The sequence below is a fragment of the Neospora caninum genome, chromosome II (assembly GCF_000208865.1).
Source record: "Neospora caninum Liverpool complete genome, chromosome II".
NCBI lineage: Eukaryota > Apicomplexa > Conoidasida > Eucoccidiorida > Sarcocystidae > Neospora > Neospora caninum.
Genome location: NC_018387.1, coordinates 1,732,765 through 2,007,134, shown reverse-complemented (window position 1 = coordinate 2,007,134; position 274,370 = coordinate 1,732,765). Strand labels below are relative to the sequence as shown.

Here is a 274,370-nt window from a genome sequence, read left to right as displayed (position 1 = left end):
GAGAACCTCCGGGGCTCTGCGCATTCAGCGCCCACGAGCTAGTCGCGTCTGTGTCGTGTCGGCGGTCTCTTCTTCCGCTTTCGGGACTGCGTGTGTGAGATAGGACCGTCTGTTCAGGCTAGAGATAAACGGATTCTTGGGTGGATGGGCATGAAATGAATTCATAGAAGCGTGCTCGAGTTCCTCTATCGACACGTGGAGAGTTAGCCGGATCGTCATTTCTGTACACAGATATAGAGATAAACAGATATAGGTTACAGTCTGTGGGTTAGGGCCTTTGCCAGGAGCAAGAAAACCCTCACACAGCACTCGAACGGTCTTCCTGATTCCGGATGCTTCACCCAATCCCTCTCGACTGAAGTGATGGAAACGCACGTTGCGAGCGTCGACGCTTCAGGGAGAACCGAAGAGGACGGAGGAGACAGGAGAGCTTCGGGTTCGGCTTCGGCGAGGAGCGGGGAAACGCGCCGCCTCTGTCTCCGGCGTTGCGCGTGCACGTGTGTCTCCGGCAGTGTACGAAACGCGTGAAAATTGTACCGTGTCTCCTCGAGCTTTGCGACTCTTCAGGTTCAGCACAGACAAAGAGAGACAACAGTGGTTTGTTCGGCAAGAGGCACGCTTGTTCCTGTACCGCCTTGGTGAGTTTCGAGCGCAAAGCCGCCAAACGCTCGACGTGACGTGCCCAAACGAGGAAACCTAGGACAGAGACGAGAAGCATTCACGTGTATCCCCTTCTAGACCGACCTCGGCGGTGTGCGGTGCGCTCCCCACATCCTTTTCTGCTTCTGTGTCCGCTTGTTCGACTCTCCCTTGAGCAATCGTTCTCGGCATATTCCGATCCTGCCGCAGGTTTCGACGCCTCTCCGCGTGTACGCATCTCCAGCGCTGGCCGAAGTGCATGCAAACAGCGCATGCGGGCATTCGTTTAACTACATGTGCGGATACGTGGCCCAGTACCTTCGTGCGCCGATCGTTGCGGCACCGTTGCCTGCGGTGGACCCATATACGACGTGCGACGCGGCCGCAGCTCTCTTGCCATAACCACGGGTCTTGCATGCGTTTTTTGTCCCGTGCAAGCTTTTCTGGCGTTGTAGGTTTCTCGCTGGCACGTCCCGATCCGGTCTGAACGTTGTGCTGTGATGCCTACAGATGAGCTGATGAAATATCGAGGCGATTCGACCAGCACAGGGTTCGAGCGGGACCAGCCTTTCAATGAGTTTCTTCGCCGAGAAGGCCTCGACTACGATTTTGTGCGTCTCTCTGCGAAACGAGCAAGCTGCGTTTGTCCTCTCTTTGATCTCTCTCGTCTCTTCTGTCGCGCTCTCCTCTCTCTGCCTCCCAGTTCGCGCCTCTTCTCTCTTCTCTCTTCTTACCTTCGTGGCTGCTTCCCGCTCGCCTCTCGTGTGTTCTTTCTCCTCTGCCTGTCTTCTCGGGTCTGTTATCCTCTTCTCACGCTCTGGCTTCTCGTCCCGCCCCCTGTTGTGCCGTTGGCCGGTTGCAACTTTTCTGTGCCTGCATCTCTCTGTTTTGTCTGCCGTCAGGTGACGCGACCTCAACGATCGGACTCCCCCGCTATGAATCTGTGGCAACGCGCCACAGAGTTCCGCGGCGGCGATACTACCGGAGCCTACTCGTATCAGGAGCTCCGTCTCTTTCTTGTGAGTGTGTCTGCTCTCTCCTGTGCACTTCGCGTTTTCTCTGGTCTCCTGTCGCCGACGCGTCCTCGTCGACATTGTTCACGGGCTTCAGGGCGCGTAGAAACAAAGAGGGACAGGAGACATTGCGCTGCAGTTCGGCTAGGTAGAATCCCTCCCGGGGAGTTTCCCAGGTGTACGAGTCAGAGGAAACAAAACGCACCAGAGAGTCTTGCGCTCGTCCCTCTAGGCCTGGCCAATGGCTGGTCTTTGCTTCGTGTGGATCTTGGCATTTTCTCGAAAAGTGTGTCGGCCCCTCTATCACAGCCCGAGCCGCAGTTTCCGTCCCTGCATGCGCCGCTTTTCTCGCCTCCTAGCTTGCGACAAACCTGGCTCTTTGCCTCTCAACAGCTACAGAAGACAGAGTGACGGTCACCCGCATTCAGTGAAGACGCGTTTTTCCTTTTCTGCCAAACATCCACCTTACCTGCAGGTTCCCTTCTACCCCGATGCGGCGTCTCTGGTAGCTAGGCGTCGGGTGTACGTCCACCGTAAGTCCAACGCCTTACCCTGTCACTCGGATGGCCGTATTGTCGTATAATGTTGATTTTGCCCACGCATCTAGTGGTATAAGTAGTTTTGTCTTCCTTTTGATTAAATTCGACGCCGGAAACAGATTCTTCATTTGCGTCTGGTCGCCGCAACCCACCCTTGTTGCCTTCGCCCCTCCGCATGCTGAGGGGCGGAGAGGCCCGAGGAGTATCGCCGGAAACTAAAAGCCTACGGGAAGAGAAAACAGTAGAACACAGAGGCAAACCCTGCCGTCTGTTTGAATGAACAGGAGCGACGTCTCTGGTATCTCGCGTTCGGTCTCGCGCATTCTCGCGTTGTCGGTTTCGCGTCTTGGCCGGTCCTTCGCCAGCAAAACAGCAGGCTGGTGCTGTTAGTGAGCGGCAGTCAGCACTTTCAGGTCGGAGGCAGTTTCTTCCCGCTTTGAACGGCCTCACGCCCTCTCGTAGAGCCACGTTTCCTCTCAGAAAGAGGCTTCTCATCTGTCCTCTCCTCTCTGTCTCTCTTCGGCCCGCAGGCTTCATCGCTTACGTCCCCTTCACCGACATGGACCAGGTTCTGCTGAGCAAGTTCAAGTACGTCGCTCTCGTTCTCACGTCTCCCTGCACACTTTTTCCTTCCCCTCTCTTCGGCTTTGCTGTGTTTGCCGTCTTCTTCCCTGTCTTGTCCTCCTTCCTCTCGTCTTTTCCCGTCGCCCTCATACGCGTCATACACGCGAAGGACTCTCCCCTTTCGCCGCCAACAGGCCTGCGTCGCAGCCCACAGGGAGACGCTTTTCTCTTCAGCTAGAGAGTTGACAGAGAGATGTTCCGCACTTGCACGCTCTCTCCCCTGTTTGTGGCATGCATGCCACGCTCTTGAACCCGTTTGCGAGCGACTCGGAGTTCCCGAGAGACGCCAGAGGACGCCCTGCGACTCACAGCGGGACAGGGAGAAAAGGCAAACAAGACACCAGGGAGCGCGAGTTGCTGTGTAACCCCGTTCGTGAAGGCCTCGTCTCCGGGGCCTCACTCTGCTCCTTTTTGCGCAAATGCCTTCTTTCTCAGGACGGTGTTGTCAGAGTGCTTCACCCTCCTCGAGTCTCGGCAGACCACGCTGCAGGTGCGTTCTTTCCCCCCTGTTCTCGCCTCCTCAGAAAGTTCCGGGCTGTCGCTTCTGAGCTGCACATGCATGCGTTTCCAGAGCGCCAGAGATTCACAAATGGGAAGGCGCTGCATTCTTTGGGACAGCGTGCATCAAGCATGTCCACGCATTTCTACGAATAGGCTTTGAGCGTGGGTTTGCGTGGACATACACCGGAGAGAGCCAGGCGGGCTGCCGCGTCTCGCTTCTGCGTGAATCACACCTTCTCTGAGTGTGCCCTAAAGGAAACAAAGAGTAAATCCAACCCTCCGTAACAGCCACCCTCAAGAACGTACATCTGTCCCCGTGCACGGCAGCAAAAAAGCTTCCGCGCGTGGCTGAAAAGAATGATGCCCAGGCTCTTGTAAGGGTGGGCGTGTATGAACTGCACATGTATCTTCTCCGCTTTCCCCTCGGTTTGCCCCCGTGCATGCAGACAAACGTCTTTGGAGATCCGCGAATTGGCGAGTTGCTGATGGCCATCCCGACAGTCTACATCGGTAAGAGCGGTTTGTTTTGAAGCTCCCAAGACTTCCTAGAGGAAAAAACGCGGCGCAGGCGTCCACGAGGACGGCGTCGTTCTTAGAAGCAGAGAAAAGTGTCGTCACTGTGCTCCTCACGCTGCGACGCGCGCGTCTCTTGGGTTCTGGTTGCCCCTCACGGCGTCCCTGTCGGAAACGCGTGTCTCTGTCGAGGAAGAGAGGAAGGCAATGCGCTCTCGGAAACCTCCTCCGGTTCTCTTCTCTCCTCTCGTGTTCACGCGTCTGTTCTCTCTACGCTTTTTCCGATCTGCCGTTTTTCTCGCCTGCTTCCGCGTCTCCTTCCTCTTTGTCGGGAAGGCCGCATAGGGAGGGCGCGTCTCTTGACTGTCCCTGCATGCAAGTCACAGGACTGAACCGAGGTATCTCGCGCGTTTCTCGGCTCTCACCTCGATGGCCGCACGGCGTGCGATGCTCGCCTCCCTCAGGCATGTGAGGGACGTCCCTCGCTGTTTTGTCTCCATCAACTTGCTGTTTCTCTGCTTGAATGACTGCAGGGAAGGACTTCCGAAAGGACACCGTGGAGACTGCGGAGGACCGCCTCACGCCTCAAAACGCCAAAGACGTGAGAACGCGCCAAGAAAACAGCTAAAGCAAACTCTACTTCACACAGTTCACACCTTGGATCGACAGTGTTCATGTGTCTACGTCTACATATCTACATATCTACATATCTACATATATATATATGTAAATGTCTAGATCGATGTAGAAAGATATAAATGTGCACGTGAACCTCGACTTAATGATGTCTCTGTGCCTGCCGTTGCCCTGGAGCGCGAGTGTGCCGTCTTACGCGGCGACGGCTCCGCTGGGTACCCACGATTGGACTCTTGTGGCTGTTTTTTTTCAGGTATGGCGCACTTCCTTCCCGCCGTGCATGCGCCGTCTCTTCGGGGCTTACATGTACGTGAGGAGTTTCTCGGCGTCCAAAGCGCGAAAACAAAAACGCGTCGCCTGCAGCGAGTCTCGCAAATGTGCGCGCGAGGATCCGCCTTCTCCGTTTCACATTTTTTCCGTCCTGCGCGGTGGCTGCTCTTTTTTTTTCGCATGCAGGCGTGACCACCACATGCGTCACTCCGGCAGGCTTCAACTCTGGCTCTTCTTCAAAGTGAGCCCTTGAGGCGAAGGAAACATTTTGGTCTACCTGTCCTGTTCTCGCGCTTGCGACTTCACGTTTTTCGAAAAAGGCCGCGGGAAATACAACGCGGTGAAGAAGGAAACCTCACGTCCCCGGTGCTTCCTCCCTCTTGCAACTCAAACACATCGGGACCGCCTACCAGTTGACGCGCAGAAGAAACGCCGTATACATACGCGTTCAGAGACGGAGATGAACACTTCTTATCCTTCTATATATACATATAATATATATATATATATATGTGGATTTATGTGTGTTTTCATATGGATAGCACCTCGTATGGACAGCCGAACCGGTGTCGATCTCTCTGTGTGCGTCTTCTTTCCACGTTTCCTTGTTTCGACGTGTGCACGGGCGATGTTCTTTTTCTTGGGGACGGCGCCCGATTCGCACAAACAAGTCTCGGGCGCCTTCCTGGGCTTTGTCCATCGGGATCTCCTGAGCCGCCAGGCAAAGCGGCAGACGGCATTTCGTTGGAAACAAGCTCGGTGTCTCGCCCAGTCTCGCCCTTTCCCCTTACGGACACCGGATGCTTTGTTTTTCTGCAATCTTCTCCAGGGTGCAGGAATGAAGCTGGACGAGAATCTCCAGTTCAATCGCGCCCTGTGGCAGGACGCACAAAAATTCGACCGAGAGTGAGGAGCGAGAAGAGTCTTGTCCGGGCATGTCACAGAGCGCGTGAAGTATTCTTTCCTTCTCTCAGTCTCTGCTATCTGCGCCTGAAACCCTAAATGTTCCGTTTTACCCCTCCCCTCTCTTCGCTGTCCCATTCTCTGTCTGTTATGGCCAACGTGGTTCTGTCTCTTGGGAGAGTTTGCTTTCTTTCCGCTTGGCGCCGCACGCGCTTCGCAGTCTTGTGGATGGGCGGTGAACACCGCGAGAACCGCGTGTGCCGGTGTCTCGCGTTATCATTCTCGGCAAAAGATGGGCCGTTTCCCCAGCGCGTGTCCAGTCTTCTCTTGAACTTTTCGAGGCTGTCGAGGCCTGTCCAAGCTGAGACAGCCCGCCGCATGCACGCGACTGTTTCAGGTCGTCGAGCCGTGCTAGGGTTTAGGGTGTACATACACCTTGTCTGTGCGTCTCGGCTCCCCGTCGCGTTTTCCAGGCATTCTTACACCCTGCGGCACATCTATGGACAAGAAGGAAAACGAGCAGACTACCCGCCGCTGAGCTGCTCGAAAATCATTTCTGGAGGAGGCATGCTCCAGGTACTGACCGGGAACGGGAAAACTTTCGAGGCCATCGCGCGAAACAGTCAAGGCGCTCCCTCTGTTGAAGAACCGCAGTGGTGGGGTCTTTCCCGATCGTGCGCGCGGTCTCTCGGACCTCCATCTATCGATATCTATATATATATATATATATATATATATATATGGGTGTATATGTAGATGACGTGCTCCCGAGTGGTAGAGAGAGATAGATGCTGCCTGCCTGAATGTATGTGTGTCATCTTCGAGCTCGCCAAACTTTGCCACGCCGTCGCCCCGTCGATCTCCGCCTTCTCGCGTCACCGTTCACTCTTCTTTTCCGCGCTTCCTTCGCTCTTTCCCTTCGTTTGTCTTTACAGGCCTTTCTGCGAGTATTTTGTGCCTTCACACTTGCCTGTCCTTCACTTTGTTGCGACGCTTCTGACAGACTCCCGGCGTCGGCGACTTCCACGGATGTCCGTTCAAGCACTTCGACAGGCCGCAGCTCCAGAAGCTGCTCAGCGAGTTCGGCCTCAGCTGTACGTACAGCCGAGATGCTTCAAACGTCTTTTAGAAAACCGCTCGTGTCTTGGCAAATCGAAAACCGGTTGACGCTCTGCGGGCCCGAGGCGGGGGCACCCGCGACCGCTGTTAAGTGCAGGGGAGAAAGCCCGCCGAACGAAGGTTCCCAGTCTCGTTTCAGGAACTTTAAAAGGCGGCGACTTCGAAACTCCAAACGTTTCTGGCGTCTTGACTTCCCAGAAAAGCCGGTGGCCTGTCTGCAGGCATGTCGTCCGTGGTGCATATCGGATGGCTTGATTTATCTTTTTGCGGTTCACTCGTTGTTCCCGGTTCATGCAAGCTTTCCGCCGCACGGAAAGCTCGCAAACGGCGAGAGTCGAACTCGTGTCTTTAACTTGGAAGGGTTTAGGGCGAAGAAGAGAGGTGCTCGACTCCACAGGGAAAGGGGCCCCCTTTTTTTGGAGCGCAGAGGGCGCCGTATGATCGAGGCGGGGAAAGCCGCGAAAGCAGGAAGACGCTTTTTCGTTGCGCGGGGTTGTTTTTTCGCACGAGGCCCTGGGAGTCGCGATGGGAGCGCGACGAGAGACATGTGCATTCAAATGGATGCTCAGACCCCTGTGGCGGCAGCCTTTCGCGCATTTCGCGTCTTGTGCTTGTCTCACTGTTTTCCTCCCCGAGGGTCACACCTGTCCTAAGGGATCGCGTTTTCCTGTGCTTTCCCTCTCTCGTGTCGCGCAGTCAACCAACTGCTGCCTGTCCTCAAGTACAAAGACACGAACGAGTATCAACTGGCGTGTCGCGAGTTCTTCATGCAAACGCACCCTGGAAGCGAAGGTAAGACGTGGCTGCGTCCTCTTCGCTCTCTCTCCCGTTCCTCGGCGGCACCTGACAACCATGGCCCTTTCTCCTCGGCCTTTCCTGTCTTTTCTCTTTTCGTCTTTCTCCATTCCCGCCTTCCTGGGGTCGACGCGAGGGTCTCTGCGTGCTTCTCGCGGAAGCATCCCGGCTTTCTCCTCGACTCGCTCGATGGCCGTGAAGCTTGGGGAGGCGTGACAGGCGCGAGTGCAGTTTGCGTTTTTTCCGCTGTCGCGGCGAGAAGAAAGAACAGCGGGGACGCTGTCTTTCCGTCTTTTCTTCGCGGTTGGAGCCAGGGGAGAGGGTAGAGGTGTGCGCATGCAGACGGTTTGGCACATCTCTAGGTTAGACTCTGAGACGGTGTACGTTTTTACCTTTTCTCTCAGAAATGCGGCCTTCCACGATCCCCACATGGACGGGGGCTGTGGAGGCAGACCCTTGACATGCAGTGTCCAGGCAGGCGCAAGTGGTGTTTCTCTGGCGGGGGGGGGGAGGGCGTTTTGCGGTCGGCCAGCACCGTTTGCACTTCTCTCCGGCTGCGTCCTTTCTCCCTTTGCCGATGCAGGCGAAGGCGTGGGAAACCATCCCAATCATTTCTACGAGGCAAGCCGACGCTACGCCCGACGGCAGGGGGGCGCTCCCTCGTCTGCTTCGGCGTCTCCCGCGGAGACAAAGGGCGAGAAAGTGGAAGAAGACGTGACTATGGCGTGAGGAGACCCTGGTGTTGTGTCCGGCCTCAAACGCGGGTGCGAGCAGCCTGTTTCAGTGCTGTGTTCCGCTTCGCGCTCTCGGGAGAACGACAAGACGGAAAGAAGCGGAGGAAAAGAAAGGTTCGATTGTCCCTCAGAGCTCAGTTAAGGTGATGCCGATGTGTGGCGACTGTGTGTGTCTCAAGGGGGGAACTCTCAAGTGAAAGGGCGAGAGAGAAAGAGGGAATGCAACGCAGCTTGTCAATGTCCTTGACCAAGAAAGAATCGCTGCTGGGTTTCTCCGCTGGTGGTGTGGAGCACTCGAGGCGATCGAGGAAGAGGAAAACAGGGTGGCGTTTCGCAACCCCACAGGAAGGGAATGATTTAGGAAGGAACTAGAAACAAGTCAGAAATGAAGTTTCAGCTTGATTCCAAGTGTACATACAGACCGTACAGACTCGCGTGTGTGCGTGTGTGTGTGTGTGGGTCGTGAGGACCTCTCTTCTGCACGGCAAGGCAGATTGCCATCAGGTATTTTTTGTAACCCTTTTTTTTATCCGGCGGAGTCGCGAGCAAACGGTTCCGCCAGCCCTAGACTCCACCGAAACAGCTCGGCGGAAAGGGGTCTGTGACCCGTGAGAGACCGAGACGGCAAAGACCACGGAAACAGCCCGACAGAGAACAGAAAAGGGATCCAATCTCTCGAGGCGTCGCGCACGCTCTTTCGAAAAAAAACACATCGCGTCTTTAAAAAAGCGCGTGCGGTTCCCGCTCTCGGCGTTTCTCAGTCACCCCTTCTAGACGAGGCACACTCCACCTGGTGTCCCGACACCCCGGGCCCCGTAGTAAAGAGAGGAAAGCCAAGGGCAGCCTACAGATCTCCTCTTCGTGTATTTCGTGGGCTTGGGGCCTCTCTCTCTTGGCGCCTTCGCCTGTGTCGATGTGTAGCCACAAGCCGTTGACAAAAAACGGTGTGTCGAGACTGAGACACTGATCCATCGCTGGGTCTGGGTGCTTACCGCAAGACGGCGCTCATCCACGCGTGCTGTCCGATAGAGATACGCTGCCGATCAGCTGCATGGCTCTCTAATCACTTTGGAGTCCCCTCGCGCTGTATGGCCTCTTTCCAGGTTCTCAACGGGACCGGTGATGATGTCGCCGCAGCAGCCGAGAACAAAGACCCAAAAAATTGCTCGTGGTACAGGGAACTAACTGGACCTGAAAGAGTTGACTTCCGCGCCATCTGCTTCGTACTTATGTCTCTATAGTGTAAAGTACGTGGGTGGCTGTGCGTTAACTTGCCGTTTGTACGGCGTGAGGAAGATGTACGAGCACAGGTTCCTTCCTGCGAATCTGTGCGACGGCTCGGCCTCCGGTGTCGCTTTTTTCGGACCTCTTGCGCCGTGTAACAGGGTCGCAGTCTGCCGCTCTCCTTTCTGAACCTTTTCAATTTCTGTGCGTTCGCGTTTTGTTGGGCTCTGAAATTTTCCCTCGGCTGCGGCTCAACAGCCTAGAAGATGACTCGACCGGCGTCAGGAGCGCTCTGCCCTCTTTCTCCCGGATCCTTTCACCTTCTCTGTGTGTGTCTCTCCGATCAAAGCCCTTCTTTTGCTGGGGTCACGCACCTTCTGAGGTGCTCTCGACTTCCCCGGAATCTCAGAACTCGCTCGAGAGCCGCACGGGCCCCGGGCGACACGCACACACACCGCGCTGGGCGCTTTACACACTTTTCTCTCTTCTCTCTTCTCTCTCGGCCAAGCGCAGATCTCGGTTTCGAGAAACAGTCTTTTCCCTGGTCCACTCGGCAGCAGAAACATCTTCGACCACACAGAGAGATGAAGGCCTTCTTCGTTCGTTTCTGCCGTGGTTGTGGCGAGGTTGCAGCGCTTGTTCGTGGCGGATCCAGAAACGTCGTGCATGCAGTTTTCCGCTGGAAAGGAGAGGGGGGGCGGGCGCCTTTTCTCCTCGGCAACAGCCGCAAAAAACACGCCGAAACACAAGGCGATATCGGCTTACGTAGATATCTCTTCGTCTTGGGCGCAGCCAAGGACGCTCCACTTTCCTACAGACACTCTCGACGCTGGAAGCCCGCCAATCGCTCGAGTTGTCTTTCGTGCTGTCTCGCTGGCCCCTCTTCTTCCTTCTCTATGTATTTGCGCCTCGTCTAAGGGAAAAGAGTCTCCGTTAAGGTTCGTGTCCTTTGTTCGCGTCTTCCGGTCAATTCCTCTACCTTTTCTTTGTTTGCGGATGCGCGTCCCGCCCGCTTTGCGCTGTCTCGACAGCTCAGGCGGCAGTTCTTGTCCCGCTTCTTCGACTTTTGCCGAGCTAGAAGCGAGCATGCAAGCACAAAAAAATCGACGTTTCTGCATGGCCTGCTCGCTCGTGCCTCTGTTTCTCCCTTCGCCTTCATCCTTCTTTCCGTTTCCCTTTGCACTTCCCCTTCTCGCGCGCCGGACGGTGACACGCCCCGCGCAGCCTCTCTTGTACAAACCGCGCCCGCTCCCTTGCCAGGCGATTCTCTCGACAGGCTCTCTCTTGAAGACGCGCTTCATCTATCTCTCACGGTTTTCCCCTTTGTATTTTCGCTCTGCCTCTCCACCGTGCCGCTTCCTGTGCTTCGGCGAGCGGAGGCACAAGGAGCGCTTTTGCGTCTACGTCCAACCCGCGGGGACCTCGGGTGTATGTACAGGTCGCTGTTCTTTCCGGTGTCCTTGCGAAAAACAGAAACAGCAGAAATGTTACACGTGCTTTAGTGCCTTTCCTTCACAGCTTTTGATTCTCTCGAGTACCAGGTGCTTTTTTTGCCGTCGGCTGGCTCCCTCCAACGAGAAATAACTTCCCGTGTTTTCTCGTGACCACGTCGTTCTTCTCTCCGACTTTTTTCATCCTTGGATTCTTCCTTCGTCTCTTTCTCCCCTCGCAAAGATGTCCAGTTTTTTCGGCGTTCCTACCTCTGCGCCGTCGTCTAAACCGACGAGCTCTGCGACGGCTGCAGGCGGCCAGCAATCTCTCTTCCCCAGTTCATCGTCCCTCCTTCCTACGGGTGGCGAGGAGAAAGCGAAACTCTCCACGCCTTCCCTCTTTGCTTCCTCGGCCTCCCTGTCCTCCTCTCTGGGCTCTTCTTCTCTCTTTCCTCCCTCCACTCAACCCTCTTCCTCCTCCGCATCACTCACTGCGCCTTCCCTCTTAGGCTCGTCCTCTTCTTCCTCTTCTCTTTCTGGAGTAGGTCTGTCTTCTTCCCCCATGTTTGCACAGTTGTCGGGTGCGACTCCACTGCAACTCAACGACACGTCTTTAGGACGCGACCAGAGTTCTTTGTTTCCGGCCGCGCCCTCTTCTTCCACTCCGTCGCCTTTCTCAGCGCCACTCTTTCCTTCTGGCTCTGAGTCGGCAGGCGCGGCGTGTGCTGTGCGCGCCTCCCCCCTCGGAGGCGCCCCGAAGGTTGCCGCCAGTGAGGAGACTGGAGACTGCAGGGACAGGGTGCGGTCGAGCTGCACGGGTTCTCCCCTTCCACTTTCTTCTCTCTTCTGGATAACTGACAAAGCTGCTTCGCCCTTCTTGGAGCGTGTCCAGCACTTCGAGGCGAGTGACGGGGACGCGGGCCGCGAGGACAGAGACAGGCGGAGTGAAGGCCAAAGTGCGTGTGTCGCCTCCCGCTCGTTTTCCTCAGTCTTCCCCAGCTCGGCGCTCACCCACGCCCACATCCGAGAAAAGATTTCCACGATCTCGCACGCCGCGCGCGCAGATAGCCACCGGCGACAACTTCATCAGCGAAGCGCGCGGCCTGCGTCCGGTTCTGTCCCGGCTGCCTCGCCCCTCCCGTCCACGGAGACGTCCCCCTCAACCCCTCCCGGAGACCTGCTTCCTGTCCAACTCAGCTGCAGCTGTGCCGGCGGGGAGTCTTCGAGAGGCTCCGGAACCGCGGGAGGGCCGTATTCGTTCTCCATTGTGCGTCAGTGGAGCTCGTCGTTTCCTGCACGCGGAGCACCCAGCAGCGTCGTGGCGATTCGAGTGTCTCCGCAGCCTGCGGCCGAGAACGGTTTCGAACTTTGCGGCGGTTCCAGAGAAACCCCCGCCGCTGGCGAGACGGCGCAGGCGTACACTACGTTGGTAAGCGTGCTGGGATACGACGTCGAAACGCAAGGTCCGTTCTCGTTCGTCTGCTGCAACGCCTCGGGCTCTGCCATCGCCCTTCTCTCACGGTCTGCCTGCTGCGTCGCCGCACTCGCTGGGCCCGAGTCGAGGGATGGGGCCAGGGGACCGGTCTGTGGAGACGGCGGAGAGAGGGAGAGCTCGGAGGCCTCGTCGCGTCGACCTGTCCTTCGCTGGCTGCGAGACGAAGACTGGGACGAAGAGGAAGAGACAGACGGCGAGACAGTGGTACGCGTCCGCGGACTTCTTCTCCTCGACGAGTTGCAGCGAAACCTCGAACTCCCCACGCCCGGCACTTCTTCCGGCGCGTGTCCCCCTCCGACAGGGCCTCCGCCCCGCCGGGACATGGTCAAGTGTCTGTTCCACCCTTTCGCGGAGACGGCCTTGGTCCTCCTCTCCCACGAGGCGCCGACTCCCCGCAGAGAAGGCTCTCTGTCGACTGCGGGTTGCGACGAAGGTGCCGACGCTGAGCAGGCGGTCCTGCGGCTGTTCGACGTGGCCGTGAGCACAGAACATCCGGAAACGGAGATCTTCATTCCTTCCTGCCTGCCTCGAGACCCCAGGCAGACTTCCTCTGACCAGCCTCCCGCCTCGCAGTCAGCGTGGGGCGCGGAGAGAAGGCGCACTCTGCCAGTGGACTTTGCGTTGGGCTGCTCGTCGGAGGCTCTGGACCTCTGGCCGGCGCTCTCTGTCTTCCTGTCGCCTGCGTCTGTGGCGGTGGAAGGCGAGGAAGACGCGCCTGCGTGTCTCTGTTTCTGTCCGTTCCTGCCCAGCCGCGTCCCCGCCCTTCCTGCGCCGCTCGCTCTCGCTCTCCGGGAGGCGACGACGCAGGCGCGGCTGCTCGAAGAAGCAGTCGAAGCGGAGCAGGATGCGGGAGAACGATGGGACAGCCACGACGCGTGTCTCCTGGATCCCCAGACGCGCCTGTGGCTGATTCAGCGAGACGAGCGGAGCGTCGGTGAAAGCTTGGATGCAGTGCCGTCGGAGGCTCCGATACGCGGGCCTCAGGAGAGACAGTTCGGCCCAGAGGACGCCGCCAGGCGACGCGTGCCTGCCGCGCAATGGCTCACGTTGAGAGGCGACCTTCGGAGGACCGAGAAGGACGATGAAAAGAGAGACGCCCCGGAAAAGGAGGGCCCGCAGGATGTGCGCGCGGCGGAGCAGCCAGTCCGAGACTGCGTCGTGACAGCTGGAAAAGGCGGCGCGGAAGAGGACGCGGATGGAGCTGCGAAGAACGACCGTCTTCTTTGCGGAGTGCAACTCTTCGCCACGAATCCGTTGACGATGCTCCTCACAGCTACGGAGGCAGGAGACCTCCTTGTGTGGGCGTCGGCAGACGAGATCACGCCTTGCATGCGGACGGTGTGTGGAGAACAAAGCGAATTGCAGGGCACGGAAGGTCAGACTGGAAACCATGGCGCGGGCGGCGCACCAGGCGCGAAACATCTCCAGTTCTTCCTTCTTCAAAAATCTCACTTTTGCGACGCTGCCGCAGACGCCAGAGACCCTCTTTCTTCGCCCTCGGCTTCTCGCTGTCCAGAGGGCGTGTGCGGGTCAAAGGCTCACAGCTGCGTCGCCGGGCGACTGGGGCTGCTTCCCTTGCCTCCTTCGCTGACCGTGTCGGCAGTGCCGGCGGCCTTCGTCTACGACGCGTGTCGCGTGTGTCTCCTCCAGTGTCATTTCCTCTCGGCTTCCAGGGAGGCCTCCGCTGCAGCGGCGCCAGGAGACGCCTGGGGGCCTATCGGAGACGTGAGCCGACCGTGGGTGTCGTTGTGTGGGGTGCTCGCCGTGAAGAACGCGGGAGGAGCCGAGACGCAGGACGAGGGAGCGTGTGCGAATGCAGCTGCTCAAGGACCGCTCCTTTGTTCCCTGGCCCTGCAGACGCTGAAGCACGCAAGCGACTCCCACAGAGAAGCAGCCTCGGCCGGGGCCTTTCCGGCTCTCGCCCTCGTGGGCTCTTGTCTGTCTTCTTCTCTCTTTCTGTTTTCTCTGGACGTGAGTCCTCTGCTCTTTGGGCGAGCGGCCGCTGGCATCGGCGCAGGCAGACCAGAAGGCGTAGGCGCCCGCGCTGGCGCGTCCGTGGCTCTGCCGAAGCAAGCGGGGACGAAGGATCTGCAGGCGCATGCAGCGGAGATGCTCAGGCGCCACCAAGCACAGGTGGAGCAAGTGCGAGAGAAAATCCGAGCGGCCGCTTCCGCGGCGCAAAAAGCCTCGGCAAGCGGCGCGACGAAAGACATGCGGCACGCGACTGCAGCCGCAGCCGAGGTCAGTGCAGGGGGTGACGGGGCGCGAAGGCGTGGGGTCTTTGAGGGCGAGGAGCCTTCTCTTCGAGGGGACAAGGAGAGGCGAGCGCCGGTTCTCGGGTCCTTTCAAGTTTACTCCGACAGACGAAGAGACACAATGCAAAGGGATCTCAACTGTGCAGTGTCTCTGACTCGTTTACCTTGCTCCGTGAACAACGAGAAGCTTGGAGAGCGCGGTTGAGGCTCCTTTTTGTCGGCTGTGTGCTGGGGCCACCGCTTGTCTTTTTCGTTTCTTTCGTCCCAGTGTGTCGCCTGCTCTCCTTTTGTTCGTAGCGTTCTTCCTCTGCGCAGACGCAGATGTCGCGCGGCAGGCTTCCCTTCTTTTTCCTGGGTCTTGTGGGCGCGAAAACTCTCCAGGAGTGGGGGTTGGCCGCTCTCTGGTTGGCCTGTTGCCCAGCTCGGACGTTTTGTTTCTGCGCGTGGCTTGCAGTTCGCCAGCTCTCTGGTGACCACGCTCCAATTCGCAGATGCGAATCTGCTCCAGTCTCTGAGGCAAGGGGAACGTCGCCTGCGGTCTTCGACGACGGCGAACCTGGCGCGGTGTGCAAACGCGTTGGAGACGCAAGTGAAGGAAATGTGGGAGACGCACGAGCGACAGACGCGCCGCCAGAAGGAGGATGAGAAGCGCCTCGAACAAGTGCAAACGAACATGGTGAGGACCCAACGCCACAGAGAGAGAAAGGGAAGTGAGGGGGAGGAGGAAGTATAAGGAGATAGACACAGAAAAAGAGCTGAGGTCGAGATGGAGAAAAGGGGTTGGAAGGTGAACGAGCGCGAGGAGAAAGAACAGCGTGGCCGGAAGAGAGATCAGAACAGATCAAGAGAAGCAAGTGTTTGTCGGTATTTCTCGACGGCTGTTCCTTCCGCCGTAGGTTGTCTCTTTGTCCTGAGTGTCGGGACTGCTCTCTTTTCCTCTCTCAATCGTCTAGCTTCTTGGCTCTGGGCGAATTCGTGCCTACACCAAAGCGGTTAGTTCTGTTGGGTCCACAGTGCTCACTCTGCTCACTGGTTCTTCTCCTTTCGCCCCTGTTGCCGAGTAGGCCCTCTTGGAGAGTCTCTGCGTAGAAGCGGGGAGACAACTTCGACAAAAGGATGAATCGCTGCGGCTTCAAGAGCTTGAAGAGGCCTGGGCAAAGCTGGAGACAGACGTCGCCAAGCTTCCGCATATTATTCTTGAGCGCTGCCGGCTCAATGGAACCCAACGCGGTCTCGCGGCCGAAGAAGACGTGGAGAGGAGCGGAGAGGAAGGCGTCGTTTTCGGGGGCGCCGGCTTCCATGCCGCAGGAAAGGGAGGGAGGATCGGAGAACCGAAAGGTTTTTTTGGCGGTGAAGGAGAGAGTGAGATGGAGATCGAAGAGCGAAAAGGTGAGAGCGACGCCTTGCGTTCGGACAGTTGCAGCAGTTCCCCAGTGAGCAGGCTAGGAAAAAAGCAGCATGTGTGTTCTCGCGGCTGCAAAGACTGTTTGTTCCCGCCAATTCTGGAGAGTCATGCCGGTTTCTCGTCCCAGCAGCGGTTTCGTCCTGTCCTTGTGTTTGGTCTTCAGTTGCAGCGAAGCTGCTAGGAGTCATCGAAGCCGGTGGGAGTCAGCTGTCTCTGCTTCACGAACGCCAAGCAGCGTTGGAGTCGCTCATGCAGAAGGTGTCTCTGTAGGGCACCGGCGAAGAACTCGCTTCGTAAGGGAGACGCCCGACGCCCTCAGGTCCCACGTCTGGTCTGCTGTCGTCAATTCCATCTCAGGCTCCGCTCTCACTCCCTCGCGTTTTCTTGGGGGTCTGGTGTCACGTCTCCCCAGCCCAACAGTTTTCCTCTCGGCTAGCGGGCGCCTTCTCTGGTCTCTGCAGACTCTGTTCCCGACAGAGGATTGTTTTGGGGGGGCTGTATGCCAGCCGAAATTTCCCTTTTGAAGTGACAGGCTCGAGCACAAGTTTGCGGTGGTCGTGCTTTCTCACGTGCAAGTTTACGGCCGGGCGTAACTGAACCTTGAGCACCGGAAACTCTGTAATCCCGGCAAAACTTCTCATTCAGCGTAGATCTACCCGTAGATGGACAAACCCGCTGTTGACGGCCACACTGCTAGATCAGGAGGCGTTCAAAGGGTCTGACGTCTCGGCGCGTCTATCTCTTTACATGTAGAGCGACAGAAGTATTCGTATTTAAGCAGAGATGTATAAAGCTGTCGGGTAGATGTAGCAGGTGCTTTAGAGAGCAGTGTGACCTGTCAGGCTTGTTCGGACTTGTCTGTGAGCTTCGGACATGAGTTACGACTAGTGAGAGGGGGGGGGAGGGGCTCCATCGTGGCGCGACTAAATCAGATTTTGAAGTGGAGACAGTCGAACTGTAGCTTTCAAAAGTTTTTTCGCGTCACAGGAGATAACAGAGACACGCAAAAAGCATTTGAATTCACTCACATGTCAAAGGTCATGGTCGGCTTTGGAAGTTTTCCGCGCCTCAGTCACGTGAGAGAAAGCTTTCGGGTAAAAGAGAGGTTCAGGAGAGTCATGGGTGAAACAGAAGCACTTGGCTGCGGCAGCGTCGTGATTCTAATTTAGCCATGAAGCCTCTCGTGCTACGGGGTGTGATCCCGCAGTTTGGTCTAGGAGGAGATCGCGAAAGGGGGCAGATTTTCAGCATGTATTCTTTATCACTGAGAAACGGAATCATCCCTGTGTGCACGTGCAGTCAAATCTTAGACCACCCATTACTTAGCTGTATCCACATCTATAGAGATGTAGACGCATGGACCGCCATAGGCGTATGCCTATGTAGGTTAACGGCGCATGCCAGTACGCACTAGAAGGAAACTCAGTTCCAGGTCCCAGATTCTCAAAAGGGTCGGGAGGCACCGCTGGAGAGGAAGAAAACAGTTGCCGTGTTTTTTACATGAGGAGTCGAGTCGACTCATGAGCTGTAGCAACTTTTTATTTTGGGGGGAGGATTTCGTTCGCATCCGCCGAGGACTTCGACCTGGCAAACTGATTGCGTTAGTCCAGTCCGAGATAGGTTAGATTGGCAGATGTGGACAGGTTTTGCTTCGGCAAGCTATCTGGCCACATTTTCTGCAAGGCGTGCAGTCGAGTATACTAAGTACACCGATAGCGTGTGTTTTTGCTTTTGTGGGAAAACTGTCACTCAGCTGGAAGACTGCTGCATCCACCTAGACCACTGAGAACGTCTTGTTCAGAGGGGGGAATGGAAAGGGTACGGAGAGCGGTGAACGGGAAAGAGGAGACGACACACCTATGGATTGAATCCCCTCGGTCCAATGGCAGAAAGAAGCGAATTCCAGCAAGAGTAGAACAAACGCGCCGAACTGCGGGGTCTCTACCTTCCGGCACAAACTGGTCAGACAGCTTAGTGGCTTGGTTCCACTGTTTGTGCTTGCTGTCATATTTCGTCTAACGCTTTTTTTGCTGGACAAAAAGGATCGAGAGCATTTCTGATGTTCGCGGAAGTGTTCGGGTTGGGTCTGCCGTCGCCGAAAAAGGAAAGAGTTTTTCCTCATTTTTAGGGAGCGTTCACTCATGTACGGAAATCCAAGAGCCCAGAAGAAGTTCGCAGAATGGCAGCTGAAAACGTTTTTGTGTAGTGGAGTTTTGGCGATACAGATGCAAGCGAGTGCGACACGTTCATTGGTCCCTGAGTGGTTTCCTGTCCGTTGACCGCAAGTATGTGACTGGAGTCCAGAACAGTGGGTGGTGAACACTAATGAGTGCGCAAAATGCTGATGAAATATACCGAAACAATTTATTGTAGAACCTGCAGCATGCTTGTTTAGGGGTCCACAAGCGTCGAGCGTCGAAAGGATTTGTTAAGAACTTCTTCGTAAAAAGCCAAATTTTCTACATCACCTCTGCCCCGACGAGGTTCAAAACTTGCTCTCGAGCGATACGGATGTCTATGAAAACCAGCAAGGTGACGCGAATTTGCGCCTGGGAATCTCCAAGAAGACAAGTAGCTCGGGTTTTGTGCAGCACTCTCAAATGGAGCCGGTCCTTCTGAACGTGGTTCTCGTGTTATTAGTTCTCCTGCAGAACTACTGTGTTCCCTGGAGGCTGGGGAATCGTTTGACACTGAACCTGTCTGACCCATAACAGGCCTCACACCCGCTTTGCCATAGGCGTGTTTCCTTGGCATTGTGCAGGCAGGGCGACACGCTGATGACTGCTGTGTACATCGGTCCTCTGCTCCGGGCTTTCTGACTCGAGTGGCGGAAGAAACTGTACCTTCGCCACACACATGTCCGGGAACATCTGGTGGATTGTCAGTCCTCCTTCTAATACGTTTCTCCGAAGCCGCCACATCAACAAGGGGAACCCACGGTGGTTCCGCATCCTGTCCCTTCGGCATTTCATCGGCACTGTCTTTGGCAGTTCTGCCGTTTGGCGAATATGTTTGAGATCTGTTGCTGCTTTCAGGAACACAACTGCTCTTGCCATTGGCCCTTTTCAACCCTCCCAGTTGGGTGTCCGATCTGGCGCGCCGTCCATTCGTCGGCAGAAGACTCGTCGCGCCGCCTTCGATTGGGGCATGCATGCAACGAGGTCTACACGCGAGCCTTGGACCGCCTCGATCGTCAATATACTGAAGACGGACATGCGAACTGTTGCCTGCTCGTCCCCCACGATTCGGCAAAGCAGACTCTTCGGGAGTATCCCACCACGGCCGGTTCCAACCCCCCTTGGCACATTCTTGCCCTGTAGAAGGAAGCCGAATTGACTGCCGACCACTATGCGGTTGACAAACGGATGTTTTGCTCGTTATTTCCGATAGTGTGGTGCTCGAGGGAGCGTATGCAGATGCAGCATTCTCGGTGGCAATGCCAGGCTTCTTGGCCCCATTCGCCAGCACCGTTGGGGGATTAGCAACCGAGTGGCATTCCTCACGGTTGCTCCGACGGTCTACCGCTTCAGCGCCGGCTAATGGCGGTTCCTCTAGTGGCAGTGCCCGTGTATGTAAGGAACGTTCGTCGATGGTGATGGCTGAGGAGAGGTCCTGTCCCGTGTTGGGTCTCGTTTGAGAAGACCGGGAGGGGGTCAGTCTCTGGGTGCCTCCGAGACCTGCAAGTTGCTGCTGTCTCGTCGTCTCCTGCACAATCCATCCCGGAGGTTTGAAAAACTCTTCTGCTTCTCTATTCAAGAAGACGGTTCGCCTGATAGAAGTTTCATGAGTCTCGAAGAGATCCAGTATGCACGGCGGGATATCTTGTTGCGGCCCAGGGCATGTAAAGGCTGCAGTCGCTGTCGTGTCCAGCGTTCTCCTTCTGGAGGCGCGCTCGTCCCCTCCATGTGAGAACCCGAAACAATAATGTCTGACCCGCTGCTCCGGTTGTTCTCCTTCGTCTATCATACACTGGCTGCGGCACCTGGAAAAAGGAGCACCTGTTGCCGAAGGAGGCTGGTGCAATTGAGGAGAGAGAGAAAAATACGCGTTCTTCCTTACAGCTGCAAGTTTTCCAGGATCGCGAATCTCCGACGACTGCTGCTTATCACTCGTAGACCTGAACTGTGTGTTTCCCCCTCCATTCTGTCGAGGGCCAGGACGTGCCGCAGTAGGGCGGACGCGTCCTCGCTTGCCACTTGGAAGAGTTCTTCGATTCCGTGACAGGGCGTGGCCTTTCCGCAGATGACTGGTTTTTGTAGAGGAAGGGAAACTCAGAAACTCAGGTTCGTGCGACGAAAGAGGTATCCTCCGCCCCGCCTCCAGATCACCATCCAACTTCCCTGCTCCGGCAGTGGCCAGCAACGGAGACGCTTCGCTATTGTACAAACGCACCCGAGCTTTGCGGAAACGGGTATTAATACGCTGCAGAGTCCTGAACCCTTTAGCAATCTCGTTCTGTGTACCCTCTATCGTCTCCATTTGAGGAAGAAGTGGACCTAAAAGATGACGGGTTGTGGCGATGCCTCCTGTCATGTCGAAGAAAAAGTGCTGGTCCAGGCCAACCACAGGAAATAAGTGGGTGCAATGTAAATTACCTTCTAGCTTCCCTCTTGGTCACGTCTCGCGCCACATGAAAGTGGAATGAAAGCCCAGGGTACCGAAAAGTACAAATTTTCTTGATTTTTTGCTGTCTATTCAAAAGCCAGAATCTTCTTCGTCTTCCCGCCCCTTCGATCCCTGAACGTCTAGCGCCATCTCATGAACTAACGAGTGCTGGAGGCTCGACGTCGCCGCAAAGCGTTGGCAGTGGTCTTGCCTTTTGACGCGGAGACATGCTTCAGCCACAAGATGCTTTTTTGAGGGCTGCATTCTTCCCGCGAACAATCGACGGGAGAAGAAAATGACGGTTTCGTGTGTATGCGTGTAAGCTGTGAGGGTTGTGCAGAAGTTAACCGTTCAGCGGGTAGGCGTTTTCTGTCGGCGAAGACGGGGATACGCTGTCAGGCTTCGGCATAATGGCGGCAACAGGTTTATATACACACATTTTGTATATTTCCATGTATATAGATGGCCAGTGTGTTTGTACTACGCCTGTGGGACTGCGCCCCGTGTGGGTGATGCGGAAACACTTTCTTGAGGGCAGTGCTAAGCAAAACTCTCGGTTACTTGCTGGAATCTTCGGTCACCGAAAAGAAAGAGAGAGGGACTCACGTTAGCGAGCATTTTGCCTGGAGTCTGCAAAAATCTCTGCCTTGTTGCTGTGAAGGACGAAAAAATTCTTGTCAGTACACTATACTTTAAACCGTAGCTGTGGGTGCTAGGGCAGCTGCAGCTGGAGGCCTAAAAAATCGAGACGAAGTGCGGAGTGGCCTCGTCAGTTCTGCCAGATGGGTTTTCAGGGGAAAGCAAGCTCACCACCCGATACGAGATTTAAGACCTTCTGCGGGTGTGCAAGCATCGAGATCGATGGGCAAGTGCCATGGAAGCCGTATACCGCATAATTCAACGACTAAAAGAAAAACGAACTGGCGAGTCAGGCCCCACATCTGGGGCTGCGGCCGACCAGCTGGACAGGACGTCTTGTGTTTGCAGTTGTGCAAAACAAGTGCCAGAGGCGAACAGCGGAAATGGGCAATTCACAGCACTCGACTGGCGCCGCTTGCAATCTTCCACTTGAGAAAGTGCCCCTGAAACTGTGTGTGACTTTGTAGGGTAGGGAATTTTGAAAGCGTACCATTTTATTGGCACGAACCAGGGAGGCTATCTGCTGGAACCAGTCCCTTATAGAAACGTTAGGCAAAAGAGCCCTTGATCGTTCTATCTCACAGCCGACAACGTCGCCTATGCCACAGCCGCAATTTGCACAAACAAGGCCCCCCATGAATGCTCTTTCCACTGGCTTTTTTCGCGTTTTCCGCTTTCCGAAGAGACGAGAACTGCACGGAAGTGACCAGCGATTCCCTTTGTGTCCGGTTGTCGCTGTACACGCTCCTGACGCCTTGCTCCCATCCGGCGCGTCACCCGTTGACTTGTTGTTCGCTTTTGTGGGAAACCTGACAAGATGAGTCGCGGCATCGTTCAGGTCTTCGAGGAGTACCAAAAGGCGCGCGTCCAATTCGTCCAAACTGTCGCCGACCTGTCTTCTCGTCCGCAGAACATCGAGACTCTCCACAGCGCAGGTACACTCCTCGATCGATCGGCCCGTGGTGCTGTTTGGGGCAGACAAGTGCCTTGGATGCGTTCCTATCGCTAAACATGAAATCGATCTGTGCCTTGCACCCGCGAGCATCTTCATATCATTTGGGAAAGAAGAGGAATCTGAAAGGGTTTAAAGGACGAGAAAGAGGGGGAAATAGAGACTCACCACTGTGGAGTAACCGAACAAAGATATCGTTTACAGTCGGACAAGCGTGCCACGAAGTCGGAGTGAGAAAGGCTTGGCGAGCTTTACCAAAAACATTAGTTGGTAACGTCTTCAGTCGAACGGCGGGCGTGGCCGAGAAAACTGGCCACGTAGTGTTAGCGTGCGAACTAGCTGCAAATGCGCTTTGTTAACTGAGCATATGAAGAAGGGTATTAGGGCCTCACCGTTAAGAAATCGGGTAGATGGATGCTTCCATCCAGGGCCTCCAGAGGAAAAGAGGTTCACAATAGAAGAGCACAGAGTACCTGTTTGCTGTGTGGAGAAGCTCTATATTTCCGAATGGATTTTGCCTCAGTCTTTTTCCAAGACCTTTTTGGCGACGGAATACACTAGAAAACAGTATTTTCATCGACTCCTTCCAGTTCCGTACTCTTCTTCCTTGGGTGCTCTCTCTTGCCATCTTTTGTCTTCTTCGTGTGCCTGGTCCCCGCCTCTACGAAAAGGTGTGATGTCTTTGCTCAGGCCCTTGCTGTTGGATAATGTGCCTAGTATCCAACAAACGGCTGCACTTGCGTTGGGTCGACTTGCTAGTCATAGCGAGGAGTTAGCAGAGGCTGTGGTTTCCCAGGAAATCCTACCTCAGCTCGCACACTCTGTCGCGCAGCAAAACGTGAGTCGGAGAGTTCGTCACGGCATGTTACAGTGGTGACGGGGAGACTAAATCAACGACTACAGACTCCGGAAGTACTTTACGGTCCCTGTATTCAGAGAAATGAGCCTGCGTATGTGTAGTCAAAAGGTCGATAGAAGGGTTGAAAGGTTCGATTTGTTTTTCGCCGTATTGTGCTCGAAAACAAAAAAACTCAAGCACACCGCAAAGGGTCCATACTCTGGGGTGTGGACGCTAAAACTCTCGGCCAGATACCAGCATAGTCTTTCTCGAGTTAGATGTGTTTATGTGGCGGTGCAGAGGTTTTACAAGCGCTCCGCAGCTTTCGTCATCCGGGCTGTGTCGAAGCACTCCGCTGAACTGGCGCAGGTAATCTTTTGGTAGAACGAACAGTAAATAATCTAGCCGTTAACATCATGTTGAACCTACAGGCATGCACACGTGAGCAACGCTAGTGCAGCGACTGACTACCGGAAGTATAGCTTGCTTGCTTTCCTGTGTTTGGATCCAATTCACCTTTGCAATGTCTCTCTGTTACTCTGTCCCTCTCCGCACATTTCCGGACGGTCGGTTGGCTTCCTGATTTCAAGGACGTGGGATGCGAGATCTTGTCGTTTAGGAGTCTACGTTCCGACGGCTGTTCCTTTATGAAAGCCACGGGCTTTGGTACACGGGTTTGTGTCTCTGCACTTAGGCCGTTGTGGACAGCGGCGCTCTCGAGGCTCTCACGACCTGTCTGGAGGAGTTCGACCCTCAAGTCAAGGAGTCAGCGGCATGGGCAATTGGTGAGGCCGATGTGCCTTACGTCAGCCAAGGAGCATGAGATGCTTGTCAGAGTCCAATAAATAACGGAGATGTTGATGGTCCTTGTGGAGTACGAAACTGCTTTCGTCTTGGTACTACTCATTGGGAACGGACCCAAGATGATTCGAGTTTGTTCAATGTTCCACGTGTCGCAGATGCCTGCATACACGTACAGGGGCATCTGCATGCATTCGCTTGAAACATATTAGGTGCAGACTTACAAATATTCTTACATGCGGATGCGCATGTAGACTTGTTTTCTCTCATTTCGAGTGTGGCATCAACTTCAGACTAACGCCTGCAATAAATTTGTCGTTCAGAACCACTTTTCTGGCGACTCTCGGAAACGTGGAGCCGGCCCAGGGAGAGACAACGCTGCATGTTCCCCCTTTTCTTTCGCCTTCAGGATACATTGCTAGGCATTCAGAGTCTCTGGCCCAGGCTGTCGTCGACTCGGGGGCTGTGCCCCTCCTGGTACTCTGCTTCCAGGAGCCAGAGCTTCCACTCAAAAGGATCTCGGCGTCCGCTCTGAGTGACATCGCCAAGCATTCTCCCGAGCTGGCACAGGTAGAGCTACCGATGCGGAGCGACTCAAGAGACGGATACGGAACCAAAGGCTCGCCATGATCAGAGTACCGGTGGGAATACGCTACAGCACGAATCCACACCTGTTTCACCCAGTAGAGAACTCTTTGTTTTTAACCTGGATCAGTCCCTGAATCGAGACATGTTTGGAGGTCAGAATGTCACCTGTTGTAGGACATGAGCTAACTGGATACGAGGGATGCGCCTTTGTGTGGCAGGCTTATTACTCATCATGCGTATGTCAGCTGTCTGACTTGCTTGGAAATTTCTTGCTCTAATGCCAACCAGCCTTGCGGATCGTTCCATTCTGTATAAGCATTTGCATCGATGTGGCCAAGCTAGACTAAATGGCCGTTTAGTGTTCCCCGCGTTTCCGACGATCAGGCTGCTTGCGACATCGGAGCCGTGCCACTTCTAGCGAAGGAAATCTCTCATGCAGATGCCGCTCTGAAGCGCCAGGTTAGCTGACACACCCCGGCTGAGAATCCCTGTGCTACATACGTCGTTGATGCAACAACTGCTATCGCAAAAACCCGAGAAACCACGGGTTTTTGTGAATACCTCTCTCATCACACAGCATCTGCTGAGGCATATAACAGGCTCTCTACAAGCAACGTATGCGTCCGCCGGATCCATCGACGGAAGAGGATCAGCATGCGACAGAAAACTCGCCACGCTATGTATTTCTGGAGGGGGTGCTTGCTTCCGAGGACAGAGCAGACCGGAGAGGGCCTCCTGTCCTTTCAACTGGGAAGCTTACCCTTTGGAACAACTCGCCAGAAGACATTATGTGCAGCAACACCACTTCAACGCAACATGCTTTTTGGATATCCGGCAGGTGTGTGCATGCCTTGGGAAAATTGCGACTCACTCGGTAGACCTGGCTGAGGTAAGCTGTTGATGGAAGATGCAGATGAGAGCTATGTGTTGCCGCTACTCTTGCGTGAATCAGAAGGTAAGATGGAATAGATGAGAACTATCGAACGTAGTAAATCTGCAGGTTTGAAATATCGTAAACTTGAACTGCAGCTCAAGTAACAGAATCTGTGGCGTGAAGCCAATGGCTCAGATCTACGGATCAGATCCCGCACCGAAGCCGCCTCATGCCTCGGAAACTAACGTTAATTTTGAGTATCAGATTCCAAAAACAAATATATGAAGTTACCATTCCGCATTACGTGGTGGCCACGACCTTCGGCTACTTTGTGTTCCAAGCTTTTCAGAGAATCCAGTCAACTTGAACGATGATATTGGCAGGCACAACTGCAGATATTTCTAGTCATAGCACACCGTATGCTCTACCGGACTTTCGGAGACGGTACAGCTTCCATACGTCAAGTCGATAAAATAAGAGTCTGCTTTTCTGGTGACTGGATAGAGCGAAGCCAGTTGCCGGTTCATTTTGTGGTACGTTTCCGCATGCGGGATAGAGTTTGCACGACAGAAGAATGTGCGCTTCCGTGTTACCTTTAAGAAAAAACTGGAACTGAACACTTCTGCCTCTTGGCAGAGATTATGTGGGTTCCGGGATTGTTTATGGTCTCCCTGGGTTCAACGAGGCCTCGATGGGTGACGACGAAGTTGCTGCCTTCACATGACAGCAGTTGACCTCTCTGACTTGTTATGTGTCTGAGCAGATAGTTGTAGAGGCAGAAATTTTTCCCAAAATCCTTCATTGCCTCCAGGACCCAGATGAGGTTGTCAGGTACGTGCTCATCCGTTAGTTTGTAGCTCCTCTGACGGCACAGCTAAATGTTTTTGTTGCAGACTCCAGTACGCCACTATACTAGTTAACCGGTTCGTAACACCACTTAAAAGGCCTGGAATTCGTTGAAAGAAACCAATGGAGGGAGGTATATTTCACTCTAATCTTCTGAGGTGAAGTCGATCAACAGGGCTGTACTCAGGTGGAGTCAGTTCGTCATGGCCATCCGCATTCGGTCTCCGAGATTCTAACAGAAATAGCAGCAAGTCACGCAGCGAGATAACGGGGCCCGGTGCGCGCAGCTGTGAAGCAAGCGTCGCGTTTCAAGGGCCACCAACGAAAGTTTGTCTTGCGTCAGGATAGCTTCGCTGATAGTTAGACGCCGCGCCGAGATTATCAAACACGTCGATTTGTGATTCCCTGGCGAGACCACTTCAACTCCCGAACCTAAGTATGCTGCCTGGCTTTTGCGAGCAGGAAAAATGCAGCGACTTGCATTCGGGAGATCGTCCGACACACCCAAGACCTTGCCAAGTTCGTTGTGAACGCTGGTGCGCAAACCGGGCTTGATCTTCCATGAATAGCATACCACCATACGATCCACCTATTTTTTTCGCGAGGGAGAAGCAAACTCACAGCAATTTGCATGTGTCCTGCTCGCAAGAAAACCCTCATCTATCTACATATATGTATGCATACACATGTGCACGCCCTTACGAAAAGGCGCGTTCTTATGGGATACGATGCTATTATGTCTGTATGGCCAGGCGGTGTTGCGGCACTTGTTGATAATATCACTGATGCTCGGGGAAACAACAGGTACGCGAATGTTGTCGGCGACTTTCTGTAGGATGTTAGGAGAGATGCGGCAGTGCGTTTGCAGCCTCTCAGCGGCAGACCAAGCGAACCTGTGGTCACGACAGGATTTCCACGTCAACGGTTCTCATCGGTTCCACGCTGACCTATGATAGTTGTGCTCTCCTCAGACTACCTGGATCGGATGAGCATGAGATGAAAAATAAAATCCGCGCATATCTTTGGCGTCTCTCCAGTCCCCTCCCTATCGTTCGCCGGTCCACAGGCTGCCTGGCATCATGGCCCTGGGTTATATTGCGGCGTTCTCGGAAACGCTTGCGCTGGCAATCATTGTTTCCAAGGGTATTCCGCCTCTCAAGCACGCTTTGGTAGAGGAGCTGGAAGACCACCTGAAGGCCGCAGCCGCCTGGTGAGGGGCGTTTTCGGAACACGGATGTGACTCGCGATACTGTAGTACACACTTTCTCGTGTCAGAATGGACTGTGTTGTGAAAAACAGACAGTTTGTTGTTGTATGTGCATACTTTTACACGAATACAGGCGTCTGCGCACCCAGAGCCGATATCTTATTACATAGCCATATATGTATGTATACGGCTAGAGCGCGAGTCCAGTTAGCGTACGAGACTGGCAGGCACCCCAGGAGGACACTAGAGAGAGCATATTTTGGTGAACAAACCTTCAGGCGGTTTGTCAAGGAATCTGTTGCATAGTAATCGCGGGCATCTATTGTTAGACTTCTGGATCCGTTTTTTGTCGATCTACCACAGATACTGGTGACAACTGAAGTGAATGGTCTCATCCGATGGTGTTGAACCACCGTTCGCTAGGCAACGCACGTGTTTGGTTTCCAGGACTTTAGGTCAAATCGGGCGTCACACTCCGGACCACGCCATGGCAGTTGCCGAAGCTGACGTTCTTCGCAAGTGAGTTCCTTCGCGCGGGCTCTTCTTCATCCGGAATGTCGTGACATACGCATGCAGAAAAGCGTCGTCGTCATTAGCTCGGCGCTCACGTTGATCCTTCGAGGCCGTGACTACCCCTCTTCGATGTCCACCGCCAACGGGAAAGGATTCCCTCACGCGCGATGCTACGACATCTGGTCCTGTTCACGTGGAAAGGCTTCACAGGAGCTGAGAGTCCGGTCCCTGCTCAGGAGGCCTCGGGAAAATCTCCAGGGTCAATGGAAACGTCATCCGAAAACGCGGCTTAATTTATTCCGGTGATTGGAGACCGATATTGTCGCATAATCGTGTTGATTCGCTAGCCGGTGGTCACACATGTTCAGCAGATATGCCACGCATCTGCTCATCCCTCACGGTTGGTGAATGCTGGAATATTCGGCAGGCGCCGCTGACAGTGAAGGGAGATTGCATCTTGCTTCGTGGTTCAAGGTCACTATGGACTTGACGCAACTCTTCTTGAGAATGCTTCCCTTGGCGGCTCTGTAGCATTGTTTAACTTTTCAGTAACTTTTCTCCGCTTTTTCTCTGAGCGGCGCAGGCTCTTGCAGATACATCTCGACCCCAAGGCCACCGATGACCTGCAGACGAAGACAAAGAGAGCGCTAAAGGTGAGGTGTATTTTCGCACTGTTGTGGTCGGCCGCTCTGTCATGAGCGTGGAATGGTTCGACGCTTTCATCTCCTAGGAAGGTGTTGCGAACTTTCGATCATCTACACTAAAAAATAGTGGTCACAGCCAACTATTCAGTGGCGTTATCAGTCTCTTGTTGCTGAGTTTTGTGCTGGCACCCTCAGTAAAAAAGCTTTTTCGTGGCGAGGTGCTTTTGTGATCTGACTTTCCCCAGTCGACAACCGAGCCAGCGATTTGGGAAAAATGTGGACACCAGTATGCTAGGATAAGACGTGGTTTTATGTTTGTAGAGCATCCTACAGAAGTGTACACACCTAGCAGCCTTGGAGCCCCTCCTCAATGAGGCCCCGCCACCCATCCTCAAGTGAGTACTAGGCTTCTTTCAAGAGTGGAGACTGAGTTGAGACTGTTGAACCCGATGCAAGTCAAAGGCTGCAGATGATGTCCAAGTTTATTAGCACGAAAAGTCACCTCAGTTGAGTTGACTACGGAGCCGTCATCTTCAGGCCGGTGTCAGGTTAGGAAAGTGTTGCCGGCTTCGCGTGGAATCTGCGTTTTAATTCCGCAGCGAGGCGGTCGATTTATCCTATGTTAACCGCCCACGAAGATTCCACTTCGAAAGGCTGATTACGATCGTATCTGGTAAACAGCGGTGACTTTGTGTACGTTTCTTCCGCCACTGAACATTGTTTCCAATGCGTATAACGACCGCCTGTCGACTGCTGTGGGTTTCGCTGCGACAAAGCGAGTTTTCGGAAATCAATAGAACTAAGGGAGAAATAGTGCTAGTAACTATCACCTCGGGGCTTCTGCAGATATCCTCCGCCGAATCTGGGGATCCAGAACGATTAAAACCAACGTTACGTTGTGAGCCGTGTAGCTCATGGGGGTGCGCCACATCGTGCTACAGATATGTTGTCCAGCAGTTCGCCAAGGTTTTGCCTAACGACGTCCAGGGAAGGCGTTCGTTCGTACAATCTGGAGGTTTGGAGCAGCTTCTGGTAAAAGAAATCGCACACAAATCACTGTATAATGCTGATTTACGCGGTTCCGGTCCGGCACTAAAAGAAGAAGCAGTTAATGACCGGACGCAGGTTACATTTTACCTCTGTTTCCCGTGTAACTAGCGGCAGTGTAGTGAGTGTAGACAAGTACGTAGTAGCTACGCTGTTACACGCACTGTGTAGAGAGTCTGACATTTTCAGGTACAGCTACCGAAACGGCAGACCTAAGTAGTGCCTCGTAGTTCTGAATTTCCCCGGAGCGTCACTCACGCAGTGACGGGGACTCATTGTCACGGAAGTTGGCATTTTGTGTCGGAAACACTGTGATTCGGCATGAACTGTTGATCATAATAGAAACAGTGTCAGTAGAACCCGACATTTGCACGAGACAGAAGCGTACCCTGACTCATACTATTACGACAGGTGTTCGGGTCAAACGTTTATTTCATACGCGATGTTACATTCTTTCAGCGCATCCGGAACTCTGAAGCCGGCAGTAGCGTAGCAGACTTCGTGGAGGAGATCACGGAGCTTTATCCCCCAGAAATTGTCAATTACTACTCTCCAGGCTACTCAGGTACATATACAGCTACCGTTGGGTTGGTGAATTTTCGTCGTTGCAGTGTGACCGGCTCTGCTTTTTCATCGAGGAACTTCATTTGCGGGACGGCTTTCGAACACAAAACGGCAGAGATTCGCCAAGTGCCATTTCACGAAAATCGTGCGCTGACGGCGCGCTTGTAACCACCTACTGCAACTCCGGTTCGTAGGCTGCATGTGCCCGCGCTTTGTCTCTCTATTGTCGACAGCCCGGTCAAACTGGTGCCCAGAGGCGTCGTACCATCAGAGTACAGACGAGCTTCAAGTGTTGTCCATCATGTTTTTAGCGCTGTCTTCTGCATGAGGCGTGATGGCCGGTAGCCTCGTGCTGACACCACCATAGCGTAAGATTGATGCTTCTTTTTTGTACCTGCAGCAATGCTGCTTCAGAAGCTGGACGAAAGTATCGCAGCTCCTGCAGCTGTCTCCTAAAATGTATCCATGGGCTCCTGTCGGCGTACCCACCCGAGCCAAAAAATAGCAAGCGCAACGTCCTCTGGGCCGGGATGTGGATGCTTATTCGGGGCAAAGGAAGCCGCTCGCGAATCCTCGAGTGTGGTCGTCCTTCCTCTTTGCTAGCCTCATAACCTGTTTCAGGCTGTCCCCATGCACACCATGTGGTCGGGCCAACGCTCCCAGTGTGCCGCACAATGATTGGGCTGCTCTCTTTCTACTGTATTTCCCTTCTTAGCGCTAGTGCATTAACCAAAACTTGGCAGAGATCTTTGAGGCTGCTCCTTTCTGATATACTTCAGGCTGAGCTTCCACCACACAGGCAATCATGTGATTCCATTCCTTCCCGGCGACAAAACCGGTTTGTGCAAATCTTTCCTTCTTTCCTAGCAGCCTGAGGGGCATCTTTCAGATGTAGTGTTTTTCGAGGTGCACGTGTGGCAGCTCCTGTCCTCAGTAACGGCTGAAATAAACTGGCTAGATCAACTATGAGCTCTTCGCTGGGGCTTTGCCCATTACAAGTGGCCTGCGCTCTTCTGTACGTATGATGCTGCGTGACAAGGGAGTAGTTGCATTCGGCCTTCCGTGCACAACTCCAGAAAAACTTGTCAGACGGACACACAGAAGGCGATCAAAGGTGAATTCAACGATAGCATGTTGGTTGCTGTACCGTCGCGCCCCTACATGTCTGACGCCGGCACTGGTATGTCACACAGGAACGCCCGATTGGCAAACCGCCAGCCGCGAGCGCGAGAATTCGTCTTGCCATGATTCACAGGCCCGTCACCTGCGGTTGGATCGCGGAGTGGAAGACAGAGCTTAAGCCTTGCACTGAGGGAGGGATGAAGACTCTTCGTCAAATGGGAACGAGTGCGGTGTGGCCAACGCTGTGAACGCCCATCGGAGCATGTGCACCCATCGCACTGGTTCACACGCCGCTATTCATTGGCATGATAACCTCAAACGCTTCGCTCTTGGAGAAAACATCGTCTCTCACCGCCTGCCGAAAATTGAAAGCCAGAACCCATCATCAAACTGCATTGCGTCAAGAAAGCGTACCGCCGGGTTCCCTCCGCGGCATGTCAGCTACACTGCAGTGTAGCGACAGCTCAGTCAGCTTCCGGAACTGCCTTCCAGTTGCATTTCTGTAGCATCTGGTCCCGATGGAAGCACCTTTGGCAGCCTCGTCAAGAACTGTCCCCTTCCAAGGATTCACGTGCGCAGCTGTATCCGCAGATCTACCTGATACAACAGGTTTTTGGCCGGCAGATGTTATCTGACGGAAGACACTTGTGGTGTCTTCCAGCACGTCGCGCAATATACGGGGCAGTGACGTTCTGCTTAGGGAATATCAACTGCATGCAGTGGAGCAACTCCAGCGACAGTCCCTTCCTCTCAGATCAGCGCTTCGCTTGTTTTCTGCAGCCTGAGCGCATCCACTTCGTTTGTCGTTTTCTACCTTGCCACTGCATTGCCTGTCGCCAATTGTATACAACTCCTTCGAGGACTTTCTGTGTAGGCAGCACCCGTTTTTAGTTGTTCGTTATCACGATGCTTCGCTCTTGCGCGCGGCTCGCGGCGGCCGCTGCGGCTCCGGCAAAGGCCGCTCGCTCTACCGCTGAAGTGCCCGACGTTCTGGTTACCTTTGGAAACCAGTCCGAGAAAATCACTTTTGTCAGCCACCCAGGTGCGTGTGGTTCGCCGTGCATCCTTGGTGCCGTGACATCACGGTAGAAGGGCCAAGGGAGGGCATGCCAAGGTATCAGGAGCGCCGCGACTGTGTACTACCGACGCTTCCGTGTGCAGAATGACGGGGTTTCTCCGAACGCCACAGACTTTTGCCTGTCACGAAATTTTCCCGGGGAGGAGGAAGGTTGTCAGAGGCTCACGACCAGCGGGAGGACTGCGAGGCGGCCGGAAAGATGTTGAGTGCTGTGGACGACCGGCGCCTGTGTCTCACGAAGGAAAAACCAGTCGAAGTCACGATGCGAGCAACGCCCACTTTCGTACGGCTAGGTGGTGTCTCTTTCCACAGGAATCCTTGCTTTCGCTTTCATGTTGTGATCAGGTGTCATGGCCGTTTCCAAGCTCCTGGAAATGGACTACCTGACCGAGCATCGGGCAATCCTTTCACAGGAGAACGTAGACGCCATCCGCGAATATGACGAAGAACTTGCGAATGTAAGGAGAGGACTGGGTTTCCGAAGAGATGGATCCATGGGCAAACCCATAGTGACTGGTCTATTTGTGCACGCCTGTATAATATATATATATATATATATATATATAATGTTGTTCGACGGAGTACGCACGACTCGCGGGTCTCTCGAGCTCTACGGTTCAACCCACTTTTTGGAGTGAGGGTCAGTTTGATCGGCACACTATAATGGTCTTCCGTGCATGCTTTTTTGCGGTGCTGACACAGAAGGCGCAGATTGCGGTCGACAACAACATCCCTGTGAACTTCCAGAATCTCGAATTCTTCGACCGGCAGGAATTTGTTGAAATGCACAAGAAGGAAGAGGCTTTGCTGAAGAAAGCTCGTGAAGATGTTCTCGCCGCTCCACGGGGGCAGTACACAGTGCCCAGCTACGTGGCGGATTACTCGCCGATTGAGGTAAGCTTCACGTTTGGGCGCAAACGTATGGTACAAGGAACGGAGCCGCAAGGCGTGTTCCATGTCACTGCTGGACGCAGGAGAAAGTTGTCTTTGGTTGCTCCCCGTATGTTACACGCACGACTTTCTTCCCGGCCTTACACCTGTGTCAGTGGATCAGCCATCGCGATGTTGCCCACTCACGAATCCCTTCAAAACTTTTTCCGTCGGACTGAAAAATTGATATGAGAGCATTTCCCTAGAGCACGGGGGACCCCGTTTCTCATTGGGCTTCTTGTGTCAATTTTCTTTTAAGAATGCGCGTGTAGAGCACCGCTGCGTATCTGCTTACCAATGGTGTGTGCGCGAACGTGTGGATTTCAACTGTAGTGTACTCTGCGCCTTCTTGAGAATAGTGCAATATGACACGGCACAAATGCAATGCGGGGGAAGTGGACACCGACGCCTCCTCCGTTCTATTCTTGTGCAAGATGAAGTGCCCTGTAAGCCTTTTTTCCGCGCCGAGGCTCATGCGTCCTCGGATGGGGCTGCAGTGCTGGGCGACATAGCGGCGGCGTAAGAGCTCTGATTTTCCATATTGATGTTTCAGAGGGAAGAGAGGACGTTACCCAGACTTTTTTTTTGTCTTGTTATACCAAGGAGGTGTATCGCTTTCAAGGGTCCACGTACATACCCTTTCCTGCACAGCAGGACACAGCAGATGGAAACAGGTGTCAACAGATGTACGGTCCTGACCGTTTGTCGTGTTCGTTTGTTGTTTGCCTAAGAGATCCACGATGTTTCTACAAGTGCGGGAAAGGGCAGCGACTGTGAAAACAATGTCAATGTCTTGTGCCATGTAGGGTTCCAGCAACACAGCCGGAGAAGTCATCGGAATCGGTGACCTTCCAAATAGCCCTACAGTCGTTCTGCCGCTCTCCCATTCCGTAACGCCGGCCCGTAGAGGGTCAAATCGCTAGGTCAGTGGCAGTGAGGGGGGAATTTGAGTGTCCACATTTATGTTTTGTGTGTGTTTTTTCTGTTGTAGATCCCCCGCAAGTATCGTACTGATCTGGATCTGACAGAGGAGATGGTTAAAGTAGATCCGGCGCTTCGCGTGCAGGCCGAACTGCGGGATATCATCACGGACTATCTCGTCAGCGGGAAGAAGAAGGCAGCTGCGTCAGTCACTGGCGGCGAGAAGAAGCAGATCGCCTGAAAGTCCTTGCTTAAGTGTTAACAGACAAAATTCTGCCCCAGCTTTGCGTATGTCTAAAATGCCTGGCCCTTCACCGTCCTTACCCTCCCCTTCCCTGTTAAGCCGGTTGACACGGCAGAAAAAATTATAAAGTGTGGCAGTATTGCTTCGGTTTCTGGGGTGACTACGACGCCATCTCAACCGTTCACTCCTAGCATGACTTCGGTCAGTGCAGCATGTAATAGTTAGTCATGGAACTCTCCCTTGTTCAACGAACTCTGTTCCAGTGTAACAGTCTGGTGTGTCTCAAAGAAATCACGTGATGCCAACAATTCCTCGCATTGGTACTGGACTGCCTCGATCGGGCAGGTAGTGTCACCAGCGATCGACCTGCATCGGGGGAGATCCCCAGGCTGAACCGCTGTACAACTAAGCTGTCACGCGTGGCACGAATAATTGACAGTTAGCCTCTAATTTTTTACAAACGCACGCGAAACACTTATCCCCCGATAAGGGCTCTTCAGCTGCGCACTGAACTTCTCGTTTCTGTACGTTAGCAGTGGCCGAGCACGCGTGGGCGAAAACCGAGATTAGAAGAAGACCAGAGACAAGTCTATCGACAGTGCCTGAGAAGCAATTCCAAAGCATTCGTCGTATCTCTACTGTGCAGCTGACTCGGAAGCTGGAGGGGGAAGCCTTCTGGCAGCATGTGCTCAGTAGTGAGTAGGCCCTGTCGCCCAAAGCTGCTCAAAGGTGAAACTGTACATTTGGAGACAACTTTTGTTCCACACAGAGGCGCGCTGTCTGGTGAGAGGTTGAGCAGGCATTCAAACTGGCACATCCTGGATTCCACGAGTTGCGACTACCAGCCCTTTCACACAGCCGCTAAAAACTGTACAACGAGGGCTTCAACGGTTCCCCGTTGAGACAGCGACCTGAGTTCCAGTCAACACTACCTAAAGGCTCCGTACTAGCGCTGTATTCTTGTCTCCTCCTTATCTACGACTTTTCTGTTGATGGCTTTAATCATTGTGGCTAGGGGGCAGCCTTACGTCATGTCGCTGTCTAAATCAGGCAATACGGGCTGCGTCGCTCGGCTTTGCTGCTGCACGTCGTGGTGATGGCTATCTACACCGCGAATCCGTGGTTCCTGAACGTGGACACGAACTAGGACATCAGTGCGCCGTATCGCGCTCCGTGCCAAGGCGGTCCCTTCCTGTCAAGCGCCCGTCGGACGTCTATAGAGATTTCGTGAAGGCAGAGAACGACGTTGTCGTCACTGTCCATAGGATGCTTCTGCTCACTAGTGACCCGCATGCATCGGTGGTTGCATGCAATAGCGTGCGGGGAGTTTAGCTCCGATTGGGGGGGCTTCCCCGGCGGTACGTTCACGGCGCTGTCTATCATCGTAGCTACCCCCCGCAGCACGCGCACAGGATGCCACTCCAGAGAAGAAGAATAACACCTGACTGTTGTTAGTTGTTTACTTTTTCCCTCTTTTCACGACCAAGGTGTGCCTGAGAGGGAATCTCAACGCCGCAAACTGTACACCGTACGCCGTTATAGCGACAGTTGACTCGGTGGGTATGGAACGGGCCGGCGTCAGCGTTTGACACGGTTTCGCCAAGGTGCGGCTGAAGTGTTAGAGCTAAATGCTGAAAGGCGACGACGCGAACTTGGAAAGGTCATGTTTTGTAAAGAACTTCTGTACTGACCGAGGTGAGCTCCAATGCTTCTGCTCCGTGCTTCGTTTCACGTGCAAACCGAGTTGTGGGGTTAATGAAACGCACATTCCGAAGAGCGTGGCGAAGGCAGACGGCTGCATTCGCAGTTTTAACCTTTCCTCGTTCCTATCGTGTGCAAGAATGAGGGTTCAGCCCTTGCTCGAATTAAAAGCGTGTGGAGTTCTCGGATACGCTAATCCACATCCCCGTGCGCTGTCGGATCGAGCCCCCATATGAGTTGCTGGACTCTCCCGCCAGACCGTGTTTTTTCTTTAGTCTGCTTATTCCGCAGTATGTGGTAGCGAACGCTATTTGACTCTCGTGCGCTGGCCAAGCCGTGGCCGGGGAGAAGTGCGAGGACGTGGTTGCATGCATTCTTGGAAGAGCAACGGGAAGCAAAGGTTTCAGGGTCCAGGTTCAGAGAAGATAACATTCAGCTAGCGAAATACCAAAGTATTTGGCGTTCTCTTGAGGATAGATGCTGTAACAAGGACTCACTTCTTGCTGGGAACAGTTTTACGTAGAGGACAGTGTCATTTACCTTCGCGCCACCAGAAGGCACATTTCCTATACGGTGCTGGCCGACATCTGCATGCCTGCGCCGTTTCCATGCTGTGCCAGATGGAGCCTCAAGGCCAGTCATCTCTCAATTTGCTGCATGCCCGCGTCCTCTCTCTGTGAGGCTCCCAGGGCCTTGGCATATGTGAGTGGCTGTCAAATTCGGCTACCATCAGTACATATGCATGACAGAACGGCATAGACGAGAGTGCGCGATTTGTGTAGCCATTCTACATGAAGTGTGGCATCGATGGCTGCCTTGAAGTCTCCAAAGAACAGACATAACCTTTGTGCGTACTGAGATATGCCAAGGAAGGAAACGGACCGCCCGCGCGTGGAAGGCGGCTCGTTTGCGTGATTTTGACAATGCGAGGAGCTGTAAATAGAAACCTTGGTACTCTCAGCAACGCAGCATCGTCATACATGGTGTGTTCTCGTGCTTTTTAAGGTGGTTATTATCCCGCACATTTCTCATTACGACGGATGGTCTCCAACAGCGCCTCTGTCGTTCCATGGTGTGCAAAACTGGGTGATACATGTCCCCTCCTTCGATTAGAGGCTGAGCTCGTGGGTGGCGAGTGGCTGCTCCAAAACGTGTTCAGTTGTAGACGTTGGTTTCCATTCGAGGCGCCGTATATTTCTGAGATTGTGGCTCTTCAAGCACTGCACTCGGCCTTCGAATGAATGTCTGTGCTCGCCTATGGTGTGTGCTTGTGCTTTTTGTAATTGCAGGGTGCTGGAAGTTCCTTTTTCCGTTAGAATGTTGGCCGGTCTCACTTAATTGGCGCAAAACTTGGGTTATGCCATTACGAGGACGAGAGCACCCATGAAATTGCCGAAAGCCACTTCTTTCCGCTTTGCTGGCCTGGCCTTGTTGCTTCACTAGGCAATAAGTAGACCGGTCGTGAGGTGGACGCCTGTGCAAGGAACCGGGGACGCTAACACTCGTAGAGTGCCTCGTGGCGGCAGTAGTCAGGCTGCAAAGGACATAAAGTACGTAGCGCGATGTCTAGCATCCGAGAATTCGCCTCGTGGAGCATCGTGCATCAGAGCACAAACACAGGAGAGAGGAAGTAACTCGATAGAACAGGCTATGACTAGTTCTTTAGGGTTAGCCTTGTCAGTCCGTTAACGCAGTCACAATGACTAGGAGAGGTTACACCAAGGTTTCGTTCAAGACTGATCCACGAGTTATAAATAGCTGAGAAATGGGCGGTGCCACTTTCACCTGTGCGGGGAGACGAGTGCTCGCAGGTTTTTTCTGCGAATGATCTTTGGAGCAAGTACAGTCTGGTGGTTTGATCAGGATGCATCCCGTGGTACAGCAACGGACGACTGTAGCGCACGAATGAAGAGTGAACGCGGCGGAAACGTCGCAACGTATTGTGAAGATGTGTTGGGATGATGCAGATTATCTAAAAAGGTCGTACTCGTATGTTGCTGTCGAGGGGAGGCCGTAAATCGTGCGTAGCAACCGTGTAGCTTTCTGTTGCAATGTCGGGAGGCGGGTAAAACGGGGCTCCAGTGTCGATGCTTGTTCCCTCAGTGGTAAAAAAACATCTGATTGACAAAGGCGTAAAGTCGTGGCACGTGAAACAGCACCAATGTAGTAGTTACGTCTCTTCAGAACGATGTTTTTCGGTTTTTCCACTGGTAGAGGCTGCAAAAATCGCGGTGTCCAGTTTGTTGCTTCCAAAAAGTGGCGTATCCAGCTGACGCGATCTGGAACCGCCCTTCTCTTGTCTGCAGGGGCGACAGTCCGAGCTCTTGCCCGTTGCCGTTGCACATATCTCTTGTCAGTGGAGCAAACGCACACCCGTGTTTGCTAATCTTTCGGAAACAAGGAGCATGTTTCCAGCACAAGACTTTCCTGTCCTAGAAAGGCAACACAATCGAGAACGTGCCCCACAGCGTCCCCACAAAGTATTCGTGGCTGTCCCTGAAACAGAGGAGGCCGAGGCAGACTGTCGATAAGCATCAGGCGGCAGAGGCAAGACTCCTTAGGCGTTTAAGCGAAGAAGGGCCAATATGTTCCTCTCTGAGCCTCCAGCGGCGCAGCGCATCAAAATGAAACTTGGAACTCAACACGCCTTCGGTCGTGGCTGCCAGAGAAACAATGAGACTTGATCCACATCAGGGTCTGCTCGGTCTTCAATAGGTCTGAGTTCGGATGCGGTGCGCCTGTGTTTTCCCGTTGTCAGGGAAAGTGAGAGTAGTCATGTGACGCAGTGTCATAAGTCCTTTTGGTCTAGCCTCCAGGAAGCGAGGGTCCGGCCTCTCTGTTTCCTATTCCTTAATAAGCGATAATGTCTGCGGAGCTATGGAAAGCGCAAGTAGCGCATGCGAAGCGGCTGGCCGGGCGCCCGGGGCGAGACAGAAACCAAGCCCAACTGCTGCGGAGGTTGAAGCGCACGCGCAAGCGGCATTTCACGTTTGTGAACTGGCGAACGCCTTACCGGATCTTGCCTCCGAGCGACGGACTCTAGGTGAGGTGAAGGATGAAAATCAGGAGATCTCGAACCTTCTCCGCCAGCTTCGGAGTGTCCAGCAAACGACCTCAGACTTATTCGTGAAGGTGAAGGGGCAGAGGAACGAGGGGGGACGCGCGGGGTACAAAAGAAATTACTGCCCATCAGAGGAGACACTTGTCAGTATTCAGAAGCTGATACAGGCGAATGAACGAGATCAAACGCAGCTCGAGAAAACTCTCCAGCGGATAAGTGATCCTCAATATGTGAGCCAGCTGGCAACTAGGCTTCAAAAACTCAACGCCGCGATTACGCGGCAGAGACGAGAAAATAGACAGAAGGAAAGCGAAAACAAGAGGATTGGGAAGGTGCTCGAAATCAAGGAAAAAGGAGCAGAGTCTCTTGTGACGCGGTTACTCAGGGAGCTAGATCACCTTTCGCAAGAGGTATGAGCACGACCCCTCAAAACGCGACTTTATCTGTTGCTTCAGAACTCCACAGCTCTTTGTGAACCCACGAAAACGGCTTTCCCAAAGACCAACACCCAGCCGAAGTCGTTTGTCAACACCGCTACCTCTGAACGGTGATGTTTAATCCGTCACAAAATAATACAGCTTGGCCGGAGTGAAAAGCGAGAGTTGTCGACGTGACCCGCAATGCAACTATTTATGGCGCATTGAGAACACATAAAAGCTTACTTGGAGATAACCTTATTTCGGATGAATGCACCCGTCATAGTAGCACTTGCACGGCCTGAACTGGTAGTCGATCCAGCCGTCCTCGGTCATCACTTTACACTGCTTCCCATATCCATCGACGGCACTGACGTATTGGCCACAACTCTAATTTTTTAAATGGCAGCCAGCGCGAAGGCGTCACACAGGCACGCGCAGTGCCTCAGCGATGCGAATCAGTTGACTCCTCTAGTTTCATGATCTCCGGTGCCTGTGATAGCAGCTGGCATGTTTTCCCCCTCAACACCCCGTCATCTTGTTTGTCTCGTCTGAGCTGTGACTATGTGCCTTTGCCATCACGTCACCCGCTGAAGAATTACACTACATTTTCATATAGAGGTTGTGTACCGTTTGTTCGAACCTTTGGTGTCGCCCCTATACGAAGATATCCATCCAGAAAGACAAAAATGCGCAGCTGAAGGAAGCCGTTCAGAGGAGCGAGGGCCAGTTGGAAAAGATGAAAGATCGATACGAGTTACTGAAGGAAAAACACGAAGAAGTAGCGCGTTTGTTAGAGTCACAGAACATGGATATAGACACTTGCCAACTGATTCCGCGTCAAGACAGCACGGAAATGCATGAACAGGAGGACCAGATCGCCTCACTGCACAGGAAAATCGAGGCCCTCACGCAGAAGCGTGCCAGCATGCATCGCGAACACACGCGCCAAGCGACAAGCCTCCGGAGACACGTGACGATATTGACGAAGAAAGTGGATTCTCTGACTCAACAGCAGACAGTTCTCAAGATGGAAGCCAACCGCCTACGTCACCAAATCCATGAGCAGGTGACCGGACTGCCGGAAGTCCATAAAACATCTACACCACCGCCTTCTGCCTCCTACGCTCACGTACAACCGAGAGTTTATGCGTCAACCTCACGGAGCGCCAACAGAGTCAGCAGTTCGAGGGGTAAAAGCACGCCTGCGAAAAATAACGAGAGAGTGCACCCTCACAATCAGGTGAGTTTCGGAACGTCTCCATGCTTGCCCACATCAGGTGGCATTCCATACGCACCTATCCACTTGATAGATGAGTAGTCTATCTTAATGGTTCCACGGACTATAGCAAAATACACCCTTGTACGAAACAGACACGGATGATAACGCATTTCTTCGAGAAAGGCCTCTTGTGCTTAGATGCGGTGAATCGTAGGGTCGCTCTGCAAGCGGAACTACAGACAGTAAAAGCTTCGCTGCGTCCAGCAGACGGCGGAGATCGAGCTCACAGAACACTACAAAAGCGCAGTTGAAAAGACGCAGCAAAACAGGTTCTATAACGTCAAGGAATCTCCCGTGGAGCACTTGTGGAGTCATGTTGAACGACGCTGACGAAGATGCGCTCGCGGAACCGCCCAAGAGATACTTGAACGATCTTGAAGCTCTATCTATTTTACCAGGTATGATTGTGTTGTGAGACCAGATACAGTGAGTAGGGACAAGCGCCATCATCTGTCCGTAGAGTTACGGACAACGCGCACCTCATGGACAGTTGCCCGTGCCGCGAAGTTTAACGAGACAACAGACATGCTTATATGTATATACAAGCAAAGTATGTATAGGTAGATCTAGATGGTTATTACGTACGGTTGGATTCTAGCCGATCAATAAATCACAAACTAGAAGTAACCCGTGGCATGAACAGGACGAAACCTCGGTCGAAGATGAGCTCGATAAAGGACTATCCTGAGTCGAATGTCAGGCAAACACAAGTGAGTTAAAGAGGCTTTCTCCAGTTCTCCAGTAGGATTAGTTGGCAGTCTTGCCTCTGCTGTCGATCCCTTTGTGCATTGCCTGTTTCAGGTGAGGCGGATGACACCAGCACCGCAGTTCTTCGCGTTTCACCGGAAGCAGTCAAATCCGCTAAAGAGGACCACGACGGAATCCAAAATTTTCCTGCTCGAGAAGTCGAGCTAAACAACAACCGCATTGGTGGCGACTCATCCCCTCGTGGAAACGAACTTGGAAGCTCTCCTGACCTTCATCGGCTGGGTAGGAATGGACTCCCGGACCCATATTCGCCAAAAACTAGCACACGATATCAGGTTAACGACCGCACCGCCTATCGCTGTCACAGTGCAGGTGGAGAGCCATTCGGATCTGTGCACGATTTGTCACGGCTTGTTAGTTTGAGGAAAGGGTCATCGGGAGTGAGTAGACACAGATGCAGTACCGGATTTGCTAGTTTTGCCGCCCACCCACAACGGCCTGGTTCCTTGCTCAGGCGGGGGGTCATGCGTGCTGACGCGTTGCATTCGGGGCGAGTGGCATTCTATTGTCTGAGTACATCACGGCAGGGGAAAATGAAAACACTTCAGTACCCAGACATTTACGCTGAAGCTTTCACTCCCATTGTTCTCTCCAGGTGGTTCCTAACGCTTGCTGTTACTCGAATCCCCCTTCCGATTTTCGTTGCTCTCGATGCCGTGTTGACCTGGAGCGGGGCCGCTTCCTGAGAAAGGTACTTCCTGAATTTGTTTACGTATCTCTGCAGCCCAAGAAACACTCGAGCAAGTCGAGCACCGGGTCATCTGCAGTGCGAATGAAGATACCAAAGGTCAGCAGACGGGTGTACCGGAGACAGACGACTCGGGTTGCGTCAGAGAGAGTGAACCTGTTGTCCCTCCGGGGTTCAGTCTGCCCAGTAGCAGGACAAGGAGTTTCGGAGGACCTCCTTGGGGAAGAAAGCCCGAATTCTCCGGAAGTTTTGAACAGCCGGAGCCCCATCTCTCCCCACAATCTGCACGGGATATGTAAAAAGGGACAGCGAAAGTCCCGTTGCTCCGCACATTCCACGTGCAGCCTGATACAATCACCATCGCCTGAGCCGTCTTCGAGAGAATTCGCATTTCAGCTGTTCCTCAGCGTTGGACCACCTCTCTCCCTAGAAACTCTCTTCCACCAAAAAGCAACGGGATGCCAGCTTTACTCTTTCAGAATTGTCAGTTTCAAGTTGCCCCGCGTGAGAAAAGAAAACAAAGCCTCTGCAGTGGAGGGAGTGACCGCAGCATCTCGGTAGTTCACAGCACCGCTCGATCCTAAAGTTGCTTGAAACCGCCCATTCAACACAGCCGCACAAATTAGTAATCCGCGTCAGGAACACGAACACGTAGGACTTGCCACATTTCTTCCCGGCCCTCGAGCACCCGTTTACCTGTAGAAGAGTCCAGTATTGCCCACACATACCAGGCGCAATTACCGGTTCCAAGAACGTCCATCACCTTGGGAACAGGGCGCAAGGCCATTTGAGATGGTCCCAAGACCACAAGGTGCGCGCGACGCTGGAGCGAAAGTTCTGTGGCTATCGCATATCGGTCTTCTATCACGGTTGCTCAGTGGCACCTGCTCATTGCCGTGACCTTTTGTGCATACGAGAATCGCATGTTCTACGCCGCAGGGCGACGCCGCAGTGGACTATCCATATAATCTATGATGCCCTATTCCTTTGGACTCGCCGCCAGAACGAGATGCGGGTCTCCGTGGGGCAACTACACCTAAACTCCCAGCTACCACACGGTGTGTGAAGAAACTGCCGTCGTTCACTTCGGGAATCTGCTACTGCTCAGCAGCTGTACGCTATCTTTGGGGAATAAAGACCTCCGCTCTGAGGGTCGTATCACGGTACGAAGCTGAAGATGGGATTGCCCAGCGTGCCAATAGAGATCCAAAGGTACCCGAACTGCAGCCTGCACGGTATGTTCTGCCGTGGTGCTTGGACTAAGCGCGGCACGATAGTGACACAGCAGTTTGGGGAGCGCCTGAAAACCGAATGCATATTTGCCGACAAACATTACACCAGGCGGGGTGTGCGGAAACGCTTCGACTCCCTGGCTCCAGCGCACCAGCCTCAACACCAGACACGCCTCTGGAGCGCCTCTCTCTCTGTCCTTCTCCCAGTGTCGTCTCGTATGTCTCGACATTTTCACGGTCTCGTAATCGGTACCTTCCTCGAAGAGAGCTTATGGGGTGAAACTCAGTGACGGCGGTCTAATCCGAGGACAGCTACGCACGCTTTCAGTGTACAGACAGAGCAACTGCATTCCGTCGAGACTCAAACGGACACCACAAAACTCAGAAAACAAACACTCTTGCCGTAGATCATTTCCTGCACCGGATATGCCCACTAGAAGAGCGCTTTTCTTCCGAAAAACCAAAACTCACGGATGAATCCTGGGGGAATGGCAGATTACCTCGTCGTCCGCTTCGCTCGACCTCCTTTTCGCGTGTCTCCAACCAGCTGTCGGGGTCCTGAAGAAATGCCGCCGTGTGCAAGAGCTTGCTCTTTTCACCCGTTTTCTCTTTTTTTTATGACTGTGATGTAAAACAGGGAAAGCGTTCGGAGCCGAAAAATCCTCTACTGAACTTTTCGAGAATGAATGAAAGGGAGGGTCTCCCTTCGGTCAAGCATCGGGTCCAGCGCACACCGCCCACCCTCGATCGCGATTTTCTTTTTCACTTTTGCTTTTCCACCTCCAATCTCTGTTTTCTTGGCTGTCTCCATCGATTTTTCCCGGTTTCTCCTATTTTCTCTCGCTGCTACCACTGAACAAACACAATCGCTCCAGACAACAGTTTTCCCGAGTCGGCAGTGAAGACAAACCACCCCCCTTTTCCTTGCATGCTCTCGACTGCGGATCAAAAAGCTGCCCGAGTCTCTCCAAAGAAACAGAATGGCAAAGGCTGTTCGCTTCTCTCTTTCTCCGACGTGCGCACAGCCTCGCTGTCTCCTTCTTTGCTCGCGTTTCCTCTCCAGACCATAAAGCCTCTCGTCTGCTCGCACAGCTTGGCAAACACCAGCCAGGCGCCTTCCCTTGTAGCTCTTGTAGCTCTGCCGGTACTTCCTTGGTCGCCATCTCCTTGTTGTTTGTCTTACAGTCTTCTCTCCACCAGTCCTCCCCTTTTTCGTCTCTCTTTTTAGCTCCGTGTCCTTTCGCCTCTAGTGCCCCATGGCTTCCCGCAGCACGGGGAAATGCGAAGAAGAGCGATTGCGAGCGCCTTCTTTTGCACATAAAACGAAGCCAGCTTTACCTTTTATCGCTTCGAATCCCGTTAACGGACTCGAATCTTCGATTCTCGATACATACATCCACTGCCGTCTCTCTTAAGACCTGTCTTTCCGCCTCCGGTACTGAGGCGCCCTCAAGCATCTTTCCGTCGCTTCCGAAACTCTTCCTGCTGTGCTCTGCGGCGTCGCTTTGTTTCCTTGCCTGTCCTCTCGTCATCTTCTGCTCAATACCAACTTTTTTTCATTCTTTCCCCACATCTGTCGAACGGCTCGTTGCCTTGTCTCCTCTCTCGCTGGCGGAAAAATGTATATCGAAGCCATTGTTTTAGAGGGCTTCAAGTCCTACTCAAATCGCGTCTACGTGGGCCCTCTCCATCCGCAATTCAACGCCGTGACAGGTTTAAATGGGACAGGAAAGTCAAATATTCTCGACTCGATTTGCTTCGTCCTTGGCATCACCAACCACGCTCTGGTGCGTCCTGTTGCGACGAAAAACGGGGAAATTCAGAGTTGCGTTTTGCGTTTGCCCGCAACGCGTCCAGGGCGTTCTAGCTGTAGAGGAGTGTTCGCTGAAGTTAGCCGCCGTTCATTCGCCTCTTGTTTTCTCCCTGAACCAGCACGAAACTTAGCACAGACGCATAACAGCTATAACTCTTCATACATAGGTAGAAGCGTGCACACACACATATACATTTACTTATATTCATATAAATATATATAAATATACTCATATATATAAATGGATAAATGTGCATATATGTGTATACATCCTCCGTGTCATCCGTCCACCTATTGCTGCCTGTGGCTGTCTGTCGATGACGTTGCTCTTTGCTCGGCTCTTTGCGGCCTTTTTTGCTTGGAGAAACTTTTCACTTTGAGGCACACAGAGCCGTTGACAAGTACGCGTCTTTCTGATCTTTTCCCCTGTTAGGTTCGCGCGACGAAGCTGGACGACTTGGTGTACAAGCAAGGTCAGGCAGGAGTAACGAAGGCGACGGTCACATTGAAATTCCGCAATGACCCTCACCAGCAAAACAATCCTCTCCCTTTTCCCTACAGGGAAATGCCGGAAATCACAATTACTAGACAAATTGTCATTGGTACGGAAGACAGAGGGCGTGCCTGTTCGCCCCATCAATTCTCGTGGGACTGCAGAGCAGCCGGGCAGCAAAAACGACTCAGCGGATGTCTTCGCAATCCCTCCCTTCGTTCTTTCCCACTTCCCCTCCACCTTGCTTGCTGTCTCATTTTTCTCTCGCTTACTCTCTCTCTCATTTTATCCCATTCTCTCTCTTGTCCTCTTCCTTATTCTCTCTCGTGTTCCCGCGTTTGTTCTCTCTCTCTCTCTGCGAACGCGATGCAGTGCCCAGAAGAGACAGAGGCGTCCATGTTGGTAACGGGATGAAGCGAGTCGTCCAGGGATCGTTTTTTCGTGCTTCGTTTTCCTCTCTTTATTGCCAGTTTTTTGCATTCTTTTACGTGGATCGCAGGCGGACGTGACCGGTATCTTTTGAACAGCCGCAATGCTCAGCTGAAGGAAGTGCGCGATTTTTTCCATTGCTGCCAAATGAACATCAACAGCCCCCACTTTATGATTCAGCAGGGAAAGATCACGAAAGTTATCAACATGAAGCCGAAGGAGGTTTTGGGGTTAATCGAAGAAGTCTCCGGGACAAGAATGTACGAACTGAAGCGTGGAAACGCAGTCAAACTCATGCAGAAAAAGGAACAGAAGGTAAACCAAACTGGCCCGTGATTCGACCGAAAACACGCTGGGCCCATCTGCTGCCGGTTCACCGCTGGTGTCCATATACGGCTGTTCGCATGTGAGATCATGCCTCAGCAAATCTGTCCATCTGCATGAACACTCACACATGCATTGACACGGACATTTAGGGATACACCTGTGGATGTCGCTATCTGCCTCTACATCCATATATCTGCATTTATCTCTGACTCAGTCTGTCCACGTTTTTTACGTCTCTCGGTGCCAACCTGTAGACCTGTCGAGGCGTTTCTATACCTACCCCCTCACAAGTGCGTGCTTGTGCATATACATCTATCTATATCTATATATGTATACACATATATATATATATATATATATAGATACATATGTATATATGTAAATGTATGTATATATATATGTATATATGTATATATATCCGTTTGTATGTGTAGTTGCAAGCATGCATCATGTGTGTGTACCTCTTGGGATCCGCTTTGGACGTTCTGTCTCCTTTCCTCCCAGCTCCAAGAAATTTCAGTCGTTCTGCGAGAGGAAATCGAACCGACCATCGAACGCCTGCGCAAAGAGAAGTGAGCAACCGAGGAAAGTTTCGCAGTCGCGAGAAAAAGCGCGAGAAAGCGAGGAGCGACGTGGAGAGAAAGAGAACGAGAGGAAGAGAAAGGGAGGAAGAGAGAGAGATAAAAGTAGGAGAGAGAACTAATGACTACAGCATACCTCGGAAGAAAGCACGGTTTTCACGCGAACGGCAAGATGGATTTTGTGTTTTTTCGTTTGTCGCATGTGTGTGTTTCTAGGCAAGAGTACTTCAACTTTGTTTCATTGAAGGAAGAAATGCAGCGCTTTCAACGCTTCGACGTGGCCTATCGCTTCTACTGGTCAGTCGTGAACCAAGGCAGGATGCCGAGGGAGGCCAGGTGCACAAATCCCCTCTTAAGCCCAAATCTGTCCAGCGGGTTCTTTTTGGATTCATTGATTCTCGTTTTTTCCTTTCCACTGCGTGTGCCTTTCCGTCAACTTTTTTCTCTTCTGTTCTCTTTTCTTCGCGTATGTTTCTGGTTTGTCTTATGTGCGTGTCTCCTCTCCCTGTTTCGTCCTCGTCTCCCCCTTCTCTTCCTGCGTCCTCTGTCACTTGCCTTCCTCTTTGTCGCGTTATTTGCCTTCCCCTTCTCTCTCTCGTGTGTCGTCCACCCCGACACATTTTCGATTTCCATTTGCCCTCCTTCGCTCCTTCGTTTCCTCTCTCTGTGGCCGCGCAGCGCAAAGCAACTCCTCCAGCAGGGTACTTCAGACTTTGGTGCGTCTCTCTGATTTCGAGCGCTCATCGGCGGTTCTCTACCGATTCAGGTGTAGTTGAATTTAAACATGAACGTTCATGCATCAAACTTTATTCACGCGCCTTCATACATACCTTTACGTAATGTGGCATCAGCCCTTTTTCGAGGTCCGTTCAGTCGCCTCCCGGTTGGCCATGCATCCCTGTTCGCGTCTAGTTCGGAGTTTTTCCTAACTTTTCCACCTGGCGTCTCCCCGCACTCTGCGTGTTTCTGTCGCTCTTTTGTCGCTCTTTTACCTCAGACGAACTGACTCAGAAGAAAGCCGAAATCGAAGCTCAGGTGAGGCACTTTCCGCCCTTTTTTCTCTTCCTCGTCCGATCTTTCTGGCCTTTTTCGCTTCGATCTGTTCTCTCCAAACCCGTCCATTCGCCGATTTCCTGCCACGTTGCACCGCTGGACCCTTGCCTTTTCTTGCTGCTCCAGCGACGCCTCTTCTGCATGCGCTTTTGGCTGGCTGGTTCTCCACCGAGTCGTCCGCGGCGCTTCTTCCCTCGTTTTTCTTGTTCTCCCCTCACGACCTCTCTGGATCGTTCGTTTCGCTGCATGCAGATTGCAGAGTGCGATCGGGAGACAGCTGCGGCGCAGCAGCAGCTCGAGAATCTCGACGCCGAGGTACTGAAACACGTGGAAAACACGGAGGGAAGGGAAAGGGTGGACCGCGAGACTGTGCGAAGCCGGTCGTCGAGCCAGAGCGGAAGAAACCGCCGAGAAAAGGTGCACTCGATGCTCAAGGCTCCACGCAGTCACAAGACACGCGGAAACGGGCGGGTCTCGCGGGATGGCGCAAGTGCCAGGAGGGGGTGACGTGAAACAGGACACACGCCAGTTGCCTGTTTGGCTTAAAAAAGAAGAGTTCGATGGACGCTTCCGACGCCTTCGTCCAAGGCACGGAAAACTCACCTGTTTGTCGCCACACGGCTGCTCTACTAGAGCATCGCTTCGCTGTCCTGAGCCCCAGGGCGAAGTTCCTCCGCGCGCTCGCGTGTCCCTAACGTCGGCCTTCGTCCCAGAAAAAACGAGAGTCGAGAAGTTCGGCGCAGGCTCAGAACCGCAGAGCGCGCCTGGTCTGTCCTGTGCGGGTTTCCTCTCAATCAGCTGCATGCAGTTTCCCAGCTTCCCAGAGACGGCAGACCGCGCAGTTTGCATGTGCCGTTCTCGAACGTTCCTTTTTGAGGTCTCGCGCCCCCGCCAGTCTGACAAATTCTCGGCGGTCTGCGGGGGTGGTTTCGCCTCGCTCGACGCGCCCTTGGTTTCGTTCTTCCCTTCTTCAACTGCTGTTTTGTGTCGTGTTGAATTCGGACCATCGCTCGGAGAGGCCTTCGTCTCGGGTGTCGAGTTCCGCCGCAGGATCGGCAATTGACGATTATGGAGATGCGGTCGTGAGAGAGGGAGAAGGTGTGACCCAGCAGGCAGACTCGATTGCTTTTTCGCCTGGGCTTTGTGTCTGGCTCCTTCTTCTCGCTTTAGGATTCCTCCTCGGAGCAGATTTCCACCCCTTTCTCCTGTCTGTTTCCTGCAGCGTGAGAAGCTGGACGGGCCGTTGCAGCGTGTGCGACAGAAGAAGGAAGAAGTGGAGAAGGTAAACAACGTGCAGACGACAGCGAAAAGACCATTCTTCTTCTTCTTATCTTCATTTTATCTTGTCTCGCGTCTGTGCGTCTGCAGCTGTTGGCGAAGCGTCACTCGGAGGAGAAGAGCGCGCGCCGGGACTTGAAATTGTCTTCTGACGCACTGGAGGATATGAAGAAGGAGGAACAGAAGCTGGCGAAGAAGCTGGCTGACAAGCGCGCCTCGCGGCTGGCGGAGACCAGCCGCGCAGAGGCTGCGGAGGAAGAAATGAAAAACATGAAGGAGGCTCTGGAGATCGCGGAAAAGAAACTCGAGGGCCTGTCGACTGGAGGCGCCGAGGCTGGCGGCGGCGCGTCTCTGCGCGAGAAGCTTAAGCAGGCGAAGACGAAGGCGGCCAAGCTCGAGGCTGAAGAAGAAGACTTGAAAACGGAAGTCAAACACATCGACGAAGAACTCCGGCAACTCCGCGCGAAACTCGACAAAAGCGGAAAGGTCAGAATATCCCGAACACGCGCTCCGAGAACTACACTGGTGGGAGCACAGAGGGAATTCAAATCTGCACACTCGCGTGCACCTGCGTAGAGGTGCCCACACGCAGGAAACCAGAAAACACAAAGAAACAGGAGAACCACAAATATGTCTATCTGTCTATATCTAGCTATATCTATCTCTATCTATCTGTATCTATCTCTATCTATATCTATATATGTCTATCTATCTATCTATCTATCTATCTATCTATCTATCTATCTATCTATCTATCTATCTATCTATCTATCTATCTATATCTATATATGTCTATCTATCTATCTATCTATCTATCTATCTATCTATCTATCTATCTATCTATCTATCTATCTATATCTATATATGTCTATCTATCTATCTATCTATCTATCTATCTATCTATCTATCTATCTATCTATATCTATATATCTATATCTATATATGTATATATCTATATATATATATGTATATCTGTCTTGATGTATCTATCTCTCTGCATGCATGTAACCCATTCCTTGTGTATCTGTGCTTGGACGATTAGAATGGAAAGGATGCATCTGCTTTGAGAGCATGAGGAGAGAAAAGGGGAGAGGAGACGGAAAGGAGTTTTGAAACAGAGCTGTGAGGGAGTCGTTCCAGTTCCACGCCGCTCCTGAATTGTGTCCACTGCGTCTTCTCTTTTTTCTTCTTCAGCATGCAGCCGAAATGGCCAAACAGCGCGAGGAAGCAGCGGCGCGGGTCCAGGAGTTGGAGAAGCTGCTCGCGGCAGAGACAGTCGACGAGGAGAAGCTGGCGGCTCTTCGAGAGGAAATGAAGGCGTGCCGTCGAGTAAGAACCTGTGTTTCACTCCTTGCGAAAAACGCGAGGTTCCAGAAAGCGACTCGGACTCGCACAGTCTGTTGGACGCCTCTTGGAAGTCGCAGAGAACCAGCGACACGACCTGCCTTGGCTGTGGAGCCCAGCAGGGCGCTGCTGCAGATGAAGGCGTCCATTCTCAAAGCGGTTGTGGAAAGGGAGTTTAGGGCAGCGGAGATGTTCTCAGGGAAAAAAGGCCATTTTGCAGAAGAAGCACTTCCTTTCGACATCGCCCGATTTTGTGTCGTGTCTCTCCTCGTGAATGCTGCACCTCTACCATCTCGTGTGCGCTCACTTTTTCTCTTCCTTGTTCTCTTCCTTGTTCTCTTCCTTGTTCTCTCTCTTGTTCTCTCCCTTGTTCTCTCCCTTTTTCTCTTCCTTGTTCTCTTCCTTGTTCTCTCTCTTGTTCTCTCCCTTGTTCTCTCCCTTTTTCTCTCCCTTGTTCTCTTCCTTGTTCTCTCTCTTGTTCTCTCCCTTGTTCTCTCCCTTTTTCTCTCCCTTGTTCTCTCCCTTGTTCTCTCCCTTGTTCTCTCTCTTGTTCTCTCCCTTGTTCTCTCCCTTTTTCTCTCCCTTGTTCTCTCCCTTGTTCTCTCCCTTGTTCTCTCTCTTGTTCTCTCCCTTGTTCTCTCCCTTGTTCTCTTCCTTGTTCTCTCCCTTGTTCTCTCTGTCTCGCTCTTTTCGTGCCGTTTTATAAGAGACTGTGCATCCCTTTCCCTTTTTAGGAAATCGATGCGGCCAAGCAGGAAGCGCAAGAATCGCTGCACGAGTTGAATTCCTGGTACGCCGACGAAAGCCATGTTCGCCTCGCGAGAACTCTCCGTGGTTCAGAACCTCAAAAGACACGCAGCCAGTCTAGAAAGCATGACACCCCGCTTCCCTCTCTCCCCATCGTCGTTCTTCTGTTTTTTCTTTTTGTGACTCTCTGTTTTCTCCCCGTTTTCTCTGTTTTCCAGGTTTCTTGATGTCCTCTCTCTCTTCCCTTTGCTTGCCCCCATTTTGTCGCCAAACGCGGCTTCTGGCTTGCTCTTTTGTCCTGTTCTCGTTAGGTCCAAGATCTCCGTTCGTCTGCCTCGCGGCATGCCCCCCCGCAAGCTGCATGGACAAATCTTCGAGTTGATCGAGTTGAAAAATGAATATCTCGATTTTGCCAAGGCTCTCCAGGTCCGTCGCCACACACTGACCGCTCTTGTGTCGCCTGCTATTCGTTTCAGAGGAAAAATCCCGTGCTCGTTTCCTCCTTTTATTGTGCGCTTGGAGACGATCTACACACACAGGCGCCCGCTATCTGTCGACTTGTATCCACACCTACACATGTATATCTGTATATCCAAATCTGTAAAACTATATATCCAAATAAATAATCTACATGTGTAGCTAAGTTATCTAACACCAGTTGTACATGTGAACAGATGGTAAGTGTTTTTAAGGTGACAACTGTGTACAATATTGACTTTTCTTTCCAACGGCTGTCTATGTTTATATATATATATATATATATATATGTCTGTGTCAGTCTGACAACTATAATGCTGTAGATGCGCTCGCTCCGCTATTTTACAAAAATAAATGCCTCTGTTTTTTTGCAGCTTCTGGTGGGCGGGAAGCTGGAGTACGTCGTTGTAGAGGATAAAGACGCGAGTGAGTTTGGGGAAACTTTTCTTTTCTCAGTTGGGTGACCTGCGTCTATCTTTTTTCATGAATCTGCCTCTTTCCCCCTTCACTCTTCTTACTCTGCGCGCTCTTTGCACTCTTTAGTTCGTTAGGTTTTGGGTCTTTATCGCGCGTTTCAGCCTTTCTACCGTGCCTTTTCTTTTCTCAAGCCTCTTGGCAGCACACCCTGCGACACGAACTCTGTTCGCACAGTCTCCTGCATGCGCCGCACTCTCGGCTGCAGCCTCACCTGGAGAAAAGACGACACAGAGACAGCCGCGCGCACATGTTTACAGAGAGCGGCGCCTCTCTGTGCCTCACAGTCAGATACACAAAAAACTGCACGCAATTCCACAAAAAATGGAAACACATGTACACACTCATCACAAGTGCTTCGATGTACACATCCTCGTTCATGTGCGTGGTTCAAGTCAATTCAGATGGACATCCTCCTGGTTCTTTTTGTCGTGTGTCTCTTTTAAACTTCCTTTCTTGCCAGGCAAAGCTATCTTCAAAGAAAACAACTTCGCAAACAGTCGGCGACGCGTCACGCTCTTGCCCATACAAGATTGCCAAGTCGGAAAAGTTTGCGATTCTCCAGTAAGACGAAAACTTCCTCAGCTCTCTTCAAAACATCGCACATCCTTAGGTCTTCTACATGCTACTCTCCCTATCTCGCTATATTTATGCCCTATATCTATATTGCCTGTGCATCTGCCTACCTTCCTATGTCTGTGTATATCTGTGTCTATATTTGTTGAGCTGCCTACCGTCCTATATCTGTGTATATGTACCTATATGGCTTTTTATCTATCCATAGATACCTGCCTCCCTATCTGCTTAACTGTCTATCTGTATTGATCGGTGTATGCACTCGTGGTTTGATACAGAGTGGCGATATTTTTTTTGTACCGTGACACAAATATACACACGCTTGCATACATAAACATGCATACACGTATACAGGCATACCAATAAATAGATGTATATATATATATATATATATATATATTTAAGGAAACGAATGGCTGCGTGAGTTCGCGACTTTGCGAGTTTTTTCGAGATTTTTCTTCAGACGCTTCTTCAAAATCGACGCCTCGTCGGTCTCTCCCCGGACGACTCTCGTGTCCTGCGCTGCCTCGACGTTATCGAGTAAAACACGAGACGCATCTGTAGATTTCTGTAGTCCCCTGTTTCCCTATTTCTGTGTCTATTTGTAGACAGTTGCTTCTTGGTGTTTTTTATGCTGTCCGCGAGTTCCCTTTTTTCGCGTGGGTCTTGCGAGCGTTTGCAAAGAGACGCGCAGATCCCGTGGCGGTCCAGAGTGTTTTCTCGCCCGTTCTTGCAAACGCCCTCGCGCAGCTTCCAGAGTTTCAAGAGGCCGTTGCTCTTCTTCGTCCCTGCGCGCGCCCCACCCCCACGTAGATCCCGTCCCCGTGCCATCTCCTGTTGACCGCTGCGGCATGAAAACACGCAAACGTCTCCACAGACACACAAACGTACAAATACGCCCCGAAAAAAACAGCCCTCCAAACCAGTCTCACAACTCGCCTGCGTATGTGCCCATGTGAAGGCCTCTTTATATTCTATATATATATATAAATAAATATGTGTTGTGCATTTTATCCATATTTGTATGTACACTTACACGTATTGGTATATGTATATATGCATAAATATATGCATTCGCGTATGCGGGCATATATATATATACCCGTATATATGCATATATTTTTATATTTGTATATACATTTAGACGCATAAAAAGAGATCCCCAGCGACAGCGTTTGCCTTTTTGCGCAGTTGACTTGTTTTTTTTCTGTTCAGTTTCGACGCCCAGCGGCACGAAAAGGTGGCGGTTTACACCTTTGGCGGCAGTCTGATTTGTGCGACGGCAGAGATGGCGGAGAAGGTCGGTGGAGCCTTTTCGAAAAGCGATGGAAAAAGGAGAGACGGCGACCAGCGAGCGTTAGGGGAAACCCACGAGAATCACGAGCAAACGTGTGGAAAAGGGAGAGCGTTGAGACACCAGACAATATCAGCAGCCTGGCGTCGCGTCCTCGATGTTTACTCGTAATTTACAAGCGTGCAGATGCACATGCATCGCCTACGCAGACAGAAAGAGACACTTTTTTTCATAAGCACAAAACTCTAAATGCGCAAGTCAACGCGCACGCATTGCCCGTTTATCTCTCTTCGTGTTCACACTGACATTGATCTGTCCTCCACCATACATCTAAATATCCATGTATCTATCGATAGATGACAGCCAAGGTTGTAGTAGCTGCTTCGAGCGCTGCAACTGCATGCACTTGTATGAACATGTACGCTTGTGTATTTTCATGCGTACGAAAAAACCTGTGCACCTCGATGTACAACTGTTTTCAGATTTGCGGCTGCGACCGTTCAGTGCTTTCGCTAAGGGCGCGGTGCCCACACACTTAGACCTGCATGTATTTTTATGCAACCACACACACACACATCTGTATCTATCTATCTATCTATCTAGCTATCTATCTATCTATCTATATGTATATGTATATATATATATGTATATATATGTATATATATGTATATATATGTATATATATGTATATATATGTATATATATATATATACATATACATATATATAATTGACTGCACATATGTGACATGAATGTAGGTACGTGGATGTGAAAAAATCATTGGTTTTCGTGTCTTTTCGTGTCAGATAACATATCAACCGAACAAGCGTCAAGCGTTTCCCACCGTGACCGCCGAGGGCGACGTTTTCCAAACTGGCGGTGTCATGGCAGGCGGCGGCTCCGGACACGTGAAGGAGACGCTGCTCCTCTGGAAGGTAATCGCGAGAGACACGAAAGAAAACCTAGGGGAGAGGCGAGAGGGGAAAAGAGAAACAGAGAGAGGGGGAAAGACAAACAAGGACAGAGAAGAGAGAGGAGGTAGCGACTGCCGTAACTGTGTTTCCGGTCTACCCCCCTTCTCGTGTCTTCATTCCCTGTTGTCTTTTGCCGCCTCGTCCCCAGCCGCACTTCATCGACATGTTGCGTTCTTTGCTGTCTCCGTTTGTTTTCGATTTTCCTTGCTCTCTCAGAACTTCAAGCGGTGTTCTCAGATGAGCCTGGAACTGGAGGAACGCGCGAAGTGAGCAACACAAAGCATGGAGACAAAGGCACACAATATCACCATATATATATATATATGTTTATATCCAGGCATTTGCATGGACATGTGTCTCTCTATCGCTCTCTCTACATTTTTCGATCTGCATCTCCGTCTCCCTTTCTCTCTGTTTCTCTATCTCTTTCTCTATCCCTGTCTCTACCTCTCTATCTGTTTCTCTATTTCTTCCTCTATCCCTGTCTCTGCGCCGTCGCTCCTCTCTCATCTCACTCTGCCTTTCGCTTTGTTTGGTTTACAGGCAAATCGATTTTTATTTGCAACCGATGGAGCAAACTGTCCAGAGGCGCACGCAAGTCACCCGAGAGCTTCGACTCGCACAGAACCAGTTGCAGAACGTCGAGGTAAGGACAGCGTTTCGCGAGCGTTTCTCTTGTCGCTTGTCGTCGTTATCTGTGATTTGGTTTCGTTTGGAAAGTCTTTTCCCGCTCTTTCCAAGGACTCTCCACTCGTCGAGAGTCGTAAAGACGTTCTGGCCTGAGAAATGATCCAAGGAGACGCACAGGCTCTGCGTGCACGCGGAGAGAAGGCGGTTTTGAATTTATTGCCTTCGCGTGGCACACAGATATCGCTTTTCTCTCTCTCATCTCTCTCTCTATCTCTGTCTCTCTCGCTTTCTCGCTCTCTGTCTCTCTTTCTGTCTTTCTTTCTCCTCTTTCTTTCTTCTGGTTCTCTCTCTCCTCGTTTCCTCTTCCTCTTTCTCTCTTTCTCTCTTTCTCTCTTTCTCTGTCTCTCCAGCTCTCTGTCTCCGTCCATCTCTTTCTCCGTCCGTCTACCTCCTTTTTCTTTCTCGTCTTTTTCTCTGTGTATCCCTCGTTTTTCTCCCGGGTTCTCTCTCTCCATCTCTTTTTTTTCTCTCTTTGCTTTTGCGCAGCAACTCTTTGCGACGAGCTCCGCGGGCAGCGAACTCGCGCGCGTGGAGCAAGCCGAGGAGAGGCGCAGCGAGTGTGTGAAGCGCCTGAAGGAGATTGAGGGGGAGAAGGCGGCTGTCCTCGCAGAAGTCCAGCAACTCGACGCGGAGGTCTACGAACTCGAGCACAACCGAGACAAGTTGGTGAGGGGAGAGCGAGGACCGACGACAAGAGAGGGCTTCGACGGCTCAGCACGAAGACACCAAAAAAACTGAAAAGAAGAGAAGGAACACGAGAGAATTGGAGAAAGAAAACGAGAGAAAGGCAGGAGGGGGGGGGGAAGAGAGAGAAAGGCAGGAGGGGGGGGGGGAGAGAGAAAAAGGCAGGAGGGGGGGAAGAGAGAGAAAGGCAGGAGGGGGGGAAGAGAGAGAAAGGCAGGAGGAGGGGAAGAGAGAGAAAGGTAGGAGGGGGGGAAGAGAGAGAAAGGCAGGAGGGGGGGAAGAGAGAGAAAGGCAGGAGGGGGGGAAGAGAGAGAAAGGCAGGAGGGGGGGAAGAGAGAGAAAGGCAGGAGGGGGGGAAGAGAGAGAGAGGCAGAGAGGGGGGGAGGGGAAGAGGAAGAGCGACGTGTGGAGGCGAATGTGAAGACCGGTGCGCATTCGCATTGTGTTTTTGCAGGAGGCATCTTTGAAGAAGGAGGCGAAGGAGCTCCGCCAGCGCCTAAAGAGTCTCGAGGCTTCCGTCAACAAAATGCAGAAGGTAGGTGAAGAAAAGGAGAGACGGGACACGGACCGGCCTTCCGTTTCAGGGGTCTGGGCACTCTGCCGGAAGTTCGAGTTTAAAAGCAAAGCGGCACAGCGAGGCGTGTCCTGGGGAGGAAAACTGTTTTCGAAAACTCAGCCGGGAACCTCTCGCCCAGGACCACCGTGGATACGCCACCGCAGAAAACTGCACATTTATGAGTGCACCGTTCTGCATTTTCCCGCACTGCTGTCTCGTGATGGAAGGAGACCTCGTCTCTCTGGAGAACCGGAGAGCTGCCGGCGCAGGCACGCAGAGAGAGCTGGGGTGGATCGTGCCTCGGTGTGACTTCGTGTCTTTTCAGGAAATTGGAAGTTTCCGCCAGGAGCTGACGACGCTCGAGAGGGGCTAGCAGTCTCTCAGGACGACATAGCGAACGGAAGGAAGGCCTCGTCGTTCTGCAGCAGGCGATTGACGAGAAGGCGAAACTCGCTGAGGAACAGGCAAGCGCGCTCTTTCCCCCGACCTGTTTGTCCCTTTTTCACAGAGTGGGAGGTTTCCTTTCTCGCGTTTCTCTTTCGAGAGGTCCGGTTGTCCCTCTTTTTTCTCGCCAGCGCGCTGCCGTTGTGTGCGAGCCTCCAGGCTGTCGAGACACCCGGGAGCGCGTCCTTTCTCTTTTTTCGCAGAAAGCCAAGGTCGAGGAGGTGCGCCGGGAAATCGAAGTCTGCCTCGCCGAGGCGGCTCAGTCGGACAAGAAGCTCGGCGAGTTGACCGGGAAGGTGAAGAAACTCCAAAAGAGTAAAGACCACCATCTCTTGACGCTGAAGAAGGTAAGACGGGGCGAAGCCGACGAGGCGCAGAGCCGCGAGAGAGTGCAGAACGGCTTCCACCTCTTTCTTGGCAAAACCGAGGGGACGAGCGAAGGAACCGCCGACAGAAAAGGAGACGCGGAAAATGCGGCGAGCCGAAGGAGGGGAGACACCCGAAGTCGCCTCCGATTGAAGGGCAAACGCATACCGGCAGAAACAACGCGAGGAAAACGAACGCGAACGCGGGTGAATCTCGAATTCAGAGGATTCCCCCGTGCGTGCGGGAGAAGGGGGACGCAAAAGAAATTCTCGCGTTAACAAAGACAGCAGGCCTTTCTCGCCCCTTGGTTTTGAACACGTGAACGCGAATCCGAAACTGGACACGGGGACCTAGAAACACTGGAGACACCTCGCCCCGCAGGGCTCTTGGCGTTTCCGACAGATTTGCATCTTCCTGTCTTTCTCGAGGTTTTCCTCGTTCCTCTTCCTTTCTCTGCGAGTTTCCCTGTTCTTTTTTTTCTGGTGTCGCGTGTCCGGTTTCTTTCGGGGCCGAGGAGGCCGAAGAGACCCGGTGTTTTGAAAAAATCTCGATTTCTTTCTTTTTGCCCTGCTTCGTAGCATCAACACCTCATGAACGACAGAGAGAAAAACATCGCTGCGGCTCGCCAGGTGAGAGACCAGCTTCAGGAGCGACTGTCGGTTAAGCCAATATCAGGGCCTTTCAAAGACCCATCTAGGAAGTTTTTGAAGGCTTCTTTCCTGGAGTTTGCATACCTCTTGAATGGTTTCGATCACTTCTCTCTGGCCTTCCCCCTGGGCAAAGATGAGTGCGCGTCTTTATTAGATATACCCGCGAAAATGTGGACATTGCACTGCCTGACTTCCGCCTTCTAGAGATCGACAGGCAGAGAAGAGAAGAGGAAGAAAAGCATCTTTTGCAGATGCAGGGAAATCTGCGCTGCGCTCGTCGCCGACCCGCTGTCTCGATGTTTGTGTCTGTTCCATAGATGCGTGGTGGCGTACAGAAGATGTGCCGAGTACCTTATTCGCAGAAACGAACACGTGTAGATTCAAGGCAGTGGAGGGCCATCAACGCCAAAAGACCAGCAGCCAGCCTGATATCGTGTCTTTTCCTGTTCTCGGGGAGTGGTGGAGTCTGCATTTGTGCATTCTCTTTGAAAATCGAAATTGAATTTCATCTTGAAATGGTTTTTGAGTTGCACTCGCCCCTCTGTGCCTCTCGGCAGCTCCCGCGCAGTGTCTGTCTCATTTTCTGCGCTGTCGTTTTCGTCCTTTGTGTCTTCCCGCTTTGCTTCTCTCTTTGTTTCGTTCTCAGGAGATGGAGGCGCTGCAAAACGCGAACGATTGGCTGCATGCAGAAGAACGAAAATTCAACCAACCGGGCTCTGCCTACGACTTCCGTCAGCTGCGGCCGGAGAGTGAGGCGCTGAGACAGTCGCGTTACGCTAGTCCACCTTCTGGAGATACATGCCCACGCGTGTGTCTACCGTTTCTTCTCTCCCGTCTCCCTTTTGGAGCTCTCTCGGCGCGTGCATGCGTTTGCCACACGCGTGCGTCTGGGGCGACCTCCGCCTCTAAAACGAAACGTTCCTCATCGCTGCCAAGTTTGTTCTTCCAGAGAGTCTCCGCACCTCTCGGAGGCTCTCCGTCTCTCTCCAAAATTCACCACTCTTCGTTTTCTTTTTCTAAGGAAAGCACGGCGGGTTTCGCTCCGAGCACGCAGCTGCGAAGTCCAGGAACGGTGCCGATAATCGAGCGAGTTGAACGCCTGAAACAGATGCACAACAGCCGACCAGCAACAAGTTCTTTCTACACACACGGATACATTTGTACATACATGTATACCTGTATACACACGCATAGATCTCTATGCTTGCGTTCAGAAATGTTGACCGTGGCGCAGTCTTAGATCTTTGGAGCTCTCTTGTTATTGTCTCTTTCTGAAGAGGCGGCTCTTAACACGAGGAAACCAGGTGCCGAGGCGGTACCCAGGAAAGCTGTTTGCTCTCAGTCGTCTTTTGTTGACGTCTCTCCGTTTCGTCGGGGTCTCGAGACTCCGGTTCTCTTGCTCGGGAGGCAACGCGCTGGGAGGCCTCTCGTCTTTTTCTGTTTCGCATTACCCGAGTCTCTCGCTTCGTTGTTCTCGCTCTCCACCGCCTCTATGGAACCGTTCTTCGCGCGATCGTTTCCTCTTCGTTTTCTCCTCGATCTCCTCTCTCGCCCTTCGCTTCGTTGCCGTCTCTTCCTCCGCTTCCAGTGTCTTCTCGCGCCTTTTCGTTCGTGCACAAAGTGGTCGCTGCGTTGTTTTTGCTTTCTCCAGCCGCCCGGCAGCGGCTCAACGCGCTCCTGGTTCAGGTGCAAAGCCTGCAGAAGTGCGTGAACAGCGCAGCAGCCACGCTCCTCGAGAAGACGGAAAAGGATTTGCTCGCGCTCGTAGAGAGGAAAACCCAAGTCGAAGACGATAAGGTGAAACCGCGCCCGCGTTTCTTTTTTCCCGCCTTCTCTATTTGCCTCCCTTTTCCTCGTCCTCTGTGCCCCGCAACTTCGTCCTCTCGCTGTCGACCAAAGAACGAAAAGGAGAAAGGAAGAAAGAGAGAAAGACAGAAAGAGGGCGGGTCACCGCATGACGCGCCTCACACGAGAAGCCTAGCGGGATGTTTTTACAGCTGCGGTTTCTTGTTTCCTCTCTTTCAAAACCATGAAGCAGCGACCGCCCTGCCAAACTGTTTTTCGACTCTTCCACTTTTCGTTTTTGTCGACCGAGGCTTTTCGCGCGTGGATGCCGCCACTCACAGAACGTTCCTGTTTCCGCTCGCGCCGGAATCTCCCGGCTTTGTCCGCGGACTATTTTTGCAGCGTGTCTTTTGCCGCTGTGCTCAGGCGAAAATCGAGGCGGTCATCTCGGAGCTGGACATCAAGAAGCGGCAGAGTCTGGAGACAACTTGGCTGCAAGTGAACGAGAATTTCACGGCGATTTTCGAGCAGTTGCTTCCGAATGCCCAAGCGAAGCTCGCACAGGTCAACCCGCGCGACCTCATGGACGGCCTGGAGATGCGGGTGAGCGTTGCTCGACTCAGGCGAGAAAGAGAGAGATGGAGAGAGAGAAAGAGAGAGATGGAGAGAGAGAAAGAGAGATGGAGAGAGAGAAAGAGAGATGGAGAGAGAGAAAGAGAGATGGAGAGAGAGATGGAGAGAGAGAAAGAGATGGAGGTGGATGTGGTTTTAGAGCGAGCGGGAGACGTGCATGTTTTCTTCTTCAGATTGCCTTCAATCAAAAGTGGAAGGAGTCTCTCGCCGAGCTCTCGGGAGGCCAGCGGTCCCTGCTTGCACTATCCCTCATTCTCGCGCTGCTGAAAGTGAAGCCGGCGCCGGTTTACATTCTCGACGAGGTCGACGCAGCGCTCGATCTGTCGCATACGCAAAACATCGGTGAGGCCACTGAGGGGACGTCGGGAGAAGAGCCGTCGACCTGGAAGAGAGAGGCCAGGAATGGCGTGAAAGCGCAGATCCGCATACTCAAACACACACAGAGAACCACAGGAGAGCAAGGCGAGCTGCGACAAGAGCAGGAAAATGTTTTGTCTTCTTGTCCACAGGGAGCATGATCAAGACCCAGTTTCCGACGTCGCAATTCATCATTGTGTCTCTCAAAGAGGGGATGTTTTCGCATGCAGACGTTCTCTTCCGGTGAGTCTCAGAGCAGTCCCGATCGCTCTTTCTCAGAGGACGCAGCGACGTCTCGCCTCTTGACTTCTGCGAGGGCCCATACCGATCCTCGTTTTTAGACAAAGTTTGGGAAAGAAGGATCGCGAAAAAGAGAAAACACACGATTTTCTGGGACCCCGGAGCTCGCCTCCAGACTTAACACACCCCCGAGTGTCTCCCCAGACGCCGAGCCTCGGCAATCCGGCGCCAGCGGGCGCAATCCCTCGTGTGTCGATCCTTCAGCTTCAGTGAAGAAATATTCACTCATGCAAACGTATAACACGCATCAATGCACTTACAAGTATCCTGCATGCAGATAGGTGCGCAAACATGCTCATATATGCATATTTGCATCTACAGTTGCCTATATACATACATATATATGTATGTATATATATATATATATGTATATATATATATATATATATATATATATACATATATATATATATATATAGATAGATAGATAGATAGATAGATAGATAGATAGATATATGCATGTTATTCTGCCCAGGTGGACTGCCTTAGCGCAATACTTTGGCGTAGCCGTGTATATCGATGGTATGCGTCGAGGCGGGTAATTGGACATCGACAGATAGAGAGGCGAATATGTCTACCAGTGCCTGTCTCGGAGTGCATGTAGATGTGAGTATGAGGTATCATATATATATATATATATATATATATATATATATATGGTGTCTCATTTTGCTGTGCGTTGTGGCGTCTTGGGTTGTCTCGAGGACTCGGCTGATCGACGGAGTATCAAATGTGGAGCGCCACGCCCTGGCGGAGAGGCCCCAACAGCGCCGAGATGTCCCCGGCTCGGCGGAGGAGGCGGCGTGTGGCGTGAGCAGCGCCAGAAAGCGCATGCGAAAGAATGCACAACGAGGCGAAGACAGCGAAGACCCGAACTAGCTGGCCTCGACTTCGTCTCTTTTTGAGAAGAATTCAAACCAAAGTACACGGAAAAATGCGAAGGAGAAAGAGGAAATGTGTGCAATAGTACTAATATCTATATCGATAGACATCCATGTGTGCAAGCAGATTTCGGTTCATATATATATATATATATATATATATATATATATATATGTAAGTACATATGTATAGGTGTATGTATATATGTATCTATAAAAATATGTATAAATATGTATAATTGTAGAGGTGTGCATAGGGTGTTTGCGCGGGTTTTCGCTCCTTCTCTTGCAGGGGGGGGGGGGAGACCTGAAGGAAGGGAGAGAGGAGATTTTGGAGCGGAGAAGATGGTCGCCGCGGCGCGCTCGTGGCATTTTTTCAAAGAGAACAGTTAGACAAAAGGCGAGGGGGAAATCCAACCATGGACTGTCTTGTCAAGAATGCAGAAGTGGAGAACAGTGTACTTGTTTCATTTTCCCGTTTTTTTCGAGGTGACGAGCCTATGCGGCTGTCTTGCTAATCCAACCATGAAAATCGAAACCAAAGAGAGGAGATGTCTCGGTTTCCACGAAGGCAGCGAGAAACACAGCGACCTGTGCATTTGTTTTTTGTGTCTCACTGCACGCGCCCCGCACACGGTACTAGACAGTGAGGCGACCAACCCATCAGCCTGGAAGCGAGGGAAGATTTGCCGCCGCCCAGCGCCACACAATGCGCCTTTTTTCTAACGTTTTTCTGCTCATAATGCCCTTCCCTTCGCACGCTTCCGTTTTTCGGCCCGTGCCGTCTCGTGAGGGGGGAGAGAAAGAAATCCTTTTCGGCAACCCTCGAGGTTTTCGGCGAGAGATAAAAAGAGAGACTCGCCGTCTTTGCCTTTCGAGGCAGAGGATGGACACCTCAGCATTGCGGCCGCAAAGAAGCAAAAACTGCCCATATTTCGATAGGCGGGGAAAAAGCATGTGTGCATTTATCAATGCCCCCGCAGCTTCCCTATGCTGTACATACACGCGTTTATACACACAGTCACATGCAGCGCGAGAAGTGTAGAAATCCATGCGGCCATAGAGGCGGATCTAGGCAAAAAGACAGACATGCCTGCATCCACACATATATCTGCTGCATATGTTTTTATGTGGACAGTTGCCGACGGAGACACCCTGTGCGAGACACACGTACCTGCACACGTAAATGCCGATTTATACCCATTTTAGCAAGCTTGGATGTGTATATATGAATACACATTTACAGACAGGAGAGGAGCGGACACGGCTCTCTTCACGCGTTTTCAGCTGCCTATCCTATACTGCTTCGATCACATATTCCTGTCTATCTGAATGTTTTCACGTGGATATTCATCAGCGTGTGTGTTTTCTGTCTCGATGTATTTCCTGCACGTGCAGAGTGGAGAGAAGGTGGCTGTGTTGCGCATGCACACGTTTGCTGCTTCGTAGGTCCGCCGGTGTTTCCGCCGTTCACATATTTGCAGTGTGCGGGGAACTCGTTGGTTTATGTTCTGCTCAGCAGCGAAATTTTCCGGTCTTCTGTTGAAACGAGACACTCATCCCGCGTGCTGGCGGGTGGTGGGAGATGCCACGCGTTTTTCTCCCGCTGAAAGGACCACTGACACCCGCGACTTTTCGCTTTTTTCGGGCTTGCTCGCGCTCTCGCGGCCCGGCGGTTTTCCCTCGCTCTCTCCGACCTGCAGACGCGTGTCTGAGGCTCGTTTTGCCGAGGAAGGACGAGAGCACCAGGCGAGAAAGTTTGAAAAGTTTGGAAAAGAAGCGGCTCACGACACGAGCGATGTGCTGGGCAATTCCCCCCATCTGCGACTGCGGCCGCTGCCCACCCGCGCAAAGTAGGCGAGAAAGGACAGTCGGAGAGAACGGCGAGGCGGCTGTGTTTCGCAGAAGGCCGCCAACTTCCACAAAACGTCTTTTTCAGGTTTGAAAGACTCCGTAAGAGGGAAGCAACAGTCGCAAAGGCGGAAGAAGGAAAAGGGAAAACACCGGAAGGGGGGAGGGGGGCGGCTCTTCCGTCTTGTTTCAGGGAAACGAACTGGAGAACCAAAAACGGCCATCCATGTGCCGCCTTCTCCCTTCCCACTTCTTTTCCCGGTTTTTTTCCCGGTCCGTGAATTTCTCCGGTGGACGTACACCCCAGGACAGCCACTGCGTGTGCCTGAGAGCAGAGAGAGAACCCCGTGCGCGCCGCTGGCGGCCTGGGACTCACGAAACGCTTTTTTCTGGGAATCTCTGCTTTTCCCTGCGTTTCTTCCGCTCTCAGCCTCACCGCAGGGACGCGGACGAATCCGTTTTTTGTGCATGCCTGCTGGCCGGGCGGCTTGTTGTCCCCTTGCTGTTTTGAATGCGTTTTTGCGTCTGTCTGGACGCCCTCCCTGGGGCTGTCCCCCTCCGTCGGGTTCTTGAGAATGCCGGCTCTTTTTCGAACCATCCCGTTCCTTTCCTCTTTCCGCGTGTCTTTTCTCGTTTCCTTCGTCCACCTCCAGCTATTCGCTTGAATTTTGTCGTCTCCTTCCCCGCGTCTTCTCTGGGCTGCGCTCCCCGCCCGGAGGAGGCAAAAGTTTGTTGACTGCTGCGCTGCCCGTGTCTCCTTTGCGTCTCCGTTTTCTGCTGCTTCCGCTCTTTTTCGTTTTTTCTCGCAATGACCGAGAAAAGTGTGGCCCAGGCAGGGTTTGGCCACTCGCTGCCGGCGTGCTTTCCGAGCCAGAATCGGGTCTCTCTGTCCTGCACGCAGTTCGAGAGTTCGCTGGCGCCCGTGAGAATGCCCGGAGACTCCTCCTTTCCGTCTTCTCTCCCTTCTTCACTTTCGTCTCTCCCTGCCTCTCTGTCGGGTTCTCTCCCGTTTCCTGCGTCTGCTGCTCCCATGGCGCATGCCTCCGTGGCTGCTGCGATGGACGCGCCTTTGCCGTGGCCATCTCTGCCTTCCTACCCTGCACAGTCTTCCACTTCCCCGTTTCCCGCGGCTGACCCTTGCTCTCAGCCTTCTGCTCTGCCTCGCGCGAGTCCTGCCAAGCGGCGAGGCTCGTCGGGTTTCCCCTCCTCACGGTCTTCCTTCTCCCTCGACTCGGAGAGCTCGGGTGTACATACACCCGACTTGGTGCTGTCTGGCGCGGAGGACGAGCTGAGCTCAGGTCACGCCCCGCCTTCGTTTTTCGGCGAACGAAAAGCGCCTTCGCCCCTCGCTCTCGGCCTTCCTTCCAAAGCCGCCCCTGTCTCGACCAGAAAGCTCTACGGGGTTTCAATAACCGTCCGATCAAAAAAGCGGATGCGAAGCGATTCGACTGTCCTCTCGACTCCGCGTCTTCTATCGGTTCTCTCCCTGCGCTGTCGCCCGTCCCTCTCGCCGGTCCTCTTCGTCATTCTCCGTCCGCGTGGCCTCCGCCGTCTTCGGACGCCTCCGCCTCAGATTCTCTGTCGTCCTTCGCGCCTCTCTTCTCGTCTTTCGCGTGCCCCGTCCTCGGAGAGCCTCACGTCGCCTCGGCGCGCGACGCTTTGCATGCGGATTCTGCAACTTCTCTCCCCCTCTTCCTCCCGGATGCGCCTCTGAAACGCGACTCGGGTTTCTGCGCCTTCGACGGGGGCCCGCCGCGCTCTCAGTCCCCGTCCCTTCCTTCTTCCTCGCCTTCCTTGGCGGCGCCCTCGCCACTCGCCGCGCAAGATATTTGCGCAGGCCAAGACAGAGAGACGCTCCGCGCTCTCCTCGCGGGGACAGACCTCGCCGCGTCTCCTCTTTCCGCGACGCCGCCTCCGCGCCCAGGCGCCGCGCCGCTCCTCGCGGGCGAAGCGGCGATGGACGAAAACCTCTGGAGAGGGCACACCGCGGAGGCGCCAAGACACCCGCCCTGCGACGCGCCGATTCGCCGACAGGTCGAGGAGCGAGAGCTGACGGCGGCTCAGTGTGACCTGAAGCGAAAGATGCAGGAGAAACTGCAACAGCAAATGCAGCTGTACAAACAACAGATGCGGCAGAGCGAAAGCATCTTCCTCCCCGCGTGGAGCGGCGCCCACGGGACAGAGACTTACTGTCTCTAAACCGAAACTGCCACGCGCGAAACAACTCCACTTTTTTCACTCAATAGAGAACATATATACTGCTATACATACCAATTATATACATACATGTATATATATATATATATATATATATATATATATATATATATAAGTTCATGTGTGTATGAGTGCGCCGCTGTGCGGTGTTGGTGTGCCTCGACGGGACGATGAGCAAAGCTTTGTAGATTCCGCGAGGGAACGGGGAGGCAGTGGATTGCGAGTCTGCATGCGCGCGCCTGGCCGAGACCGTCCAAAGCGGCGTTTTCGACAGAAATCGATTTTACTTAATCCCAGAGATCGCGGCCACTGCGCAGGAGACCTCGCCGACAAGCGGTTCCTGTGTGTCCTTTCCTCTCGCCCGATTGCGTATCGATCTAGGGCCACCACACGCCGATCTCTCTGTCTCGCATATCAAGTATGAAGTAAACACATGTGCAGAGCCTGTTTTCTTCTGCATGCCTCGCGTCATCTTTTCTGGCCTTTCCGAGGGCAGGGCTTATGGGCCGAACCGCGATCGCGTTTTTGCGTTTGAGCAGCGTCTCTGCGTGTCGGGCGGGGGTTTCAGTTGCGGCTTTTTCGTGTCAGTTTGGCATTGTTTATTCGCGCCACGTGTGTCATCGTCTTTTCCAGGGAAATCCGGTTTTCTGGAGTTGAAGAGGGCCTCGAGAAGGGCGAAGGCGCACGACACCCAGAGCACGAATCCCGAGCTCTGGGGCGTGTGTGGCGTTTGGCAGAACCCGCAGAGCCCTCCTGGGTTGCGCACGGCTTTGCGCAAAAGGCAGGCGAGTCTCTCTCCGCGAGAAACAAGTTTCTTGTTTACGTCTTTGTTTTTTGATCCAAAAATTGTGTGGCTTTCCCCGAGCGTCGCGTGCATGCTCTCGAAGAAAAAAACACTTTCGGGGTTCCAGCCTCTCGATGCAGTCGCGAGTCTCAAATACTTCGTTCGGAAACGCGACACGTGCAGACCTGGACGACGCTTCTTTCGCGACGCTGCGCCACCTCGTTTCGTGCGCCTTCCTGTACACTCTTCACACTCGCGGCTGATACACAGCAGTCTTCACGAAAGATCTCCACACACGCAGATCAAAGCGAACCCGAAATCTACGCTGCCTTTTCATCGAGAGGTGTCGGTGCACGCAGAGACGTGTCTGCCACTACATATCTATACAAATACACTCCCATATGGAGAGACGTTTATGTGCTTTGACACACATAGACATGGACTGAGCGGCGTATGGAACCGCAAGGTTACCGATGGATGCAGATGCTCACGCCCGTCTCCGTGGCTGTCTTCTTTCCTTCCTTATCTCTCTCTAGCGAGGTGGATTCAGCGTGCTTTGTGTTTCTTCGGTTGCGAACGAGAAGATCTGAAGCGTTTCCGGGAGAACCCGGCGCTGGCCTGTTTCGCAGCAGGCGAGACACAGCTCGGATTGAAACAAGGACCAGCGGGGAAGAACCGAAAAGCCTTCACGCGGTTGCGTCCCACAGTCGACGAACCTTTGCAAATGAAACTTGAGAAAGCGGTAAGTATGTGCCAAGTTGGAACAAGAGGGATCTTTTCTCGTTTTACAAGCAAGACAGGAGAGCCCCCAGACAGAAATTCGCGGCTTTCGTCTCGCACGAGTTGAGAAGAAAACCAGCTACGAAACAACAGCGAAAGCAAAACAAACGTTCAAAAGGCACCCCGACAACACCCCGACCTCTCGATTCTCCTGATCTAAGAAAAAAACGGAATGCGCAGTGATCGCCTTGTTGCGAAGCAAACAGAGCAGCGATCCAGACACAGGCGGAAAAAAACCTAACTCCTTCCCATCTTTCTTCTCTTTCTGTTCTCCTGCCTCTCCTCTTTCTCTCCTCTCTCTCATCTCTGATATTGGCTCGCCTCCTTGCTCTCCTCCGTCTCCTTCCTCTCCTCTCTTCTTCTCCTTGATCTTTCTCTTCCTTCTCTCCTCTACCGCCTTGCTACGCTGGACACCACTATACTTAATGCACTAAAAAACATGATGGTCATGAAAAGCACAATAGAACTTGGATCGCCTTTCTCCTCTCTCTCTCTCTCTCTCTCTCGTCTCGCTTTTCTTTTCTCTCATCTCACTCCCCGCGACGATTGCCGGTGTCGTCTGTCTTTGTCGGAAACTGTGTCCCCTCGTGTTTCTTTGCACTACACATCGAGGTCCTCGACAAAAACTTCGCTGCTCGCCTCGGAGATGATTTTCTTTCGCGCTTCGACGTCGTCGCCCATCAGGCTGGCAACAACCGCCTCCGCCTGAGACGAAAATCGCATGCAAAACGCGTGAAATAAAACAGAAAACGCGCAGAGACAGCCAGGGGGAAAAAGGGAAACAAACGACGACGACGCTATACGTGGCAGAAAGCCTCTGCATGCGCGACCTTGCCTACGGCTCTGGTTTCCACGTGTGTGCAAAAACCAGCGTCTTCTTCTCTTCTCTCTCGTCGCTGTCGCGCTCTTACTCATGAGTCCTCTATATCCGCTTGTTGGTGCCTTGCATTGCCTCGGAGAAGTGTCTATTTGCCTCGGCGTGCCGCGCGTGTGTTTCGCACTATTTCTCTCTTTCCATCGCTTTCTCTCGTCTGTCTGTCGCATGTCCCCTCGCCGTTTCCTCGGGTTTTATCCGCTCACCTCTTGGGCGTCGGCGACGGAGATGCGCTTCAGAATGCGCGTGGCGGGGCTCATCGTCGTGCGCCGCAGCTGCTCGGGCTGCATTTCTCCCAGACCTTTGAATCTTTGAAGGGTGACTCCCGGCAGAGTTTTCGAGTCTTCACGCAAGGCGCCAGGTCCAGCAGACTTGGCAGCTGCTGTGTCTACGTCGCCGTCGCCTCGCTCCGCCCCGGAAACCACATCCGCAGCGCGCCAGGCGCCGCTGGTTTCTTTCGTCTCTTTCGTTTTCGGCCGGCCTTCTCGGTAAGTGCGAAGAACCTGCAACACCTGCTCCACCTCTTCGTCCGTCCACACGTAGGTCTCGGTGACCAAACGCTTTGCACGCCCCAACTCTCGCTCTTCGTCTTCTTCCTTTTCTCCCTTTTCTTCCTGTCCTTCCTCTTCTTCCTGTTCTCCCTCCGCAGCGTCTCTGAGTGGAACGGCAGCCGCGCGGGAGGCACGGCCGTCGCTCTGAGCGGCTGTCGCGGCGTTCAGCAGTTTCCGAGGCACGGGGAAGTGCGAAATTTTGAAGAGGGGAGGACAGGCGACGAAAATACGACTCTGGCGAAACAGCTCGGGTTGGAGACGAAAGAAAAACGTGAGAAGAAGACTCCGAATGTGCGCGCCGTCCACGTCCGCATCCGTCAAGATGATGACGCGCGAATACCTAAAGCGGAAGCGATAACACAGACGCACCTGCCGCTACAACAGCTGCACCAAAAAAGACATGTATATGTATATACATGTATATATATGTATATATATGTGTGTATATATGTATACCAGGGAATGTAGTATGCATTTACATGCATCTGTGTGGAGACATATGTATGGGGAAAAATTGGATACGCAGGTATATATGTCTAGGTAAACAGAAACCTGTGTCGGTAACAAGGTGAATCTATCTCCGGATCTGCGTGTATCGACACTGCGTCTATCTGCTTTGCAAGAGCACGCACAGATTTCTCTGTGTGAATGTGTCGCGTGTGCTGCTAAGAGAGGACGGGGCGGGAAAAGATCGCGAAGTTTCATTCGATTTCTTTCTGAATCAAACTCCGTTTCTGCCGGCCCCCTCGCCGCTCACCTCAGCCCATCCAAATCGGCGCGAACCTCGCCCGTCTTTGTCATGGAAATGCCGAGCGCTGCAATCAGAGCCTGCGAGAAAAGAGAAAGAAAAGAGACGGAAAAGAGGAGGGGAGGATAAGAAGAAGAACGAAAAGAGACAGGAGCGAGAAGAGAGAAGAAGCGAGGTGAGTAGTACGAGAACAAAAGAGAAAACGGCTATGGGAGAAGGCTCCAAAAGAATGGAGAGAGAACCAAGTCTTTGGTGTCTAGACTCAAACGCAGGTCTCCGCAATCGCTTGGGTTGTTTGGAATGCGTATGCACTTGTCATGTTTACAGCCGCCACGGAAAGGGATGATTTCTGCTCTTTCCTGTGTCGCTGTGGCCAGCTTACTTTAAGTTCCTCGTTTTCGAAGATTTTCCCGAAATTTCCCAGCTTCTCGACATTCAAAATCTTCCCTCGCAAAGGCAGAATCGCCTGCGTTCGCCGATCTCGAGCCTAGAGTGAGGCAAAGGAAAAGAGAAGGAAAACACTGCTCTTGGTTTTCCTCTTCAAAAGAGAGAAACCCTGACACGAGACGCGGCGCTCGAGAGTTCAGCCTCGGAGCAGGCACGCTCTTCGCCGGGGACAAAGAGGATTGACAGATGAGACCGAAGGAAGAAGCAAAAAGAAAAGCTCCAACCTCCAAGAGACCGCAGAGGACCATGCCGCGCATGCAGTCACACACTCACATACACACGCATGCAGCCACTCACAAACGCATGCATGCAGTCCTACCTATACACACATGCATGATGCAAGCAAAGTCTTTCGTGACGCTCTCTTCACTGGCAGGCTGTGACGTGGCGTTTCTCTGCGACGTTGTTGTTTGCATCTGTTTCTGGCGTCGCATGAAACCCGGAATCGCCGCTCCTCCTTTCTTCCTTTTCCCTCCTTCCTTCCTTTTCTCCTTTTCACTTCTTCCTTTTCCCTCCTTCCTTCCTTTTTCCCTTTTCACTTCTTTCTTCTCCCGATGTTTCCCTCTTTTCTTCCTAGCACGCACCTGTTTGGCGCTACCAGCGGCGCTTTCGCCCTCAACGATGAAGATTTCCTTCGAGAGCCTCTCTTGAGCATTCGTCGGGCTGCAGTCCGCCAGTTTGCCTGGAAACCGATTGGGGCCAGGACGTATGCAGGCCTTCAGAAGACGCATGCAGCAAACATCTCCGTGCCAGGCGAACGCCCTCGGCCGTGCTTCCACCACTCTCACACTGAAGCGATACGCGACTCCCCACTTGAATAGAAATACAGACTAAGGTAGCCGATATGAAGCGAGAGAGAAACCGGACAGGGCGCCGTGTACATATATGTATGTAGATGGATATATAAAAAGCTGGAGAAGACATACGAATATCTAGAGATGCGCTCTTTTTGTACTTGTTGAGGCACTTCTTCTCTATTATTACCTGGGAGAAGCGTCAAGTGGAACGTTGAGGATTGTTGCTTCGCTCGGGCAAAGTCGCGCGCCGCTTTGGCGGCGACGGCTGCGGCGCGTGCAGCGGCCGCTTTTTGCAGGAGTTTTTGGAGATTTTGTGGGTGGCTTTCAAAGTAGCTGAGGAGACCGTCTGCCACAAGCTGCACAGACACAGAGCGACGCAGGGAAACAAATGCCTCGAGAAGCCGCGACTGCCTGCGCTCTTTAACCGCTCTCAGACGCGGTTTTCGGGCGTTGCGTACCTCTTCGACGATGCCTTTAACCTTTTTGTTTCCGAGCTTCTTCTTGGTTTGTCCCTCGAATTGAGCCTCGCGCATCTTCAGGCTGACCACGCCGACGAGGCCTTCGCGGAGGAACTCTCCCTGGACGCTGAGTGTGCGTTCGGCTGTCTGTGCGTCGCCGGTCGGGCTTTTCCCGCGCTTTCCGTCTTTCTTCGCGGAGGCCTTCGCGAGGAAAGGCGACCGGGGCTCGGCCGACGAGAGCCGCAGGAGCTTGTGAACTGCCTTTGAGAGCGCCGCGCGAATGCCCTCGATGTGGACTCCGCCTTCTGGAGTCGGAATGCTGTTCACAAAGGACAGAAAGAAGTCCGAGGAAGACACAGACGAAGGAGACAGCGGAGCGGCGGAGGAAGATGAGGAACTGGAAGACAGGGAAGCGGAGGAAGATGAGGAAGTGGGGGACGAAGAAGATGAGGGAGCGGAAGAAGATGAGGGAGCAGAAGAGGAGGAGGGAGAGGAAGACGAGGAGGGAGAGGAAGACGAGGCGGAAGAGGAAGACGAGGAGGGAGAGGAAGAAGATGAGGGAGAGGAAGAGGAGGATGACGAAGGCAGTGCCGAAGGAGAGGAGAAAAAGAGACGAACAGAGAGAAGGAGGTTGGAACTGGGGTGCGATCCGTTGATGCTGGAGAGCAGCACAGGGAAACAGACAGATACACGAGGCGCGTGACAAACCTTCGCCCCAGCTTGCGATTGCACACTTTCGCGTGTTAGGGAAGACAGGCTCTCCATGTGTGCGAGACAGCACGAGACACAGGCCGTCCCGCTGAGGAGAAAAAAGAGGGGAGAGGAGAGGCCGCGAGAAGACGCCTCAAGCGGCCCGAAGAGAAGGAGAAGAACAAGAAGAAGGAGCAGAAGGGGAAGGAGAAAAGGGAGAAGAATGGGGAGAAGAAGACAGAGAAACGGAGAAGGCGCAAGAGACGAAGCAACAGGAGACAGAAAAATGGGGAGAGAGTGATAGAGAAGGCTACATAGCAGCGCAGAAAGAGGGATGGCAGAGAAACGGACATCGGACAAGCCTACGAACTGCGAGGAAGACGCCCATAGGGCCGAGGCACCGCGCACCCTCGAGCACCGTTTTCGCGGTTTTCTCATTCTCGGATTCTTTTCTCGCGACGGACGCGGGAACGGGTCGACTACCTGATGATGGGCTCCTCGGTAAAGAGGCCAGCCAAATTCGCTGAGAGATGGCGGATGTAGGAATCCAACCCCCCAGGCTCTCGAAACAAAACGGAACGCGCTGCTCTGTTGCCTCCTGCTTTTTCTTCTCCTCCTTCTTCTTTTCCTTCTTCTTTTCCTTCTTCTTCTTCTTCTTTTCCTTCTCCTTCTTCTCCTTCTTCTCTTTCTTCTTTCTGTGTCGGCTGCGCGGATAGGGTCGGTCCTCCGTGGCGCTTTTCTTCCACTTCGTTCTCGTCTGAGGCGCACACAGGGGCGACGAGACTCGCGCGGCTGAGAACGGGTTGCTTCCGTCTGTCGGAGAGAGAAAGTGAGAGTCTCTCCGCGGCAGCAGAGACGCGATGGGCGACACAGCTTCACCGCCTCGCGCACACCTTTCAGGCTCTCCAGGGGCGACTTGCAACACATGCGTCCCTCCGGATTTCCACAAAGCGCCTCCGTGTCGAGTTCCCCGCCGAGACACAATTGCATATGCGTCGCCCTCCAATACCGGTCGCTCTCCGCCGCTCCCCTCCCCCCCCCTTCAACTGCGAAAGAACGCCTCTGTGTCGGTAACTTTTACGGCACCAATCCCCCTCACGAACAAATCTGCGTGCAACTCAACAGAATAACCTAAGTATCTATATATGTGCATGTATGAGGCTTGGAAGGCACCGCGTCTTTGCACCATGTGGAGAGCGTTTGCAGCGTGTGGAAAGCGAAGAGCGCGCACAAGCAAAGGCGTGCACCAGTCGATTCGTTTTCAACGGTTCAGTGAGGCGCATGCGCAGCGTGGCTCCGCGGCCAGCGGAAAGACGTGGGACTTGGAGCGTGGACGTATGATGTGCTTGGTGTGGTGTTGGCTTACGAAATTCACGCGTCGAGGAGTCTGTTCGCCTTGCCTGCCGACGCTTTTGTTTCGGCATCTCGAAGAACTGGAAAGACGCGGTAGGGTGCAAATAGGCGAGAGCCTTGAGGCGTCTCTCGATTTTCTTCCCCTCAAGAAGGACGTCTTCACCAAACACCTGTGTGTCGAATTGAAAGGTGAGGCACGTGCCGCTATCCGGGACGCTCTCAGGCCCAGACTGGGAAGGGCGGAGAAAACGGGAGAAGGAAAGACTGGCCATTTGCGAAGAAGAAAAATTTCGCGCATACGCCTCAACCTCTCGCTTCTGCTGCTCGGCTGCGTCTGCTAAACGTGCGTGGGGAGACGCCTCCTTTGTTTCTTTTTCATCTCCCTCTCTTTGGGGTTTGCCGGTCGATCTCGCTGCCTCTCCCGGGGGGGGAGCCTCCGCGGGGCGAACGCGGAGCGGAGTGACCGGTTGGCCTCGACTGAAAGTTATTTCGTGGAGCTTGCCGTCGCGAAGAACCTGGGCCGAGAAACAAGAGAAGAAAGAGAAACAGCTGAGCAGGCCAGGAGGAAGATGAACACAGCCGCGACGAACAAAAGGTGGTGACCCGCGAAACGGAAGAAAGAGGCAACCTTTTTTTCGCTCGCAGGTCACCCCAGCGAGACCAGGTTCAGCGCCTATCCTCGCAGAAATCCCCCGGACGAAAACGACAGCGGACGAGGAGAAAGAGTGCAAGAGAGACAAGTCGAAACAGATCTCAGAGCCGGAGACTGAGAAGAAAGAGTGCAAGAGAGACACGTGGAAACCGATCTCAGAGCCGAAGACTGAGAAGAAGCGGAACACGCACAAAGCCTGGCAAAAAAGAGAGGCGATGTCTGCGGGAGATGAAAATCGGCCGCCGAGAAGAAGCGCACGACAGGGCAGATGCAGCTGCACGAGAAGCGAGCGGAAAAGCGGAGAGACGAGAAGTGATCGGGGAACTCGCATCCGAGGGGCGCCGCGGTAGCAGAGAGCCGCGAACGTTTTCGAAGGGGAATGCGAGAGACAAACGGAACGAACTCGACAGGAACCATCGCCACATCGAGTGTGTTGCAACCTCGCAACCGCGGAGTCGTCCTCAAACGCTGGACGGTTGGCCTCCCTGTACAGCCCCAGACAGCTTTCTTTCCCGCGCGTTTGGCGATTAACTGGAGATTCGAGGACATACCGCGACGTGGAGCTTCGCAGAAAGCGCATTGATCACAGAACTGCCTACACCGTGAAGACCTCCCGCGAACGCGTAGCTGCTCGACGCACCTTCGATGGCGCCTGAAGAAACACCTGAAACGATTGACCGGCAAGCAGCCAGAAAGAAAGTGAAAAACGAAACAGCCATCAACGTACACTTCTCTGAGTCGTTCCACCCTCAACGACACATGTTTAAACCACAGTTGTATCGAGAGCCATATATATGTATATGTATATGTATATGTATATGTATATAGATATGTATCTATTAGTTTGATAGGCGTAGCACAGAGCGAGGGAAGATGACAGATTGACGGGTTCGGGGTCAAAAGAGAGACGTGAGCTGAGAAGACTTGACGGAATCCATGGAAAGCGGGAGCGACGCAGGACGAGAAGAAAGCGATGGAGAGAGGAGACGCGTGTTTCGGGGAGAAGGCGAGATGAGACAAAGCACCGCAAAGAGGCCGAGCCGCAGAGAAGCTCGAAACGCGGTCGTGGCGAGCGAGACACTGGAGATCTCACTTTGCGAAGCGGCCGGCGCGAATTTCCCGCCCGCATGCAGTTTCGTAAAGACTGTCTCCAGGGTGGAGACGCCCGTCTGGGGATGGACCCCGCAAGGGATGCCTCTGCCATCGTCAGCAACCGTCACACTCCTGAACAGAAAGGAAGGAGATCCGCGGTGCGAGGGTGAGGACCGAAACGCGAATCGGAAACGTTCGGAGGCTCGGAAAAAACCAGAGACGAAGAGGCACGAAGACGCTTACCACATCACCATACACAGATCTACACACGCTCGATAATGCATATGCCCATACATATATCTATAGTTATGTATTTATATAGCCATTACAATATATATATATATATATATATATATATATTTATTGGCATGGTCGGATGCATGCATGCATGTGCCTCTGTGGGTGTATATACCGAGACAGTTTGACGGGCGCAAACCTTGCAGGCGCCGGGACAGAAATCGCGAGAGAGAGACGACTTTTGAAGCGAGACCGGAAATCGCGGCGAGACAAAAAAGCCGTCGCGCCTGAGAGGCATCCTTGATCTAGAAGTTGCAAAACTGTTTCCTTGAGGAGTTTCCCTGAAGACTTACCGCCTATCCGAATGGAGGACGACGACAATGTGACGGCAACCGCCGTTCTCGATTTCATCGACCGCATTGTCTATCGCTTCCCAGACCAAGTGGTGGAGTCCTTCAGTGTCAGTGCTCCCAATGTACATGCCTGGAAAACGAGGAGAGGACACGCACACAGGGACAGAGCAGAGACCGGGGCGTGATGGGAAGAGAGAGTGGAGAAAAACGAAATCTCCAACAGGCGGAAAAGAAACCGACAACGTGCAGAAAAGAACCAGAGACACCGTCTGGGGAAGGCGATGACGTCCAGAGCCGATTCTGGGCGAAAACAGATCTTCTCGCGGCCGTTACGTTCCCGAATTGTGCTTCATCTTGTGTCTCCTCTTCACATCCCTCTTCTTCTTTCTCTTGATCTTCGTGCACGTCTTCATCTCCCTCTTCTTCCTCGTCTTCATCTTCGGTCCCTTCTTCGAGCGCCTCTCTCGGTGGCTTTCCCTGAGTTGGAACGGAAGCGTCGCCGTTTTGCCCGAAAAGAAAATCTTGCATTTTGTGCAACGCGTCACGCGAGCGGGGTCGGCTGCAGGTTTGTTTTCTCACCGGGGCGCATGCGGACGGGCTCGAGGCCCTCGAGAACGCGAATGGAGTCGGAGGTGTAGCCCGAGCGAGAAGCGAAAGAACGCGAAGATGGAGAGACAGCGGAAACGGGAACAGAGGAAAAAGAGGAACGAGGAGAGGAGAAAGGCGCGTGAGGAAGCGGAAGCGATGACGGAAACTGAGACAACGGAGATGACGCCGAAACTAGGTGGGAAGAAAGCCAAGAAGAAGAGGCCGAAAAGGACGAATAAACGGCAGAGGAAGGAGATGAGAGAGAAGACAGGGAAGGAGAAGACAGAGAAGGAGAAGACAGAGAAGGAGAAGACAGAGGAGGAGGGGAGAGAGAAGGAGAGGAGAGAGAAGAAGGCAGAGGAGAGAGAGAAGACTGAGGAGAAGACAGAGGAGAAGACTGAGGAGAAGACAGAGGAGAAGACTGAGGAGAAGAAGGCTGAGACGAAGAGAGAGAGGGGTAAAGAGGATGTGGACAAAGTGGAGACGAAGAGACGAGGTGATGGGGCGTCACGTGCGAGACGAATGCGGGACGAGTCGTGCGCAGGTTCCGATTGGCAATCTGTGAAGCGCAGAAAACCGATATGTGTGGAGAGGCGCGAGCATGACGAGGAGGCAGCAAAGTTCGGCTCTGGGGGACCTTGACCGCCTCTGTTGTGAAAATGACAGCAGCGAAAGCGGAGAGAACAGCCACAAGGCGAACGCAGAAAGAAGCCTTCTTCGGCCTCACGGGTGCACAAGGCAGTTCAGAACGGAGAGGCTGACAAGGAAAACTCTGAGGAGAAGAAGGTTGACAGGAAAACGGAGAAGAACAAGAGTGCCGAGAAGAAGAGCCGCAAGACGAGGGAGATTGAGTTTTCGAGGCAGTTGCCGCACGAGACGAGGGCTGCAACGAAGACAATGCGAGACGAGAGGACGGCGACGGAGAGGCAGAGCGTGAGAAGCGGTGAGTCGGTTTCACGGTCCTCTCTGTGGCCCTTCCCTCTGGGTCGGGTTGTTCCGAAGAATCCTCCATTTTCCTGATTCTCGCGGAGTCAACGGTCTTCAGACCACCCCAGCCCCAGGGCGCGTGTGTGTGCATGCGGCGACTGCCTGGATGTCCTTGCGTCCTCAACACGAAAAAAGGAAAAAAAGGCGAGAAAAAGTCGAAGAGCAAAGAGGCAACCGGCGCACCGCAGAGACTGCTGGAGACCGCGTATGCTCTTCTCCTCGTTTTTTCTTCTTCGGTGTCTTGTGCGCACCGTGTGCATGCACGAACAACATGCAAGAGACGGCGCATGGCCCCCCGCTGTCTCCCGCGGGCTGGCTAGCGAAAAGCGGCAGTGAAAAGCAATGACCGGGAGGTCCATTGGAAAGCGAACAAGAGAGGAAGGGAGAGGAAGGCAGAGAAAAAGAGAGAGAAAAAGAAAGAGAACGAGAAAGAAGAGAGACAGAGATGCGTGGAATCTGATCGAACCTCTTCTCCACCCGGTGATTTTGCAGTTTTCCTCAAAGGGGTGTTTATCCAAGATGTATTTATCGCAAGTTCGGTCTGAAGCCTCGTTAAACGCCATGGATCATAGGGTTTCTGGTACTGTGTTGCACGGAATTCGACAAGGGAAATGTGTGTCTCAGAGGAGAGGGAAGTTTCGCCGGGGAGCCGTCGCGTCTGAAATCGGCAGTCCAGCGCCGACAAAACTGGATACGACTCGAATTATGAGATACAGAAGAAACCCCACAGACGGGCATAGGCGCGCTTTCCACTGCCAGCAGTTTTCTCGACTGTTCGAGTTTGCAGAAAAAGAGCAAGACTCAAAGTTCGCGCTTCGCGTTCGAACAGAGAAGGCAAAAAAGAGACACTGCGGAGAAGAGAGAGAGAGAGCCTTGCTGGAGACAGATGTTCTGCTGCAACTCGCGAGAAGCGCCCCATCTCGCACCCGTTTTTCTGCACGTGCGTGTGTCGGGAAAACGGCCGAGAGAGGAGGCTGCCTTTCTTTCTAGCGATTCGTTTCGCCTGCATGCGAGAGACACTAGCTGAGATGCACGGTCGCTTTCAAAAAACGGCCTACGGGTCACCACACACATGAGTCGCACTCAGACAATCACGTCCACCTCGGAGGGCTGTGTGTGTGTGTGTGTCTCACCGCTCTACACACACAAAAAGCTTCTTTGCTGGGGGCTCGGGGTTCTTAAACACATGCAAGTAGGGGGATCGGAGTCCCCAAACGACACTTGCTTTTCACTTCGTCATCCACACACGTCGCTTCTCGCCTGCAGTCCGCGTGCACAGACAACTGCGCCGCTCTGGCCGTTTGCACGCAGGTGAAAAATCGCATGCATGCTTCGCTGACACGGAGCTACAGCGTTTTGAGGAAAGAAAACAAAAAGACCTTGCCTATTCGAACCTCTTCAGAAGCCTCGGGCCCAGTGCCCTGGCGCCAACCCTCGCGGCAGCTGCCTCTGAAAATCGAGACTTCCACATCTGTGCACAACAAAACGTAGGTGAATGCAGACACGTATTGGCATATATATATATATATATATTTGCATATCGGTGTACCATCAAATATATATACATATATATGCATATATATATACATATATATGCATATATATATATATATATATATATATATATATATGCATATATATATATATATATACATACATATGCATATATATATATATATTTAGATGTAGGTATAAGAGGAATTTGTGTATAGTTCCTGTAAACGTGGCTGTTTCGTGGCTCGCACTGTGCGAGGAGAAGGGATTCGCTGAGCGGGTGATCGGCGCAGTTTGCGGCTGGTCGCCTTTCAAAAACAGGAAGACTCCCTACTATCTTATATCTTCCTCCCGGACTGGCCCTCTGCGTACACTAAACCACAGTGTTAACGCGTACAGCTTCCAAGCGAACTAGACTGCCTCGCCGCGTTTACGGACAGGTGCACAGAGACCAGCGGGCGCCGTTGTGGGCAGGCGGGATCGTCTGGCCGATGGCCCTTCCGCCTCCTGCCTGTGTGCTGTTTCTCTGCCTCTTGGCGAGCGGTATTTACAAACGCACCTTAAAGCAGTGTTCCAGAAGCTTCACAAGAGTTCTCCCTCGCGCTTCGCCGAAAGACAAGCCCACGCTCCACCCGAGAGACGAGAAAACGCGGAACGAGAACGACTCCTCAGACGGGTGAGAAAGACCATAGGAACGGACGTCACACGACTGACGCAGAGACACTCTGGGAAAAAGCCGAGAAAAAAAACTCGCTCCCCTGGCAACCACGTTTTCTCTGGCAACCCACAGCCCGGACACGGGTTCAAAAACACCAACGCGTGGCATATCTCACTTTTAAAGCCGCGAATCTCAAACGCCAAGACCACCTTAAGAAGACCCGACGCCCCGCCCCCTTGAGCGCCGTGCTTCTCGCACGCGGACACTTCGGCTCCCTGCGTCCTGGCAGCGAATCTGAATCCCGCGCCGTTCATCGCGTCTCCCTCTCTGTGCTTCGCTGTCTCCCGCCTCTCGCCCCGCCATCCCCTGAAGAATCGAAGCCTCCGTCTCTCGCAGTCTCTTGCCTGTCGCTCTCTCTGAGAGACTGGACAGCATCGCGCATCTCTCTATCTCGCTCTCTGCGTGTATGCACGCGGTTTCTCCCAAGCGCACCTCTGTCCGTGGACGCGTCCGCGTCATCGCCGGATTTCGTTTGTCTGTTCCGCCGCCGCCACGTGGCTGGCGGAGTGTTCTTTCCTCGGCGTGGACGAGACGATCTTTGTGGCATCTCTGCTCTTCGCGCCGCGCCGCTTCCTTTCTTCCCTGTGCCTCCAGGAGCTCTCTCTTTTCCACCCCTTCCCGGCGCCCTCGCTGAGAGACCCGAGAGGAGAGACGCCGAAAAACCGATTCATAGACAGGATGTAAAAGCAGAGACGCCAAGGCCGAACGGCCGCTCTTTCCCTTTCTCTGGGGCCTGTTTCTAAAAAACCAAACGATCCCTGGCGACAAGTAAAACAAACGCGGTTCCAGCCCGCGCGGCAGGTCATGCTTGTATTTATACACTCAGTTCTTTGCCTGAGGCTCTCCAAAAGACAAAGCCGCGACCAAAAAAGCCCCCCCCCCCCCCGGCCCGGCCACGTGCCTCTGAGGCCGCTGCTGGACAAGACGCCCGCGCCTGGCAGTGCATGTGTGTTCCCTTGCGTGTGTCGCTGCTTCAAAAAAAAACGGTTCTGAACAAAACAACAGGAGAGTTGCTTTCGCGTGGTGTCGTCTCCTCGAAACCTTCATCCCTGTCGCGCGTCTTTTTCCGGTCTTTGCTCGGCGCGACCTGCCTCCGGTTCTGGACTTCTTGTCTCTCCTCGCCTGTCTCCGTGCATCTCGTCGGCCTTCACGTCGTCAGAAGACTCGACAAAGAGAAGAGCCTCGTCGCTCTCGTCTGCTGAAGAATCGGCGGGCGTTCCGAGACACACGCACACGTCATCTTCCTCCGTGTCCCCGCGTCGACGTTGCTCGTCTTCCTCCGAGGTGCTCGAGATGGATAAGACGCTCGCCTCTTCGTCGGAAATCACCACGCAAACCGGAACTCCCTTCTTTTCTCTCGCTTCCCTGGCCTTCCGCTTGGCCTTTTTCTCCTTCTGTCTCCTTCGCTCTCGCGCCTTCTCCTTGGCGCGTTTCCTCTCCAATTTCAGTCGCTTCTTCTCTTTGAGTGCGCGGCTTTCCTCGACCTCGCAACCCCCCCGCGGTCCCTCCGCGTCGCTGGCGCGTTCTTTTTCGCTGCATGCATGCGCCGAGTCGGCTCCTGGCAAACCTGCAGCCTGGAGTCGCCGAGAGACACTCTCCACGACTCCCGCTGCGATCGCCCTCGCCTGCTCACGGCGAGACTGAATAAGCGCGTCGTGGTCTGAGAGGTTTGCTGAGAGGCTTTCCGGCGCCTTTGCGGGCTTAGACACCGAGGAGGGAGGGCAATGGTACCACGGCTTCGCATGAAGAGCCTCGCGAATGACGCTGTCGAACTCGCTCCTCGAATCGGGTGTATACCCAGCCTGCTGGAGGTACTTCCTCCTCTGCTCCTCGAGTTTGTGCATCTCCTTCTCTTCCGCTGAAAACAGATTCACGTGGCGCGCCACACTCGCCTCTCCTCCCCGGTCGCCCGCGTTCTGTGCCGGGTCAAGCAGCACAGAGACCGCGTTTCGACCTGCGGTGTACAGACGCGCAGACGTCGGCACGACGCTTCCATCAGCTGCCGCGCTCCTGAAGCCACCGTTGCTAATACTCGAAGAAGAGGACGCCGCGGAAGAGAAAGACGAGGAAGCAGGTGCGCAAACTCGAACGATTTCCGCCGGTTTCTGTGAGAAGGCACCCACTTCGAGACCCGCAGAGAGGTCTGAGGCTGGGCCGTCTCGCGAGCAGTCTTCCCCCGGAGAGCCGTCCGGGAAAAAGTCCCCGTCAAAGAACGGTGCGGAATCTGCGAACGCAACCCTAGGCGGAGTGTCTCCTCGGCGCCTGACAGCGGAAACGACGCCGACAGAAAGGAACCTACCCACAGCCTTCTCGCCGCTCTCTATGCTTCCTGGCAGAAAGCGAGAAGGGGACGACGACGCGTGAGGAGGTGGGCATAAAGTTTGTCGCGTCTCCGAGAAGGCAAGACGCGCAGAGGTCGAGAGGCCGTCGCGGGAGACAGTCGCCGTGGCGGTCTCTGCCTCCAAGGCTTGCGCTGTGAAACGGTCCCGTGAGATCTGTGTTTCTTCTCTCTTTCCACAGGTTGGAGCGCCTTCCTCTTCTCCCGAATCTCGCGCCTTCGCACTCTCGGCGGCCTCCAGTTTCCGTCTCTTCAACAGGGTCAGAATGTCCAGCATCGACCGCTGTTCGTGCGCGTGTCTCCTCTGGGTTTGCCGCTCGCGTTCGCGCTCCTCGTCGCGCTGTACACGTAGCCGGTTGTCGTGGCGGTACAGGTGCCATCGCTTTTGGGGGAGAATGTTGAGCCCGCCATGACCCCCCATTTTTCTCCGGTCGCATGCGTCACCGAGACGAGAGAGAGCGCGCCGCGAGAACACACGGAAAGGCGGCCGAAAAGCAGAGAGAGGAGGGGGAGGGAAAAAGAAAGAGATGGGGGAGGAGGCTGAACAACTTCGACAGAGGGGTCACACGAGAAAAGCAGGGACGCAGCAGAAGACAGGACTCTGAAGTTCCCACGTCCGCTTCTGTGGACAGGAGAAAAGAGAGTTCGATTTGAAAACGGAAAAAGGGAGACGGACGCACGACGCGTCGTAGGGGCCGGTTCGCGTCGTTTGCCAGAGTCTCGTCTCCCTCCTTTGATGTGGTTCTTCGCTTGCGGTCCGACACTTCTTCTCTGAAAAGACGCGAAGAAGCTACAGAGGAGACATGAGAATGCCTACACACAGTGTACAAGAAACCTCGAGTCGACAGGCGGACGAAACGCAGTGCTGCCGGGGTATACACTCAGAGGTTTTTCCAGGCATGCAAACAAAGAGCCTAGTTCCCAGTTGTTCCTCGGCCTCGGTTCGAGAATTTGAGCCTATCCGCGGGCGAGAGAGGAGAGACCGCCTACCGGACCGGAGCCCGCGTGAACCGGGGAGCGACGGGAGGAACTTTGGAGCAAGAAAGCGGAAAGGATCAAAAAGGGGGAGTTCCACTGCAAACGTTGCGAGAAGCTGGCAAAGCAAGTCCCTGTTTCGAAGGCAGTCGAATCGCGCGGCGCCCCTCCTTTCCCGTTTTTGGTGTCGCTTTGGTCGGCTAGTCTGCCGGCGCCCGCCGTGGACGAAATCTCTTGGCGGAAATTCCAGAGAGGAACCCAAGGAAAGAGCGCGACGCCGATAACTGCGCCGGCTGTTCCCGAAGAAGAACAAACGTCTCGGAGTTTTGCCAGAAACAAGGATGGCTTCGACGCGCGCGGTATATCCTGGCATGCACGCACGCATGCATGCCGCGACTCGAGCACGAGCGAGAGAGGACTGTTCCTGCCACGAAAAGGCTGGTACTCTTTTTGGAGGTACACTTCTCTTCGTCGGCTGCATCTCAGGAAAAAGTTCCTTGTCCCTCGCAGTTTTGGTGTAGATTCAGGATTCGAAGCTTACAGGTTCCCAGAAAGGATCGAGACGGGAAGGCGCGTCGACTGCTCATTTCGTTCAGCAGAAAACGCTTGCAGCATGTCCCATCCGCCCTAACTGCTTTTCCAAAGTGTCTTGCTGCACACAGAGGTTGCGAAAGTCGCCAGTTTCAGAGCCTGCCCGTCCCGCGTCCAAACAAAAAAGCACTTGTCGACACTCGAGTGTTTCAGACACACACCATGGCACGATTTCTCGACAGGCATTGAGCACCTCAGCGTTTTTGCTCAGCGTTGAGGGCCAGCGGCGAGACGCCACGAGACACGAGAGTCGTGTTCCTTTGCATGGACTGACGCGTCGTTCCGCCTCTAGGCTTTTCGGTGCCCACCAACGCGCTTCGCGAAAAACGTTCCTCCTTGTTTCGACAAGCGCATCTCTGCGAAACTGACATCACCCGACCGTGATGATTGTGTACCGCGCAAACAGAGTGGCGTCGCTCTCTCTGTGTTCGGCAGCGACTTCCGCGCAGCACTTTGAAAGTATATCCGCAGCCTCAGCCGTTGTATCCCGTCCTCCGGGCTCTTCCGACCTGCGGTTCGTAGACTGGAGGCTGACACATGCTTTTTCTTGTCGAAAAACGCTGCATTGGCCGGAGAGACTCCCTCCACGCCTTTCTGTGCTCAACTAGTGGCTTCAGGCGAGACGTTCCGCAGTGGATTGAGGGCCGCTTGCGGAGAGGCGAAAAACGCCTCGAGTCGTGTGGCCCCAGTGAAAATGCACAGCACGAGGCATTGACTTGCCGTCAAAGATCTGCCTGTCTACGTTTTGGTACAGCCTCGATTACGAAACGTGGACTTGAGCAACGGCGACAAAGTCCGGTCACGTCAATCTTAACCTGCAGTTCGTTTCCCTACCAATGAGTTCCAGTTAGGTGCGACAATTTCCTACACAGCGGTCGTTCTCTGCTGGACCGGAGAGAAGCATTTCGTGCGTTTGTCCGGGCAACCTTCACAAGAGAGCAGTGGAATCTGGGAGTCCTGGAAAGGACACGGTCTGTCGTTTTTATAAGAGAGAGTCTGTTTACGAAAAAACACCGGGACGATCTGCGACATACCACACACGTCTTGTCTGCTACCGCGGTCGCTTTGGTACGGCTGTCTGTTTGCCTCCCGCTGCCTCTGTCTTTCGCTTGACGTCGTCCCGCGGCCCCTCGCCCCGCTCCATTTGCTTCTGCAGGTTCAGCGTGTTTTCAATGTGCAGTTTGAGGGCGGCCAGCGGGCTTTCTTGGAAGGCAGGGAAGTTGAGAACGGCGTCGTACTGCTGGAGTTCCCGCTGTGTCACGCGCTGAAACGTCTTCCTCGAAATCTTCCCCGTTCCCTTCCTCTCCGGTCCCGCGACATCCCCGCCGGTTCCACGGGCCTGGCCCCCCCGTCGGCTTATAGACGAGTCGATTGTTTCGAGTTGACTCCGGAAAGTTCCGAAATCGAAGAGCGGGTGTGCAGCCCGTGCGTTTTCCTCTTTCTGCTTTTGCGCCTTCACTTCCCTCGCGTAGCCTGCAAAATCGAATTTCCGCAACCACGCCTCGCGCTTGGCTAGCCGCCGCCGCTGCCCCCGGGACAGCCCCAAGAAGGACTGTTCCAGCGTGGCGTCGATCTTCTCCTTGCTCACAGCCTCGTTGTATTGCCTTCCCGAACCGTGTGCGGCGCGTGAATGGGCCGCCGTTCGCTGCTGTTCGCCATCCGACTTCTCTGTCGAGAAAGTCTGCCTCAGTTGCTCGAGACGCGCTTCGGCGGCTGGCGAGGCAGGCTCGGCGTTGGGCGCCGCCGACTCTTCTCCCGACTGAAGACGCCGCGAGTGCGGCGCGAGGTCGTGGTATTTGGTGCGTTCTCTGCGGATTTTCGGCATCGCGGAGCGAAATCGAAGGAGGAGGCTGAGAACCAGGGCGCACCCAGCGGAGCCGTCTCGCCAAGGGAGAAAAACAGCGCCGTTCGCGTTCTTTGATTTCTTCCCGCGCCCCCGGACGAGATGACGAAAACACAAGCAACGTTTTGAGGGTCGTGTATGCGAGGGAGGGGAGAAAACGCCACCAATCGAGGGAGGAAAGATCTGACACGGCCGGCAGAGAGCGGTTCGGTCGATGAAAAATCCCTAAAGGCAGGAGCCGGTCGCGCGGACGAACGAAACAACCGTCCAGTGGGCCGAAAGAAAAAGAAATTGACGCCGTCTCACATCGCCCTCATTCCCTGTCTCTCTTCTCCAACACCACCCGCCTTGTTTCTCGGTCTTTCGGCCGTTTTCCCCTGTCGCTCCTCGAGCGCCGTCTCCCGTTCTTCTTTTCCAGTGACGTCAAAAGAGGGACCGTCGAGAGGGTCTGCAGCCGCCCGCGCGCCGTTCCCACGGAAGAAGACGAGAAAAAGGAGGGAACGCAAGTTCTCTCCCAGTCTGCTTTTACACGAGAGAGAATTCGTCGAGATTCTGACAGTTTTTCCCTGTCCGCAACTGATCCTTTTTCGCCGCCGCCGATTTTCCGCCAGGTTTAAGCGCTGAGAGCGGTCGTGGGGACGCGCGGTAAAATTGCGGCGAAGAAGCCGACGTTTCTGGCAAGCGCACGGTTCGAGGGGGGCGGCCTCTGGACGGCGACAAGAAAGGCGAAGCAGCGATGCACGAAGTGGCGAGAAGGGTGAACGCCTCGAGAAAACGAGAAACCAACCAAAACAGCGACCGAGATCTTTACCAAAGTGAGGTACACAAAAACACACTAAGAAGGTGCACGGCAATCGCGTCGTTTCGAATACACCTTCGAGTGCCCCGTGTCCTCCCGCACTCCGATCGTTTTTCCAACGACATGCAGAGAGTTTCGTCATTGCAGGCGTCTTCAATTTCCTGTTGTCCTTGGACTCTTATCTTGTCATTTTCTGACTGCGAAATTTGAGGGCGGCGTGTACGCCCCGCTGGGGAGGTGTTTGCTTGTGGCGTTTCTCCTGCTTGTCTGAAATCCAGAGACTGGAGAGTCTCGGTTCCCACGTGCCTGGGACGACACATCGCTTGCACCCTGTTGCGTTCTCTTGCACACTTTCTTGCATTTTGGCAAGGAGTGCGCTTGTGCGTGTCTTCTTGGACGGGACGCCTCGGGTGTACATACACACCGGCGGAAGGCGGTACACCGTGCGTCGTTTCCGGTCGTTTTCTCTGGCGCGGGCATTCCCTCTCCCGGGGTGTATCTTTATCTTTTCCGGGTATTTCGATTCCGTCTTCTCTTTCAGCTCTTTTCCGCGGACTTCCATTCCGTCTTCTCTTTCATCTCTTTTCCTCGGACTTCCATTCCGTCTTCTCTTTCAGCTCTTTTCCGGGTACTTCCATTCCGCCTTCTCTTTTCGCTTTGACCGCGCTCCTTTCCTGTACGCTGCAAGAGAACTATGCCCCTTTTCTGGCACGGATCGATTCCTCCGGCTCGTTACTCGTGACGATGGGGACTTGCCGCCCCTCGTGCTCCCCCCCCGTTTCCTCGTCTCTTGAGGCCTCCAAGTCTCCCTCCCACCGCCTCGCTTCATCCTCGGCTCGTGGCGCCTCCTCTCCCATAAGCGTAGAATCGACTGTGAGGGGAGACGGCCTCCGTGTCCGTTGCGCCCTCCCTGCAACGCCCTGCGCGTCTCGCAGCCCCGGTCCCAGTCCCCTTTTTGCCTCGCGTTCTCCTCTCTCACCTGCCATGTCTTGTTCGTCCACCGTTTCTTCGTCTCCAAAAATGCCTGCCTCCCCCGCTGCGAGGCGAGGCGCTCTCCAGCGTGCCGGCGCAGACAGTGTCCCTTTGTCTTTTTCTTCCGTCTCCTCCTCGCAGCCAAAGTCTGCTGGCCCTCCGCGCCTCTTTGAGTATTTTTCCTCCGCTCGGTTCTTCCGTGTCAGTGCGCGTGGCGCGTCTCGCTCGAAGTTGCTGTCGCCTCTCCTCTTGCTTCTGATCCTTCTCGCCGCGCCTCTTCTCTGGACGTCTCTCCCCGCTCCTCAGACTCGCCCTCCGCTGTTCGTCTTCCCGGGTGTCTCTCAGGCGTCCGCCGCGCCCAGAGGCCAGCCGGAACTCAAGATCGGCCCGGCCCAGGTTCTCCTGCCTTCGCCTGCTCCGGCGCCCGATCCGCGCGTCCCTTCGCCGGCTCTCTCTGTCCGCACTCTCCTGATTGTCGAGCAGAATGGCGCGTCTCTCTCCTCTCCTCCCTGCTTCTACTGGACTGCACAGCACCCCGACCTCATCCGTCTCCTACACCCGGACTGCTCCCCCTCTCAGCCCTCTTCGGCGTGTTTCCTTCCCTCTGCCTCCCTCTCTGCGGCCGGCGACGGCGCGCCCGCCTGTCTCCCGCGCGTGCTCGTGGAGGCCTCCCCACACACGCACCGTCGCGGCCGGTCGTGGATCTTCGCCACGCCGGCTGCGCAGCCCAACGCGGGGAGACAGGTGTCTCCAACCTCGATGCGCGTGCAGGCGGTCGTGGCCCCTATCACGCGCCTCGCCTTCCGGACGCGCGATCGGCGCCTCGCCGTCGGCCAGTTGGGCGACGTCGGCGTCCTCGCCTTTGACGAAGAAGGAAACATCTTCACGAGTCTACAGGGTCTGGTTTTCCTCTGGCGATTCGAGGGCGAGCGGGGCATTCTGCAGGCCGAGGACATCTCCAGCGACGCCGAGGCAGCCACACCGACTCGAAGGTGGGTGGAGCGAACGAGCGAGAAGGCCGCGGGCGGTGTCCACGCACCCGAGAGCGCCGCTGCGCGCGTCGGCTCGACGGGAAGCGCCGGGGCATTCTGGCGCAGCGACATGCTCCTGGTCCGCGGGCTGAAGACGGGGAAGGCGACGATCATTGTCCGCCTCGCTGGCGAGCACTACCAGCACGTGGGCGAAGCCCGCGTCTCGTTTGTGGTCCACGAACCCGTGATGCTTCTCCCCTCGTTTCAAGTCCTGCCGCCGGCCGCCGTGTACCAGTACCGTCTCCTGCGCCTCCGCGAACGCACCGAAAACGCCAGTGGAAGTCCGGAGGACAGTTTCGCGCTGTCCCCACACTCGCGCGGGCCCTCGTACGTCTCCCTGCCCTCGCCCCACTGCAAATTCTCTGCGGTCGACTTGGCCGTCTACGACGCGCAAGATCGACTGCCGCTCGCGCGCGCCGCCGACGCCGCTTCGTCCTCCCTCGTCTCCATCGATCCCTCTGGGCTCCTGCGCGTCGAGTCTCCGCCGGAATTCCCCGGCGAGGGCGTGCAGGCGACGCGGTTCGGGCTCGAGGGCGCGAGTCTCCTGCGGGCCGTGGACACGCGAACCGGCGAGGAGCAACACGCAGAAGTCCTCGTCTTGGTGCCGTCCGCGCTCCGCCTCTTTGTCGACGACGTCCAGGCTCTCGAGCCCCAGGCGGTGTGGAGACAGCTGTTGCTGGCCGTTCGGAAGCAGGTGAGGAACCTCGGCGGCGGCCAGCAGGGTGACGAGGCGCAGAGCCGCGACCTTCTTCTCTCCAAGCTGGTGGAGCGTGCGTGGGGTCGTGGGGACTTGCGGTTCGACAAGAAACTCGACGAAGGTGACGCGCTGGGCGCGCCGCCAGCCGAGCTGGTGATGAGTCTGGTGAAGACCAGCTCCCGACGAGGAAGCGAGGACGAAGAGGAAGAGGGCGAAGCGGTTCTCTACCTCGTGCGGGGCACAGAGTACCTTTGCAAGGTCGAGATGCTGGCTCGCCGCTTGCCGCAGGGACTCGGTGGGCGGGGCGAAGCGAGCGGGACCGCGGGCGAGGAGGAGCTGACAGAACCCCAGCACGCCCCGCCTGGCGCCGACACGAGCTTCGAGAACCGCTCGACGCAGGACCAAGACGACGCGCAATTCCTCGTGGTGTCCACGCCGAAAAACGCTGCGTTCCACTGGATCTGCGAGAGCGAAGAAGACGAGGACTCGGAGACGGGCGAGAGCGAGCGCGACCGCGAAACTGCCTTCGAAAGAGACAACTGCGGACTCCAAAGAAAAGGCAGCGGCCAACAGGTGAGGGGAAGTCTTTTCCGCGAGCGGAATTCTCAAAGGGTAGAGAGAGGGAGAACGACCGGAAGGCACGCGAGGGAGGGCCTTTCTGAGAGCAAAATCGGAAGCGGCGCGCGACGGGGAGATTGCCAGGACGCGCACAGAGCGTGGAGGATGGGAAGCGCGCGTGACCTTCTCCGCTTAGAGAGGAAACGAAGGCGGCGGGGCTCTGAGACGCGATTCGCTGCCTGATGCAGTGTCGCCTCTGTCTTCTCTCCACCCCGTTGCGTTCCCCGTTTTCCGTCTCTCCGCGGCGTGCGCAGTTCCTCGCGTGGTTTTCGGCGACACGACGATCGCAAGGGCGCCTGACCGCCTCGCTCCTCCACGTCGGTTCGCGGTCCGGAGGCGCGAAGGCTTTCTGGCAGCCGCCCGTGCCGCTCTCGCTTTCTCTCCGATTCCGCGTCGTCGATCCAGTCTTTCTGCTCTTTTTCCCGCACCCGCGCGAGGAGACAGGAGACGCCGTCAGACTGTCTACCGAGCAGCCGCTTCTTCTCCCACCGCTCCACTCGTTCGAAGTAGAGCCCTGGGGAGGCTCCGGTGAGAAAGCGGATCTCCGTTGGGCGCCAGGGGAGAGTGTCCGAGCAGCCTCGGCGGGCCGACCCTCGCGTTTTTTTGACGGAAAAAACAAGGCAGACACAACTCGACGCTGCGGTCTCAGCAATGAACTGAGAGACGAAAACGCGTTAACGTTTGCGGACGTGCACGCGTGTATCTATTTTAATCTCATCTGGCTTGGTGTACTCTCTCAGACTCCATGCATTCATGTAGAGCAGGCTTTGGTGAAGCGCCACGCCGTGTGCGACCGCTCCTTTGTCTGTGCTTTTGTGTGGTTTGCGTTTTTCCGGGACGCGCAGGGTCCAAACGAGACTGTGTGACGCCTGACCGCTTGGGTCTCTGGGGCGACTTCGGGTCTGGGCTCAGAGCGTGATGTCTAAGTTGCCGCAACCGAGCGGTGCCTTGGCCATGTCTGTGCCATCCGAGTGCGTCGCATGCTTCTTCCCACTGCGTTTTTACTTTGTCTGCCGATTTCTCTCTGCTTTCGCCTGCCAGGCTCGTACACCCTGACGTCGGATTCTCCTCTGATCTCGGTCCAGCGCCTGCCGCCGTCTCCTGCGGCGCCGCCCTTCTCTTCGTCTGGACTCCTCGGGCCTCTGTCGTGGGGCGACAATCCGCGAGCGCCGCGCGCCTCTTCCGACTCGCCTCGCGTGAGGTTCCGCCTCGAGAATCGCGCCCGAAATTCTGGGGACGGAAAGGCAGCTGGGAAGGCCCGTGGAGGCGCGCATGCGACTGGGGCCGCTGTGCTTCGCCTGCAAGATGCTCGTCAGCCACAGAACGTCTTCGAGTTCCTCGTCGTCGTCGCGGAACCAGAGAGAGTCGAGGTCTCCGTCGACACCTTCCTCATTCGCCAGAGTGGGAAGGCGACAAACGAGCACGGCAGAGACAGCCGACGGGGCGCCTTGCGAGAAGACCGAAGAAACGGAGACGCCTCCGGCCAGATCCGCGACGACGTCACACACGCAATCGTAGGTTTCTACAGAGAGAAAGAAGAGAGATAGCGGAAGAGGGGAGATGGAGAAAGAGAACAAAAAGAAGGAAGGGAAGCCCGGATCAGTCGTATTGCGTGTGTTGTGTGTGTCGGCTCCGGAGAGAAAAACAGGGGGAGAATGTGCAGTTTCCCCGTCGTTTTCTTTCCCTTTTCGTTTTGCCGTGTCCCGAAAGAAGAAAGCGGGAAATCAGAGAACGGTCACTGGGGTTTTTTGCCCGTCTGTGCCTCTCTTCAGGCAGTCGTGACGGCTTACGCGCGCATCCCGCCAATGCTCGCTCTGCCTCCCAAGGTCGCCGAGTGGCTGTCGCGCTCGTCCCTCTCTTCGTCGCGGGCGCCGTCTCTCGACAGCGCAGCTCACGCCGTTCGCCAAGCTGCGTCAGACTGGAGCACAGAACTCGATCGCGCGGATGAGCGCGCCTGGCTGTCTCGACACCCTTTTCACCTCCACCCTCTCCAGTTTGCGAACTGCACGAACTTGCTTCCTGCGGCCGGAGAGAAGCGAGAAGACCGACGCTTCTGGACGAACAGTCCAGAAATCTTGATGATCAGCGAGCTGGTCAGTTGCGAAGCCACGAAAGTGAAACGCGAGACAGCAACCTACCGAACTCGCCTTGTGGAGCCCGGGGCGAGAACGCCGGGGATGTGCGTGCTCGGCCGTCTGCAGGACCAACCCGCGGGCCTGCCCCGACGGCACATTGCGTCCTTTCCCCTTTTCTCCATTCCTACACACATCTGTCCATCTCTGATTCGATCTACACAGACAGCTACAAACACCACGCGTCTACGCATATATATATAGATATATATGGTATTCAGTTGATAAAGGAACAGATGTGAAGATGGCGACTGAAATCTGTCGGTGTCTGTCGACAGACGATCGCGGCTGGCAGAAGGAACTGCATGCGTCCTTTCTGTCGCACCACGCGTTTTGATTCCTTGTCCTTTTCTTTTTTGAGTCTGATTCGTTGTCCTTTTCGTGGCGCGTCTCCTCACCTGTTTCTCCTTTGTCGGGTTTTCGTTTGCTTTTCTCAGCGGCCAGCGCTCCCGTACACGTGCGGCGTTTTCCGGCTGACCGGCAAGGCGCCAGGTTCTGCTCGGTTCTTTTTTTCGCCCTCCGCCTCCTTGACTGCAGGGGTGACTGTCGACGTCTTTCCTCCTCTGGAGGCGTGGGTGGTTTTGGATCGTCTCTTCCTTCCACTTCCCTTTTCGTCGCGGGCGCCGCCTCACCGAGCTCTGCATGCGTCGTCCTCTGCCTCCGCGGGAGTGTCGAGTGCGAGTGAAGGCGACACCGCCGGCCCCAAAGGCTCTCGCTTCGAACCTCAGCGCCTCTCGCCTCCCTCGGCTTGCCAGGAGTGCGCCTCGCCGCTCCTGTACAGCGCGCCTGTCTCCTCCGTGGCGTCTTATCACCCGGCGGTCGCATATTCGCAAGAGAACGGCGAGACACCGCGCGAAGAAATCCTGACTCTCGCCGTGGGCTCCTCGCTCACCTTCTTCACCAAAGGCGGACCGCCGGCCAGACCTGCGCTGTACACGCAGCACTACACGGGCGAACTCGAGAGCGACGCGTCTCCGAACGCCTCTCTCCTGGCAATTGCAAACGAAAACCGAGACGTCCTGCGAGTCGTCTGTGTCCACCCAGGCACTGTCCCCGCCAGAGTGATCATGGAAATGACCAACCGCCCCAGAGAAGGCGTCGACGTGTAAGGGTGCCTCCCCCGCAAATGCCTATAACGGCTCCATGAAATGGTCTCCAGTCCTCCAATCTCGCTGTTGCAGCATTTATATACACGAATGTAAATATGAGTATATGCGTGCAGGTTTCGCAGTCGCCATATAGGGCCCGCCTTTCGAAGTGGCGAGACTCTCGCCGGTCGTGACCTGTCACGCCTTCTCTCTCTGTCGTCTGTGTTTCAGGGACGCGGTCTCGACTTCGGTCCGACTGGCCATTGTCTGCTCGATTCCGCACCGCCTCGAAATCTTCACCCTGCCTTCTTTTTCGACGCCGACCGCGGCCGTCGCTTCGCCCAAGCCAGTGACTCTGGCGTCCTTCCCAGTCTCCCCGTCGGCGGCGGCCGCCCCACAGGTGTCTCCAGTGTCTCCAGTGTCTCCGCTTTCTGCACCCACACTCTTCCTTCGCTGCGGAGCGACGCATCGTTTCCTCGCGGTCGCCTATGACGCCCACGGCCAGCCAGTGGTGAACGCGACGTCCTTCTCGGTTTCGACCGATTCGTGGAACCTGACCAGAGACGGCAGATTTCCCCCGGCGGAGACTGGAGAGGCCAGTGGCGAGTCAGGCGCGGGGCGCGTCTCTCTCGTTTCCTTCTTTGAAGATTTCGAGGCGATTGGAAGCCGCGGGACCGCGCGGAGCGAAGCCGTCGCGGTTCAGGTGGCCCCGTCGTCCTGCTGCGGGGTGTTTGCGCTGTCTGCACACCTGACGTGGCCCACGGCCGACAGCGTGGTGACCGAGCCGGCTCTGCGCGGAGAGGACCGAGCGGTGCTCGTGAAGGCTCTGCGTGAAGCTCGCGAGGCTCTTCGAGGCGAGGCCCAGACAGCCAAGGCCTCCGCATGGCGCGCCGACCGCCTCGCAGCCAGCCTTTCTCTGGTCGTCCTGCCGCCTCCGCGTTTCCTCGCTCCGCACGCGTCGTTTCTCCCGGGATTCTTCCCGCCTCAAAGAGAGCGGACTCCAGCGCCCATCCGCCTGTTCTACCACCCCGGTTTGGTGTATCGCGTGCTGCTTCAGTTCGCGTCGCCGCACAGTCAACTGAAAGTCTTGCCTGTGGGGTCTGAACTCTCCCCTCCGTTCGCGGTATACACGGAGACACCGGGGTCGGCGCTTTTGACCGAGCACACGCAGGCGGCGTTCTTCTCGGGGCTGTCTCCCGAGGCGACACTGAGGCGTTTTGCCTCGCTCTTTCACGCTTCCACGGAACCCCAGGGCGGCCCCATCGCCCCTTCCGGCAAACAGCGCGGCAGCGCACATTTCCTAACCCCACAAGACGGCCTGGACGTCACCACGCTTGTTCTCGCCGCGTCTCGGGCGCAGCGCGACGCCGCGGTGTCTCCGCTCTTCCGCCTGCCGCCTCCGTTCGCGTGGCCCGGAAACGGGCGCGTCTGCTCGCCGGCGTGCCCCGTCACGGAGCAGGAAGTTTTCATTCGTCCGCCGTCGGCTGCTGGAGGTTTGACGCGCGAAGCCGATGCGCGAGATACCCGCGGGCCAGTCGTTTCGGGGCGCCTGGTGGTGGACGACACCGGCGTGCTCGGAGACACCCAGGCGCAGGAAGAAGGGACCAAGGGCCAAGCGCCACCTGCTGTCGATCTCCAGTTCTTCAGCGTGGCGCGGCTCACACTCGCGGTCTTGCCTCCCGAGACGCTGCTGACTCGAAGCGCGCGCGGCTCACCTGGCCGGGAGGAGCAAAGAAAAGACTGGATCCAGGGAGACTGGGGAGAGATCGAGAAGGGGAAAACCTACGGCGTGAAGGTGGCTGCGTTCGCTGCAGACGGCGAACGTTTGGACCCTGCGTTTTACCGCGCCATGGAGCTGGCGTTGAAGATTTCCAGGAAGTCGAAGCGCGACTCGGGAGCAGAGGAGGCTGTGCCGGCGGCCTCAGGGAGACCCGAAGACGACGACGCCAGCGAAGGCGCTGCCGGTCGCGCGACGGGCTGGTTGTACGTCCAGCGCGCAGAGTTTGACGAACAAGAGGAGGCGCGACCGAACTTTCCCCCGCAGTCGGTCTCCGAGGCAGAGATCTCTGCAGTCGCCTCGTTCAGCCCCGCCGCGGGAGGGTTCGGCGCCTTCCCGGCTCTGCGCGGCGAGGCTGCTTCCGAGCTCCTCTGGAAGACGGAGGTGCGGAGGCTCTTCGCGGAGAGCCCGTGCGGGGGCGGAGACGCCGCGCAGCCAAGCCGCGACGACTGTCCCGACTTCTTCTTCTACGTCGACGGATTCGAACCGGACACGGAACTCCTTCTCTCAGTGGAAGCGGTGAACTGGGCCGCGCCGCCCGCGTCTCGCAGCGCCGCGTCTGCACTCGCTGCGCAAGCGGGTCGACTGGCGGTGAGCGCCGAGATGTCCCTCGCCCTCTACCCGCCGCTCAGGGTCTTCCCCGCCTCGCTCGTTCTGCTGCCGGGAGGACACTCGCTGCAGCTGACTGTCCGCGGCGGCCCTCGGAGACGCCGAGGCGACGCGCGCAAACTCGACGGCGTGCCTCAGTCGAGCGCAGTGCGTAGGTGCGAGAGCTCGGACGCGGCCGTCGTCGCGGCGCGGGTCGGGCAAAGAGACTCAGGACCCGTCGCGCGAGAAGAGGGAGACGAGACAGCGAGCGGAGACAGCTGGGACGCGTTTCCGGTGGTCGAGTTGCTGACGGGAGAAGAAGGCCAAGCAGTGCTGACGGTGCATGCAGGGGACCAGACTGCAGACGGTTCGCCGCCCGCTGCGTCCGCGCCGAGCCAGTCCCGTTTCCTTCAACTGCGGCGCGCCGCAGCGACTGTGGAAGTTGTCGTAGCGCTGCCGGCTCGAGTGGTGATCGCGCAGCGGTCGCCGGTGCCGGGAGGCAACGGATTCGTCTCCGCTCACCAGGAGCGCCTGGTCCAGAACCTCCAGAGGCTACGCTTCGGCGCGGAGTTGGCAACCTCCAGCGCAAATGCAAACACACACGAAGAACCGTTCGCGCACCGCGCTGACGCGCCTGTCCAGCTCGGCGTCGATCTGACACAGAAGCTCCACGCCTTCCTCTACGACGCGGAGGGAAGAGAATTCAACTTTGGCCATCTTGCTGCGCCCACCGGGGATGTGGCGGGCGTCGGCGTCGACCGGGAAACTTTGGAGGGGCGGCGGCGGCTTGAGCAGTTCGGTGAGGCTCTCTGAAGAAACGCGCGGGGAACCAGAGGCGACGCGGAGAGAAAGAAGCGAGCTCGCGCTCTCTCCAGTGTGTTTCAGGGTCTCTGTCTTTTTCTTTGTGGGTGTCTTGGGAGACCTACGACTACACGTGCATGGACACTCCCGCCCCGTTAAGCGATGGACAGACGCCGCGATGCGCGCCTGCCTCGTGCTGCACTCCCTGTGGAAGTCGCGGTTCTCTGACTGAAATGCACTGCTGTTTCTATGTCCTCTTCAGGGCCTTTCGCCGCGCTCCCGCCGGCGGCCGCGTCGCTGTGTACGTACACCTGGCGCGTGGTGGACGGGGAGACCTCTGCCGTCGGTCTCTTGGACCCGAACGCCGTGGAGTTGGCGGCGACTTGCGAGGCCAAGCCTCTCAGGCCGTGCGCCTTCTCCGCCCTGCCGCTGCCTGCGGCTGCTGCCGCGCTGCGACGCTCGGTTTCTGGAGGCATGCCGAGTATCACGGTCGTCGGGTTGCGCGAAGGGACAGCTCGTCTGCGCCTCGGTGTCGAGTGCGCGCCGAGGCGAAGGGAGCCCGGACGCCCGGTGAAAAAAGTCGTCCTGGAGACAGAGGTAAGCCGCTAGGCCACGCAGCGCGCCGTCGATCTCTGCAACCGAGAAGGACATGCATACTTCTATGTCTAGCGAGCGATCTAATTCAGATAGGTAGACAGTTGCCAATATATATATATATATATATATAGAGAGAGAGAGAGAGAGGTGAAGATGAAGATAGGTAGAGATAAAGATAGACAGTGTGTGTAGGGCGGTGTGCCTGCTGTTGTGGGATTTCGACTCTCAGAACCGAAACCGAAAACAGATGACGCAGCCCTCGAGGAGCTTACGTACCCCTCAGCGAGCTGAGGCGTGTCGCTCCCTGTACACCCGCGTGTTCGTATATTTGTGTATTTCTGATTCGACGGATACATTACACGTTTCTACAAACGCATGGATGTGCATATATATATATATATATATATATATGTCTATATATGTATATATATGTATAGAGCAAGTATATGCATGGTTTTTACAGCCTTCGCGTGCCAGTATCAGCTTGTGGGTAGGTTACTTGGGTGTGTTTTTCTTCCCTGGGAGGTTCTTTTCGACCGCCGGAAGTGGGCATTTCGCGGGAAGAAAGACACGCGAGTCTCACATCCCCTTTTCGGCGGCTGGCGCTGAAGGCCGCAGCTTTGCCTGTTTTGCCTTCTCTCTTTCGTCTCTCTTTTTCGTTTCTTTTCCGTTTCTGTCCCCCCCCCCCCCCCTTGCGCAGTTCCCTGTCTCTTGCACCGGCTGTCTTTTGCGTTTTGACTTGTATTTTTTGCTCTTGTTCTTTGTCTTTCACACACGCCAGGTCTCCATCGTGGTGTCAGCGGTGCCGCTCTTCTCGACCCTCGCCACGTCCTCGGCGCTTCTTGAGTCGCCTTCTCTCTCTTCGGACGTCGCCCTCGGTCGCGCCGCCCTGTCGGCCTTCCGGGCTTGGAAGCCTGCAGGCCCGGCATGGTGGTACGGTCTCTTTGCTTCGTCCTCGGCGCTGCCGTCGACGCTGCTGGCCGCGCCTGCGTCGGAGTATCGCATGCCTTGCTGTCGCGTGCGTCTTCTGCCGGACGCGTCTTCCCAAGAGGCGTCTTGTCCGTGCGCGTCGGAGGGCGTGCGCCGAGAGCAAAAGCAAACTGAAGCAAACCCCTCGCCGGCGACATGCGCGTGTGCAGCCTCTCCAAACGCGAAACCTCTTGAGGTTCTTCCTGGCGAAGGCGGCTTTCTCACCTCCCCCGCCGTCGCTTCCACTCGGCTGCAAATCGAGGTGCGGCCTTCTCGCGGCGCGTCTTTCGCTGCGTCCCAGAGCGGCTCAGAGGCGAGCGCAGGAAAAGAGATAGATGCGCGGCGCCGAGACGCTTCCTGGCAGGTCACCCGCGTCGACGTGGTGGCGGTCGCCAGCGTGGAACTGCGCGTGCCGACGCGAACGATGGAGCGAGCTGTCCGACAACGCGGCGAGATCGTTTTGAAAGACGCAAAGGGTCGCGTCATCCTCCCGCCCACCGATTTAAGGTAGGCGAGACCCGGCGGAAGAAAGGAGGGACGTCGATGGCGCGACGGGGACGCATACGCCGAGAGCGGGCGCGTATGGCCGGGGACATCGCGGATCGCGACGTGGTTCTCGAACAGAAGCAGGAACCATCCTACAGACACCCAGAAGACGCGAAAAGGATGTTGGAACGGAGCCAGCGTGTGTCACGAAGGTTTCGCGGGACCACGAGCGCCAGTCTGCAGGCCTTCAGGAAGGAGAGGGTTTCAGAGGTTCACCCGTTTCTGCAGAGGCTCGTGCCGAAACCCGAGGGACGTGGAAGGCCCCACGAGTTCGGCAGGTCCGCCCTCGCGTCTCACGGGCGAGTTCGGCGTCTCGGCGACATGCCCGTTTTGCGTTCTGTTGCCTGTTCTTCAGAATCGATGTGTTCTCCTCGCACACATCTGTCGTCGCGGCCGAGGTGGAGACGCGCGACGCGAGACATCCTTTCGGACCTCCGACGGTAGTGTTGCAAGCGTCGAGCGCACAGTCGGGATGCGCCGCCGTCACGGTCTTCCTTCTCTCGCCGGCCTTCCTCTCCGACACAGTCCGCGTGTGTACAGACAGCCGAGCGTTTCCGTCGCCAGTCGCTCTCGCGCTGCGCCCTGCGCTGTCAGCGCTTCCAGCGCTCCACGCTGCGTCCGCTCTCCCTGTGCTCCCGGGGTCTGTCGTCCACGTGCTCCCGGACACGAAGGTGTCTGTACACCGGGTCCAGCCGCATGTGTCCTTCCGGCTCACCTTCCGTCTGCAGCCGCTCTTGGCCTCTCTGCTCGCCTTGGCGGTGGACGGGGCGGGGACGGCCGAGTCGCCTCAGGCCCCGCTCGTGCATCTCTTCCCCGCGTTTGTGTGGCGAGGCGCGCGCGAAGTCGCTGCTTCGGCTCCGGACTGTCTCTCGCTGCACGCCGTTGCGCGGATCGTGGACCTTTTTGCGCCGGCGCTCGCGCAGTCTCTGCACATCTCGCTCGCGTCTCTCTTCGCGGAGCTTCGGAGTCAGGTCGCGTCGGGCCCCGAGGCCGGCTCCGTCTTCTCGCCCGCCTTCGCCATCGACGAGCCTCTGGTCCATTTCGCGGAGGAGCCTGTCATTCCTTTCCAGAGATTCGCGTTTTGCGGCAAGCGGCCTGCGTCGGCTGCGCGTCAGTCCTGCGCGGCGGGGGTTGGGCGATGTGCCTCGGACAGTCCCGCGCCGCCCTTCGCGTCCACCTCTGCCGCGCTGCTGCCATCTTCGCTCTCGCTGCGGGTCTCTCTGCACGATGTGCCTGCAGTCCTGGCGTCTCTCGTGTTCAACGAGAGCGAGCGAGAGGGGAAGGACGGAGGAGCAGTGAACGATGTCCTTCTCCGAGTCGACGGGGTGGACGCCTTCTTCACGCTGCTCAGGAGACAGCTAGCGAGTTCCTGGTGGCGGGAACAGAAGGCGTACAGACAGCGGAAGGGGGCGACTGAGGAGAGGAGTTGCGCGCTGCCAGGCCGCCAGACGCGGGACCGAACCGGACGTCGATCGGCGTTTTCTTCAGGTGGCGATGCGAGAGTGGGAGCGAGCGTTTCGCGAGGCAGAGACGGAGAGGAAACGGGCAAGCACGCATCGACCCTCCCGACTGACGAGTGTACAGACACCCCGTTCGGCGGGTCCCGAGACGTCCCTTCTTCGGTTTCCCGCTTCTTCTCTCTCTTGGGCTTCCTCGACTGGTCCGCGAGCTTCTCGCCCTCGAGCTCCTGTCTCTCCCCGCTCTGCGCGTCGCCGTTCTTTGCGGCTCCCGCCGCCCACGCCCTCTGGAGTTCTTCTCGGCCTGCCGTCGCGAGTGTACATACACCCCGATCCTTCCCGCCAAGGGGCGCTTCGCCGTTCGCGGCCTCCGAAACCGCAGGGAACGACGCCTACGACGTGGAGAGCCCCACCGCCATCGCGCTCAGTCCCGGCCTCGCGAGCGTGCGGACCAACAAGTCCGCCGTTCTGAACTTGGACGTGGTTCCTGTCCGCGGCTCCGAGCGAGAGACCGCCGACGAGGTGCCGGCCTCCGCGAAAAGACTGCGTCTCGTTGCGGCGGCAGGGTGTGCGGCGCAGTTTGCTGAGAATGCGGAGACGCAGGAGGCGCCTCTCTTGTCCGTTGCGTCCGCAGCTTGGGGTGTCCTCAGCGAAGGCGAGGTTCTCCCTGTGTCGCGCCTCGAGAGGTTAGGTTGTGCGCGGCGACGAGACGGCGAGGGAGGTGGAGAGTCGCTCGTCTCCCTGTCTCGCCGGGCGCCCTCCAGAGAAGACTCCACGCGCGGGGGGCGAACTGAGACGCGTGCGCTGCCGCCGGAAGGCGAAATCCTCTTCTTCCGTCTGCAGGCTTCTCTCTCGCCGACGGCGGCTGCACCACAGAGAGGATCCGGAGGGGAACGAGGCGAACGGACGGAGATCTCGTCAGGTGCGGCGTGGTCCGATGTGGCTTCTTCGGTGTACGTACAGTCGAGTGGAGGGGTTCAGTGTGCCGTCGGTGACCCGCGCCTGGCGCCGCTGTTTGTGGTCGAGACCGCGCAACTTCCTCTTCTCTCTTTGGACGGCGAGAGCGAGACGACTGGAAGGCCGGTCCGGACGCAGGCTTCGGAAGCCGGAAAAGGGGGACTGACTCATCCGTGGATGAGCAGGGGAGACGGCGGCGACGCCTTGCAGCTTGCGCACGCATGTGCCTTTCAGGAACGACGCCTTCTCTCTGTCAAGTCCGATTTGCCGCATCTTCTTCGCCTCGCCCAGGCCGACGCTGCCTCCTCCTCGGCCCCGAGCAGAGAGACCGCGCAGGCAGAGGAAACGGCGGCTTCGTTTCCGTGCGGATCCGCGAGTCTTTCTTTCGCGTCTTCCGCGCGCAACGCGGCTACGTCCGCCGCTTCTCTCCACACATTCTTCTTGCCCATCTCCGTCAGCGTGCGGACGACTCTCGCCTCGCGGCTCCTGGCCTTCCCGCCGGGGCGGCTCGTCGCGCTCACCACGTCAGACGAGCGAGGAGACGCTGCACAGACCTCGTTGCGGCAACGCATGCGGTATCTGTTTGAGAAGTCGCGACAGCCGTTCCCTGACTCGCGAGGCGAGGCAGTCCATTCTCCGTTCGTCCCGAGCGCCTGTCTCGCGCTCTCCTTCCAACCGAAGATGCACGTCCTGTTCGACGCCCGCGCCATGCACGTGGCCACGCCCCACGTTCTCTACGTGAAGGAGACGCAGTGGCGGCGGGGCGGAGACGCCGAAGGGCGCAGCGAGGGCCCGACGTCCGAAGATCTGTTTGAGGCGGCAACCGCGGGGGGAACTGGCGAAGCGAGAAGCCTCGGAGAGACGGAGAGGCCGGAGGAGCCTGAGCGATCGCGAGGTTCCGCCGCGCTCCGCGTGGCTGACGCGGGCGCGAAGTTGCCGCTCACCGTTTTCGTCTATCCAGTGCCGCCGCTACCGAGCGAGGAGGCAGCGTCGAACCGAGTGTCTGTCGACGTCAGCGTCTCGTCGGAGGCGTACACCGTGCGCGCGCAGCAACGCGGTTTGCTCCTGGCGATCCGCGTGGATGCGGCGCCGGCAGAGGCTCCGAGCGAGACCAGTCGGGGGCAGAAGCGGGTACAGAAAGAAGCCGCGCCCCAGTGGAGTGTATGGACAGCGCCCGAGTCTGCCCAGCTCACCATCGAGTCGCGAGAGTGGAAGCAGATCGTGACGCTGTCGCTGGAGCGCACGACTGCGCGCCTGCACACGACCGAAGAAGAAAAGGGCGAGGAGACGCGGCTTCTGTTCCCCTCGACGTTTTTCTCGTCTTCAGTGTCGAAGCGTTCGGTGCGAAGTGAGGGAGAGAGTTTGGGCGAGACAGGTTCCCGACAGCGAAACGAGCAAGCGAGGACCGAGCGGAAACAGAAAGAAGACGACGGACAAGATCCAACGCGCTCGATTGGGGAATGGCTGATTGTTCTCACGCTCGTGGGCGTCGGTCTCCTGTTCTTGCTCCATCAATTCTGTGATTTCTTTCGGCGCCGACCCTCCCCGGCGGGGCCGCTGACGCCTCGCAAAGACGCGACAGCCGCGGCCTCCCTCGCCTTTGCGTCGACCTCGTTCGCCTCGTCGCGATTCGCCCCGGGGAAGTCTGCTCCCTCCAGGACAGCGACGGAAGGCCCCACGCTGCTGAGAGAAAAGGCGAAGCTGCAGGCGGCTCGACAGGCCGATGCGGAAGCACTCAGTTCTGCGCTCGCAGCTTCGCGGGGCGGCAGAGACGAGGGGCTAGGCGGGAGTGTACGTACACCGCAGCAGAAGCTCCAGATGCAGCCTGACGGCCAGTGGAAATGGGTTGGGGAGAGTGGCGGCGAGGAGAGTGTTCCCGAGTCCCTGTGGAGAAACGCAGGCGATTTTTACGGGCGAATGAGGAAAAGCTGCAAGTGAGTCAAGGATCTACGAGCGGCGCGAGACGCAGGCGACGGCCGCGGCGTCAAGGCTCTAACAGAACCTTTCCTGTCCGCGTAGGTGGGAGAATTCCTACCCAAACAAAGACTCAACCGCGCTGATGTGGACGAGATCAGGCGAAACGTCCAGGAGTGTGCTCAACTTCGCGTGGTGTGTGAATGTTTCGGACATGCACAGTTTTGCATTGTGTGTTCGCGGATACACTCCGGCGGAGTTGTGATATTAAAGTGTGCATTTTTTTTCGTCGCCATTCCCGTGGGAGCGCGCAAATCCTGGCCTCGGGGTGTGCTCACGCGTGTTTGCCGGAGACATGGAAACGGATTTCGTGGAGTGCCTGCGAGACTCTGAGAAAGTTGGTTCTCATTCCTGTCTTTGAGAAAGACGGCATTGGTAGGAACATCTGTGGGCAGCGCCTCGCACAGTCACTCTCGGTTTCTCTTTCTCCCCTCTTGACGGGCGTGTTGGGGCGGTGGGGTGAGAGTTACCAGAACGGTGTAGAAATTGATCCGGTAAGCAAGTTTCAAGGAAATCACCCAGCTTGCGGCGTAGGCGTAAGTGTCGACACCGAGGAACCGTGCTCCTCTCTAACAGCTAGGTCGTGCAGATGCGTTAGAACATCACGCGGAGCGACGGCGAACAACTGAGAAGGCTTCTTCCATTGTTCGCGAACAGTGTGTGAAAACTCCACATAGCGAGTCGACAGATACAGACGGAAACAAACTGAACGGTTCGTGCCAAAACGGGGCTAGCCGATGGTTTTGCAGGCTACCTGCAGGCACTACCTCAACTGGAAACGCTGAAGGCAGGAACGCCAAAGAACAGCGCAGAGACGTTTTTGCATCTCCCTGGTGGTTGCAGGCGCATCTGTCGCCCGTAGGAGGACTTTCAGTCAGTGTGAGCGCTCTCTCGACAGGGCTCCAGCTCTGAGAGTCCTAGAAGGAAAATACCGGATCCAAAAAGTTCTAGTGTGTGAGCATGGTTTCGAGAACACTCAGTATATCCATGAGTCTCCTTCCTCGGATATGTACTACCATGGGGAGAAAGCAGTTTCTGCGGTGATGCAGTGATTACAAACCTCCTTTCTCCAATGTGGTTCGTTGTGGATGCACGGCAGGATGCGTACGCGACCTTGGCTCTCTCCGACGTTTTCGTTGTTTCGGACCAGCTATAAGTTACGCGAAAAACAAAACGATCAAGACTGTCCCTCGAGGAACCGCAGCTACCTGTGTCTCTGTAGACGCGTCCGTCGCCAGGCATCTTTTGGGCCACGTGCGTCCAGCAGCGGCGGTTCCAGGCACGTTTAGCAGAGAGAAGTTCACCTGTTTTTCCTTGAAAGGTTTCGCCGCTCTCTGACTCGTGGGGAGGCCTGGAGCACGAAGCTGAATCCGAACGTTGTTACGGGTCTCCCCAAGAGAAACTGCGAGAGAAAACGCACAGGGCGCTCTCTCTCATCACCTGCCGCATCCAGAGCTCGCGCTCCAGTCGCCCGAAAACACCTGGTCCACATGTCTCCACCTGGAGAGCGCGCTGGCGAAGCGCCTAAGACCGGCCGTGTTGTTTTCGCGTCCCTGCACAAACGTGGCTCTAGCGAAGAACTCTCTGCGCGCGCGCGCGTTTTCGACGTCGAGCAGCCGCGGCGAGGGCCATCAGCAGATACGCGCGAGTCGCCTAATCGCCTAGGGGGTTTCCGGCGAAAAAAAGCCATGAGAGGATTCTGCGGCTCTGGGTAAAGCGGCAAGGCCTTTTCTTTCCACCTGGTGTGAAAAAAGGACCAGGTCTGACGAGGACATACACCAGTTGGGGTGTTGCATGCGCATGCGCCGGCCCGACGGGAAGGAGTCCCAGTGAGACTTTGAGAGACTGAAAACACTTTGGACGATGTTCCTGGAGCTTTGACGTCTGGTTTTCTTATCTTTTTTATCTTTTTCTCGGACGGAGACGAAGCAGTTGGGGTACGAGGCTGGAACTGGTGAAGCGGAAACTCGTGATCGCTGCCGCCGGCCGGTCTGGACACATCAAGCTCCTTTTTTCGCGCATTCTTGTCTTGGAAGGACTGTTGCTGCTCTTTTTTGCGGAGTCCTTCGAGCTCGCTCGGCACATCGCAGGTTCTTGGTTCTTCAGTTGCTGGCGAACGCAGGGTGGAGGCGTTCGTTTCCAGAGGTCTTTTTCCCTGCGGCTCGATCGCGGCGTGGACGGACTCCACGAGCACCTGCGGCATTACCTGAAGTTAGGCGAGGACGTTTCTCGCTCTCGAAATCCCCGGAACGCACCGCCGGCTGAGCAGCTGGCCTCGGGGGCAGAGAGGCTGCGCGTCTACGCCGGCACTCGAGAGAAACCAGGGAGAAAAAAGAGAGCGGACATCGCTTCTTCGGCACGGCGTGTGCAACCTCTCCCTTTCGCCGCTGTTTCACCATGGGGAAGAGGAAGTCGAAGGTGTTGCAGCCGAAGAAAAACAAGCTGCCAAAACTTGACAAGGAATTTGACTGTCCCTTCTGCAGCCACCCCCGGGCTGTCGCAGTAAAAATGTGAGAGAACGTCGATTGATTCCACTGGTGTTTCCGTCCGCTCGCTCGTTTAGATTCCTCGAGAAAACATGCCTTTGCAGGAGCGCGTTTCTTTCTGAAGCCGTTGAAGTCCGCTCTAGAGGCAATCCTGGGTTTGGCGTCGCCCGGACAGCTGACGGTCTGGAACCGAAGGCGCTGTGGGCAAGCGCACGCGTACATCTGCCATGTTTGGTCGTGTGTTTCGGGATGTTTGGCCGTTTGCAGGGGACTCTCGTCTGTTTTCTGTGCACAGGGTTGGCAGCCCAACCGCGTTTCCCCTTGGGTCTGTCCCTGCGTGTGCACTGCAGGGATCGAGGGCGAAACATAGGGTCTCTCGGCTGCCGGATTTGCGGCACATCGTATGAGAAGCGAATCAACCGGCTCGACGAACCCATCGACATTTACGGAGCATGGATTGACGCATGTGTGACGGCGAACACTCAAGCGGCGGAGCAAGCGCAGCGGAAAATGGCGTCAAACGAGGAAGACGGCCGCTTTGACTCCAGCGCCGTGCCTTCCCGTGGCTTTGTCTCTCGGGTGCCGTCCAGAGTTGGACGTGGGGAAGATCGGTCGGGTCCGGCGAGTGGTGATGAACGCGATTTCAGACGGAGGAGTCCCGCTGACGAAGAGGACGACGAGGGTGACGAAGGCGACGAGAGCGACGAGGATGCCCGACGCACGTCGGAGTTTGTGGAAAACAGAGCTTCCGGCGGCGCGAGGTTGAAACGCCTCCGAGTTGGCCGAGGAAGAGACGAAAGCAGTGAGGACGACAGCGACGAACCAAGGGGCAACGATGCGGAGGCGAGTCGCGACGCCATGGGAGTCCTGAAAAAACTTCGGGAACAGCAGAAAAAGGAAGAAGACGCAGAAAGTGGGCGGGACGAAGCCTTGTTTGAAGACGACGAATAAGGAAAGGTGTGTGTGGTTTTGGGAAACAGTTAACTGAAAGGACGCGAGCGAGGAGATTCGGAAAGTCGGTGAGGTACCACGGAAGGGGCTTTTTTTCTGGTGCAGTGCACTTCCTTAACAGTTCTTTCTCAGCAGACGCACAGAGCGGCGTTTGCTTGCAAACATCTTTCCGTGAAAGCGCAGTGTTTCAGCGCGCTGAAAACGGTAACTCTTGTCAGGGTGGCTGCCACGGAGTTGCGAAACAGCTCTGCTGCGCCTCTCGAAAGTGTATAAAACAGGCGCTTTTGAAAGCGTCCTCTGGAGTGTGCCTTTCCGTTCCAAACCACGCTGTCGTGGGAGCGAGGACGGTCGCGCCGGCGTGGATGCCGTTAGATGCGAAAGGCGCCTCAGACACGCAAAGATGTAAAAAGGCTGATCTAGCGCACACGACTCCTTTGGTATCGTCCTCCACTACGCGAAACGCGTCGGGGAGAAACGGTGTTCCGCACGAGATAGGCGAAACTTCTTCACGGAGGAACCGAAGGTGGTTAATTCGAATAAGAGTCTGACGACTGGTTTAGACCTTGAATGGCTTTGTTTACCGGATTCAAGTTCTATTGTGCTTTTCATGACCACTCCCCAGAAAAAGGTAGTTTGTATAAACCTAGGAATCCCAGTTTACAATGTGTAACAGGGAGTCCAGCTTCGGTTTCGGGCAGACTGGCTTCCGAAAGTCTTTAGTGGCGAACAAGAAGCCCCGCCAGTCAGCCTTAAAAACGCCCACTGTTTTCCGCAGTGTGTGCTTTCGAGGTGGAATGGCGACTGCGGGTTTCGACGAACACTGATGCAAACAGCACCACCACAAAAAACCGGGCCCCGGAACCGAACCAACCTTCAACGAGGGCAGCTTTTCGGTCATGTTTTTTGAGGGGTGCGGTTCCACTCTGCGTACTCTGCAGTTGTTTTCCAGTCCGATACATGGGCGTTCATCCACGCTATGCAAGTACCTCGTCTCAGGTTCTTCGAGCTCAATTTTCTTTTCGGTCATTTTGTGGGAGTGAGGCAGTCAAAGTCAACAGGTCTCAAAGAGCGTCGGATACAGAAAGTAACGCTGAAACAGTTCGTTCTTCGCGCGCGCGCGTTCTGTTTCCAGCAAAACATGTTCTTTAGAGATTACCTCCAGCGTTACTGAAGACGGCTCTGCCTGTCCAGATTGGCGTGCGCGACAATCAGTGAGAACTGCAGTCCTGCTTCACGTCCAGCTGCATTCCAAGTATGCTGTTCACAAATGAGGATGGCTCTCTCACGTTGGAGGATGGCCCACCTTTTTGCAGAGAGATGGTAAAATGTCGCTCGCGGATCCAAGCGCGTCCCAGCAGTGACGCCTACGGTGTTTGAATGACCCGCCACTTGGAAGAAATTCTACAGTGCTTTGGTTTCTTCTAAAAGCTGCCTTGTCATCGAGGGCAATCACTGCAGCGTGAAGCGGAATCTCAGTCTACATGCATCACACGTGTTTTGTTCTACCTTCACCTGCTTGCAAATATCCGTGTAGCCCTTTCCGTAGGATGTGGACTCGAGACGCCGAAAAAGAAGAAGTTGCTGTACACTGTTATGAACAGTTCGTAAAAGCCTGGCACTCTGTAGTTCACAGGATAACAGGTGCAAGGTCACTTCCACCATTGCCGTAGTTACACTGGGTTTTCATGGAGGATACGAACGGAACGCACTGACTCCTGACTCACAGAATGCCACAGGCTTCATCATGGCCGCGTGTAAGAACTCTCTCACAGCCAAGTCAGGCAAACACGACCCACTCCGTTAGGTCTAGCGCGCACTGGGAATCAAAAGGTTTTTCTTTTGTCTCTCCTTCGCACGCTTCTTCGAGGTCCACAATTTGCCAGGAAGCGTCTTTCATCGACTCGAAATCTGTCTTCTCTGGCTCTGCATTTCTGCGGAGTCCGACATCGCCCGTCTTCCTGTCACAATCCTCCGTCCGTCTCATCGGCTTACAGCATTTTGGGCAGATCTGTGGCCGGAGCATGTCTTGGTTGAGATCCACGCTATCAACTGGCGACTTTGCACGGAATGCATCGTTGATGCAGTTGCTGGTTTGGGAAAAACTGCAAACGCCGCCACTTCCATCATGGTTTTTCTCGTCAAACAGGACAAACACGCCGCTTCGCGAGGAGCTCATTTTCTTGGTCCCTCTCGGGAAAATAGGCGCCTTGCTAAAGAAGCTGGCCGTCGCAATGAAGCGACACAGGATGACTCCGGCGAGGCGAGACATCTCGGATAAAGGACAAGATCTATCGACACACACACGCACTCTCACGTGGGGAGGCGTTTGGACAAAACAGACTGAAGAGGGACACCGGCCGCGCTGGCCACCCTGACAGGAAAAGCTGAAATCAGCTCTTACCAACTTGGAATAATCGAGACCACGCACGGTAGAAGGACTCTAGTGACGGCGCAAAGCGCAGGAGGGTAAAGCACGCGGGCGTCGCTAGCTGAGGTCGTCGGAACTCGCGTGCGAGTATTCTAAAATCGAATAAAACCCCCCCAAGCGTCACTGTAGCCACTCCCCCACGCGGAGGGCCGTCGGCGGCTGCCTTAGAGACGGCTCACATCACGCCGGCCCGTTGCTGGCTCGCAGTCTGACGCGATTTCCGCCCGGCTCCGAGAACCGTGCGAAATTTGTGAGGCACTTTCCTCCATCGTGTGCTGTCTCGCAGATTCATGTGAACAAAATGCCTGTGCTGGACGAGCAGGTGGGAGTCACGGGACATCACAGACCTGCCGAAAATCTCCCGAAGTGTCGCCAGCTCGCCAACCTGGATCACGGATGTCATGTTTCTGTGTGCCGCCGATCTCGCGCGGCCACTGTTCAGGTTTGTTTCCCCTGTGGAAAGTAAAGGAATTCTGTACAGATCCGTGTGATGTAAATCCCTCTTCCCACCAGATTTTGCTGTAGCCGAGACGCTGCGTTGCAGAGAGAATCACACAGCAGGCGCCGGAGCGCGCCTCTGAAGGACTCTGAATGTCACTTCGTTTTGACGGAGACGACATTGAGAGTTCTTCGCCAGATAAAAAGGTCTACGAGTCAACAGAGACTTGAGCCGCTTTTGAAGATTCCCCTGCGAGACAGCGTGTGACCGTATTTGATGCTCTGTTGCGTGAGGTGCTATATGAACCCACCGCGTCGCCTTGTATTGGCATGAGAAACTCGATTGAAAAAGAGAGGGAAGCGAGTTACGGTCACTTGTTACTCGATGCAGTGCAGTTCTTTAGGAGACACACACAACTTTTGGGCAAAAACAAGGGGGACTACGCGCACGAAACCGGCTAGCGTGGTGGAACGTACTAGGGTGTCTCCTGTGTTTTTCAGTTGAGCCCACGGAGAAGTCCCAGATGCGAGAGTCAACGGGGTCTGCGCCATGAACACGGCTTTTTCATAGCTGTCACCGCAAGAAAAAAGATCCGGGCGCGCCCCTGTGCCGGTACAGATAACGTTCACAGAGCTGTTGCTCTGCACGACAGCATTCTTCGTTATCGAGACCACCGCGTCGAGTCCTCGTAGCCCGTCAGGGACTGACGAAAAACTGTGTAGACCCTAGGCCCCGCCTGTGGAGTCGTTCACGGCCATGCACACAACACTGGGGAGCCGGTGCCATACACACCAGATCCCTTCCAACCCCGTAAAGTGGGCACCGCGGCAACGTCTGTTCATCCCCTTCGCGCTGATTCACTCTGCGATGCAGAAAAGAGGGGGGGGGGGATGAAGCCGCACCGGTGAAAAACAGTTTCTATAGCAGCCTCCTAACAGAGACGCTTCCCCGCTGTGAAAAGCATTCTGTATCAAGTCTCTGGAAAGCGTCTGCTGAATGTTCATTCCTCTTTAGCTCCTTCAGTTTGGCAGTTTGCGCAAAAGACACATTAATGCGCCTGTGATCATCTCCGGGTGCGGCAAACAACGTGCCTCGCTCCACGTACCCCCGAACGGCCCTGGGCCTCAACTCGAATGGAAAACCAAAGAGGCTCGTGCACGCATCCGCCGTGTTCTCCACGAGGAAAACAACTGCACGTGCCTATCGATACAGAAACCTGCGTGATTGGAGACGTGCGCTCAAGAGGCGCTCCGGTTGCAGGCGCGTGGTCCGGCCCCGGCGCTCTGCGTTCGTATCGTCTCTGGTCGAGACGACCGCTTTGGTTCAAGATATTATTCTTTGGAGGCGGCAGGAGCGTTTCGAAACAAAGACGAAATGCACTTGACTGCCTTAACACTCACAGAAACGTACACTCCGGTCCGAACCACTTCGTTTCTCCGCAGGTGTGCAGCGCACAGATTGGTGGGCGCACGCAAAGTCAGCGGAAGGGCGGAGACTGACAGGCTCGTCTCGTCGGCAGCCATGCGTTTTTGTGGATACACCCCATGTCGAGATGGGCACAACAAAACCGAATGCGCAGTTCTTGTTCATGTTCTGCCTCCGAAAACCACCGCTACAGCCTGCGATCGGCTTCGTGAACGACCGCAAAATGCCGCTGTTTTCCATCTTCAACTCACGCGTGCAGGATCTTCATTCTCATGGTCCCAAGGGGTTCCTCGTAAAAATACAGATTCGAGCTGTACACTATCGGTTCCGCAGAAAGGGGAACAACCCACCACGATGCCGTCTCTCACGACGGACAAGCGTCTTGCCTCTCCTTGCAGATTTTGGGGAAAGGCTCTGCCTTGGGGAAGGCTGCGTTCACGCGTAACCTTTCTTCACGTGAGAAAACTGCTGGTGCCGGAGCGAATGGAGACGGAGGATACAGCTTTCGACCCGTGCAAGGAGAGATCGCTCGTCCTCATACCACCCTTGCTTTCCAACGCCGAGAACAGAGAACACCAGATGCAGGAAGACAGGGAGCGACGGCGCAAAAACACAGGAAAGAAAAAGACAGAGTGACCCGGGAAAACGGAGAATCGGAAACGCTGGTGACGCGTTCTTCCCTGTGTCGTCGCTCCACTCGCGGTGAGTTTCCTACCTTCCTTGTGTTGCGATGTTCTCCTTCTCCCCCTACTCTTTCTGAAACGGGCCGACTTTCCGCGTCCTCAGCTCTTCCCAGACCCGCGCGTATTCGCCGTACCTCGCCAGTCGGAGCGTCTCCCGCCTCAAAATCCTCTTTTGGATTCCTTTCGCGGCCTCCGCTTTGCGCTCTCTGTTTCCTATCTTCCCCGCATTTCCCGCACCTGTCTTCCAGTGTACGTCCAGCGTATCCTAACGGCGTGAACGAGCCGAAAACCGCTGTGGACGTCCGAAGTTGCGTGTGTGTGTGTCTACGCGCGCCTCAAGAGACAGCGTTCCTGCGTCCGTGTTTTTTTCCTTTTTTTACGCTCGCCTTCCCTCGCATTCGCTCCCCAGGCACGGCCTTGGCGCTCTCAGTCTGTGTCCCCTCGCCACCAGCCCAGCACTTTCTGTTTTCACGCGTCATGTTCATCTCTGTTCGTTTCGCACAGGCCGCCTGAGTTCTGCTCTCTCGGCCACTTTTTCCCCTCGCTGCTTCGCCCACAACTTCTCTCGGAACCCTCAGTTGACTCCGCCGCCGAGGGCAGTGTGTGGGCTGCCTACAAATACAATCAGCGCGCTCTCGTGCGTCTCTCCTCGTTCGCGCTGTTTTTCTCTCGCCTCCGTCACCTTCGCTGTGCCTCCTCTCACCTCGAGGAAGACGGCCCTCCCCTAGACGCCCCTGATCGGTCTACTCGAACTCCCGCGTATATGTCCTCTCCCCCCTCCAGGCTTCTGCTCTCATGTTCCTTGTTTCCCTCGACAAAAAGCTCGGCTGCATCCTCTCTCTCCGCGCCCGCCTTTCCTTGCTCCCCAATGTGATCCTTCGCGCGTCCGCTGTCGCTCTTCTCCGTCGGCCTCTTCTCGCCTCCCAGCTTGTCTCTCCCCTTCCTTCCGGTTCACTCTTCCGTCGGTCGCGCGGCGTCCGAGGCGCCTCCGGAGCCGGCACAAGCGCGTGCGTCGATGGCGCTGACGGGTCGGCCAAAGAGGCCGCTCGAGGCTCCCCCTGCCAAGTGTGCGAGGGCTCTGTCCCTGGCGCGTACCGCCCCTCCAACCCCAAGGGGCGTCTTCCACAAACTCGCAAAGCTGGCGACGCTGTCACCCTTCCGAAGTTGAACCGCTGCGTTCCCTGCGAGAGACCCAGCAGCCGCTGCAGCCGCCACCGGCGCCGCGAGGCCCGAGTCCCTGGCCGAATTCCACTGCTCTTTCCCGTCCTGAAGAACCACAGACGCCGCGAGAAAGAGGAAAGGAGGTAAAAAGAGAAGAAAGTGGAAAGAGAGAGGCAGGGAAACCAACGAGCACTGAGCGAACGAGGGAGAGGAGAGAGAGAGAACAAGAAAGAGGAAACAAGAAGCGCAAACGAAGAAAGAGCGACAAAAAGCGAGCGAGGAAAGAGAGGGGCGGAAGAAGCAGAGACGCAGCACGTGACGGGATAAGCATGAAGCGAGGTGAGGGCGAAGCAAAATTGAGAAAAGGCAAGGCGTCGCGGGGAGAGACCAAAACAGAAACAGAAAGAAAAAAACAGAGGTTCCGTGCGGGCGCCCTAGCCCTGCATGTGGACTTGTGGGGCGAAAGGCGTACCTTCTCTGTGCACTGTTGCAGTGCGTCGAGAAGATCGGAGACATCGTCGGTGTCGTTGAGATAATACCTGACAACAGAACAGACAAAAAGCAAACAAATCCACGGGGAAAAGGGGCGGAAAGCCACACTGTTGAGGAAACGTACACCTGAGAAAGGAGGACGATACCAATGATTTCGTATCGGGAATCTAAGAAACCAAACAAGCGTAGAAACACTTGGTGTTTCCCGCTTGGGACTGTTCTTCGAAAAAGTTGGACGGAACAGACAAAGGCAATTGACACGAGCATACGGTTTCTGGCAGTTCGTGGTGAAAGGGAACTAAGGAAAAAGAAAAACAACAAAGCGACGCAATGAACCTTCTTTTCCTATCCACTCTTTCGCCGTCACTGGATAAGACATCAAGGCAGGCGCCGTGAGGGGTGTGAAATCTTGACATGGGCCACGCCGGGACGCGAGCCAGAGAATCGCGAGAACAAGACGAACAAGGCGAGACGAAGGACAAGGAAAACGCCAGAAGCGAGAGACACTACAACGCGCGAGGCAGAGAGAGAGAGAGAGCTCAAACAGTCGCACAGGGGGAGAAGCACGAGTAAGAACAAGAGGAAAGCGAAAATACGCACTGAACACAAAAATAGGACATGAGAGAGAGATAGACACAGCGAGCGGCCGGCGGAGGGAAAGCAGGCGAAGAAGCAGAAAAGAGACGAGCAATGGAGAGAGAGGCGTACCGGGCGTTTGACGGCTTCTTCCCAACGGTACACGTGAAGAAGTGAGGGCCTGTTTTCTGCACATCCCGGCAACAAGCAACACACATACACCTCTGGCTCTTCAGTTCTTCTCTTTCGATTCGCCTCCTCTCTCTTGCGTCATCGTCTCTGTCTTCTGCGTGCCATCCGTTCCTCTCTGTTTCCTTGTCCCGACCCGAGCTTCCGCGTCTGTCTTCTCTCGTTTCCTCCTTTCTTTCGTTCCTTCCTTTCTCTCGTTCCTGCTCCCGTCTAACCCTTTCCTCCTATCCTCTCCTCTTCACCCCCTTCGCCTTTCTGCTTCACTCCTTCTTTTCGCGTTTCCTCCTTTTCTCCCTGCGTTCTGCCTCTCTCCTCGGCTTCTCCTGTCTCCGTTTTCCCCCCCTCGGCAAGCGGTGCCGCTTTACCTTTGCAGCCCCGCACAGACTCGTGCTGGACGACGCGGAGGTTAGGCCGGTTGTGCCGCCCAGCCCACCCGAACGCTGCATAGACCCGACGCGTTTCATCGTTCCTTCCAAACTTCCTGGCGCGCCTTCTGCACGGTTCTCATCCGACTACAAACGCAAAGCAAAAACAACTTTCACATGCACATCTCCATACACATGCATATGTACACTTATCTACCTAAAGAGACATACGTGCACATATATATATATATATATATATATATATGGGTGTGCCTCTTCCGATTCTCTCTCGACCTATACAAATGGCCCCCGGGGGCCATAGAGCAGCAGATACGCGGATGTACGGTTCCATACACACACACACCCGTGTGTACACGTATATACATCTACGTAATATACAAATATATATATATATATATATATATATATATATGTATATGAAGACGGACCGCCGCTCGAGAAACACATGGATTTTTCCCCAACTCCACAGATACATGGACATCCCTAGCAGATGCACATCTCAACAGAGAGATCTTGTTCTCTGGCCTCTGCTCTGTGCAAAGCCTAAGAGTCTTTAAAAGACTTACAGAGACAGAATTGCGTCGCGGGATTCGGTCCTTCGACTGCGTGTGGCGATACAGTCCGCTGCTGCCGGCGCCACTGCCTTCGGGCAGACAGAGTTGGTAGCCGTCTTCTGTCATGGTGTTGATCACTGCAAACATGTCTTCGTCGCTCCTGAACACAGCCGCGGAGAGACTCGCAAAACGCTCTGGGTTGTCCCTGCGCCGGAGCTGTCGCCTCCGCGCGTTTTCACAGAGGCAAATCCCCTCGAAGACCGAAACCGACTCCATTAAAACCTAAATCTCTAATAATCTCCGTACGCGCCAAAACCCCATATATGTATAGATCGATTTGTAAGCATGCACGCACGAGCATATGCAGCAACGTCTACAAGCATATGTATAAACAAGTACCTTTGTACACACATGCGTATATATATATATATATATATATATATATGGCATTTGGAAGTTTTGTTTTGCATGTGTGTTTCTGCCTGTTGTTTACCTGTCATCTCCGACACAGAGGACAAAGTCGACGTCACCGTGGAGGTTGCTGAGTTTGCGGAGGACTTTTTCGACCGCGTGTCCTTTGTTGACGCCGCGGAGCTTTACCTCGACGTAGCCTTTCCCGCTCATCACCGAAACGGGGTAGCCAAACAGCAACTCCCTGAGAAGAAAACAGGCAGGCGTGATCGACTAAAAACGCGACAGACGAAGAAAAAGAACGGCGAGGGACTGGCTGTGGCGTCTTTCCGAAACGTGCACTTTTTTCTCACCCGAGGTAGTTGGACAAATCCTTCGCCTGCATGCTGCCGAAGTCGGGATCAGCGTCTCGGTACTGGAACACCAGTGCGCTACCCTGCAGAGAGACAGAGAGAGAAAGGACTCCCCGCATGCGTCTCGAGAATCCCGAGAAAAAGGCCCACAAAATCCCTGAAATCCACCCGCACAGCCCTCAGTTTCTCTAAAGAGACCGATACACTCGAGGTCATGCATCCCGACATCTCCCGGGGGTCGTGCAAGCACCCCCCTGTCGTTCCTCAGAGCCCCGGACAAGTCCAAAAGCCTTTGGAGTCCCGAGGTTTGCGACGTTCAAACGGGCGCACGCATCCCAGATCCTGTGGAGGCTCCGAATCCAGAACTCTAGCGGCACGCGATCCACAAGTACCCGGCTGTTTTGCGGAGTTCCTTTCGCCTCGTTCAGACAAAAACACAGGCGGTCCGCAAATTCAGACAGGAGGCACGACCGTTTCGCAGGAAGAGACGCGTCTTCGGCACCGGCGTCTTCGCCCCTGTCTCCGGTCCATTCGAGTCGAGAACCGTGAAAAGTTCGAAGGAGCTCACTTTGTTCTCGATGAAGGATCCCTGGGTTCTCTTGACGTACTGCAGCATCAGCTCAATCGCTACCTGTTTCCACGTGAAGTCCGTCTGCCGAGACATGCAATGCCACTGGTCTCCCGTGATGCCCGGAACCCGGTAGTAGAAACCTGAAAACAGGAAACACTTTTGTGGCCAGAGACAGTCGTGTGCGAAAAAGGACTCCACCCGAACCTTTCTCTCCGTCGCGAACCGAAACACACGCATCTGCCTATCCAGATCGGTATGTCTGTGTATCCTTTGCAAAAAGACACACAAGTACGCTTGCCACAGAACACGCCTATATGCACGTGTGCAGCCCGCGTCTCAGGTAATAAACCTAGATTAATAAGGATGACACAAATGCTAACCGACCACCGGTTTTCTAGATGGTATTACCTTTAAAAAAAGAACACCGCATAATACGCCAGAGAATGACATTCAGGTCAGAAAATAAGGGTGTATGTACAGATACACATTCATGTGCATTCATGCACAGAAGCGACAAAGAATATAACAGATTGGGACATGAAAGCTTCTGTATGCATCGGGTCATAACGCGGTCATGATCCGTGCAAGCGAACTGCTGACGCATACTGAGACGTCCAGCACTGTCTCTTTGGAAACACCGCGTACGGAGGATAGGGAACTTCTTTGTACCAAGGTGTATTGGGGTTCAAACGTCACTTCGCTCCCTCCTTTCCATGTAATAAACCCTCAGTTTTCCCTACCGTCTACACCCGCTCAACTCTCTCCGGATCGAGAAGACCGTCTTTCCCGAACCTCCCCCGCCTCCCCTCTCACCACTGCCAAAGCTCTCCCATCGAAACTTCCAACGCCTCTACGCACGCCCCGAAATCCATCTCAACCCCACAACGGTATCGTCATGCCTCGCATATGTATATATATATATATATATATGTATATGTGTGTAAATGTGTGTATATGTATATATATATATATATATATATATGTATATACATGTATCCATATATGGTTGACTGATGTATGAGCTCACCGTGTTCCGCACAGAGTCCGATGCCTTTGACGGAGGAGAACCATTCCTCGAGGAGGTGTCGGTTTCTGCCGGAGAGGATGACGACTGTGTTTCGCTGGTCGTCCACAAGAGCCTGGAGACAGTCCTTGACTTGCTGCGAGGGCGGTCTACCCTGTGCGAAAAGGTTTTCGCCTCCCGGCACGAAAGTGATGCGTCGCCGATCCGGCGCGAGTGTCCCTTCGCAGTCGAAGAAGAAAACGCGATGCCGCGAAGTCCGGTAGCCTCTCACCACTTGATTCGTGTCCAAAAAACTGTGCGAACAAGAGACAGGACCCGAAAGAGCGCTTCGAGAGCGCGCGTGCAGCCAAAAAATCGGCATGGCCAACGAGAGAGAGCGACTCTGCCGTTTTGCTGGACACAAAAAGACGCCTCGGATTCAAAAAGCGACAACGCGCTGGAAAATCAACCCCAGGCGTGACATCCAGGCTTGGAGATGAAACGCAATATGCCGCTCTTTCTTCCTCATTCTCTCCTTTCTCTTTTTCCCTACTTCTTTCTCTCTCTACTCTCCTTTTCTCTCTCTTTGTATCTACTCTCGTTTGTCTCTGCCTTTTTGCCTTCCGGCGACCTCTGGTTCTCCTCTTTCTCCCGCCGACTTGCTCTCTCTCTCTCTCTCTCTCTCTCTCTCTGCAGCTTTTCTGTTCCGTTCTCGGAGGGGGACGACGAGGACGCACCGCATCGCGATCGCGTGGGTCTCTTGCGTGTGCTCACCGGAAGTTCGAGTCCATGCCCAGGACGCGGAAGGTGTTGCCCAGCCCCCAGGAGACGTAGACGAAATCGTCCGGTTTCCTAGCCCGGCGGAGGTCCAAGATGTTTTCGTCCGCCCACTTCTGCGTGCTGTTGTGACTCAAGTAGTCCTGGTCGCGCGTGAATCGGTCGCGCTGCTCCTCCATGGGCATGTTGATCGTTCTGTCCATCGCGTCGGCCACCGCTTCCACCTGAAACACGAAAAGAGTGTGAAGCGTTAAAAAGAAGAAACGCGTGAAAGTGGGAGAGAGACACACGCGTGAAAACGGGAAAGAAAAGGCGAGAAAAAAAAGCGAGAAAAAGCACGAAAGAAGGAGAAATGCGGGGGAAAACGAGCGAGGACGCGTTCAATCGAGACCCCTGATCGCGTTTCTTCATGTATAATGTTCGATAAGCATGTCCAATTTCCACGCCTCGTTTTCCTCCCTTCTCCGCAGATCTTCGCTCCCGCTCTTCTTTCTTCCCTTTCGTCAGCTCTCAGAGCCTCTCTCGCCCGCCATCTGCGAGAAGCTCAGGCATGGAGACTGCCAAAGCGAATATCATGAGTTCCACTTGGTAGTCTCCTTCCTGGTGGTCGGCTGTGTACGGAATACACTGATCGAATTCTTGTTCGCCTAGCACCTGTCTAGTAACTGGATGAACGCTTTTTACGCCGGCGCCTTGTGAATCCTCTCCATCTCTCCATCTCTCTCTCCATCTCTCTTCTCTCTCTCCATCTCTCCTTCTCTCTCCATCTCTCTCTCCATCTCTCCTTCTCTCTCTCCATCCCCCTTTCTCTCACTCTCCATCCCCCTTTCTCTCTCTCCTTCTCTCTTTCTAGGCTGCTTCGGCTCCTCTTTGTTTCTTCCGCACCTTCCACGGGTTCACCCGGATTGCAGATGCGAGGGCTCGGCTGCAGCCGGTGAATTCAGACAGAATGACTCCGGTCACGTTGTCTTGGTGACAGCAGATGTACTCGAACGGATTCAGGTTCAGCCCGTCGCGGATCGACGTGTCCAGGAAGCAGTCTCCGGCGATAAACACTGCCCACTTCTCTTCCCACCCCACAGACTGGATGTGCAACTCGATGTGCTTGAAGTCTGTGGACAGGCGAGAGAGGAGACGAGAGACACAGTCCAGAGAGACAAGATCGACAAAAACGGAGCGAGTGCAGGAGAACAGCGAACTTGTCGGAAGGTCTGGCGACATCTCGGGTGAGACGCAGAGCACACGAGCCGAGAGACTGGAAAAGGCGAAAAATCCAAAAAACCAGAGATGCAGAGATACAGAGGAGAGATCCAGCGTAGCAAAAGCGTGAACGCGAAGCAGACGAGAAGCGACGCGTCGGCCGGGAGACACGCAGACGGAGGAACGGGATTTCGCTCTTCAGTGACACGGCTGGGGGCGTCGGTACTGAGTCAAGACGGCATTTGCGCGGTCATTGCATCTCTGTGCGGTGTTCCTAGTTCACAACCAGAACGGACCATTCATTCGGATAAACACGTTAGCTTTCCTGAGCGAGTTTTTTGAGTGTCGAGTGTCTGGAGGACGAGCTTCGGTGGAGAAGGACAAGGCCACGAAGCTACCGGCGAAGGCCCTCGCAGAAACCCCCGTTTGCGAATCGTCTTTCCGCCTTACCGGGGCGATCGGGGAGGGCGAACTGCGCGTTAACCTTTTCCACGAGCTCTTGGAGTTCCATTGCCATCGTTTCGGTGTCTTCTGCGTATTTGATCGTCGGATAGGCGTACTGAATGAGCACGACGTTTCCCTGAAGGAACGACGAGTGCACAGCAGAAAATGCAAAGAACGCGCCGAGGCTCAAGACAGGGGTCTGGGCCACAGTCGCGCGCGCGGGCTCGGGGGCCACCTTCGCGAAACTCGGGCATATGTCGAAAAGCATCACTGCGCAAACGCGAGGAGAGTCCGGCGCGCTACGCTCGTGATGCGAAGAAAAGCTGACGGCGGAACGCACAGTGTCCGCCCCCGTTTCCCGCGGCGAACTTACCCTCGCGTACGAGTAGGTCATGAGGAACGTTTGGAATGCGCGAACTTTGAGGAGAAGACCTGCGAGCTTTTCGCAGCGGTCGACGGAGACGAAGATGAATTTTCCGACGTATCTTTGTCTGAACACACACGCGCAGAGTCACGCGCCACTACTTGTCCTCACGATATGCTCAGCGAGCAGGAAAGGTTGTGTCGCCTCTTGCATGTGGAGAGAAAAAGCCGCGCATTTGCTGCGCGAATGGACACACTCAGAGTCCGGGGGAAAAAGACGTCCTGCGCTACACTCTACACTCCTCTGGGGTGGGTGTTCGTTTTGGTTCTTTCGCGCACCGGATTTCTCGAGACATCTGCAAGACCCGCGGGCTCGCCTCGATCTTCTCGCGAATGTCGGCGTACTGAATGTGGACATGGCCGATGCGGACGGAGACATTCCGGCCTCCGTACTCGATGCTGAGGATGCCGCCTCGGCAGAAATGGTGCTCGAGACCGAGCAACCGCTTGCATGCAACCAAGAAGTGGCGAGCGTACTCAAACAGGTGGAAGCCAATCAAGTCCGCGCACAACATCCCCCGCAAAATCTGCAAGAAAAGCGAGACGCATGAAGGCGCAGCTGCGTCGACGGGCACCCGCAACCACTCTCGGTGGAAAAGGACACACATGCGTATATGCACGCGTCGACGCACCAAAACACCAAGAACACAAACACCTGCAAATACTCTATATAATACATGTATATACCCTGGGGCGTGCCTACGTGTCGTACACAAGGCGGACAGGGCGTCCGCGTCGATGGATTCAGGAAGAAAACGCAGAGAGCCTTTTAAGGTGTTTCTCCCTAACGACTGGATCGAAGAGTGCAGCCCATCTGCACAGCCTCCGGCCGGTAAACCTTGGTTCCACATGGGCCACACGGGTGTATGTGTACAGCGGACTTTGATGTGCGAGGGGGAGGCGGACGATCCCCCGTTGCATGTGTTGCGGCGTTCGCGTGTTTTCCGCTCTCCCTCCCGCGCTTCCTGTCACAAAGACCGACTCACGTCTTCGCGGCAAGGGAGACACCTGAAGATTTCCGACGAGGGGAAGGGGATGTGGAGGAAGAATCCGACGTTGGCCCTCCGGACCTTGCGGGTGATGTGCATCGGCGCGAGGAGGAGGTGATAGTCGTGGACCCAAATCATGTCCGTTTCGTGGGCGTGGCGCAACACGGTGTCTGCCCAGAGCTTGTTGACGGCCTGGTAGCGCGCCCAGAGATCGGAGTCGAACGGCACTTGCGTTTTCGAATCGAGGATGACGACGTTGTGGAAGAGTGGCCAGAGGAAGCCGTGGCAAAAGGTCAGGTAGCGGTCGAATTCCTCCTTGTCGGGGAAGATTGGGGTGCAATCGTAAGCCCGCAGGAACTCGACGAGCTCTTCTTGCTCCCGCTCGTCTTCCACGTGGATGCCAGGCCACCCAATGAAGCGCACAGGCAGACGCGTCTTCTTCCGCAAGTGGTAAAGGGAGGGCAGAAGCGCGCTCTTGCTGGCACGGACCTCGAAAGTTCCCCGTCGACTTCGAACGGGTCCGCCGCCGAAACCGCGCTCTGTCTCCGGGGACACCGGCGGTCCACCCTTCCGCGGGCTGCCTGTCGACTGCTCCGACTCCCCACAGCTCGCCGCCGCGCGCGTCTTCCCCTTCTCGCGCTCGGCTCCCGCGACTCCCGCAAAAGACGGAACCGACCCATACTCCCCGGAGGCGCCTGGCCGTTTCTCAGGCACGAGCGCGGCTGCGTCTTTGGCCGAGTCGCCGGGACGCGGGTCCGCCTCGCACGGCGCCTGAGCGACGCGCACGACGCGCAGCGGCAAATCCAAAGCGCACACAATCAGCGAGTCGTTCTCGTCGAACTCCGGCTCTTCCTCTTGAATCGCCAGCACGCGGTTTCGCGCGTCAACCTCCTCCTTGTCCAGAGCCGCCACAGACACCTGAACGCCGCGCGGAGACAGAAACCGGAAAGAGTTGCGAGGAAACAGACCGTTTCGTCTGAGTCGTCCTACGACCAGAGCCAATTCCGCCCACACCTGGTCTTTTGCCGGTGTGCTCGAAATGTGAATTCATCTAATCAATTTGGGTTTTCTGCTGCAGTGACTCCTTCGTACTGCCAAGAACTACAAACGTCACTCTAGCGTTTAGATATCATTCAAAAGCATCTTGTGCCCGCACGCAGGGAAAAAACGCACGTCATCGTCGCCTTCGACTCCGTGGTCTCCTCGATTCGTCATCTGCTCCCGGAAGAGACCGTCGTCGTCCTCCACCGTCATCTCCACGCCTGTCGGCACCAACTCGCGGTTCCCCTCGCATTCTTCCCACCTGGCAAGCAATCCCGGAAAACGAATGCATGTGCATGCACGTGCATGCGGCACGAGACAGCCAGGGGGCCGTGACAGACACGTGCGAACTGCGATCACCGGCTGCAACCGTGCCCAGTCACCACGCAGGCCTTTTACGCTCATTTAGAGTCTTTTATAAATCACCAGGTATACCCCTTCGCATGCGCGCATGACGTATGGCTGCAGTTGTGCCTTTACCGCCTGCGATTTCACGTGTGGCGTGTCGGAGGGGACCAGTAGAGAGGCCTCACCGCCGATGGAGAGTCACGGACGAATGGACTGGCAGGCGTGAGCGAGAGTTTTTGAGATGAGATAGATGCACCAGAAAAGGCAGAAAAGGAAGCAATGCATCGAGAGACAGCAGTCTCCTCTCTACAGATAGAATATGAAGTGATACAGGCAGTTGTTCCGAGCACAAGTTTTTTGTGTACGCGCACAGCTGTATGCGGCCAGTCACCGCGATTGTAGGCCTCGAGAGAGACGCGGGCCATCCACGTGCATGTGCTCGCATGCACGTGCATGCAGATACCCTCGGGGAGTAGCCACGACACACCGGATCGCGTCGCCTTTGTGTGAGCACCGTGTGCCGCTACCTACCTTACAATGTCCCCTCGTTCGTCGAGAATCGCATATTTGTAAGACACGGGCTTTTTCAACGGCAAGTAGACCGGCTCCTTCGAGAACCAGGAGGGGAAAACATCCTCGTTCGTGGTCAGTTCGTGACCGCGGTTGGCCTGGAGAGAAAGGAAAACAAGAAAGAGACACTTTCCTTCTGACGCGTCCACGTTTCTCCACCGCACCTGCCAGAGCGAGCCGAAGGAACATGGAACCGTCCACCAGCTCCAAGTATACTGGCATGCGGAGCCAAATACGCCCAGCATTGCGACGGATGTGCAGAACTGAACAAAAGGGCTGTGCCTTTTCACGTATGTACACACACAAATATACGCGGGTCACCAACACGAGCGTCCTCAGGTTTTCCTCCTTCGCCTTGGTTCCCTCCCGCGCCTTGGCAGCTTGGCTGCGAAAGACGCGAAACGTCAACTATCCTTCCATGGAATGCACCCGGAAAGGAGCGCGGGGGTAGTCTGTACGTGCGCAGTCCAACCGGATGGTCGGGGACTGCCGCCGCGATTTCCAGAAGCTCAGGACGCATCTCTCGGATACAACGGAGACATAGAACTGACGATTCACAAAAGGGTCTATATACACGCGACAGTTAAAATGACGGGAAACACGAATCGGGGAGGGGAAAACAAAACGGGATGCTCTGCGGACGTAGCTACGCTTCCGATGGCACTCAAGTAGGTTGTGTACATACGCCCTACTTGAGTACCAACCCCGCTACCACACCAAAACGGTAGAACCGGAGCCATGAACGGTCAAGTTCTTTTCGTTCGTTCTTCCAAATGAGGAAAGGGTAACACGAAGGCGCTCTCAGACAGCGGAACAAACAACAGGCACGTCATAGCCACCGCGCGACTGGGATTGCTTTGGGATTTCCAGAAAGCAAGCTTTCGCCCAACAAGATGGCAGGCAGCAAGCTACACCATGCGGCGCTCGAGACGACCTTTGAGAATTCGTGTGCGTTCTCTTTCAAAGTGTCTCGAAAAGAAGCAATGTCGTGTAGTTTGGTGGTGGACTGGTTCCCGCCCTGCTGCCGTTACTCTTTTCTCCCTCGTCCTCTGCCTCCCTCACAAACCTCGGAGCTAAAAAAGTTGGATCTTTCAAGCGGCGAGGGCGAAGAGACGAGATTTTGCGCGCGCAAAGAGTCCGACGCCACTGGATCTTTTGCCCGGACTCAGCGGCTGATCCCCGAGCGCGCGCAGAGAGACAGACAGAGAGACAGACAGAGAGAAAGAGAGAGAAAGAGAGAGAGAGAGAGAGAGAGAGACAGCGGCGTGTTCTCACCTGCCAGTTCCCCAAAGACGGCGACGAGCCGACTACGGCGACTCTTTCACCGAAGTCGGTCCGAACCACTGCACGGAAAAAAACCCTTGTGTACAGCATTTGTATGCAGTTTATTTCACGGGGAAAGGTGAGACGCGGAAGACGCGGACGATGCGGACGACAGAGAGACGCTTTCCGGCCCGCGGGAAAAGCCTACAAGCAGTCATTCCCCAGGTGGAAGCCTTGAGATGAACACAGTGGCGAATGGGGCGAAAAATGGAGAGAAAAAAAAGAGGCCCGAGCAGCCCCGGACTCTGCGGAAAAGAATGTGGTGTGTGAACGCAGCGGAAACCGCGATCCTTCGCGAAACGGTGGACACGGAACTGCAGACTCCTCCTCGCTACTCCTTGCCTGCGCAAACTCGGGAAAGCGCATTGGGTGCCACGAAGAAGTCAAAAAGGAGACGCAGAAAGGAGGAAATGCGCAAGTTCCTGAAACGGTGTGGCGAGAAAAGAGGCTCTTTCGTCCCTCGTTTTTCTAGTCTCGCGCATGCACGTGACCAGAAACAGACAAGTGCGAAGCCGTTGCCGTGCACAGCAGTCACCACTTGTATAGAGGCACACGGAGACACAGAGTCAAATTTCAACCGGACGTTTTCGTACTTCTCTTCGGTCCAAGAACGCGTGCTATGTGCCTGTTCCAAAATCTCGATCCACAGGGTGTTCTTCTGACGGACTGTGACAGTCTGGGGAGAGAGCGGGAAAAAGGGGGCGGGCGTCATCATCGCCCTGGACAAACGGAAGACTCGTTAAACCGGTCATTATCCCGCCATCGAAGGGGAGTACGAACCCGCCACTTCCACCTGGAAAGTGGAAAAAGGAGTGACAAGCGCGAAGCTGTTCCCGGTCCCGCAATCGTTCTTTCTCCGTCGCTCACGTGTCTCTGTCTCTCCTTGCAGAGAGAAAAACTGCAGGAGACTGTGACTGCACACGCGCCTGCTTACCCGGAAACCTTCCGTGCAAACCCCACAACGAAATGCGCCGACGAGGCCGTTCGAAAGGTTCTGAGTAGGCCGACCTTCGTTAAAAGACGTTGTAAAAGAAGTTGTAAGGAAAGCGGTGTCCTTCCGGCGTCGCCGCCACTGGCGACTCGGCGAGAAACAGAAAAAGCCTGTCGGTTGGACGCTGTAGACAACGCGCGGATACACTGCGCGGAGGACTCTCTCCAGCATTTTGCACTGCAAAAATACTCGTGCTAAGTTGCGCCTCAAGCGCTCGTGTTCATGAGTCTCGGCATCGAGGCCAGGCCACGCAAAGACTCCGCGCCTAATATCTTGCAGGTATGGCGTCGTATTGGCATCTGCGGTCGGGGGATTTTCTAATCCAGCGCACCCCGAGGCTCCGGAGATAACGTTCCAGAACACTGCAGATTTCGTGGCCTTCAGTCTGCACGTATATCTCCCCTGGAAAAATTGTAAACCAAGAAGTCGACAGCCGGTCCGTCGGTCAATGTGCGCCACAGCCGCCTTCACCGAGACCTAGTCTACCTGACTCGAGAGTGTCTCGGCCCTTTGAACACCTTTTCGGTCCACGTTAGCGAAGTTCGTGTGCAGTGTCGTTGCTGATTGCGCGAAAAATTCGCACCGTTATTGGTCAGTCACGACCGCGAGTTCGTAACACGAAACTCGACATGGGTTGCGAGTCGGTGCTGGAAGCTCAAGTGCCTTCCTGCCTCTATACAACTCAAAAGAGAACGCGTTCCGTGTGTCCTCCCACTTTCTCGCTGGGTTCTACAGGAGTCTCTCGTGGGGGAGGCAAGATCGCGGTAGTTCAGCAACTCTCTTTTTCCGAGCCTGTGGCCTCGCATTGACTGCATTGCGCCGCGCCGCGTGACTCGATCGCCAACGGGGGCGCCTTTGTGACTCGGGACAAAAAACGCGTTTCGTCCACACACGGTCGCAGTCTGCTGGGAATTGAACCCTAATGGTGGTGTGTTTCGGCCCAAACGTTTCCAGCGGCCGCGCCTGGCGGCACCCTGCGAGGCGCGCGCGTGCGTGAACAAGGAAACGTCACCACAAAGGCGCACGACACAACTCGCTGATTCGGAAAAACTGGACGGGGTACAGGAGAATCCGAGAAAACTCCGGCACGCGCCGTCACACAACAGACTCGGCTTCATCCTGTGTCTTCAGAATTCCCTTCAACTGCAGACTGAGCTCTGACGAACCGGCGACAGTCCCCTATGGGATTTGCCGGCGTCATCTCCGTTCAAATAAAACGCGCCAGCGAAAAGTTCCACGTGACAAGCGTGAACTCATGCAACCAAACAGACGCGCACCTGTCAACAGAGTCTCACGGCGCCAAAGACCCGCTGCCGGAACAGGTTGCTACATGACCCCAGGACTGGCTGTAGGACGCAGCGGCAAAACCTAACAAGCGCTTTTCTGGCGAGTGGGCGTTAACCTGTAAATACGCGGGGTAACGTGTCGTGAGTCTCAACTAAAATGGTCCCCCGCTGCTCATCAAACTAAAAAAAAGCATTTCCCCGATACCGAGCACCAGCCTACAAACTGGCGTCCCACCATAAATCGTCCACGGAGCTGCTGTCATTCATGGGCAGGAGCAAAGCGGTGTGTACGACGTGAGACAGCAGTGCGTGTTGTTTCTCCAGCAGCCAGCGTTGATCTTCAGAGGTCCGCATGATCCAAAGTTCTTTCAGAAACCTCTTCCTCTTGCTGTCCGACGCTTGGGACGCAGTTGCGCCGTCGTTCGACAGAAGCACTATGAAGCGTTTGATCCCTTTGCGGCGAGTCTCCTGGATCCCCTGCAGTTCCTCTGAAACAGCATCGCCGTTCCTGGTCGGTGCCTGACTTCGCTGTCTCCGCGCCGAAGGCGACGACTCAGTGCCCGTCTTGGAGGAGCCCAACAGCCGCCGGTTGCTGAACTGGAGAATCTTTAGCGTCAGCTCGTACGTCTCGGAAGGCGTGCTCGTCGTTCGGCAGATATCCTCCGTGGTCAACAGAGGACGAATCAACGGATCCCAGGGGCGCTCGCGCAAGACTCTGGACACACAGCAGCGCGCACAGCCCGACAGATTCGGCACTCTTTCCTTGAACCCTCCAGCGCTTCCCACGCCAAGCGTCACTCCCGCATCGCTGGCCGCGCGGCTGGATGCGCTGCGTCATTCCGGCGACCGCGTCCCCGCGTCTGAAACCGTCTGCGGCACCGGTTTTTCGCTTCGCAAATCTCGCCTGGCTTTCGGCTTACCGGTTCAGCGGGGCGTTGCTCAGAGGCACGTGCAGCGGTCGGTTTTGCAACGCTTCGGTTGTTCGGACTAGCTGCGCAGCCTTGGAGTCGGCCAGGCCGTCGTACACCCCCAGACTGCTCCGGGTCGACACGACCGGATCCCCGGCGAGGAGACCATAGGAAGCGACGGCGCCGAATTTGAAGAGCAGAGATCCAGAGGTACTTCCGCGCTTCGGATCGAAGGCGTAGTCGCGCTGCGCCTCCGCCGCTGCCACGTTGCAGAGAAGTCGGTCCGGGTCTTCGTGGAGAAACTCGACGAGGCCATCAGACAGGCCTTCCATCACGTACGACGCGACCTTGGTCAGCCACGTGCTCAGGGCGGAAACAACGCGAGAACGCAAACCCAGGTTGCGGCGGGGGCCGGCATGTGGAACGCCCATGAAGACCACGGACTTGAGCGCAAAGAGCTTCGAGTCGTTCAAGGTCCGGTGGAAGTCGACGAGCAGCTGGGACACGCCGCCCGCGCGATGCGTCTGAACGAGGCCAGGAGGGAAAAAAAAACAGGAAGGTCAGAGGGTCGGAAAGCGACGGCTCAACAGACGAGACCGGAAGCCGGGTACGCGAGGAATGCAAACGCACGCTCAGAACCTGGGACGGAGATAAAAAGCTCCGCAAAAACGGGATAGAACGCCCCGCCGAGCAAAACGGCGGGCATGACATCCTACGACGGCAGGCAGTCTCTATCCTCCGTTACGGATCTAGACCAGCAGCTGCGCCGGGGCAACACAAACATCGGAAAGATCCGCGCCACGCTGTTTCAAGCGTCTCGGCGGAGACCTCGAATGTCTCTGCGCGTGTCCGCTCTGTCTTTGGAAACGCTCGGACCGGACAGCGTCGTGTCGGCACACGTCTGAGAACGGGCTGCAGCCTAGCGAAGGGAAGTTGCCTAACTCTCCACAGCGCTTCATCTCAGTCAATTCGCGACGAAAACAGACTTTTCCTCGAAACTTACGGGTGTCCAGATCCGGTCGTCCATGGTCATGAGAGTCCTCACGATGAGGCCTCCGTGGGACACGGCGTGAATGTACACTCTGTAGAAGTTGCAGCTGTAGTCCATCGCCGCCTGTTCGAGAACACTCATCATTTGTTCACCCACGTCCACGGCATCTTCCCGAAGTGACTCATTCGAGACAGTCAGCTGGGGTGCCGCCACCACGACTTTGTCGACCTGACGTCCGAAACAGAGAAATCGCCTCTTCACAAAACCTCTTGCAAAAAGCTCGGGTGTGCGTGTGTGGCATCGAGCACCTCCTCCGATTCCACACGCTCTCTTCGATCGTCGTCGGGCCGTGGCCACGGGGCGTTTTCTTGTACTTCTCAAAACGCGAACTGCGCGACGCGAGCTCCGCAAACTCCCAACACACGCAATCGGTTCAGCCACCCTTTCTGCTGACGCCCGGCTTCCTGAAGTCGGGGCGGTCACGGGCCGAAGCTGAGATACGGGCGGGGACCACGTAAGGCCCTCGAAAAAGGAGACAGTTGCGCCACGCTTCACGCCGCCCCTCTTAGCCTCTCCTTTCGCGCGCGGACGTTTCGGGTAAGGGATTCAAAGCAGCTTTCCTTAGACTCACCTGGTCCTCGAGTTCAAAGCCCATTTTGTGATATTTCCACTGCCAAGCCCAGTCCCAGACGATCGGCTCGTCGCCCTGTCCGACCACGGCACTGGGCGTGGCCAGGCGCTTGCCGGGAATGAAGAAAAGGATCGCGCAGCGCCCGTTTTCCCGTTCCCGATTTCGCTTGGTTCGCGACGCGGATCTGTCTTCCCGCCGCTCTGCGCGGTAGATGTACGTCTTCCCGAACGGGTTGCTGAGCACGTGATGGAGGCCGTCTTCCTTCGAAACTCTGATCGTGGAGAGGTCAAAGGCTGGAACGAGCGTCATCTGCAACGGAAAGAAAGCACGCGAGGGGAGCGCAGAGTGGCTGCACTTGTGTCGCGAGTGCGTCATTCACGTAGGGGGGAAAGAAACGGAGGTGTTCGAAGCGAGACTCGTCAACCTGGCAGGTGGTGACGGTGGTGTCTGTGGAACTCACACAACTTTTCTTCTTTTTCCGTCCCCTGGGACCGCTGCCAGTGCGTCTCGCTTCATCGCGCAACATGAGAGTTCGTGGAGAGAGTGTCCCGACCCCGCGAAGCGGCAGATCCCTTGTCAGTTTCTGGGAGCGTCTTCGTGGGCGAAGCGATCGTGTGAGATGTGCCCCAGACAGTGGAAAGTCGCGGACCAAGGCTCTTTCTCTCTTGACACGCCGCGAGCCACAGAGAGAGCGACGCCGAGCGAAGCAGGCGCTCGTCGAGGCAGTGAGAAGCCGTCACGTCGCTTACTTTGGCGTTAACCGCGAAGACGGCGTCCTTCTCGGAGAAAAGGAAGGAAAGCGCGGCGACTGCAAGGCCGAGAAGGAGGCCGAGGCGTCGACGCCTCGCACAGAAGGCGGCCGCGCCGCGAGCCCGGCCGAGTTTCGGGTACATTTCGACGACTTTAGAAGACCATACCGCCCCGGCGCCGCGGAGTTCGTGTGGACGGCCCGAAAGGACAACGCTCGGACCGTTCGCGTCTGTGCAGAGATAAAAGCAACTGGCGTTCGGCAGTCTCTCGGGAGAGGAGAGAAAGCCCCCGCTGGCCGGAAGGCTCGGGTTTTCGGCGCGTTTCAGGCGAAGTCGCCGTTCAATCGACGTCTGAGACCGACCGGTGCTCCTCACAGACGGAACTTAAGCGGAACGTAATCGACATCAAGAACGGGGGGACACACGCGCCCCGGGAAAACGGGTTCTTTTGATGACACGCGGCAAGGCTTTCTCTCGGTGGCAAGATGCCCATCGGAGCTATACAGGAACGGGAACGTGGGGCTGTTCAGGGGGGACGCAGCTTTTACCGACAGAAAAATCCACACGGCGGGGTTCCTTCCGCCGCGCGTCACAAAACCTGGAAAAACGTGACGAGAGAAGAGAGGTCCGCGGCGACTCGAAAAAGGGGGGATTGTGCCTCCACGCGGTCGATCCAGCCCGAGGCAGAACAAACGGAGCGGAGGCTGGAGTCCAAAGGCAGTCTCCTGTTTCGTCTGCAGAAAAGGAAAACGGCGAGAATTCACGCCTTCACATGACGCCTCCCCGTCACGTGGACCCTACGGAGAAGCCCCCCAAACAAACTGTTGTTTTCCCGAGTGCAAACAAGACAGCTCCGCTGGCCGTCTCCTCACACGCCGTCAGGGCCGGAAAAAACAGCGGGCGATGTTTCTGTGCACGAGGCTGAGCGCGGTACACCCCCCTCTCCCCAACAGAGGGATCGAGGACGCGCTTTGACGCGCGGATGATGTGTCTCTCTGGGGGCCCAGTCTCGCTCTCGGTTCACGGAGCGGTCGTGTTTGGCGCCTCCGTGGGCGGAACGGGATTTTCCCCGGCGCGGGGGCGAGCCAGCTGTCCACCGACACACAGGTCGGTTTTGCCGCAGCAAGGAAGTTGCAGGCCTTCCACAGAAGGACGAGAAAGAGTCTTCGTTCCCACAAGGGAAAAAAAGGCGAGGAACTGAGGGCAGGAAACGAGACGCTCGGTGTAATTCCGGGTAGGCAAAATCTGCACTGCCGTTCCAGGGGCGCGCAGGCGTGTCGCGGAGCGCGAACGTTGCACAGTCTGCTGCAACCGTCTCGGGTGGCGTCTACATCGGAATGTACACTCCAAACTGTGGAAGTACAAATGACATCGGATTCCATTAGCCGGTCTGAAACGCCCATCTGTGTCACTGCGGGATGTAGACCCCTTTCCACGGAGATCCGGAGTGTATTGGCGTCACGCAAACCTGCATATAGAGGTAGCTGCCAAGCGTAGTCGACAAAAAGACGCTCGCCTGGGCGAGAAAATCCAGGCCCTGTGTGTGCCCCGTGGAGCACAGCGGACTGCAAATTCCCTGTAAGCAAAAGGAACGGATGACGGCGGCAAAACGCAAATGCTTTTTGGCACGCGCGGGGCGGTAGCAGGAAACGGGCACGGCGGACCAAAGTTCGCGGGGGGGGGGGGGGGTATGGTGTCACCGTTTCCTGTAGCCGAGAAAGTTCGAGGAAAGACCCTTCCTTAGGGGACAGTCGCTCGGAAAGACTCGCAGTGAGCTCGTCTTTCTGGATGTCAACTCCCGTCTCCGTAGTTCGGTCTTACCCGTTCCTTGAAAAGAAGCCGGCGTCGTTCCTCTGTTCGAGTTTCGAGAGTGTGAAAGAGACAGCTCTCCTGACGTTGCGAGGCCACGACCCGCCAGCAACTTCCGCGCTAAGACAGACTCTTTCCGAGAGAGGACGGTCAACTGACGAGAGAGAGAACCATCTTTTTCACACGCAAGTGGCGCCGGCTGTGCGACCAAAACACAAACTCTGTGTATCATCTTCCTCATGGTACGAGAGGAGCTTCCGTAGGCACCACGCGAACTGCTGTCGACGTCATACCTACAAGCCTGTTTCGGGGCGAGTAGCAAGTGAACGGCACGTGCTTGCGACCCGCTGACTCGGGACTCCTCCCTGAGTTGGTGCGCCGTGGTCCAGATTCCCTCAGTGGACCCAAGGTCGACTTGGGAATACCCGCAGTGTAGCTCTAGTGGAATCAGGAGAGAGGCGAGATCGAGGCGTGTAAGCTTCTAACTTCTCATCTCTCTGCTACTACTCTGCGGGTATCTTGGAGGCCTGGCCACTCGATGAAGCCTGGAGACCGCCGTCCCTTCTTACGAGTTCTTCACCCTTAAAGGAGTTGGGAGAACAAAGCGTCGCTATCCGCCTCAGTTGGAGCTGTCCTGGCGCTGTCGACGCTCATGTGGTGAAGTAACTCTATGGAGTCCCGGACGACCTCACTGGCGGTTGTTTCGTGCACCATAACTTGTGGATCCCACGCGCAAAAAACACAAGCTGTTTTTACCAGGAAAGAAGAGGGAAGTTCAGGGCTCGGGGACATCGGCAGACGTACAAAAGTTAGTGACGCCGTGCGTCCGTTTAATCTTTGGTAAATGGATCGTTTTGGGGGGACTGGCGGGAAGAAGCGATTTCCCATAGACTGGGAGGAGAAACGCGCGACTCGCCGAAGCAGCAGAGGCTTCACATGTGTGGTTGGAGTCGCGGTCTGACCCTCTCAAAGGGGGAAGTGAACAGCTCCCACGAGGCATTCAGGTAACGAAAAACCCCAAGGGATGAGACTGCACTTGGTGAATGCACTCATCTCCAGCGACGCAGTCAGGGTGGGCGACATGAGAAAGGACAATGCAAACCGCAGGTAGCTCTAGTCGTCGAGGAATGCGTCACTGCGTTCCAGTCTGGCCGTGTGAGGAAACTGGCGTCACAGCATTCTCGTCACCAGGAAACAAACAGCAAGTCGTCTTTCCCCGTCGTAGAGCGTTTCTGTGCGGGGCGGTTTCGAAGTACCCAGCCCCAGGGGATAGGAAACAGACACACTGGCAGGTTAGTGCGACTTCAACACTGTCCCGGACGTTCTGGAGCCCGTGCGTTCTTGTGTGATAGTGTAAAGACAGGAACCGTCGCTCTGTTGAGAATCGCCTCTAGAGGCAGCTGATGGCTGTAGAACGGGAGGACCGGCCTGACGCGACAGTCCGGACCCCGAGAGAAGCTCTGTGGATCCGTGATTCTTACCCCATGCATTTTGGACAGTGGTTTCTGGATTTTCCATGAACGAGCGCCACGCGCCACACAATGTGGGGCAGTTTGTCGTCCCGTAAGATCCAGGTGGACACCAAGAGCGCGCCGCTGAACGTTGGATCCTGTAAACCTCTCAGTTTGGCAGCAGGCGCGCTGTTCTCTTAGGTTACCAGTGTCCCGGTGGGCCGTGGAACTGGGAGAGCGTTTCAGACGTGTGAACGAACGAGGGAGGAATGACTCTTCCATCCCGCTGCGCTTGTGCAGGGGCGTTCGTAGACGGCGAACTGGATTTCCCAGGTTGCCACGCACCCAACCTTATGCTATCTGGTGCGATTGCGAGAGAAGGGCGGCCTTTCAAAAGTTTTCGCGCGGCTGTTTCAAGGCACAGTTCACGCAAAGATGCGTTAGAGCCGCCCTCCTCTGGCGAGGGCGGTCGCAGTGCACGAACCTAGCAGCTGCGTCCGTGACTCTGCAGTCCTGAGAGAGATAAAAATGCACATGAAATCTTTCTCTCTAGGTGTGTTGCGACTGAAAAGGCGTGGGCCGATCACTTTCCATGCTTTTTTCCCGATGCACAGACGCGCGAGCGCAAGCAGGAAAAATCGGCACCACCCAGAAAAAACCAACTGCATGTTTTCCCCGATTGCCCGGCTCAGCATGTGCCTGAGGAGGGCGTTTCTGCGGAAAAAAACTGGCCTTGCCTTTGCCTTGGGAAAGAAAGACCCAGTCTTCACCACTTCTGAAACGGTGGAGCTGGAGAGGCCAATTCTGTGTCTTCCCGCCGGCAAGGATGTCTGCGATTTCGTTCCGGCCTTTTCCTCGCGTCGTCTTGCCTCTCGTGCGACTAGCGAGTCTGAAAAAACGCACGCCCACAGCGTTCGTTTCCTCACGGAACTTCCGTTTCTTTTTCCGTCCCTTCCCCGCTCGACGTCCGCGACAGATATTTGGGGTCGATGCTCTGTGCTTTCCGCTGATCCCCGCCTTCTCACGGAGGGAATCTCCCTCTGACCGTTTCCGCAGCTGCACATGGTTTTTCCGAGAAAAATTTTCGTCCGTGCGTGATGGCAGATCCGCCGCTCCACCTTTCGTCAGGCTGTGGCGAACCCCCTCTCGTTCGTCCTGCCGCCGACGCGGGGGAGGCTGCCTCCCTGCCGAGTCTTCAGAAACCCGCAGCCGCGCAGCCCTCGGGGAAGGCTACCGCTGCACGGCTTTTCCAAAACACTCCTTCTCCCCTCGTCGGCCTTCCTCTCGGGCTGGGCAATCCGAGTGAAGCGGCGGGCGTAAACCTGTCTTATCTTCAGCAAGCGGCGCAGGGACCGGCGGCCTCTCTCTCTGGCGCGCCACGTCGCTCCGACCTTTCGTTTGCTGCGCCGTCGCGGGTAAAGCAGGGATCTGTCGAGAGCAAGGAAAACACCGGACCTGCACATGCCGAAAGCCGGCTGCCTCCTGGGGCCCGCGTGGGCGGGGCCGACGCGCAGGCAGGCTTGCGTCTCGCCAGTCAGAATGCACGGTCTCAGGCGCTGGAACCCGGGGCTCTGTTTCGTACGCCCCATACACCCGGAACACCTCTTCACAACGGCCTGCAGCTGATGCCGCCGCAGTCGCTGCACGAACGGTCTGCAGGCGCGGACAGCGCAGACGCCGCAGGGACGATCACTTCTGCTTCAACCGCCTCCCTTCCAAACCGCGGGCTGGCTGCGGGCTCTGCGCCGTATGCTCCCGGCGGTGGAGCCCACGCCGCAGGCGCTGCGGCCCAGGAAGGCCCGCACACGTCCAAACAGTTTCCGCCTGCGAACCGCCTTTCCTCGCCTTCTCCCCTTCCAGAGGCTTCGTCGCTGACCACTCTCCCTACAGGGAAACTGCTCGTGCCTTCGTCCGGAGACTCAACTGGCGTCCCTGCGGCGCCGCCCCTAGCTCGCTTTCCCACGGGACACCCGCGACTCGGCAATGGACACTCGCCCGAAGGCCAAGGGAGGACAGACAGGCCTCTCCCGCTGCAGCCGCCGGCTTCCAGCCCGGCTCTGGGCGCGTCCGCGCCGAATCGACTGACGCATGCGCACTCTACGAATTCTGGAACTTTGCTGAACGCCCGACCTGCGGCGGCAGTCACACCGGTTTCAGGCGCCTCCGGGGCGCTGGATCTGCTAGCTGTCTTCTCCGCAGGAAGCTCGGGAAATGCGTGCGTTGCAGGGGGCCAGCAGTTGGGATCTTTGCGCGTCCCAGTGCATGCCGGGCCTCTGTCGGTCTCTGCTCTATCGGCCACCAACGCGCTGCCGTCTGGCGCCTCTTTGTCCTTGGCCGCCTCGTCAGCCCAGAGTCGAGTCGCGCCGAGAGTTTGCTCAGATGCTGCGAAGCAGGAACCGCCTGTCTCTGCCCCGGTTGTCAATTCTCCCTCTGCCGGGGCTCCGGCGAGGGACAGCTCGCAAGAACACTCCCTCGACAGTGGAGACCAGGTTCCGGGTGTCTCTCCACTGCCTTCCAGATGTCTCTCCTCCCCGTTCGCGGCGGCCAAGGCCAGGCCTCTCCCTGCGGCAGGCTCTCCTGGTGGCCCGACCCCGAGTACCCTGTTGTCTCCTTCCTCAGCCGTCGTGGCGGCGAAGCGAAAAGTGCTGCCGTCGGGAGGCCAGGCGACGCCTCCCTTGCCAAACTGCGTTGCCGGCGCGGGCCCACCCGCGCCGAAAGCGAGCGGTCCAGCGCGGTGTCCTGTGGGGACTTCCAGCGGCGTCGCCAGTGCGCTGAGTTCGCCCGCCTCGGCCGGCGGTGCCGAGACTCCTCGAGGATCTCAGGGCCCTCGCCGTTTGCCGGGAGGCCTTAACGCGGCTCTGGCGACGCGGAAGGACGCGCCAGGCACACCTGGACACCCGGTGGGTTTGGCTCGCGTCCATGCGCCCCACGGGCCGTCCCAAGCTGTGAAAGTGCTCAGCCGCAGCGAGTGCTCCTCGCCCCACGTCCTTCTCTCCTCGACGCCGTCTCCTCCAGGGTCTCCCAGTCTCCGTCTCCAGCGCTCGGGGATCCCGGCTGCAAAGGCCCGCCAGCGGTCGACTTCGGTGGGTGGCGGCACGCAGTCCTCGGCGGCCGTTCTGGCCGCAGCTGCGAGTCGCCTGGCGCATCTGTCGGGGAAGGCTTCGTCTCCGACTGCGGTCTCCGGTCTCGGACCCACGCGTCTCCCTTCCTCCCCGACCAGCGTGGCCGGCTTGGGCTCGCTCCTGTCGCCCGGCGCAGGAAGCCCGCTCGCGGTCGGAGGGTCTCCGCTGTTCGGGCGCGGACTTGGAGCTCAACCGACTGACGCAGCCTCGCGCGCGGCAGCCGTCGTTGCCGCCGCCGCTGCGGCTGCAGCGGCGGGGTACTCGTCCCTCGCGGCAGCCACGTCTTCAGGGCTCTCTTCCTGCGCAGTCTTGAAGGCTTCGTCGACGCGTCCTGGGAACGCGCCGTCGCCGCGCGCGCGAGGTCACCCGCCTGCAGACTCGCCGTCGTCAGGCGCTGCCGGGGCCCGGAGGCCCGCGCCTGCTGGCAAGGCTGGCCCGACGATTCCAGGGAGGAGTTCCGCGTCTCCGGACACGCGCCGCGAGAGTCTCGGCGGGGACGGCGCGTCCAAGCCGGGGCCAAATGCAGCGGCCGGACGAGAGGAGACAAAGAGCACGCCAAAAGAGAAAGAGTCAGAGGGGGACACATCGGCAGGCAGACGGGTCTCCTCGGGCGGGGGGAACAGCCCTCCGAGGCAATCCGGGAAACCGGGGGACGAGGCACAGGCTTCCGAGAAGACCGCGTCCGATCGGCTGCAGATTTTGGCGTCGCTCTTTCCTCGATCGGAGACGACACTCGACTCGAGTTGCAAGTCTCCGCGATCGGGGTCGGTGTCCAGCGCTGTCGGAACGTCACCAGAAGGGTCCGCAGCGCATGCACCGGGTCCCCCTGCGAGTGAAGATTCTGAAGACGCGTACCTGCGGGCGTTCTGGAAACACGAACTGGGCATCTCCAAGGTCCCGCGGTTCCTCGATGACAATCCTCGCGGAGAAGGCTGGTTCGTTGTCGCCAGCGCCCTCCCAGCATGCGTGTCGCGACAAGAACTTCTTCGCGAGAAAGTCCGCGCGCACTTGGCTCCACAACTCGAAGCGGCCATGGGGCAGACGCAGGCGCCGCCTCGTGGCTTCAGAGAGACGATCTTGGGGGCGATGAATCCCCTCTGCGCGGGGCGCCTTGACCGTCCCCGCACCGACAGGTCAGTCCACCAGAAAATGCGTGTAAAGGGAAGGAAAACGGGGCGGAAAAAGGAGGGGAGTTCATCTAGGAAAGGCAGCAGAAGATTTATACCGCGAGGGGGTGAGGAAAAACAACAAGGGACAGGGACGAAGGAGAGAGCGACAAAAACAGAAGCCGGGGCGAGGTGAAGCCGAGAAAAACACGACTGCCGCCGTGGAACGTGTCGGCGCTTACGCAGGTTTTGAGCTTTTTATGGAAACCGGGCGTGTTTCCCGTGCTGTTTTCTCAGAGAGGGACGGAGAGTCTCGGGCGCCTCGTCTCCCTCCCACACGCTTCCTTCGGATGCACTTTCTTCTCGGCCGCCGTCGCCGGCGAGGGACGGTGCCTCGGCGAACGGCCGCGGCTCTCTGCGTCAGCTGCCGGCGGAGGAACGCAGCGAGAGAGACAGCAGCAAGCGGCCGGGGGACGAAGGCCCGGGAGAGACAGGAGCCGAAGGCCGGAGCGAGGCAGACGGTTCCGGCGAGGAGCCTACGCCCCCCTTCAAAAAAAGAAGAACAGAGGAAGACTTCTTTTCCGCGGGCGCAAACACGGGCGTCACGCCGCCGGACGATCTGCTTCATGTTCTTCCTCGCCTATCCAGTGCGGAGCGACGGCGGATGCGACAAATGGAACGTCCGTCTCTCTCCAAGGCACAAAGAGAGAAAGTCACGCAGGTACGCTTAAACGGAGAGAAACAGTCTCTGACGTGGAGACACTCCTCACGAGCGGGCGTCTGGGTCCCCGCGTTTGTCGTGCGTGCGTCGCCATCTCGGTGCCTCCGGAAAGATTCGCTCCACCTGTCAGTGCCTGCAGTGTGAAGACGGACTCCCTCCTTTGCGGGCTTCCTCACAGGGCGCGTTTTTGCACACGCACAGATCCGTCGATCTTCGCGGAGCCGGAGCGGCGGGCGAATGCCCCCGGTGAATCGGCGCATGCTCGACAGACGCGTTTCTGCAGAGAACCCCGCGATGGAGAGGTTTTCGGGATTTCCGCTTTTTGGCGGGGAGACATGCACGCGGTTTTGGTGTGTTCTTCTCTGGCGCTTCTTTGCTTCCAGCATCTTTGCGCGTCAGCGAGAAACCTCTTCCAGTGCGTCCAAGAAATGCAAATGCTCGGAGCCCTACCGCGAGCAATTGCCGCCGCGCCGGAGGCGCCTCCAAACGGACTGACCGACTCCCGTAAGAACGTGAAACACTTTTTTTACTTTTTCAGAGACGCCTGCATAAATCTGTGCAGTTTCGCATGTTCAGATACACACTGAATTCTACAAATATATATATATATATATATGCATATATACATATATACATATGCCTATATGCTCTGGGTTCCGCTCGTGTGTGACATTACACCCCGGTGGCGAGAGCTCTCCTTCTAAACTCTGTAGTTGAGTGTTTGTACGGAGCGAGGCACACTCTGTGTCCTCTGTGTGGATCCAATGTGAATGTCAGCGAAGTGCACGCACTTTTTTTGTGCGTAGACATTTGCCAGGATGGAGCCGCGCACCCACCCAGCCTCCAACTCTCGCGTTCGAGTACGGCTGATCCACTTCTCTTTTTCCCCGCAGGAAGCGCAGCACTGGAGGAACTCAGAAAGGCCATGCTCGACCTTCCACCGTCAGCTCTCTGCACGGGGTTGCATGCGCCAGAATCTTTTCCTTCCTCGTCTTCGTCTCTGCGACATGCGTCTCGCCTGTCTTCTGCTCCGAGCTGTGGGAGAGACAAGGGTGACAGCGGCGACGAACGGGCAGGGAGCGCCGAGGAAGACGACTCAGAGAGGCGCGACATCTTCTTCCACCTAGGAAAGGACAGTCCTGCTGGTTCGGCCTCGGGGCCTCTCTCTCGAGGTTTGCCAGGTGCGTGCACACGTCTGAGATCTCCAGGGTTTTCCAGTCTGCTGGATGCTTTTGAGAGGGTCTCCTCTTCCGTAGATGTTTCTCTGTCTCTGCCAGTGCAGTGGCGGCTAGGGACAGATGGCCTGGGACGCACTCTCCTTGCGCATGCACAGGTCCTCTCACCGAGTGGCGACTCCACCCTGGCTTTGCTGCCTTCTTGTCAGATCACGGAAATGTCTCTCCATGTAGAAACATTTTCAGAAACGCGTGTGAATCTGCAAAACACACATTTCCGCGCGGCCTCGTCGCTCAGCCCAGATTCTTCGGACACACGCATGAATCTTCGTGTTACCCATGCGCATGCATTTATGTGTTTCTCTCTGCCTGGATGTATCTGTAAGGTGTGCGTGGATTTCTTTGCACAGCTGGATCGACAGATCCGCACGCAATAAGGAGTGTCGCGCAGAATTGCTGCACTCGAAGCTGACGCGTGCGTTTCGCATCAAGTTTTTTTCCACTTTTGTCCTGCTCGCTGGCGTGCAGGCCAAGACTCTGCGGCGCCCCCAGGCGGGACTGGCTCTGCGGGGCCGGCTTTCCCCAGCAGACGATCCGGACAGGAGCCATCAGGACCCGAAGTCGCCTCTTCGAGTCTTTCAGCTGTCTCCGATTCGCTTCCGGAGGCGCCGGCTGAGGGCCCTCTAGCCGCTTCGTCCTCGACTCTCGATGTCTTTCTGTTGGCGGATGAAGACATGGATGTCTGGTCCGAGGAGGAAGGCGAGGCGTGTGCGGATGCCTTTCCGTTTGGACCAGCAGACCCGTATTCCGTCTTGTATTCGGCGCCCCACGATGCTTCCCCGTCCCGTCCGCCGTGGGCAGATCTCGCAAACGCGTTTTCGGCTTTCGCGTCAGTCTCGCTTCCCTCGCGGGTTCCGGGAGACGGCGCATGCAGTTCGATTTCGCACCAGGGGGGTTCTTTTCCTTCGTTTTCTGTCCCGCGAACGCTCCACCAAGCCTTTCAGGAGGAGCGGGCGGCGTTGCCGTGGCGCGTGCCGCCTGATCTGAATGAAGAGGAGTCGGCGGCGTGGCTGAGAGGAGCGATACGCGACCAGAAAGTGCGCGAGACGGAATTCCGGAATTTCCGCCTCTTCCAGCTCGAGCGAAAGGCGCTTGGAGTCCCTGGCGTGCCCTTCTTGGGGCCCTCGCGCGGTCGAGGGGGAGAGACCCCGGCGACAGGGGACTCTCGCGGTCTCAGGCTGCTTTCGTTGACGGAGGAAGAAGAAGAGGAACTTCGGTGGCTTCGCGAGGAGCGGAGACGCCAGTGGGAAAAGGCGGAGAGTTCGAAGCGGCTTTTGCGGCCTGTGCTGTGTGCGAAGGACCTGAAAGATCAGAAGCGCGCGCAAACACGACTGCGCAAACTGTCTGAGAAACTGGCTGACAGGGAACGTCGCCGAAGCGAGGACGTTCGACGTCTTCGAGAGCTTCGCGAGGCAGAGATCAAACGTTGCGAGGAAAGAAAGATCCACGCCGCACAGGAAGAGAAAGAGAGAGACGCCATGCAAGCCGAAGACGACCGCGCACGCGAACGGGAGGGCTGCGCTCGCAGGGAGAGAGAAGGAACGACCGAGGAAAAGGGTGGAGAACTCCGCGACGTGCACCGTAGCGAAGAGACAGGAGTTCCCGGCTGTGTGGCGCAAAAAAGAACGGCCTGCAGCCGCGAGGAATCCACTTTGCCGGGGGGTTCTGGCGAGCATGCAGGGTGGACGATCCCCACTCCGGGTCCATTGCCTTCAGCTGGTTTTCCCTCTCCGCAGAGAAGCGCCGAGGAAGCGTCTCCGAGCGGAGCGCCTGCAGAGTCCGTATCTGTGGCCAAGCGGCCGGGGCTTGGTGAACCGGGGCATGGACCGTCTTCCACCGGTCTCGCTGTGACGCCCGACACGCCTCAGAAGCCAGTGGAGGAAGTTGCCTCCCCTTTATCCAGAGGGAACGCGACGGGGGAGGTGAATGGGGAATCTCAGGTGCCGGGGGCCGCGCCTGGAGCTAAGGAGATGCCGCGTCTGAACGTGAGTAGGTCGGTCTCCGGGCTGCAGCCTGCGAAGGGAGAGGCGGCTGCAACCGGCGGAGAAAGCCTTTTTTCTGTTGCTTCCGCAGAGGCTGCCACCAGGGATGGTGCAGGCGACGGCGAGAACGGAGATGACAAGACTTTGCGGAGACTTGCAGCGCCCCTCGGCTCCGACGGGTCCTTGAGGCCTGGAGACGAGAAAGACGCTCCGCGCCCCGTGGCGCATGCAGGATGCGGCACTTCCGACAGCGACCGGCTGGCGTGTGCCGAAAGGTTAGCCAGTTCGGCTGGAGAGGGAGGGCCTCCTGCTTTTACCCCGCCAGTGCCTGGCGAAGTGGCGTCCGGAGGAATGCAGACGGGTGACGCGGAAGACGCTCGTGTATACAGGGGTCGAGAAGGAAAAGAAAACGAAATGAAGGCTGCATGCGGCCCCCCGCGGGCCCAGCCGCCCTCAGGGGCTCTTGGCGGAGACCAACCAGGCCTACGGCCGCGTTTGGAGGGTGGAGAGGGCGAGGGTCAACTGAACGCGCGTCGCGAGGGGGGTCAAGGCGGAACGGTCCAAGAGTGCGCCGCCGACAAGAGGGTTCACGTAGAGAGCCAAGTTCCAAGTGGAGTCCACGTGCTGCATGCACTGCAGGAGGGTCCAGAAAGTGCGAAGTGCCAACCAGTTCAGCACCAGTTGCAACAGAGACAGCTTCAGCAGTTGCTTCAATTCCAGCAAACCCCAAGGCCCGCAGCCCTGGCAGCCGGAGCCGAGGGGACGCATGCGCTGGCGCCCGCCGTGGCGAATGCGAGGTATCGAGAGGGCTCCCCGCCTCCTCAAGTCTCACAGGCCAGGGAGCGCCAACGTGCAACGGTCCAACTGCCCGCGCAAGGCATGCAGCAGCCTCACCTCCAAGCTCTCTTGGAGCGGAAGCAGCAGCTGTTGCGACAGCAGATTCTTCAGAACGTCCTCGCCCAGCAACAGCAACAGCCCCGGCCGCGGTGACTGGCAGAAAGAGAGAAATAGAGAACTTGAATTGCCACGTCGGCCGGGAGCAGCGCAGCGCGCGCGCGGGCCGGAGGGATCCGATGCGGCCTGGAACGGATGACCCAACACGAGAATCGCGAGGGTGGAAAGAGCCCTAAAGCCCTGACTCTACAAGGGGAAGGGGATCGCACACATAGGAAAAATACGGAACGCGGGACATGCGGCGTTTTCATGCTGCGCCGCCGCAGGAGACACGAGGGCAATGACGGGAGGGGAGAGGTTTCCCTTCTGTGTACGTTGGCACGGCTCGGCAGCTGGATCGACGCTGAGTAGGCGAGAATCGCGGATCCTCGAAGCTTCTCCGGCAGCTCGAGGAAGAAATTGATTTTTGAGTGGCGCGGGCGGATGTATTGCGCGAAGGGGAACGGTGTGTGAGGGAAGAGGAAGCATCGACCTACAGACGTTTGGGAACATCTGCGAACAGACGGGTCTGTGTCGCTCAGCTACGGTGTATGTATGGGTGCCAGAAACGGTGTTGTTTTGTTTGTGAGGCAAGGCCGAAAGTTTGTTGCTGTCCACGAACTGAGACAGCACCTTTTGTTTGTGTCTGGAAAGAGATGCTGGAGGATGCTGTGAAGCAGTCGTCTATTTCGGTTACTATCCGTGACTTACGAGTGCCCCGCTCTCTTCGAAAATCCTGTGTCCGCTTTCAGCTCTGTTTCTCATCGTTTCCGTGGAGCCGTCGAGGCGACAAAAACTGACGGGAAAATAATGCGGCACCTACCAAAACGGCAGCGGCACGTCGTGGAACAGTGTGGCACGCGGGGAAACACATTATACAGGAAGCCGCGCCCGCTAGCCAGCTACGTGCTGCAAACATGGCCCCTCGGACCCGGTACGCGTACGTGTTCAGGGTTCCGCCTATCGGCAATTACTTTGCAACACACTCTGATGGCCCTAGGCAGTCGTGACTGAGTTTCCGTGAGAACCAGCAAGACTGCTGCAGAGGAAGAAGTCTTCTGGAAAGTGCTGCCTACCAGAAAGGGCAGTGCCACATGTTAGAGTTTAGAACTGATCTTCCGTCCCCTTACAACGCACAGAGCGTGCTGACTGTGATGCTTGCCAACAAATTTGGAGTCCTCCGTTTTTCGAGAGCTCCTGCTGCCGGAAGGCTCGCTAGTTGGGTTGAAGGGACGCTGGATAACCGGAGCGAACGCAACTTTGCAGAAACGAGACAGGCGTCGACATGCCCCGGTATCACAGAGGAGACACGTGCATTGAGCAGTAGTGCCCTGTGGCAATGCCTCTACTTCCTTCGATCCAGCCACAGCACAGCCGTATGCAGTTTCAGGCGCAGAGTGTTTTAGTTCACTTGATTGGCACACAGCGGATTCTGTCAGGGAGAAGGGTGGAAATGCTCACCGAGAAATAGGGTCTAGTCAACACTGCATTGAGTGCTGGCGTCTGGCCTAACTAAAGTACTGTTCTCGTTTAGATCTAACATCCTGGATAGGATGTGTCGAGGCGCGACCTCCAGGTCTTACGCGTGTCTCCAGAGAAGGGACGCTGTTGTTGGCTGATTTGCCAACCATTACCAAGTGCAGTGACACTGTCACCTCCATAGAGTGATAAACTGTTTGTTAAGTAGAACGGATTTTGACACAGCGTGATTGTCGGTACTAGACTGGCGCAAAGGGAATGCCAGGAATAAACTAGTAAGTGTAGGCCAGCTAGACGGAAGATGCCCCCCGTTTGTCGCGTGTGCGTGTCACCTTTTCTCAGCGCCAGACGACAGCGTCAGCCGAGCTATTGCATACATCTGTAACCAGAATGCATGTTCTCTCTATACGAAACAATTCTCGCGCGTCGCTCGAGCACAGGGGAAAATTGCCTTTCCGATTCTGACAGAGTCCCTCTCCTCATTACGCGCCTTGTGGCATCTTCTCAATATCGTAGCACACCTCTTGACAATTCGATTCTCTCCCTGGTATTGTGAAAACTGGCATCGAGAAGCTCCCACTCTTACAGGTGGCTTCCTGGACGGCAAACTCTCTGGGCTAGACACGATGGGGTAATATCAAATGCACTATGAACCATGAAGCGCGTTGGCTATCACTTGTGTTTGGTGCCCCGGAAAAATGTGTATCATATTCGTACAGATTGTATACGTGTTGGTTTTTCACATGTACGCTGGATATCGCTAAGCTTAATGCACTTAACATGATGGTCATGAAAAGCACAATTAGAACTTGGATCCGGTAAATAAAAACATGTGTTGCTTCCGGACAACGCTTTCAAACAACAAGTGGACATGCAGCGTTGGTCGAGCGGACTGTACCTGAGCCCGTCATCATTGAAAAGCGATTGCATGCAAGTCGCAGTTACGTCCCAAGGGACAGTTCGACAACTACAAATGAAGAATGTTGGAACATCTACAGTCCTCTTCTTTAGGGGGAAAAAGACCTACTGCTTTTTTCCGAGGAGACTAGAACTGGAAAGGCAATGCATCTCTGCAGCTGGGGCTGGTACCGGAGGAGCGTTTCTTCAGCTGGGACTCGTCGGCAAAAAAATGAATTGTCTATCTCGTATGTGATACTGCTCCGACCAGAAAAACCACGAGGTATTAGCTATTGCACCTTCAGACGGTAAGGAGCAGGGAGACGTCCAAGAGGCAAGGCGCCACTGTTGTACTTTTGTCTAGGTTTCCTAGCCAGTGATCTCGAGGAAAACATTTCATGGCCAGTCGCAAGACGCCACGTTTAGACTGCTCGTACACCCTTTCTCGACAACAGAACGGTCAGGAGCAGCAGAGGTCACAGAATTCTATGATCATCCCTTTTCGGCGAAGTTAGTTCCAAGCAACACGTTTCTCGTAGGGCGGAAGCCTCATTAATATGGAAACGCTCCCCTCTAGTAGATGTTTGTCGGGATGGGGATATTGCGGTGAGCGGTGACCTTGTTTACTCTCTTTTCATCCTGATCACGTTCTTGTATTCCACAGCTCACGTGACCGAAACGGAAAGGGCTACAACGTTTCAGGGCACTTCACCAGCGTGGCAAGGAGCCGTGTTGAAGCCTCGACACCATGACAGAAGTAGACGGGGTTTTGTATCAATTGACCGAGACTCAGGTCAATACATTCAGAACGGCCTTCACCATGTTTGACAAGGATCAGGATGGGAAGATCAGCTTCTCGTGCGTAGAATTCACCGCGTGAATCCAAACGTTAACATCGAGTCCACGAGCATGGGTCCACCCTTATTCATCACCAACGCGGCACCAGTTGATGTCTATCGATTAGGGACGACACTCCATGAGAGTGGACATTTTTTTTGTTCCGTTTCGGAGAGCCTCCAGAGAAACCAGCACAATGGTAGGGTCACGAGCAGGTCAGCCACTGTTGTGACCGAGGAGAAACGCTGTAAGGATTCATGTGAACGGAACCTCAGCTATTAATATTGGATGTGATGCAACTGAGATGAGGTGACTAACCTGAGTTACCAATCGGAATGCATCTTGCGTATTTCCTTAAGTTACCGAAAATAGTAGTTTTACCCGGGACAACCTGCAGTTCCTTTGTATCTGACTGTAAGATTGTCGAGGAGCTCTCAGTTCACAACATGTCTCACGCTTGTTTTCGCCTGTGGCCGTAAAATCAGATGGGGTTGCAGGGACTCGTGTCGTACTGTGCCTTGCAGAGATTTCGGGAAAATTTTTCGTTCTGTAGGGCAGAACCCTTCAGAGGAGGCAATACGGCAGTTAATTCAAACCTATGATGAGAAGAAGGGAGAAGGGCAGTTCAGCTTCACGGAGTTTTTGAGGATCTGTGAGTCTCCTCATTTTCAAGATCCGATGAAGGAAGAAAAAGTTCTCGAGTCTTTCAGGGAATTCGACAGAGACGCAACAGGCACCATCACTTTACTGGAGCTCCGTTACATTCTACAGCAGCTGGGAGAACGTTTGTCCGATGAAGAGGCAGACGAGTTCATCGAATGGGCTCAGAAGGTAGGCATTCTGTCAAACCATTGCAAGAAGTATCGAACGCCCAATAGCCCAGTCAGGGTCTCAACTAGAACATGTGGTGTTGGAGTCGTTTTACACTTTCCACTGTCGGTTTCGTGTGGAGCATGCGCGGTAGCTTCAGCAAGCGCGTGAAAATATCCTTGGAATAGAAGTTTTATCGATACATCCCTCCTCAAGTCCCGTCTGTGATCGCCGCTGCACTCAGGCCCAGGACGTCTTAGTAGAGGATGGAGTACTTAACTACGAGCAGCTTACGAAGGAGCTGATGGACAAAGACCCTAATATCCTTTCGTAACTCTTTCCACTGTTGTCACTATCCTGAGACTCAAATCTGTAAGTGGGACCGTCTACATGGGATGCATGCGGTATGCCAGATGAAGCGTTTCAATCGCTTAACGTTGTCCTCCTGGCATTTACATGCCGCGAATGCGGCACTTGGGGAGTCTGCAACGACTTTATGAGCTATTGATGTTGAAGAAGGTCATATACGGACTTCATCATACCAACAGCTTGCCAGTGTGCAGAGACGGGTTTCTGTCGTGGAGGAGGCGAAACGCTTTAATGTGTGTCCTTCAGCAGCGTTTAGAATATCAGGCAGCTAACCTCTACACATGAGTTCCAGTGTTAGCAATGCCTCTGGAGTGTGCAGGGAACCCCATCCCTAGGAAATCTAGCTGCTTCGCCACAGAAAGCAAGGGCCTGCACATTCACTGCAAAGAAAGCTAAGAACCACACCGCTGAACATTCCAGTGCTCAAGCAGCATGCTCTCATGCGCGGTGTCCGAGGCTGCGCTAACTGCGCGGAGGAGCACTGCAAAATCGCTAGCCATATTGTTTGCCGGCATTTTTTGTTTTGAATTTATCCTGCACGTGAAGTGTGGTTCTCTGAGATATGTTTCACGTCCAGTCGGACCTTCTGCTTCCGTGCGGCGAGGTAATCGGTCACGTGGCTGACCGCAGTCTCTGGCGTCGAGCACCGACATGATTGTTCCGAGCTCGTTGTGGACATCGGCAGCAGCTGTTGTTGGCCGGCGTTTTATTCCTTTGGTTTTTGAACAGCAGCACCTCATCCATACGGCACCTAACAGCCGGTTTTCCCTCTCACTAACATCCACTCGGGTGCTTGGCGTGAAGTTACACCGGAACCAGCTGAGTTCGTCAAGTAGGGTGTGGCCCAAAAAAACGGGTAACAGTAGTACGAAATATCCGTATGAGCAGGCGGCCCCTCGGCCTGCGGATTACGGCGGTAAGGCCACGGACCGTTGCAGTCGAGGAATCAACAGAGCGACGACGAAGCCTTTAGGTGCCGGAAACGCCCCGTTGACGACGTTAAACGGCTCGTTAGTGAGGGACGAGCAGCAAACAGGGCCTGCTGGATTTTCTCCAACAAGTGTGACGGAACCAGAGCACGAAAGCAAAATGCAGGACGGCAAAAAAAGTGGCAGTTCGACTACGGAAGAGTCCGGGGCCGATAACCGACCTCAGAAGGAGGAACATGATCTTCCCGCCCAGTCTGAGGAGATGGAAAAGAATCCACAGCCGTCTACGTGTCCACCGTACATGTATCCCGCTGATCCCTGTTTACAGCCGGAACAGCCTCCGGAGCCGCCTCAAAAACGTAGAGCAAACTAACCAGCGGGGCACTGCGGAGCTGTAAGTCGGTCACCTGATGACGAAGGTTTCGTCTACTTGCTGGAGATGCAGCCGAGCGAAGGAATCAGAATTATAATTATCTCCTTATTCGTTTGGTTGCTGGCTCAGCAATCGGAGCCGAGCTGTAGTTGCCGGCGTCAAAGACTGCCGTCGTCCTCGCGATCTAGCGTAGAGCATACTAATGTGTTGCTGGCGTTGAAGTGACCACGGGAATCTGGAGAACAAATGCTTTTCCTCTATTCCGGTGCCGCGTTGTCTTCGTGTGAATGATGAAGGACCCGTGTTCAGGTGAAGTTGCTTTACGGGCCGGCTTCTGAGCCGTTGGAATGGGCTGCAACAGCGGTTTTGGGTAGATGCATGATGCTGAGGTCCCGGCCTGTGTCACAACTCGAATAGGGGTGGCGGCAACGGCGATGGTCGTAGAACCAAACTGATGCGTGCAGGCACTGTTGGACCGTCTGTCTTTCACTTGCCGTAGATCGAAATTGCAGCATTATCTGCTTTTCATGCTACGGGGTAACTCCTAAGCCCCGGCTTCGCGTATTTAGACTCACACTTCTTTCCAACCTAATACGACATCCGGTCACCCTGAGGCATGAAAGCTAGCAATATTAGAGCATGAAGCACTCAGTCTGAAACAACTCCCATCGCGAGGAATCCACGTACACCTCATCGAGTGGGAAGGCCGATTGTGGTCTGCAGTGTTGCCATCTACTTTCAGTCGTTTCTGCGTGACCGGCATCGTAGTTTCTCTCATCACCGTGGAACCGTTTGTTGTGCTTGTATCACTGATTCCTTGCTCTGAGTGATTCTGCCTTTTCTTTCGGCAGCTGAATCTGAGGCTGTAGAGGGGCTGCCGGTGCGTCTCCAATCTCCCCCTTTCATAGACGTAGTACATTTGAACTGGTAGAGTGACTTGTTGCTGGGATTGGTGGTGCCAGCACCAGAACCATACACGATTGTGATGTCAACATGAAGACTGACGACAGACGGTTTCACTAAAACAGCGGCTCAGCAAAAAAGCCTGCTCTCAAATCCACCACATGATCATCACAAACGGGTACTCCCCCACGTGAGGCGACATACCTCATGGAAGCAAACGGTTCGCAGGCGTCTTGGTCATCCAAGAGACAGACTTGCCGATAAACCCACCCAGACTCTCCTACCTTCGAATTTTAACCTCGGAACCCTGCAAATCTTCTCGTAAAGGATTCTTTTAACACTTTTAGAATCGGGACCACATTGTCGGTTTTTTGAATGCCTCATGTGAATACCTGCTGAGTAGTATAACCTAGCAGAAGAATAGTCGGTATTCCAGCTCTGCCTGTGAATCATCAGCAGTTGCCTGGGATGTCTGCGAATTCCAGAATGGCACCAAATGGAAAAGGAGGATGGCGTAGCGTGCCGGAGTAATAACGCTTCTAAGAAGATCGACAGTCCCGGGATGCATGCAGTCCCACGGCCACCCGTATGAGGGAGTCGTAAGAGAGGTGGTAGCACTAAATATGTTTACCACAGAGTGAGGAAACTTTCGCAGTGTGCTTTTCCCAGGTCATGGGGATACAGCGGCGCGCGCAAAGGTTCTTGTCCCGACGGAAGATTCCCGCGTGGCCCTATACATTCGGAAATCCCTTGTTTCTTTTTTGTCTTCTTCCGAAGGAACTGTTCATAGCGAGAGAGGGAGACCGGCTTCGAGACCTCAAGGGGTGAGTCAGCGCTGGACGTACCTCCTGCTGATGACGCACTGGCGCAGATCTAAACATGATCTGCTTTCCTAGTCGTTGCTGTGTGGGCTCCTGTGACCGCTTCAAGGAAGCCTGATGAGGAGACAGCACCGAGCACATACCTTGGTTTATGAAGAAGTGAGTCGCTTATCTCTTTAAAGGCAACATGCCAGTCCAAAATGAGCTAGCCTTGCATATCCCCACTGGAATTCGTTTGCCTCGGAAGTCACGGGGACCTCTTTCAGGCTTTGGCTCTAGAGACAGCGTGTAGCCCGAAACTGCAGAGGTGCCCTAGCGATTTGGGCGTGGCCAAGCTGCACTCAGCGAAGCTGTGAGCTGTCGATGGCTGCGTGTAGTGCCAAAGAGGCTCGAACGGCCTGGATGGTGGCAAGGAACGGTGCAGAGCATCACCTGCAGGCGTTCATCGTTCTTCTGGGATTGCTCGTCAAGTTTCTCTTGTCGCACGCGCTCCCTGCGTTCCTTTTCTTTTGTACGCTCCAATCTGGCAATGAGTTCGGGATTCTCAGCTGTCCAGCGCAATCCCACACGCAAACGCATTTTACTAACCTTCAGTCGTCATCAAAGGCCACATTCTGAGCGTTGTCCATGACAAAGAAATAGTGTGACATGCGTGACTCGACCGTCGCTTTTGTGCCTAGCTCAGCTGCTGGTCTGCCACAGCTTCTCAGGCTTCGGTGCGAACAGGCGCAATCTGTTGTAATCTCTTTGCTTTGCCGCCAGCTGGAACGCGGCACTAGGCGGACACGCATAGTCGAACCTTCATATCTATCCAAGATTGCTAGGTACTCTTCCATCTTCGTTTCGATCTGTTCGAGTTTGCGAATAGCATCATTGGCAGCGTCGCCTGAGAAGTAACACCAAATGCGATCCGAGGCCGTCGCGTCTGCTGTTGCGCAACTGTCTGGTGCGCTGTATTCTTTACAGGTGCTTGTAGACATGATCTTATAATGATGCTGGGATAGTTTTCAGGGGAAATTGCAGGTGGACCTCGGCATGTCCTGACACTCTTGTCCTCACCGAAGAGGGTTCCTGGGCGTGCATGATCGAGATCGTGGAGTTCGGAACTCGTAAACCCGCAAACGGAGATCACTATCGTGGCTGCGCGCTTACTGTACATGCCGCAACTGGCTAATGACCGGTTCATCCATGCGCCTCTAAGTTTAGCAGGTTATGGGTTTTTCGTTGCTGTTGCGCGGGCAAAGGAGTTTACTTGAATAACATTTACCGTTCTTCTCCGACGGAAAGATATCCCCAAGCAACTATGCTTCGCCGATCGGATGAAACACTTTAAGCATTCTACGCTCTAGAAGCAACGGATACAAACTGATCCGAGGACGGCACAGCGCCTGCTTTTGTTACATCTTTCTATGAGTTAACAGCGAGTTGTTGCTCAAAGGGTGACGAAGGAAGGTTCTGGCGTCGCGTGCCTCATCTCTACGAGGCGACTGACCTTCTCACTTGTCATACGAACAGCCCTGTCCAGTTAACTCATTCTTGTGTCCCTTTTGAATACAGCGCCTGGGCACCCCAGTCATCCACTACGCGCCAGCACCAAACAAGCAAATGACACACCGAAAGCTAACGTTACCTTCATAGCCACATATTGCATGGACCTCTCCGATCTTATTTGTGAGTTGCTGGAAAATCATCTTCTCTTCTCGTTCACTCTTCTTCTTCTGAAGTGTCGCTGCACACAGCGGAGGGGAGCACACTGACCGACACGGTCGGTTGATGAAGGCCCAGACCTGCACACCGTTTGAGGACCTGCCGCAAGAAGATGTCTTGTTCCCGCCCTCACCGCCCACTTTGCAGTTTGCCGCATATTTGCTGTTGTGTCTTGACTTGCTCTTGCAGCTGCCTGATTAGTGAGTCAAGGGCCTCGGTTCGTTTGTCCATTTGCTGTTTTGTCTCCTCAAACTTCCCGATAACGTCTTCTAAAGCCTATACGGGCCAACACAGCCAACCTAAGGGAGGACGACGGTCTGACTCCTTAATCGCCGACACAACCAAAAAAAAGCGAGCCGTTCCTGTGGAGTTCCTACTGGATCAATCCGAGCGGCGGCAAGCTTGCGACAATGCGTCTCACCGGAAAAGCTTGCTATGTACACGAATCTGGCTTCGTACACACAATCACCGATACTTTTGGCATGTTCACCAGCAAACGACCAGGTCTTCAGTGCCTTCACGATGCGCTGAGGTCAACACGCACCCTCGCCCGCTACCCCACGAGACAGGAGGCACGTTTCAGCTTTCGAGAGCCCCGGGCCCCAAACAGTGCTGCCAGTGGCTATCACGTGTGGCTTTCCGCACGTACTTACTCGGCGGTCGGTTGCCCAATGCATTCGCCTTGCCCCAACTGTGCTTCACTGCTTACGGCTTCGTTCTCTTGAGCATTCTGAATTAGAAACAGGTTCTGTTCTTCAAGTTGACGGAACAACTCCAGAAGCTGTTCAGGCTCCGTGAAGTACATTGGCAGCTCCTCGTCATCGTCCTCGCCGTCTGGGGAGTCCCAACGAAAGGGTCAGAGACAGCGTCTTAATTTACTTTGACACTGGGACTCAGTTTTCTGGTATCACGGATCAGATGCTTGGATTTGTTTCAAAGTGCTGTATGCTTCCGGCCGACTGCGCAAGTAGCAATCCCTCTCAGGACAACTACAGAAAGCCTCGCCAAAATCAGAAAGGATAAAATACCAGGCTTTTCCCGAACATCCATGATACGCGTGTGGCACGCGGAGTGCACGCTGTACTCACTCCGCTGCTTCGGCAATGCTTCGTTTTGCGACTGAGTTTCGTAGCGCTCACCTGTATAGGCGTTTTCGAAATCCGCCAATGTTTGCATCCGCCGTCGTAGCTGTTTCTTCCTTTTTTCGGCCTTCTCTTCGAGCTCATGCCTTGCTGCAGCACTCGGCGCCCACGCTGTCCACAATTCTGACATGACTCCCCCGCCCGTAGAATGGACCCTTGCTAGGTACGCAGGCGGTCTTATCATTTCACATCTATTTGTGCAAGCCTTCCTTTGGTTTGATTAACTTGTGCGTTTGCTCGAAAAACGCCTTTCTTCACCACTGCGCAGCTTTACGATCCCTGCAGCCGCTATGATCCTTTACATGTAGGAAGGACAGAGATTTACCTTCATCGAAAGGCTTGCCTGTTTTTCGTTTCTTCTCCTCCAGCTCACAGATCTTTTCGAATGTCTCAGAATCGATATCTTTCATGTCCTTTTGTACTCTCTCCTGCTGCAGCCTCAGTTGCTTCTCCGCCCACTCTTTTCTCTTCGTCGCGATGCGTTCTTTCCTTTTTTTCTCCTGTTCCTCCAGCCAGGCCTGCACACACGTCACCCCAAAGTCCATCGTTTCTGCGACACTCCTTTCCAACCGGTACAGCGACAACAGAGAATCTACTAGCAGAAGTGAAACGCACGCTTATCATGGTCTCCCTGGAGGAGGTTGTGACGCGGCGGCGGAATTACTGTTGACTTTATGCATTTCCAATTCTTGTGAACCGCAGCGGCTCTCACTTTTTCACCCACATGCGAACCACACAGCGTGCAAATCGTTGTTTAATATCTATGGTACATCCATAAGGAATCGTGTAGGCAGATAACCCGGCCATTCATACACAGGTGAACAGGTGCTCCTGCAACTACCATATTTCGAAGGCTCCGTCCACCTCGTCCACGCAGTTTCCTTTTATCACAATCACGTTTCTCAGTCGCGGCGGCATGCTCGACGAACAAAACACAGCGTCAGCTTGTATCTAAACTCGTTCGCCAGCGGCGAGCTCTCCAAAAACTTCAGTCACTTAATTGTTGACCACCTCAATCTGTAACTGCCTTTCGGAATGTGTCCTCGAACCTGGATATTCAAAGCGCGTTCGCGCCTATGATTTCCCATCTGAAAGTGCAGAGAAGTCAACTCACTGGCGGAGACAGCTTGTCCAAAAAGCTCTTATACATCTTTCCTTCCTGCACGATTTCTTCGTATTTGCTTATTCTTGCGTTGCAGGCACTGAGGCGCTCATGAAGCTCTTTGATGGTTTGCTGCTTTTCCATCTTGATGCGCCCCACTTCGTCTGCCTCCTTCGTGGGGTTTGAGTAACCAGGACATGGGCAAACGGAAAAAAAGTATCTGAACCTTTGCAGAGAGGTCCTCGGGTTGCTTCGTAAATACGCGAATTGATATCGTGGCAGGAATGCAGGTTAATCTTTCGTTGTCGCGCCGACTGTAGCGCGAACTTGGACTCACGCCGCAGTGGCGCATTCCCAACCGAAGAAGCTGCTGGTCCGTACGTCAGAGTGATTGGCGTGTTCGGGAAAATGAGGGACTGAACACGGAAACAAGAGTTCAGTTGACTGCACTAACCTTCATCGCCATATGTGCTCGCTGGTCTGTGGCCCGTAGAAACTCGTCGAACTTCTGCATTTCCTTTGTCAGCTGTTGATCTGCAAGTCGAAGGGCTTCTTCCTTCCGCGCCGCTTTACCATGCAACTTCAGAATCTCTGGTACAGAGAAGGAGCCAGGGCAAGTCCACAGGGACACTTGCTGTCGTTTCTGGACTGAATCTAATGTAGGAGCGCAATCGCGGAAGCATCGTCTTGCTCGAGGGGCACCGTTGGAGAGGCCAGCGAAATCGTTGATTGGACCACCGGGTTCCAGGCAGTATTTGAGAGCTCTCTAACCTCTCGATCTTGACACAATAGAGGCGCCGTCTGAGGGCGGAAAGCCAATCACTTCTGCGTCCTACCGCCATCCGCGATTCCAACTATACCCCTTTTACTCACCTGCTTTCCGTGTTTCAACCGCCATCTGCACCAGAAATATTTCTCGCTTCTTCTCTACACACGCGTGGGCGCTTTCCTTGTCACGTAGTACCTCTGGCTGTCTACTTCTGCTTTTCACACGCCTGCTGGGACCTTGTTTACAACGCCCGTTTGCTGCCGAGAAGGCACGCTGGCCTGCTACTGTCGGACCTGGCGCTCTCCGGGCTTGGCGGCCGTGTAGCCTGCATGTGAGAGAGAGCCCTCGAGAAACATCGCCGAACACACTATCACATGGACCTTGGGCAAGAAGTTGGCACAGTGCAGGTCTACCTTGATGCCTACTTGGAATGCCTTTTTGCCAGAACAAACGGGCCGTTACCCATGAGATTGTCGAGATGAGGCTGTGCAACTGTTTTCTGGTAGGCCAACAACGCATTGCGGCAACGGATCCGGCGTGGCGCAGCTGTGCACACAGAGGAGTGGTACTCTAACAAGTCAGTGCGAGTTATGACTTGTACAGGGTAGTGACTCAGTTTGCTTGCTAAGAGAGAGCGTCTTTCCTTCAGGAGTGTAGAGAGGCTTGAAGGTCGGCGGTAGCAGTCAACGGTGTCAGTGTGGTGAGATTCAGCCTCGTGTCCGAGTCGTGGCGGCTACTGCGCCTGGCCATCGGCACTGCAACCCGCCTTACCGCATCTCGCTTTCAGAATCGGCTGCCATCGGCTCTGGATTTTCGTCAATCGTGACAAGCCTTGATTCTTTGGTTGAGTGGTGACTGTTTTCTGCTGATTCTGGCTCCTTCCTACCTTCGTTCTCACGGGGATCTCCACACCCGTCGGCCCACGCCTCAACCAACAGCGTATCTTTCTCGCCATTCGTTCCTCCGTCGTAAGTGTCAACATAACTTCCACCTTCTGGCTCTGAACTCTGACTGTTTTCAGATGGAGCTTCTTCTCGAGCGAGGGAATTTCGGGTTGCCCAGCTTCCCTTGTCGACCTGCTGTTGATGTGCCGGATCCCCGGCACTGGCTGCCGCACTCCTCGAGACGTCCTGACTGTCCTCAAAATGAGGGACGCCGGTATCTTCCAGATCGCTTAGCCTCCGAATACTACGACATCTTGTTGTTGCAGTTGACCGCTTCCACAAAGGGAGCAACTGGATGGCTCGTTTTGTCTGCAGAAGTTGCATCCGGCAAAACAGAGTCCTGTCGTGTTCGGTCGCTCGACGGTCGACAGCCACAGAGATTGTCACTTCCTCTCTGTGTGAAAAGACGCGGTGATATATGTTTTCTCTCCTCTGAAAAGAGAAACCTTGCACAGCTCTTTGTGTTCTTCACTGGCACATGATTTGTCGAACACCAGGTCTTGAAGTTTATAGAGGGGCCCCGTATGTGTGTCCCATTCCACTCTACTCTCTCCACCATCAGGAGCACGTGTACTTTTGCCGTTTTATGTGGCTACGACGGCGTTAACCCAACGGAACATACCTCTTCTTTTTCAAGTTTCTTTTTTTCCCGAGTAGCGAAAATCTGACCGTACACATCGGCCGCACACGGAGAGGGGGGTGGCGCTAGCGTATACCGGATGCCGGGGTGAATGGACACGCGCTTCCAGATAAAGGTAACCGAAACACAGAACTAAACACCATTTCAGCCTCTCACACTGACCTCTCTTGGCAGTGTTTCTGCCAGCAATTCCTTTCGAAAACGGCAACGGGTGTGCACGACCGACTTCAACATCAAACTTACTTTTCACTGCCGCACACAATCGACGCTGGCAAAGCGACGGCAAAACCTCTTCTTCTAGGACGACGCCGTAACCCCCCTTCACACAAGAAAAGTTACATGCACCCACCTCATCATCTGTAAGAACTCGGAATGGATTGCCAGGGTCAGGATCAGCTATCCGCTTCGAGGGCGATCGGCGCGGCTGCTCCGTTGCCATTGTTCACATGATTTGGAGTTCCGTGATTTCGTACCACATCCACTCTTGATCTATGTCTCAATCTTATAAGCCTCTGACAAGGGCCTTAAACAGAGGCTCGTTTGCTGGGCCTTTGTGACTGCTGCAGTTATATTACTTTCAGCTCTTCCATCGTAGCTGCCAAGTCCAAGGCGAAGGCCTACAATCCTTATCGTGAGGAGAGATTGTGAAATCGAGAGGAGGCAGGAATGCTTACGCAAAGCAATAGTGATGCTTCAGAAACTCAGGGGTGCCTCGTCTGAACTAACCATTTGCAGCAAAAAATTTTGAGGTACAGAAAAACGAATCCCCTTCTGTTTCCAAGAAATTGCCAATCTCAGCAAAAGACGAGACTCGGCGGGCCCTGAGGGTCATTTTTCACGGCTTTGCGCCTTTCGATCTTATAGTAGAGACAGAGTGATCGGTCCCTGTAAGAGATTTCGCAGTGAGCCGCCTGTTTCTGCTTTCCTGCATGCCCCACTTGGAAAACTAGCACTGGGGCCGAACACTAGCCCATCCCCATATGGGGCTACACGGGCATAATGTGGCCTATCATAGGCGCTGAAAACAGGCTATCTTTGAGTTGCCGGGAGGCGGCTTCGCATCTGCTGTTAGATCGTGAGTGCTTCGAGTTTGCATAAGGGGTAGTGATTTCCCTCCGTTGCGGGACCTGAAACTGTTGCTGCCCGTGGTAGCCTCGTAAGATTCTCACGACGTTTGTTCCGCACGATACCCCTTTGCTACCGCCTCACCACAGTCTTTCCATTCCTGAAAAAAGCTTTAAAGGCGCGTAAGGTAGCACTCTTCTGCAATCAGTCCCTGGAATAACCAGTGATCATCTGGCTTGCTGCTCTTATCCGTTTCTAATAAGCGATACGAACAAGCTTCTGTCGGCACGCACCAAGAAATGGTGTGGAGCCGCAGGCACTGACTTCGTGCCTCATTACACTCAGCCTTAGATGAGTTCTTGCTTTCCCAAGGTGCAAAAAGCCCCGTAAAATGGTGAGAGGTTATTTTCTCCCCTCAGCAGTCCTTGATGCCAAAGCCCTTGCTTGCTACTGATTTACCGTTGCACACTGCGGTGGCCTTCCGTTACTGACTCAAGGAAATATTGCCCCGTCTGGCGAGAAAGATCGTGCTGTCGCGGTTTTTTCTTCTCGGCTTGAGAGCAAATGCCACCTTCAGTAGTCGACGCCGTGCGTGATGACTGGGACTCGCCTCCTGGTGAACTCGTTGTTGTAGTGCTGCTGTTTCAGATTGCAGCTCTCCACTGCAGCGTCGTCTCAGCTGAAGTGAGGGCGAGACAGGGAGTAGAGACTTTTGACAACTTCAGAAACGAGCGAGGCCGGGGCCTGCCTGTTCTACACAAACCCGCAGTCTGGCATTTCACCGAACCAGCACACGCAACTGAGATTCCACACTCATTTGGTAGAGGACATCGGGGGGAAAAGCACGCTAGAAACTCAGAAAACGGTGTGCTTGAACCTGACACTGGGTGAACTCTTTAAAACCCGGAACCTAGAAAAACATGAAACCGTCATGAATGCTCGCCGCCACGCTGGTCCGCTGCGCCACTTGTCACGTGCATAACGACACGGGACACGCTCAACTTTCTTCGTCGCTTGCCTATTTGCGAATCGTACTGAAGAGATGACTTTGATTCGGACAATTTGTGATGGGCAACTGTTGCAGTCGACAGTAAGTCATCAACGCTCCCGTGGTTCCCGTCCACGAGGCAACGCCCAGGATTACCTGGCATGGCCCAAAGCAGGAATGTCCATGGTCGTCGGTACGACTGTAACACCGTGATGTTTAAACAGCTCAACTCTGTATTATTAGCCTCAGGAAAAACGTCCACCGCTTGATAGTACCGTTGCCGTGTCTGTGCATATGGTCCGCGGGCGACGACCGCTGCAACAACCAAAATGATTGAGACCGAGGTTACACACCCTACCCTCTCTTTCCCAGCACGAACATCGACGTTTACTCGTTGCTAGGACCCCGTGAAGAACAATGCCTCAGATTTCGTCCGACGGTGCATACAGCACCTGCGCTTCGATACTGCAGCAACACTTCTCATAACTCGTGCTCAAAGTTCCTTCATACGTAAAGTGCGGAAAGGTCCTGAGTAAGGCCGCTTTATGGAACTGGAACACGGGGGACCCCAAGCGATGGTGTTTGCTCCTTTCTGCCGTACAGGGTGTACGGTGTCGGGAGCCCCAGGGAGCTGGCCGTTTGGAAGCCAGCTGGAGAACCGTTTCCGAAGCCATGATGTGACGCCTCCTTAGGCTGAAGCAAATTCTCCCTTGCCTGATTCTGGACCACGCGGGCATCAGTGGAGAATCCTCTCATGGGAACCTAAACCAGCGTCGGATTCTGTGCAGGACCGCCTTCAGGGCTGCGCTTCACGGTCATGTTTCGCTACAGCTGGAAAGGGAGGGGAAGAGTGTCGTTCCTTTCGAGCACCTCAGACACACTGGGATGAGAAGCTGGCAGGACAGAGAGGGGTAGGAAACGAAGATGACTCAAAACGCGTGGCCAACCTCACGCGGATTGCCGCTCGGCGGACGACCACCTCCCCGCGATCTCGAGAGGGGGAAAAGCAGCACAACAATATTGGACGATTCAGGCTTCTTGCCTAGCGCGTTAGCGCTCTCTGCTAAATTTTGTGTATTCCAGTCAATTTCTTAAAGGCTACCATCGAGATCTCTATTGACTACGCGGGACCCGTGGGATGCCGCGATTCATGCGGTGGCAACGCCTGCCACGCTCTCCGATAAACCGGAATGCTTAAGACAGCTAAACGTGCTGGGTTTCAATATCCTCAGACATTAAGGTTATTCCACATCGGATATGTTTTAGGCCTAATACACATGGAATACTGTTATCACTCGTTTTTCAACAGCGGGGAAAAAATCGACTACTCAGACGCTGGTGGGGCCAGTACGATCGTACTGGGAGTGATCATCTGTCGGTTCGTCGTCGGGCGGGAAATGGGAGTTCCGCGCTCTCCCTTGACGGCGTCTCTTTTGTTTTGGGCAATTCAATTCTTGAGGCAGCACTTTCTGTTCTCATATCCGACTTGTTGACCTTCCTGCGGCATCGCAAGAGCCGCCTGATCCTTAGGTTGCTTGATGACTTATCTTCCGGATTCATCCTGTCCCCTGTAGCCCGTTCCCCACCTGCGTTCCGCGCCGACGAGACACAAGCAGCGCGTGTAATGTGTCAACCGGAACGCGGGGTAACGTCGTTCGTCTTCCATTTCTGTACACTAGTGCATGCCCCGTGTTACTGTTTCCGTCAGGGCCCTGAAACGCTTTCCAAAGGCTATTCCATCATTGTTTCCCCACCCTTTGTCGCGGCGTTGTTTTGACCTGGCCTTTCTCAGGCGGCGTTGCGGATTGCGCCCTTCGAGGTGGGCCGCGGCACAGCTTCAGCGCCGTTCGTTCTTTTGAATTTGTTTGCGCGTGGATGCTTGCGATCCGCCCGCGACAGACATGGGAAGCGTGGCAGAATTTGTGGATTATTTGCAGTTCCCATGCGTTGGTCTCCTCACTACCCAGCACTTCCCTTACGCGAGTCGGCCGAGCGCAGGTGGACGTTCCACGGCCGTTTTAACGGGGGCTGTCGAATGGCTTAGATGCCAGTTGTAGGAATGGGAACCAGACCGTTTCCGCAGTTATTCTAGAGGCTCTGTTGGTCTGTTCTCCACTGTACCATTCTGAGCCGTGTACCGTTTCCTCTGGCGGGAGACCCAGCGGGTTCTTTCGAACGATGCCCCTCCGCTGCTCGTGGGCGGCAGGATTTGTTTTCTGGTAGACACGTGCGTCTTGTTTCTCATGTCGGCGGGAACAATTGGGGAGCCTCGATCCTCAGAGCGTCTAGACACTTGCGGGGCCCGAAAAGGTGGATTTCTCGAGAAAATGTGTGACGCGCGCGCGAGTCCCGGAGGCCCGCGCCTCTTGGTTCCTTTCACCTCTACTATCAGACTGCTCCTCGCTCTTTTGCTGCTCGCTTCTGTGTCTCCCGTCTCCGCCTTTCGCTCGCTCCTGCCTCCCCTGAACTCAAACACCACTGGCAAGAGTTCGTCCGTGGTCGCAGCTCCGCCGACGCTGTTCCTCTCTGGTAGGGACTCGGCGAGCTGTGCCTGCCAGCGCGCGCCTGCCGCGGCGGCTTCTGCCTCTTCGCACTCAACTCGCGATGGGGAGTTCTTGCTCCCGTCGATTTTAACTGGAGGAAATGACGCCGAGACGGGGGCGCTCGACGGCAAGACAGATGCGGAGACTGCCGCCTTCGCCCCGCGGGCCTACTGCTGCGCGGACAAAGAGGAGGCTCTCTCTAGGAGCTTTGAAGCGCCAAACGGCGTCGCATTTGCGTCGATTGGAGATATAGGGGAGGCAAACAGAGATCAAGCGAAGGTACGCAGCTTTTCTGTGAAAACACATCTGAGGAAAGAAAAATAGACAGCGGGACGGCCCCGGCTGCTCGAAAGGCGGAAGACAGGCTCAGCGACGCAAGCGCCGCGCGTTCTCGTTTTTCTGCGTCGTTCCGCGTTTTTCGGGTGTCCTCCCAGGAGGAGCCTTCTCTCCACAGGCCTTCGTCGTTTAATGAGTCAGGCCGTCGGCGAGAATCGGTATCGCGGCGCCTCTCAGATTAAGGATATGCGATGGCGTGGAATGTTGCCAGACGCCGAGCCGTTGACAGAGATAGAGATATCTCCTCAGATTCGCGAAAAGACTTGAGAAAGGGAGTCGCGCTGACCGTGGAACCCTCTGTGTGTCTGACGTGTCCTGCAGTGCGCCCAAACTTTGGCGGCGCTCAGCCTCGCCCTGGACATGAAATTTGTGAATTTGCTTGGGGACAACGTCTATCCTCATGGAGTGGTCTCCGCGTATGATCCGTTGTGGGAAGAGGTCTTCGAAGTTCCATTCGGCGCTCCGTCCCTTGAAAAAGTAGGAAGGAACAGACACCTGCAGCGGGTCTGCGTGCGCCAGGTACTCACCTGGTCGCCTCGATGCGTGCACGGCATTGACCCTCCGTACCCCGAGGGCGCCGAACTCCTGAACACACGGAAGAACACCTCTTTGCATGCTTCTCTGCGTTCCGTCAACACTTTGTGTCGACGGCCAGCTGCGCGCAAACAAAGGGAGCGATCTGTCTGTGGGCCAAATTTCGGTGGGTTCCCTCGCAGCATCTCGATGAGCCGTCTCCCGGCGTCTCTTCTCTGGCTTGTTGGCTGTGTGGCGTCTGGCGTGCATCTGCCGTTTCTGGGCTTCTCCGGCCACCGCTCGCCGAGCGTGTGTCCAAATCTGCTGTCTTCTTTCTCTCCATTGGCGACGCGTCTCCGTGTCTCCGACCTGACTCCGCTCTAGGTTGCGTTCTTCCCGGTGCTTGGCAACCACGACTATCACCTCGACCCTTACGCCCAGATTGATCGCTGCATGCGCCTCGAAGCCGCGCACGCGAGGAGTGCTGTGCCGGAAGCGAAGACCGGAGATGCGAAGGCTCCGCTGGAGGGAGCGAGCGCGACGCAGGCGATTCTCCCGTGGGCACAATACGTCCCCCAAAAGTTCCGCTTCGTGTTCAATCAGACAGGTAGGACGGCTCAGAGATCGAAGCACACGAGGGCAAACGCAGGGAGGCGAGCACGGAAAACCCACGAGAGACGGCGCGCGTATTTAACGGGGGCGTGGGGGCCCTCAGCTCGTCCTGGCACAGGAAGCAGAGGCCAAAGGAGGGCGAAAGAGAGAGTCAGGCGCCTCAGTGGAGTGTGTGGTTTGCCGCTTTTCCTCGTTTTCTGGCTTCCCTGGAAAGGGTAGCGGCGGCCTCTCACTGCCCGCGAGTCCTCGCCTTTCGGGCCTCGCGCATCTCGTGACAAGACCACTCCGGTGGAGCCGGCGAGGCCCGGTGGCTGCCGCGCGTTTCTTTTCCGCGATATCTCCGGTGGAAAAGGTTCGCATCTCCTGACTCCTGTCGCTTTCATCCAGCACGCATGCGCGGAATCGATGGCCCGCGATGGCGCTTTCCAAACTTCTGGTACTTCACCCGCCATGTGTTCCGCAACGTGCCGAGACACCTCAGCAACCCCTTCGTCACGGGTTCTTCGATCTCAGACATTTCTCTCCACTCTTCGGTACGCTCCCTCGACGCCCGACAAGAGGCCTACAGCGGCGCTCTGGATCTCTACTGTTCGTTTCAAATGCATTTGGTTAAACACCGTTTGTTATCGGGCGTCGCTCCAGATCCCGCTGTGTCTAGATCGCGGGAGATATATGCGGGTTCTGCCCACGTTCTTGCGCTTAGTTTTTATACGTCGATTGCGTGCACTCCTTTGCATGTCGAACTTCCTAGGGAACGTCTGGTGTTTTGGAACACACAGTAAATCGAGACACGGGCGACCGAGGTCAACTCGTTTTTCCTCTGTTTGTCCTGCCATTGCGTGTCCACTGATGCAGTTGCCAATCACGTTTGCGCTACAGACCTGCACACAGTACCCTACACACATCCACATGTAAATAAATATAGACAGGCGCAGTTATTTTCACCGGCATTGGTAAACCCGATTTCGTATACGGGGGCCTGTGTACAACCTCCTGGATGTGGAAGAATCAGATGCGTGTACACTGTTGTCGTTGCAGCTGACTCTCGACTGGGTGTCGTGTGTTTGTGCAGGGAGACGACAAGACAGATGTGACTGTAGTGACAGTCTACATCGATTCGATGGTGTTTCTCTTAGAAGAAGGATCCACGTCGACCTCTGTCCCGTACAAATTTCCTCGCGACGAGGTGTACTTCAGGCAACTCGATTTTCTCGAAAATACACTCAAAGCAGGTACCCCAACACACTCGTTGTGTATCTCCATATATGTAGACGTTTTCTCGTCTACAAAAGGCGTTTTTGGCAGATAATGCACACAATAGGTCTGTTTTTGCTTCGTGAAGGGTCGAGAAACCGCTGCTGCGCGAGAAAGGTGCGTCGCTGCTGTTTCCCTGGGCCGCTGCCTGTACACTGCCCCCGACCAGGGTGTCGTTTTCCCCGTTGCCGTCTGTTTCGTTCTGCGGGCACATGTGTTTTGGAACCTTTTGCGCAGAGCGCTCGTGTGGCTGTTTTTCGCGTTCTCCTGTGCAACCGCGCGAGTCGTCCCTGAGCGGAGCGGCGTTTTCGAGGACGCACGCACTACGCCAAGAAGAGGCGTGCATTTTCAGCTGGCTGTTTGTTTCCGTGGTTTTCCGCAGCGTCGCAAGAGGCAGACTGGATCTTCATTGCAGGCCACCACCCGGTGGTTAGCGACGGGCTGAGTCGACAAGGTGTGTCGACTTTCAAAACGCGGCTGCTAGAACTCATCGCAAAGTACAAAGTCGACACATATCTCTCTGGACACGAGCACTTGCTGGCCTTCTTCGAGGTACGTGACCCCCGCCTGAGAACAGAGAACCGAAACTCGCGTGCTGTCCACTCCCCGTGGTCTTCTTCCGCGGCGATTCTCCTTCCTTGGCGTGTCGTGTCGTCTCGTCTCCTCTCTCTCTGCGGACCGTCGATGTCGCTCTGCGTTTCTGCCTTTTCTCCTTTTCAGGATCCGGAAGCAAAAAGCACGTACATCGTCAGCGGGTCAGGCAGCAAGCGGGCCTCCAAAGGATCCTGTAGTGCAGACAAGTGCTTGTTCGCAGGGCATGAACACGGATTCGTCGCCCACGTCTTGGGCAAAGAAGAATTGCACCACGCGGCCGTGTCCGCCGAGGGGACGATTCTCTTCACACACACGCAGCGGCGGCAAGATCGGACAGTCCCAAGTAAGGCGAAAGCAGCGAGACGGAGAAAGGCGAAAAAACTGAGAAACAGGCCGTCCAACGAACGGAGTGGACATTTGGCGCCGGCCGTTAACACACACGGATAGAAAGCATCTCTTCAAGCGCGACACCGTTACAACTGCTGGGGTTAGAACCCTTTACCTGCAAGTCGATATGTGAAACCCAAGGTCGGTCGGAGCTAGGCTAGAGAGAAAGAGAGGGGTGGCGAGCAACGGCGTGGCGTCGACTGGGGCTCTCGCTCTTCGCAGTCAAACACGCCTTGGCATCCGAACGGTTCGCACCGCTCTCGGGTGCCTCCGCCCTGTTCTTGTCTCCGGAGTGTGTGCATCGTGACTGTCGTCTCCTTTTTTCCGCCTTCCGTATATCCCTACACATTGTTGTGTAAGTAAATTCCACATAGGATGCGGGGTGTCTGTCTCTCCGTCTCCGTTACGCTCTGTGTCTCAGCCCCTCCCTGAACTTGGCCTCGGCTCTCTGTGCATGCGCGACTCGTCATCACTTGTCAGGAGGGTGGGAAGAGTCCGCGTAGAGCGTGGACGGGGGTTGGATTTTATCTTCACGTGTTCTTGGCAGATGCTAATGCCGACCGTCCTTGAGTGGATGAATCTTCTTACCCGCGGCTTCCGGTTTGACGGAAGTTTCACACCCAGCCAACACCGCGCCAGTCGACCGGGTTTCGTGCCGTCACTTCAGCGGTCGCGCGTTTCTTCTCGGCCGTTCACAGGGCGACGCCTTCCTTCTTCTCCGTCTGTTTTCTGCGCAGACCCCAAGAAGGCGAAGCAGAAGGGTGCAGTGTATCCTGCGATTCGCCGAGTGTATATTGGTCCCTACGAGATTTCCGCAGTCGACGATCTGCAGCGGCTTCCCTCGTACGTGTACTTTTTGCTGGGCATGTGTGCCATGGGTTGCCTTCTGGTTCTGGTGTTTTGCATTCGCCGGTGCGTCGTGCCTTTCTACACACGCAGCCGGAGGGCCCCTTTCACGACCTGTAAGAAGCGGTGTCGATCGTCCTCGGAGTGTTCCTGGTTCGCGGGAGACCGTCCGCGTGGAGATCACGCGCCGCCCGCCTCCCGTCGCTCGCTTCCCGTTCCTCTGCGCCTCGTGAGTCAGCGGTCTGGCGAGGGCCAGCCGCTCGTTTACATCCATGGCGCGGGGCTTGATGGAGACAAGACACAGGATCCGGGGGGGGAAGGGTCGGGCGGCGAAGAGAAGCACGACCCGTGGTCTTCCACCCGGCAGCCGAGCGACCGCGAGACGGCTGTCGCCTCTCAGTGAGGGCCACGGAGGTCGCGTGCGAGGCGAGGAAGGACGCGAGAGACAGCTCGGTTCCAGTCTCGGCTTTCGAACGCGAGCAGCCAGCGTTCGAGGCCAGGAAAGGACAGGGAATCAACGCCCCGAGGCGCCTCGAGAGGGAAGAGTAACTCCGAGGGGAGCTCAGCGGCCAGAGACAACACACAGGGAGGCCGGCTTGCGCTGCGGCTTTCGCCGGCGGAATCTGCATTTCACGGCTTTGTCGGTTGACGGCGTGAGGTCCTCGTCTCTCGGGGCGAGGTTGCGCTGTCCCATCTCTCGTCACGAGGGAAAAGAACGGCGACAGGAGGAGGGGCGAAAGGTGGACCACGGCGATTTTGTCGAGAGAGCGGAGAGTCTGGTCGACACGACTCACGTGCATGCGGGGGGGAGGGTTCGCGGCCTGGCGAAACAAAACGGCCGTTTCCGCAGAGAGTGTCTTCGCTTCGGGTGTCCATACAGCCGTGAAAAAAGCGAAGAGCGGCGCGTGCGCGTGCGTGACTGGCCACTGACGCTGATCGATCTTTCCGCTGGCAAATGCGTCTCGGTCTCGTGAGTGCGAGTCGATATTCGGCGGCGCGAATTCACGCATTTCTCGCCTCTCTGGCCACCGCGCGGCGTTCTGTTTCTGCATATGCGTACCTGTGTTTTCACCTTTCCAGTGCATCAGTATTTTGAGTGCGAAACGTGGTAGAGTCAGGCGTTCTTGTACAGAGTTCGAGCTTGTATCTGATAAGATGCACTGGACCAGGATTCCCGCGTCCGTTGATACGCGGCGTTCGAGCGGCGCTGCGCGTTGTGTGGGGGCCTTCGATCAGTGCGCGAAGAGGGCTCTGACCGTCCGCGCTCGAATAAGCTTTGGAGAGTGGCAAACATGTTCAGAGAAAAACGCCGCGAAGCCCTTCCTCGTATTGCGTCTTTCGTTTCCCTTGTGCGAATAGGGCGACACACACAGCTGTCTTCAATTTTGTGGTAAACAATCGACGCTGCGTGGAACTGCCCCTATTGATCGTTTTTTATAGTGCCACGTGAATTCTTCTGTCTGGTGTTGAGCCCTTTGCGCCTCGTGGTCCTCGCTGGCGTGTCTGCACGTGTGATCGGGCCTTCGCACTCTATCATGTGTGCAGATTCGCGCAGTTTTGGGGGTGCTCCGCTCGCGGCTTTTTTCGTTGCTGCCTGGTTTTATGTCTGGCAAAAAACGGCAGCCATACATCTGTGCATGCAGGTTTCACACACGAGGTAAATCTGTTACCTGTGACAAAGAACAAGCGAGAGATGTCGAACGCATCCTCGGGCTTTTTTTTCGCCCGTAACACATGTGTCACTTGTCCAAGCATGGGGATATTTTTTGTTACGAACGCGGCTTTGTGATTATCTGCGTGTATTGTACCGCGGATCCAGCTGTGGAAGCGAACGTCGCCGGCATCTGGGATGCGTGCCGCTAGGCGCGTGTCAGTTCTCCCGTTCCAGGTTAACCGGAGGACAAAAAAAATGCCGCACATTTGTCTAAGACCTTGGGCTTTTTCAATTGCACCTTGAAGTACAGAAAACGACCAGCGGAAAGCATCCGCCAGCGACTGCTGTCGAGCGCCGCTTGCACACCTTGGATTGCAACACACATTAAAAAGATCAAAAAGATGGGCACGTGCGTCAGTACCGACAGTGTGAACTCGCATGCCAAGCAAACAGATATATCCTATGTTTCTCTCTCCGTACAAACATATATATAATGTATATTTGTATTTATATAGAATGATTGTATTGGAGGATAGACACTTGTCGCGACCTAGTCCATTAAAACGTAGGGTTGGCCTGGTGGCTTTCGCTCAGCAACATCCACTGGCAGACGCAAGGCTTTTCGCCGTTTTGATCTGCGTGCTCGCCGTGCTAGAGAGGGTTCGGTTTCCACACTTCCGAACTACCGCACCTTTGGACACAGAAAGTTCCGAGATGCATGTCTCCTCTCTCCGCTTGCGTGCGTCGAATTCATGTGGAATCGCCGCCCCCGACATACGGGAAGATGTCGGATTCAGAGGCGGTCGATGCAGTGCGTCACTTGCTCAGTGCCGTGCCGATTCGAAACAGTCGGTCTACCACCCCTGCTGCGAAGGTGAACGTGAATCAAAGCCGCAAGACCCAGAGCCAGAGGCAAACAATACGCCTACAGACAAGACACCTACCGACTGCTAGTGGCATCCACAACCGCTTTTTCCCCATTCTGCACTGACTTCGAAGTCTGAGAGACGCAGGGCGAAGACTGCCTACGGTAGGCGTGTTGTTGCGTGGGAGCAGACTTTGTCATTGCTAGGGATTGCGAGCGATTGTCACGCCGTGGGTAGGGCTGGACAGCCACAAAACGGTCGTGGGACGAGCCGCTAAAGTGCGTTTCTGGTCGAAAAGCAAGCGTCTGTAACGCCCCGTGCGCGTTAGCGCAGGCAGACTACTGCCTGATTCTTAAGGGAAGAACAGTCCTCGTGAGTTCTCCACCATTTTTTGAACGCGCGCGGCCCCGCGTCAGACGCCACGTTTCCTAAAAGGCCTGTTCCGCGACAACTGTTGCGGTCGGCTCCGTTCCTTGCTGCAGTCGGCAGCACGCACGTCTATCTTCAGATCGGAAGACACAGCGTCTGCAAGTTTCGCACTCCGGGATCTGCCTCTTCGTGAACGGCCTTCTCATTCGGTTCCTTTTGTGACGCCTCGCTTGGGCTCGAACGCGAGTGCTGTGAGAGAACGTTTGCACTGGGAGCTCGTTTCAGCCGTCCAGTGGGATGACAGCCATCATACAGAACTTGGTTGTCTGTATCTCCTCAAAAAATGGAGTCGTATTCCGTTTCCTCGGAACGAGAACGCTTCTGTTTTTCACCCCTGAGATCTATAGAACATAACGGGACACGCGATCGAACCCGCGAGAGATAACATATCTTGGATGGCTGTATATTCGCGGCTAAACGCCAATCAAACACGTGTTGCGCCGGACTGTGACACGCCGTCACGACGCTAAAATGCTTGCCTGCTCTGTGCCTCCTTAGCAATGCCTTCTTCCGTGACCCGGCCTCTCGTAGCCTAGTCTACCCTCCGTAGCGCTCTTCGCTGAGTGTGCAGCCACGGAGAGACGCCTCTCACGGATACCCGAGAGTGCGTCGCGAACACTGTCGTTTTCGCAAGGGATCCGCCATCTGGCCTAGTTTCTCCATGCCGCGGTGCCCTGCGGGAAACGCGTTTGCGGCTGTCCTGGCTTGTAAGGAAGGATGCCTTGCTGACAGGTTGCCAGAGTTTGGGCGCAGACACGACCAACTTGCGTCAGCAAGAAAATGCAGAGGAGGATTCTGCCCGACTGTCTACTGTCGCTGCACGGGCGCCCGAGCCTTGGCCCGCCGAAACGGTTTGCTCCCCGACAGGCCTCCTCGCCTTTCCAGCGACACCACGCGCGCTTTGAAGTGCTGGCGTCTCTCTCGTCCTTGCATGTGCACAACGATTTCTGTCCTCGTTTCCAGCAGTTGCCCCGGACAAACACAGATCCAGAACCGCCGTTGGAGAGCCGCTCCCGGTTTCCAGATCGGCCTTGGGCCGGAGATTGCCCACCGTACAGAGTCGAAACTCGCGAAGCTCCTTTCCCACTCGTGGACACCGACCTTTTATTTCCCAGACTTCAAAAACGCGAAGTTTTGTTTCTCATCTGCACTGGGACCGGGCCCCGTCCGACGGGGCACAGTCTCTGCCAGCCTGGCCGCTCTCGCGGCGCTGCGTTTTCAACTCGAGGAGAGAGGCTGTTCGGAAACCCTTCCATGTCCAGACAACCTGGAGAGGCTTCCATTTGCATTTTCGCTCTTCAAAAGGCGAGGCAGGAAGCTCGCCATCCTCCAAAACTGTGAGTGTCGCCTCTCAAACCTCTTCCTAAGAGAAAGCGTCGGGGGGTAAACTTCCCAGACAACGGCCCCCCGCCGGCCGTTCGCGCCGCCGCCGCGGACCCGCGCGTCCCGACGCTCCCTCGACAGTTGCTCGCGAGAGAACGCGCGGCCCGGCAGTGCCAGCGCGTAAAGATCCGTTTTTTTTTTTCGAGGATCCCTGCTGTCTCTCTCCTACGCTCGCGCCAATCCGTACCAAGAGTCGCTTCCGACGGTCACGACTCGACGGGAAATCGGAGCACCTGAACTGCGTCCTTTTACTTGACGCAGAAAAACGCCACTACAACAACGAATCGGAGCGTAGAGGTAGTAGAGGGCGACAGGAGAGACTGGCTTCAGAACAAGTGTCGGTGCCGACTCCTCGCCGAGACTCGACTTTTTTCAGTTTCTCGCCACGCCGCTCTGTTTTCCCCTTTTTTTGTCCTCCCCCCGGTGTCTGTCCGTCTCCCCCCGGTGTCTCTCCTCTCCCCCCGGTGTCTCTCCGTCTCTCCGTCTCTCTCCGTTCCCGCCCCAGCCTTGGGCCCCCTCTTTCCGCTGGAGAAACGAAAACTGCGGAGCGCATCCTTGGCACTTTTCTGCTCCCATGACTCGCCGGCCTTCGCGCCTGTCGCCTCCCGCGGGAGCGGCAGGCGCTGGATCTGCTCGAAACGCAGGATCCCCGTTCTCAAGTTCCCGTGCGTGGCCTTCCCCCGCATCCTCTCCTTCCGGTTCTTCTCCGCAGTCTTTTTCTCCATCTGGTTCGCTCCTCTGCTCTCCGTTCTCTCCGCGCTCTCGCGCCGCGTCTCCGCCTCAACGAGCTACCCACCAGCCGCGCTCTTCATCTGTCGCGCCTTTCCCGGGCGCGCTTCTCCGCCCTTCAGCTAGTCTGTTTCTTCCTTCCCTCTCCCTCCTGGTCTTTTCCGCGTCGCTGTTCCTCCTGGCCTCCCTCCGGTCTCCAAACGCCTGCTGCGGCCCCGCGGCGTTCGTCCACGCCTCGACTGTGGCGACGATGACGGCCACCGACTTTCACTCGACCCTGGACACCGACGACGGCTTGGGAAATAAAACGCAGTTTGAAACCTTCCCGACGTTTGGGAAGCCTCACGTCGCCTACGAGAAAAACGAATTTCCGGTGCGCCGCCTCCCACGGGCAGTGGCAGCTCAGCGCGCACGACCCCCTGCAGTTGCCTCGGCGGTTGCTTCCTTGGCCGTTCGGAAGGAAGTGAAGCCGAAACTGCTGCTCCGGGAGCGAACTCTAGAGCCGTTCCTCGGGCAGAAACGCGATGGAACACTCGTCTGCACAGACGGTAAGAGAGGAACGGGAAACCGGGAAACGGGAACCGGGGGGACGTGCTAGGAGTCGGACGGCTCTGACGAACTCTCTGTCCTTCGTCGATCGATTGGGAAAGGAACTGCACAGGCAGTGCTGGGAGTGGCCGACAGAGGCGCCGAGAGAGAGAAGACGGGAACACCAAAAACGCGAAAACTGACGCCAGGGCTGAAAACCGGAAAGCCAGGGACGGCGAACAGCCCGTGCGTGGGGAATTCGCGCCCTAACTTGCGCTCGGGCTGGTCTGGGAGCAAACGGCAGGAGATCCTTGGGGGTTCGACAAACGGGACAGAGAAAAGGTGAAGCCCCCGAGGGAAACGCTTGCCTGCGTAGGCAGAGACTCCCGCGTCTTCTGCCGAATGGGCCTTCTCCCCCCGTGCGCCTCTCTCTCCGCGGCTCCGCGCCGCGTTTAGGGTTTAGAGTCCGTTCCCCGACGCGTTGCCTGGGCACGCGGTTTCGTCTGCTCTCCCGGGGTGCCTGTGCGCAGGTCCGGTTTACGCGCGAGGAACTGTCTCGCACATCGACAGCGTAGAAACGGATCAAGGCCGAGGCCGCGTCGCTCAAGTTCGTCCTTCCTCGCCCTTCCACGTGGACATCAGCGGCAGGCTTCTCACGCCCGGCTCTGTTACACTGCCCGTTGCGGGGCCCTCTGGAGGCGACACACTCTCCGCAGGAGGAGCCGTCGTCATTGTCTGCTTGGACCGTGGAAAAGCCGCGATGGCCGTGGCAGAGAGAGACGTGGGAACCATCTCAGCTCGCGAGGCGGACGACATGGAACTCGGTAAGGCCCTCTCGCCATCTCCTCTCCCTTTCTTCCTGTCGTCACCGTCTCCCTTTCTTCCTGCTGTCTCCATCTCCCTTTCTTCCTGTCGTCACCGTCTCCCTTTCTTCCTGTTGTTTCCCTGTCTTCCTGCTGCCTCCATCTCCCTTTCTTCCTGTTGTCTCCATCTCCCTTTCTCTCCTTCCTGTGTTTTTCTCTGGCTGTGCAACGCGGCGCGTTGCGTTCGTCTAGCTTCTGAATTTGCGTTCGCTCCAACCCCTGGCCTAGTCTTTGACGGCAGTTTGCGTGTGGCGCGTGTCTGTTTCCAGATCGAGTCAGCCGTTTCGAGAGGCCCCGCACGAGTGCGGCGTCCTACGAGCCGTCTGCCGACGTCCAGAGGAAGCGTCCATTCTTCCTACGCCTTTTGAGAGATCCGGCGCATTTGCTGTCTGTGGTGAACCTAACTTTCTGCTTTCTCGCGCTGGCCTCTCGCCAGGTGGTTCTCCACGAGGCGCGGAAAATCTCCTCGGCGCCTGGCCTGTTTCTCGACTACCCCACGCTGGTCGGCGACTTCAGGAACCGTTCGGCGATGCGGGAGGCGGGTGCGCCTCTCCCAGAGGAGACTCTTGCGGCCTTGTCCATGGAAAGCAACATCCGCGTTCTGAACGCCTACGGGCGAAGACACCCGCAGATTCTGACGGACTTCCAGCGGCTCAAACAGGCGTCTGTGTTGAGTTCGTATTCCGCGAAGGCAACTCGCGTCACAGTGGCTGCGCTGCTTGTCTATCTCGCCGCGCGGATGCTCGTGCGGCGCGTCCGAGGCAGGCGGCGGGCCGTGCCGGTGTCTCCGAAGCCGAGGCTCCGCCGAGACACCGGGCGAAATGCAGGCTGGCCGGCAGGCCAAGCGAGGGCGAAGGTCGCCAGAAACCCCCAGATCTCGGATCTGTTTGGCGCCGTCGACATTCTCCTCGTCCAGAAAACTGCGCAAGCACGCAGCTGAGCGTCAGGAAACGCACGCGCGCCTGGCAGAATCCGAATGAGAAACCTCGGGGCCGAAGTACGAGGCAGGAACTTGGTGCGGTGCTGAGCGACAGCTTGCGAGGGAGGGACGCAAACCTGCAGATGTGGGCGTGCGTGGAGGACTGGGTGAACCCGGGTGGGAGCGCCGGGAGAGAAACACGGGCGTCGAACCAGGGGATCGATAGACCTGGTAAGGAGACACACTCGCGTGCACTCTCTGCGGGTCGCTTTCCGGTCGCCCGGTGGCTGAGAAGAGCCGTACAACTGCGGGGACAGTGTCCCCTCTGTTCGACACATGTGTCTCCGTTGTGCGTTGAAGTCCCAGCCCTGCTGTCGTGTGTAGAGTGTGCGTGGATTGCGTTGCCTCTCGCGGGCCGCTACCTGCGATGGGGCGCAGTCGCGCGTTTTTCCACAGCGGTCGAGGGTAGTCATTGGTACACTGTCGTTTTAGAGAGAGGGATGGCGCGCAAGCGAAGAACGCGTTTTTAGGTTTACAGCACCAGAGCCACTGACACAGGAGGTAGCCTCCTTTCTGCGCCGGGAAGGAGGGTTCGTTCTGGAAAGTGCCTGGGAAAATGCGGCCTGTGTAGCCTCGAATCGCGTACGCCACGACGGCCATCTGCGGAGGGAAGTGTGTTTCGAGGAAAAGGGATGTTTAGCCGGGAAGTTAGCTTCTAAAAAGTATATAACCGAGTACCAACTTAGATCCGTTTTGTCTCTGTTTTGACAGTATGACTCGTTTCGTGAACTTTTCCTTGGGTCCAAACCCAGTGCGGTGTGTGTAGCCTAGAAGGCTTACCGGCACGCGCACGCAGCCTTCAACTCCGTTGGGGGCGCTGAGGCGCCTCCGGTTGACGAAAATGTCAATTGTTCTTTCTGTGTCGTGCCCAAGGCACGCTCCACTGGGTTCTGAAGCGGTCTAGGTGAAAGAATCTACTTCACGCGCACCTGAAAACCGAGGTTTCGCTCTCTCTTGACTGGAGCCGAACAACTCGGAGTGCTCGAAATAAAAAACCTTGCAACTTTGGTTGTTACTTGCAGGGACCTTAGTACTCCACATAATTACAGGTAGCACTCTAGCATTCACGTGAGCTTTCGAGGGAACTTAAAAAGCTGGTCGAGCGGTGCCAAAGAGACGCGTTCGTCGGCACAGCGTCGCCTTTACGGGACGTGGGGCTTCCCGCACAACAGAGTCCCAGACGGAGTGAATCAGTGGAACAAACTTTGTAGAGACGGTGCACGGCAACGGGAGGAAGGCAGCGAGGCTAAACAGAAGGCGTTGTAGAGCGGCGTGGAATTTGGAAACGCAAAAGACCGGACGCCGACCGGGGCTAGCACCCGCGTAACTGGGCGGCGAGTGCAGTCGAGGAGCAAAAGCCCGAAAAGATGACTTGAAGCTGGAGGGGCTGAAGAGTTTGACTGCTTCGTGGTGCGGCTCGTGACTTTGTCCGTGAGAGGGACGCGCCTCTCCGGTCGGGGGGGAGGTCCCGCGCGTCGAGTTCGGTTCTTCCTGAGGCACATGTGTCCCAGTCTCCAGGAAAGGAGATCGCGTTGACTTTAAATTGACAGTTCTACGAACCGAGAGCTTTTGCTTCTACGCATGCGGACAGGCGCCGCGCCGGAAGACCGCACGCGCCCCCCAGTCGAGCTGGGAACTACACACTTTTTCCAGTGGACAGTGAAACAGATAGGTTCCTAGGTGTGAGGTACGCCTCTCGGGGACTCGGACAATGCGATATCTTGTGCAGAGTTTCTCCGCAGATATATGCCCGTCCGAAAAGAGAGGCTTATCGTCTTATATCGGCAGGAAGGACACAACCCGCTGGAGACGGGGCTTTGTGCGGAGGGAGTGCTAAGTTCACTTCCGCCGAAAGCGCGTGGGAAGGTTTGCAGCTGTGGAGTCTCTCCATCAGGCATCTGCACTCAAGCTCGACGCTTTTCTGACTTGCCTCTCTCGCGGGTGCGACCTTCCCGAGGAAAGCTGGTTCCGGCGTCGTGACGTGGCGAGCGCGAGCATCAAAGCCTTTCAGATTTCCAACGCACAGCCGCCACACACAGAGAGACGTGAAGGAGTTGGCGAAAGACATTGTGACTTGACCGCAACGCAGGTGTACGACGAAAGCGATGTCTTCTGGAATTGAAGGCAATACCCCCCCCCCCCCCCACGACCTCGACCGCCGCAGGGCGGGTTTTGCGTTGAGCGCCTCTGGACACGGGCGTTTCTCTCGTGAATCCGCGACAGCATCTCCTTTTCGAGAAAGGACCCTTCAGCGAATTCGCGGGGCATGAAAACGCACGGCAAATTCAAAGAGGGGCGCTCATACTAGAAAATTAAACTTTTTCTGGAAGACACCGAGAAGTGGAAAGCGACCGTGCAGCGTTTGCGCGGAGTGTGTAGCTCGACCAATTGTTTCCGCGCCCCTCCACACAGCGCGTTCTCTGTCACAACGAGCTCCGTTTTTGTGCCTGCAGAAATTTGGCGAGTTGAGCAGAGAGGACAAACCCCGGGGGATGGCGGTCTAGAAAATTCTGGCGGGACTCGGCCCCAACTCTCGGCGGCAGAAGTGTGTGTACCTCATATCTTCCTTCCGCATCAACTGCCTTTCGCATCAACTGCCTTTCGCATCACGGGAAGTGGAGGGCGCAGCGGCGCGGGCTGTTTTTCCACCCAGCCTTTCCCTTTTTGTTCTCTCTCCTTGGCTCTTTTTCCCCCTTGGTTCTCGTCGCCTCTGGGCACGCGAAGCAACACACAAAAGGCTGGTGAGTCCCTCTCTTTCGATGTCGAGGCAGCGGACAGGACCAACATCGCGGCGCTCTCGTGGGGGGTATCGCAAAGCTTCTCCCACCTCGACACCGCGTTCCGAGCTGTGAGCGAATGGCTTCTACCACGCCAATTGCACGGGAAGGGGCTGGGGCCACGTCGCCCAGAGAGCGCCTCTTTCGGTTTCTTTTCGTCTTACACATCTGTGTATCGGTTCGCTCAGCAGGCAGGTGAAACGCACGCCCAATCTCGTTTGGAGGGCCGAGATGCATCGCCAAACGCGGGTGACCGCCACCCCTGACCGATCCCTCTTGATTTTGTCCTCGGCTTTGCCCCCCTTTTCGCCGTGCACCCTCCGCAGGTCTTCTTTGCCCAAAGGCTGCAATGAATTGGCCGCAATGCGCCTTAACGTTTAGTACGCGACTGAAAAAAATCGCGCTCCTTCGTCTCCTCCGGCACCCCTGCTTCGGCGTGTGCAGCTCGTCTGGTCTCCCGTTCTCGATGCTGGAGCAGCACAGCCGGTGTGTTCGCCTTTCGCCTCTCGCTTGAGAGTACGCACTCCCGAGAGGCGTGCTGGCCTCTCGGCAAACTGGTTTTTGAAACCCGGTTCAGCGGAGACAGCCTGAACTTTTGTGTGCCCGAGTTGCCTTCAAACCTCTGTCCTCTCGCTGTGTTCGAACTGTGACAACGTCTTTGCGTTGCAACTCAGAGACGAGCGTTTGCCCCTTCGTAAATCAGTGCGCTGGACGGGACTGACGAAGACGGGCGAACGCTTCAGCCGAAGAAAAAAAAGAATCTACCGGAGCGCCGCGCCGCTGAAGGCGCGGTTCCCGTTCGGCCGTCGCGTCTGGAATCTGCATCTTCAGCGCAAGCGTATTTTATCACCAGCAGCTCACGCCCTCTCCGGCTGCCCATACACCCGCTGAGGTGTATGTACACCTGGCCAGAGTGAGCGTATGTCTTGATAGCAAGGAGGGAGAGGGGTAGGATTCGGAGAGGGTGTAAACCCAGAGGAATGGGGCAACTGTCAGTTGCCAGGTAAGCGAAGGAGAGGAAGATCGAGGAGGAAAAACACCTCTTCCTTTTCTCTGCCTTCCACTCCTTTTTCCGTGTAGCCTTCCTCGCTGTTCATTCGACTTCCTCTGGTTTGGAAAGAGAAGACCACAAGATCGCTCGCACGCAGGCATGGGGGCCTTCGCCTCGCCCCCCCTCTCTCTGTCTTTTCTGCCATCCGAACTCCCCCGTGCTGCTCGAATGCGCGCGTCCTCTCGAAAGTTGACACACACGCGGCTCGAACGCTCGTGCGCCGCCGTCCAGTCACACGTAGCCATGTCTTTGCGCTGTTTCCTGAGCAGAAGTTGCAGTGAGGGGTGGTGACAGCATCGAGACCTGCGATCAGCGATTGTCTTCTCGTGTGCGTTCTCGGTTCTTGTCGATCCTTGATCGACCCGCTGGCTCGGCGCCGCTTTCTCCGTGGTTCTCGCCTCCCGCGAAACTCCCCGACTCCAGGCGGTCGAGGGTCGCGCCCGCCTTTTTGGGGTTGGCGCGTGCCTTTTTCGGGCGTAGACGTTCCCGCCTTTACCGCGAGAGAGGCGCAAGGTGGGAAGAAGGAAGGTGCGTCCTTTGTTCTCGCGCGCGCCCTGTTCTCTCGCAGCGCACCCCAGGGAGCGAAGCAAAGGAAGCAGTGAAGTTTCGCAAACACACCGGATATGGCGGGTGGCCACCGTCCGAAAAATAGCAGCCATTTGCCGGCTGTGTCGCTGGAGGCTCCACGCGATTTGCCCGTCGGAGGCTCTCCCAGCAACTGGAGCCCTGTCTCGCCCTTGGCCGTGCAGCCGTCTCTCGTTTCGTCTCCATTCTCGTCGTCTTCGTGCACAAAGACGCCCCCGATCCGTCGCCGAGCAGCGGACGGCTGTCATTGGCAAAAAAGGCGGTGGTCTGCCTGCTTGATCGTCTTTCTGCTTCGTTTTTGTCTCGGCCTCGTCAACGCCTCTTCACTTGCTGTCTCTGCTCCAAGGCCGCAAGCCGGCCTCCGCCCCCCCTCGACTTTCGGCATCCCCCGTTCCCCGCTGCAATTATCGAAAGACGGGGACCGTTCGCACGCGAACTCTTCCTCGCTTCCCCTTGCCCTGACAGGAAATGGAGACGTCCGTGGAAACGGTCAAGGCGCCTTTTGTCGCTCCGCGCGCCGGACCTTCGGGGCGACTGACTGCATCCGCGGGGTATGTCCACCCCACGGCGTGTCTCGCGCGCCGCCTGGTTTCCTGCTTTCCGGGTCTTCTGCGCCCTCTCCGTCTTCGTTCCTTTTGCATCCACGCAGTCTGCACGCCGTAGCCTCGCCGCTTCGTTCACACGGTGCGCCATCGTCCTCTCGTCTCTCTCCTTTCGCGTCTTCCCTCCCGGGGCGGGGATCTTCCGCCTTCGGCAATCCAAAGTTCCTGTTTCTGTCCGCTCCGCTGGCCCTCGCGCCTCCGCTTCGCTCACCAGTCTCTTCCTCGCCCCTTTCGTCTCCCTGTTTTCCTCGCGCGGCTTCTCTCGCGAATGGCGGCCGCCTGTCTTCTGGACTCGACGCAGTCGCGTCTCCACGTGCTGAGGCGTCGCCGACAACTGAAGCCGCGCCGAGGCGACCTCCCGTGTCTTCTTTGAGGCGGAAGATTGCGGCCTTCTCTCGCTCTCTCTCCTTCTTCGGTCTCCACTTCGTCTTCACCTCCGTGCTCACCGGCGGCCTCTGGTGGGCCGCCCTCCGAGCCCTCCAGGCCTTCACAGCTCTCGCCCTCTCGCCGCCTGCGCTCACCTGCGTCTCCCTCCTGTCGCGCTCTTGGCGCTCTTCCCCCACTCGGTCGCGCGCGTGGAGCATAGAAGAGTTGCAAGACTGGTCGCACCGCACTGCGTGGAAAATCAACACGCTGTGGGGTGCGACGTTCTCGAGGCTCGTGGGATGTGTCCCTGAGATCCGCGGCTCCGAAAACCTCCCGCCTGCGTCCGAGAAGGTGATCTTCGTGGCGAACCACTGCTCGCTGATGGATGTCGCGTACATTGCAGCAGCGGTCCCCAGGAGTCTCCGCTTCGTCGCGAAAGTCGAACTCCTCGATGCGCCCGTCGTCGGCCTGGCCATGCGGCTCTCGGGCTGTCCCACGGTCGACCGCCAGTCGCCCACTAGCCACCTCGCCCTCTTCAGAGAGGCCTTGCGGCTGCTGAAGCAGAAGCAGACGCTTTCCAAGGACGCGGGTGTCGCCTCGGCCAGCTCGGATGACGCGCGCGAGCGACCCGACACACCGGACGAAGACGTGGCGCTCGTCGCCTTTCCCGAAGGCACGCGGAGCGTGGATGGCCGTCTCAAACCTTTCGACAAGGGCGGCGTCTTTCGCCTCGCGCGTCAGGTAGGCTGCACGCGTGTTCACGTGTTCGCGTTTCTTCTCTGATTCTGCCTCTGATACCAAACCTTTCCCGCCTTTTTCTGGAGTGATCTTTCGCGTCTGGCGTTTTTCTCTCAGACTGGCGTGCGCGTCGTCCCACTCACCGTCACCGGCACGCACCTGTTGCTCCCTGCGAACTCGTTTCTCCCCCCGGGGCCGCCTCCCAAAGGCAGTTTGCAGGTCGTGATTCATCCGCCGCTCGCGTCTGCTGGGAAATCGCCGGTAAGGAGACGGGACACAGCCAGCAGGGGGGCGAAAGACAGAAGGGCCGAATGAGAGAGAGGAAAGCAGGGGAAAGGGGGAAGACGCGGGGACTGAAGGGAACAGCCCGAGTGAGAAAGGGGCGCCGAGGTGCGTCTGTGACGCAAAGAAGTCGAGGCGGTTTGAGAAACGGGGAAACAGAGACTCGCCAAAAACGGCGGGCCGTCTCTTCATCTGTGATTCCGGGGCCGAGACGCTCTCCTGTTTTCAGGACGAACTGCGAGAGGACGCGTGGCGCGCGATCGCCTCTGCGTTGCCGCCCGGTCAGCTGCCTCAGCCGGCTGCTGAGGAACCCGAGGTTACGGACGCCGGGGGCGAGAAGAAAGGCGCCAGTAGCTAAAGGAAGATAGTTGCTGGCAGAGAAAACGCGACGACGCCCCTGCACTATCAGGCGGGAGGCGACAGGTAGAGACAGCTAGAGACGCCACTGGGAGGAAGCCGGAAGAGAGACAGGAGGCGTGCAGCGTCTGTTGTGAGCGGAGTTCTCGGCGAAGAGGCAACCGATACGCAGGGGTGAAGCCGGGGGATCCAAAAAAAAAAACTGGAAGGTGCCATGGAGCGGGAGGACGGGACCGACGTGCGCCGCGGAGACGCGGGCAGCGGGCGCGGAGGCGCGTGAAGAAAGGGAGAGATCATCCGCGTTCGAGGTGCGTGACGGTCTGCGCTGGAGGAGGAGACTTCAAAGATCCCTTGGGAGGCAATGGTAGTAGGGCGGCAGGCAGGCCGACGAGAGAGGGCGAAGCGAGTGCGGTGAAACAGAGAAAGAACCAAAACACACATTCACGTGCATCCAGAAAGAACGCTGGCGCTCCAGGTGGCAGAGTTCGCGCCGCGCTCACTTTTTCGTTGGAAAAGAACTTTTCGTGTGTGCTTTCGTTTCGAAAGGCGCGGCCTCGACGTTGCTTTTACGTTCAAAGCCGGTGTGTATACACATACACTGAGGTGTACGTACACACGCGTGCACGGAGGGAGTGTACATATTCTGTATAGGAAGACAGAGGGAGAAAGTGCATCTGAAGACTTGTGTCGAGGGGCGCACGCCCGGACATTCATTCGCGTGCTGGCTGTCCGGCGTGGGGCGTCTAGCTACCTGTCTTTTGCGTCTCCGACAGGAGGCTGCGTGTCCGTTTTATATAAATTGTTTAGTAAGACGCTGGACCTTTCTGTGCGTGTAGAGCTTGTGTCCTGTCCTGTTTTCGTTCTGTCAATTTCGAGGATTTGAAGGTGACGCATGCATGGAGACATGCTGCTTCGCCCCTTTGTCAATGTTCCGTGCACACTTACATGTCGATGTGTTGACCGTTCTCGGGATTTAAACTTCTGTCAACTTTTCTGTCAATCGAACAAAAACCATTTGAGACGACCAGCTCGTGTCGATCGAACAAGCGATTCATATGTCAACCCGTTTTAATACACACATGTGTATATTTACATATAGTGTGTCAACGCCGGATGAAGGCACCGGTCGAGAGAACTGAGATGTCGCGCTGGAGGTCTAGAGGAAGGGAGCTTCTCGGGACAGGTTTGAGCATCTTTCAATTTCCCTGTGGAAATCCAGGATGGCACGGCGCGCCTTTCCCTCTCCCCTGGTCCAGCGACATTTTCTTGGAATTGTGCTTGGTCGTGTTTCGAGGGGCAAAAGAAAAGAACGATTCGGGTCTGAAGTCACGGCAGACGTTGCATGCACCACCTTGCGCACTCACCAAGGCTTCTCTGTGGGGCAGAATTCTCAGGCTGGCATCGGCACGTCGATACGGAGGCGCTGCTACACTCTGTGGATTCGAACTTCAAATGGTGTCTGACCTGTATGGACCTTACGACCGGAATCGACACGTCAGAGATAGGAAGACGCGTGGATCTCCCGTGAGTCGGATTCTAGCAATGTCCGCTTCGTTGATCATACTTAACTGGGCTGGGTTCCTTTTCGTTTAAGCGGCTTTTGGCTGCGTGGAACGTTCCAAGCTTCTCGGCCCCGCCGTGTTCTCTCTCTGCGTGCGTCGTCTCTCAACGCCTTGTCTCCGCTTGGGCGCTTTCCCTCCGTTTTCCTCCCTCGAGCAGGCTGTCTGGGACGTTCGAGCTAGCCGTACACCGACCTGGCCGTCTCGAGTTCTGCATTTTTCGGGAGTCTCTCTCGTGGAACCCTTGTCCTGACTGCGCGCGTTCGGACGAAAAAACGCGTAACGCGCGTAGAAACACAAGTTTCTTCCGCGTGCGGCGGAGGTATCCGGCGAGGCTCAAGAACGAGGGGGGAGCGGGAGACGTCAAGGAGGAGGAGGGTGACGAAGAGTAAGCGCGCGCGGACGCCTGTCCGTCGGGAGCTCAAAAAAAGGTGGACAGCACCAACCGACCAAACCTTGAGATTTATGCGTTTTGCCTCACATATAAGGCGACAAAAACAGACATGACCAAAAACAGAAATCATGTGCTCCTGAAGCAGAGACGGCGACAAAAAGAAGCCAAGGCGCAGAATGACATTCGGAAACGCATTCGCAGCGGCGCGTGAAAAACTCTTGCAGAATGAATCTATTCGGTGGAAGCTCCCTTTTGGAACCGGCACAGGAGTCCTCGAGGCCCGGTCGCGTTTCTCGTCTTTGTCGCTTTCTCGATCCCCGGTCTTCGAAGCGTCTTGTGCACCCCTCAGACGCCTGTAAGGCGATAGTCCCCTGCGGGCTCTGCCGCAGGCTCGCCGACTGCAAAAACATGCGCGTCTTCACTTTGCTCCTCGCCCTCCTCCCTGGCCATCGATGTGTTCGTCACCGTTTTTCCTCTGGGGATTCTGTTGCCTTCACGGGATCTGAGCGGGAAGGGGGGGGTGTCTCCGAAAGTGTCTCTACTGCGCGCCGCGGCGCTGGGAGGCCTGGCGGACCCCCGCCCAGCCGGTCCGAGGGCCTTCGTTGGGCTCCACGCCTGGAAGGCTTCGCGGCTTCACGTCGACGGGCTCTCCGAACTCTGCGAGTTTCAGGCGAATGGTGACGTTCATCGCCGCCAGTTCGTTCGCGAGATATCTGAAGAGACACAGCCGCGCAGACACACGCAAAACCCTCGCACACCCTGACGCTTCCAGAGCCCCAGAACTCGCGCGAGTCTGCCAATCTTGGCGGGGTCATAACACACACGCATATATATATATATATATATATATATGCGTGTGTAGAGGCATTTGTGCAAGAACCCCCCCCCTACGATCAGGACAAGGCAGGGAGCTCAACGGACTCACATCTGCCATGGAGAAGTTCATGTCCCCCCCCCCCCCTGTGCTGAGAGCGCGGAACCGCTCTGGAAACGAATCCTCAACCCTGGACAGGATCCCGAGCCCAGACGCGGCTTTGGGGCGAAGTGGCGCAGTGCAAGACTTGCCTAAAGACGTAGGGAACGACGATGAGACGGCAAGGCACGTGACAAACTTTGCAGAACGGCACTGTGCGCTTCCCGCCCACTGTCCGTCCTCGAAGGCCTGGAAGGATCGACGGAGTGAGGATGCTGCCGCACGACGGACAGCAAAACGTCTTGTGTGCATCCGAACACTGAATCAAAAGACACAACAGACATAAAGGAACGTTGCGGAAACCCCACGCAGGCGTGGAAAACCCGATCACCGCGACGACACACATCTATATATACATATCTATATGTATATATATATATATATGTAGATGCATGTTTTTGGAATGTCAAGGTATGCACATATATATATATATATATATATATATATTTATATATGTTTGAAGGGAAGCAGAGAGACCTGTGAGTTACAGTGGGGTGTCAGGGGTCACGAACCAGAGCGAAACAAGAAACATAAAAATGTGCGAAAAAATGGTTTAGATAGATGCACCCCTTCTTACGCCCACGCATATCTGTAACCCCCCCCATCTACCCATATGCGTTTGACAAACGTTAACCCTCTCGGTCTGTAGCTCCTTACACAGATACATACATACACATACACGATACACATATGCACATACATGATACATACGTGCATATATATATATATATATATATATATATATATATGGATGCATGCACGTTAGTGTGTAGCTACGGTTGGATATGCACATGCCGCTGTACAGGTCGACACATTAGGCTGGTCGTGGGTGCTCGGCGATTGCGCGGCAGTTTGGCAGAAGGGAGAAGGCTTCAGAGAACGTACATGAAGCAGCCGGTCTTGCAGGAGCGCAGCCGCACCGTGGGAAATCAGGGCATCTCTCTCCATTTCTCCAAAACGGACGCCTCCATGTCTCTTTCTGCCTTTCACAGGCTGATGCGTGAGCGCGTCGACAGGCCCCGTAGCGCGCACTTGGTGTTTGTCCGTAACCTGAAAACAAACGCACGTCAACCCCGTGTAACGACATCCCAACAAACACAGAAAATCCCTTTCCTACTCGCCACGCAGAGAGTCATATATATATATATATATATATATATATACATAGGGATACAGCTGTATGCATTGATGCATGCAGAATAGTGACGCCATCAATGGATACGGACATGTACACATGGGTTTCGCTGGCATTCACCTGCATTAAGTTTAAGGTAAATATACACATAAGTAGATACTGTCTGTATATCGCCACATATGTATATCCATCTATATCTGTACATCTACGTGTGTATATCGTCGTCGAAAAATAGAGTTCCGCACACCCATATCGGCCTGTGTCGCCGCAGACACAGATAAGCATAATGTCTGTGGATTTAAAATAGGCGTTCGATAGGGAGGAGCGCGTGGAAAGAGCGCCGAAAGCCGCCTTCGCATTGTCGTGTCCGTATTGGATTTGGACGGAGAGACGCGAGGCGGGGCTCGGGAGAGTGTCTTTGGGACGTCCGTCTCCTCGTGCATCTAAGCTGATCCTCGGGGATAACCATTTAGGCGCCAACTTCCCAGCTAAACTGACCATATGCCTCAGCCGCTGGTAGTAGATGAGACCGGTGAAAATATGGGCAGTGAGCGGGACGCCGTACACGCCGCTGTAGAGCTCCTCAGTGCCGTAATACTGGTAGCCTGCAGAGAACAAGACGCAAGTGGAAAGAGGAATGGGCGAGTGTCCAGAAAACGGTCGCTGTGTCATACCCGCCATCGACTGGATTTCCTTTCACCAAACGCACAACCTTTCTCGGCTTTTTCGCCAAAGACCCAAAACCGAGGGGAGCACACCTCGCCACAGAGGGAGGTGGTACGACTCAGGGCGTGGGAAAGACGTCCAAAGAAAAAAATCTTGTGCTAAAACGCGACACATCTGCACGTAAAAAACAAGCATATTCGCAGAGGCTGCCGACACGGAGCAGGATGTCAATGACGAGAATGAACAAAAGACACACTCCGCAACAGTGTAGGCAGACATGCAGATATATATATATATATATATATATATATTCGATATACGTATAGAATTAGGTAAATGCGTGAGGCAATGTGTAGATGTACGTAGGCCTTCCAGATGCGCACGCGGGCTCACCTGCACGCATAAGAGCTTTTCCGAAGTAGTCGACAGGCGTCTCGGGTTCGTCTTCAGCCTGCCGCTCTTCTTCAGGAGTCCGGTAGCGCTCGCCGCGTTTCACCCAGCCTGCAGAGAAGGCAGCCAACGAAAAAACCGGCCACACGAGAGAGAAAGTGGAGCAGAAATTCAGACAAAAATCAACGGTCCCGAGACGAACCAAGGTCACACAGAGCACGCGAGCATGAACTTCCCGACCCGGCTCTCGCCAAACACGCTAGCCACATCTAGACACCTATATATTTACACATGGATGAACATGTGAATATATATATATATATATATATATATATAAATATATATACGTACGCGTAGACATATCGTCAATACGCAGATATATATATATATATATATAGTGTATGTGCGTGAGATGAGCTTGAATTCTTTGTAAGTTCCAACGAGTGCTTTCCACTCCACATGAGCCTCACCGTGATAGCCGCCTTGGTCGACCCATTTGTTTTTCCCGTCCGCAGTTTGAGGGGGGAACTCGCGGAAGGGCGTGGCGTCCTGAAAAAGCCGAGAAAAAAGGCGCATGACTCCACCTGTCCCTTTTCGTTCTCGCGCGCGCCTCCCCGTTGGCCCCCCCCCCCCCCCCAAGCTCTGTGCTGCCTCACCCTCCCACTCGCTTCCAAAACTTTGTGAACTTTCGCATTCCCGCACACATTCAGAGTCGCATATATATACATTATATATATACATATATTCCTGCATGTAGACACGTCTTGAGATGTATCGATCGACCGACCGTTTTTCGGGTGACTTATATGCTTCCTGCGGAAAATAGGCGTCCGATCCAGTCCTCGGTGCCTCGTCTCTCGCGTGTCACACTCGCTCCGTAGACTACGAATAAACCGGTCAGTGAGCATTTGAACTGAGAATCGTATGCCAATCGTTACCTGATAGGCGCCGTGGACTGCCGCCGCCTTTCCGGCCATGCTTTCAATCAACATCCCAATGGTCATGCGGCTCGGGAAGCCGTGGGGGTTGAACAGAATGTCGGGCACGAGACCCGATTCCTGAAAACATTCGAAGCAGCCAGAAGCGAACGCGGAGATAAATCAAAGAAGCCGCGCTCAGGCTTCAACAGATGGGTTCTGGACAAGGATGCTCGCCGCAGAGACACACAACGCTCGCCGTCCGCGCCGCGTGGCAGCAAAAAGGCTTCCGTCCTACACAGCGCGAAAGAGGCCTGTGGCGCCGGGGAGGCTTTTGTCCGAATATACGCTGTTTTCGACACCGCGCCAGCCGCGCAGGAGAGCCTTCGCCCCAATAGTCAGAGGCACGACTCTATCGTTTTGCCGTTCGGCTCGGCGCCTTTTTTTGTCCGTTTATGTTTCTGTGTCTGTTTATGTTTCTGTCCGTGTATGTTTCTCTCTGTTTGTTCATTGTTTGTCAGAGGTCTTACCGTGAACGGCATGTCTTCGTGTGGCCACAGCATGGACAAAATGCCTTTCTGTCCGTGACGAGAGGCGAATTTGTCTCCGATGACGGGTTTGCGCACGCAGCGAAGCCGCAGCGAAGCGCGGCAGCCTTTGAGTCCCAGTTTCGCGAGACGCTCGTGGGCAGAGTCTGGGGGCGAAATGTAAGTCACCCCGTCGACGTACGCAGTCTCTCCGTCTTTGTAGGCGTGTTGGATACCGTTGTTCGCAAACGACGACGACGAGGAGGAGGTCTGAACTCTGAAAACGCAGCCAGGGAAGACGACGGGAACGCGTGAAGAGAGAAAACAGAAACGTAAAATGAACTCGAAAAAGAGAGACAGAACTACAGCCGAAAACGGAAGCGATGCAGCCTGAGAGAATGCAACCCGGCAAGCAGAGGAGAGAGAGGAGAAGAGAAAAAAGCAGAGAGGAGGAGAGAAGAGAAACTACATAAGCACTCACCTGCAATACGTGCTCCCTTTGTCGATCTTTGCGCCGATTGCCGGGAAGCCATCAGCGTCCAGAGTCGCATTGTGCTTCCTTCCGAATTCGTTCACATTGCTGAAGGTGTATTGAGAGGCGGCGCCCTGGCGAAAATGCGAGAAAAGACACAAAAGAGACACTACTCGACGCACGCCCACAGCGACGCCTCCGTCCCCGTGCAGGCAGGAAGCATCTCCACATGCGTTTATTGGGAGCTTTGTGGTGTCGATATTTGCACGTGCCTGTTTTGCTCGCGTCCTGTGACTGCATCTGGAACGCATGTCCCTCTTCCGGACGCAAAGAAAAACGCCTGAGCGTGCCAACGCACGCGAGGCCATGTCTCCACACGAAGACGCCATACGGATGGATGTGTAACTTTACATTCCCATCTATATCTATCTATCTATCTGTCTATCTATCTATCTATCTGTCTATATATATACTTGTATGAGCATACACATATATAGAAGCGACTTTACATCGAATTGTACTCATATGTGTATCTACAGAACAACATAAAACACCTCTCTATATCCGTCTGTGCAGATATGCATTCAGACGCATATCTCTATTTATATTTGTGTATGATCTATGTGTGTTGTGTTGGGTGAAAAATTAAAAGGGTTCTGTTGGCGCCTACCGCGCGCGCTGAAGCTGGGGCTGCATCGACGACTTTCGTTTTGTAAACGCAGCCGTGGAAAGCGCCGCGTTCCATGGATCCTTTGTTTAGGATCATGGCGTCTTCCATATCGAAGCTGAGAGGCAAGGACAGACACATGCTCAGAAGACAGACCTTCGCGCGAAATGCCTTCTCTGTCGCCCAAAGCCCCGCTGCTGGTTCGATTCACGGAGACACCGGCGCGGACAGCAGCAGCCAGATGCCACAGGAAAAAGACCGCCCGCAAAAGAAAGGAAAAACAGTGACAATGAAGGCGAGAAAAGAACCGATACCCACGAAAGAGACGAGCAAGCGAGAAGTCTTACCCTGTGTAGCACATGACGGCGACGACAGCGTTGACGCCACTTGGGTAATCATCGAAATCGAAGCGGCGATAATCCTCAGTCCGAACGAGAGGCCGTTGGGGAGTGATGAGGCGATAGGCCTTGTTGTCGTGGCGGTAGGGAACGGAGTGGAAGGGTGTCCCCATCGTTTGCTTCAACATTTGGCACTGATAAATGTTTCTGAAAACAAACAGCGCACGCGACTTCGTTGGGCATTATCCTCGACACACACAGAAGGCCCAGCCGCGCGAACCGTCCTCGCCCAGAACGTGCTGTCCTCTGCCAAATGTGAACCGCCGAGGGACGCGGAGGGAAGAAAAACCGGAACCGCCGGACAGGTGTGCATGCGTGTAGAGACAGGGAGAGACAGCGAGAGAGACGAAGAGAGAGACGAAGAGAGAGACAAGGAGAGAGGCAAAGCGACTCAGAGAGAGAAAGAGACTCAGTGAGAGATATGATCAAGACAGAAGAGAAATGAGAATAGGCATCGAAGAACAAACTATACAGACACGTGCACGGGGTCGGTCTGCCAGCTCAGCGCTACTGCGTTTGAAGTCGATGAGGGAAGTCGACAGGGAAACTCTGTATATGCAAAGGCGTAGACAAGTCTTGATGCATCCTGTCGTGGGGCGGGGCAACGGCAGACCTGCACATGAGGGCGCGGGATCAAACCCCGCATGAAGGAGGTAAGCGTCCCGACAAAGCGACGTCGAGACAGATGCAGAGACGCACCCCCTCCCCCCCTCCGCCCCCCGGCGCGCGTCGGAATTTTCGGCCCTAAACAGACCAGGAAAGCCTTCCCACGTCTCGCCTCGTTTTGCGTCCAAGGCTCACGCAACTTTGCCCGGTACCTGAACTCCTCACGGAGACACAGAGGGGTCAGACCACTTTGCCGCTCTTGCGACTCCGCGTTCGCCCTACAGGGCTCTCTCCGGCCGTCTCGGCTCCGTTCCTCACCTCGGGCTCTGGTTGTGGTGGCTGTAGGGCGTCAGACTGGCGGCAATGCTGAGGAAAGCCGAAGATTTCAACTCCACGTATTCGTAGCGCACAGGCGCGTTGAAGGAGAAGAGAGCGTCGACGCCAGACGCCTCTCGAGCGGCGACGAGAGGGAAACGCTTGGCCTTCGCCGCCGTCTCCTCGCCGTCTTCCGACTCGCCAGCCTGCGCGCCGAGCGAGAGCGCGTGGAAACGCCCCGCTAAGTCGTCCGTCGAGCACGGAGAGGAAGAGACAATCTGCGAGATCACCGGTTCCTGAAGGTGCAAAAGCCGGTCGTTGCGCTTCACGTCGGACGGACGACACGCAATCGCTGCCCACGGCTGCATGAGAGGACCGATGTACTCAATCCTGAAAGCGCGAATGCACATGGTAAGTGGCCACAGAATCGGAACCCAAAACGCTTCACACACAAAGGCACGTGCTCGACCACATCCAGATTGAAAAACGAACACACTGCGACAGCAGTCCAGATGCAAACCTACACACACACATATACATACATATACATATATACATACATATATACATATATACATACATATACATATATACATACATATACATATATATATATATATATACATACATACATACATACATACATACATACATACATACATACATACATACATATACATATATACATACATATACATATATACGTACATATACATATATACGTACATATACATATATACGTACATATACATATATACGTACATATACTTACATACATACATATACTTACATACATACATTTATATATATATATATATATATGCATTTACATAGGTACGATTATCTGTACGTATATGGTTAGATTGATATCGACAGCCTATGACCTGAGATGTGTAGAGTCCGGAGAATCTTGGGGGCCAGCGAGGGAGTCTCCGGAATCAAGGACATACACTCATATCGATACATATATACATGTATAAACATACTTATATATATATATATATATATATATATATATTACTGTAGGGATGATGTAGATTGTTTAGAAAACGGTGTTGTGCGTGAGGGTCTGGGCTGAAGCCGCTTTCTGCATGTGCGTGAGCTGTCCACGACGAGGAAGGTCGAGGGCGTCCGTCCGCATACTGTTTTGTGTGACGAGTTTCACTTGAGTCTCACCTTCCACTTTTGATGTGGCGCACGGGACGCACGAGTCGACCGGGGAAAGTGAAGATGAAGATGCTCTCGAGATTTCCGCTAAACACCGAGCACAAAGGCAGACATGCATGGTCACAACATGAACCTGGGCACTCGCACGCGTCGCGTTCATCGAGACATGTATCTCTCTCGATGCATCCCTCTGCGTGTCGATAGCTATCTCTCACGATCCGATCTCTGTCTATCTGTACCTGACTTTACCAATATGCGCCTATAAAGCTACCTGTTCGGGGTATACAGCGGCCGTTCGTTCAACGACGAGGCGCGCAGCTGAGGGTCGGAGGCGAGTTGCGAGGATTTGTTGACTCACCCACTGTGCGGGAACCCGACGACTTCCCAGTGTTGCTTGAAATCTTCGGCTTCTCTGCTCTTCAAGTCTCGGAACTTTTCGAGCCAGCAAGCAAAGTCTTTTCTGTCCAGGCGACAAACAACTGTGCCGTCCACGACGAGGGGAAAAGTGCCGCAGGACGAGGCCGCAGCAACGAGCGTCTCTTCCTTGCGACCGCCTCCGGGTCCAACCTGCAGCGCAGGCGGCCGAGACGCGTGGCGCACCGACGCGCCGAGGTCGGAAGGCGGCAAGCCTGATATCCCCTCCAAGTCGACGCAAACGCCCTGTTTGTGGAGAAACAGGCGGATGCTGGCGATCGCCTGCATCGGCAGAGAAGGGAGAGAAGAGGAACCGTGGAGAGAGCGACGGAGCAATAGAGACAGAGAGGGGACGGAGCAATAGAGACAGGGAGGGGACGGAGCAATAGAGACAGAGAGGGGACGGAGCAACAGAGACAGAGAGGGGACGGAGCGCGGGAGAAGCAATCAGCGAGAAATGTCGAAGGGAACACAGGGGGGAGACAACAGATAAAGTGGCGAGAGACAGAGTGAAGTGGAAAGCGAGGCCTCGCGACGTTTGTGGGGACTCTTAGTCGCATTGTGACGCGTTGAAGAAACCAAACCGAAAAGGCGCTATCGCGAGAAGAGAGGGGAAAAGGCACAGCCTCGGAGGACGACGAACGCCGACAGCGGGCACGATAGCGAGCGAGACATGTTACTAGAGAGAAAGCTGCAACGACTGGCCGACGAGGAAAGACAAAAACATGAGAACTCCAAAACGCGAGGATCCACACGACGGTCGAAAGAGGAAAGGGACGAGAGAGAAAGGAGGGAGAGGCTAGACGTAGAGTTCCAAAATATGAGGAGGCTGGAGTGAGTCCTCCTGTCTGGTGTGTCTCTTTTCGTGCATTTAAATTTCCTAGTCTCTCGTGTTTCCGTCTCTGCCTCTGCAAATCTCGGATTCCGTCCACCTGTCAGTTTCTCACTTTCCCTCTTGTCCTTTATCCACCCCTGCCTCCCAGGCTTCGCCATAGAGCGGAGGAGCGCCCCGCAGCTTCTGCCTTGTCTCTCTGCGTTTGCGAATCGGCGCGTTGCCGCGTCGTCAGAGTTGTGCGTCTCCTGCCGCCTCACCCTTCGGTCAGGAGGAAGCGCAACCGGCGCTGCAGACTGCGTGAGATGGAGGAGGAGACCGCACGGTGCGCCGTCAGGAGTATGTACAGGACAGAGAAAGCCCCACGTCTCGCCGAGGAGTTTGCGAACCTGTGGACGAAGCGCACGCAGGAAGACACAACGCGGGGTTACCACGGGCGCAGCTGACGCGGAACAAACTCGCAACGAGGGCCCAGAGGGGAAGGAAACAGCGAAACGACGAGGCTGAATCGGACAGACTGTCCAGACGCCGAGCCTTTCGAGGAAGGACGCCGGAGGCGTTCGCGTTACTTTTGTTTTCCTTCTGGCGTCGACATTCGTTTATTGAGCGCTGCCCGCGTATAACGCCTTTTTGACCACGGGAAAGTGTGTGTCCGTCCCTTCCTCGCCTTCCCTTCTGTTCTTCTTTAGACGACATTTTCCGTCGCCGCCCGCACAGGTTGCCGAATCAACAGCCAGAACGAGGTTGCAAGAGAAACTTACAGAAGTCGTCTTCATGGTGGTGAAGAACTGGCCGCGATGCACGGCTCGGAAATGCGACAAGAAACGATGAACGTTCAAGCGATCTGCCGTGACAGTCCATCCGGAGAGCTGCAGGCAGACACCGCAGACCACCGCGCTCAAAATTCAAGATCTAAAAGCAGTCCGCACACGCAAGGGGACACTTTGAGCGGAGACGAAGAGAGCGGGGAAACGTCCCGCACATGCACTTTGGAAATCAAACATCATATATATACATATATCTACCAGCGCGTGTGCGGAGGAGGATCTTGTACGTGAACAGAGAACCGTGCATGTTTACGTGTAAAGCAAGGGGGCAGATGTACACATGCAGATGAGTATGTCTCCAGAACGCCTCTTGACATGTGTGTGTATGCTTGCACGAGACAAACAGACTTGTCTGCATATCCTACGCCTACACAATTATACATATATATATATATATATATATATACAAATACATACATATACATATATATATATATATATATATATATACAAAAACATGTATATATATATATATATATGCATAGTATTCCGATATCCAGATCTGACGGCCGAGGCCCCCATCGCTGTTGTGGGTCTGGGGTATGGTTGTCTACTTTGCGTTTGTCGGGAACGAGAAAAGAGAAACGCGAACCTGTTGAAGGTCGAGCTGGGTCGTCCGGATGTTTCCCGTGGCCATAAAGTAGGAAAGTTTTTGCGCGATTTCTGGGCAGCACCTGAGAAAGAATAGAAAACGGGAAGAGACATCCTCGCCCGGTAGGACACGACACAGGCGGGGACTCGGCGTCAGGTGTCTCCCTCCTGTTCGCTCGCGTTACGGGCGACGGCCCGAACCGGGATCGACAGAGAAGAGAGAGGTCGGCTGAGGGGGAAGGGAGGCGATGAAAAGAGACGGAAATAGAGCAAAAAAGGCGTGCACGTCACTGGAGGGTTTACAGCGGGGCTTTACACGAGAGACGCGGCGAACGAAAAGAAGAGACGAAGGAGAGAAAAGCGGCGCACCTGTCGGTTGCAAGGTCAAAGAATTTATTAGAGTAGATCGCGGAGGTAGGGTCGTTCCCACTGTTCTTCAGCATTCGGATTTCCTGGAAGAAAGTGGAAGGGAAGAAGACGCGAAAACGCGGAAAGAATGCAAAAGTCCCCAGCAAGGAAGGCCGGAGTGGGGATGGGCCAGACCGTGACGGAGTGTAGCCGCGCGACCGAACGCGGCAGATTTCGGTGCATCAGAGACAACGAGTGAGGAGAGAGAGAGAAAGAGAGAGAGGACAGAGAGAAGAGAAAAGGAGAGAGAAAAGAGAGGAAGCATCCCAGAAAAAGAGAATGACTACGGCAGAGGGACGAGAGAGACAAAGAGAGGAAGGGAGAGACAAAGAGAGGAAGGGAGAGACAAAGAGAGGAAGGGAGAGACAAAGAGAGGAAGAGCACAGAGAAAAAGAAAGGACAGAGTGGCAGTGAGCCCAAAGGGAAAACGGCGACACGGAAGGAGACGCGAAACTTCCAAGATGCATGCAAAGACAGGTCGGTACGAAACAGTTCAGTTGGTAGGCCCCCACGTCTCGCGGCCGAGCTGCGCATGGAGGAAGCGAGGGGTGAAACAAAGAGCACTGGCCGCGAGAACGGCGAGGCAACTTTTGTCTTGTTCTCACCTGGAGATAGTGAAGACGGATTTTCGCGAGACAAGAGAAGAGCGCGTCTTTGAGGACAGACGAGAGGATTTGCCCGGGAAGCACGACTTCCTGGTAGGCGAAGGAATCCAAACTCTCCGCCTGCAAACCGCAAGGTGACACACGAGCGACAAAGACATGTGGAGCCGGGAGACTCGCAAACTCAGAGCTCGACGAAGAGAGGGAACGCGAACGAAAGAGAGACAACACAGACGGCCCGAGACATTATAAATCGGCATAAACAACAGCGTGGATAGATTTGATCTGCAGGCACACAAACGGACATGTCCCATTGTGGGTTCACATTCATCTGCTTGCCCAGCTCACTGTGGTTCTCATTGCCCATCCTCACTGTTATCTCATATGCCAGTACATGAAGCAAACATGCATGCCCTATGCATCCACGTGCATACGCCAATATCTACAGATCTATAGATATTGCCGTGTGTAATTGCTGTTGCTTACGGATATTTTTCCTTGCTTCAGGAGACGGAGCTTTTTGTACATGAGGAGGGCCATGTCGAACTTCTCGCTCCAGTTGTCCAAATGCGGCAAGACAAAGTGACGAATGACGTAAGTGCCTGCAGCCTCGTAGCTGCTTCCAGGCCTCAGCAGCCAGGAGACGCCTTTCCAGAAAATCAAACCCAGTTGATGCAGAGGCTGAACAAGGCAAACACGACGCAGGAAGCCAGCGGATGTTCTCTCGACCCCATAAGCACCCCGGCGCCTCCACAGGCCTTCCCTTCCAACGAAGAATGTTCCAGCGGCTGCCTATAAGATAGATATATCTGACTCCCAGTGACGGCGCTCACGCGCGTTCTCTCTGACTTTATTGCACTGCTTCTCCGTCACCCTCGTTCTCCTTCTCTTTGGTGTCCTCCTTCTCTGTTTCCCCCTGGTCTCTCTGAGCTTCCCTTGTCCTCTCTCTGTCTTTGCCTGTTCTCTCTTGTAATTTCTTTTCTCGCTCTTTCGCTCCTGTTCCCTCTTTTTCGGTCTTGGACCGCACATCTCTCGAGCACATCGACGGCAGCTGCGCTTCGGCCCAGACACGCGCCTCTCGCGCTGCGCGGCGAAAACGGCTTCTCTCCGTACCCGATTTTCGAGCACATCTGAGTCAGCAAACGTGGGCTCTTGTCCCCAGATTTGCTCCACAAGCTGGCTGCGGTCAGTAGCCTCCGCCGCGTCGCTCCAACAGCCCTCGAGGAGTTTCGCCTTCAACTGCGCGAGCGACAGGTTGCCAGCGAGACACCGGAGAAGCAGAAAGAACGAACAGAAGTGCTCCTGGCGATTCAACAAAATCCGATACGTACAGCGCCCGTCCTCGGTGTCCAGGAGAATGTTCGAGGTCGAGGTGCCGTCGTACCTGCGCGTAACAAAAAAAATCCCGAGAAACGGCTCAGATCTTGGAGGGTGTTCCCGGATGTCCAAGCTCCACTGGGTTCGCATGGTTGCGATCATTACTGTGGAAAGAGAGAACCAACTGAACGCCACGCCTTTTCGTGTAAAAGAGACAATCAGGGGAATCCGGGATCCTTCGGATAGGTCTGCAGCAGCCACAAAGAAGAGAAAGGTCCGGCGCGGGAACAGCCGGCGATGATGGGGCGAAGCCTAACAGCCTCGCCCCCGCGAACGGTGAGGGACACGCAAGCTCTTTTTTGTCGCGACTAGCTTGGCGGTTCTGAGTGGTTCTCTGATTTTTTCGGCGGAGAAACAGATTTACACAGTCGCGCCGACCCCATAGAGGAGCGCCACCGCAGAGAGAGAGAGACATGCAGAAGCAAGTGCTTCCTTCGAGGCGAACTGCGTTCTGCGCTCCCGTCTCGCGCGCTCGCCTACAGGCTGGGGAGACTCTCCGAGCCTGCCGCGCTCTCACCTCTGACTCCGCAGGAGGACGGCGTAGGGCGTGCAGAAAGCGTCGCGATTTGCAAAGGCGGGGCGTTTCAGCGCAATCGGAAAGTTCGTTCTCTGTTGCACGACAAAGCGAATGACGCGCTCGTTGCCGTTGATGATGAAGTAGCCGCCGCCGTCGTCCACATCCTCCCCAGCGCGCTGCAACTCTTCCGGGCTCATGCCTGTGAAGCAAACACAACATGCAGTCGCCGGGAGCATACATGCAGATTGCGGAGAAATCGCGCCTTGTCTCTCTTCGCCGCCTCGAGGCGGTTTCCCGAAGAGAGACAGAACAAGAGAGAAAAAGGCAGGGAAGAGCGGAGAGAAAAGGGACGGAGAAAAGGAGACGGAGAGAAAGCGAGAGATGAGAGAGAGGATGGAAGAGAGAAAAGAGAAGTGCAACACTGCGGTGCCTAATTTATGGTTCCGCGGAAGCTCCTTCGTCGGCTCCCCCTTGAAAGAGCTTCTCATTCGCCTTCTCCCGCCTCCCTTTCCCCCATTGTTCTTCTCTCCTTTCTTTTTCTCTCTCTTCTCTGCTTTCTTCTTCTCGCTGCGTTTCTGTCACTTGGGGTTCGTGACTCACCTCGCGTGGAGCAGAGCTTGCTGCGCACCATGAGTGGGGCCATGCCGACGACGACGTCCTTCCGCACGGCGCTGCCGTCGCGGTTGTTGCTGCGCACGAAGGCAACTTTCAGCGGAGCACCGTAGGTGATGTGCGCCTCTCGACAGTGGCGAGGCAGCAGGAGCTGGTCTGCGCAGGCGTCGCGAGATTCGCCGAGCTTCGGGGCAGCGCCGGCCGTGTCGAAACGCACAGGAGTTCCCAGAGAAACCGAGGAGATCGCGAGTTTTATGTCTGGAAAGAGAGCAAAGAGACATGCGAGGAGAGAGGCCGGGAAGTGTTTTACGGAGCGAGAAGGCAGAACGAGAAAAAAAAGAAGACCGGAGAGGAGAAATGGAGAGAGGAAAGGAGAGACAGAAGAAGAGAGGAACGGAGAGGCAGAAGAAGTGAGCCGAGCAGGGAAGCCGCGGAGACAGGAGAAACTCGGCGTTTTTGGTCACGCGAGAAGAGATGAAGGAGCAGAAAGGACGAGGACGCGAGAGAGAAGAGACGGCGCGGGACGTACAAAAGTACGCATGCGTGTGGAGGGTCCGTTTCTTGCAGCGCAAACCGGAGCGCCGACGGAGAGAACCGAGAGAGAGACAGGAGAGACGAGGGGAGTGGAAGAGGAGACTCACAGTCGGTGGGCGAGTAGTAAGGATTCGCTTCGTGCTTGTCAGGATCGTAGGTCGGATCGACGTAGACGACAGGCAGATCCTTGACCATTTCCTGCACATACACTTCGGCGAAAGTGTCATAGGAACGGACGTGGGGAAAGACAGCTTGTTGCAGGGTAGCGTTGAAAGCCGCGCGTGGGAGAGGAGACGCGGGCATCGTCGAAGGACGAAAAGGAGACGTTTCAGGCGAGGGGACGTCCTGTTCTACTGTCTCTGCTGCTGGGTCGCCCTCACGCGGACGCCGTTTCTTTCGAGCTCGGTCTTCTTCGCTCCCCATCTTGAAGAGAGTCGGAGAAGGAAGCGAGAAGAGGAACCCGAACACACAGCCTCGAGACAAACGAGAGAGAAGACGGCGAAGAAAGAAACCGAGGGAGAAAAGGGCGAGAGAAAGGAGCGAGAGAAGAGAGAGAGAACAGAGCGAGAGAGAAAAGAGCGAGAGAGAAAAGAGCGAGAGAGAAAAGAGCGAGAGAGAAAAGAGCGAGAGAGAAAAGAGCGAGAGAGAAAAGAGCGAGAGGAGAGAGGAGTGAGGAGTGTGAGGAGAGAGGAGAGACACGGGAGATTATGAGGGGGGAAGGGTGAGGAGAGAGAAGCGTCTCCGTTCTCGCGGGATTGAGAAGCGACCGTGTCTCTCAGTGGCGCTTGAGGGAAAACCACACTTGCGAGGAAGGAGAAGAACAGTGAGAGAAGAAGCGACTTGTCGTTCGCTGGCTTTGAGATTCTGAGGCGAACGCAGAGCGCGCATGGCCGCGGATCTGGAGAAGATGCCTGGCCGAAAGCGCGTGGAAATCGAAAAAGGATCGGCGTTCGAAAGCGAGGTCTGTTTGCTGAGATTTCGCCGCCTCCCACAAGACGCGGAAAGGCGCCTCTCTCTTCGACACTCGACTCAATCAGGGTTGTGTCGATTTCTTGCATGCACAGCTTTTTTCGAGCGCTCAGGCGCTTCGGCGCGCACAGGGAGAGAGAGGCGCGCGGCGACAGAGGGCGTGCCGCGATGAGCAAAATCGCGAGCGTCGATAGAACCTATCTAGAGTGTGTGTATGTCTTTTTTCGCTCTCTCTTCCTCTTCGTGCTTGCACTTTTCCCGCTCTTTCGCTTCTTCCTCTTGTCTCCCGCCTTTTCGCGCGCAGAAACCGCCGAGGTCTTGTGCCATTCCTGGAAAAGAGAATTCATCGGAGAGAGCGAGGAAGGATGTCGGCGGCAACGAATCCGGCCGAGGCACCTGGGCCAGCTCTGTGAAAACTTTTTTCCATCTTCACTCTGCGGCTGCCTCGGATGTTCTCTCTTCTTCATACAGCAGTGAATCTGAGGCCTCAGTACGTTGTTCAGCTGCCTGGGCAAGAAGGGAAAAAGACTTCGTCCTGGGGAAAAACCGAGGTAGCTGTTTGAACACCCGGACGGGAGACAAAAAAGCTTGCAGTCTAAAAGTAACGGGACGACATTCCTTTTTCTCCTTTTCTCTCCTCGAGGCAACGTTTCTTCTTCCCCTTGTGCTTTCTCTGCTTGTCTCCTTTTCGCTCGGCCACTTTTTGTCTCTTTTCCATCCATATCTTGCACGACTTTCTCTCACAGCTCACACACACCGATACCCTTTTCGGAGGGAGCAGCAGAAAGCGTTAAAAAAGGGCCCCTTTCCGTGCCTTTGACGAAATCGACTCGTTCGCCTCTCTCTTCTCACTCTTCCTCTGGGCTTCTCCCTTTCTGGAGAGCACGACTTTTTTGAACGGCTCGTGCGACGAGAAAAACAAGCGTCTCCCTCACCGTCGAACTCCAAAAGGAAGCAACCTTTCTCTCTTTCACCCGATCTTTCTTAAAATATCCCTCACTTCCTCCTCTCACTCTTGTGCATCATCTTGTGAATCGTCTTCGTCGTCCTCATCTTGTGTGTCGCCTTCCTCGTCTTCGTCTTGTGTGCCGTCTTCCTCTTCTGCCTCCCGTGTACCTTTTCCCTCTTCCTCTCGCTCTCTCGTGTATCTTCTTCCTCTTCTTCTTCCTCTTCTGTTCGTCTTTTTTCTTTCCCGCGCCTTGTTTACTCTTTTTCTGTTTCTCCCTCTGTTGCCAAGATGTCTGGGCCTTTCCCGCGACCGCCGCCTCTTCCTTCTCCGGCTCCGACGGGTGTCTCTTCTGTGCGTTCTCGATCGTCGAAGAGCCGATCGCCCTCGTTCTCCTCGCAGAGCGCCCGTGCAAAGACTCTCGCCGCTTGTGCACCGGCGGCTCTTCCCGTGCTGCCTGCGACTGCTGCGTCTCCAGCGCGGTCTGCCTCGCCTTCCAAGGCGCCGGGGAGTCTGCGGCCTTCGGTCCCAACTGGTGCACATGCAAAGGACAAACCTGGGCCCCCGAGCCCTCGCGGCGCCACGAAACGAGTGTCCGAAGCGCCGGCGAAATCTGCGAGCTCTCCTGGAAAAACATCCACGCAGCTGCCAAGGAAGTGCGCTGGTACTCCCGTGAGAAAGACTGCGAGAGGAAGTGTAAGCCCCGCGTCTCGGAAGAAAGAGCCTTCGGCCTGTGCACCTAAAAGCAGTTCCAAGTGCGACGTCTCTCCGGCAGTCATCGCCGCATCCATCGAGGAGGCGCAACGCGACGCGAATCAGACCAGCGCCGCGGCTTCTTCGATTCCGGTCTCTTCTTCGATTCCGGTCTCTTCTTCAAAATCGAGGGAAACTCAGGAGAGCGAGGCGGAGAGAGAAGGCACTGAGTCTGTGGCCTTGCCGAAAACGGAGGGCGAGTCGGAGACGCCTCCTGTGCCTCGGTCAACAGAGGACGGATGCGAGGCGGAGGAAGAACCAGCTGCGACGCATGCCGAGGACGAGGAGGCAAGGCGCCACAGGAGGGTCATTGAACGTGTTTCTGAGGAGTTTCTCGCGTTCTCCTTTGGAGCCTCCCGAGACGTGGAACACCATCCTTTGCGCGGCGTTTCGCCGCGAGAGCGAGCCGGCGACGATCTCAGCAACAGCCACCTTGTTGTGTGCCCGAACCGCAGAGTGGCTGCGGGGGAGGCGCCTTCGAATGCGTCGGCGGGGCCTACGTCATGGCTCCACGATCTCGGCTCTTCCACCAGAGCGACTCATGAGAAGCCGTCGTCGACCTTCCCATCCCTCCTCGCTTTCTCTCCGTCTCCGCCTCTCTCTCTCTCCGCTGCCTCCTCGGCGCCGCCGTCCTCTCCGCCTCGGGCGGCTTCCCGCCTCGCCTCGCCAACCTCAGCAGATCTCTCCACCGCAGGAGACGCGTCTTCTGCGCGGCTCTCTTCTTCGGCATTGTGCGATTTCCAGCGCGGCGTGCATGCAGCGCAAACGCGCTTTCTCGCGAGTCTCTCTTCGCCTTTTCCCGACGAGAGCTGCGTGCGCCTCTCCGGCGAGAGGGAAGGCGCCGACGCGCGCTTTTTCTCGCGTCCTCTCGACTCCGCGAATGGAGAGAGCCAGAGCGGACACATGGAGGAGGCCAGCACAGGCAAGAGGCAGCAGAAAAGCGAGGAGCCGAGAGACGAGAAAGATGGGCAGAAAGAAGAGCAGAAAGAGGAGAAAAGGGGGGGTGCGAGGAGACACGGAGGGAGAGACAGGGAGACGGAAGAGCGCCTTCCGGAATCGGCGTTGAATCGCGTCGAGTGGGGATTTGAGACTGCGGGCAAGGCATGCTCCGCGTCTCCTGAGAGGGAAGGGAAAAGGGAATCGTGTCTCTTTGACGGCAGCAGCTTCGCGGAGTTCACGCTGGAAGAGACTCGCCGAAACAGAATCCAGGAAGAAGTCGAGAGACAAAAACGCCTGCTGCTCGGCGGAGACTCAACAGCCACGCGCGCCGCTGCCATCGCCGGGGCTGCGGCAGCCGTCGACGTAAGAAGGCAACCCACGCCCGGCGCGCGGCTAGAAATCCAAATCCAAGAAACACAACTCAACACCTGTCGGCCAATCCCTCCCTTCGTCATGGGCGGTGTCCCTTTTGAATGATATCTATGTATATAACTATGTAGATATCTATGTAGATATATAAATGGGTATATGTATGTATATGTGTATAGTGATGTAAATATAGGTGTGTATAGTTCTCTCTTTATTTGTGTAAATGAGAGGTTGATGTGTGTTCACACAGACAGATGCGACTCTCGTGGCCAACTCGTAGATTGCTCTGGTCCAAGGGGATGCCCCCGCCCGTTGCGTAGATATCCTGAGAGAGATGACAGCACCGTGTAGAGAGAGAGAGTCGGGGAAGCGATGACGGTGAGAGCGGAGGAAAGCGGGAAACAACGCGAACAAGCGACTGTGTCTCTGATCTCTGGAAACCGTCCCTTTTCTGTTTTCAGCGGGCTGACGCTGAGCGCCTGCAGCACGTAGTCGAAGTCCAGGACAGACAAATTCTCTCCCTGCGCGATCTGATCATGTAGGCGAGACAAACGCACCCCTCTGCCGGACTTGAAACGGTCTTGCATTCCTTCTCTTCGTTGCCACGTGTCATGCAAGGGTAGAGCCGAGCCGAGTTGCGTCTTTCCGTCTTTTTTTGCGTCTTTTCTGTCCCGTATCGGTGCGTCGCTCCTCGAGCGAGCGCCCTTCCCTCGGCAGGTGCGCCTTTTGATGGATCACCTCTCGAACCCCCACGCCTGTCTTTTCTCGTCTCCGTCAGACAAAAGGAAGAAGAGACCGACAGCCTACAGACTGCACTTCGTCTCGCAGCAGAAGAAAACGCGCAGCTGCAAAATCAGGTGAAAGAGACACAGGCGCTGTGCCTCGAACTGAAGGATCAGCAAGACCAACTCGCCGACAACTTCTATCGCGACGCTCACAGGTACCCACGTCCCCCGGAGACGCTAGAGAATGCAACAAAAACGCAGTATGCTTTGAAATATGTGGTGTGTGTGGATGCATATGCCTGTCTGTATCGTTGCATTCTAACCTCACATCTAGTCGCGCTGCGGTTGTATGTGCACGCAAGCAGGTGTAGATGCGTATATATATATATATATATATGTATATATATATATATAATGTGAATATGAATACATTTATCTATGCATAGATAAGATCAACGGGATCTGCGTGTCCATATTAGCAATGCTGGGAGACAATGTTCAGACTTGCGAAAGGATTTGCGAACAGCAACGTCTCGGCGCGGTGGGTCGGTTGTCTGGGGCCTTTGGCGAGGTTCGAGGAGCGAGGACCGAGCAAGGTGTTTTGCGTTGTTTCTCTGTTTTCCTTCGACTCGAGGGATGAGCCTAACTTCATGCTTCCCGATTCCCTTCTCCGAAACGCAGGCACCAAACGTCGCTCATCGAGCTCGCAAACACCGAAGCTGAGGGACGCGAACTCGTCGTCAACAAACTTGCCGTACGTTTCTTTCCTGCTTGCGTCATGCATTGCCTTTCTCGCCTCTTTCACTTCCTTTCGCCTTCGTCTCTCCTTTGTCTTGGGGTCTTTGTCTTGTCTTTTTGTCTTGTCGTCCTCACTTCTCGTTTTTTTCCTTTGTTTCCTCCTGCTCACTGTTTTTGTCTCTGTCTTTTGTATCTCTTCCTTCTCTTCTTTCTGCCTCGTCCTCCGCTTCCTCACTTCACTTCTTCGCGGCGGCTCTTCTTCGCGGCGGCTCTTGCGTGTCTTGTGGCGCTGTCAGTTGGTGTATCCGTGCGAGTGCAGAGACGTCGAGCATTCGAGCGCCTGCGTTCTCTGCGCGACTGTCTTCAGTTTGAATCGGCGAAACGGGACCGAATCATTGCAACTCTCCACGCGCAGCTTGCGGCGAAGGAAGAGGAAATCTACGAGCTGACGTAAGCTCTTTTTTCAGTGGCGATTCTTTGCGGCCGATCTCCCACAGACGCGACCTTCACTTTTTGTTTCGCCTGCCCACGCCCCTCTGCAAATGCGCCGTCTTTCCTGTCTTTTTCTCTCCCCAAGACACGCCGTGGACGATCTCCGAGACTGGCAACAGAAGATGCAAGGAGGACATGTCGCAGCCGTCGTCCAGAGGCAAAAAGACGCGGACGCTCGTGTGGCGCTCGCCCAGGCCGAGTGTCGTTCTCACATCGCCGACAAGGAGATTCTTCTTCAGAGACTGCGGCAGGTGCGTGTGTCTGTTGTGTGTCTCTTCCTGCGTCTGTGCCTCTTTGCCTGCGCGTCGTTTTCCGAGCAGTGCGGTTCCGGGGCTCTGTCGCGGTCTCTTCCAGTTCTAGGCTCGCGTCTAGGACTGCGCAGACGCCTGGGACAGTCTGAGGGCGTTTTGAGTTCCCCTGCCTCATTTCAGGAGAGTGGAAAAAAGAGCCTGAGAGATAAGGGTGCGTTTCTTTAGTTCTCTTGCGGATGTGGCAGAGAGAGACAAATGGAGAGGGAGAAACGCATCTGTTTCACGCCAACGTGAGTGGTGTTTTTCGCCGCGGGCTCTGTTTTTCGGCCTTCTCAAGAGCGCTCCGAAGCATGCACGCTCCTGAAGAAAGGCGTGTATACGGCCTGGTTGCGTCTCGACACTGTTCTGCTCTTCTCGTTCAGGTTGAAGAGGCGATGAAGATAAAGGACGAAGAAATTTCCGTGGCGCACGAACGCCTCCAGGAGCACGAGGCCGAGGCGCAGAAGCTGTCGCGCCAAATGCAGAGTATGCAGTTCGACGTGGACTTGATGCGCCTTCACATGGCTGACGTCAAGAAGACGGCGAAGAACAGGTGAGCGAGAAAACCGAAACTCTCAGCTCCTCTTTGCGTTTTTTGAAACCAAAAAGACAACTTCGCGCCGGCGGGGGGAAAGGTTGCGAGGAGACTCTCTCTTGGCAATTCAAGTCGCAACGAGCTCACGACGCGCCTTGTGTCGGAAACGTGGGCGTTGAAATGACGGAGACTGCATCCTCCGCTCTTGGTTTTTTCTCCCTCTCTGCTTGTTACGTTCCTTCTCTCTGTGTTCCTTTGTCCCAGCGACCGATCTCGCATGCGTCTGCTCATATATGGCCCGTGCCGTGTTTTGTTCTCTGCGTGCGTCTCCTTTTCTCTTTTGCCGCTTCCTTCGCGAAACCCAATCTCGACACACAGAGAGGAGGCGATGGATGTGGAGCTCCAGCGCCAAAGAGAGCGGGATAAACAGAAACTCCAAATCGAGGTACGAACAAGACTTTTATAGCCCCCGAACGTTTCCTCTCTGTTTCGCCACCACGTCGTTTCGGCCTTCTTTTCTCCGGTGGTTTTCCTCGTCTCTCGTGCTTCGCCCTTCCTTTTTTCTCGTTTTGCGTTTGCCTCCGGTTTCTGTTCTTCACGCGTTCTTTCCGTGGAAATCGCGTTCACTCGCGTGACGCCCTGCCGCGTGGTGTCTCATCGGCTTTCCCCGTCGTCGCGCCTCCATTTGCCTCCTCGGGTTAGAGTTAGCGACGGCCGTCTGTGGGGGCGAACCTGTCGCCGTGTGTCTCTCTTCCACGCAGTCTGCCGGCGACTCTCACGGTTTGTCTCCTTTTATTTCTCTTTCTCTTTCTGCGTTCCTTTTTGCGTCCACGACGGCCTGTTTCCTTTCCCAGCTGGCCCGCCTGGCGGAGACCATGACAGAGAAGACGGCGCTGATTGAGGAGCTCGAAGCGACTGTGCGAAATCTGCAGAAGGAGAACGCGCGTCTCCACGAGGGGGTAAGAAACCTGCAGAAAGGCGGGGACACGAATTCTCTCTCTGTGTCCTCACCCGTTTTCCTTTCGTCTCCGCATGAAGGGAAACTCTACACGTGCCTGGAAACAGCGGGCTTTTGCCGTCGAGGCGAAGGCAGCCGTGCATGTGTGGCGTGAAAACGAGGAAGCGTCACGCAGGCGCGTTGCCGTCACGTTAGAGCAGTCTCCGCGTCGAAACGCTTTTTCTGCGCGCTCGGGCTGCAGCCTGTTTCGCCGTCATCCCGTGCTTCGAGCGTCGTCTCCCCGTCTCGCCTCCCTTCGGTCTCCGTTGAGGCGGTCCTTCCCAGCTTCGTCTGTCCTCGACGCTCAACGCGTCCGTCGTTTGGAGCGCGGAGTGTGGTCCGATTTGTTGTTTCAGATCGCAACAGTCACCGACGCGCTCAGAAGCCGCGAGCGGGCGCTGACGGAACTCCAGGACCAATTTGCGGAGTTGGAGGCGTGCGCGCACATCAACGACAAGGTGTGGAGTGAATGCTCGAAAACAAGAGTGAAACGTGAAAGGGAAGCGCTGTGTGCCGTCCTGGTTCGAAGTTCAAGAAAGCAGTTCAACGAGAAAAGGCGCGAAAAGGGTAGTCTGTGGATTCCTCCGCGAAAGACAGAAACCGCGAAACTTCAGCCGGCCGACACACGCACGGAAACCTCTCGCGCCTCAACTCCGCTTCTCCCATGTCGTTCCTTCCTCCTGCGTGTTCGCTTGCATGCGCGCGTGCGTCTCCTGCGTCTGCGCTACTCGTGTTTCTTTTGCGTTTTGCGACTTAGTGGCAACTTTCATCTACGCGAATCGTCGCAGATCTGACCGCCTGAGCCGTGGATGCGCTTTCAATCTGCGCAGTCTCGGCCGTCACACTCGAGAACCCCTGCACTGGTTTCCTTTCCTTTCTTCTCCTCTTTCTTCCTCTCTGTCCCTGTCGCGAATTCCCCGTGTCTCCCTTTCGCCGTGCAGCACTTCCCACTCTGGCCGGGTCGTGTTTGCCTCTCCTGAGGGGTATCGGGGCGCGCTCTTCTTCCGGCTCTCCGGTTCGGTTGTTGTTTCTTGGGTCAGCCTGCGTTCTTCTCCCTCGCGTATCGTTTTCAGTCCGTGCAGGTGGAGCTCCTACGGCGCGGGGAGCGCGAGTTGAAGAAACGTTTGGCCGAGCAAATGAGTCAAAACGACGTTCTCCAGCAAGATTCCCTGATTCTTGCTCAGGTGCGGAAACCGTCGCACTTCTCGCCAGTTCCGCGCATGCGTTTCCACACTTCTATGCACAGCTCCGTCGGCGTGAGGCTTCCTGTCTCGACAGCCGGTTTCGTCTTGTCTCTGCCTTCCCCGTTGCAACCTCCAGGCTAATGCAAACGTTCAACTCTCCTCAGAGACGCTGCATGGGTGCACACCCATCCGTCAAAGAGTGTGTGCCTCTCTCTCTCTCTGTGTGTATATATATATATATATGCATGCGTCTGGATAGAGATATAACTGTAGATTTCTGGAGTGCGGATTGCGGAGTTTTGTGTTGTCTCGGTGTCTACACGGGACTGCATGCGTCTCCTACTCTCTGGCATGTTTCGCAATGTGTTTGTCAGACGCGTGCGGAGAACTTGAACCTTCGACTTAAACTGGAAGAATGCGAGACCGCGCTGCGGCGACAAAGCGCGCAGCTGGCTATTATCCGGCAAGCGCATGCAACCAACCGCATCGGCGCCTTGATGGACATCATGGGAGATGGAAAAGACTTTGATATCTCCTCCTTCGTTGCCTCCAATCCCCTTCTCCCTCTCTCGTCGCGGGTTCCTCCTTCTCCTCCTTCTCATCTCCCTGGTTATCCTTTTGCTTCGTCTCTTCCTTCTCATGCTGCGTCCTTGCGTTCGCCTTCTCTTCCGGCGAAGCTGAAGGCAGGCGCATCCCGAGATGCTTCTTCTCTTCCACGTCCGTCCTGCGCTTCATCTGTCACCTCGTCCTCCCCGCACGCTGGCCTCGCCTTGGGCAAGGTGGGAAGTCCTCTCGTCTTTCCTTTTTCCAGCGATCAGCCGTCGACGGCGCTCCTGCCTGCGGCGGGCTCTCACTCCCCACAGACACGCGGCGAGACGGGTGATTCGCACGAGGCAACGAGGCTTCTGGTAAAGAAAGAAGAACCCTACCTCGGCTTGCTCACCGACGCCGAGAAAGCCTCCGTCTGCATGCGACGGGCGTCAGACGCAGAGAGCGACGACCTCGGCAAGGCACGCGCACACCAAAAGGGAGAGAACGAAGGCGAGAACTGCACGAGATCGCAAAGTCGAGGAGGGAAGGCTGACGACTCAGCCAGTCGGGAAGAAAAGAAAAACGGAACAGAGAGTGACAGGACACAGGACGTTTCTGCCGAGGCGACGGCCGTCGTTTTGACCCGCACAGGCCGGGAGACGGACGGACTCAGACACCCAGAGACACAGCCTGCCTGTGGAAGCAAAGAGGAACCAAAACGCAACGCGCTCGTCCCATCGGGCTCCTGTCTTAAAGACCGCGTTCCACTTCCCTCCACAGTCGACGCCGAAGCTGCCACGATGAACAAGAAGGTCGGGTTTTCCTTTTTCCCAAGCACCTTCTGCCCACAAAGCTGCCCCTCTCAACTGCATCTGATCATATATATATATATATATTTGATGCATGCGCATGAATGTGTCTCCATCTTCTGTCCCTCCTGTCTCTCTCTCGCTCGGCCTTCCGCGCGAATGCGCCGTGGCCCGTAGGCGTCCCCTTCGTGTTTCGTCTCGGCGTTGAGTCTCCTGTCTCTTCTTGCCTCGGCCTCAGAGTCGAAGTTTTCTTTTCTTTTTTTTCCCAGCTGGACCCCGTTGAGCGCTGCGTTCGCGAGTGGATGAAACACACGCTGCCAGCGGGCGCCCACTTACCCCTCGTGAGAATCTCCGAGGGCGTCTACCTGCATGCAGGCGAGAAAGTCAAGGTCCGCCTCGTGAATGGCGTTCTTATGGGTAAGACCTCACCTCGCGAGACGCGCCCGACGTGAAGATGCACCACTTTTTCTCATGCATATATACAGATTTATACATAAATACATATACATATATACATATACATATATACATATACATATATACATATACATATATACATATACATATATACATATACATATATACATATACATATATACATATACATATATACATACACATATATACATATACATATATACATATACATATATACATACATATGTATGTATATGCATGTATGCATACATGCACGTAAGTATATTCGCTTGCATTCATATTGATAGGCAGGTATATTCGTGTATAGAAGTACGTCCATGTGAAGCGTTGGAAGGCCGTGGTTCATTTCTGTTTTTGTCGGGTGTTTGTACTCAGGTCAAAAAGAGTCGATTTGTGTTTGTGTGTGCTAATTCCTCGTAGTGTTTTCCGGGTTTCTTGGGAAGGAAGGCTGCAAGTGGATCGTTTTTGTCCTCGAAATTTGGACTGGTTTTGCAGCTGAAACTCCGGAGGGGTTGATCACGCTCAGGACGTTTCTGGAGAAGGCGACGTTTCCCCCTCCTCGTGCCCCGGCGGCTTCTCTACAGAGTACGGCTCTCTGACCATTGACAGCATCCCTGGCCCAGTCTCTCTTTCGATTTCGCTCTCAGCCCCTCATTCTCGTTTACGCCTCTCCCTCGTCCAGTCTTGACACTGCTCCCTTCTTTCTGTTCGTACTGTCGCTTTGCTTTCGTCCTTCCCGATCTCCGTCCTTCGCAATCTGGTTCTTTCTCCTGTTCTTCTCCGTCTCCTCCGCGTCCTCTCCTCTGTTGTCTGTTCCCCTCTCTTTTTCGCTGCGTCTGGCCGTCGTCCTTCACCACTTTCGTCAATCGACCTTTTCACTCCTTAAATCGGCCGTCTTTCCGTGAATCTTCGGGTTCATCGGCAGCACTGTTTTGCCGTCTCTCTCGTCCAGACTCTCGCGTCGAGACTCTCTCGGTGCTAATCGCTGCTTCGCGCCTTTTCCTCCCAGTCCTCGTGCGATTTTCTCCCAGTCCTCGTGCGATTTTGTCCCTTGCAGGTCTCCCACAGGGCGCACCTGCCTCAGGCACGGTGAACGTGTGCTCGCGGCCTCTCCCCGCCTCTTCGTTTCTCGCCGACCGCGCAAAAGGCGAAATGCATTCACGTGGCTCTGTTCTCGGCGCCTCTCAGAATTTTCCATTTTCTTCCCTTGCCCGTCCAGGACTCCCAACCAGTCTCACACGAAAACCCCCCGCTGGTCTCTATTCAGCTGCTCTCTCCCAAACGTATCCTTTTGCGCCTTCTCTTTCTTCGTCTCATGCGCCTTCCTCTTCTCCGGTGCCTTCGCCTCTTGCAGCCTCGTGTGCATCCTTTCCCGCGAGTACGGTGACGAGAGAGGCATCCTTCGGTTTCCTTTTTCAAGGAAAGACTCAAGCGTGCGCTTCATCTCTTTCAGTCTCCGGCGCGTCTCCTTTTCTCTAATGCTGCGTGCCTGCATGGCCTCTTCTCCAGTTCGTCTTGTTCCGTGCTTCTTCCTCCCTGCTTCGCCCCCTGCTGACTCGCGTTCTTTCTCCTCGCCTTTCTTCTCTCTTGTCTTGACTCGATCTGCCTCGAATTTCCAATGGAAAAGACCTTCCACGCACATCAGCAGCGGGTGTACGTCCACGCAGGGGCGACTGTGTCTCTGGGTGTCGCTTTCAGTGTCTCCCTCTGTGCGCCTAGAGGATGTGTCTCCGTGTGCACGCATGTGAAGATCTCCAACGTCGCATGCAGTTGTGAACCTGAAGAGACGAAGTTCCGGAATGCTTCTCGGCGTGCTCACGAGAGATCGTACGCTTCATTTGTGCGACATTTGCTCCTGAAAACGCAGCTCACCGTGTATGGGCAAAACAGAAAAGGCACGAGGCGGCACAGACGCGCTCCTCTGGCCTGCCACGCACGAAGGCGACAGGCAGACGGTCGCCTTCAACTCGCTGACTGTTGAAAACACGAGAGCAAGGCCTCTTCTCGCGCGTCTCGGATAGGCCACTTTGGCCCTGCCGGAATCGCGTCGCGAAAAAAGGGAAGCTGCGTCTCCTTTCCCTAGGCACCTTTCCTCCCCTCATCAGACCTCCGTCTGCCGCATGTGAACACCCGTGCAAATACCTGTGCATGCTCCTTCGCCAAGGAAGTGAGAAGGAAACGGAGAGAGGAGAAACGTCGACAAAAAATGCAACAGTGCCTATACACAAACCTACTTGCTTACCCACATATCTGTGTGTCTGCAAATATAAATATATATATATAGGGTTTTGAACAAGGTCGGACGATACAAGAGCCACCGCTTCTTGGCGACGCAAAACGAAAGCCGTGGACCTCTAACAAGCCTCTCTCGGCCAGTCTTCTGTAACTATCTGGTTCAACACGAAAAGTATACGCGTATATGTGGGGCCAAAGAGGCGAGTTCTGCCGTTTGTGCATTTGACTCCTTTTCACCAGCGGCGCCTAAACCTCGGAAAGTCCAGTAGATGGATGTCTGGTCAGACAGCGGTGCCTGTGGTCACCTCGACACACGAGGATCTCTATCGCTCCGACTGTTCAGAAGAGGAAAACGCGAGTCTTTTTCGGCGGGTGCGACGCCGGCTCCGCACCATCTGCGGTTTCACGCGTCTGTACAAGAGACAAATTCACGCGACTGCACGCGCCTGCAGAACGAACCGAGGGCTTAACATGACACTTCGCCAAGGGGAGAACAAGGAGACGGAGTCGGCGAACGGCCAGAGAAGGCGAAGAAGGGACGAAGAGAAAGACGAAGACGTGGAGAAGAAGGGACGAAGAGAAAGACGAAGACGTGGAGAAGAAGGGACGAAGAGAAAGACGAAGACGTGGAGAAGAAGGGACGAAGAGAAAGACGAAGACGTGGAGAAGAAGGGACGAAGAGAAAGACGAAGACGTGGAGAAGAAGGGACGAAGAGAAAGACGAAGACGTGGAGAAGAAGAATCGACCACGAGAGGAAGCAGAGCACAGGCAAAAAAAGGAAGACGCGAAGGTGCAAAGAAGAAAAAAGCGAGAAAAGAAAAGCAAAGAAGAGAGGAAGAAGCGTCAAAGACACACAAAAAACAAGAGAAAAGGATGCACAGCCGAGAGAGGCAAGAAGGCAGACTCGCGCTCACGGCGGGTCTTGCGTTTGCCACTCCGCACCAGAAAGCAACAAATTAGTCTCCCCTGAGAGAAACAAAAGACAACCCCGAGCCATGCAGAGACACACGCAAAACCGTTCCATGATGTCCTTTCTTCCGGCTCTCTCTACGACGCTCTCCCTGAATGTTCTTTCGCCGCCTCGCTTCAAGATATGCGGAGAACCCAGAAAAACAGAGTACTTGTTCGCCTTCTCTTCCTGTTCTCTTCTTCGTCCATGTCCGGTGTCACCTGCGCGGCGCGTAGCCGCCGTTGATGGCAACTGTTTTTCTTCCGACACTTTCGCAGTCGACATCTCTCGCCTGGAGTTTTGCTTCGGCCCGCGCGTCTGAAAGCGCTGGGCCGCTTTCTTTCTGATTGCGAGGCGAGAAGAAACGTGCATCGGAAGAGCGAGGAAAGACGCTGAGCTACTTATCCGCCAACGTCTCGCTTCTCCATGTCCAGTAGGCCTTGCGTATTGGGTCAACTTGGGCGAGGCGATTGCAAATCTGAAACGAAAAGAAATACTGGAAACCCTGGCATTTGGGGTTCACGCGAGAGAGACACAGGGACGGTGGCAAGACGCCCGACGCAGAGAGGAGCGCGAATCCCGGAGAGGTCGTCACAAACCGAAGACGAAAAGCGATGGCAGACGTACAGGGGGGATGCACAAAAAACGAGAAACCGGCCCCAACTGCGTCTTCCATGTTCACGATAAACCCGCGTGAATGACGAAACTGGGAAAGACGCGAGATGCCTATGCGTCCACCCTCGGTCCTCCGACGAGGCCAAGGCACGATCCAGAGGCAGAGAAGGACCGTTTCCGTCCACGCAACGCAGGCTTACGCCATCGAGAGGCCGTGCGATCTTCATCCCTCCTTTGCGTTCTTTGGTAACGCCGAGACGCGTGCTGTTTCCACATTTCCCCTCCTGCTGGGGTCGCCCCTGTCGTCAGACCTTACCGCGCATGCCTCCGCCAGCCGGCGCCTGTCTTCGGCGCAGAAAAGCAGCACCTCGAGCGCGAATCTCAGCGCACCCTTCGCCTCGCCCCTGGGCCAGCAGCACGGCGCCTCCGCCTCCTCTCTGGGCCTCGCAGACGCGCCTTCTGTCTCGGCGGCTGCGTGGCTCTCGTGCCGCCCCCGAGCCGCGTCGAATGAAGGCTCACACGGGGCCGAAGAGGAAGAAGACTGAGAAGGAGACGAAAAAGAAGAAGGATGAGAAAGAGAGGAAGAAGAAGAGGAAGACGACTGAGAAAGAGAAGACGAAGAAGCGGAAGAAGACTGAGGAAGAGAGGAAGAAGAAGAGCCAGCAGGCTGAGAAAGAGAGGAAGAAGAAGCAGAAGGCTGAGAAACAGAGGAAGAAGAGCCAGCAGGCTGAGAAAGACAGGAAGAAGAAGCAGAAGGCTGAGAAAGAGAGGAAGAAGAAGTGGTAGAAGGCTGCTCCGGCGCTGCTGGACGGTGTATGTGGCGGTTTGCCACACGTTCACATACTCGGTGCGCAGCGCGCCGAAGAATTTGGAGGAGTCTCTCGCTGTTTATTTTCTCGTCGTCTGCATCGTCGCATTCCTCCTTTGCTTCGTCCGCTGATGGCTCATTGTCCTGGCCGCCTCCGTCTGCGCTGTCGACTTGGGCTGAATCTTCTCGGTCGCCGTCGATTTCTCGGAGCGCGGCAAGCGTCTGACTCGCTGCATGCAGGAGGTACCTACACGCTGCCTCGTTGCTTGGTTGTGCGCTCCAGGAGACGAGGGAAAAGCTGCATGCAGCGAAGCAAAAAGAAGAGAGGCAAGGTGAACAAAGACTTGGCTAGCGGCTTCGACGACAAAGGCCAACCGTCGGCAGCGACGAGGGATGCAGAAAGAGCCGCAGAACAGGCGAAGAATCGAAAACGTGATTGAGTTCAAATGGTCGGGTGAGAACGCGTCGCCAGTCTGGTTGGCGTGCGAGGTCGAGGGCCGGAACGCCGGGAAAAAGCGCGAAACTCGGCGATTCAGAGAGAAAAAAAGGCGACCCGACTTTGGCACGTGGGCAGTGCCCCACGAACGGAAGCCGGCGACGAAAGGGTGCGACGATCCACGATCGAAAAGCAGGCGCAGAAAAAGGAACAGCGCGAAAGTCGAGACCGCCCAGACGCGCACCTGCGACTAAGGAAGGATGGCGTTTTCGACACGAGAGACGATGCTAAAGAGGAAACAGAGAGGAGCACGACAGGGTCAAAAAAGAGAAACAGCGAGAACAAGGACGAGAGCGAAGGACAACATAGAGAACAAGGACGAGAGAGAAGGACACAGAGAGAACAGGGACGGAAAGAGGAGAGAGTACAGCGAGGAGGAAGGCGCTTTGCGAGAGGCACAGAAACGACGCAAACGCACCGAACTTCGGCCATCCACGTTTTCGCTTTGTGTCGAAGTGTCCGTCGCTCCCTCTCTTGTGCTGAAACAGCCTCCTGCACTCCGGGTCCCGGATCGCCTTCCGTCTTGTGCTGGTCCTTCTCCTGCGGGGCTTCTTCTCGCTCGCTCTCGTCGCTTGGGCTTCGCGCGGCCTCGTCTCGCGAGGCTGTTACGCGCCGTCCTCTTCTTTCGGCCTTTTCGCGTGCGAGAAGTTGTCGAAACATCCACGCGGAATTGTTGAATGGATCTGCATGTAGCCACTGCAGCGCCCAGGAAAAGTCTTCGGCGAGCGGGCGGGGGTAGACACGTCGAAGCCACACGCTGGAGACAGAAGGCAAAAACGGAACGGGCACTCGCAGACGAATGACGTTCTTTCTTTGTCCGCGACAGAAAAAAAGGCGAGAGTGGACGCCCCGAAAAAGGGGAAAACGAAACGAGGGGTGCACGCAGCGAGACGCTGACTTTATCCTGGCACGCCCCACGTCACAAACGTGCAAAAAAGGACACACACGGAGGCAAGAAAGAAGGGGGACGCCAGCGTGCGTTTCACACCGAACCGAAGGAGTCAAGTCTCGATTTTTTTTAAAACAAAACGGCAGTCGTCATCCGAGAGTAACTCGCGCTCCCGCTAATGCATTCGTGCATCGAGATAGAAATCCAGGGACACAGATTTAGATATCAATATACAGCTAGATATGCATGCATAGGTCGATACATGCAAGCACATATAAATACATGTATACTAGTGGGCAGGAATGTCTATATTTATCGAGAAGTAGATTTTCAGAAGGGCGTATGAAACGTAACTTTCTGTGTGCAGTATCTTGGCGGTTGCGCGTTGAAGTGTTCTGTTTGCGAACCTTCTTGAGGTCGAACAAGGCCGGCCTTCAAACGAACGTGGCGAGACGGGAGACAGGTGAAAAAGCGTTGCGACAGATTCGGCTACACTGACATAATTATCCGTGCACGGTTTGTACCCACTTGACTCCCCAGTTTAAGTTAACGAGTCCGTTGTGTACAGATTGCACCGTTACATTCAGGAGTTTGCCAACCGAAGGCGACGACGCATCGGAGATGGGAGAACAAACCCGCGGATTGCTCGTTTTCTAAGAATCGCTGAAAGGGCCCGTTTACCGACAGGCAGATGTGCGTGTGTCGACGACTTTCGAACCCCACGCGAGCGCTTACCGATGAGACCAAGCTGACATGTTTTTCGCGTCTTTGCGCAAGACGTCTGTTACGCTCTGCAATTCGTCCTCGCACAGCGCCGCAATTGCCTCTTTGCTTGCATCGCTCGTCTCTGCCTCGTCGTCTCCGTCCGTTCTGGGCTTTGTTTCCCGCATGCGGTCCAGCAGCCTCTCAACGACCCACCGTCGGTGAAACCAAACCTGGTAGTTTTTCAAGCTCGCCGTTGTCCAGTCGCGAACAAACTCTGGAGGGAAAAGTGAGAAACAGATGGTTTCCCTCGATTCAGGGCAACAGGAAAACGCGAAGCAGAGACTCGCCACGCCTTTCATTAAACGTGCGAACCGCGACACACACATACGCCTACACACATGCATCTCGATGCGCAGGCAGAGATAGACACCCATGTTTAAAAAGGTGGCTGTTATGGAAACCTGCAGATGCACAGACACATGAGCAGATCAGGATGTCCATATAGGCATACAATGAGGTAGATATGCAGTAATGTTTAGAGATACAAGCTCACAAGTAGATCTAGCAATGTGTCCACATGTATGTATCTATTTGAAGTCACAACTCCTTCCATAGCGAGACAGACCCGTCGACGTCGAGAAAGAGAGAGAACTCGGCAGACCTGTGCACTGAGCAGTGTTCTCATGGACGAGCGTTGAATAGATGCATGTACGGTGGAACCCGTTACACAGTTGAAAGGGGACTTGATCCAGACAGGAAACGCATTCGACGCTCGACGAAAGCACATCGCTCTTCGATGCGGTCGAGGCCTCGCTGTATCTCTGCATCGGAAAAAAGGCACGGCGCATGCAAACGTGTTTCCAGCTTTGTCTATGTTGTCTGACCTAGTTCAGCGAAATTGAGGAGAGACGGAAACTCGGTGAGCACCCGTCGCCTCAGCATCCAAACCGTGTAGCTGCCGCTATTCACATCCAGAGCCTCGGCCGTCTCCTCCAGGAGAACGGGGTCGAGTGTACGTACACCCGACTGGTAGATAGCATGCAGCTCATCGAAGCGTTTCCTGTCTTGAAAAGAGCAAAAGCAGAGAGAAACCCTAGAAATCGACACGTGAAAAAGGCCCCCACCAAGCATGGACTGACAACGACGGGTTCTCTAAAAGATGAGGGAAGACGAGAACGGAAATGATGAAACAAGAAACGCGAACGCGAGACACCCTGTATGTTCCTTGCTTTTTCTGATTTGTTCTTTCTCTGTTTCGGCGCCTGTCTTTCCCTCTCTTGTTATCTTTCTCCTGTTTTGCCGATCTGTACCGTTCTTTCTGTCCTTCTCGTTTGCTACCACTGTTGACAGATTCTGTTCGGAGAGCGGCTCTCCGAAACCGTGTGCTCTCTGTTGAGATGCGGCGCTTCCTCTCTTCAGCGCGGACCAAAACCGTTTCTTCCCTCGACCTTCCTTTTCATCTTCTTCTCGCGCAACTGCCTGCGTCTTCTCACCCTCTGGACGGCAAGAAATCGCTGCCAGCCCGTCTCCAGGTTGCACCAACCGACCCGCGGAACCGCCGCGCCCTGCCTTGGCCTCTCGACGGTGACTCGAGTTCCTCATTGCGAAGCCCAGAGGGAAGAGAAGGCGAGTGGCGAAATGAGGAAACAAAGCGTCTCCAATCCCTCAAAATGAAAGCCGGTCCGTGACGACGTGGGGAAAGACCATTTGCGAAAGTAATCGGACTCGCTGCTCTGCGTGTGTCTCGAAAGCACGTGCTTCCTCCAATTGTCCTCTCCGTTCTCTTTCACACCTTCGCCTCCTGTCTACGTTTCCGAGATGGCTTCTCCGGTGGTCTCTCGGGTTTTTTCGGCCGTTTCTTGCCTCTTTTCTCTCTATCATGTCCTTCTGCGCCCGCGTTATCTGGCCGGAAAGCCTGTGCGAACGACGAATTGCGTCGAGAAGAGGAAAAAAACAGCGCCACAGAGGAGTGACGGCGTAGGCGACGACAGCAACACCGCAAACGGGGAGAAAGCGAGAGGAAAAGAAGCAAACGGCAGCGCGTACACCCCACAGGGTCGCCGAAACCAAACGCGACGGTGGAAGGCGAGAACAAGAGGAGACAGAGCGAGAAACCATGAGAGAAAGAGGAAAGAGAACGCGTTTCGGAGGACAAAGAGAGACAAGCTAGCGAGCGGTGCGCTCAATGCCGCGCTACAGTTGACAGAGTGAAGCGAAAAGGCACCTGCATCTTCCCCTCGCTTTCCTGTCGAGCTTTTTATTTTCCAGGTCAAGGCAGAAACTCTCTGTCTTTAGAAAACCACAGGATACTGCCATGCTTTTTCGTTTTCTCCCAGGTTTGAATCCCTGGGAGGCTGGCCAGAGCCTTCCGCACCCGCGCCTGCTGCATGGCCTTCCCCCCGCCTCGTCCGACTCCTGCATGCGCTGGCAACACCACCTCAACCGCGCCGTGAAAGTGGATATGGGGGAGAGAGCAACCTGGAGAGAAATCTCCTTCGTCAAAAATGAAAAGCCGAGGAACTTTGTGCCCGGTCGAGCAACAGGACAACACCGCGACAAATCGAGACACCGCGCCGGTTGTGCATGCAGCTTCTTTTTCGCCGAAAAGCGAGGCGAGAAAAGAGGGCGCAAGACCCGATCTCGAGAGCGAGTGAGGGGAGACCGTCGGAGGTGCTCGGTCGAGAAAAGGAGGGAGTGTCTCTGGAGAAAAAAGCGTGCGCTGCTTGGTGCGATTGAAAGTGGAAGAGGCGGCGGCAAACATCGAAAGTGGGATGAAGGAAACGGGCGTTTCGTGTTCGAAAAAGAAACAGTGTGTCTTGTTCTCTGCTCCGAGCGCAGTTCGCGTCGAAAACGCTTTCTCCCCTCTCTCTAGACACACACACACACACGTCACCCCCTTTTCCACGTGTGTATTCTCCATCGGACCAGAAAGCAAGAAGAAGACGGTTTTCAAACAGCTAGAAGCTTGGATTCGGTGCCAGCGTACAAACACTCTGCCCGAGACGCAATTCCGTTCGATTGTTTCCTCTTCCCGTCTAGGGTTTTTCGTCTCCACGTCCGTCTTGGTCTCGTTGTCGCTGTGTGCTGAGGGACAGCGTCCCGTGATTGTATTGTTTTTTCCCCTTCTCCGTCCTTTCCCCCGGTCGTCGCAACTTCATCTTCTCTCTCTGTCACTCTCTTCTTCCACACGCTCTTCCCTCGCCATTTCTCCGTCTCGCAGAGACACCGGTCGAGAGACTGTCCCCGTCTTCCGCTCGCATCAGAGAGAGATAAAACGCGAAAACAGTTCTCGCGTCTGGAATTCACTCTCACGCACCGCCTAGCGTGTCTTTGTCGTCTCTCGTTTCCATCTTTCACCAACCAGGCATCATGAGTCACCTTCTGGTAAGTTGTCCTCTCTCGGCCGTTTGAGCGCTTCAAAAGCCGAGCTTTCTCTCGGCCATTCGTCGATACGACGCGACACTCTTTCCGCTCTCGTCCTTCCTTCTCGCCGTCTCTCGATTCGTCTCCCCATTCTTTTCCTCGTCTTTTTCCCCTTCCTCTCCCTCTTCTCCGTGATCCCCTCCCTTGCCCGTGTTTGTGTGCACGTGCTGTTTTTGATGGTAAGAACCGAGAGACCGCGAACTGGTTGTTCTCTTCCTGTCAACCTGCCTTGGTCTCCACGCCTTCTTCTGCCCTGTCCGTGTTCTCCTTTGTCTTGGCTCTCAGCGTTTTTGCCTGTTCTTGTGTCACATCTTCGTTGCTCCTGCGCGACGAGCCGGTCCGTTCTCCGTGCAATCTCTGTGTCCCTCGATTCTCTTGTCCACTGTCGTCCTCGCTCTCTCGCCTCTCCCCGTCCCCGATCTCCAGTTTTTGAGCGTCTGCCTCCTAATCGCTACCTTGTCGCCCACGTTTGTCTCTCCTCTCTTTCTCCCCCCTTCTTCTTTCCTCATTCTCTATTCCCCTCTCGCCTTTGCGCGGTTCCTCCACCCGAAACTCTCTTCTTTCTTCCGACTCAGCCTCGGGTGATAGTTCCCGAGTCGCTGCGCGTTCTGGTGGACTGACGCCTGAGTTTTCCCCTTTCTGCTGCTCGTCAGAACGCTCCAATCATCCTTTTGAAGGATGGCGTGGACACCTCCCAGGGGCGCGGACAGATTGTCAGCAACATCAACGCCTGCCAGGTCATCGCGGACATCGTTCGCTCTACTCTCGGTGAGAAAAACAAAGTCCAGCACATTCCTCCTACTTCCTTTTCTCGTTCTGCACAAACCTTCACATGTGTGCTCACGTCTGTGGAGTAGCATTGTCCTAGTCCCGTGTTGAACTTCAAGCATACATGTATAGTAAATGCATTCGTTTTGTTCTGGTTAAACAGGGCGGTTGCTTTCGTGGATACCGAACGCGTCTCGCTCTGTAGCGGTCTGTGTCCCCAATGGCGGACTACCGAGGGAAGAGCAAGTCTACAAGCACAGCAAATTGCTGTCCGTGAACACGCCGAGTTGTTCTTGGTGTCTGGGGATGCCTGGAATCTGGTTTTTCCCGGACGTCTGGGTTGTCTTTCTTGGCAGGTCCCCGCGGCATGGATAAGCTGATTCACTCAGAGAACGGCGTAACAATCAGCAACGACGGGGCGACGGTGGTGTCTCTCCTGAATGTCGTGCACCCTGCGGCCTCGCTGCTGGTCGACATCGCCAAGGCCCAGGACGACGAAGTCGGCGACGGCACAACCTCCGTCGTTCTCCTCGCTGGCGAGTTTCTTGAGGCTGCAAAAACGTTCATCGAGGGTGGGATGGCTCCACAAATCCTCATCAACGGCTACAGAACTGCATGCCAACTGGTAAACTCCTCGCATAAATATGTATATGTAACATATATATACATATATGTGCCTATATGTATATATATATATATAGATGTATTGATTCTCGAGAGACGAGTTTGTTCTGTTCAAATGCATGTAATTCTCTGCAGATGGTTACATGTATACCTGTGGATAACGAGAGCTGTGGATGAAAAGGCACAGGCTCCTGTCGGGAGGTTGTCTGTTGATATGAGGTGTTTTCTAGTGTCCAAGTTCTGGAGACAGCAAAAAACTTCCTTGAGAGAACGGTCCGTGTGCTTTGCAAAGGGGCGTAAGCATGCAGAGAAATCTGAGGAACTCCCAGACAATTTCTGCGCGTGTGGGTCGTGGGCAATGCATGCAGAAAACGTCCCTCGGCAAACAGCCAGAGCAGAGACTGAAAACGTGCAACTGCATATATATATATATACATACATATATACATATATATATATGTATACATGAATGTGTGGATATATGGATAGATGTGTACGGTTTTTTTTACGCGTTTTTGCGTGTTTGTATTTGTGATTATTTGCATGTCTGTCTTTTTCGGAGTTCCGCGTATATGCCAGGACGAGGGGACAAGTCCTCAGCGACGTTTTCTGTGCGGATGTGCGCGAGCGATGCCTGGTGCTTTTCTCTTGGATGCCTGATTTTTTTTTTGCATGATTCGACTCTCAGGCGATCGAGAAGATTCGGGAGCTCAAGGTTGACCTTTCGAGCACTCCTCCAGAGTACGTTCCCAAACGTTGGTATTTTCTCGTGTGTTTCTCTGCATGTGGACATGCAGATGCACGCCTACATCTAAACAATGCTACACACCGATAGATATAGGTTTATATGCGTGTAGAGAGGAATCTACACATCCATTTGCAGGCATTAATGTACAGACCATATATATATATATATATATATATATATACATATATATTTATAGGCCTGTTTGAATACACACAGCTACAAATGGTTGTAGTCAGGAATGCGCCCGCCGGATATACAGCAGCAATTTCAAACACGGGGTCACATGCTCGTGTCTGATTTTGGTAAGTTCGTGTCTATGCCGAGCTGTGTGTCGTTTTTTAAGGTTTGTGGTTTTCTGTATCGAATCTTCAGCTGCTTTCTGCCGTCGATGAGGTTGGTGATTTTCGTGTGGTTTTTTGCCTCGACAGCGAAAAACGGTCCCTGCTGGAGAGATGTGCGCAAACGACGTTGAACTCGAAACTGGTTTCTGGCCACAAGGACTTCTTTGCCAAGGTGAGTTTTTTCTCGCTTTTTCCAGTGTCTGCAGAGCCAAATGTGTGTCGTCGGTCGACCTTGTGCCTGCTTCACCCTCAATCTCACACCCTCGCATGCATCTCTTGCTCTCAGCTCCAACGCCCCGGTTTTCTTCCCTGCGTTCTCGCTTTCTCTCTCCATTTCTCTCACCTCTCTTTTTCTCTCTCTTCCTTTCATCTTTTTTCTCTGATCTGTCTCTCAGCCTCTCTTCTTCTGCCCCTCTCTCCCTCTCTCTTTTTCATATCTTTCTCTCTTTCTCTTGTCTCCTTCTTTCCCTTCTTCACGTCTCTCTTTCTTTTTTTCTCTCTTTCTCTCTTGTCTGCTTTCCCTTGTTTCCTGGAATCCGTCGAACCTCTGCCTCTCCTCTGTTCTGTCTGCGTAGATGGTGGTGGACGCCGTTTCGATGCTCGACGAGTCTCTCGACAAGGAAATGATCGGCGTGAAGAAGGTCACAGGAGGCTCCTACACAGACAGTTTCGTCGTCCAGGGCGTTGCCTTCGCCAAGACTTTCTCCTATGCAGGCTTCGAGCAGCAGCCGAAGAAATTCGAAAACGCAAAGATTCTCCTGCTCAACTTGGAGCTGGAATTGAAGGCCGAGAAGGAAAACGCCGAGATCCGCCTCAAGAATCCTGATGTGAGAAAAAACTTTGCTCAGGCACCAAAACGAAAGGGCGAAAGTCGGCCATCGTCGAGAATTAGAAAAAAAGTCCAGCAAGATGTGACTTTTGAAAGCGTTTCTCTCTCAGACACGCCGGATAGCTCCCAAAGGACGGTATCTTGGGATTCCTTCATCCGATTTGTTATAGCCAAGTCGCTTTCCTAAGGATTCGCGCGATCTCCGCTTTTTCCTAGTACCATTGGGTTCTCTTTTTTGGTTACTCAAAGAATATCTGTTCGGAATTTTCGGTAGTGGTCGAGGGTGGACAATGCACCCGCCATTAAGTCCTCGGTTGATTTTGTTGTTAATCCGGAGGCTACTTTTTGGTAGAATCCCAAGGTCACAACCTTGAGGGAGACAGTGGCAGGGGGAACGCGACAACGCGGCACGTTCTTTGCGATTCGCAAGTCCACTCTTTGTGGCATTCTGGACGGTTGAGTAGTCTGTGCGCGAGTCTTCAAGGAATCTTTGCTTCTTTGCGCCTTTCCCTCTCCACAGGAATACCAGGCAATCATCGATGCGGAATGGGACATCATCTACGAGAAGCTTGATCTCATCGCCGCGACTGGAGCGCAGGTGGTTCTCTCTCGCCTACCAATCGGTGAGCAGGCGTGCCTGAAGCTAGACGCCCTGTTACACAGTATACAATGGGATTCCTAGGCGGATGCAAACTACTTTTTTCTGAGGAGTGTCTACAACGAATTGGACTACTGATTTCGATCTTGAATATCCAAGTTCGGTTGTGTTAGAGCATGGTTAAGCTGTTGTGGAAAGTAGAACCAACTGAACGCCATGTAGTAGTGTAACAACGATAGTCCGGGTTTCCTGGTACAAACGTGCCCAAACGAGAAAAGTACCTTCACGAAGTTTATGAGTCGGCTCTATGCAGACGCACAAACTCCTCCGTGGAAACGCTTGCACACAGGCAAACGCGCGTTAAAAGATCTGAAAAACGACACGTAGAAAAGACCAGCCAGCAACGTCAAGTGCACTCCGCGTACACCAATGCACACGCCCCAGAACCTCTCGTATGATCTTTTATACGCGTAAACCTAAATACATCTCGATGCACAACTATTCATATACATACATCAACAGTCATATATACGTATATAAATGTATCTTGGGTATATCGATATACGGCTGCGGTTGTATCTTTTGTGTGGGTTTAAAGGTACGGCAAGAGTACACAATCTCACGCCTCGACCGGTGCCTTTCTGTGTTTTTCAGGAGACTTGGCTACTCAATACTTTGCCGATCGCGACATTTTCTGCGCGGGGCGCGTCGACGAGGGCGACATGAAGCGCACGGCGCGAGCGACCGGAGCAAAAATTCAAACTGCAGTCAGCAACGTCACTCCCGATGTCCTTGGTAGGTCGTGTCTCGCGTTTTGAAAAGAGAAGGCGAGAACGGAGATCTGCGCCGCGCTGAATTTGCAGAAAAGGAAGACAGTGCTGCACACGCCTCGCTAGTCCCGAAGCCCCTACGCGCGAATCGGAATTCGTACTGCAAATCCTGCCTCAAACCGTTGTCTTTCCTCGTCTCTGTACACAAATCGTCATATGTGCGCACCTCCATATATATGCATGTAGTGTTCGGTCTTCCTGTGCAAGTGTCTCTTTCGATTTGAGTGTATATTTGGTAAGGGCGAAGTTTTTATCGTGGGTCGGAGTGCGCGTTTCGCGTGTGTCCGAGAACAAAACATCGTCTCTTTTTAAAGCATCTCTGTTTCTTCCTGTTGCCTCTTCGGCTCCGGTCTTTCTGCAAAGACGATTTCAAGTGAGCGTCGCGTCTCGCTTCAGGGCGTGGTTGGCGAGTTTGTTCTCTCTTTCGCATGAGCTGGTTCTCCCTTTCGCATCTGCGCGCGTCTTCGGCATGCGTTTTCTTCTCAGGCATGTGCGGCGTCTTCGAGGAGCGACAGATTGGCGGCGAACGCTTCAACTTGTTCATGCACTGCTCGCAAACTCAGTCTGCGACGATCATCCTCAGAGGCGGTGCGCCGCAGTTCCTCGATGAGGCCGACCGCTCTCTCAATGACGCAGTTATGATTGTCAGAAGAGCGATGCAAACGCAGACCATCGTGGGAGGCGGCGGAGCTATCGAGGTACGGAAACGCCCTCAACACAGAAGACACATAACACACACATGCATACCATCATAAACATACTTTCGTAATGGATACAACGCACCTGTGTATAAAGAGAGACGACTGTTGACGTCTCTCGTGCACAAATCCTTTTCTCTGTCGTGCAAATGTATTATCGCATCCCCTTTTTTGTGCATCTGGCACGTTGTGGATTCGTCTGTTCGCCGGTCGTTCAGATGGAATTGTCCAAGTACATTCGCGACGTGAGCCAAGGCATCTCGGGCAAACAGCAGCTCGTCATCCGCGCGTTCGCGCGCGCTTTGGAATGCATTCCCCGAGCCCTCGCGACAAACGCCGGGTTTGACGCCACGGACATCTTGAACAAACTGCGCCACAAGCATGCGCAAGGAAAAGGTAGGTGGTGCACAACCTCGGGACAGAAAAGGCCTTCGTCTTTCGAGTCGCAACTTTGATGACTCAACGCATGCACTCCTGAAAGAGTTGAAGGAAGCGACTGCGTTTCCTTGCGGGCCCAAGGCGGCAAACCATTCTGTTGAAATCCATCTTGCTTTTCGCTTAGTCCGTCCACTGGGGTGGTGTAAGTCGTCATCAAAGAACGTGGGTGTCGAAACTTTGAAGAACTGAACCAGTCTGGAATCATAAAGTAGATGGAAGCTTCCGCCCCTGGACGATCGAGTGAAACCGTGGGGTCCAGTGCTAGGTTAAAAGCCGGATGTGACAGAGGGAGTGTTGGAGGCGTTTCGCGTCGACCAGGCGACGCTGCGATGCTCAGCCATACACCTGTATGTTGAGCAAAATCGCGCGTTTCCTCTCGTGGCTCTCGGCACTCCTCTTCCGTGTGTTTTTCCACGTTTCTACTTCGGCGCGCGGGTGCGTCCCCCTCGCTTTCTCTGTGAGAGCTGTTCCGGGGTTTTCGGCGAAAAAGGAGTGTATTCGTTTTCGTTCTTTGTTGCCTCAGGCGAGACGCAGTGGTTCGGCGTCGACTGCATGAACGGCGGCGTGTGCGATGCGATGAAAGAATTCATCTGGGAACCTGCGCTCGTGAAGGAAAACGCCCTCGCTGCCGCTACAGAGGCAACTTGCATCATCCTCTCCGTCGATGAAACGATCAAACAACCGAGTCCAAATGACAAACGCGGAGGTCCCCAAATGCGCATGCCTCCGAGAAGAAGATAATTCCGGCGCCCACTCAATAGACGCAAAACACGCTGGCGCCAGAATTCCGCAAAGGGACAAACCGTGCACACATCATGGAGCCTACCCCACACGCATGCCATGACCCCCGCATCTTTACACATGGTCATATATATATATATATATATATATATATATATATTTGTATCTATATGCATCTAGGTGTGTAGAGGCATATTTTGGCGAGTCGGTGTTGGACAAGGGTTGGGCGCTCTTTTGAGTGTGAGGAAAGGGATGGAGGAGAGTTTCTCTGGGAAGTGTTTCCCTGGATCTTGGTTTGAATTCTTTTTCTTTTCTTTCTTTTGTCTTTTCTCGTTCCTGCGTCAGTCTGCATGAAATGTGCTTCTGTGTGGAACACAGATCTTTTTTTCCTCTTGACAACAGTCTCGCGTTTGCATCGCTGAGTCGAACCTCGTTTTCGCATTTTCACTTCTTTCTTTTTGTCGAAATCATCTTTTCCTCTTCTCGCAATTCCCCCCCCCCCTCTCCTCTCGCTCTTCGTTGGTCTCTTCTGCGCCTTTTGGCCTCTAGGCGCGGGAGACAAGGACGTGCCTTGAGCGCATCTTCGACGCAGAACAACGGCAGCCCGAGGCAGCCCTTTTTTTTCGACACACCACACCAGATGAAGAGCTGCAGGCGAGTGTCTGTGCAAACGTGCTTCAGGAACATGGCGAGAAAAGGTTCTTCCCGCTCCAGCACACGTTTCGCCACAGTGTCCTTTGTGCGCGTTTGCGCACACAGTCGAGAGTAGAGACGAACGTTTCCATCAAACAAAAAGCAAAGCGACAGGAACGAGCTGGGGAACGCGGGGCGAACAGCGCGAAGACGTCCCACGCAAAACGGAGGCGTTGCCCCTGTCGCTTTCTGTTCGAGCGACACTTTTAGGAAACTGCAAAGAAAGCAGACTTTTTCGAAACTCAACTTCGCGCGAGAGCGCTCCTCGACTTCCCTGCGGTAACTGGCCGAGGGCCCGAGCCTGCGCTCTTCCCTCCGCGCCTTCGCTTCTTCGCTGGGGCCGGAATGTCCTGGAAACGAGACGGAGAACAGCGAGGGAGAGGACGCGCATCAGGAACCGCCGTTGTTGGCATTCTTTGCTTTTCGTTTCCGAAATCCGATGCCGTGTTTGCAACATCTCTAGAGATTCACAGGCGCCAAGTACTCGAGGATGTGCGAGCGAGAGAATTTTCCACAGGGGAAATGGGAACAGCACAGTCCACATCTGAAAGCGGCGGGTATTTCACTTTCCACATTTATCGGGGACGATTCGTTTTTCAAGTCTTGAACGTTGTTTTTTCTGGACCCGCGTTCTGCGTTAGAGTCGCTAGGCCATATGTGATTCCTCTTTCGTGGAGATAGAACCCCTTGATCACCAGGCACGAGAAAAGAGCTAATCTGGGTCATTTCTGTCGTCCTTTCTCGGCACGTGGAGCGGGCGACCGCGTGTCTTGTGCACGGGGCGGGTATGGGCCGAATCGGAAAGCCATCGCGTTCGGCGAGGTTTTCGAGCTTCCCCTTTAGGCTCTTCTCGATGTGCCTCACCTCTCTGACGCTCATGAGGTTTACCGGCGCGAGGGCCGTGGCAGCGCGGGACGGCGCGAAAAAGTGTCCCTGCGCGAAGGCCCCCGCGTAGAAGACAGGCTCGGGGATCGCGTCTTGGCAGAAATCCAGGAAGTCGCTCGAAACCAAACTCGCAGCCTGCGAGTCGACGGTGCATGCGCGGCGCAACTTCTGGCACTCGTTGAACAGCGCGTTCGAAGCTTCTGTCGACACCTGGAGGCAAACGGAAAGTCGCCGCGAAGGACGTTTCGAGCCTCGAAAAGCTAGAGGAAAAAGTCGCGACAGATCCCCCAGCAAAGGGAGACGCGGAGCAAGACACCCCCACGATGCGATCGCGAGATCTTGGCACAGAGAAGCTCGGACCTACCAGAGACAGCTGGAGTGTTCCATCGACGGATTTAAAGGGAACGCGACAGGGCTTGAGTCTACGGCATCGTGGGGGTTTCGGGAGGGGCGTGGCAGAAACAGTGGCGGGTGTATCCGAGAGGCAAGCGAGAAACGCGAGTCAGAGAAACAGCGCCTCGTGGAAGAAACGCTTACACCGGCATCGATCGTTTTGAGAACCTGGCGAAATTCCGCACGCGAGAAAATCGAACTGCCTTTGGCAGCAATGGCTGCTCGAAACCTGCTCATCGGAGTTGCCATGCTCTCTCTGCGTAGGAAGGAAACGGAGGAGACGAACACGACAGAAAAGAAATCAACAACGCCAGACATGGAACAGGACAGAGAAGATGCAAAACACTCCCCAGAAAAAGCTTATAAATAATCCTATCTCAGAGCGTATCACTCCCAGTACGATGGTACTGATCATACTAGCATCTGAGTAGTAGTTTCTCTCGCTGCAAAAACAAAGAGAGGCATAGGCATGCTCGCGGAACCGATTTGGGTGCTCAGTTCTGTTTTTCTCTTTTGCCGGTAACTTTCACTTTCCTCGGAGTGGGGTGGTACAACCCACGTCCCCTCCTTCTTTCCCTCTTCCTCTCTTTTTCCTTTCTTGAAGCCTCTCTACTCATAGCGTTTTTCACTCATCTCTTCTTCTCTCCCCTCCCTCCTCTCTCCTCTCTCTATTCTTTTCTCATCTCATCGTCTTCCGCTGCTTTGTTCTCTCACTGGAACTGTGCCACGTAGGTCTCCACGACTGTCTTCAACACCGCCGTTACAGGGAGGTAAGCTGAGAAACCGACAGCGCATTTGCAAGTAAAAGCACGGCGCGGGTCTACGCGCGATAGACGGCCAAGCGCCCGGGATTTCTCTCTCTTGTTATTCTCGCAACTCTTCGCGACAAACACGAAGCCTCTCGGCGTCTCGGCGTCTCTATCTCGTGTGTGTGCGGGCTTGGGAAGTCTTTCTCTTTCGCGTTCTATCTCAATCTCCATTGTTCCCCTTCTCTTCCCGCTCGTTGACGCTGTTCGCCGCTTACCGTCATCGAGCAGGCCGCGCAGCTTGGCCGAATCCCCGCCTTTGTTCGCGGGGGCGAGAATGCAGTCGCCAAACGTCACACTTCCCTCCGAAACTGGATCTAGCAGGCTTCTCCAAACCTCCTTCGACAGGAGTAAGCCGGATCGAGCAAGCACCTGATCTCAAACGCACACAGTGCGGACACACGTCTTTTTGGAGGACTCGAAAAACGCGCGGCAGAGAATGACCGGTTTCCTCCACAGGAACACAAAGGCTCCACAAGACACTTTGAGAGAGAAGAGAGATGACCCTACATCTCCAGAAGTGTCTCTGTGTTGCCGGCGTTTCGCGACTTTGTTTTCGTTCACCAGACTTGCCCAACACGCAGCGCGTCGTGGCTGTTCTTGCTGATGGCTCTTCTGCGGGCTCGTCGTCCTCTTTGCGTCCTTCCCTTTTTTCAACTTTCTCTCGACTGTCCTTCTCTTCTCGCGGTTGCTGGCGGGTTGGGATCTCGCGTGGCGCCACGTGGTCCTGGCCGCTTCTGCTCGGGGTTCGCCTCGAACCCTTTTCGCCTGTTTGGAGATGTAACCCTAAACCTGTTTTTTCCAGTTTCCCTCTCTCCTTTCCCGCGCCTCCTGTCCTCTCTGTGTCGTCGCCTACCATCTCCACTTCGGCATGCGACAGCTCAAGGGCGACTTGCGCCTCCTCGGGCGCACTCTGCTTCCTCCGCAGTTTCGCCTCTTTCCGCTTTTGCTCCAGAGCCCCCGGGAACTCCACGACGAACTTTTCTCTGAGGAAAACGCGAAGCAACTTCTCCTTCCTCTCGCGCGACGCGCTCGCTTCTCGCTCGGCCTGAAAGCCTCGTCGGCCCTCGAGCCGGCGCGCTGCGTTCTCGTCGCCTGCCTCGCCTGCCGTTTCATGCGCTTCGGGTCTCTCGCGTTGCTCCCCGGCAGGCTCCGGGCAAGCGGAAGACCGAGGCGACCAGAAGACGATCTGAGTCCCCAAGGCTTCGAGCAGACAGTCCCACCGGGGTGTAGGAAGGCCCCGAAGGCCCTCGACTGCAGCGGCAAAACCCACAGAGGCGGAGACGAGGTGCGGCGGCGGAATCAGATCTTCTTCCTCGCCGTCCTCTCTCTCTTCTTGGTGCCCAGCATCCAGCCCCGCCACAGACTTCCCAGCGGCCGCTTCCACTCCAGAAGAACGATCAAGAGGAAACGGAGACAAAGACGAAGAAGAGAATGAAGAGGAAGAAGACGATGAAGAAGCAGATGATGAGGAAGAAAAGGAAGACGTTTTCTGTAGAGAGGCAGTAGGGGGAGAAAGAAAGGACGGTTGAGAGGAAGGCCTGTCTATCGGCTTAGACCGTGAGAGAAGCGATTGTCCAAAGAGGTTGTCGATTTCTTCTTTCATGGGAGAAGAGACACCTGGAGGAACTCTGCTGTCCGCCAGCGGCGGCTTTCCGCGGGCAATCTCGAGGCGTTTCTCTTTCATCACTTCCTGCAGGAGTTTGTGCTGCTGACGTTCCACTTGCTTGCTTCTTTCTCTTCTCTGCTGGCGAGAGCGAAGAAGAAGGGAAACGGAATTAAGTTTCTCTTTCCTCCAACGACTGCACTGCTGACGAACAAACAGAAAGACGCTGAGAACGGGAAGCGGATAGTAAGACGACAGCTCGCAAAAACCTAAAAATCTGGACAGAGAGGAACAAGAGACACACGCGAAGGAGAATAAGAAAACGGGCGAAAGAGACGGCCACTGCAGAGGCGAACGAACCTGCCTTTCTCAACAGGATATATGGCGACAACAACTGAGCACATCCAATATATATGTATGTATCACTAGAATGCGCGCACTTATGTGTGTGTGTGTGTGGGGGGGGGGGGATTGACGGCTCCACCAGCTCTTGCAGCATTTGCATACACAAATATATATGTATATATGTATATATATATATATATATATATTCATGTATTCATCCATGTATAACTGCATAGATGTGTGTGTGTTTCTCTGTGTCCATCTTTAGGTTTTTACCGGGCAAACAATTGGATTTCTGTCGGCAGGCTGTCTGTGGCGCCGCCGGCTTGGTGTATCAGTTTGTTGATTGCAGAAAGGAGACGGACGATTTTCTTTTCGGCCTGGGAAACCAAACCGAATTCCTCGGTTTCGAACTCAACCCAGGCGTCTACCAACGAGAGCCGAGGGCGAGGATATGGGCAGCCTTTGCTTTCGCGTGCGCCAGCGACTGGAGACGCATGCGCCGCTGAAGAGGCGGGAGAGGCGGCGAGATCTTGAGCAGTTTTGAAATCGTAGATCCTCTCAATGTGGACCAGAAGGTCGGGTAGTCCCAGCGGAGCCTGGCAGGCGAGTCCGCCAACACACAGCACATGCAGAGAGTGGGAGACCGAAATAGCAAGAAGGATGAAAGCAGAAACGAACAAGCACAGAAAGGCGCGAGGAAACGGGAAGAAGACGGCCGCTGCCGCATTCTTTGTGTTTCCTGGGCTTCTCTTCGGTGTTCAAGTTTCCGAGACTTTTTGTCTTTCGCCCGAGCGTGTGACCTTCCAGCGGTTGACCACCCTTTTGAGCTGTCGCCTTCTAAGCGTGGTTAATCTTTGCGTCTCGTGGCTTCACAGGGTCTGTCCCCTTCGCGAGTCCGCTTTGCTTCCTTGTCTCGGATTCGCCCGAGTCAACCTTTCTCTCGCCTACTTGATCTACTGCGCGGTACTTTAACAGGAGGCGCCGCAAGTACTTCCACCGAAGTTTGACGGGTGTCGAGGGATCGGGATATCCGAGGTCTTCCTCTCGGACCGATGCAGATGCTTCTTGCACATCACATGTCCTGGAAGCAGGCCAAGAAGGCGGTGCTAAAGCACGTGGAAATCCTGGGAAACGAGGAGACTCTGGCGACGCACTGTGCCCCAAATCCGTCTCGCAAAACATTCTTTTTTCGCGTGGTTTTTCTGACCGACCAATCGAGCTCTGACGCCTCCGTACGCACCGAGACACAGGCACCTGGTACCTCTGCTTTAGAAACCAAGAAGCGTGCAAACTTCGAGAGAGAGATGCCTCGAGAAGCGAGTCTTTGGCATTGTCTCCGTGGCGGATGACAGATTAAAGCAGCTTCATATATTTCGGTTCTCCCGGGTTGTTGACGATTCTGCCTTCCTCATCTGGAACCTCTGGAAGAACGAACTCGGGTTTCGTCCGTGTGTCTCTCTCCAAAAAGCAATGAGTCACCAGGCACTCTGTCCCTATTCTTTTCCTTTTCCTTTCTTTTCGCGGGATGGTTCCAGCTGTCTCCTCTGTCTCTCTTTTCTCTAGATTTCCCCTCTCCCTGCCCTTCTTGGTTAGGCACACTCGCGTTCCAATCGTCAACTCTTGGTGCGAGTCTCCTCGGACCGAAAGGTTTGTTGCCACAGTTCTGCTTAAGCCTCTTTCGTGGGCAACTTCGTTCCTCAGCTTTCCCCCTTGTTACCGGTTCTTTCTTCGCGTCTCGGCGTCTCCCTCTTGTGGTTCTCTGGATCCTTACCGAAATTCGAGTTCCCCATTCGCGAGCTCGACGACGCGGCCTGCCTTCTTGTCTCGCAGAGACGAAACAGTTTCGCCTTTTCCGACGACCAGTGAGGACAGCGTTTTCGTCAGGCCTTCCAAGAGCCCTTGTTGGTGCATGCACTCCGAGCTGTGCGTTTCCAGAGCGTTCTCGACTTCCGTCATCAAGTCCCTCGTTTTCTCCACGACCTAGCGGAGACCCGACGGCGCACACATCCCAATGCAAGAGCAGAAGGCTATCCCTTTTCTCTCTTCAACAGGAGGTGTGATATAGTGTATGTGTCACCCCTTAAATGAAGCTAGGTTTATTTTCTGAGATTCGCGTCTTCCCCGGCGGTAAACGCAACCCCATCCACAACGGCCTCTGTCCCGCGGGGCTCCTGGTCTCTCTGTTGCGTGATCAGAGGTGTTTTTAAGACTACTTTTTTTTAAGACTACTTTACACGCGCCCCATTCTAACATGTCCTTTAGCTGTAAGCTGCAGTCTTTAACACTGTTTGGCTTAGTGTAAGCATGGAACCAATCCGTTAGGAAGATATGAAGAGGTAACAGTCTGTAGTTTATTTGGAAACTGGTGGACAGCCTCAACCGCTTCACTCGAAGAAGCCAGAAAACGAAGCGGGAGAAAGGCGAGAGATCGGAGAAGCGTGGAAATGCGACACCTGAAAGAACCCGACCTCCTCCAACTGCTCTGCCCGCACCGCTTTCGAGCAAAGGTTTGGGCAGAAGGAGCGCGGATGAATCCGCCAGAGAAAGAGATCGAAAGTGCCGGAGACAGCGGCAGAGAGAGGCCCAGAGAAGCAAAACCAGCAAAGCAGGAAGAAGGACAAGAGGAAGTTTCTCACTTCCTCGTTCGGAGTGAGGCGGTCGATTTCGGTGACCAACTTTTGAATTTGGTGTCGAAGAGCATGTTTTTCCTGTTCGTGTTTTGCGTCTTCTTCCTGCTTCAGGCGCTTGACAGAATCGACGAGACACTGGAGCTCCTGGTTTCTCATCTGTACAGACAGCAGCTCGGCTTCTCGACTTCGGTGCGAGACAACGAGGTGCTCCAGTTGACTCATGTAGCTGGCAAAAGGAGAAACGATCCGGAGCAGAGCGAAGAGACGTTTCCTTCTGCTCGGGGGCAGATCGCCGAAAAACCCAGCAAATATATGTTCAAACACACGCAGGACTGTGTTGCGCGGTGTTCCTGCTTCCGCTGGGTCCGGCTTTCCACTCTGCGAGTCTCTCCTCTCTAGTGCTCTGCGGCTCGCGTGTCCTAGCCGGGAAGAGAGAGATGAAAACCTACTTCTGGTGAGCTACAATCTCCCGATCCAGCGTTAGGACAAGGCCTTTCACGAGAGTCTCCAAGGCGACGACGGCCCAGACGTCTTCTCGTCGCGATGTGGAGAGAAGGTGCCGGAGAGCCAGGCGGACGTCTCTGCAAAACAGAAAACGCCCAAGGAGAGAGGAGACTGGCGAAAACAAACAAGAGCCGCAGCGAGGGGCCGCAAGAAGGGCGCTAGAGATGGAAATTTGGAAGAAAGAGAGAGAGAAAGAGAAAGAGAGAAAGAAAGCGAGAAAGAAAGAAAGAGAGAGAAAAGAAAGAGAGAGAAAAGAAAGAGAGAGAAAGAAAGCGAGAAGGAAAGAAAGAGAGCGAAGAGGGTTGCGGTACGGAAGAGACGAAGACGAATCGGCAGCAAGCGAAGAAGCAAACACACAGACTATTTGGGAAAGGAGAAGAGGATTAGAAAAAAGTGAGCAACATGTAAGCAGGACGCTGTTTTTATGGGCTGCTGCATGTCTCTCCACCTCTCTTTTAGGTTTAGACCCGTTGTATCCGACATTTTCTCTTCCTTGTGCGTCAGCGGTTTTCCCTTTCCTCTGTTGTCCTTTCGCCTCTCCCTTCTCTACTCTTCTCTACTGTGGCTGTGCTCGACAGTGCCGTTGCACATGTTCGCACTTGTATCCCATGTACCTGGTGCAATTGTCTCTGTTGTGGACTGCATATATCTTCCGCTTCTCGCTTGCTGGTTTCTGTATGGCTTTCTCTTCTCCCCCCAGCTTCATATATATATATATATAGCTTCTTCTCCCTCTTTTACTCCCCCGTTGCTGTGCGGCGCCACCCCCCCCGTCTCCTGTTTCTTCTTTGCGCTCACCGTACCGCAAAAAGTCTTCCGCCACGGCGTCCGGCCTCAGTTCCTGGAAGTTCAGGAGGACGGTGTCGATGTCGGGGTCGTGGGGGTGGTTTTCCTTCAGGCGCGATGCGATTTCTGCCTGGGTTTGCCGGAGGCTCCTCTCCATGTCTGCCTTTGTCGCGTGCTCGCCTTCCCCTGTCTTTTTCAGATGCTCCGCATCGTCGCGCTTCCTCCCCTTCTTGTCAGGGTGTTCCTCGCTCTGCTCGAGCGAAACCGACCGCTTCACAGCCACCGTTTCCAAGCGTCTCGACAGCCCCCCGGTGTCTCCGCAGAGACTGGGGACGTGCGACAGCTGTTGCGAGCGCCCGGTGGACAGCGCAGCCGAAACGGGAACCTGAGGGAGGAAACGGTTTCGGCGAGAGTTCTCAGCTGCATCTGTTGTTTCACCTCGAGGCATTGCAGCCAGTGCAGAAAGAGGCCGCAACGAACCACGTATCTGTTGTACAGGGTTCGGGAGCGCGTCGCCGGGACGTGAGACGGCGGGAGAAGCTCTTTGGGCGTTTTTTCCGGATCGAATGCCGTGCGTCAAACAGAACTTTTCTGTCTCTTTGCAGAGCAGGATTTGCCGAGAACGAAGGCCCGGCAAATGCGGGCTGCTGAGAGGGTGGGAAAGAGTGAGAAACCGTCCCCGAGTTTTATCGGCCAGTTGCCAGAGGTCGCTACGCAAACGCACACAGCAAGAAGGCACCAAGGGACCGTTTCTTCGTGTTTGCAAAGACAACTTGGCAGTTCGAAAGCTTTCGGGAGAAACGCGGCACTGTGCTGACACAAAAAAACCCAAACCAACTGCCGTATTCGCCAAGTCTCGTGGATTGAATCGGCGGAAAAAGGATGCGTGTTCAACATGCCGCCAGCTCGTTGAAATCCAGATGCGCCACAGAGGTTTTCAAAGTTCCACAGAGAGTTTCGAGAAAGGCCAGGCTTCCTGGGTTTGAACCAGAGCGCAGCAGAGCAGGGAAGGACAAGGCGGAGGGTGGCGCTTGCCCATGCGGAAAGACGAGGGACCGAGACAGAAAACGCGGATCTCTCGAGCATGAGAGGAAACAGAAATAGTATGAGCCCCAAGAAAGGAGCACCGAGTGTGTCTTCCATTTTGACGGGCGAATGTGTCAGAGCGTGATGTGGAAGTCTCCATCGTGAAAGCAACCGTTTACGCCTTTATGTCTTCTCTGCATACGTGGAGGCGTGCATGTACAGAAGTGTCGATGGAGAACTCGACCTTTGTTCGACGGTACGTAAATGCTTCCCTTCCCAAGCAGGCAAAAGCAATCACGCACGTACTCAGTCTTGCGATCTAATACATACCCAAGGAAATCAACAGAGATGTTGATACACACATTCGTGTTTGTACGCATGGGTGTACAGAGTTTTGAGTATGCTGTTATGCCCATACACATTCCGGAACATACTAAGATATACATTTGTGAATACAACTAAGGGGATGCCTACGCGTTTCTCTAAATGCATTTGCAACCAGTGACTTGGAGAGCAGACGGGCGCTGTGCTTTCCGTCCCTTCCGCTCCGCAGATGTGACGAGAGAAACGAAGCTCTCTTTCTGAAACGCGCGTCTCACGTACCGGAAAAGCGAATGTTTCAACCACAAAACGGGAGGCGAGAGCCCCGTCTCCCCGCTGCAAACTGCAAAGGGCGGTGCGGGAAAGGTTGCAGGCGACGGGGGAGCAGAGGCGCGATTTTTGTGTTCGCGGACGCGACGCAGGGGAGCGAAGAAAGCCCCCACAGGGTCTGCGTCCTCTGTCTGCCGGCGCAGTTTCTCTTTCAGTTGATTCAGAAACGCGAGGCTCTGGAGACGCAGGCACGAAAGCGAGAGACCAGGCTTGTTAAACCGTCTCCTCCGATACACCTCCCTTTTCATGGAGAGGGAAACGGGGAATGGAAAGGCCGTGCGGCGTACAGTTGAGAATCTCAGCGGTCGTCGATATGTACACGCCTTTCACGAAGGCCTGCGTTCCTAGGAATGCAGAAAATACGCGCGCGTCCAGTGCGGATTTTCCTCCGGAGCTGGCGTCTGGCTGCAGGGTGTGCAGTTGGCCATAGTGGTGGGTTCCTTTCCCCGCGTTTTCGGAGGCAAAGAATCCCTGTCTCTCCTATTTTGACGCTCGTGTTTTCTCCGTGCCGGTATCGTTTGGTCGTAGTTCATGCGTTCTGTTCGATTGCATGGAAGTACGCATATACACATGTACAGTGTGTTGCCTATGTACGTCTCTATGTGCATATTAGAATCGTTGATATAGGGAACGACAAGAGGGGTTGAGGTGGATCTTTCCTGGTGTGCTCACTTCTTGGCATTTTTGTTGCAGTTCGTCTTCCTTTTCTTTTGCCTGTCTTTCTTCTCTTCTCAGACGCTCTTCCTGGAGCTGGGCCAGGACTCGCGGTGAATGAGTGTGATCGGTCTGTGGACCACGCTCTAGGAAGTTTGTTTTCTCTGAGTGTTTTGGGTCTCCCCCTGGCGCTTCTCTTTGATGCTGAAGAGGCGAAGAAGACGCCGGCTTGGAGAGTTGAGCCCCGTGCTCAGGGACAATATGTTTTTCCGGAGAGCGAAGGCCCTGGAGCGGCAGAGCGGGCACGTGTTCGTGACCTGTCGATACGGCCGAGCGGTCAGGGGGAGAAGTAGCTGGCGAAGCAGCGGAAGACGGAGAGGTAGGAGAGGAAGCAAACGAAGGAAAGGAGGAACAAGGCTGAACTGAGATACGAGAGGGACCAGATTGTGGGCGAGGAGACAGCGGAGAGAGAGGGAGGGACAAGAGAACAGACGGATCGTTTTGCAAGTGCAAAGACAGCATCTCGAAGGTGGCATCCAACTCCTTGACCAGGCTCTTTAGCGGCCGAAGCTGAGAGCAAAACACGGCGAGAGGGCTGGCGGCGTTAAAAAGTGAAGCAGTCTTGGGGAAACAAGCAGAGGCAGAACGAGTGAAGGCGGGAACGCTCCTTCGTCCCCCCGTCGTATCTTGGAATCTAGCGCGTCTTTGGACTGCTTGTCTCGGTCTCCCCCCAATCTCGTCTCGGCAGAGGGGCCCTCCTCGCATTCTCTTTCCTCCTCGTCTCTGCGTCTTACCCGAGACAACGCGAGTTTGTGAAGCAGCAACGCCTCCTCCAGGGGCTTAAGGCGTCCGCAGTGCTGAGGGCCTTCCAAGTCTTCCCGTGCCTTCCCCACAAGGAGCCGTCGCAGGTCGGCGTGAAGCTGCAGGGACACAAGAGACCGCAGGAGACAAAAAGGCCGCCTGAACGTGGCAGAAAGAGAGAAGCGCAGGAGCGACACAGGCACGGAAGGCACAGAACTCGCGGCGGCGCCCGTTTGCCGTTCGCCTCTCAATTTCCCCGTCTCTGTTTTCGTTCGGAAAAACAGCAACGTGGCCATGCAAAAAGAACGGCAGGGATCTAAAGAGTCGACGCTGCTGGGTGAAACGAGAGGGGCCCATTCTTCTTGTTCCAGAAGGACACAGACATCTCCAGGGAGCAAAAACACTTGGAGAGAGAGACACGGGTGAAAGCAGCTGAACATGCGGCAGTTCGTAGAACGGCAACACTGGGCTGTCCTTAGGGAACGGCTGAGAGGTGAAAAAGAGGCGGGAGGCGGAAAGAGATGTGGATGGGAGGGAGGAAAGGAGAGATGCCAAGAAGGGTAGGTGCTGAGAAACGCAGACCAGCACAGATCAAGACAGAGGTGGAGATCGTCGGTCGGCGAGGGGAGACAGATTCAGAAGTAGACCATATCTCAAGACATATACAGAACCTCGTGGGTGTCTCTAGGTAGAGATAGATTCTATCCAGATGGCTGAAAGGGGACGGGGAAGCGAAGACCTCCCGGATGTGTGTCTGACCTCCCTTTGCTGCGCTTCAGGAAGGTGACTTTCTCCACGCAGGCCGCTGCTCGGTCTTCTTCCCTGAGAACCCATGTCGAGAGGCGAGCAGGGAGGCGACTTTTGCGTCTCGGTTCCATGGTTCGTTAGGCGCCAAGACTGCGCAAATCCTTGCCTCTTCTGCGACCCCGCCTTCGGTACTCGGAAGCGCACTTTCCCCGGAGAGTCCCACGCCGCAGAGCCGACTGGAGCCCAAGGCGCCGGTGCAGAGACAGGGCGCGCCTGTTTGGAAGGCGCCCCGTGCGAGGCGGCGGAACGCGGGCGAGACCCGGCCGCGTCTGCTGACGCGTTGAGCGCCGAGACGGCGGCAAAAGCGCGCGGAGACAGTCCTGGCCCTTGCTGTCTTTGCGCGGGCCCGTTCCCCGGAGACACTTCGGCTCTCGACGCCTCCCGGCCGATGCGCTTATCTGGAACGCCGTAGGATGACGCAGAGGGAATGCCCATGGAGGCGCATGCAGGCGACAGATTCAAAGGCGAGGTACGAGTGCAAGAAACATGTCTGCCTTCGTCCACGGCCGTTCTGCTCGATGTATCGCCTTCCCTTCGACTTTGGCCACTCAAGCCTGTCTCCCTCGGCGTCGGCGACGCGCTGGGTGGACAGGTGGTTTTTCCTCCCGTTCGCTCGCAGGTGGGACGAAAAGGCCGAGACAAAAAGACAGAGAAGTGAACTGGCGACTCGTGGGTGATCTGCCTGTCAGTTGCCGAGGATGGTTTAAGCGCCAGAGTCTCCGCGCCGCCTCTTCCCCATTCGCCATCCTGCAGAGTTCCGGAGCCTGAGAGAGCCTCACCGTGCCTGGCGGCCTCCATGTTCGACTGAATTTCCTCTCTGAGTTTTTTGGAACCCCCGAGACTTCTCCTTTGCTCGGCTCCAGGAGAGACGAAGAGGTACCAGGGGGGCCTTCCTCGGCCGGTTCCTGCTGGCTTCTTTCGCTTGACGCGGAGAACGTTTCCTGCGGCTGATCCACTCCGTGTAAAAGCGCTACCTCGGGTTTAACCCGTACTCGCCACAAAACAGGGGCTCGAAACCGCTCCTAGTAAACACCATGGCGATAACAACGAGAAGTTCTGGCGTTCCTTGGCGAGTTTCGCGTGCCTGTTTGTTTTTAGCGGGAAAATGCTTTTCTCTGAAACGGAGGCGAGAATGGCACACGTGGTTCGCCGGCTTTGTGAGCACACAGACTCAGACGTTCTAGCCATGCATGATCCTCCCTTAGAAAAACAGAAACAGGGAGAGATCTGGACGTCGATAACAGGTAGAGAGAGTTGAATGCAAAGACAGTAAAATGTACACGCAGAGAAGAGCGTACAGAACTCGTGAGCTCCACGTGGACAGAAAAAAGTCTATACAACTACACATGCATCTGTACGCTATGTCGGTACAGGAAAAATATATTCCTACGATTGCGGAGGAGGCGGGACATAAAACCGAAGGCAATTCGTCGCAGGCAAGCTGTCTCTTGTGACAGTTAAATGGATTCCTTTCTAGTTCAGCAGAGCGGCACCAGCCCATCGGCAGAGACATGCTGACCTCCGGCGTCGTCCCGTCGGTCAGCGCCGACCGCTTTGTTTGAACGAGCCGTTCTGCATGTGTCTTTTTCACAACAGGAAGACGGGGGAGGAAACGTTGAAAACCGTCTCTCGAAGAGGCGTTCTTTGGTTCTTGCCAAAACGAAGGCAACCAGACCGGGTATTCCCCCTCTTCCGATGTGCGGGTGACACACGAAGACTCACAGCGGCAGGCAACATGAGGGGAGGGAAAAAGCAGGAGGGTCTGTGAGTAGCAGAGAGAGATTGTCGACGTGGAGATGCCATCCCTTAACCGGGATCTCTTTTTTTCGTACTCACGAAACGCCCAGGTTGCGGTTGTCCTCAGACCCCATGGAGGGGTGTTTTCGGCACTTTAAGTGCTGTTAGGTTAAAAACGAGTCCGTGTGCTTCAGCAGTTACCTTTACACCATTTCGCCACTGCGACACACTAATACGAGTGGTCTAAAAACGAGAAAAGGAAAAAGGAACTTTCTTCCTCAGTATGTTCGCATCGGACGAAAGAATTTCATCGCTGCCAAGCGTCAGGCTCGAGAAGTCGCGCGGCGTTTTCCTAAACGAAAGCGGAGACAAGAGAGGCTCCGGAGGCAGTAGTCGCGAACTAATGAGAGATAATATGGAGGAGAGAAAATGCCAAAGGCACGAAATACAGAACAGCTTACGGGAAACGCAGTATTTCCGTTTCCGTCCCCCCTGTCGGTATCCAGCAAATGAAAGTGGAGAGGCTGCGGCTGAAGATAAAAAGCAAAAAATGCCGTGTCTCGTGTTGTTGATCACTGTGGCTGGGGTAACCGGTTTACTTTCGGGAGAGAGTCGCAGGGCGTCTGTGGGGCAGAGGAAACGCGAAAAGCGAAGAGCTAGAGACGTCAGAAAAGACGTACATCTGGGGCTGTGTGAATGTTTGGTTTGTTAGCGAAGTAAGGGCTACACATTTACTGTCTTGAGAGTACACCGAACAGGGAAGCAAGCAATCGACTTAGAGTCCGCATCATCGACAATCGTCATGGGAAACCGAGAAATGCGGAAACGCAGAAACCTCACCTGGAACAGTTCCCTTTTCTCGAGAACACACTGCACACAAAGCCAGGCGGGGCACGAGGATTATTTTGAGTTCGTTGGCACAGAATTCACCCGTGTCACAGGATTGTGAGCGAATCACCAGGTTTATGAAAATACGCCTTCTCAGAGGCATGCGCAAAATACCTCAGAAAAAGGTTAACCAGTGAGCAAGTTGCACGAACGTGCAGTTACGCAGTCTGCAGATACCGGAGGGGTGCGGCCTTCTTGGATCCGACTGAACACTGTAAGTTCCTTCTGAGCTTATCGAGCGTTCCTGAATTCATGGCGACTAATTCTTTCGCGTATTTCGGAGGTTTGAAAAAAGAGGCTGAAGGAACCTTCGCCAGATTCCACGCCACAGACGAAACGACAAAGCTGACGATGACATACCCTTCTGCTCTCTAGACGCTAAACACGAAAAAGAGTAAGAGACACTGTCTCCGTCGAGTCTGCTCGTTTCCTGAGTTTTTGTTCAAATGCCGCAGAGAAGCGCCAATCGGGTGAAGACGCTTGGCTTCACTTACAGTCACTGCAGTAGACTAAAAGGACTTGTTCGACATACTGTGCATGCCAGAACGTTCGGCACTTGGCGTTTTTTGGCAAAGAACTTTGGTCTTCCACGTGCTCCACAAAGATTTTCACCAAAAGGGCACTTCTGGTTGTCTCTGCCGTTGTGTCCATAGAGACGATGTCGAGCACCGTTCCCTAGATATCCAATCCAGTACTCTGCCTTGAGCAGTGAAACAAACCCACATGCCAACCCTGTATTATTTAGCTCAGTTGACTAGTGTTAAGTTTCATATTCTGCACAACCGATCTAAACTCCTGATGTCTCTGCTTCACAATAACGTCCAAGTTCGTGCCGCCGCTCGCCTCTGGGCAAATACACTCTGGTGTTGATGCGTGTGGAAACCTTCTGAGTAGTTTGTCTACCGCGCAAACGGCGGGGTGCAGCCTGCAGTTGCCTTCATGTGGTGTGTTTTTCAAACTCACCGCGGTTTTTGATAAAAAAGCCTCGAGGCCAAAGGGATGCGCGTCCTATATATCCATGCTTGTGTTCGCCTATAGAGGTGTCGGTGGCCGTTATACAAATGTCGTGGCACGCGCGTGCGTGTAGATCGAACTGCAGCTTACAGTGCGCAACCAAGTGTCCAAGATTCCTACCATTTTAAAAAGAATGAAATCGCATTCGGTGACTATAACGGTTGGGTTGCTAACCGTTTGCTCATGCTAATTCGTAGAGTTGTGTAAATGAGGGCACATGTGGCATCTCCCTCAGCGCCTCGCAAATACAAATGAACCGTCAGACACCACTGAGTTCTGTGCCTCAGGTCCGTGTAGCAAAAGCTGTGTGCGCAATCGAGAACTGGAATTCTACGAGACAGAATCTCTTCTGGCGGCACATGAGGAAGGAATGCGGAGGAACACCCGTGCTTTCACGGACTTCCTGAAGCCGTTACCCAATGCGGCTCCGGTAAGAAAATGCGTTTCTTGTCTCGAGTTTTTCAAAGAACTAGCCGAGGAAACAGTTGAAAAAATCCAAGGACTTTCCTGGCACCAAACAAAGCGTGAGACTGCAATGAAACGCGAACGCTCGTGTGACCGATGAGGATGGAGAGAAAAATATCGGAAAACAACTTCTTTACATGTCATGTTTTTCGTTTCACTGTGCACCTTCGGGAGGTGCAGAGATCTAATCACTCGCATTTCGCCAATCGACGGGCAAAGTATTTGCTGTCCGTTTCTTCTCACTTTCTCATCCTTCTCGTGCTCACTTTGGTTCCACTTCTCGCATTCGTGCTGCCTCCTCATATTCTCCCCTCGTTCGTCGAGCGTCTCTCTTCCATCTTCCATTCCGCAAAGGAAGATCCTCGCAGAGGGTGTCCACTGCCGATATGAGTTTCTTTCACACGGAAAACAGCTCGGCAGAAAAAGAAAAAATTCATGCCGCTCCTTCCTGAAGCCTGAACACAGCAGACGCGGAAAAAGACAAGAGCACGCGGCATTTACGCGCACCAACACACGTTCGCGCTATAGAAAAAGACACACGAAAGAAAACCACAGAAACAACGAGGCGTTGTCAACGCCGGCGACGAGCTCGCACGCAGCATCGGACAAGCAAAAATTCAAGGAAAACGAGCAGTGAATGTCATTTCCATCGCAGCCTCAAAAAGTCCTAAAACTGGTCCTGGCAACGGAGGAACCCCTGAACGCCATACAACCTCAAAGATGAAGCGCTTCTGGGACATATGCTGGCCGTCGTTCATTCGTGCAACTGACACTGCAACGCGCCATCACGGCGAGAAATGACCGAAGATATACCCAGAAACGCATATCTAGCATTCTGCCATCGACAGCTTCTGTAATTATACATATAAAGGTATAAGCATGCACCTCTAGAGCTTCACAGAGAGACTGAACGACGCAGGACGAAACACAGATAGTGCCTATCATCAGACGCACGCTCTGCGATGGGTTCCAGACCCGTGGGTCACTTACATGTCGACGAGCACCTTGATCGAGATCGAGTTTTCTTTCCCCATCACGAGCCTGCAACCACGGGCAAAGGCGACCGAAAAAAAGAAAGGTTCACATGAGACGAGAGGGCTACGCCCACCGCAAAGCACGATTGGCGACCGAAACACGTCGGCGTACGGTCAAAGCGAGAATGTTGAGAGACACGGCAATGACACCAGAGAGGGCATCAAAGACGAAATACAGAAACACTCACGGCAGATCTCAAGGAACGTCCGCACACATGTGGATGACGGATGTGCGCCGACAACGGACCTTGCAGAAACGCACGCGCAAAGCACGTACACAGACACTCGAGGCACACGAGAACGTATAGTAACACAACTGCTCCGGTGCAGTGACTGGCGGAATCTCTATCAACCTAACCGACGAATTTCTCTACGCAGAGCTCTGCCATAACTATCAGGTGTCTCAAGCGTAGGCACGAACGGAAATAAATGCAGGTGTCGAAGCGTTTGACCGCTTAAATGAACGTCTGTATCTCTATCCAAATGTATATACGTGTGTGAGTTGATTAATGTGTCGGGAGAAGGAGCATCTGTTCGCTCCTGAGGGACATGAGAGCTCGACCAGCACAAGGGACAGATCTTACTCGCAGAAAGCCGCAGCTTCAGCTGGGGAGAGCGGCTCATCCCCCCACATCTGTAGGATGTTGCAAACTTGTTTTTTCGAGAGGTCTCCTGTCCCCTGAGACAACACACACACACACACACGTCTAGCTTTTTGCCTGTCACTACCGACTCCGTCACAACGTGAATAGGAACGACTTTCCAAACCGGAAAGGTTTTCTCTCGGATGAAATAAAAGTGTCGGCAAAGAAGGTGTCCCTCTAGAGAATTGAACACGTTGTCCCGCGAGAGGTCCAGAAGATGTGTTTTCCGAGCGAAAAAACCGGGGGGGGGGGACTGCGTGACCCTCGTCTCTGTCCCTCTTCTTTTCTGCAGCAGTCTGTTTCAACTTTGAGTCCAAATCCTTCACCCCGCGAAAAAACGGTCCTCCGCTCCTGTGTGCGGCACAGACGCCCAGACCCTCGGATATAAAAGGTTTGCACATCTTCAAAACCTGTGAACTTCCGAACTCCAGTTCCCTTTCGTTTTTGGAGTCCCGTTCAGCTGTCTCAAGCAGCGTAAAAAAACGTGGCACAGGTCCGAAGCAAGCAGTCGGCGGGGTAGGTTGGTGCTCTTCCACTGTCTCTTCCCGCGTCTGCCGAACCCTCCGTGCTTCTGGACGCGAAAACGGGAAGGCCAGCATCAAGGAAAGAGCCGAACAGAGAACACCTCTCGAGAGTGCGTTTTCCTAAAGCCAAGACGCAACGCCGCACCTGGTTGTCAAAAGAACTGAAGAAGATGCGGAAAGATTCTTGAGTGTCGTCCGGGTGCATCGCGACGCCGAGGAAATCCTGGAAGGCCTTGTAGTCGACTTTCTCAGGGAGCGACGCGACCTCTTTTTTCGACGGCGAGAAACCCTGAGAACCGCATAGATGCAACAGCAAGGCGCTTGCAAAAATGGAAACAAAACGGAGGCAGAAGCCAGGTTGAGAGCCGAGAGAAACGGACGTTCCGAGCACAAAGACATAGATCCACTGATGCACGAAGAGACGCTGGAAGTGGAGCGCGATTCAGTCCTCCTCTGGAGGTGGAGAAAGAGAGAAAGTACGTTCCTGACGGATCAGGCAACGACCGCAAAAAGTGAGACAGAAAAGAACAGCAGGGGATGATGCGGGACGAGTCGCTGACTCCGTCTATACATAGAGGCGAGAAGGCCCGGGAAGTTTTGGGTGTGCAAAGGAGACGCCCAGACAGGAAACACGAGGAACAGAAGCCTCACCAAGGATCGGGCGTAGTCGCCGGCGTCCTGTTGCGGCATCAAGCCTCCCTGACAGATAAAACAGAAAAAAGTTGCAACCGAGGAACTCAAAACTGCGGAGTGCCCGTGGAAAGAGACAACGCAAGTGGTCCCGCCAGCGTCTCACCTTTCCACGCGAACCGTCTGTGAAACGCGCTCTCCCCGCAGTCCCCATCTTCACATCATGCAGATATACAGACCATACCCCTGAATACACGGAACTGTATGTGCACACACACGCATCGTATACATACATATACGTATCATCTTCGTTCGTGGTAACTCAACGGCCTCGGGTTTTGCAGATGAACACATCCGATGTGCCTGCAACTCTAGACACACAGAAATGCAATCTTGATGTGTATGTGTGTGTGGGTGTCAACTTATAGGTGCCCGTGCGTGAGCCTCACACCTCCACAGATAGGTACTCGTGAGCGTGTCTCTTTTCTCGGCATTTCGTGTCCAAATGCGCCTTTCCGGGCACCACTGGACGCACCATGGCTCGCGCCTCAAACTCTTTTTCCTGCTGGGACTTCTCGCTACCCGCAGGCGCTGTGGGAGCGGCCTCGGTGAGCGTCTCAGGCTCAGCAGTTGCGACGGCGTCTTGTTTCTTCCCTTCAATCACCGGATACTCGATCTTTGTGATGTCGAACCCTGGGGGCATGAGTGCGTAGAGGCGCGTCTTTTCGGCGATTCCCAGCGAGCCCACAACTCCTTCTTCCGGGAATGCATCCTATCGGACAACATAGGCACCCGAGAGAAAGCGCGAAAGAGTAAAAAGCGAAACCGGTCGCACGTGAAGACCAACGACAAAAACATAGAGAGGAGCAAGAGCGCGACAGAGCCGAGGGAGGCAAACCGAGGAAAAAGCAGGGAAAACGCGCAGCAGAAAGAAGAGACCCACAAAGAGAGAGCACGAAACAAGTCTGTTACGGAAAACGCCCCCCGCACCAGCACAAAGAGAAAACCACAAAACAGCCCCAAACTGCGACCCTGTCCTGCCGAAACAGCTGCGCGGGTGTTACTAAACCAAAGGCCTCTCGCTGACGGAATGCTGCGAGTCTCTGCATTCGACTAACTCCGAAATTACCGCAAACACCAAAGAGCCTGCAGACGATTCAGCGGCGGGGGGGGAGGGGGGGCGGTGTTCGTGTTCATGTCCCCTTAAGAGTGAGGGTGACTGGATGACGGAATGGACTTTTCAATGCCACGGAAAACATCAAAAATCTAGCACGCGTTAGAGCGTGTACAGAAAGGCAGCAAAAGCACACTACGGCCACGAAGACTTGTAAATACAATGTGACACGGACCAGATCTGTGTTGCCTCGAGGGGAAAACCGGAAGGAGACTCCCGAACACGAGGGAAGGTCGGAGAAACGGAAACAGAAAGGTAGGCGGCAAAAAGAGAGCGAAGGCGACTGAAGCAAGGAAGAAGAGACGTTAAAGAGACCATTCCTCACCTGCATCGCTTCGTCATAGTAGAGCTTGAAATCTTTCTTCGGTGTGTTGCAGTTCATCGTCTCGGTGATGTACAGCTGCGGGGGGCAAGACAGAGAAAAGGCTCAATTTCAAAGATCTCTTTAGGCCGAAAAGGGGGAAACCGGGACATTTCCCCGTCCAGAGGTTCCCCAGTTTCGTGGTAGGCACTCCTACACAGTTCGCCAGAGAGAGATGTTGCGAACCGGAAAGCCGCGCGGTTTTCTTCTAACGAGAGCGGAGAAAGGAGACGAGGCACGATACAAGTACAGACAGAGGAATCCCTCTGCTTACACGCAACTGATGGGTGGTGTATGCGAGCGGGATGTGGACCGGAAACTCCTCTTGTTCCTTCTTCTGCTTCGTAATGCACAGACACTTCTTTTCCGCTGCAAACAGAACAACACAATTCAAGCATAAACCGCTAGAGACGGATCCAGCTGCGTCGCCACAGCTTCGCATGCACACAGACATAACCCTAAACAAAGTGTCCGCGAGATCCCGCCGCCGCATCCCAGTGTAGGGAACAAACACGGGAAAAGAACCTCATGCCTCGTCCTACACACAAAACAGCAGTCATTTTCTAACGATGTGCGCAATTTCAGGCACGCGAACTCTTATAACTCAACACCCTTGCAATCGCATATATATATATATATATATATATCGCATATAGATATATATATATATATATATATGTAGAGAGGTGAGTGGGGGAGGGGGTCTGAGTGGATAGAGCTGTGCTCGCAGATTGGTTTTAAAAAGTAAAATGTGCACATGTGTTTGTGCCTGCATGCCGGAGAGGCGGAAGAGGAATGTACAGACTAGACCGAAAGAGCAGTCGCCTACGTCGGGAGAGGACGACTTGCAGTTCCATCTTCGTTCGTCTCGAGATGATGACGGTGAAGCGGGAGACCCCCAGGGTGTTGTAGGTCGAGAGAAACTCGTCGTTATCCATTGCTGTAGAAGTCCCTCCGGACTCTACGTGCAACACCCTGCGGAAATAGGCACCGAAAAGGCGTCTCAACGCAAGCCCATAAGGCGCATGTCAAGCACGCAACGCCTATCTTACAATAAATGCATGTATATGTATATGTATCGAGGCTGAGAGTGGACATAGTTTATCCATTGTAATCCCTCCATAGAAACGAATGCGTTCCTTCGCATACGTTGCAGTTGAAGTCTGTCTCAAAGACGTAGGAACATGAAACTGTAACATACCTATACTTACGTATCAATGCATTGGCAAATGCATCTATGCAGATAATACATATATATATATATATATATATATATATATATATGCGCGTATATATATATATATGCGCGCACATACATCTACTTGGAAATACAGGGACGAGGGACACCCTTTTTATGCAGTTGATTCTCGATCGCCCATCTGCATCGTGTTTTTTCTCCGGAAAGCGGTTTTTTGTTCGCCGTATCCAGAAAGTGTGTCGGATCTTCGGCGCGCCCACCTCTCCTCTAGCTCTCAGCAGAGTGTAGGTTTTTCCTCGCCGTTTCCCTTTCCTTGTTCTGTTTCTTTTCTCGAGACTCACATTGCTTCGGCGCTGAGGGAGCGGCCGACCTCCTTCAGTCTTTCCGAGACTTTCGTTTTGATGGCCCAGATCGTCGCAGACAGCGGAACTTTGTGGAGGTTCATGATTGGTCGTTGCGTCTTGTCGATGAGGACAACCGTGCAAATCCCGGGAGTCCCCACACGGGACGCGAGGCGCTTCTTGTGGTCCATTTTGCTCAAAACACCAAGACGCGACAGCGAGGCAGCCGAGACAGAGACGTGATGAGAAGCAGGCGGAAGAACGAGGAGCAAAGCGAGACAGATGTCCGAGATTTGGGTCGGCGAAAGAGCGAAGAGCGGGCCGAGGACGCAGCCTGGAAACGCGAGAGGAGCAACGAGTTTTGCCGTCAGAGGCAAGTCCGGCTTTCCTGCGCGTAAACGAAAGAGGCAGGAAGATCAGCGAAACGGTCGATGCAGCCGAGACAGAAAGGAAGAAACCGGGAACGGAGGAATTTTTTGCGGGAGGTGCGGAGAGCGAGCGAGCGGGTGAATAGGTTGCAGAAGGAAAATTCTGGACCAGATGGGGGGAGGCAGAGGAGTTCTGCGGATGAAGAGGAGACCACAAAAAGGCGAGACAAGAGAGACGATCGCAGCAACGGGTTAGAGCGCGCCTCACGCTCGTCGCCTCCGGATGCGGGTCGGATTGGACGGGGGAAAAAACGAAAACGGTGAGAGAGCGTAAACGTGCACCCGGGAATAAGCAGAGAGGCGAAGAAGGTGCGGCTGGTGAAGGGCGAGGGAAGAGAAACAAGAGGAAACGTCTCTGGGATGAGCAGCGTGGGACGCAGCAGTCGACGGCAGTCGAGATTGTGCCTTCTAGACTACTGAGGACAGAGAGGAATTTGCGAAACCGCGAAGTGGCCGAGAAAGCGCGAAACAGCAAGGTCTTTAAATTTGAGCGGGCGTTTACGCGGACGTGTTTCCCCCGTTTCGCCCCTTGTTTCGTCTGAGTCGCGTCAAACCGGCCGCACTGTCCCTCGATTTCGAGCCTCACCGCAAAGCAGAGATCTTCCGTTACTTCTCGTCTTTTCTGACGCGTAGACGCCCGCAAAACTTTGCGAGGCTCGACGAAAAAGACGTGGTACACGCGTGACTGAGAGGGTCTCTCAAAAAGCGACAAAACACCCACGGCTCCGCTTCTTCGCGCTAGAAGGGAGAGAGGCCGAACGAGATGCACGATCGGCCGTTTGATTTTTGATATCGGCCATTGACGCGGATTTTCGTTTTTGTGCGTTTCCGTTCAGTCGGGCGACGAGAAAAGGGCGCTTTCGCCTGGAAGAAAACGGTCAGCTGGTCGCCGGTATGCGCTCGCCGTGTGGTTGGCGATCGCTGCTGAGGCAATTGTAAAAGCGCAGCGTCTCTCGATCCGCAGGAGCGGAGCTCAGCGCAGATTTTCGATTCTCAAACACTGCGAACTCTCTCAGGAAATCGCGACCTTTCGTGAAAAATCCCGCTCTCCGAGATTCTGCCACCGGCGGGCTTATCTGCTTTTTCCGCAAGTGCAATCGCGACAGTGCAAGCAACCGTACATACACTCGCGCAGCGTCGCGGTTTTCTCGCTGTTTTCGAGCCTCCCTTTTCTCAAGGGTTCGCTGAGTGTGCACAGAAAAGACAGAAAAGACAGCAGGCTGGAACGGCAGAGTCGCAAAGCAGAGAAACATGCTTGGAAAGGGCCGGAAGCTGTGTGCAAACACCCCAGGAAACGAACACCCACGCACGCAGGAAATCCGACAGAGCGGCCGTTTTCCAGAGGGCTACGCTGCAAAAACCAAGTTGCCTTGAGAATCTCCTCTGTCTTACCTTCGCGTCCCTCGCCGCTCCTCTCCGTTACAAACGCCCTCTCCGCATATATATACCTGAACTTTTATATATATTCCTAAGCTCTTATATATATGTATATATATATATATATACATATATATGACATGCCTAGTCGTCGCATGTCCCACTTACCGATGCTTATGTATGATGCATAGATAGACAAATAGAGAGATGAATAGAGGATGAGTGTATGTTCGTGTTCCCCTTTCCCCCTCTTAATATGTGGAGGTGACGTCGTTATCCCTGTTATGTATGCACATCTATGCATTTGTCGAGTTATTCAGAGAGAGGGGTCGGGGAACGTAATGCAGCTGAATCTTCTTTGTTCTGTTATCGAATGAGTTTCATCGTTATTGGCGCTTCATGGGCACGATAAACACCAGCAAAACCCCGGCTTGGATGGTAGTCCTTTTAACAGCGCCCCCCGAAGCTGGAGCCTCCCATGCTGTCGTTCTCCATCGGGGTTCGGCGCTCAACGACTCAGATTTCTGAGTCTCTTTGTTGTTGCGGGAACGAGTCCAAACGGAAGCTCGTCACATATCCACCACTGAGAGAACCCGGCCTTCGTCTCTCTGTGCAAACAGCAACTCGCGCTTTCTGCGTTCTTTTAGCGACAGTTGTCCAGCGCACGTTTTAATATAAAACACGCCAGAGAGGTGTTACGAAAAGATGTGTCTCTGTCCTTTGGGAAGACACATTTTCTCTCTTTTCTCGGCCTCTTCCCTGTTCTTCTACTTGGCTCCTTCACCGATGAGCAGAAAAACGTGTATTTTCAAAACGTTTCGACTGGATAGTGAAGCGTTCTTGTAAGACACGACTCCGCATCTCCTATGCGGTTCCTCGCGTAGAGGCGTCTCGCTCTCAGAGACCCGAGTTTCACAGCGAGATCTCGTTCCCCCTAGGTCTGCCTTTCACTTTCGACGAAAACGGAGAAGCGCACGACCACAGCCCCCCCCCCCCCCCCCAAGGGGAGGCAGGTATCTGACGCGAGGCTGCGCCCGCGTTTCGGCAGGTTCCGGTTTGGTGTTCAAAATGCGAAGAAAAACGTCTGTTCTTCTCGAGAACGGAGAGGAGGCAGACTCAGAGTAAACTCGTGCAGGCAGAGCCTCCAGAGACACTCCGTTTACTAAAATCAGGCATTCACCTTCCGCCTGCCACAAGACCAGCTTCCTGATTCAAGTTCTTTCTCGCTTCTTCACTTCACTAGTGCTCCCCAGACAGACACAGTGACACACAGGGAAGTGGTCGTGAGACTTCACACTTCGTCTCTTCAGCCCTCAGTCGACAGCTGCAATCTTCAGCAGTGCTGTTGCAGTTAAACTTTCTCCAGAGAGACTCTTGCCTTCCCCGTTTCCTCAGAGTCTGTTAACCGATCCGGCGCGGGGCAGTGAGGGCGTGGACAAAAAGCGTAGAATTTCTTTTTCCAAAAAAAAGTGCACGAATCACCTGACTGGACCAACAAAGCCGTCAAACCGGAATAAAGAGAGAATAAAACCCATATATATAAACAAATATAAACCTATACCTCATCTAATAGACGAAGAGTTACAGATATGTGCAGAGAAATGCTCGTAACCTGAAACGGTTGCAATCCTCTCCGTAACGATCTGCAGATATTGGTATTTCCGTACGCAGATGAATGTCGTTTAACACAAAGACGGGAATGCCTTAGTCTCTGGAGTTTGACCTCCCTTGGCAGCACGTGCGTGCTTTTGGGCTGAGGGGAAAATGCAGAGAGGAATTCCTCGTCGGTTTTGGGCTTCATTTCGACGTTCGCTTCGGTGGCTGAAAATCCACGAAGACAGTAGGCAAAGGCGCTTTCGGATCCGCTAGAGACTTCCGCGTGCATGCGTGGTAAGCCTGAAGAAAAACACGACACAGAACACCCCGGGGCGACGGGCGAACTCGTCCACGTCTCCTTGCTTTCCTCTCCAGCGTCCTGGGTCCTCACTGGGCTGATGAAGAAAGCTAAAAGTGTTGGATTTCCACAACCGATGGCATGCAGGTGTTCCACGTCGGTTAGGTTCTAGGCGGAGTCTATATGTACGGTAGGTTTCACTCGTCAAAGGACAGCGTGTGGCTCGGCGTCTCTCTAAACTTGGAGATGCATTCCTTTTCTTCGCAAGTAAAGACGGGGGGTGAAGAGCGAACACTGTGCCCACGGCGGTGTTCCCTGTTCTGTCGTTCTCTCCTTTCCACTTTGTTTGCTTTTTCGTTTCGTTTTCTCGGTTTTCCCACCTCAGACGAAGACCGGCAATGCTGGAGGCCTTTGAGAGTTTCGCCTGCATCGCCTGGCACGTTCGCGCCTTCGACGCACGCGAAGAAAGCGGTTGCCTGGGCCTCACATTCTGGACAGAAAAAAACCCACAAAGACGGAGAAACAAATGAGGGAAACCGATCTATGCACAGAGGCCAGAGAAAAAAAAGGGAATCCGAAGAAACGGTCGCGCTTCACATTCTCAGGAACGAGCTTCCGACAGGCGAGAGGAGACACAGCGAAAAAGGCGTTGGACTGCAATATTCTCCGGCACACCGAGGTTCGACTCCACATCGCTTAGGTTCTAGGCGCGGGATACAGAAAAGGAGAAGATGCGGCGGTTCAGGGCCTTCCAGTTCACCTCGAAAAGTGAACAAGAAAACGAGAATGTTCTGAGAGAAGAAGGGACCAGAGGAACAAGGTGCTGGGCAAAACGACGACGAGAAAAGAGGGAGAAGAGAACAAAAGAGGAAGAGAGGAAAACGGATTCCGAGGAGACACATGAGAGGAAGAAATGAGGGGGGAAATGGGCAGAGAAGGAGCCAGATGAAAAACAGAGTGGAAACACGAACGAGGAAATGAGGAAGAAACAAGGGGGGAAGACGCAAGGAGTGAGAACAGAAAAGGCGAGTAAGGAGAAACGCAGAAAAGAGGAGGGTGACAAAGGGGATCTACCTTTCCGCACGAGAGGGAAAAACGGAGGGAAGACGAAGCTGGAAGAACTCGAGGCAGACGAGTCAAAAGTCGCCATTGCTTTCTCTCTCTTCTTCGGTTCGTCTCCTCTCCCTTTGTTCTCTCTGTCCTCTTGTTGTTCTTCTCTCCCTGTGTTCTCTCTCTCTTCTCTGGTTCTTCTTCTCTCCCTTTGTTCTCTCTCTCTTCTCTGGTTCTTCTTCTCTCCCTTTGTTCTCTCTCTCTTTCTCTCTCTTCCCTCTCTCTCGGGCTCGAGAGCCGCAGTGGAGTCAGGGCGCGCGCGAGAACGAAAATTGTTGTGAAGAATCCGCCGCGGGAAAGCGAAAAAATCGAAACGCGGCGGTGCGTGGCGCGAAGCGGTGAACTACCGGACCGTGTGTCAGAGAGACATGCGGGCACGCAGGCACAGCAAAGCCTGGGGGAGGAAACGCGCACAAAAACCTTGACTCTCGCTGCATACGGAAGCCTGACAAAAGGTGAAGTGTTCGTGTTGAATGAAATCTCGGGGAAGAAAACGCAGCTTTTCTCTTTCTTGAGAATAAGAAGCGCTAAATGCAAACCGTTGTTCGCCTCTGTGCACACTTCTCGACTTGCATGCAGTCACTGCCTGCTGGTTCTGAGAAGCTTGCAGAGGCGAACGTGTGTCACCTTTCTGTTACCAATCTCGACGGGGAAACCAATTCTCAGTTTTCGCATGAACGAGGGAACTGCGTGCTTTTTCGCCAGAAAAGATCCCGGTGTCTTGCGAGCTGTGCTTGAGTGCTTTCTCTTCCTGTTGCGGAGTTTGTGCGGGTTGTCCCTGTCATGCCTTAACGCCCTTTGTCTCGGAGTGTTGCTCCTCTCTCGCATCCTCTCTGTCCTCGTTTTCTTTCGCCACAAAGAGAAGAAAGAGGAGAGGAAGGCAGAGAGGGAGCGCGCCTAAGAGAGGGAAGCGTCTCCGGCTGGTGTCGCTTGCTGTTCAAGACTCCGCGAACGTCTTGCTCGTCTTCTTTGCCTCTCTGCCGCGCGCGGCTTCTTCTCGCCGGATCTTGTGCCTGTCTCCTCTGTCTCCTCTGTTTCTTTTCTTTCGCAGTTTTTTGGTTCTCTGCCAGGATGTTGTGGCTGTCGGTGCTTGTGGCCGTAGCGGCCGTCGTCGCTGCTTGGCGCTTTGTCGTCTCGCCTTACCTGGCGGATTCGCGGCGCGACGAACCCGAGGAAGAAACGCGTGCTGTCTCTCCGACTGCAAAAGAAAAGAAAACCCGGCATCGCCACCACGGCCAGATGCATTCCTTCAATCAGAAGAAAAAACTTGTACGTTTTCTTCTGCGCAAAGACGAAACCGCAGCGAGGCGAGATCGCAATCGACTTGTCCGGTGGCCTCTTCCGTCGCTGCCCAGTCTCCGTTTCCAGGCTCCCTTCTCTCTTCTCCTTTTTCTTCGCTTTTCATTATTCTTTTTCTCTTCTCTGTTTTTTCTCTCTCCCGCGGGGCGTCCTCCCCTGAGGCGCACGAAACATCCTAAACGCGAAACCTACGTGACGTTTTCGTCTCGTCTCTGCACGCTCCTGTCTTGCGTCCAGTTGCCTCCCTTCGCCCCGTCTGGTCCCGTCGCGTCCGCGCCTTGGTGAGAGGAAAGCCAGTGTCTCGGGCGCCTCCCCAGATTTCCCCACTTTGTTCCGCTCTTCTCTGTTTTTCCAGGGCGGCGATCAAGAGGCCCCCGCGGGCGCAAAACACCCGCTGCATGCAGACGTCCTCAAAGGCATTTCCAAGTTCTCCGCAGCTGCCGCTGTCTCCGCAGATGGAAGTGAGGGCGTCACCACCGAACAAACAGACACACTACGAAAGACAAGCGCCCTGTGGCGACGTCTGTGACGTCTCTTCCGCGACCGGTTTCACGTCTCTCTTCCGCAGCTTTCCCTCTCCTCGCCCCCTCTGTGTCTTTTTGTTTTCGCGGGAGGGAACTCACGAGCCGCTCTTGAGACGTCGCCTCCTCTGGGTCGTCCCCCGTCCGTCCTCGTTTTTATGTGCACGCGTTATGTGTGGCTGTCTCGCGCCTCCCTCCTGGCGGTCTCTCCTGGCGCTCTCTTCTCGTCGCTCTTGCCTGTCTCTGCGGCCTTCAACTCTCTCTGCGGTCCGTACACCTGTCCTCTCTTGTCAGTGGTTGCAGCGGTAGCCGGCAGCGACGCGACTCTCCACATGTTTGATCTCTCCGGCGGCGTGGCGCATCACGGCGCGCCTCAGCCTGCGCGACCGCACATCGTCGCGCGCGTACAAGGCGAGGCTCTGAGTGCTGTTGACTTCCTGCCTGTCTCTGGAGGAAAGATCCGAATTGCAGGAGCGCTAGGTAAGCGAGGCGGCAAGCCGCCGCCGAAAGGCTTCGCGTCTCTTGCCTCGTCGATCACACAAGACGGGCGTTACGTATGCGTGGGTGACCGGCCCCACGCGTGTCCGCCGAACAGCTGAGATGCGAAACCTCAGGCAGCAGCGTTTTCTCCGGCGGAAGCACCCAAAGCTGTGCGCGTTTTTTACCGTTTCGGACAGGCAGCCGGTGCGTGTTTGCCCACAGTTTTCGAGTCTCCGTTGCCCAAAACTGCGCCGCGTTGGGCGACAAGAGACCGCTCTCTCGCGGGCGGCGTAGCTGCCGAGAAGACGCCGCCAGTTTCGCGGCCGGGCATGAACTTTCTCTCGCGTGAACGGGGCTCTGGGGAGCCAAGCGCCTCCCGCCTCCGCGTGAAAGGCGAAAGGGTGAGACAGCAAGGCTCTTGGAAACTTCTGGAAGTCTTTCGTGTGTGTGGATCAACAGAAAACTACCGACGGCTGGTGATCTTTGAGCTCCAAAAAACCGACGCTGATAAGAAGAAGACTCTCGTTGAGGTGAGGGTCGTGTTCTCTTGTCGAGACGGCTTCTCCATTCTTGCTCCAAGGGTCGCTCGCGCGCGGCGTCGCTCCGGGGGTCCTTCTGCTGCACGCGTCTTCTCTTCTAGCTGGTTCGGATTTCGGCTTTCCCCTTCCGAATCGCGTGACTCATCGCCTCTCGCCTGCGTTTGCCATTATCTCGGCGCCTTCGCTGCAGCTCTTGTCTTCCCCTTATGTCTTTTCGCACGTCTTTTCCTGTCTCTGTGGTTTTCATGACTTTCCCTGACAGTTTTCGCTCTTCCACGAAGAGCCAGAAACCCGTTTTCTCTCGACCCTCTCTCCTTCCAGGAAGTATCTTGTTCCTCAGCTCCTTTGTGCTCTTCTCTCGTCCGTCTTGAGTCCTTCTGACTGCTCTCGTTTTGGGCCTCTCCTCCCGCCCGTCTTTCATGCTCTGCCCCCCCCCCCCCCCCCCGCCATCTGGAGGTGTTTATCTTCTCTTTTTCGTGCCTCTCTTTCCCCTGACTTCGGGCGCAATCGCCCACTCTCTCTTTGCATGCATTTTCTCCCCTGGCAGCTCCTCTGTTTATGAAACTCTCCTCGCGCAGACGTTCCGCGGCGACACGCCTCTGCAGCGGAATCGCGTGCGGTGGCTTATCGCCTCCAAGGGCGAGTGGATTTGCACAGCCTCGGAGGAAGACGACACGGAGGTACGATGCGCTTCGAGTCAACAGGGGAGCGACGTTTTTTGAAACGAACGGCGCAGAACAGAGCCGGAGCGAGGGCCTTCTGCCGCCGTCGTGCCTGCCAGCGGACGCGTCGTGGCTTTCTCGATCCGGTTGGGCCTTGCGGCGAGAGGCCTTCGAGCCTGGAGAGACAGAAAACGGAAGGCGGGCATTCCCGAGGCGCACGCGAGTCGGGGGAGAAGGCGGGAAACTTCACGGGGTTTCGGACGCACGAAAGGCGCACAAAACGGGAGGCGGAGTTCTTTTGTTCTGTGCAGATCCGAGTGTGGGCACCGACAGGCGAGCTTCTGGCCTCCGTCGATACCAAGCAAGTGCAAACATTCCAGTTCGCATGCAGCCCATCTGATGGACGGTAAGGCGAAGGCATTCATATGAGCGTATTGACAGAAGCACATATGTGCAAATGTATAGTCGATCTTAATAGAGATAGATGTAGGTAAATAGATTTGATTAGTAGGTCGAGAGATATAGAGAGATAGAGAAATACGCGCGTAGGGAGTTTGTGCCTGGTAGAGACTGCACAGGCGTGGATGTACAGCCAGATTGTCCACTGATTAGGTAGGCGAGTGGGTGGCCGAAAGAGACTATTCGAATGTCTCCTTCCTGGACATGTGAAAAGGTAGACAGATGGACATGCACACATCTGTGCCCACGAGAGCGGCTGTGCTGGTCTTGTCCAGGTTCCTGGGTTGCGCGGCGTGGTCAGCGGGAGTCAAGCTGTACGAGATCAAACGCAAAAACGGCCTTTTTGTGAAGGTAGGTGATTCGCTTTCCTCCTGGGTTCCCCAGTTTATCGTGTTCTCCTTCTCCATCTTCTTCTGCGTCTTCTTCTCCATGTTCCGGTCCGTTTCCTTTGATCTGCGGCTTTCTTCTCTTCGTTTTCGTGTTTTCTTCCAGATGGAGAAGGCCATGGATTTGAGGACCTCCAAAGGCACAAAGTGTCTCGCCGTCTCTCCCGACAACACGCGAGCCGTCTCGTTAGACAAAAGCGGCGAGCTGACTCTGTGGAGCATCGACGTTCGCTACTTTGTTTCGGAGGATCCCAAGTCGCTTTTGTCTCTTCCGCACGCTCTGGAGGCGCCCTGTGATGCCGAGACGCTCGAAAACCCGAAGGACGAGGAGAGCGTCGCGGAAGCCTTTCGGACGCAGGTGTCTCAACTGGCGTTTGCCGCGGACGGCAAGATTCTTATTTGTGTCGCGGGCCCCCACTTGAAGTTTCTCGATGTCGAAAACAACTTCAAACCTATCCAGATGATTCGCTACGCCCACCAAAGGCCCGTCGAGACGCTCGTCGTGCCGCCCTGCGGAGGTTTCATTCTCACAGCCGCAGTAAGCCAAACACGAGCGGAAGCGAAACATTAGTCGTTCTTTCCGAAGGTGCGCGTAAGATACGCTCCGCTTTCCAGTTCCAAATCCACTGACTAGAGTGCGCGCATGCAAAAATGTCTCGTGCCGGGCTCTCCCCGATTACAGTGAGAATCCGTTTGAAAGCAGAGACATGCTGAAAACAATGGTGTGGCGCGCCAAGGGCGCCAGAACAGGACGTGGCTGTCTGCAAAAGGTGCCTTTCGGGAAACCACGCCGAATCTTGCGAACTTTTTTCCCTCCCTCCCCGAATGTGGAGCGTGGCGAGTCGAAGCGCCTGGGTTGCTCCGGAGGCGTGGACAGCAGCCCTTCTGCTCAAGGGACACATCCCTTCTCGAGCCATCCAAGCATGTTGCATGCGCTGCGCGCCCTGGCAGGAAAAAGCGAGTTTTGCGCTGTGTGTGCATGCAGCTGGACAGTCGGCCTCAGCTGTGGCTGCTGCCGACGGGTGTCTCGTCGTAGGCGTGGTCTTGTTTCGCCTCCAGCGAGAAGGAATAAAACAGGAACGCTATGTGTCGGGATTTCGTCGTCTTGCGCGGGAGCGGAAAGACTGAGCGTTGCGTCAGTTGTGCTGGCGAGGGGACCGCTGCTCGACGCAAGCGTCTAGACACCAGCTGACACAGAGACCGGTGAAACTTTCTGAACGAAAGCCCACGAGGGAGGACGAAGGTGACTGGGACAGACGAAGGCACAACTGCGCCATGTACCACCGCTTTTTTCTCTTCCTCGCCATCTGTTGTCTCTCGTTGCTCCTCGTTTACTTTTCGACACTTGACACAAAGACAGGGGCTGCCGGAGGATCAAGAGTAAATGGACAGCGAGATGGTACAGACTCAGATCTCGGCATGTTGCAGGTTAACGCTGCTTCGTCAATAGACTCTCTAGTCCTTGAGAACCCGTTGTCCATCACTTTTCTTCGGAAAACTGTACGTGCTTTTCTTCCTTGTGTGGAGGGGTATATGTGTCTGCTCGCGTCTACGCACATGCATGCAGGCGCAAATCCTCCGCGCCCCGCCACCCCCCCCGCCATCCGCCGTTACATGCGTGGCAGTATAAACAGCGCAACCCTAGTACGCAAGGGAGTCTCTGCTTGTAACTATGCCGCTAGCTACCTGCATATACGTGTGCATATGTGCATTCGTGTGCAGCGTTGCGTGTAGACGTGATCGCGTTTACATTGGCATTCGTTTTTTGTTTCAGCGGAAACGCGAAGAGTCTAAAAGACACTTTTGCGCATTTCGCTTCCGCTTTTCCTATGATTTGGACGGCGAGGATGAGGATAATGAGCGCTCCACGCGCGTAGACCCCCCGTGAGCGCTTGTCTTTTTCCGTTCCACAACTTTGTCATTTTTCCGGTTCCGAACTGCACGCGTCGACGCGCTACGTAGGACATGGCTGCTCTGTGTCTTCGTCTTTTGACGCAAGTGTGTGGTTACGCTCTTCATGCGTCCATGGGCGTTTTGTCTTGCGCGCTTTGGTGTGTGTTCTCTTCCCCTTTGTCGCCTCTCGTCGTCGGCGGAAACCGTGAGGGAGAGACGTCAATTTTATATGCGTGACGCGATGCAAACTGGCCAGAAATAGACCGTGTTTCTCTCGCTCAATGTGGCATTTGAAATCCGATCCTTTCCACGTCGAACGCGAAGAGGAAGCGAACGAACCACAGAGAACGACGGGAAATCAAATGCGAAATCAGAACAAACCCAGGAAAAAGGCCGGACCCGAGACGCGCAAAAACGCGCCTGTAGCTGCGCGCATGCCGACGAAAAGCGAGACAGCATCTGGTAGAAGGCAGTCGAAACGAAGTGCCGAGCCTCGCGTTTCCTTTCACTTTCCTCCACTCCATGCATCAGCTAGACAGGTGATGCTTTTATCTCGCAGGCACCTTGAAAGAGATCCTACCAAATCGACAGAATTTCGAGTCGCTTTGTGTGATGAGGCTGACAACGCAGCAGGCACTGACGTCGCTCTTAGCCAGCAACGGCGTTTGTCACTTACGTGTCATTCTGCTCCTCAACGCATCCTGAAACCGAGTGCACAACTCGAAGACGGAAACATTCTGCTGCCACCGACTAGCGTGATTCAACACCGTAAAGTGGCTCCAGGCTCCACCGACAAAGACGCGAGAATTGCTTGGTTTCCGGTTACTTTTTCAGCCCTTCCTCCCACCCAAACTGCCTTCCATAAGGTGTTTCTCTTGCTCCACGAGAGCTTGCAGCTGCTGGAAGAGTTTCCATCTCGCCACAGCATTCTGGGCCTTGCGAGTCTTCGGCAAACGCTGGATCTGAACGCGCGCCGCCGCCACTTGCTCTCGAATCGCTTGGATCCTTTCCTCCTCTCTTTGAGCGCGTTGCAACGGCGATCGACTTCCGCTCTGAGCGCTGGGGCCGTGCGTCAGCATCTCAGACTCACGCGCGTTGATGCCCGCTTCGTGTACACTCCCGCGAATGCCCAGGCGCTTGTCGCCCTCGGCGGCAGCGGAAACGATACTCGCGGAAACCGTACGTGTTGCTCCTAGACTGCCCCGCTTTCGTTTCTGATGAGCTAACTCCATTCTCTCTGCGCGTGTCGTGCCTCGTCGAAGAAGCAGCTGCTGCCGTGAAACTGCCATCGGTGGGACCGTGCGCGTTGCCGGCCTTTCGCCTTCCGAGAAAAAACCGTTCCTCTCTGTGTTCTTGGAATCGATTTCAGAAGGAAACTCTCTCGAACCCTTTCTTGGATAATGGCCTTCCAACTGGGATGTCAGATCTGCCCTAGCCTTCGCACTTGCTGCCGAAGGGACTGGTACCGAAGACTGAGCACAAGACGCCCAATCGTCGGCGCGCGTCCGTAAGCAGTTCCGACTCAAGGGAGGAGTCCATTGTCCTGCGTCTCCCGCAGCAGTGAACTCCGGTTCTTTGTGTTTTTCACGGCCCCATGTGTGCCGGAACAGCACGGGGTTGTGCCTCGCTGGTAACGCCTCAGTGACAGAGCAACAAGCGCTTTCTTCATGAGACCCGCACGCGACGTGCGATGGTCTCCGCGGAGCCTTGGTGGCTTCTCTTCCCTGCAAGCAGCTTCTCATGTGGACAGGAGTCGAAGCGCCTGGCGCTGTTTGTCGCGCCTTTCCAATCTCGCCTTTTCCGGAGACAGCAGCTGCAGCCGTTGCCGCCTGGCGGTGGCTTTCGAGGAGTGCATGCAGATCAAGAGGACGTCTACCCTTTGCTGCTTCGGCCTTTGCTTGGACAGATCTCTCCTCTCGCTCCGGCGCCTGACCACGCCAAGCAGAGCTATCGGTTTTTTTTCTCGGCGATGGCGAGAAACAAAGGCGACGGAGGGGCGTTTTGGGAGGAGAACAAAGGCTATCTTCGCCATCCCGAAGCGCACGCAGGCTGCATGTGGTTGAGGGGAGTGACGCTTTCGTCCCTACCGGCTGCAAAATGCCTGAACCCAGTTCAGGAGTCTGCACGGGAGAGATATTGCGCGTCGGCGGGGCGAACAGAAGGTGTGAAGAGCCGGACGGAACGGATGAAGCGGAAGGCGACGAGGAGGCAGATCGACTGCCGAGAGAGAGCCTGGCGCCGCGACGGTGCGTTTTCCGCTGACACAGCAACTCGTACAACTGTCTGGGACAGTGGAAGAAGCAAAGCAATCACACATGCCCCAACAAAAACAGAGCTGAGAGACAGAAACTCGTATATAAATTTAAATAAATACATATATATATATATATATGCACGCAGTCGTATGGGCTATTTCTGTCTGTGAGGCGACACATGGGCACCAAACGTCATCCAAACCCCTTTTATTCTCTGTTGCTCCTCTCAAGCAAACTAATCGTGTCCGAGCGCTACGCGTCGTCGAGGAGGAAAGCCCGAGACGCCTATGTGGTCCGCGGTTACATTCATGCAAGTGTGCCGAACGCCGGCGCAAGCTGTAAAAACTCGAGGAAAGGCAGGAAAAGAAGATACATAGAAGTGCAGTTACTTTCAGAAAAGTAACGGGAACCCGTTGCCAATAACTGCCTCGCGTTCCTCGGGACGTCCACATGAGAATTGCGTCTCGAATGCCGCTTTCTTCTCTGGATCTATTTCTTGCGGTTATATGGGAAAAACTCAAGATTTTCTCTCAAAGTGAATTGGAGCCGTCAACGTGCGAGGGAAAGGTCGCAACCTGTCTCTGAGAAGATAGCGCTAGGACTATACACTTTGCACCCTGTAGGCGATGACGGAGGCGAACAAATTTCTGAATTCCATGACCACGCATCTCACCTTTTTGCAGTTTCGTCTTCAAACTGGGATTCTGACTCGCTTTCCTTCCCGTCCCGAGGCTCCACACCACGATCCCCGTGCACCTGTTTCGTCGAAAAACCAACCGACCCAAACGAGCCTTTGCTCATGGACAGACAAAGCATTTCTCGCCTGTCGTAAAGGCGAAGCAGATATAGATATACATATACCACTGGCTGATGTAGAGCCCTCGTCGGGCTGTTCTCCAACTTGAAAAGGAGTGCGTCCCTGCATACTTCAGTGGAACGTGGGCGAATGCGGTCAGACAAACGCATGCAGACGTATCTAAAAGTCATAGCCGTACATACAGACATGGTTATGTACACATACATATATACATATACATATATATATATATATACGTGTTTGCACAGGACACGCGGACGGTCTACTGTACAGTATGAAAACAAGCAATGCTGCCATCTCCCTATTCAGGCTGACTGCTGGTGTGTGTTTAAGCGCACCTCCCTAGACTGAGAATGGCTGGAGTCGCTATTTTGCATTCGCAGCACTCCAAGACCTCTTCATAGGACTTTCGTGCATCTATTTCCAGGCGTCTTACACAACGTCCCGAGCTGTGTCGGCTGACGCGCACGCTCAGCGGCGCCGCAGCTTGGGAAAAAACAGGAAAAAATGAACTTTGGTTGTCCTCACCATCTCAGGTAGGCACTGGAGCCTCTGTAGTCCAGTGGGCATTCCCGGATTTTTTTTTGCTTCGGAGGGTCTGTGCGCCCGTACCCCAACCGTGATGTCGCCGCTGTCCTCTCGCCTTATCCCGTCCATTTCTCTTTTCTCCGTCCCCATGGTCTCCCTAGAACGGTCCCGAGGCGGCTGATCGCTTTCGCGTTTTAGCAGTCCCCCTGCGCATGCTTGAGAGAGAAGAGTCGCCGAGGCTGCACTACCGCGTGGCTCTGCGGTGTCTCTACCTGGTCTGTCTTCGGTGTGCGATTTCAGCCAGGGGACAGAAGAGACGCAGTTTCGGTACGTCTGCCACAGACCCGATGCAGCCTTTGAGAGTTTTCCGTCGCTTGCGGCCAACTCATCCGGAGCAAAGACACGCCCTCGTTCTTCCGTGTCAAATTTTGCGGTGGAGGGCGCTGACGCGCTGCCTGAATCGCGAACCTGGGGCAATCGTGCGCCTGCAGCGTGGCCGTCTCGAGGGGACGGTGGAGCCTTGACGCTTGCAGGCCCGTTGGGCTCCAGGCCCTGTCTGGCGGTCGGAGGGACGGGTGGAGACGGCGTTGGGGGCCGGGGTTTCGCCGCTGCAGACGGATGCGAAGGAGGGGTCGGCGCCACGGTCGCAGGTTCGTCTCGTTCATGCTGGCGTCTCGCGGGAAAGCTTTCGCTTGACCGTAGATGACTCCACGGAAGCGAAATGCGCTGGACGAACTGATGCTCTGTGGAGCCGGGGGCGACGAGAGGAGGCAAGGAGGCAGGCGCGTCATGAAGAAAGTAGAAGGAAGACATGGGAAGAGACAATGTGAGGAGGTCGGAGCAATCCTCAGACTGAAATGTCTCCAAGAAACTGAATTCAGAAAGGTCGACTTCTTTCATGGCCTCCAAGACGTCGCCGGCCAAGGCGCGCACTCCCTCCAGTGCACGAGAGAGGCGCCTTCGGATCCGACCGCCCCGAAAGATCCTCTGAGGAGACGCAACGCAGAAGAAGAAAAGCAAAGAACTCATGGATGTGCATGTGACAGGGATCGCCGCACCCCTCAGGGGATGTGCGCCATCCGGGTATTCTGCGAAGCCCCGCCTCCACAGCAGCCGTCAAGCACCAGGAAAGTTCATTCTGTCTCAGAAGAAAAAAAGTTTAATTGCTTCAGCTGTCGCTGCGGTTGTTAGATGCCATTCGCTCGCGCAGGTGTTGGGCATTGAACGCCTTGACCAGCCCGCGCTTAAAGTATAAGAATGTCACATTCTCTGAGCACGTATCGTCTCTTCCATACGGTTGAGCGCTCGCCTTCTCGCCTTCGCGTTCGTTTATCTTTCGTCGATGTTCCCCCAAGTACGGCCCAAACCCCTCGGGATCCTCTTGACCTTCTCGTGTGCCTTTTCTCTGCTGCTTCGTTGTCTCTTCCTGCTCGCGTCCCGCCTGTCAGTTCCCTCTACTTTTCCGTGCCTCTACTGCGTGCTCCGCGGTTATTCCCCTGCGTTTTCCTTCTTCCGCCCTGCTTGGCACTCATGTGTCTCGCGTCTCCCGTCCCATCCTTCTTCTTCCCGGCTGTTCTCACCTGAATCGTCGTCGCTGCTTCCCTTTTTCGTCTTGCCGCCGGCAGTTCGAGTCCGAGCTGTCCCAGCCTTTTTCGAGTTCGTGTCCCTCTCAGAGCAGATTGTATCTTTATCACCTGCGTTCGGAAGTGTCGGTCGAACTCTACCAATGCCTTGGCTCGAGTGTATTCTTGTCTGACATTCCTTCCTCTCCAGACCGCTTGAATGCGTAACGCTGCGCTAGCTGTCGCCTCCTGCACATACTGTCTCCATGCGGAAAGAGCGGTAGCCTGCTGATGTCGGTTGAAACGCGCCTTCCATTCTTGAATCGCCCCCACCAGACAGCGCACCCCGAGGCGTTTTCTTTGTCTCAGTGTCTCGACGGTGCGAAAAAACACGGAGCGCATTCGGCTTTCCTCCACGCGCCGGAGGGCTTCCAAAGCTGCTTTCAATCCCCTCTGTCGCTTTTGTCCCCGCCGGAAGGCCACCCACGCTCTTTGGATTCGTCGGGCTATTGCGTGGCGAGCGGCTTCTGCCTTCAGCTGTTGCCTCTCGGCTTTTCTCTCAGCCTCGCCAGTTTTCTCGGCCGCTAGAAAAAGAGGGAGTTCGAACGTCAGTATTCTCTCAAGATTTTCATGAGCTGCGCTCCTCTCCTCCTCCCTTCTCATCTGCTCTTCCTCTTGTCTAAGCGGTTGGACAGTGAAACGCAACAGGAAAGGCAGGAGAGAACCGTCGAGGCAACAGAGTCGCCTAAAGCTTCGACGAAGCCCTGAGGCAGTCGTCTAAGGCTTCCTACTGGCCATATGAAATGGGTCGCAGGTGTAATATTTTGGGGAAGCAGAGGAATCTTCTTTGTTTTCCTTGCAAGTTGAAGGACTGTTCATCAGAAACCGTGCTCAGCACGCAACAAGGATAGACTGCAGCTGGACGCGAAGACGCGGCAAAGAAGCAAACCAGCAACTTGCCCGCGGATGCTGGACACGTCACGAACAGTTTTGGAGACGCACCTGAACCGATGCCTGACTTGGCTGTTAAAACGAAGAACCAGGAGATCTTCACGAGATAGCTGGCGCTGCTCCTCCCACATCTGCATGCTCTCATTCAGTCTGAGAAAGGAACAAGTCGTGCACTTTCATAGCACGAGCCTCTCTCTCTCCTAGTGGTATCTCAATCTTCGAAATGTGTGAGTGTATACGCGTGAGTGGCGTTTTACTCCTGTACGTGCGTGCGTTTCTCCACAGACACACATATACATACACGTTGGTCCACGGGCATACAACAGCCCTGTTCTTCAAAGTGTTCCGTGGCTACAAGAAAAGAAATCGTGGGTCTCCTGTGCCCACCTACTTTGAAAGATATCCTTTCAACTGCGTCTTGACGCAGGCATGTGTTAAACGTTTTCGGATCAGTGTGCTTGTTTTCCGCCTACTTATCTCTTTCAATTTCGACAGAGCTCTTCTTCGGTTCCCCGTGTCCAGCGTTCTGTAGACACTCTGCGCTGGCCTCCGGTACAGAGTTTGGCGAAGTGAGATCCGAGGAGAGGCAGTTCCTCTTTGGGGATTCGCCAGACTTCTCTTCCGCGTTACCGAAGCGCGGCGCTTTTTTGTCAGGAGTGCTGACGTCGCCAGCATGTGTTCCTCTTTCCTGATTGCCTTCCTCAGCCTTCCAGGCCGGGAAGACTGTGCTCCGAAGTTCCGCAACAACATGGCGGAGGTTGGGGTGACCTCTGACGTCTGACCGGGTTTTTGGCGCCAAAGCAACCGAAGGCGAAGACAAAGAGAGACAGGCAGAAGTGGAAGAACAGTCACGAGACATGCAAAACGGGAACTTCTGCGAAGAAACTGCATCAGAAGAACCCGCCGAATCGAAGCTCTCATGTTGGTCGCTACCTTGGCGCGGAGTTTCCGTTCCCCGAAGGTCTTCTTTTTCATCCCTCTTGTTCATGGCCTGCCTCCGTTTGCATTCCGCGCTAGCTCCTTCCCCGTCGACTGGCCCACGACGCCGCTTTGCCTCTGCATCGATTGCTGCCACATCCTCGTCATATCGTCTGAGTCGACACGCGTATCTCTCGAGCACGGCCCTTACGTAATCTGCCTCCTCTGGCTCTCGTCCGGCCTCGAGGAATCCTTTCAAAGTTGTCAGTGCACACTCCGTTGGAGATCGGTGTCGCGACTCCACGGACCGCCCGCTTTCACCAGACAACGCAGGCGGCCTCCGCGTCACGCCCAGGCACAGAGGCCCAGACGATGAACACCCGCCACGACAGCCAAGCCCTCGACGAGGACACGTACAACACGCGACTGGAGAGTTTGCATCAAGTGGACGGCTCATAGCACCGTTCTGAACGCTGCGGAAGTCATCTGCGGAGAGCGAATGCCGATTTCTCTTTTTCGCTCTTGAAAGGAACTGAGCGTTTGTCGAGTTAACCAACTCCCCTGCGGGGTTCGAGGGAAAGCGGCTGTCCAAGTTGCCATCCGTCCTCGCTCGTCTCTTCCAAACTTTCTTGATTCGCAGGGTGGAGGCACCCGGCGGGGCCAAGCATTTTCCCGACTCGACGCGAGCTCGGGCGCTGCTGGCACCACCTGAGGGTAAACAGTTGTGCGTTTCATCTTGAGCTTTTCTTGCAGAAGAAACGCGTCGTATTCCCAGAAAAACGGCGGACTTGCAACTGCACAAGAAACGAGGGACAGGAGCTGTCGGCTCTGGCGGGAGCCCCGAGTCCCCTCTGGGTCCATCACGATTCCTGTCAGTTATGGGTCCAGTTTCACTTTTCGGTTTTTTGTACGACAAGAGATGTGACGCTGAAAGTCCGGTTGTGTTTCGACAGGGTTTCGTCGTCCAGTTCCGGCGATAGACACCGGGATTTTGAAGCGACCTGGCGCCTCCAGCAGCCCGCGCGGCTAGGCGGCTGAAGGCTCGGCAGTCGGAAAGCGTAGCCTCCTGCACACGGATAAGCTGCTTTTGAATCTCAGACTGGACGCTTAGTAACTCAGAAAGGCCTCCATCGCACTCGCCTTCTTTATCCTCTTCGGTTTCTCCGTCGCTTTGAAGCGTTCCCACCGGTGAAGGCCGAGCGGCGGAAGAGTACCACTCGTCTCCAGAAGCCCCTTCGGTTTCGGCCAGCGAGCAACGCAGTCTCGATTCACCGTCGAAGGCAAACGAGGAAACGCCTGGCCTACAACCAACGTCGTTTCGAGGCGACCGTTCTCGACTCGAGCGCTCACAGGGCCCTAGTTGTGGCGGTCCGGCGCCTCTTTCCACACCGGAGGGAGTCCTGGAAGGGACTGCGGCCCCTGCAGAGACAAGAGAGCCTTGTCGGAATGCATAGATTCCTTTTTGAGAACGCCTGGTAGCCAAATGCTGCTGGATCGGTTCTTTGGGTTCTCCAGATGACGCGAGAAAAGTGAGTTGTGTGTGCGCATCCACAGACGCTCCTCCGTCGGGAGCGAAGCACTGTCGTCTGACCGATAAAATTTGCCTCGTCAGGGAGGACTCCGAGACGAAAGCTGCACTCTCCGGTTGCGGGAAAGGAGATAAGGACGGCGTTTCGATGGATGCTAGCTCTGCCTCGAGAGCCGCAGCGATCGACGCATCGTCCATGTGTCCTCGTGTGACCCGTCATTCACTGGGCGGGAAACGGGCAAAGGAAAGAGGGAGGGAGCTTGGAACTGAAGCCGTGCCAGCGTACGCGGTTTTTTCGACTACTCTTACTAAAAACCGCGTTCTTTTGACGAAGGGACGCGGATCTCTAGGCGCCAAGGCCTCACAAATGGGGAGACCCGGACAGGGCCAGTTACGACTGAAGGGAGCTTTGACTACGTTGCCGAGGAAAGCTGCTGCATATTTCTTGAGTCAACCTTCAATCGCCCACTCTCCGCTGGACGCCGCGCTTTTTGTGAGAGTTTTTTTTCTCTTCCCCGATCGTACCGCCGTCAGGTATGGGAGCTCATCCCTGCACACAGGCCGCCGTGGCACGCACTGCCCTGACCCGCCGAGCGGCGCGTAGTTTTCAAAGAGAAGCGACAGAATCTGCTGCGAGGTTTTTCCCGGCAACACGGGGAACTCGAGTGTCATAGCAATCTAACGACGTCGAAGATTACCGAACCCCTTGGCGGTTCAGTCTAGTCGCTCCAGCACGAAGGAACTTTATTGCGTCTCGGATGCCGCGCGGGTTAACCTCCGGACCTTGTCTGGGCTAGCCGGGGGTTAGAGAGTAGAGAGACTGTTCAAGCGAGTCCCCAGAAGGATTCAGAGGCGAAAAGATCGAAGCGAAAGTACAGTAGAAGAAGTTTTGTCTGTGGTGTCCCCGCTGCGACAACGGTCGAACGCGTCGTGATTCCAGAAAGCAGCAGGGGTTTTGGTGGGTTCCATCGGTTCAGTACTGCTTCGACAAAATGCAGATATAAATTTGTAAATGGTTCCGAGAATATCTTACATAATGTACCTTTGCATTTACTCCAAGTTATACAGTTTAGCGACAGCGAATGGTGTGTTTTTGAAGCTGGCTTTTTTTTTTGTCTGACTCTCTACACAGGCGCCGGCGCAACACGCCCACAGCCAGCAGAAAGTGAAAATGCCCTGGGAGAAGCGGTAAGGCGACAACTCTGGCCACGAAGTTTGCGTACCGTTTCCTCCTTTAGACGCTACTCACGAAGAGAGAAGGCAGAGAGGCGTCCAATCTCTCCTTCACTTCCTAATTGCCGCGTATCTTTCCCTGTTACCTTTTGGCGGGTGTCCACAGCAGGGCACAACAGTCGAGGAGGAGCGCGATTTCAGGTGGGGAATGTTTTTCTTGAGCATGCTAAAAAAATCGCAACAGATGCCGTGAGAGAGGGGCCCCACGACTTTCACGTGAAACGATCGAGACACAGACTAGGACTTGAAATCCAGGGGCGAGCAGAAGGATTCTTTCCGCCACGTATTTGAAAGTCAGCATCACCACATCCACTACGATGTGGAAAAGACAAGGGTGCGCGATTTAAGGACAGCATTTTGAAATCGACAATGCAGGAAGGAGTTCCCCGCGAACGGGGATCGAATCGGCAATAACATGTTAATACACCTTCATCGTTACTGAGATGCTTTACATATAGCTACAAACCGAAATCCAAGCTGTTTCTATAAATAGATAGACCTAAGTATTCCGTCCAGACTAACATCAGGAAGGAGACTACCAAAGTGGATATCATGATATTCGTACATATTCGCTCTTCCCTGATCTGTCTTGATAGAGTTAGCCACGCTCACCTGCGTCCCCTTCGGGCGACTTAAAAATGTAACGCGGGGTGCTTTTTCCCCTGTGCGGAGCGTGTGATCCTCTATTTCCCAAAGCGATCTCACGCGGTGCTCTGCACCGAAGTGACAAAAAAAAGACACCTCGTCTGAAGGCGGCTGCTTCCCCTGTCCCTCCTATGAGTGAGATTCTTGTTTCCGGTTTATGTCGTGAAAGTATCCACAGACCCACAGAATATATTCATATGTGTTTGCATATGAAGTTGTACGCGCACATGGGTACACATATCAGTAGACACAAAAATGCCCTCAAAGCTTTACATATGCACACAGGTGTTGTAGCGTCTCTCTGAGTTTCGATCACGTTTCTGGTTTTTTGCAAGACCGAAATCTATCCTCGGCCGCATTGCACATTGCGAATTGGCTCGCAACGGCAGAAGCCACGAGAGAGACAAGAGAGCAAGGAGAAACTACCGACATTCCATTCTGCTGCGTGCAATAGCGTAACTGTAGGGCCCAACGCGACCCCAACGTAGTATGTGCTTTCGATTGCCAGAAACAGTGCGAAAGCTTTCTCCTCGGTGGTGTAAAAGAATTCCTTTTATGTGTACCGTTGGGAAACACGTGCTTTTTTAGACTGTAAAAATGCGTCTCCTGCTTCTTGCTCTGTCTGTCCATTTCCCCGTGTTTTCCGTGCAAGGGTCCCACGTTGTTCTCTTTTCTGATACGAGCTCGGTTCCCTCCAAGGGCGCCGAGGCCGTTTCTGGTGCGACAGCTCAATTGGGTACAGAGTGTGCATGCATAGACCAATTGCTTGATGTGCGTTCATTTCTTTATGTCTGAGAAGTCACAACGTCGTTTACAGTGAGGCAACTGCGTGGGGTCATTTAGGCGTTCGTTTAACGCAAAAGTTAACGCGAATCAGATTCGAGGTTAGAGTCAATCAAGTTTTCCGTGGGAATAGGAGTGAAGACTTCTCTGTGAGCTGCAGATGGGTTGGAACCAGGAACGAAACCATAGCACCGAATGAAAGCTCGTTGGTCAGGCTCACTGGCAAAGCGAAGAGGAAGCGTCATGCGCTGTCGACCATGCTGAGTAGTTGTTAACACACACAACATAAGCCTCACACCACCGCACTATCGTGCAGCCCGTTCATTCATCATTCGCAGTGCAACCGGGGTTCCTAGGATAAAAGAAATAATGCGGTGTAAGATGTGCTGTGTTGGGCATGTTACAATACCACTAGTTACAAAGCTTGCATCCTGTGTGCATGCCGAGATAGGGACTGTGACGCTGCCTGGAACTCGGCCCTGCACAGTCGATGCATTTCGAGACAGGGGAATCTGCCTCTGCACAACAGTGCATGCATCTTGAAAGCGGACGAAGTTCCATAGATGTGAGTGAAATCGGTTGACGCTACGCGCCAAACAGGGTATACTGGGCCTTTACGGAACCTCATCGATGCTCACAAGCAGCCAATCAGACCCGCTTCTGTGGGGCGTCAGCCTATCTTTGCGACGTGTGCAGTCCTAGACGAGCGGAGGCGGCTACCAAAGCTGTAAAGATGTTGAAAGAATCCAGTAAAGCCGGCAGCTGATTTGGCGCTGTCCCTGCCCTAAGAGGAAGTAGCTTTTGATCAAATCTGTAAATGGGCAGAACGCCTTGCTTTACCACTCTCACCATCTGGCAAAGGCGGAAAAATGAATTGCACACATGAATAAAAGGACGTCTCCCACTGAATTTATAACACGCTTAGCCTTCAGGAGAATCATTTCGCTGATATCTAGATTCGAAAGCCTGCGTGTCCTTGTTACTGGACTTGCCTGTTGGTCTTTCAATGGCGTCCCGTCCTGGAATTCACGCGATGTGAGCCGGGAGCCTGTCAGAGTACTTTATTCGGAAGCGAATGAAATCCGTTGCAGTTTCCTCTTTCTTGCTCGGGTGGTACCGGTGAACCAATTTTATTCACGCGACAAGCTCTACAAACACAGGCAGTCAGAGTTCAACTGATTATTCCGGATTCTTGCAGCACGGTTGTGAAGGGCATCGGTCCAGGCATAAATTGCCGGCCTCTGCTTTTTTGCTTTGCCTTGAAACCTGTCTGCCGACGAACCCTTTGGGGTGGTCACAACCCTTTGAGAAAACTAATTTTTGAAGTGACACAGGCAAAATGATGGCCAACCACCACCCGACAAACCTATCGAATTGCGGCAATGAACTCCTCAAGTGCATAGAGGACCTCAAGCGGAAGAGAGACGAGATCGGCAAACAAATTATGCTGGTAACCAAAAATCCGACCCCACGTTGAAAAATTCCAGAGTAAAGGCTCCCATTTATGCAAGGGATACATGGTCACGTCATTTCTCAAAGCCATGACGTTGCTCTACTGAGCGCAGTCACCGTGTTTGTTTGTAACCACGTCGCCTTGTGTCCCATCGTGTTGACAACTCGCTTCTTTCTTTCTGTTGGCCTTGCCCGATACACTCTTTTCCATCCACACTACAAAAGGATTCTCCATTTGTGAACCAGGGCACTGATGAAACGATATTGTTTACAGGAAAGTGAAGAGAAAGATAAAGTTCAAAGAGGAATTGCTGCTTTGACTGAGAAACTGCAGAAGCTCAACGGTATGTTAGGCGCATTATATAGCGCCATCTCATGTCTGGTTTTGATCATCCGCTCTCATCGCGTTCGGGAAACGTCTTCTTTCTCCATAAGAAGAGACACTGCCGTCAGCAAGCGCGGAGATTTTGCTAGTTCGTACGGCGTGGCTGGGGGAGTCGTCTACTCATAGGAGCGCCCTTGAACTCCACGACGGTATAAGCTAAAACGAGGGATAGTTGCTTTTCGAAATGATCTCAGTCAGCATACATTTGTTCCATGCAAGGCGGAGCAAGCGCTGTGGCATTCGTAAAAGAGCGCAAGGCGAAGATAATTGCACGACAAGCCCTGAAACGTTGCAAGCGTAATGCGGCACAATTTTTACACGGCACAGGCTTTCGGCGATCTTCCTGTCTCTGTGCAGCCAGCAACGAGAGGAACATTCAAGCCAAAGAAGAGTACGACAAAACGATACAAGACACAGAAGCTGCATATATGAAGGTGAGATTTATTAATTTATCATCCTCAGTCAGTAGACAGGCCTCTTGCTTTCCCAACTTGTCTGTTACGCGCCCGACGCCACTCGATTCCAACCCTGACAGCTTTTGCTGGGGATATGGTCTTGATGCAGCCACGTACGTTCGGCGCACTTCTTACGTAAAGTCAGGAAGGAGAACGGTAGCAACTCAGCGGACTAGATCACCAAGGAAGGAAGCTGGGTCGTTGTCTTGTTTTGAGTTTTACATCAGTAAAGCGACTCTGGGTCTGATCAAGAGGCAGAATCTCCCGGCTCCATGCCAACTGGCGGACGAATTGTTAACGCCTTTCTTTGCACTTTTTTGTTCCTGGACCGGGGGGGTTCGCATGCTCATTTCATGCTTTTCGGGATCTGTAACTTGCGAGAGACGTGACACCGTGCATGACAGCTCAGTTCGTCATATTCCTCAACTAGGACGCAACAGAAAGATGATAGATGTTCTGAGGACGAATACTTCAGACAAATACCACAGTGTGGAAGTACAGGAAAAGTGCATTACGAAGGACGCCATACTGAAAAGAGTCCGTGTATAACCAGAATTTAGGTGTCGTGACTTGTTGGCCCAACAATGATGAAAGGGTGTACAATCACTGGCCTGTCCATGTCTTTCACTTATTAGGTTCCCCCAGTGTTGTTCATGGCGTGCCTCTTTCGTTTCCAGATTATCGAATCTTCGCAAACACTCTTGCACGTATTACGACGAGAGTCCATGAGCCTCGCGAAGAAAAGCAGCCTGGAGTGAATCGGTTCGATCCGCGTCATCGCCTGACCCTCCTCCTTACCTTTCCAAAGTGGAAGTCAATGTGCTGCCTCGCTCCTTCTGGCTTCTGCCCCCCCCCCCCCCCCCTTGTAGCTCATTCATTTGAAGTCTACAATCACACCGCCTCTTCCATGTTTCCCATTCTAACATGCAAACAACATTCCCCTTGTGGAAAAACTAGACGGCACGGGGGCAACCAGAGATGGTTCTGCTGCCGGCCTGCACACGTCACGAACAAGGAAGAAGAATCGACGAACCAGCCAAGCATGTACCAAACAGATTACCTCATCCACCCACGTTACCTGATTCGTGAGCAAATTTGTTAGCTTCTAGATCTTTTGTGGTCCGAGCGCCACCATTCAGCCCTCACCGCCGACCACTGTGGATTGCGCGGAACGGTAGAGACACGGCCGATATTTTTGTGAAACACTCTGTTCTTCTGGTGACCTCACAGCACACCGTTAAAGGAACAACGGTCTGGGGCCTCTATTGCAGGAGTGCATGCTGTTGGTGTAACCAGAAGACGGTGTCGGATCGAACACCTTTGTCGTCACATACTCAGCCAGAGTACCGGCAGTCAATTCGAGTCGAGACAGCATTCAGTAGAAGGAACTGTCTAGAACCGGACCACGCCGGACGGCCTAGTATGACGCGCTGTACTAAAGATGAATTTCTAAGGGCATTCCGCAACCGCCAGAAAACTCACCATTTCGTGCGTCTATGCTGTAAAGTGTTTGCAATCGATGCTCATGAGACCACTGAGTGGACATGTGAGCATGCTCAAGCGTGTGCTTTCAAACCGCCACGTTTCTCTGAGACTTTTTTTGTTTAACGAAACGAAGCTTCTTGATTAGAACCGCGTCGGGTTAGTACACAAGCGTTCAATCAACTGCTGAGGTTCCCTCGCTTTCGACAGCCGTTTATGCAGAGAACGTCACTATAGACGGTGAAATAGGTGCATGTCTTCCACATCTGCCCTCGGGCGGCAGAACATGTTTGAGGGATGCTCGAAATGCAAACAACGTCAAACGAAGGTGGAAGCACGCAAAATTCGCCTCACGGGGACATTCGGTTTTCAATCAGAACACCAAGCATCTACGCCGACCCTTCTTCCCTTTTGCACCATTACTTGATTCACGTCTCGGCGGCACATACTTTTGTAGATTCTGGTCCTCCAGAGCTCTTGGCTAGCACCCTAAGGTCAAAGCTTCTTCGGTGACGCAGCCACGTATTCCTATTACACCAGGGGTTTCACCCGTAGACCGTGGACGCCCCCCCCCCCCCACTCTCAAACGCCAACATCGATACAAGCATCCCCTAGTCCCGCGTGATTGGCGTCGCGCAGTCGAGGTTTGAACCCCGGACACTTCAACGCGGAAAGCTGCTTGAGGCCGTCTCAAAAGGACATCCCTTTTGGAGTTCACGTGCCCTTACTCAGATCTCACACCCATCAGCATGCTTGCCTCTGCCGATCTCACACGTGCGCCAAGGCCTGCACGATCCAGCTTTGCATGCCAGCGTCGCATGCAGACCCTCTAGAGTCAAAATGGAATATCAAGAGACAATGGAACTGATGGCGTTGACACCGACATAATCGACGACTTGGTTGGGAACACCTAGCTTTTCTATAGCCCGCTCGGAACTCCGGCCTCTTGTCAGTTACCACGCTCCGCCGCGCTCAACACAATTCTGCTTGTTGGGCGTGTGTGCGGCGGATCACCCTATCCGCCTAAAGGCTGTTGTCCATCGAAACATCCATGCCACCTACGAACACAACACACGCACAAAATTCAACAGAATTGGCTCCGGCAATTGCCATGCCTACGTTGGTCAATGCAAGAGGACAGCTGGAAATAGCAATTCCCTCCGGCCAATACAGCCCCAGATACCCACGTCTGTAGATGACCGTAGCCTTCTCAGGAGCGAATATGAATAAGATGTACAGTTCTAGGCCCAAAGCGCGATGTGGCGTCTTCGCGTCCTGCTCTCTCGTCCACCACTTCATAAAAAATGAGGCTTCGATCCCACGAAAGCAAGGGAAACGGACAACTTCACGACCGCTTGGAACAAACAGCCGAATCGTTCTCGTTCAGCACCGTATGAATGCACTGCAACTGGCGGGACATGTCTACACGCAAATGCACGTGTATACGCTCATATACTTTCAGCCCTGACTAATAAAAGATTATGTTCCTGGCCCGCGTCCCACGGTGTGTGCACCAGGCCTAGATGTCGCTTCCGCGAGAAACCTGAATGCCTTGACGCCGGCCAGAGGTGTATATACACTTGTATATACCGAATTAATCCTGCCCTCCTTGGCATCACCTCAGACACCCATGTGCATGCATTGCGTCTCCTGCGCCAAGTGTGTCTTGGCTGCCACTCACCTCTCGGGGCAACTCCAGGCGCACCGACGCCCGCATCAGCAGTCCCATTGGCTACGCCTCCTGCAACGCGCGCGGCTTCGTCACCTGCTTGGCCGGCCGCAGCGCCGCCAGTTGCTGGCGAGCCAGTCACACCGCCGCTTCGGCTGAAGTAGTTTTCCAAGTCGTTGTCTAGCCTCTTCTTGATGTTGTCCTCTCCCATGTACTTGTCGAGCTCGGCGTCCAGCGA

General features: G+C 54.8%; 30 protein-coding genes across 30 annotated transcripts in view; 18 read left to right on the top strand and 12 right to left on the bottom strand.

Annotated features, from left to right (window-relative positions):
- Positions 1-8,281, top strand: part of NCLIV_006750 (putative DNA primase, large subunit) — a gene marked incomplete at both ends in the record, with an annotated part of 10,085 nt that extends 1,804 nt beyond the window's left edge. The window contains 15 exons of the mRNA XM_003880186.1: positions 568-638; positions 1,150-1,250; positions 1,542-1,658; positions 2,128-2,185; positions 2,722-2,779; positions 3,251-3,305; positions 3,763-3,826; positions 4,363-4,430; positions 4,719-4,771; positions 4,922-4,976; positions 5,565-5,641; positions 6,112-6,214; positions 6,642-6,732; positions 7,454-7,549; positions 8,136-8,281. Coding sequence (XP_003880235.1) covers positions 568-638; positions 1,150-1,250; positions 1,542-1,658; positions 2,128-2,185; positions 2,722-2,779; positions 3,251-3,305; positions 3,763-3,826; positions 4,363-4,430; positions 4,719-4,771; positions 4,922-4,976; positions 5,565-5,641; positions 6,112-6,214; positions 6,642-6,732; positions 7,454-7,549; positions 8,136-8,281 — 1,213 coding nt within the window. The remainder of the gene's footprint in view (positions 1-567; positions 639-1,149; positions 1,251-1,541; positions 1,659-2,127; positions 2,186-2,721; positions 2,780-3,250; positions 3,306-3,762; positions 3,827-4,362; positions 4,431-4,718; positions 4,772-4,921; positions 4,977-5,564; positions 5,642-6,111; positions 6,215-6,641; positions 6,733-7,453; positions 7,550-8,135) is intronic.
- A 2,903-nt stretch (positions 8,282-11,184) lies between these two features.
- NCLIV_006740 (putative armadillo/beta-catenin-like repeat-containing protein) lies at positions 11,185-16,365 on the top strand (the record flags this gene model as incomplete). Its single annotated transcript, XM_003880185.1, has 4 exons — positions 11,185-14,676; positions 15,145-15,366; positions 15,755-16,079; positions 16,259-16,365. 4 exons carry the CDS (start codon positions 11,185-11,187, stop codon positions 16,363-16,365), a joined length of 4,146 nt encoding a protein of 1,381 aa, XP_003880234.1.
- A 5,791-nt stretch (positions 16,366-22,156) lies between these two features.
- Positions 22,157-30,669, top strand: NCLIV_006730 (putative armadillo/beta-catenin-like repeat protein; the record flags this gene model as incomplete). The annotated part of the gene is made up of 17 exons (XM_003880184.1): positions 22,157-22,274; positions 22,496-22,521; positions 23,430-23,498; positions 23,824-23,914; positions 24,340-24,500; positions 24,903-24,977; positions 25,357-25,407; positions 26,156-26,223; positions 26,701-26,774; positions 26,991-27,042; positions 27,305-27,448; positions 27,893-27,964; positions 28,542-28,611; positions 28,924-28,997; positions 29,544-29,634; positions 30,109-30,214; positions 30,614-30,669. 17 exons carry the CDS (start codon positions 22,157-22,159, stop codon positions 30,667-30,669), a joined length of 1,398 nt encoding a protein of 465 aa, XP_003880233.1.
- Positions 30,670-32,241: 1,572 nt separating this feature from the next.
- On the top strand, positions 32,242-34,505 carry NCLIV_006720 (conserved hypothetical protein; the record flags this gene model as incomplete). Its single annotated transcript, XM_003880183.1, has 4 exons — positions 32,242-32,377; positions 32,759-32,871; positions 33,116-33,307; positions 34,335-34,505. 4 exons carry the CDS (start codon positions 32,242-32,244, stop codon positions 34,503-34,505), a joined length of 612 nt encoding a protein of 203 aa, XP_003880232.1.
- A 10,770-nt stretch (positions 34,506-45,275) lies between these two features.
- Positions 45,276-56,944, top strand: NCLIV_006710 (smc2 protein, related; the record flags this gene model as incomplete). The annotated part of the gene is made up of 21 exons (XM_003880182.1): positions 45,276-45,443; positions 45,903-46,071; positions 46,462-46,706; positions 47,223-47,290; positions 47,516-47,596; positions 47,978-48,015; positions 48,297-48,334; positions 48,605-48,667; positions 49,575-49,634; positions 49,721-50,116; positions 50,825-50,959; positions 51,709-51,764; positions 52,033-52,147; positions 52,573-52,624; positions 53,136-53,236; positions 53,712-53,788; positions 54,464-54,548; positions 55,349-55,477; positions 55,733-55,782; positions 56,060-56,162; positions 56,693-56,944. 21 exons carry the CDS (start codon positions 45,276-45,278, stop codon positions 56,942-56,944), a joined length of 2,481 nt encoding a protein of 826 aa, XP_003880231.1.
- Positions 56,945-58,846: 1,902 nt separating this feature from the next.
- On the top strand, positions 58,847-62,886 carry NCLIV_006700 (structural maintenance of chromosome 2, related; the record flags this gene model as incomplete). The annotated part of the gene is made up of 6 exons (XM_003880181.1): positions 58,847-58,885; positions 59,553-59,655; positions 61,118-61,294; positions 61,498-61,666; positions 61,834-61,924; positions 62,686-62,886. The coding sequence occupies 6 exons, from the start codon at positions 58,847-58,849 to the stop codon at positions 62,884-62,886; spliced, it is 780 nt and encodes a 259-aa protein (XP_003880230.1).
- A 2,635-nt stretch (positions 62,887-65,521) lies between these two features.
- On the top strand, positions 65,522-66,427 carry NCLIV_006690 (conserved hypothetical protein; the record flags this gene model as incomplete). Its single annotated transcript, XM_003880180.1, has 1 exon — positions 65,522-66,427. One exon carries the CDS (start codon positions 65,522-65,524, stop codon positions 66,425-66,427), a length of 906 nt encoding a protein of 301 aa, XP_003880229.1.
- A 2,667-nt stretch (positions 66,428-69,094) lies between these two features.
- Positions 69,095-77,335, bottom strand: NCLIV_006680 (hypothetical protein; the record flags this gene model as incomplete). Its single annotated transcript, XM_003880179.1, has 13 exons — positions 69,095-69,199; positions 69,575-70,259; positions 70,677-70,747; positions 71,050-71,154; positions 71,699-71,796; positions 72,099-72,267; positions 72,370-72,688; positions 73,543-73,816; positions 74,426-74,642; positions 75,616-75,728; positions 76,158-76,288; positions 76,747-76,876; positions 77,326-77,335. 13 exons carry the CDS (start codon positions 77,333-77,335, stop codon positions 69,095-69,097), a joined length of 2,427 nt encoding a protein of 808 aa, XP_003880228.1.
- A 155-nt stretch (positions 77,336-77,490) lies between these two features.
- On the top strand, positions 77,491-77,976 carry NCLIV_006670 (hypothetical protein; the record flags this gene model as incomplete). Its single annotated transcript, XM_003880178.1, has 1 exon — positions 77,491-77,976. One exon carries the CDS (start codon positions 77,491-77,493, stop codon positions 77,974-77,976), a length of 486 nt encoding a protein of 161 aa, XP_003880227.1.
- A 3,600-nt stretch (positions 77,977-81,576) lies between these two features.
- NCLIV_006660 (conserved hypothetical protein) lies at positions 81,577-83,292 on the bottom strand (the record flags this gene model as incomplete). Its single annotated transcript, XM_003880177.1, has 1 exon — positions 81,577-83,292. One exon carries the CDS (start codon positions 83,290-83,292, stop codon positions 81,577-81,579), a length of 1,716 nt encoding a protein of 571 aa, XP_003880226.1.
- A 2,196-nt stretch (positions 83,293-85,488) lies between these two features.
- On the bottom strand, positions 85,489-86,262 carry NCLIV_006650 (conserved hypothetical protein; the record flags this gene model as incomplete). Its single annotated transcript, XM_003880176.1, has 1 exon — positions 85,489-86,262. The coding sequence occupies one exon, from the start codon at positions 86,260-86,262 to the stop codon at positions 85,489-85,491; it is 774 nt and encodes a 257-aa protein (XP_003880225.1).
- A 1,837-nt stretch (positions 86,263-88,099) lies between these two features.
- NCLIV_006640 (hypothetical protein) lies at positions 88,100-103,247 on the top strand (the record flags this gene model as incomplete). Its single annotated transcript, XM_003880175.1, has 9 exons — positions 88,100-90,352; positions 90,652-90,925; positions 91,439-91,911; positions 92,170-92,490; positions 92,967-93,634; positions 93,849-96,781; positions 97,046-97,380; positions 98,162-98,856; positions 99,251-103,247. 9 exons carry the CDS (start codon positions 88,100-88,102, stop codon positions 103,245-103,247), a joined length of 11,949 nt encoding a protein of 3,982 aa, XP_003880224.1.
- Positions 103,248-105,680: 2,433 nt separating this feature from the next.
- On the top strand, positions 105,681-106,720 carry NCLIV_006630 (conserved hypothetical protein; the record flags this gene model as incomplete). Its single annotated transcript, XM_003880174.1, has 2 exons — positions 105,681-105,793; positions 106,120-106,720. 2 exons carry the CDS (start codon positions 105,681-105,683, stop codon positions 106,718-106,720), a joined length of 714 nt encoding a protein of 237 aa, XP_003880223.1.
- A 5,926-nt stretch (positions 106,721-112,646) lies between these two features.
- NCLIV_006620 (trehalose-6-phosphate synthase of likely plant origin, related) lies at positions 112,647-124,557 on the bottom strand (the record flags this gene model as incomplete). Its single annotated transcript, XM_003880173.1, has 18 exons — positions 112,647-112,961; positions 113,329-113,395; positions 114,057-114,112; positions 114,479-114,625; positions 115,066-115,213; positions 115,547-115,708; positions 115,818-115,900; positions 116,386-116,528; positions 117,416-117,705; positions 118,166-118,392; positions 119,054-119,280; positions 119,819-119,948; positions 120,186-120,303; positions 120,515-120,762; positions 121,222-122,142; positions 122,398-122,527; positions 123,145-123,281; positions 124,459-124,557. The coding sequence occupies 18 exons, from the start codon at positions 124,555-124,557 to the stop codon at positions 112,647-112,649; spliced, it is 3,648 nt and encodes a 1,215-aa protein (XP_003880222.1).
- Positions 124,558-126,999: 2,442 nt separating this feature from the next.
- NCLIV_006610 (conserved hypothetical protein) lies at positions 127,000-130,206 on the bottom strand (the record flags this gene model as incomplete). Its single annotated transcript, XM_003880172.1, has 5 exons — positions 127,000-127,498; positions 127,704-128,215; positions 128,695-128,910; positions 129,314-129,622; positions 130,063-130,206. The coding sequence occupies 5 exons, from the start codon at positions 130,204-130,206 to the stop codon at positions 127,000-127,002; spliced, it is 1,680 nt and encodes a 559-aa protein (XP_003880221.1).
- Positions 130,207-134,419: 4,213 nt separating this feature from the next.
- On the top strand, positions 134,420-142,478 carry NCLIV_006600 (conserved hypothetical protein; the record flags this gene model as incomplete). The annotated part of the gene is made up of 5 exons (XM_003880171.1): positions 134,420-137,577; positions 137,848-138,271; positions 138,655-138,775; positions 139,165-139,452; positions 139,975-142,478. 5 exons carry the CDS (start codon positions 134,420-134,422, stop codon positions 142,476-142,478), a joined length of 6,495 nt encoding a protein of 2,164 aa, XP_003880220.1.
- A 3,834-nt stretch (positions 142,479-146,312) lies between these two features.
- On the top strand, positions 146,313-146,778 carry NCLIV_006595 (uncharacterized protein; the record flags this gene model as incomplete). The annotated part of the gene is made up of 2 exons (XM_003880170.1): positions 146,313-146,465; positions 146,689-146,778. 2 exons carry the CDS (start codon positions 146,313-146,315, stop codon positions 146,776-146,778), a joined length of 243 nt encoding a protein of 80 aa, XP_003880219.1.
- Positions 146,779-150,429: 3,651 nt separating this feature from the next.
- On the bottom strand, positions 150,430-154,688 carry NCLIV_006590 (coiled-coil domain-containing protein 38,related; the record flags this gene model as incomplete). The annotated part of the gene is made up of 8 exons (XM_003880169.1): positions 150,430-150,725; positions 151,470-151,568; positions 151,687-151,822; positions 152,256-152,380; positions 153,014-153,206; positions 153,803-153,961; positions 154,245-154,381; positions 154,664-154,688. 8 exons carry the CDS (start codon positions 154,686-154,688, stop codon positions 150,430-150,432), a joined length of 1,170 nt encoding a protein of 389 aa, XP_003880218.1.
- Positions 154,689-155,326: 638 nt separating this feature from the next.
- NCLIV_006580 (conserved hypothetical protein) lies at positions 155,327-155,827 on the bottom strand (the record flags this gene model as incomplete). Its single annotated transcript, XM_003880168.1, has 1 exon — positions 155,327-155,827. One exon carries the CDS (start codon positions 155,825-155,827, stop codon positions 155,327-155,329), a length of 501 nt encoding a protein of 166 aa, XP_003880217.1.
- Positions 155,828-160,523: 4,696 nt separating this feature from the next.
- On the top strand, positions 160,524-165,684 carry NCLIV_006570 (putative serine/threonine protein phosphatase; the record flags this gene model as incomplete). Its single annotated transcript, XM_003880167.1, has 8 exons — positions 160,524-161,018; positions 161,397-161,552; positions 161,973-162,195; positions 162,588-162,733; positions 163,273-163,432; positions 163,837-164,006; positions 164,175-164,391; positions 165,173-165,684. The coding sequence occupies 8 exons, from the start codon at positions 160,524-160,526 to the stop codon at positions 165,682-165,684; spliced, it is 2,079 nt and encodes a 692-aa protein (XP_003880216.1).
- Positions 165,685-170,592: 4,908 nt separating this feature from the next.
- NCLIV_006560 (hypothetical protein) lies at positions 170,593-172,673 on the top strand (the record flags this gene model as incomplete). The annotated part of the gene is made up of 3 exons (XM_003880166.1): positions 170,593-170,890; positions 171,401-171,694; positions 172,003-172,673. The coding sequence occupies 3 exons, from the start codon at positions 170,593-170,595 to the stop codon at positions 172,671-172,673; spliced, it is 1,263 nt and encodes a 420-aa protein (XP_003880215.1).
- A 4,920-nt stretch (positions 172,674-177,593) lies between these two features.
- NCLIV_006550 (hypothetical protein) lies at positions 177,594-179,471 on the top strand (the record flags this gene model as incomplete). Its single annotated transcript, XM_003880165.1, has 4 exons — positions 177,594-177,676; positions 177,775-178,834; positions 178,949-179,092; positions 179,343-179,471. The coding sequence occupies 4 exons, from the start codon at positions 177,594-177,596 to the stop codon at positions 179,469-179,471; spliced, it is 1,416 nt and encodes a 471-aa protein (XP_003880214.1).
- Positions 179,472-181,961: 2,490 nt separating this feature from the next.
- NCLIV_006540 (DNA-directed RNA polymerase,related) lies at positions 181,962-196,793 on the bottom strand (the record flags this gene model as incomplete). Its single annotated transcript, XM_003880164.1, has 24 exons — positions 181,962-182,136; positions 182,600-182,655; positions 183,282-183,446; positions 184,030-184,136; positions 184,591-184,698; positions 185,058-185,136; positions 185,526-185,645; positions 186,035-186,308; positions 186,513-186,637; positions 187,174-187,288; positions 187,518-187,715; positions 188,493-188,879; positions 189,666-189,743; positions 190,015-190,352; positions 191,163-191,291; positions 191,664-191,771; positions 192,322-192,403; positions 192,690-192,772; positions 193,334-193,453; positions 193,817-194,011; positions 194,444-194,714; positions 195,225-195,423; positions 195,825-196,094; positions 196,478-196,793. The coding sequence occupies 24 exons, from the start codon at positions 196,791-196,793 to the stop codon at positions 181,962-181,964; spliced, it is 4,098 nt and encodes a 1,365-aa protein (XP_003880213.1).
- Positions 196,794-198,576: 1,783 nt separating this feature from the next.
- On the top strand, positions 198,577-207,684 carry NCLIV_006530 (brct domain protein, related; the record flags this gene model as incomplete). The annotated part of the gene is made up of 14 exons (XM_003880163.1): positions 198,577-200,340; positions 200,808-200,884; positions 201,125-201,286; positions 201,753-201,825; positions 202,177-202,259; positions 202,387-202,552; positions 202,975-203,144; positions 203,391-203,571; positions 203,981-204,085; positions 204,480-204,581; positions 205,197-205,307; positions 205,682-206,650; positions 206,917-207,064; positions 207,581-207,684. The coding sequence occupies 14 exons, from the start codon at positions 198,577-198,579 to the stop codon at positions 207,682-207,684; spliced, it is 4,215 nt and encodes a 1,404-aa protein (XP_003880212.1).
- A 2,983-nt stretch (positions 207,685-210,667) lies between these two features.
- On the bottom strand, positions 210,668-215,385 carry NCLIV_006520 (hypothetical protein; the record flags this gene model as incomplete). Its single annotated transcript, XM_003880162.1, has 6 exons — positions 210,668-210,748; positions 211,202-211,991; positions 212,608-212,946; positions 213,814-214,057; positions 214,668-214,847; positions 215,277-215,385. The coding sequence occupies 6 exons, from the start codon at positions 215,383-215,385 to the stop codon at positions 210,668-210,670; spliced, it is 1,743 nt and encodes a 580-aa protein (XP_003880211.1).
- Positions 215,386-217,152: 1,767 nt separating this feature from the next.
- NCLIV_006510 (putative TCP-1/cpn60 family chaperonin) lies at positions 217,153-223,821 on the top strand (the record flags this gene model as incomplete). Its single annotated transcript, XM_003880161.1, has 11 exons — positions 217,153-217,167; positions 217,860-217,974; positions 218,331-218,599; positions 219,287-219,339; positions 219,775-219,859; positions 220,263-220,514; positions 221,037-221,139; positions 221,769-221,909; positions 222,431-222,642; positions 222,861-223,038; positions 223,604-223,821. 11 exons carry the CDS (start codon positions 217,153-217,155, stop codon positions 223,819-223,821), a joined length of 1,641 nt encoding a protein of 546 aa, XP_003880210.1.
- A 935-nt stretch (positions 223,822-224,756) lies between these two features.
- Positions 224,757-237,209, bottom strand: NCLIV_006500 (conserved hypothetical protein; the record flags this gene model as incomplete). Its single annotated transcript, XM_003880160.1, has 15 exons — positions 224,757-224,864; positions 225,379-225,609; positions 225,937-226,048; positions 226,507-226,567; positions 226,817-226,970; positions 227,455-228,481; positions 228,826-229,148; positions 229,501-229,633; positions 230,324-230,532; positions 231,189-231,408; positions 231,632-231,763; positions 232,490-232,798; positions 234,102-234,325; positions 235,598-235,723; positions 236,364-237,209. The coding sequence occupies 15 exons, from the start codon at positions 237,207-237,209 to the stop codon at positions 224,757-224,759; spliced, it is 4,215 nt and encodes a 1,404-aa protein (XP_003880209.1).
- Positions 237,210-241,012: 3,803 nt separating this feature from the next.
- Positions 241,013-246,612, bottom strand: NCLIV_006490 (putative myosin light chain 2; the record flags this gene model as incomplete). Its single annotated transcript, XM_003880159.1, has 10 exons — positions 241,013-241,037; positions 241,506-241,556; positions 242,134-242,228; positions 242,863-243,006; positions 243,369-243,416; positions 243,883-244,119; positions 244,847-244,921; positions 245,157-245,251; positions 245,712-245,857; positions 246,422-246,612. The coding sequence occupies 10 exons, from the start codon at positions 246,610-246,612 to the stop codon at positions 241,013-241,015; spliced, it is 1,107 nt and encodes a 368-aa protein (XP_003880208.1).
- A 5,689-nt stretch (positions 246,613-252,301) lies between these two features.
- Positions 252,302-256,612, top strand: NCLIV_006480 (hypothetical protein; the record flags this gene model as incomplete). The annotated part of the gene is made up of 9 exons (XM_003880158.1): positions 252,302-252,499; positions 252,885-252,990; positions 253,345-253,530; positions 253,990-254,060; positions 254,648-254,749; positions 255,043-255,137; positions 255,466-255,541; positions 255,683-256,114; positions 256,562-256,612. The coding sequence occupies 9 exons, from the start codon at positions 252,302-252,304 to the stop codon at positions 256,610-256,612; spliced, it is 1,317 nt and encodes a 438-aa protein (XP_003880207.1).
- Positions 256,613-273,486: 16,874 nt separating this feature from the next.
- The window catches only part of NCLIV_006470 (conserved hypothetical protein), a gene marked incomplete at both ends in the record, with an annotated part of 3,124 nt that continues 2,240 nt past the window's right edge, over positions 273,487-274,370 (bottom strand). The window contains 2 exons of the mRNA XM_003880157.1: positions 273,487-273,521; positions 274,145-274,370. The exon at positions 274,145-274,370 is cut by the window's right edge and continues 271 nt beyond it. Of these exons, the coding sequence (XP_003880206.1) occupies positions 273,487-273,521; positions 274,145-274,370 (261 nt within the window). The remainder of the gene's footprint in view (positions 273,522-274,144) is intronic.